Genomic DNA, 288,358 nt, shown 5'->3' with positions numbered 1-288,358 from the left:
ATTTTCGCCAGGCAGAAGATTGAAAACTGACAAAATTGATGGAACATAATCGTATGGTTATCCTTGAGACTCGGAGCAGCTTTGAAGAGAGCAGTCGTTATGTTGAAAATTCGTTTCTCAATTCACTTTCGTCGGTGGATACGGCTTTGTTGAGTCAGGATTTGCAACATTTTGATTATTTTTGCTTTTACAGTTCTGAAAATTCGGGAGATGATGCTACAGCAGAGAATGCGAGAGCAGCCAAACTTCGCCAATTTGATAGCCCTTCGGGGCCGAAACGGGACCGTCGAATGGCATCTTCAGTGCAATCAAATAGGCTATACAATATCGTATTCTGAGGATGATATAAATCGCATTCTGTAGCAGCTAGCGACCGCTGTGCCGGATCCTCTGGTGAAGTGGGTGTAGCTATAGATGTTTAGTACGGTTTGCGAAAGAATTTTGATGAGGGTCTGGAACTGCTTGTATTTACATTTTCAAAGGAATGCCGGGAGCGCGGGAATCGGTTGGTAAGCAATTGGGTGTCGAAAATAACAATAACATTCTTCACCAAGTTGCGAATCGAGACGAAGCTATTGACACTGAATAAGTAACTTCGGAAGGCAGAAAAAACCGCTGATCAGTCCATAATCTGAGTCATTTTTTATTCGTCGATGCGGTGTGACATGAAAAGCGAATATCATTCCACTGCCAACCTGGGACGCACTGCAGCAGGAGCTACTTTTCCACTAAAATCCACAGTTCGTGATAATATCAACCGATCCCAGCTTTGAGGCACACTTTCCCGGTACGCTATGGCCATTAGGTTGGCCCGTGACTACCGTTCTGCTACTTGAGAGGGATTAAATTTCGCACTTTCGAGTGTGCACCAACCGACACCGGCCTTTCGAGCGTGAGAAACTTTGTCGTTGACAGGGGATTTCGGGAGTGCGCTTCCACAGCCTGCAATACACACGGGGATGCTCTGTTAGCAAAGTACTGTCTCAGTGGATTTGTCGATTATGTTGTGATGAAAGTTTCGATGGTTTAATGTGTAGACAGAGATTAGTTCTGTTGCCATGTGTCCCGACTAATTCGATTGATTATAATCTGTCTTCCTGTGCTTTGGGGTATGAGATAGCATATCTGATATAATCACTGCGTTCATCTGATATCAGTGTTTTAGCACTTTGATGAACGGGTACGTCTACGTTTTTTATACTGGAGTAATTTCTGTGAGAGTGGAAATACAGTCTCAGATGTTGCATCAGATTTCAAACAGAAGTCACTGTTTAATTGTTCAATGGATTGCAGTTATTAATACGTCTTTTGGCAAAAAGCTTAGGATGAAAAGAGGAGCCCTTCGATTTTAAATTACTACTACAAACTTAATGCATCATTGTAATACGATTATCCTTCAAAAAATTTAAATTAATACAATAGGAGTAACACTTAGCTTTCTACGAAGAAATTGTCCTACATCTCCACACCTTGGACTTTTTACCAAAAGTTTTGTAACAATTACAAGTTTCAACAAAAATATAAGTTATACCTGCCCATGAATCGTCTCATCTTTCCAGCAGAGCTCGGACACCGTTACAAGAGAAGTATTCGTCCTTAGAAACTATCCACGAATCAAACCATTTTTCGATGGCTTCATATGAGCAGAGCTGATGATCAGCCAGACCATGACAGGAATATGGCGGGTGGGGTGAAACTTCCCATTTGAGTTTTAATGACTTTGGCAGTATAAAGTCGAGCGTTGTCATGCAGTAGAATCACTATAATCGTATTTTGATGGTTATGTTCGGTTTCAATAGCTTATAATTAATAACACCGATCCACAGGGCACAATGGTGCAGAAAGCGAATTCAGAGGGAAATTTGGATCTGGAACTCGATATCAATATTCTATACAAAAATGTTCTTCTACAAAGTTATTACATATGATTATTCTCATATTATCAAAAATTAGGGTGAACAAAATTTCTGGTGAAATCAAACCCGTTAATTTTGCGCAGATTTGTAAAAAAAAATTGTTTTAGATCTTTGAAGATAGCCCTTTTATATTGAATAAAATAACACCTTCGATTTTCGCATCAAAAGGTCATCGGATGACTTTTAGAGCCTAAAGGGCTCACAAAGACACACATTTTGCAAAGTTGATCGAAAATCCATCAACTGGTTCCAAAGTTATGAATTTTGACGTTGACTAACGTCTATATCGAAGTTGAAAATCTAGTAATTCAACCAGGGAAAACCAGGGAAAAGTGGTCAGGTTTTGAGCGCTTATTTTTCAGTCATTTATAATCAGGTTTTTGAGGTTTTGGCATCAATCGATCAGAAATTCTTTTAGGGTATAGTTTATGTAACAAAAACAAACTATTGTTGTGTGTTTGAAAAATTGGTAATCATTATCGATTGTCTAAATCATACCGCGCAGCCAATCACTACATCTCTTCCCAAACACAGTCGACACTAACGTATACAATCGATCTGACTTTGTTGTTATTGTTGTTGTCACTTTCTGTTTCCGATGCTTATTTACGTTCCTTGTCATTTCATTATCTACTAAGCTCCTCCTTCTTTCTAACTAACTGACGAAGCCTTGGTATAAAAGGTACCGTTCGAACATTTCACCCCATCTACTAGCACCAGGCAACAAGCAGCAGCAGCGGACATCAACACCGATGGCAGTAGGCGAAGTGGATCAGCAGCGGGCAACAGCGCCGGTGGTAGTGGTTAGCTGCAGTTCTTACCTCTTTCAGTTCGGCTTCCCTTCGATCTGAGATCCGATTCAGATATCGTTGGGTGAATACAACCCGAACCTGAAAGAGACTCGCACCGCCAGGCGGTTTGAGATGCCACCATCATCCACCGTATGTATATATAGGGTGTATGAACATAACATGTGTGAATATCTGTAGCGTGTGTCCCTAATATATTTATTTATTCATTTATTTATTTATTTATTTATTTATATCATCTGACGTAAAGTCTTAATGAATGTTAAAAGAGCCATTAAAAGTTTCTACTATTAGTTATTCTATGCTTAAAAATACGACTTGGCTCACCATACTCAAATAAATGCTCTACACTCGTGAAAGTTCTCACACTAAACGCATCAGGTTCATAATAACCAAAGTTTGTACGATGGTATTGGTTCACAAGAATAGAAGAAGGCCTCAGCATGCGTTAAGATGCACGAAAATTCATCATGGACAGCAGCTTCGGGGAGTCCAGTTCAGCATTCAAAATCTTGGCGATAAATACAGCCTGCTGTAACTTACGGCGGCGTTCTAGAGTGTCAAGTCCAAGTAGTTTACAGCGGTTCGGATAGGGTGGTAGGTTGGTAGGATCACGTCAAGGTAAATCTTTCAGGGCCAGTCGAATGAATCGTCTTTGTACACGTTCAAGGCGCAGGTTCCATGACAGCTGGTGTGGAGTCCACACCACACTAACGTTTTCAAGTATGGGGCGCACTAGCGAACAATACAGTGCTTTCATACAGTGAGGATCCTTGAAGTCACGTGCAACTTTAGCGATGAATCCCAACTGCCTACTTGCTTTCGAAATAACTGCAGCGCGATGTTTATCAACAGTAAGCTTCCGGTCAAGAATAACCCCAAGATCAGTTACGCAATCGACTCTACGCAGCACTTCTCCATCGACAGTATAGTTGAAAATGATTGGCGTTTGAGTGCGATGAAATGTTATCACTTCACATTTTGTAGTACTTATAATCAGAGAGTTTAGTTTACACCACGTCACAAATGAATTTAAGAGTGATTGTAAACGATAACAATCCTCGATGTTGCGAATCGTCAAGTATATTTTTAAATCATCGGCGTAAACTAATCTGCAACCGATCCCAAGAGCATCAGCGACATCGTTGAAGAAAATAATGAAGAGAAGCGGCCCAAGGTTACTACCTTGTGGTACACCAGACTTATTCGTGAACGCAGACGATACACCGGATCCCAGCTTGACTTGTAAAATTCTATCGCGCAGGAACGATTCAAGCCACTTAACGAACCGATAAGGTGTGTGGCTTGCTATATGGCGTGTGTGTATGTTTATGGCGTGTATGCATGGCTGTAGCGCGTGTATAAGAGCCACCATCATCCAGCGTATGTCTTTGGGCTATATAAGACACTGTTTCTTCTCAAGCAAAGCAGAGGGACGAACTACAGTTTGGGGTTAAAGTCCCTTCAAAAGAAATCAATCAATCAAACCCCATCAGTTTCATTACTAAACCGTACCGGTTACATACGGACGCTAGGTGTTAGCAGCTGAAAGGAGGAAAGACAAAATAGTATCGGTCATCTATTTATTTATTTATTTATTTCGTCAAGCAAATGTAGACTACAGTTATAATAATACAATGTTTTCTTATATTCTATACATTATTTCCAGTAGTTAGTCGTTTTTTTATTTGATTTCTGCCCATGGTGATGTCGATATTTTCGACATGTGCTGATTATAGTTACGCATCATGCGATTTACTGGGCCATTTTTTGAGTAGTTAATTCTGTGAAAGTTTTCCGAAAATGTTTTACGATTTCTTAATTGACGACTGGGCATAAAAATTTAGTTGTGATAATAATTTAGTAGATTGCACGCGTTGAGAAATAATGCCATTGATAAAATAAAGCATTGAAAGTTCACGGCGTTCTTCAAGTGCTTGTATATCTATAAGCATGCAGCGTGCTTCATATGATGGTAAGGGAAATGCTGTCCAATTTAGCTTACGAAGCGCGTACAAAAGAAATTGTTTTTGGACAGATTCAATGCGTTCTTCATGTGTGACAGTATATGGATTCCATACAATGCTACAATATTCCAGAATTGGTCGGACGTATGTAATATACAATAGTTTGATTGTATATGGGCCTTGAAAATTGTGACCGAAGCGTTTTATAAAGCCCAGCATACTATTTGCTTTGTTATTTTTTGTGCTATAATGTTCTATGAATGTAAGTTTGGAGTCTAAGACTACGCCTAGGTCCCTTACGATTTTGCATTTTTCTACTTGTTGGTTTCCTAAGAAAATGTTTGTAGGTGGTGTTACTGTTTTTCTGCTGAAGGCTATTGAATTACATTTTTTAATGCTGAGTTGTAGTAGACTCTTGTTGCACCAAGTGTAGAATACATTAATTTCATTCTGGAATATTTCGAAGTCTTCTGCATTGGTTATTTCTATAAAGAGCTTCATGTCGTCAGCATATACAAGCACATGTATTGACTTAAGAAGAAATGAAATGTCATTTACGTATAATATAAAAAGAAGAGGGCCCAGGTGAGAACCTTGAGGAACCCCAGAAGTTACTTCTATTGGGTTTGAAAAGGAATTTTGAAAGCGGACTATTTGTGTTCGATTTAATAGCCATTCCAAAAATTTTGTTTCAGTTCCGTATTATTCGAGCTTGAAGAGCAATAAAGGTATGTCGATTCTGTCAAATGCCTCGCTAAAGTCCGTATAAAAAGCTTCTCGTGCCGGTTTCACCCGTAATGCTGGTGGCTGTTAGTAGTACATGGATACTGCAAAATACTAAAATGTCTGGAATTCTGGACGGACTAACCAGCAAACAAGAATAATCGGCAACTGGTACCTTTTGGTGCCTCGAAGTTTTGTAATAGAAGCGTTGCAATTCCCTCTACTATTTGTTTTAATGGAATATAACAATACGGTAGTCAACGTCATGCGGTCGTGCCTTGAATACCACCCTCCTACTATTTGAAAAAAACATATTTCAATTTAAAGGAGAACCCTACTCTAATAATAATGAAAAAAATATTGAATTTTCGTGATTTTTTTTTTCGAATGTGTAGAGTGAAAAACGTACCACTAGTTAAAAAAAACATTATTTCGAGAAAAACGCTATATTTGCATCCACGACATGCAATAATGCAAATACATTTTCAAACATACCTCAATCAATAGCGAAAATACCCGAACACTTCACTTTACTTTGAACATCCCAAAAATCACGAGAATTCATTGTTTTTGACGTTGACTAACGTCTATATCGAAGTTAGGCGCCTGAGTTTGTAAATCTAGTAATTCAACCAGGGAAAACCAGAAAGTGGTCAGGTTTTGAGCGCTTATTTTTCAGTCGTTTATAATCAGGTTTTTGAGGTTTTGGCATCAATCGATCAGAATTTTTTTTAGGGTTAAATTTATGTAACAAAAACAAACTATTGTTTGAGATACACTATTGAAAAATTGGTAATTAATATCGATTGTCTAAATCATCCAATCCAGCAGCCAATCACTACCTCTCTTCCCAAGCACAGTCGACACTAACGGATACAATCGATCTGACTTTGTTGTTATTGTTATTGTCACTTTCTGCTTCCGATGCTTATTTACGTTCCTTGTCATTTCATTTTCTACTTAACCCCTCCTTCTTTCTAACTAACCGACGAAGCCTTGATATAAAATGTACCGTTCGAGCATTTCACCCCATCAGTTTCATTACTAAACCGTACCGGTTACATACGGACGCTAGGTGTTAGCAGCTGAAAGGAGGAAAGACAAAATAGTACCGGTCATCTCGTGCCGGTTTCACCCGCAATGCTGGTGGCTGTTAGTAGTACATGGATACTGCAAAATACTTAAATGGCTGAAATTCTGGACGGACTAACCAGTAAACAAGAACAATCGGCAACTGGTACCTTTTGGTGCCTCAAAGTTTTGTAATAGAAGCGGCTAATTGAATTTTCTGTTTTACAAAATGCTGTTGCTAGCGGAAAAGACCTTGCAAATATGTATGTTTTTATTGGAGTTAATTTTACGACAGCGGCCGGCGCAGCTCTCAAAAAAAAACTTTTGCCTTGTCACTTCATTTCCTACTTAGCCCCTCCTTCTTTCTAACTAACTGACGAACCCTTGATATAAAAGGTACCGTTCGAACATCTCACCCCACCAGTTTCATTACTAAACCGTACCGGTTACATACGGACGCTAGGTCTTAGCAGCTGAAAGAAGGAAAGACAAAATAATACCGGTCATCTCGTCCCGGTTTTACCCGTAATGCTGTTGGCTATTAGTAGTACATGGCTACTGCAAAATACTAAAATGGCAGGAATTCTGGACGGACTAATCAGTAAACAAGAATAATCGGCAACTGGCACCTTTTGGTGCCACGAAGTTTTGTAAAAGAAGCGTTGCAGCTCCCTCTACTATTTCTTTTAATGGAATATAAGAATACGGTGGTCAACGTCATGCGGTCGTGTCTTGAATACCACCCTCCTACTTTTTGATCTTCCAGAGTAGGGTCCCCCTTTGAACCATTTTTTTTTTCGAACCACCCTATTTCAGAACTGGCCACCCTGAGGACCCAGCAAAAAAAAAGCACAGGGCTGATTATTTTAGATGATGGTCAATCCCTGTAATTTAAAACACAACTGAAGGGAGAAAAAGGGATGACTATGAAAAACAAATTTATTTTATATAGGGTATCGAACGTCTTCGTTAGTGGTTTTCTTTGGCCTCCTTTTGCATAAGATTGCTGCAGAAAAACTGCCGAAGAAAACCACTGACGATGACGTTCGATACCCTATTCTGTTTTAAAAAATTAATAACTTCTGAACCAGTTGATCGATTTTCGATCTTGTTGGATCAATTGAAGGTAATAAATAAAACAAATGAAAATAAATTGAATAAATTCTAAGGGCTTGTTTTAATATGTGAAATATCAATAACTTTAAATCAATGTGTGATATATTGAAAGTTTCAACGTTGCAAAACGTTTGTCTTTTAGAAGCTTTTAAAGTCTTTTTATTGTATTTTAAAATCATATTTATTAATCTCACATTATATGTACATGATCAAATCTTTATTGTTACATTAGTCTTATTGAATCATACCACTTATTAAAGTAAACTCTCTTCCATGGTCTTTGTAGGGATGCAGAGATATACTTCGTCTCTATCAAAGCAAAGACTGTATTCTAACATTCCTTTCTTATTGTAGGTTTCGTGCGACACTGGCACACCTCGGAATTCATAGTTTCAAAGAAAACGGGATTGAAAAACAGTCGTTTAAAATTACCTTAATCACATCCACGAAAACTATGAGCAAGGTTAATCTCTTTTTTACCATCTTTGGAGGATGCTTTTGACTTGAATTTCAAAGACACAACGCTCATAAATCAAATTTTTTTGTGAACTTTGGAGCAAGTCTTTGTTTTTGACATCAAAATTTCAAAATGGAAAAAAATTCAATTGTGCCGGTGTTGCACGAAACCGATGATATCCTCATCTGACTGTAAGGACACAGCCGGCGCCGTTGTTAGTCAATAAAAATCGGGTCATTGAATGATGCGCAGTAAGAAGGATTTACCACTCCCACAGCCCTTGATATGTACAGTCAGAACTAAGCTAAGCTATCTACAAAAATTAAAATGTTAAACTTTTGATTTCATAGGAAGTTTTGGTCACCCTCATTTTAGTTATATGAAATAAGTGCTTCATCATATGTAACGACTTCACAAAAACAAATTTTACTCAAGGATTCTGCTGTCGACCTCTAGATTCAAATTTTTCTTTAAATTCGGTTTCTGGTTCATTGTGCAGTGGTTAAACCGGATCGGACGATGGCCATTTGCTACAAAAACGATAACTTTTTCATCAACTTCTGTTTAAATCACATTCTGCATATTATATCAATCATTTTAAACCAGGCTGTGCCTGCTTCTCCGCGGAAAAGGTCAAAATATTTCGCAAAAGAGTCCATCTCAAGTGTCCGAGGAAATGCATCGTCCATATTCAATTTCAACCAAATTTCGTGAGTCGTGTATTTTGGGCCAGAACTTCCCAATCCAAAGTTTTGTACCGATTGGTGGACCCCTCAGCTAACGGGATTGTCCCCAATTTCATGCAAACTTAGATAAAGCACTTTTTTTATTTGTAAATATCTTGAGACCCTAAAGAGCAACAAGTGATCTTGGCATATCATTTTGAAGGGTTTCAGATGTAGTATTGAACTACGAACTACGTACGTAATTTCGGTTTTGATTTTGACCACGCCAATAACAAAACGTAGCCTTCAAGAAATATTGCATTTTTAAATTTGCAAGACTTTGGAATTTGTCTACGCACAAATACGTGTTGCTCTTGTTTCGCCTTCTCCTAAGAGAGTCCGATCTTTTTTATTTACTCTTCAAATACTGGTTTCAGTGACATACTATCTTCATATAATTATATTAGTATATAAAAAGCATCAAAGAATGACAGAAAGTTTTAGTTAAGAACTCTACTGCTAGTGGCACTGCCAAATTAAAATTTTCAGTCTCATACTTCAGAAAAAAATGTGTTTTTAGCAAAGTTGTAGATAATGTTGTCACGAAAAAAGTTTGGTAAGGACACTGTTCTTCCACCTTCTCTTGATTTAGAGATATATATAAAGGAGTCACGGTCAAAAATAGATCATCTTCAGTTTGCCTTGATATTTTAATCGTGTATCGAATAACCTGAACAACCCAAAATTTTTAAATATGTGTGTATCATAGTGTCAATAATGATTGATTATGAAATTCGTTTTCCAGTTGTAAAAATGGCGTCGCAGCAAGAAAAGCATTAAAAGCGCATCGTGAAAATCCGAACTACTCGCAAGCCAAGTTGGCAAAATTTTTGAATGTGGCCAAATCAACCATCACCGACGTAATAAAAGTGTTTGGAAAAAAATTATCGACTGGCAGGAAGACAGAGTCGGGGGAAAATCGAAATCCGAAGGCCGCAAAAGCGACGAGAAGAGTGACCAACAGTTTCAAGTGGAATCCCTACTTTTCCGTCCAAGATGTCCCATGTAAGCTGGAAGTGTTGTCTACAACTGTGAATCGAGCTAAAAACGAGCTTAAAATGAGCCTAGCAACACAAGTTGACCAGAAAACGATTGCGAAAGCTGTACGTGAAGATGCTGACGAAGCTTGATAGCGTGGTACAGAATGATGAAACTTTCGTCAAGCCAGACTTCCTGGACAGGTATATTATACAGCAACTGGAAGAGGGAAGGTGGCAAACATTTTTAAACACATTAAGCTGTCGAAGTTTGCATAGTGATATTCCGTATGACAGGCAATCTGTTCCTGTGGTTTCAAGAGCAATATTTTCATCGCGAGAGGTTTCTAGGAAACCAAGAAATTTATTTGCTAGAGAGTCTGAAGAAACATCTGTTGTCATTTCTCAAGCAACACAGTTTTTCCGTCTGGCAATTATAAAAAAAGACATACCGTGAACAACGCCGAGTGGTGCCGAAAGACATGAACCCTCCCAACACATCAGAGCTCTTGCCTATCGAACAATACTGGGCTATCATCAAGCGGAAACTCAAAAAGACACGAAAGACAGTTATCAACGAGATGCAGTTCGGGGCTAACTGGTGTTCTGCGGCGAACAAAGTGATTAAGAAGGCTGTACAAAACTTGATGAAAGGAGCCAAGAGAAAAGTCTAGAAATTCGCATTCGCTAAGAAAGAAAGCTTCATTCCGCGTCGAACACTCGACAGAAACGGACGTGCAAAGAGGTCGTTCTATTACAATCCGGTCCGTGTGTACGAATAGCCAAACAAAAGAGTGTATTATTCAAGGCCATCAGTTGACAGTCGAGTCCGTGTCGCTGTGCTGAGTGATCTCACACCCGGCTCACTGCTGGTGGCTGTATTGGTGCTGCTGTACTGGTGCTGCTGGCTGCTTTGGGTGCAGCTTCGAACGATCGGACAACCACTGCTGGAAGGAAGAAGTAAAGAGGTAGGTGTTCTTGTCGGCGCTAGTACGCTAGTGCGCTACATTTAGCGCGATGGATATAGATTCCTCGCCTCCCGTGCCACCATCCCCGAACCCCCCTGACCCTGACCCTTCTGTTACCCCCTCCCCTGTTCATTCTCCAGTCCCCCCTCGCCCCAGGCTTCACCCGGACGGATCTCAACAGGGCAGCTATACTGTTTATTTTCGTCCAAAGGCAGGAGTGAATTCAAAGCGATTAAACATACTGCAAATTACAAAAGACCTGACGAAGGGGTACAAGGCCGTGACCGAAATTTCCAAGGTCCGACCTAACAAGCTCCGTGTCGTGGTCAGTGATCTGGCACAGGCCAATGCTATCGCTTGCTCTGAGCTCTTCACACGCGAGTATCGCGTCTACATACCCGCACGAGACGTGGAGATCGACGGTGTCATAACCGATTCGAGTCTGTCTGTCGAGTGTATCCTAAAAAGCGCAACCGGTTGCTTCAAAAATACCGAAACACAGGCGAAGATTTTGGATTGTAAGCAATTGCGGTCCATGTCTCTCGTCGGCGGTAAAAAAGTTTACACTCCGTCAGACTCGTTTCGCGTTACGTTTGCCGGATCTGCACTCCCTAGCCACGTCCCGATCGACCGGGTTCGTCTGCCTGTGCGATTGTATGTACCCCGTGTTATGAATTGCACCAATTGCAAGCAGTTAGGCCACACAGCCGCCTACTGCTGCAATAAGGCCCGATGTAGCAAGTGTGGGGAGACTCATGCGGAAGATTCTTGCAGTGTTAATGCTGAAAAATGTATTCACTGTGGGGAAAACCAGCATGAGCTCTCCACATGCCCGGTGTACATGCAGCGCAGAGATAAAATCAAGCGGTCACTTAAGGAGCGTTCAAAGCGTTCTTACGCTGAGATGCTGAAGAAGACCGTGACCACTTCTACCATAACATCGAACCTCTTTGATCTGTTGCCCTCCGATGAAACCGATTCTGACGATTCATCAGCGGGAACATCTTATGCCAATCCTGGGGAGTCTAGGAAGAGGAAAAATGTTTCTTCTCCTAAACTTCCCCGTAAAGGTCCCGTAAAGGTAAGATTTCCCAAAGTGTAATGAAAAGTACGAACAAACCAAACAGTGCTGCGGAAAAACCGAAGCAAACTCCTCCTGGGCTTGCAAATTTAAAGTCCCAGAAGGAGTTCCCAGCACTGCCAGGAACACCTAAAACCCCAGTTGTTCCTTTTGCACATCCAGTTGATGAAACAAACTCTGGATTAGTGAAATTTTCTGACATTGTGGACTGGATTTTTGAAAATTTCAATATACCCGATCCAATTAAAATTTTTCTTACAGCATTCCTCCCAACAGTTAGATCATTTTTGAAGCAGTTGACTGCCCAATGGCCCCTCCTTGCAGCGATTGTATCCTTCGATGCCTAATTCAACTGCGTATATGAAGGATTCTATCTCTGTCTTACAGTGGAATTGTAGAAGTATTTTACCAAAAATTGATTCGTTTAAAGTTTTGATAAATAAAAACAAATGCGATGCATTTTCCCTTTGTGAAACTTGGCTTACTTCAAATATTGATCTCAACTTCCATGATTTTAATATTATTCGCCTTGATCGAGACACCCCATATGGAGGAGTACTTTTAGGGATTAAAAAGTGCTATTCTTTCTATCGTATTAACCTCCCCTTGATTCCAGGCATCGAAGTTGTCGCATGTCAAATGACAATACAAGGTAAAGAGCTTTGTATTGCCTCAATATATATTCCTCCCAGAGCACAGGTTGGGCAACGGCTGCTCTTTGATTTAATAGAACTTCTTCCCTCGCCACGTTTGATTTTGGGAGACTTCAACTCTCATGGCGTGGCTTGGGGTTCCCCATACAATGATAACCGCTCCTCTTTAATCTATAACCTTTGCGATGACTTCGACATGACTATTTTAAACAACGGTGAAATGACACGTATCCCGAAACCTCCAGCGCGCCCAAGCGCTTTGGATCTATCCTTATGTTCGACGTCGCTACGGTTGGATTGCACATGGAAGGTAATCCTTGATCCTCACGGTAGCGACCATTTGCCTATTCTTATTTCAATTAATAACGGGTCGACTCGCATGCGACCAATTGACATTCCGTATGACCTCACACGGAATTTCGATTGGAAGTTATACGAGGAAATGATTTCAAAAGCGGTCGAGTCGATTCAACATCATCCACCACTTGAAGAATACAACCTTGATTCTCGACGCCGCGTTGCAAGCCCAAACGAAGAAATATCCCGGCGTAACGATCAAAGAACGGCCTCCCACTCCGTGGTGGGACCAAGAGTGCTCCGATGTCTACACGCAAAGATCCGACGCGTTTAAGGCCTACCAGAAGGGAGGTATACCTGGCGACTATTTATGGTATTCGGAGCTTAATACCAAGCTTAAAAGTTTGGCTAAAGCAAAGAAACGCGGATATTGGCGTCGGCTCGTGAACGAGACGTCGAGGGAGACATCGATGAGCACTCTTTGGAACACAGCCCGAAGAATGCGGAATCGCGTAACGGTCAACGAAAGCGAGGAGTCTTCAAGTCGGTGGATATTTGATTTTGCCAGGAAAGTATGTCCGGACTCTGTTCCTGAGCAAAACATTGTTCGCGATGCGTCTCCGGGCCACGACGCGATAGAATCACCTTTTACGATGGCAGAATTTTCAGTTGCCCTCCTGTCCTGTAACAATAACGCGCCTGGGTTAGATAGAATCAAATTCAACTTGTTGAAGAATCTACCCGGCAGTGCCAAGAGGCGCTTGTTGAACTTGTTCAATAAGTTCCTGGAGCAAAACATTGTACCGCAGGATTGGAGGCAAGTGAAGGTGATCGCCATCCAAAAACCAGGGAAACCAGCTTCTGATCACAACTCTTATAGGCCGATTGCAATGCTATCCTGTATCCGGAAATTGATGGAAAAAATGATACTCCGTCGTTTAGACCATTGGGTCGAATCAAATGGTCTACTATCAGATACTCAATTTGGCTTCCGCCGTGCCAAAGGGACGAATGATTGTCTTGCGTTGCTTTCAACAGATATTCAGCTGGCGTATGCTCGCAAAGAACAAATGGCGTCTGCGTTCTTGGACATTAAGGGGGCTTTTGATTCCGTTTCTATTGACATTCTTTCGGGTTCACCGACAAGGATTTTCTCCAATTTTGAACAATTTTTTGCACAATTAGTTGTCCGAAAAGCACATGCATTTTACGCACGGCGATTTGGCAACTTTTCGCATTAGCTACATGGGTCTTCCCCAGGGCTCATGTTTAAGCCCCCTTCTTTACAACTTTTATGTAAATGACATCGACGAATGTCTGGCAAATTCATGCACGATAAGACAACTTGCAGACGACAGTGTAATCTCTGTTACAGGAGCCAAAGCTGCCGATTTGCAAGGACCATTGCAAGATACCTTGGACAATTTGTCTGCTTGGGCTTTCCAGCTAGGTATCGAATTCTCTCCGGAGAAGACTGAGATAGTAGTTTTTTCTAGGAAGCATGAACCTGCTCAGCTTCAAACACAATTAATGGGTAAAACGATTTCTCAGGTTTTGGTACACAAATATCTTGGTGTCTGGTTCGACTCTAAAAGCACCTGGGGTTGTCACGTGAGGTATCTGATGAAAAAATGTCAACAAAGAGTGAATTTTCTTCGTACAATAACCGGACAATGGTGGGGAGCCCACCCAGGAGACCTTATAAGGCTTTACCAAACAACGATATTGTCTGTCATTGAGTACGGGTGTTTCTGCTTCCGCTCCGCAGCAAACACACATTTGATCAAACTGGAGCGAATACAATATCGTTGTTTGCGTATCGCCTTGGGTTGCATGCAATCGACCCATACGATGAGTTTGGAGATCTTAGCTGGAGTACTACCATTGAAAACCCGCTTCTGGAGCCTGTCTTCTCGTATTCTAATCAAATGTGAGGTCTTGAACCGTCCCGTGATTGAAAATTTTGAAAGGTTAATCGAACTTAATTCTCAAACCCGTTTTATGACATTGTATTTCAATCACATGTCCCAAAATATTAACCCTTCTTCGAATATTCCAAATCGTGTCGACTTATCAAATACTTCTGATTCTACTGTGTTTTTCGATACATCCATGATAGAAGAAACTCGTGGAATCCCGGATCATTCACGCGTGCAGCAGATCCCTAAAATTTTTTCCAATTTTTTCCAATAAATATCGAAACATCAACTGCGACAATATGTACTACACTGACGGATCACTTCTTGATGGGTCCACTGGCTTCGGTATCTTCAATAACAATTTAACCGTCTCCCATAAGCTCGATAATCCTGCTTCTGTTTACGTCGCAGAATTAGCTGCAATTCAGTACACCCTAGGGATTATCGAAAAAATGCCCACGGACCATTATTTCATCTTTACGGACAGTCTCAGTTCCATTGAGGCTCTCCGATCGATGAAAGATGTTAAGCACTCTCCGTATTTCCTGGGGAAAATACGGGAACATCTGAGTGCTTTATCCGAAAAATCTACTCAGATTACCTTAGCGTGGGTCCCTTCTCACTGCTCGATACCGGGTAATGAGAAAGCGGACTCTTTGGCTAAGGTGGGCGCAACAAACGGTGATATTTATGTAAGACCAATTGCCTTTAATAAATTTTTCGCATTTGTACGTCAGAATACGATCATCAGTTGGCAAAATTCTTGGACCAAGGGGGAACTGGGAAGGTGGTTACATTCCATAATCCCCAAGGTATCGACGAACCCGTGGTTCAAGGGGTTGGATGTAGGTCGGGATTTCATTTGCGTGATGTCCCGGCTTATGTCCAATCACTATAGATTTGACGCGCATCTCCGTCGTGTTGGGCTCAGGGAGAGTGGTATCTGTGCCTGTGGTGAAGGTTATCACGACATAGAGCACGTTGTTTGGTCATGCCCTGTACACCGTGACGCCAGGTCTAGATTAATAGCTTCCCTGCAGGCCGAAGGTAGGCAGCTGGCTGTTCCTGTTCGTGATGTCTTGGCGAGCCGTGACCTATCCTACATGTCCCTTATATACGTTTTCCTGAAATCCATCCACGCCCCAGTTTAGTCCTATCCCCTTTCGCCTACATCCAACCAAACGACAAGAACACGTTAAGACCCCGGATCCGGAAACAGCAATCAGACCCGCACGATACTCTCAGGTCCCGAGGGAGACAACCCAATATGCCAGTCCGTAATATCTTAGCCCAGCAGCGGAACATATTCAATATGCTGCTTACCTATGGCGATGGAAAACCATCAAACAACAAATCAGTGCTTTTAATGCAAAACATTCTAGCTTTAAGTTAGATTTAGTTTCAGCTCGTAGTCGGCAGCGAGAATAAAAAATTTGCTTTTAGTTATTAAGATACTTTAGAAAGTAAGCTACTAGATATAATTGGCGCCGTTAAACATTAAATTGTATTTGTGCCGTGTCAAATAAATTATAGATGAAGAAAAAAAAAAAAAGAAAGAAACCTTGAGTTATTATTTTTCCATTATTCTGTATGAATTGAATTCGACATAGAGACATGATTTTAATTTTGTTAAAAAATTACCGATCATACTTTGAAGAAAAGGTATTTTCAGCAAAGTTGTAGGTAAGGTAACCACAAATGACTTTGCCAAAGACACTTTTTTTCAACTTCTCTTGATGTGGAGATATATAGTTGAATATTTGACTAGTCCTTGAAATTCGATTTTTATTATATTTAAAAAACTGTAACATTTAGAAGACAACATTGTTCAACATATATTTGCATATAATTAGAACACACTGTGGGGAAGATACAAGAAAGATAGTTTCTGCACATACCAAGTTATTGTCAGAAAAATGTGCTCGAAATCGTAAAATCGTTTTATTGTCAAACTATCTTTAGTAGATATTCAGTATGTAAAAACCTCAAAGATTGTCGATAAGTTTTATTTCAGTTCCACTTATATTTCCAAAATAAGGGGACTTATAAAATAAAGTCTTCGACAAAGTTTTTTTTATGGTGGAATTTTATATAACTTTGCTCAAGACACATAATTTCTTCTGAAGATAGTATGTAATGAAACAAGTATTTGAAGATACCTAGCATAATCTTTGCAGCGTGTATATTTGACCAAACCGATGACGTAGAAGCAGAACCGGGCAGTTCCCATTGCTTTCTTTGCTTCGAGATGCTGCAATGAATCTATTTTCATCACCCGTCACGATGCGATGGAGAAAACCTTTCCTTTTTTGCCGATGGAGTAGTTCTTCAGCGAATAAACGATGCTCAAAGTTCCTTGGCTTTAAAGCCCAAGTTTCTAGTTTTTGAATCACTTGCAAAACATGCAATCGCTTGGAAATATCTTGTGACAAGTAACTCCAAATACCGAAGCAAGCTGTTCCGGCGTTTGGCATAGATCCTCATCGAGCAATTCCTCTTTTTTTTTTTTAAAGGGGGGGGGGAATGTTTGTAATGATTTATTTATGTACTAATAGCTATTCAGAATCAATATTGTGTGTTCTGCCACAAATGGTGACATTTCATCACTATTATATATATATATATATATATATATATATATATATATATATATATATATATATATATATATATATATATATATATATATATATATATATATATATATATATATATATATATATATATATATATATATATATAAATATATATATATACGCTTTTTTATAATATTGAATGTTATTAGCTTTCGCAGTTAAGTTAATGTAATTGTAGGAAAATTATTAAACCTACTTGTCAAGGAAAAAAAAGGAATAAAACAAAACTTAAAATAAACTTAAAACTATCTTACTGACTATAAAGTAAGCTAATCGTTGCAATTGAGGATTGCAATGATTTTTGTCGGAATTTGTTGATAGTTTGGCTTGACATATTTTCTATTGTTTCTACATTAGTGAGCCTATGTAGCTCGTTCGTGCTAAACCAGGGAGGACGCTTCAAAATCATTTTCAAAAGTTTATTCTGAATCCTTTGAAGTGTCTTCTTCCTAGTTGCACAACAACTTGTCCAGATGGGAACTGCATATAACATTGCTGGCCTAAAAATTTGTTTGTAAATTAACAGTTTATTCTTGAGACAAAGTCTAGAATTCCTGTTGATAATAGGATATAAACATTTGATATACTTATTGCACTTTGACTGGATATTTTCAATGTGCTCCTTGAAAGTAAGATTCTTATCATAAATTAGCCCTAAGTATTTAACTTGATCAGACCAATTTAAGACCACACCGTTCATCTTAATAACGTGGTTATGGTTGGGTTTGAGAAATGAAACTCTTGGCTTATGAGGAAAAATAATTAACTGTGTTTTAGAAGCATTAGGGGAAATCTTCCATTTCTGCAAGTATGAAGAAAATATATCTAAACTTTTTTGTAGCCGACTGCATATAACACGAAGGCTTTTTCCTTTTGCGGAAATGCTTGTATAGTCACAAAACAGAGATTTCTCACAACCTGGTGGTAAATCAGGAAGATCAGAAGTAAAAATGTTATATAAGATTGGGTCCAAGATACTCCCCTGAGGCACACCAGCTCTAACAGGCAATCTATTAGATTTACCATTTAGATAGTTAACCTGAAGTGTGCGGTCAGTTAAATAACTTTGTATCATTTTTGTAAGGTAAAGCGGAAAGCTGAAATTTGACATTTTAGCTATTAAACCTTTATGCCAAACACTGTCGAATGCCTTTTCTATATCTAGTAGAGCTGCTCCAGTCAAATAGCCTTCAGATTTATTAGTTCGAATCATATTTGTTACTCTAAGTAACTGATGAGTAGTGGAATGCCCATGGCGAAAACCAAACTGCTCATTTGCAAAAATTGAGTTCTCATTAATATGTGTTATCATTCTATTGAGTATTATTCTTTCAAAAAGTTTGCTAATAGAGGAAAGTAAACTAATTGGTCGATAACTTGATGCCTCAGCTGGATTCTTCTCGGGTTTTAAAATTGGAGTGACTTTGGCATTTTTCCATTTCGTAGGAAAATGTGCTAGTGCGAAGCAACTGTTAAAAATTTTTGCCAAGAAATTTAAAGAGTTTTCGGGAAGTCTTTTAATAAGGATATAGAAAATCCCATCATCTCCTGGTGCTTTCATGTTTTTGAATTTTTTGAGAGAGCAATTCCTCTAATTCAGTGTTTTCAAAGATTATGGCTGCCCTTCACGCGGACAGGCATTATCATCGAAAAAAGTGACGGAACCAATCGCGGCACGTTGTTTCACTTAGAACAGCATTTCCGTTAACTTCAGCTGTCGTTTTTTATTAGACTGAAATGAGAATATAAGGACTAGAGTAATCGACCAGTGTAATTATTTATTTTTGCTCCTTTTTTTATTTTTTTTAATATTTTTTTAAATATTCTGTTCATAAAACCTTAGAATTATACTCAAATTTGATTCAAATGTTAACAATTCACTGAAGCCAATAAAAAAGGTTTCCATTTTACATTAAATACGGCACGGCGCAGCGATTTGGAGATGCTTCCAATTCATTGGTGGGTCGATATTGACATTTAAAAAAACACTCTTTCAGCGCGTTGTCTGTATGTCCATCATCGAGGGCCTAGCAGAAGACATACCAACAACGATGCGCCGTACCTTCACCTTTTTCAGGTTCCAGATGCTAGATGTTAGTGGTTTATGGTAAATACCGATCCCACCGAAGAGGCTTGCTTTTTGATGCCCTGCACTGCACCTTCCACACGAATTATCATCACCCGAAAGCCACGGGGCCTCGCCGCCATTCAACCTTTCGCTAAAATGTCGACGCCATCAGGGAATCTCACCGGTTATTGCTGCCGCTGTTGCTTCTGGGATGGGAATTGAAAGTGGTTTCCCGCCTCCGCCACTTCGAGCTCTGGGGTCGCGTTTCTTCGCCGGGCAGGATTGCGGCTGCAGAAGTAAAGGTACACCGATGTTAGTGAATCAACGCCGCGTTCACTGGTGAGAAAGGTGTACATATCCGAGTTAACCTCACATTAAAATCGATGCAATTTTACCTTAATCAACATTTATCCTATGCCATTGGAGAGTATCGAAGACAAAACGCTAATGTTGTACTTTCTCTTACCTCAATGTCGGGGAAAAGATATACCAACAAATTGAAGATGAAACTCTGGTAACATACTCTCAGATTTTGGTGAAGCGTTTCCTGTTAAAGTTAGTGGTAATTCAGGCAACTTTTCATACTTGAAATAAAAGTGAAATTTTACAAGAAGTCCATTATATTATTTTAAGATTTTAATTATTGTTCGGTATATTGGCATGAAATCCCTTACCCATATTAGAGACTGTCTTGTGTTTTATCGTACCGCAGATATGTATATGGGAATCGGGTAAATTTTCTGCAATATGATGCTACACTATTAGGTACCTGTATGACCTGACAGTACCTACTTACTTTCTAAAAAACACCTGTGACAAACTGTCCCGTTTGCGTTTCCGGTTGCAATTATATCTACGAACACATACATACACCGGATCTACGCTATGTGCCGCAATCACAGCCGGGTTAGCCAATCGCTAGGCACTAGGCGTGAGTGAATTGTTATCATCATTACGAGTCATCTGAACAGAGAATCTCTGGAGCGAGACCAGCGACAAATGTTCCGCTATGTAGAAGCGCCCATCAACGGAGTGACCCATAACAATTCTAGCTAGAATGCACGAAATGCGTTTTCCGAATTTTAGATCCCCTCCACACCTGCAGGAAACCCGTTCCGCTTGCTGCACTATTAATATAATTATTATTAAAGCACAACACGTGCGTTCGTCCGCATCATGCCGCGCGCGCGAATCGAACAGAGATTGTCGATTTTATAGAACGCTCCACGTTTATCGGCACATAGAGGCGACTTTAGTACCATCTGCTTCGACGGTCATAAAAATATGGACCATATTCTGACAGCGCACCACACTGTCTGCTCATAAATCATTGAATCGCAGCCGCCAGGGACCGCGGAGAAAGAAAACAGTCCCCAATCTGGCCAGATCTATAAATCACTGGGCAAAATAAAGTGAAAAAAAACAGAAACAGTAAACCTTCGCTCCGTCGCAAGAGCAAGTTGAAAGGTTCAATAAACACGATTGAATTGCCACGTTTGATGGCCAGAAGCAGAGAAAATTGGATTCAAAACAGCCTTAATCCTACCGAGTTCGTGCAGTATGCCTACACAAGATGAAAATTATGCAACAATCGGTAATCCGTACGAAATTAACGAACCGACAGCACACCTTTTCACTGCGGGTGTCACATGGGAAATTCGAATGTTTGTTTGAGTACAGTGACAGATAAAATGACACTTTGAATTATCGCAGTTTTACTTGTTATGATTTGTATTTGGATTTTCAAGGACATTTATTTTCTTGATGCTACATTAGTTTTACACTTCTTACTAAGGTAATGTATCATAATCGGACCAATTTAGAAGAGTTTTCTACACCTTCATAGATTTTCATGTCACATTTTCACGATTAATATCTCATATAATCATATATCGTTGTTCACTGATCATAGAATTTGTATTATGATCGGATCAAAATATGTATCATTAGCAGAACAGTTATTTTATTTCAGATCCCTATAAATTCAAGTTTCATTCAAGTATTAAAATAAATTATAAAAGTATATGCAGGATTGACAACTTGTTTATATTTAATTTCTGATATTTATTAAAATTAATTTTTTTTTTAATTTTTTTGCCTTTCTCCTAGAAAGGTATAGCAATCACTTGCAAAACCGAAAGTATAAAAGTGCTCCAAAGGGCTGAATGGCATATATCACTCGACTCAGCTCGACGAGCTGAGCATTTTCTGTATGTGTGTGTGTATGTGTGTGTATGTGTGTGTATGTGCAGATTTTTATTCTCACTCACTTTTCTCAGAGATAGCTGGACCGATTTTCATGAAATCAATTGCAAATGAAAGGTCTTGTTGTCCCATAAGACCCTATTGAATTTTATTGTAATCGGATTATTAGTTTAGAGGTTATGTATCAAAATGTAAAAATCATGAAACATCATTATCTCAAAAACTACACAACCGATTTGAACAAAATTGATTTCAAATAAACGGGCTACCTGGAAAACCCTTAACTTTTGAATTTTATGAAGATTGAACTTGTGGTTCAAAAGTTATAAAAAGAAACGTCTTCTGAAGACTGTTTAATCTCACTTATGTTTCTCAGAGACGGCTGTACCGATTTTCATAAAATTAGTGTCAAATGGAAGGTCTAATTGCCCCATAAGACTCAATTGATTTGTTTTGCAGTCGGACTATTACTCTGCCTGTTATGTTTAAAAATGTGAAATTCAGCTATGCAAAGGAACATATTCCGAAGACTACTTGGACTCACTCACTTTTCTCAGAGATGGCTGACCCGATTTCGACAAAATTAGTGTCAAATGAATGGTCTAGCTGCCTCAGAAGACCCTATTGAGTTTTACTGTAATCGAACTGTAACTTCATTTGTAATGTGCCGACTTGTGAAAGTCACGAAACTTCATTATCTCACAAACTACACAACCGATTTGATTTTTATTATCAGATGAGCGGGCTAGTTGAGGGTTAACTGATGAATTATGATTGAACACGTGGTTTCAAAGTTTGGCCGCCCTACACGTTCCCATTTCATTTGATTATAATCGAACTTAAGCAACCGTTATGTATTAAATTGTTAATAAAACAACGAAAGTCTATTATCTCAAAGATTACATGACTTATTTGAACATAACTAGTGTCATACGAACGAGTCATCTCTCAAACTTACAAATAACAAACTTCATAACAATTTGATATGTGGCTCAAAAGTTATGGAAAGAAGAGAAATTCCTCAACATAATATAAATGTGGTGTCGTACTATTTGAACGTTCCAAGTTCATTGATTCCTTGCGGTTTGTTTGAAGTCTGCAAATACACGACGAATCGGCCATAGGATATGATCAAAGTCAAATAAAAAATCGTTTGAAATGATTGGTTCTATCGAAATGACAACATCCTCGTCTTTTGCCTTCTGTACATCGCCTTAATTCTGAATATATTCATATTGGGTGGTATTCGGTCATTATCAGCAGACTTTCTGGCATCAATCTGACACCGGAAATACCCATATTGGGAGGTACTTTTGGTTGTTTTCCAGAAATTAAAAGTGGTCGTCTTCAAATTCAAAATAGTGTCCAGGGTCAATGTTTGGTTTCTATGCATCATCACGTTTACGGAAATATTCATATTGAGTATTATTCGGTCATTTCCGACTGTTACCTATAAGTTGCCATTTAGCGATTCAAAATGGTGCCTGAGGTCAATTGTTAGCTCCTTGCATCATTCTGGTTCCAGAGATACTCATATTGGATAGTATTTGTTTATTTTAGGCTGTTTTTCACAAACCGGTAGTCGCCATCTTGGATTTCAAAATGGTATTTAGGATACTGGTTAAAGAAAAACTCATATTGGGTGATATTTGGTCACTTTGGACTGTTTTTCAGAAGCCGAAAATCGTCATTTTGGACTTTAAAATTGCCTGTGAAATCAATTTCTGTCATCTGGGCGTAATTCTGGTTCCGAAAACATTCATACTGAATGGTATTTGGTCACTTCCGGCTGTTTGCCAGACACCGGAAGTCATCATCTTAAAATTCAAGATTGTGTCTGTGATCAATTTTTAGCTTCTGTGCATCTTTCTGGTTCCAGAAATACTAATATTTAATGGGAATCGTCCATTTCAGGCTGTTTTCCAGAAATCGGAAGTTGCCATCTTACAATTCAAAATGTTGTCTGAAGTCGATTTGCATCCAGTGCATCATGACGGTTCCGGAAATACCCATATTGGGTGGTATTTGGTCATTTGCCGCTGTTTTTCCGACACCGGAAGTCGCCATATTGGATTTCATAATGGCATTTGGAGACAATTTCTGAATTTTGAACGGCATACTGGTTGAAGAAAAACTCATATTGGGTGGTATTTGGTCATTATAAACCGGAAGTCGCCATCTTAGAATTTAAAATGCTATCTGTGGTCGATTTCAGCTCCTGTGTATCATTCTAGATCCGGATATTAGTATATTGGATGGAAATCGGCCATTTTAGGCTGTTTTCCAGAAACCGGAAGTTGCCATCTTACAATCCAAAATATTGTCTGAGGTCGATTATGGAACATATTTGTTACCACTAAAAACATTCACCTGCCAATATGGTTCCATTTAGTTGATTAGTTCGCGAGATGTGCAAAAATTTGTGAGGAAACATGTACTTCCAGAAGAGAGAGGGGCGTTAAACCATTATGGACATATTTGTTACCTCTAAAAACATTCACTTACCAAATTTGGTTGTATTTTCTTGATTGGTTCTTGAGCTGTGCGAAATTTGTGTTTCTTTTTCATGGGATCCCTCCCTTATAGAAGAGGGAGTCGGGTTTCAAACCATTATGTACATATTTGTTACCACTAAAAACATTTACCTGCCAAATTTTGTTCCATTTGGTTGATTAGTTCTCGAGATGTGCACAAATTTGTGTTTCATCCAACTATTTGGACATATTAGTTACCCCTTAAAACATCCACATGCCAAATTCGGTTTCATTTGCTTGGTTTGTTCTTGAGTTGTGCAAAAATTTATGTTTCATTTGTATGGGACCCCTCCCTTCCAGAAGAGGGAGGGGTCTCAAACTATCATAGGAACCTTTATCGGCACCAAAAACCCCTACATACAAATTTTCACGTCGATCGGTTCGGTAGTTTTCGGGCCTATATGGATCAGACAGACAGACAGACTTGACTGCATTTTTATATGTATAGATTACAACATCAATATTTTAGAACCTAAAGAGTAAATATTCATTTATTGGATTGAAGAGTTCATGTAAATCTATTTTTACAAATAAAAAATTGAATGAGAAAGGCTGGGTCTGATCGCTAGGTGGATTAATTTAGAGTTCATTTTTGAAATTGTTTTTTTTCAGGTATTTTTATTTTAGTATTTTTAGTTTTTTTATTTTAAATATTTTTAAACAATTTTCAAAATTAAATTTTCTTTAATTTTTTTCTATATTTCCCCTTCTTATCAAGCGTTACGTATTTTGTAAATATTCTTTTACGATATATGAGCTCTAGATAAGTCATATTTGAAATTCAAGAATTTTTTTTTGTTGCTTCTATACATAATCGAGTCTAAAATTTGTATAATCGAATCATATATAATCGAGTCAATATATAATGGAGTCCCAATATAATCGAGTCCGACCTGTATCAAGTACAGGCAGTGATGCGGTGAAGTCTTAGAAGTAAGCTAGTCCGACCATGATACAAAACAGGACTTCGCACCAATTATTGCAGCCTTAAAGCAAATATTTCCCATAATAAGAGTTTCTACATGACATTCAAATGTTATAGAAGGATTTCACTCGAAAATATTCAACAATCTTCAAATATTTTGCTCCATTACCGCTGTTTATAAGCAGCTTTTTAACTAATAGTATTGCACTTGAAATATTAATGAATTTTAGCTGTTAGCTGTCTTCGTAATACATTGAATAAAATTGTTGGCAAATGCAAAATACCTGTTAAGTAAAATAATGTATCTGTTAAACTTTAACTTCATTGTAAATGTTGCTTACTACGATTTTTTTGTTGGAACTTGTTGATAATTTTGTTTGCAATGCCTTCTAATGTTTCCCTAATAGTAAGCCTATTTAACGGTTTCGAAACTATTTGAAGTTTTCGACTATCTAATGTAAAGTTCCTTCTCTCTGCTTTCTATTTTCTGTTTTCTATTTTCTATTTTCTATTTTCTATTTTCTATTTTCTATTTTCTATTTTCTATTCTCTATTTTCTATTTTCTTTTTTCTATTTTCTATTTTCTATTTTCTATTTTCTATTTTCTATTTTCTATTTTCTATTTTCTATTTTCTATTTTCTATTTTCTATTTTCTATTTTCTATTTTCTATTTTCTATTTTCTATTTTCTATTTTCTATTTTCTATTTTCTATTTTCTATTTTCTATTTTCTATTTTCTATTTTCTATTTTCTATTTTCTATTTTCTATTTTCTATTTTCTATTTTCTATTTTCTATTTTCTATTTTCTATTTTCTATTTTCTATTTTCTATTTTCTATTTTCTATTTTCTATTTTCTATTTTCTATTTTCTATTTTCTATTTTCTATTTTCTATTTTCTATTTTCTATTTTCTATTTTCTATTTTCTATTTTCTATTTTCTATTTTCTATTTTCTATTTTCTATTTTCTATTTTCTATTTTCTATTTTCTATTTTCTATTTTCTATTTTCTATTTTCTATTTTCTATTTTCTATTTTCTATTTTCTATTTTCTATTTTCTATTTTCTATTTTCTATCTTCTATTTTATATTTTCTATTTTCTATTTTCTATTTTCTATTTTCTATTTTCTATTTTCTATTTTCTGTTTTCTGTTTTCTATTTTCTATTTTCTATTTTCTATTTTCTATTTACTATTTTCTATTTTCTATTTTCTATTTTCTATTTTCTATTTTCTATTTTCTATGTTCTATTTTCTATTTTCTATTTTCTATTTTCTATTTTCTATTTTCTATTTTCTATTTTCCATTTTCTATTTTCTATTTTCTATTTTCTATTTTCTATTTTCTATTTTCTATTTTCTATTTTCTATTTTCTATTTTCTATTTTCTATTTTCTATTTTCTATTTTCTATTTTCTGTTTTCTATTTTTTATTTTCTATTTTCTGTTTTCTGTTTTCTATTTTCTATTTTCTATTTTCTATTTTCTATTTTCTATTTTCTATTTTCTATTTTCTATTTTCTATTTTCTATTTTCTATTTTCTATTTTCTATTTTCTATTTTCTATTTTCTATTTTCTATTTTCTATTTTCTATTTTCTATTTTCTATTTTCTATTTTCTATTTTCTATTTTCTATTTTCTATTTTCTATTTTCTATTTTCTATTTTCTATTTTCTATTTTCTATTTTCTATTTTCTATTTTCTATTTTCTATTTTCTATTTTCTATTTTCTATTTTCTATTTTCTATTTTCTATTTTCTATTTTCTATTTTCTATTTTCTATTTTCTATTTTCTATTTTCTATTTTCTATTTTCTATTTTCTATTTTCTATTTTCTATTTTCTATTTTCTATTTTCTATTTTCTATTTTCCATTTTCCATTTTCTATTTTCTATTTTCTATTTTCTATTTACTATTTTCTATTTTCTATTTTCTATTTTCTATTTTCTTTTTTTTTTCTATTTTCTATTTTCTATTTTCTATTTTCTATTTTCTATTTTCTATTTTCTATTTTCTATTTTCTATTTTCTATTTTCTATTTTCTATTTTCTATTTTCTATTTTCTATTTTCTATTTTCTATTTTCTATTCTCTATTTTCTATTTTCTATTTTCTATTCTCTATTCTCTATTTTCTATTTTCTATTTTCTATTTTCTATTTTCTATTTTCTATTTTCTATTTTCTATTTTCTATTTTCTATTTTCTATTTTTTATTTTCTATTTTCTATTTTCTATTTTCTATTTTCTATTTTCTATTTTCTATTTTCTATTTTCTATTTTCTATTTTCTATTTTCTATTTTCTATTTTCTATTTTCTATTTTCTATTTTCTATTTTCTATTTTCTATTTTCTATTTTCTATTTTCTATTTCCTATTTTCTATTTTTTATTTTCTATTTTCTATTTTCTATTTTCTATTTTCTATTTTCTATTCTCTATTTTCTATTTTCTATTTTCTATTTTCTATTTTCTATTTTCTATTTTCTATTTTCTATTTTCTATTTTCTATTTTCTATTTTCTATTTTCTATTTTCTATTTTCTATTTTCTATTTTCTATTTTCTATTTTCTATTTTCTATTTTCTATTTTCTATTTTCTATTTTCTATTTTCTATTTTCTATTTTCTATTTTCTATTTTCTATTTTCTATTTTCTATTTTCTATTTTCTATTTTCTATTTTCTATTTTCTATTTTCTATTTTCTATTTTCTATTTTCTGTTTTCTATTTTCTATTTTCTATTTTCTATTTACTATTTACTATTTTCTATTTTCTATTTTCTATTTTCTATTTTCTATTTTCTATTTTCTATTTTCTATTTTCTATTTTCTATTTTCTATTTTCTATTTTCTATTTTCTATTTTCTATTTTCTATTTTCTATTTTCTATTTTCTATTTTCTATTTTCTATTTTCTATTTTCTATTTTCTATTTTCTATTTTCTATTTTCTATTTTCTATTTTCTATTTTCTATTTTCTATTTTCTATTTTCTATTTTCTATTTTCTATTTTCTATTTTCTATTTTCTATTTTCTATTTTCTATTTTCTATTTTCTATTTTCTATTTTCTATTTTCTATTTTCTATTTTCTATTTTCTATTTTCTATTTTCTATTTTCTATTTTCTATTTTCTATTTTCTATTTTCTATTTTCTATTTTCTATTTTCTATTTTCTATTTTCTATTTTCTATTTTCTATTTTCTATTTTCTATTTTCTATTTTCTATTTTCTATTTTCTATTTTCTATTTTCTATTTTCTATTTTCTATTTTCTATTTTCTATTTTCTATTTTCTATTCTCTATTTTCTATTTTCTATTTTCTATTTCCTATTTTCTGTTTTCTATTTTCTATTTTCTATTTTCTATTTTCTATTTTCTATTTTCTATTTTCTATTTTCTATTTTCTATTTTCTATTTTCTATTTTTTATTTTCTATTTTCTATTTTCTATTTTCTATTTTCTATTTTCTATTTTCTATTTTCTATTTTCTATTTTCTATTTTCTATTTTCTATTTTCTATTTTCTATTTTCTATTTTCTATTTTCTATTTTCTATTTTCTATTTTCTATTTTCTATTTTCTATTTTCTATTTTCTATTTTCTATTTTCTATTTTCTATTTTCTATTTTCTATTTTCTATTTTCTATTTTCTATTTTCTATTTTCTATTTTCTATTTTCTATTTTCTATTTTCTATTTTCTATTTTCTATTTTCTATTTTCTATTTTCTATTTTCTATTTTCTATTTTCTATTTTCTATTTTCTATTTTCAATTTTCAATTTTCTATTTTCAATTTTCTATTTTCTATTTTCTATTTTCTATTTTCTATTTTCTATTTTCTATTTTCTATTTTCTATTTTCTATTTTCTATTTTCTATTTTCTATTTTCTATTTTCTATTTTCTATTTTCTATTTTCTATTTTCTATTTTCTATTTTCTATTTTCTATTTTCCATTTTCTATTTTCTATTTTCTATTTTCTATTTTCTATTTTCTATTTTCTATTTTCTATTTTCTATTTTCTATTTTCTATTTTCTGATTTCTATTTTCTATTTTCTGTTTTCTATTTTTTATTTTCTATTTTCTGTTTTCTGTTTTCTGTTTTCTATTTTTTATTTTCTATTTTCTATTTTCTATTTTCTATTTTCTATTTTCTATTTTCTATCTTCTATTTTCTATTTTCTATTTTCTATTTTCTATTTTCTATTTTCTATTTTCTATTTTCTATTTTCTATTTTCTATTTTCTATTTTCTATTTTCTATTTTCTATTTTCTATTTTCTATTTTCTATTTTCTATTTTCTATTTTCTATTTTCTATTTTCTATTTTCTATTTTCTATTTTCTATTTTCTATTTTCTATTTTCTATTTTCTATTTTCTATTTTCTATTTTCTATTTTCTATTTTCTATTTTCTATTTTCTATTTTCTATTTTCCATTTTCTATTTTCTATTTTCTATTTTCTATTTTCTATTTTCTATTTTCTATTTTCCATTTTCCATTTTCTATTTTCTATTTTCTATTTTCTATTTACTATTTTCTATTTTCTATTTTCTATTTTATATATTCTTTTTTTTTTCTATTTTCTATTTTCTATTTTCTATTTTCTATTTTCTATTTTCTATTTTCTATTTTCTATTTTCTATTTTCTATTTTCTATTTTCTATTTTCTATTTTCTATTTTCTATTTTCTATTTTCTATTTTTTATTTTCTATTTTCTATTTTTTATTGTCTATTTTCTATTTTCTATTTTCTATTTTCTATTTTCTATTTTCTATTTTCTATTTTCTATTTTCTATTTTCTATTTTCTATTTTCTATTTTCTATTTTCTATTTTCTATTTTCTATTTTCTATTTTCTATTTTCTATTTTCTATTTTCTATTTTCTATTTTCTATTTTCTATTTTCTATTTTCTATTTTCTATTTTCTATTTTCTATTTTCTATTTTCTATTTTCTATTTTCTATTTTCTATTTTCTATTTTCTATTTTCTATTTTCTATTTTCTATTTTCTATTTTCTACTTTCTATTTTCTATTTTCTATTTTCTATTTTCTGTTTTCTATTTTCTATTTTCTATTTTCTATTTTATAATTTCTGCTTCATATTTATACTTCTTTTTCGACTTACTACTGTCATGACTTTTCTTTCTACTCTCTACTATATACCAGTTACTATCTACATTCCACTGTTTACTTCCCGACTATACCTTCTCACTTCCTATTTTCTGTTTCCTACTTCAAATCTGCTTTTTTCTACTTTCTACTCTCTACTGCTTACTTTCAACGTTCTACTTTCTCTCTTCTACGTTCTCTGTTCTGAGTCCTACTTAATGCTTCCTGTTTTCAGTTTCTACTTTCTTTCTAATTTTTTTTTTGCTTCTTTTCTTGTTTTCTGCTTTCTGCGGTTAATTTTTTCTTTCTAACCTCTTTTTTCTACTCTCCATTTCTCTTTTCGTTGAATTTCAATTTCTACATTCACGACTTTTCTTTCTACCTTTTACTTTTTATTTTTCTATATTTTCTATTTATTTTCTTTTTTCTCTTTTCTTCCTACTTCATTCTTCTTTCTCATTACTACTTACTAATTATTTCTTTTAATTCACTTCAGTTTACTTTGCTTATAACTTTTTACTTTCTATTTTCTACTTTCTTTTTTCTACTTCCCTTTTTCTACTTTCTTTTTTCTACTTACCTTTTCCTACTTTCTGCTTTTTACTTTCTACTAACTACTTTCTACTTTTAACTTGCAACGTTCTTTTTTCCCTTTCTGCCTGTAATTTCTGCTACATATTTTCTACCTGCTTCTTTTTTTCCTACTCACTATTGTCATGACTTTTTTCCTTCATTCTACTATCCACATTTCATTATCTACTTTTCGACTTTAATAAAAGAAAATAAAAAGTGAAACTATTTTTTTTTCCAATTCCAATCTGCTTTTTTCTACTTTTCTTTTCTACCCCTCACATTAAACATTTTACTTTCTTTTTTCTACGTTGTACTTTCAATCTACTTTTTTCTACTTTCTACTTTTCTTTTTTTTTTTTTCTACGTTCTCTGTTCTGAAATCTACTTTTTGCTTCTTATTTACAGTTTCTACTTTCTGATTTCTGTTTTCTTTTTTTACTGTAATTTTTTTTCTTTCTAAGCTCTACTTCCTACTCTCTATTTTTCATTTTCAACTTTCTAATTTCTACTTCGTTTAATGTCACTTTCTACCTTTACGACTTTTCTTTCTACTTTTTACTTCTTATTCTTCTATATTTTTCATGTATTCTCTTTTTTCTATTTTCTTCCTGCTCATTCTTTTGTCTTATTACTAATTATTTTTTTTTCTAACAACTATCAATTTTCTACTTTCTATTTTCTACTCTTCTTATTCTACTTTCCTTTTTCTACTTTCTACTATCTACACTCTACTTTCTACTTTCATCCTTCTCTTTTCCACTTTCTGCTTTATTATGTCTGATACATGTTTTCTACCTTTTTCTTTCTTTTTTCTATTTACTACTGTCTGCTACTTTGCTACTACTTTTCTTCCTACATTCCATACTTTTCTTCCTACATTCTACTATCCACATTCCACTACCTACTTTTCGACTTTAACAAAAGACAATATAAAGCAAAACTATTCTCTTTTTTTTTAATTCCAATCTGCTTTTTTCTACTTTTACTTTCTACTTTTTACTTTAAACATTCTACTTTCTTGTTTCTACCTTTTATGTTCTGATTGCTACTTTCTGCTTCCCATTTGCTACTTTCTGCTTCCCATTTTCAATTTCCTACTTTCTATTTTCTAATTTCTCTTTTCTAGATTTCTGCCTTTTACTGTAAATTTTTTTCTTTTAACATCTACTTTTTTCTTTCTATATTTCAATTCATGTTTTCTACATTCTTTTTTTCGTTTTATTTATTTTCTACCTTTACGACTTTTCATTCTACCTTCAACCTTTCACTCTTCTATATTTACTATTTATTTTCTACTTTCTTTTTTCTATTTTCTACTTTCTACATTTTACTTTCGACCTTCTACTCTCTACTTTCCACTTTCTTTCTTTCTTTCACGTTCTTCTCTCTACTTTATACCTTCTATTGTCTTTTTTCTCCTTTCTACTTTCTATGTCCTATTTTGTGTTTTCTTCTACTCTCAATTTTTTCTACATTTTCCTTTCTTTTTTTACTTTTTACAGTTATGATTTTTCTACGTTTTACTTCTAATATTTAGTTTTTACTGTCTATTTTCTACTCTCTTTTCTTTTCTTTTAATTTTCCACTTGATGCTTTCTACCTTTTCTCTTTCAGAAGTAGAAAGTAATTCTTTCTGCTATTTACTTTTATTATTTTACTTCATATTTACTGCTATTTACTTTCAACCTCGTTATTGCTATTCAGTAGTTCCAGTTTTGCACCACCTTTATTGTGTAATTCTTGTTCTGTTTCATTCATCTTTTTGTTTTGCTTCTTCTATATAATATATTCTTTCCTATTTTTCATTGTTGTTTGTTTGACTTCAGCTCTTTACCTTTATTTTCTTATGTAACTTTTATGTTTCATATTTCTCATTATTCATTTGATTACTGTTATTTTTCTTCTCTTCGATTCGTATTACATATAAAACTTGTTTTATAAAGTGGCCTTATTTCTCATGAGTTTTTTCTTCTACAGTATAATGAATAAAGATACATCTTACTGGAAAGTACCTATAAGGTTTTCCAATATTTCCATGCCTTTTTTCCCATTTCTTCCTTACTCTTTGTGTCACTTTCGAAAAATTCCAATTATTAAATTATAGATCATTCATTTATAGTAGAAATTCGTTCTACTCTATGTTTTTTTCGTTTTATATGTCGTTTCATTGCATTTTCTTTCCAACCGTTCATTTGCAACTATTTTTGGCGTAGAATTACGTCTTACGGCAATTCAGTGGTGCAAATTAAAGAACCGAAATCATCGAGAGCGTCACGAAAATTGTCTACATTCAAATGCTCAAAACTCAGTCAGTTTCCAACGGATTTCCAACAGCAACCGCACTTTACTGCCTTAATGTGAAACGGTGTTGAAGCCACAAATGACCGACTTCAAGCCACCACTTCTCTGTGGAACGTGTTTCTTGTTAAAAGTATCTTGGGGACTGACAGAGGGCCATATTTAATAAAAAAAAAACTCTTTACGTTTATACCATACCCTAGTAACAATATTGGTTTTATCAAATTTTATAGCGCCTGATACAGCCAAAACAGCGCTAAAAAACATTGATAAAACCAGTTTTGTTACTTGGGTAGCGTTAATCTACTCAATTTTTAAGTTTCTTGAATACTCTTCCTTAAAGTGACTATAACTTTTAATGTATAACATTCAAAGCATTCAAATTGGTTTCATTTCCCGAAAACAAAGGTAGGTAGAGAGTTTGTGTCAGGGAACGAAGCATAAAACGGTTCAAACTGTTGACAATAATGCCAACTACCGTTTTTTGTGAGATCACATCAAAATACGTTTAAAACTGAACTACTTTTTGCTTGACATTTATTGAGACATGCAAAGCTTGTATCTAGTAGGAAATTTTCTCAATTTTCAAATGAAATCAATAGAATTGCTCTCCGACCAATTGTGGGTCCATTTTCTGCAGCATTTAATAGACCTACTCACAAGGTTGAACAATTTGAATTAGTCATCGGCCAGATTTATTTGAAAGTTACCATTTTTCCCATACCTCCAGTTTTATATCTCGATGATTAATATTTCGAAACCCATTTGTGCTAATGATATTAGTGCACAAGCATTCCGCATGCTCGGAAAGCTCACCGAGTTGTGTCTGGACAAATGTTCACAAGGCCTTCAACCAAGCACCACCGACTACAAAGGGAAGCCTAAAGATTCACTCTTCGCTGGATAATTGCATTTCTATGCTAAATGAGACCAGTCGGAGAGGCTGCTATCTCGTGGCTAACTTTTCAACACGGCAGCTGCGAGAATAATATAGCAACGGTCATGCTTGAAGTAAAAATTTCAATAGCCATCTACATTTTTGCATTATCTCCGAATCATTTATCATGTCCCCCATCGGGGCCCGCACCAAACACTCGGTGCTCGATCTGACCAAGGCTGCTTCGAATTGCCTTCGAAAGAGCCAATAATTCTTGGTACAGCAGGGCAGCGTCAACTTTCTGCTCAACTTCTATGCGATGCTCCTTTTATTCTTCCTCCAGTCACATCAGTCATCTCGGCTATCAGATCGAGGCCGTTAGTCCGGAGCAAGGCTTACAACAATCCGTTCCTTCATCGTCGGTCATGCCGCGCCACGATTTGCCCGGCTGACTGCTCTCGGACGACATGCCGATTCCAACCAAACTGCTCTCGTAAAGCCAAGATTAATGATAAAATTAAAGAAAAGCCCTTTCCTCATTCTTTCGTGCTGATGAACCCATCTCCATTTCCCAGTGCTTGGCTATAAAATTCAAACTGTCGTGATCTCGAGTCACGTTTTGTTACACATTAGCAGGATGACGCTCTGGGGCAAGCACACCAAAAAAATCGGAACAACACGCTGATAACTTGGTCCATTGGTAACAAAAAATATTTTCGGTACGTGTTTGGAGAATGTGGCGGAGAGAAGGTGCACAAAGGCAGTAAATTTCTTTAAAACTTTCGGCCAAGCCAGCGAACCACGGATTCCAATTATATGAAATAATAGTTCAGCGAATCGTAATCCGCAGTCTATAGTTACAGCAGCAGCAAGCGGTGCAAAGAACAAGAAAAGAATCGAAACATAACTCCGGACCGGGCCATTTCAAGCAACTCTAGTTATACCTGCTGCCGATGACAGGTTCTAAGAAACTGCCGGTTGCGATTTTATTGACGACCTCATAAAAAACTATAAAAGAAATTGTTTATTGTTCGGAGGTATCGAAAAGCAGTCCGTGCTAACCCACGCGTGTGGTAGCATCAGACGTAAGTCAAGTTTTATTAGTACATGAGCTTAATTATACTCGCGGTCCAACTCAACCCTATAATAGACCACTAAATCGGTCGTCCGCTGTAATGGCGATCATCAAATTATAGACTATAGTTAGGTACGCGAACACATCTAGAGATGGCGGACGTGGGTGGGAAGTAGCCAGCAGAGTGTGGTTCCGCCTGCAAGCAAGGTCAATCTGATACGTAGAGGATTGAAACGTTCAAACTTTCAGTCATTATATTGCTTAATATTTTCATACAACATTTGATTCCGTATAACAATCTATTATAGTAAACAAATGTAATAGCTATTCTTCATTTCTTTTGACGATTTTATACTTCAGTTTTTTTTTATTCAGGTTCATACCCGTTTACATTTTTTTGTTTTTTTTTTTTCATTACTGTTACTGTTCTTTTTTCGTATGTACATTTTCTGTGCGTTTTTTGACGTAGAGTTACGCCTTACGGACACATTCTGGAACAGGGGTGCAAAATGAAATACTGATGTAATAAAATAATTGATGTTGTGTAAAAAAACACTTTTGCTTAGTTTGGATTTCAATTGCTCAAATTTGGGTTTTCGATCCCTTCTGAAGATACGGGAATATGAGTCATTAATGATTCATTCACAAAATGCAACTCAGTTAAGAACTTTAACAATTGCACTGGTTGACAAAAGCAAAAAAAATCCCTAGAAATGGAAAAATTTGAAAGATTATAGCTTTTTAATCGCCCCTGAAAATTTGGGGACCAGCTCGGAATTGCGTAATTTTTACTCCAATTAATTTTTTATAACTATTTCAGAAGAATTTAAACAGTTAAAAGAAGAATTTAAATAGTTAAAAAGTCTTGTATTTCATACAACAAAATTGCAAAAAAAAACAGTTTCAGCCATCTAATTCAATAATGCAGTACTGAAATGAAACAAGCGCCAAAATGATATTGCAATTGTTACATCAATTAGGTATTATTATTTCCTTCGTCATTGTATTAATGACACTTTCAGGCCGGTCGCCCCACTCCAGAACACCATCGACACCTTTTCTTCCTAGCTGCCGCCGCGCCGCAGCCTACATTGTCAGCAGTAAAAGCATTCGATAATATACACGGGAAAGTAGGTGAACCTTGTTCAATCGAATTCCCACTGCAGCCATATTGAAGGATAAACAACAGCGCGCGCGGAGATCATTCAGCGCGATACATTACTGTGAAATCCGCCATAACAATGACGGGCAAAATTGGTTTTACTGCATTTGAGGGCTCTCGTACACGCTGGAACGCGGATCAGTGTGTCACTGCATCTAGTGCATTTGGTGACTTGCCAGAAATGTACACTTAAAAGTACACTTGGTAAATAACTCCGGCGGCAGCACACAGCCGTCAGGCATAGCCGTGCACACGGGGGTGTTTTTTTGGAACTCAAACTACCCTCCAGAGGTGGAAGAAACAAAACAAAAATGCTTTCCATGAAAGAGTTGGAACCGAGCAGGAGATAATTGAATTATATGTAGAAGCGAGTGTCATGAGAGGCAATACTACAAGCCTTGTAATGAAAAACTTATAACAGTACTCACAGGAAAAAATATGATTTATGCCAGAAATTATGAAACTCTGCTAACTCTGCTTGCTTCGGTCGGTCTTCCACTACCTTCCTGGTGAATTGTTGTTAAGGTTTGCAGAAAATTATACACAGTCGAAACCGGGAGACTTTTGCTTTTAAATTGGTTTATCGTGAACTTTTTGACAAAAATTTTGTGCTTTTCAGTTAGAACTGTACAATGCGCTTGCACAATGCTTCTTGTTTCGACGTCATTTAGAACAGAACTGAGCATGTCTAAATAACAAAAAATATTGACACAAAGAGGAAAGAGACCTTACATCAGTGCGGTAAAATTTCATTCTCAATCGAAAATGTACAATGGAAATTAACAGCATATTCTCATATTGGTAAACATTTCATTTGAGTAACTGCAGTTGGTTTTCCTTTGAATAGCTGCACGTATTCATTTGCGAATGAGTAACTATGGTGCGTTGCGAAATATTATAAACAATAAATCACTATCGAGACCAGAAATGAATGCAATGTTGTCAGCCTAAGTACATTGATTGTGAACAAGGCACAATCGGCCAAAATAAATTAATATTAAATAAACAGCATACCAGCGTACAGCATCAATACCTGCATACATTTATTCTATATCTGATGTCAGACTCACTACGATACTAATTCAATTATCAATACCACGGGTACCTAAACTAAAACCTCGGGTGTTATTTTAACTCACTCCTTTTTTCGCTGCAGCAAAGTTTTCTTCCCTCTCGCTATGCGCGAAGAAATGAGAAACGTCGAACATCTCAAAAATCAAAACAACACAAACCGATACAAACCGGTGCAGTTTATATTGCATACGGCAGAAAATGAACGATATTAGTTTTATCTGTTTTTCGTTTATCACTATAGGTCCATTTCGAATGAATTGAGTCCAGCGTATTCCACTCGCAAAAATCAATTAAAACACAAACGACTGACTCAAATGAAATGCTGCTTTTTTCAATCTACAAGTAACTACTTTGTTGCTGAGATTGTGCGATGTCTCGAAAAAATAAGTGGTCATTCAAATGAGAGAACAGGTGAAGATATGTTGCTGGGTCGCGAATGAAATAATTTGGCCTGCCAAATTTGGCTTCTACGAGTAAACACCACGTTGAAAGGAAGGTTGCTAGGTTTTACCGATTCGTTTATATTTATCATTTTCAAATGAGTGACTGGAAATTTTACTGCACTGCCTTACATATACATTTTCTCATTTCTCTCTAAGCATGTTTGTTATTGAGTAAGAGAGTCTCAAAAAATTTCAACATTTTGATTGTCACCCGTTTGAAATTGTAAATCTTTGTTCAAGGAAATAATGACAAAATAAATAGAAATTCAAAAAAAAATAATGAGGCGCTACATGAGCTACCGATCACCATCAAATTCAGAAGAGCTCCAATCATTTCAGGGATTGAAAAAGTATAAGGGTAAGTGTCTGTTTGCAAAAACTCAGGTTTAACGTAGGACTACCCAAATTGTTGTTCATGAAACTCTCTGCTGGCCAACACGAAATGAGTGCGGATGCCATACGGCACAGCGTGCGACGCTCCATTGGCTCCCCTCTGCTTGTTTGCAACAGGAAATGAGTTATTCATTTTTCGTACGTTCTTATTACATACGGAATGAAACGTAATAACGTCAGACCACGAAACTAAGAGGATGATGTAATTTTAAAAAAGACGAGCTCGGTTGAAAGCTGCGAATTTGAACTAAAAACAGTAATTTTGTTATTGAATATTTCATCGCAAATTTAAGGCAATTTTCACCTTTCAATTAAGATTTTGGTGATCAAAATCCGTTCAGTAGTAGTAACATAATATGCATGTGAAGATGGCACATTTTCGTTACTTATTTTACAGAATTAGTCCTACGTCAAAAACCGCCGTAATGTCAAAAAGATTGAATGCTTATGACAACTGTTTGCCTGCAATGACATATTGTATTGCATTGTATTACATTTTTTCAACAGTAAAATTCTTATGCTAATGATAATCACTAAATTTACATCTTACACAGTTAGTTCAACTGAACAAAAAATCTCTCAAGCTACGTTTATTTTGATCACGGGATGCATTGAAGTAAACAATCGATGTTTCCCTGAAGCCGGTCTCCAACGAAGCCAAATTCCGCCTTCTATTTAGTGGCTTCAAGTTGATGAACTTGTAGCGAATTTCATAGCTAGGTAGGTGTAAACGTGAGTCTCGCCAAGCGAACTGCGATGCGGACCTCAGAATTGTGTTTTGATAAAAAAGACACCGTGCGATAGCGCAGTATTCCAATATAGGTCAGACCAGCGAGCAATAAAGTGCTTCTAGACAGTACACTTTTTTAAAGCTTTTAGCGAAGCGAAACTAAAATCCCAGTAGCGATGAGGCCTTCGAGACTATATAAGCAGCACGATCCTTGAAGGTCAATTTGCAATCAAGCACGACTCCCAGATCCTTGACTACCGTTTCACGTTCCAGAACAATTCCTTGTAAACTGTAATCGCACTTAGACACCTTGAGTGTTATTTCGTTAATCCGGCACAAATCTTATATCCAGATCAAGTTGAAGAGACTGGGCCTTTTTTTATCTTGTTAAATATTTTCAAATCATCTGCAAAGGATAATTTCAAAAATTTTAAGTCTAAATTCACGTCGTTCATGAACAGCAGGAAAAGGAATGGCCCAAGGTGACTGCCTTGAGGAACACCGGACTTAATTGAAGAGGGAGATGAGCTGTAATCTAGCTGACATAGTGCTACCAGTCAAGAAGAAGCGAAGTCAATTTAGCAGGTTGTCGTTTATTCCCATTCTGTCGTAGCCCTCACATTTATAAATTTTGTAGCTTATTATAGTCGAACTTTTCATATATTACATACATACTTGGATAGCTTGAATCACCAACAATTCCAATAAAAATGATTCTATCTGACAGAATAATAATACTTCATGATTTAATTATATTTTTTTTTGTCCAATGACTTGCATTTTAAGTTATAAAGTAGGCAAAGTAGGGTAATCGCTCCATTATTCATCTCAACAGCTAGGTGCACCTATATTCATCTTTTTTTTCTCATTTGTCTATTCTAATAAAATTTCTACAAATTTTTGAAAGTAAATCTATTGGCTTCTCAATTTTGACAAGTGGTTGAAAGTTTTACGTTGGTAAAATTTGACGATAAATTGATCAAAAAGGCGTGATGAGATTAATATAGGTACTGAGATGAATATAGGAGCGATTACCCTATGTGATTTTTTCGAGGACGCGAAAAATGAACACGGGCTGAGGGTGTAACTTTATTACTTTATAACTTTAAAACTTTATAACTTAATAACTTTATAACTTTATAACTTTATAACTTCATTACTTTATAACTTTATAACTTTATAACTTTATAACTTTATAACTTAATAACTTAATAACTTTATAACTTTATAACTTTATAACTTTATAACTTTATAACTTTATAACTTTATAACTTTATAACTTTATAACTTTATAACTTTATAACTTTATAACTTTATAACTTTATAACTTTATAACTTTATAACTTTATAACTTTATAACTTTATAACTTTATAACTTTATAACTTTATAACTTTATAACTTTATAACTTTATAACTTTATAACTTTATAACTTTATAACTTTATAACTTTATAACTTTATAACTTTATAACTTTATAACTTTATAACTTTATAACTTTATAACTTTATAACTTTATAACTTTATAACTTTATAACTTTATAACTTTATAACTTTATAACTTTATAACTTTATAACTTTATAACTTTATAACTTTATAACTTTTTAACTTTATAACTTTATAACTTTATAACTTTATAACTTCATAACTTTATAACTTTATAACTTTATAACTTTATAACTTTATAACTTTATAACTTTATAACTTTATAACTTTATAACTTTATAACTTTATAACTTTATAACTTTATAACTTTATAACTTTATAACTTTATAACTTTATAACTTTATAACTTCATAACTTTATAACTTTATAACTTTATAACTTTATAACATTATAACTTTATAACTTTATAACTTTATAACTTTATAACTTTATAACTTTATAACTTTATAACTTTATAACTTTATAACTTTATAACTTTATAACTTTATAACTTTATAACTTTATAACTTTATAACTTTATAACTTTATAACTTTATAACTTTATAACTTTATAACTTTATAACTTTATAACTTTATAACTTTATAACTTTATAACTTTATAACTTTATAACTTTATAACTTTATAACTTTATAACTTTATAACTTTATAACTTTATAACTTTATATCTTTATAACTTTATAACTTTATAACTTTATAACTTTATAACTTTATAACTTTATAACTTTATAACTTTATAACTTTATAACTTTATAACTTTATAACTTTATAACTTTATAACTTTATAACTTTATATCTTTATAACTTTATAACTTTATAACTTTATAACTTTATAACTTTATAACTTTATAACTTTATAACTTTATAACTTCATAACTTTATAACTTTATAACTTTATAACTTTATAACTTTATAACTTTATAACTTTATAACTTTATAACTTTATAACTTTATAACTTTATAACTTTATAACTTTATAACTTTATAACTTTATAACTTTATAACTTTATAACTTTATAACTTTATAACTTTATAACTTTATAACTTTTTAACTTTATAACTTTATAACTTTATAACTTTATAACTTTATAACTTTATAACTTTATAACTTTATAACTTTATAACTTTATAACTTTTTAACTTTATAACTTTATAACTTTATAACTTTATAAATTTATAACTTTATAACTTTATAACTTTATAACTTTATAACTTTATAACTTTATAACTTTATAACTTTATAACTTTATAACTTTATAACTTTATAACTTTATAATTTTATAACTTTATAACTTTATAATTTTATAACTGACTTCATAACTTAGAATAATAATAATCAATTGTGTCGTTATAACCCCAATTTATGAGATTATTCTGACGTTTTAAAAATTCTCCTCCCAAACGAAAATCCTACTCACGTCCATGCGAAAAGAGGACCATAATGAGTGGCCCCTACTACGGCCACAGACAATATCGGACGGTACACTCGTGCTAGCGTAAACCAGTCACCAATCTCATCACACAAATTGATTGATTAATTAGTCACAGTGCGGTCCATCTCCGAATTGTCCTGCGGCCTGCAGCTTACGTAGCGGATATGCTCCACAGTAACGATAATGGCGGGCTGATGCGATTAGCAGTCAGCCTGCTGGCCGCAAGTATCGGCATACCGTTGGCAGATTTTTACCACGTCGGTCGTCGCAACCAACCATGATTAGATGAAAATCCGCAGTGCCGGTGACGGTCGCCGCTGCTGGCCATGTTCTACATCAACAATCTGGCACATTGGCATTCTACAATAATATATCTAAACGGGAAACGGTCGCTGAGTGGCACTGTGGTGGGCCGGTTCCAGCCGGAACTGACTCTGATGGTGTGCTTTCGACCAAGTTCAGCATTAACTCATAAACTAATTATTTGCTCGCATTCATAAATGCAACCCAACCGTACTGCATTTGTTTCGGAACGTCCATTCGAAGCTGCGCTTGAATCGGAATGCGTACAGGAGCGGGTAGAGAATAAAGTGAACTTGTGTGATCGTATCATGTGGTACTAAAGGATACGATAATGGCACTATTGAGTAAACACTAATAGTTGGCATCGCAATAAATTAACCACTTTTACCACGCACTGAAACACAGACACATATACGTACCCTAGTAGGATGTGGTCGGTGATTACCTGACCCTTAGTGGGCAGCAGAATTCGAGCATGTTTACTAGTACTCAACATGTTTATTTGCTTCTGATGAATTTGAGGGTTAACACTCTTAACAGGATATCATATTGTGCAAAATATGACGTGAGCTTTCGAATGAACCACGCTGATAGAGCTAGATGAAAATCTAGCAGCATACGTTTAATATTTAATACGTTCAATATTTTGATTATTTTTAAACTAGGTACTCCCTTCCTGCGTCACTATTTTCCTCAGTTTCAACTGTAACATGGTGGTTTTTTAACTTTTGTGGGACGTTTTATGCCAGGGTTTCGACTTTAGATAACTGTAACACAATAAAACGGATTCAGTAACATAACCTCCTCCGAACAGTTCTAACTAATATCTGTTCGCATAAGCCTAGTCCTTGAAGTCCTGAAGATTAAATTTTTTTTTGTTCTATCTATTGGCTGCTTTTAGTCATTTTCAGTTAAACTTGAAATCATGCATCATCAATTTTTTCACAAATGACTCAAAGTGGTTTCAGCTGAATTTGGAGTTATTCTGGTTTCATAGGATAACGATTGAAACGAGTTGGGCGTTGTTGGCCCGATACCACTCCAGGGCCTTTTTATCACAGTGACATGAGGCCAAATCAGGCACAGAACCCGTGTGCTGCTTCGCCCGATCAAACGATACTGAATAATCGTAATGCGGACCTTTCGGAAGACGAAAAAAGTTGTCGGGAGCGAGCAGCAATTCAAGGTGAACTGGCGTGTAGCGGCTGAGAAGGAAGACAAATTGACTGTACAAAATCTGATGCAGCTTGTAAAAAGGCCTGAGCATTCGTTTTTTCGCCGCAGAAGAGCAAACCAATTTTTTGAATAATGTTATGTATGAACTTCAAAAAGAAAAAAGAAACCTGATTTTTTTTTGTTTAGTTTTAAACTTATTCAACTTGTAAAAAGAACTTTATCTTTCCAGCTTCTACAAAAGTTTCCAGCCATATTGAGCTAACTTTTAAATTCTTGTTCATGTGTGATCGATCAAGTTTCTTCGACAAAATTTTTGTTATTTTCTAATTTTGTTTTTCTGAAGGTGGATTTAGGAATGTATTGTGCTAATTTTTTTGTTCTGGCGTTTAAAAGTGTTTTTGATCGTTCAAAACATATTTTATGATTACATTTCTTTTGGTTTCTCCTGGGCTCTGAAGCCATTTGTAATTATTTAGATTTCTCTCTGGTTTGAAGAACATTTATTGTTTATATTTTTTTTTTTTTTGCAAATTAGTAATATGCGATCATCAGTTTAGCTCTTCTTTTAAAAAAATCTAACAAAATTCAAAATCATGTTTGATTTTGGCCTCTTCCAACTTCGGAATCTTATTTAACTTACCAAACAGTCCCAAGCCGTGGTGAGACCTGTTTTGTACGTAAGAGTTCCCTACACTCCATTCGGTGACTGCAGTTCACCAGCACTGCATTTTGCGTAGAATCCGTATATCGGCTTCCATCTGATCGATCCTTGCCCGCTGTGCACCTTTCCGTCTAAACCATCTTTACCGGGCTGTCGTCCGACATCCTTACGACATGCCCAGCCCACCGCAACCTGCCAATCTTAGCGGAGTGGACGATAGTTGGCTCCCTAGGCAGTTCCTTCAGTTTGTGGTTCATACGCTTTCTTCACGTTCCGTTCTCTATCTGCAGTCCACCGAAGATGGTACGCACCTTTCAGGACAATGTTAAACAGTAGGCACGAGAGACCATCACCTTGCCTTAAACCTCTTCGCAAATATCACAGTCAAGTATCACCGGCAGAGTATTTGGGAGAGTACCTTGTAGGCGGCGTTCAGCAGATTGATTGCCCGGTACTTGCAGCACTCCAGCTTGTCACCCTTTTTGTATATGGGACACACAATATATTCCATCCACTCTTCCGGTACTCGTTCTTCCTCCCAAATCTTTATAATGACCCAGTGCACGGCTCTAACCAGTTTTTCTCCACCGTATTTCAACAGCTTGCTGGGATGTTGGTCAACTCCAGCAGCTTTATTGTTTTTCAGCCGGCCAATCTCCCCTCCACCTCCAGGAAAACGGGAGCTGGTATCCTATTGTCTTCTGCTCGTGCACCAAGATCAATTGCCACACCCTCCTCGCGCTCTACTGCATCGCTGTTCAGATGCTCATCGAAGTGCTGCATCCACCTTTCGATCACCTCACACACGTCCGTAAGGAGGTTGCCGTCCAAGCTCCTGCACATATCGGCTTGCGGCACGTAGCCTTTACGGGAGCTGTTCAGCTTCTCGTAGAACATCCTAGTGTCGTTAGTTTGGTACAGCTCTTCCATTGCTACGCGATCTCGGTACTCTTGCGGTATCGTTCCACGTTCGCTCTCGTACGGTGTTGCAGTATTGTCGCGCGTGCTGCGTTCTTCTTCTCGACTTACTGTTTGCATTCGCCGTCATATCAGCGACAACCTAATGGGTTTGAAAATCTCTGTCATCCTTCCTTCTTCAGTTACCGTATAATATTCCTGTGCATGAAGCTATTTCAATTCTACCTTGACATAAGTTTCATCATCCTGTTCCACGCTAATCCACCAATCAAACTTCATCAGCATCTTCACGTACTGCCTTCGCGATCGTTGACTGGCCGACTTGTTTTGCTTATCGTCACGGTTTGGAGTCACCACCTTTTTGTAAGTTGACAGTCCGAAAGGTTGGGATTCCGCTTGAAACTGCTGGCCACTCTTTTCGTCCCTTTGAATCCCCCCTTGGGTTTGGTCTTCCTGGCAGTCGACAAACGTCCTCAAAACACTTTTTTCTACGTTGGTGACATTTGATTTGGCCACATTCAACAATTTTGCCAACTGGGCGTGCGAGCAAATCGGATCTTTGCTAAGCGCGAGTAAAATTTGGATGCATTGCTTCGATTGCTCCGACGCCATGTTCCCAAATGAGGAGCAAATGTCGAAATCAAACATAAGCCATGATACATGACACACACATCTTTAAAATGAGGGGTGTTCAGGTTTTCTTTGGTACACGATAAAAATAATACGGCTAATTAAGGTTGGTCAATTTTCGACCGTAGCACCCTTTATAAGAGTTATGTTTGAATTTTTCAATTTGGAAACTGGAAGAGTTCGGTACTCAAAATAACCAGAAAGCTAAATGACAAACTAAAATTAGTGTTATTACGTGAAACGATGATTTATAGTTAGGCATAAAGCACTGACTTTGAACCGATGTAAAGGACTCGAAAATGTTGAATATTCAACTTTTTCCTGTGAATAAATATAAAAGAGGACCCAGCTCAAAACCTTGAAGGATGTGATTCAAACATAAACGGGATTGTTAACTTTAAACCTAATAAGCTCCCGTTTTTTTCCATTTCAATTTGTAATTACCATTACGTTAAAGAGGAGGTAATAAACTCCCGTAAGTTCGTAAAACTTTGTTTTGATCAGATTTAGCTATTTTTTTCCGTGTTGGGTACTTTCGTCACTGCGTCCAATTCTTTGATATATATTTTATTTTGTAAAAGTTTGGAATTACATTAGATAATAGTAATGTCTCGGTAGTTACCAGCATTAAAAATACTCAAAATGAGTACTTAATATGTAGTATTTCGTTTATTTTTGGAATTTTTCGAACTTCAAAAGCAAAACTTCAGAAACTAATACTACAAAGCAGTGAACTCCATCAGTTTCTTCTAAAATAAGTTTTCTATGAAACAGATCCATTCTTTTTCACTAACCAAAATCCGCTCACTTATCTCAATAGTGACACATGCCAACCTAATTTCTGTAAAACCGTATATAGATCATGCCGTTTGAGTGTCTTCTTTAATGCTTGTTCGATATCTGGAAGACGTTGGAAAAGAAATGTAATAATATTTCGCCTTACGTCAAAACCACGTATATGATTTCAATTAAAGCATGGCATATCTAAGTCAGTGTTAATGTCGTTTATTCTACAACTACTTTCAAAAGTCAAACTGCATGCTATTTCTGACAAATAAAAAAACACAGATAATAACACACAGCCCTCCATGCAAATGTTCACATCTCAGCTGCTTCCCACTGTCGTCGCCTTGTAGAACCCAACCTGCAGCACAACACATATGGTTTTCATTAAGGCGGCACGCAACTTCACTCCAAATGCAGAGAAAAATTATCGTCATTCGGTTCGGCTGGCTAGCCACGAACGTAACTGTTTCCAAGGGGAAAAATAAAATCTCATATTCCAGTGAATTATCGCGTCTCATAACAGGCGCGCAAGGCCGTAGAAAATAAGCAAACTAATGATAATAGAGTGGCGCGGCCCGTACAAGGTCTGCATAGTTTTGTTTTACGAAGTCATTGCAAGCGATCACCTTACGCTAGCAGCTTGCCGAGAACCGAGAAGCAACTAGGAGAAAGAAAAACACTGTACAATGTTTATTCCCGCTAGAGAAAATAGTTCACAACTTCGATCCACTCTTGTTCCGTTGATGACTTTAACTTCTATCGCAACTATCGGATTACCTGCGCTTCGAGTAGACATTCTCTATCAACAGTCTGTCCTCCCGAGAAAAGAAGACTGAAAAATGATATGATTAAGAATCAGCTTCACCTGAATCCCATACTTTTTTTTAATCACGAGAGAATAGATAATAAAAATATGTTGGTTTATTACCTCGTGTTTCTTCTAGTTATGAACCAATTTTTCAACAAAGACGAGCAGCTAGAAACAATAGAAGAATTAAAACAAAACCGAATAATGTGTACTTATGTTATACTTTCGGCTGAGCAGTCACAAAAATTTAGAATGACTTATTTTATACTATCCGACGTTTCGTCACTGGTCAGTGACATCTTCAGGGGAAACTGCGGGGATTTATTACATAATTAGAGGCTTTTTAGCATAGTTTTACAAAAAGTTATAGTCTAGCTGATTGTCTGTGGCTATTGTGTCTGTGACTTACATATTATTTGTTCGTTCCTTGTCAAGATGAACCGAATAATAAATAGTGAAACAGAGTGTACCTAGGTATGGAACAACCAGAGGTAAGGAACATCATTAATGAGGCTCCTGAATTCAACCCAGTAGGAAAAATCAAATACACGCTCACACGTATACCATTGATATATCACATATTATTTAAATCTCGTTGGAAAAGTTGGTTTTCACTGCGATTGCGAATTCCATCCACCAGATGCAGATGAAATATCCCTGGTCGGAGCATTTCGTAGAAGTCGTTGCTGACCAGTACCGAACTCGTCCCGTTGCTAGTAGATCAATTTCCTTCTTTTTGCTTCATCGTCGTACAATAGTACGGAGTTGATTTTCCACTACGCCGCCATGTTATGCATGCCGCTGTGAGCCTCATAATTGAAAAATGGAAAGAGAGAGACAGAGAAAAAAGCTTGCGGAACAACATACTTTTCGCAACGACATAACAAGGATAATGTACACTGACTGGGCTGCAGCCGCTGCTATTGCCGGAGTGGATACGGTTCGCTTCTGGTATCATTGCCATAGGACTTTTTTATGGATTCCGGATGGAAATAATAATGATAATGGCAGTTCAGTTTGTACGCTATTTTGTTGGGGTTTTGCTCATCCGAAATGCGTTTTCTTGCCAGCAGTTCGGATAGTAGGACAACTTCGTTCCAATGTGCACGGACTAGCGGTTCAGCATTTCGTTGCCAATGCTGCCGCGAAACAAATCATTTTAATTTGGGCGACCTTCCGAATCATGAACATTCCTCACCCTGTGCCCTGGGATGATGTATATGAGTTTAAAATTCAGATCAAAATCTGATTCGATAATTTGGCGTTCGGCCTGCCTTTTGTGAAAGTATAAAGACACATAGATGGTGGGCTGTTGGCTCCGATTTACAGCCTATTTAAAATGCTCGTTTGTGGCAACTATCCAAAAGAGTTTCTTCGACGATGAATTAACTGGCGCAGAGCACACTCGGCAACCCTGATGCACATAGGCGTAGCCAGGGGGGAAGAGGGGCCGTTGCCCCCCCCCCCCCTAAATGTTGACATTGGTGCAGAATTTTTTTCAATAACTCTAATAGCAAAAAACGACATCTTTAGCCCATAGAAACATCTGTGTAAAGTATCAGCCAGATCAGAAATAATTGATTGAAATGCTTGCGCTATGTTTCGTGGAATTACACAGGTTTTTCAGTTAATCCACCAAGGATATTGCAGCGGCAAAAGTACCAAGCAAATCCGCCTGCATCAACTAGCTTGGAGTATCGGAACTGAGCTATGATAATTCCTTACCTTGATTCTCTTGTAAACTCACTGGAAACACGGTTCAATGAAGATAGTGCACCTGTCTACGCGTTATCCTTGCTGCATCCCGCTAACGTAATACGCATGTCGTTGGAAGAGTTCAAGCGCAAAACCGAAAATTTCGTCATTTTTTATGAAGTTTACAATTTTGTTTGAGAGGCGGAAGTTTTGTATTAATATTGCAGCAGTATGAGAGCAGACTGTAAGAACTTGGAAGAGTTGGATTATATAGACCTGCTAGCTAAAGCCCGTTCTTTCTTCCCTGCGACTGAGAAAGCAGTTCAAACTGCACTGGCTCTATAATGGAAACATGCACGATTGAATGCTCGTTCAGCACATTACGTCGGGTAAAAACCTGGCTGAGGTCAACAATATTTGAACAGCGGTTGAGTCTGCTTGCTGAGTGTTCATCGGCAGATGGTCAACAACAAATGTGAAAGGCACATGAACCGCTTCCGGAACGTTTGACGTTTGATGCCCGAAGATTTTATTGAGAATCTTGACTGTGTCTTTAATCTTCACGTCCTTGGGAAGCTTTGACAGGATGTAGTTGAGATAGCGGCTGTGCGAAAGGGTGTCCAGCTTCCGGAAAAGTAAACGTACCTTCGCCGCATCATTTAGCTGGCCTGCATCGTTCTCGAAGAATGTAACTCCGTTTTTTTCGTCGAAGACAAACTCTATGATGTTTGAAGAGAGGGACTCCAAAATCTGCTCCGGGGTTCGATACTGACGCTGCTGCTGCTGGACCGCTATCCGCTGTAAAATTTGGGCCATCTTGTGAATCAAATCTTGAATTCCCGGTTGCGGCTGCTGATCAACTCTATCTTCTGCCATGTTCGTGGATTCTTGAGATCCTCGTCGCCAAAATAATATGTCCAAAGGTTTAAATGAACTTAAGAATTTTTAGTGAAGAACATCTATTTATATTAGAGGTTGGACAAAGAATAATCAAATCTTCCACTCTGATGTCAAGGACAACTTTTCACTGGTTGCCTTGATGTAACAATCACTAAAGACTAGTATTTATTTCTATTTTCCAAAAGCTTTTTACGCGGGGGATAGTGCCGCGTTAATTCTGGAATTCGCGTAAAAAACGCGTAAATTTCGAAATCCGCGTAAATTCCGGAATCCACGTAGAAAAGCCGCGTAAAAACAACCGCGTAAAAAGCGACCTTAGTGTATCATTTTTTTACTTCTAAAATTTTGAAGATCTTGCCCCCCCCCCCCCTATTTGAAATTCTGGCTACGCCCATGCTGATGCATTCATGCATTGGAAGTGGAAATTTTCTACGCGCTGGGAGCTTCTGGGCTGATGTGCCAACAGCTGTGAATGGACGGCAAACCACGAACACGCATCAAACAGTTGGACGCGATATCAATCGGATTGATGATAACGAGGATATTTCGTGCTGGCAAAAAAGGAATGCAACAAAGACTAGGTTTATCTGGAAATTTTATGACAATTTCCTGTGTATGAGAGAGAGCAAATAAAAAGGGGTATCATTCAACTGTTGTTGTGTACTCTGTTTAAATTATTTGTAGAAATACCAATACTGTTAAACCAAACAAACATGGCAATAATATCAAAAATGACAATTAAATAAAATGTCAAATATATCTAAAACGTCAGAAAATGTCAAAAAATTTAGGAATATGTTGAAAGCGTTATAGTATATTAAAAATCTCCAAACTGTATAACAAGTTGCTTATACGACGCAACGCGAGACAAGACGTTCTTACTACAAGAGGTTTTCTTACTTCACACCAAACATGCTCAGCTCCCGCCTCTATACGCCAGTATTTTTTGTTTTGTTTATGTATGCTCTGGTCTATTCAAAATGGCGTCGGAACAAGAAAAAGCACTGCGCAAACTCATTGTACAGTTCTAACTGAACTGCACAAAAATCTTTGCAGGATAGTTCGCCAGTAAAGTAGCGGATAAAAAGGACTTTGTTCTTCTTGTCTATATCATGGTTCAAATTTTGATTCTTTTTCTTCAAAAACATCATGCCGATAGAAGGTATGTGTTTTGGCCAGAGGAGCTTCATCATATTACGTCAAAAAAACACAAACCTGCCTTGATTTCATTTTTACCCAAAATACACGACCCAACGAATTTGCCTCAGTGTCACTCATTGGGATTTTAGGTTCCTTGATTTACGAAAATAACTGCAGAGCAATGAAGTGCAATCCGTTGATCGGTAGAATCTAGAAATGAATTCAAAAAAATAACGGCCTCCACGTACACCGCTCTTTTTTGGCACCATAACAAGGCTCCGTCGGAAAGACGATTACGAATTTTTCCAAAGTTTTATTTCTTGACGTAAGACTACGTCATACTTTAACAAGGGGGCATGCTGTTGAAAATATAACGAAAATGTACCCTTTTAAACTGTATACTACTTTACAACCACTGAACGAATTTCAAACGTCAGTGTCTTGATCGGAAGATAAAGGTGAGCCTCAAACTTTTAGTTTAATAATTGAATATCATTCATTTCTAGTTTTATTTCCGTAGCATTACACCCAGGCTTGCAAACGGACAACACCTTCATTCGATTTCGCTTTCTTAGCATGCATCGCATCAAGTTTCCGCTCGTCAAAGTAGAACAACCGCCGCCTCTCACACAAAAAAAAAACAGATGGTCAATTGACACTCGCGCATCGAAGAGATGCACACTGTCCTTCGTTTGGCGAAGTTATTTTGGCCTATTTCTGTCTACTTTGTTCTATTCATGTTAAGAAATATTATTACAAGATCAATGATATAAGAGTTAAGAACGCAAATAAATTCAATTCAATTATATGGACATATAGCATTCTGTTCACTTTGCTTATCGATGCAATAGCACCGAAACTGCCGAATTGACAGAATGCGCGTTTGCTGTCGAACATTTCGAACCACATAATAAATCAGTTCAGTTTGGGCCTTCAGCTCACAAACATGTAGCTTTTTAATTAATAAACTTACCGAACAATCCGGGATCATACCTTCTCAACATAAAACATGCGTAATTCTCATACCTAGAAAATACAGTGGTGGTAAAAATAAAAGGTGTGAGCATTACTTATATAACCTAACTAATTCCGATCTTCAACAAAGTTTCTTGGTAAAATTAGGGTTTCAATTTAGATGTTTGAATTAGTTCTGAATTTAGCCGCGGAAATGACGTTGCGATGCCAACTTCTTTCCCTTACACGCTCGAGCGTTGCTATTTTCGACAAAGTTGTTGATCTTCAAATTATATGAAACTTCATAGAATATACTAAATTTCTAAATCTTCAGGTTTCTGAGATCTACGTGTTTTTATAAAATTCTGCTTGTAGTCAAACTAATTAAATTTTCTGAGATCGCAGCAGAAGCAGTAGTGAGTTGTGCCAGTAACAGCAGCAGGCTGCGTCAGTATCAGTTGGCTTTGAGTTGAGCTTTCTGTGCTGGACCCTGGCAATCAAAATCTGCGCGGCCGTCTTTTTTATTAAGTGACTGAACAGCTTTTTCAGTGTGTGTGTGTGTGTTGTCAGAATGCCTTTTTACCCCACTGTTGGGGTTGCGATCAGAGTTTTATCCGATTTCGAACAGCAAACTGCCCTTCTCAGGGCAACTGAACTTTCTTATTCTGTTCAGTCAGTATTGTCTAATTTTTATGTGCGAATTAAAAGCCGATAGTACTTCAACTCCTTCTTTGCTCAAAAACTCGACTATAAATCATTGCTGCATGTTTATTCTTGGAATGTTCATTCGTTATAATTCTCAATTAGGTTAAGCTGGTAACAGCAGTACACATATCTTTTGTTTATTTATTCTAAAAAATACAGGCTTTGGGATTGTTCTCACTTAACTAGAAAAAACCATGAACACTTGTAAAGGCGAATGCCGCTTATTAGCCGACTCTGTAAAGGGTCGTAATCGTCTTATTCAGTATTTACCTGAAAAGATGTATAAATTTTTTACATATGACACTAAAAGCGCCAAGCCGTTCAAGATCGTATTGAAAGGTCTCACCAACGACCAAATCGTTGACGAGATCAAACTTACTTTAACAGAATTACTTGGCATAACCCCTACCCAAGTAATTCTAATGAAACAAAAATCACGAGGCGAAAACAGTCAGCGCACTGGAATTTCCCTTGTTAATTATTAAATTCATTTTAACCGCAGTGAGGTTAATAACTTTAAATTTTATGAAAAAGCACATGCTTTATATAACGTGCATGTAAAGTGGGAAGTTTGACGGAGGTGAAAAGCATATCACCCAATGCCGTATTTGCCAACGTTATGGCCTTGGTTCAAAGTTCTGTAACATGGACCAAAAATGCCTCATTTGTGGAGACTCTTCTCACAAAAAGGACACATGTCCTGTGAAAGAGAGTTAAAATTTTCGTTGTGCGAATTGTAACGGCAACCATATGTCAAATTTTTACCAATGTCCAGTCCGTTTAGCAATTGTAAAGGCAAGGCAAGGTAAACAAATATCAATTTTCTAATCAAAACAAATTTCAAAACAAAATTCTCTAAGCGTACCAGTACCGCCCACTTCTTCTACTCCTTTGCATACTCGTTTAACATATGCACAGGTTACAGGTAGTTCGAACATTCTACCGCCTAATGTTGGTAGTTCGAAAATGACCGTTAATATGAGAAGTAAGCAAAACACGGTGGAAAATAAATGTACACCTATTACCCCAGCTAATATTGCTACCGAAAATATTTTTTCTAATGTCAACTGCCTGGGGCCTACTAAGGCAGGTAAACTTTCTCTTCTGCAACAGGCAATGTTCGATCTCAATCTCAATACTTGAAGCCATTCTAATAGGTACAGATTTTACAATTAAAATTGTTTCTAATTTAAAATTCAGCAATGATTTTAAATAAACCGACCAAATAAAAAAAAAAATTAAATTGGAATGCTCGCTCATTGAAGGACAATGAGAACGAGCTTTTTAATTTTTTAACAGTAAATAATGTGCATATTGCAATTATTACTGAAACATTTTTGAAACCTAACATAAAATTAAAATAAGATCCCAATTACGTGGTTCATAGATATGATAGGATTTAGGGTTCCGGCGGTGGAGTTGCAATTGTTATTCATCGCCGAATCAAACATCGTGCTCTTCCCCATCTTGAGACGAAAGTTATTGAAACTTTGGGAGTTGAAGTTCAAACTGAACTTGGGATTTTATTTATTGCCGCAGCATATTTACCATTATAATGCACACGCAAGCACAAAAATTATTTAAAGGTGATTTACAAAAACTCACCAGAAATCGTTCGCAATTTTCTCTAATCGGCGATTTTAACGCTAAACATCGTTCATGGAATAATTCTCAAAGTAATTCCAATGGTAAAATTTTATTCAATGATTGTTCTTCAGGATACTATTCTATTTTGTCTCCGAATAGTCCTACATTTCTGTTTTAAAGGCTCAAGTGAAATTTGATTCACCAATAATTGACGAAAATCTTCAACTTCTAATTCGTTTGAAAAATGTCCGCAGACGTCAATATCAACGTTTTCGTGACCCTGTTTTTAAAATTATTTATAAAGATTTACAGAAAGAGATTAAACATAGATTTACTCTTCTGAAAAATCAAAATTTTGAGACTAAAGTTGTAAAATTGAAACCATATTCAAAACCCTTTTGGAAGCTGTCGAAGATTCTTAAGAAACCTTCAAAGCCTATTTCAGTTTTAAAAGATGGTGAACGTTTTCTTGTATCCAATGAATAAAAGGCTCAAAGACTTGCTCAGCAGTTTGAGAGTGTTCATAACTCAAATTTGAATTTTGTGAGTCCAATTGAAAATGAAGTCACACGTCAATTTGATTTAATTTCTTCACAGAATTTTTTACCTGCAGAAATAATTGAAACTAACTTGAATGAGATTTAATCAGTTATTAAAAATTTCAAAAATATGAAAGCACCTGGTGTCGATGGAATCTTTAATATATTAATCAAACATCTCCCTGAGAGCACAATGGCATTTTTAGTAAAAATTTTCAATTGCTGCTTCAAAATTGCATATTTTCCCAAATTATGGAAAAATGCAAAAATTACTCCAATTTTAAAACCGGATAAAAACCCAGCTGAAGTTTCAAGTTATCGACCAATCAGTTTGCTTTCTTCGATAAGTAAACACGCAATATTGATTGGATCCGTTGGAGTTGACCCATTAGCAATTGAAATAGCGATTGGTAGGTGATCACTACCGTGGGGATCGTTGATTACTTTCCACCGGCAATCTAACGCTAGTGATGTCGAGCAAAGGGATAGGTCAAGCACGCTTTCACGTGATGGAGGATTAGGTATAAGTGTCGCTTCGCCAGTATTCAAAAGTGTCATATTGAAGTCGTCGATTAAGTTACAGATTAAAGAAGATCGGTTGTCGTCGTACAGCGACCCCCATAGCGAACAGTGAGAATTAAAATCTTCCAATATCAAAAAAGGCGCGGGAAGCAACTCTGCTATATCAGTGAGATGCCTCTGTTCAATCCGCGCGGATGGAGGGATATATAACGAAACAAGGCATAGGTCTTTCCCATTCATATTCGTTTGAATGGCAACGACTTCAATATTCGAGACCGAGGGGAGGTCGATTCTGAAAAAAGAATAGCACTTTTTGATCCCTAAAAGTACCCCTCCACCGTGTGAGTCTCGATCTCGACGAATAATGTTAAAATCGTGGAAATTGAGTTGATCGTTTGAATTGAGAAAGGTTTCACAAAGCGCAAATGCGTCACAATTGTATGTATTTTTCAAATGAGAAAAAAGATCGAATTTAGGGATGATACTTCTGCAATTCCACTGTAATACAGTGATAAAATTCCTAACCACTTCCGCCGTATTAGTCATCGAAAGATATAATAGCTGAAATGAGGTGCCAAGTTGCTGCTAGTTGCTTCAAAAAGGTTTTAACTGTAGGGAGAAGGGCAAGAAGAATATTTTGTAGGGGATCTGGTATGTTGAATGTTTTAAATATCTAGCCCACAATATCAGAAGATCTTTTTTATCTTCTGATCGAGAAATGGGTGCACGAGGGGTGTTCGGTGCCCCAGGAAGCGGTGGGTACTCCTGGTTTGATTTAAAATTAAAACCGGAAGGTACTTGCTTCGGTTTTTTTTCACCGCTTGCTTTTTGTGTTGGCTTATTGGTCATTCCGCTAGGGGTTATCTTGCGACCTTTGCGAGAAAGATTAGGAGAGTTGATCATTCTCCTCTTCCTAGATCCTTTTGGCATGGCATAAGAACACCCTTCGGCGGGATCGTCAGGTGTACCCTCATCGGTTGGCAAAAAGGAAAAGATGTTCCCTGTCGAGGGTGGCTCAGCCCTCTTAAGCATTTCTGCAAAAGAGCGCTTTGATCGTTCCTTGAGGAAACGCTTAATTTTTTCCTCGCGCTGTTTGTACGCGGGACACGCCGAAAGGTCATGCCGAGTTCCCTCGCAGTAAAGACACTTTTCAGTATCCTCACTGCAAGCGGTCTCAGCATGATTGCCTCCGCACTTGCTGCAGCGTGCCTTGTTGCAGCAGTAGGTGGCTGTATGACCTAACTGCTTGCAGTTTTGGCAATGCATGACCCGCGGTACGAACAGGCGTACAGGCAGACGAACCCTGCCCAAAGAGATGAAATTCGACAGTGCGGATCCGGCGAATGTTACACGGAAGGAATCCGAAGGGAGGAATTTCTTCTTCCCTTCTTCGATGGATACTGAATGCAATTGCTTGACATCCAGTATCTTTACATTTTGAATCAGGGGGTTCTTGAAGCAGCCAACCCCGTGACGCAAAATGTCATCGATCGTGAGGCTTCCTTCGGTAACCACACCGTCGATCTCTACGTCCTTGGCAGGGATGTACACGCGGTACTCCCTTGTAAAGGTTTCTTTATGGGCCGGAAGTAAACAACGTAGGGACCGCTAGCTGCATCTGGGTAAGCTTTTACCCGTATTTCCGGTACCCTTGGCACAGGGCTAGGTAGCGGGGATTGTACAGGGGAGGGTAGAAGGGAATTGATGGGGGATATTTCAATCTCCTCCCCATTTGTTTCCACCTCTAGGAAAAGTTTCACGTTGTCCATTTTTGCGGGAGCGTTACGCTCTACCGCACACACACGATAAATATGCGAATATAGGGGGGATCAAATAATTGGTATTAAATATAAAAACAATTTTTCAAACTACTATGGATCAAATGAAAAAAAGACAATCGTATTGGGGACGAAAAATAATACTAATAATAATTATAATAATAACAATAATAATAGTTCTAATAAAAATAATTCTAAATTAAATACTTCACCGAACGTCTAGGTCTGTAGTCTACACGATCTCGTGGCTGCTAGTAGGATTAATCTGGAAGGGTGTCTCATCAGAACAAACAATGGTGACACCAAAAGATCCAATTTCGTGTTGTGTCACAGAGGCTGTATCTCACATGCAGCCTAATAGATGCCACTTCTATTGAATCCACTCACTCAGCCGTATGGAGATCCGTGCTGCTAGCGGGGTACCAGCGGGGCGAGGAAATATTTTGCTGTTGTAATCCCAGCTGCGTGACCGGGCCGGCCACTGGTAGGGTAGCCTGCCAGTGCGCGAAAGATGCTTCTGCTGATAAACTGCAGGCTATTGTTGTCGCACAGGGCACAGCACAAGAACGGACCGATAAAACAATACCCGTCGTACGACAACTCGTGTGCCGTATTGTTAAATTTCGAATCAAGCGGAGTAAAACAAATTGCGTCTGTTCGGAGCGAAAGCATAACAACGAATGGTGCAGGTTGTCTATCAGAATTCAAAATCTGATAGATTTCCTGTCAGAGCAGGTGTACCTCAAGGTTCAGTCTTGGGTCCAGTCCTGTACAACATATTCACTTCAGATCTTCCTGATTTGCCTCCAGGATGCACATAGTCATTGTTCTGCGATGACATAAGCATTTCCTTAAAAGGAAAAAGTCTTCGTGTCATATGCAGTCGATTGCAGAAAAGTTTAGATATTTTTTCTTCCTACTTGCAAAAGTGGAAAATCTCTCCCAATGCTTCTAAAACTCAAATGATAATTTTTCCGCATAAGCCTAGGGCTTTTTTCCTCAAGCCAAACAATAATCACGTTGTCAAGATGAATGGGGTTATTTTAAGTTGGTCTGACAAGGTTAAGTACTTGGGACTAATTTATGATAAAAAACTTTTTTTTAAAAGAGCACATTGAGAGTATACAAGCCAAGTGCATCAAATATACGAGATGTTTATATTCTCTCATTAACAGGAATTCTAAACTTTGTTTAAAGAACAAACTTTTGATTTACAAACAAATTTTTAGACCAGCAATGCTTAATGCTGTACCGATCTGATCAAGCTGCTGTTCAACAAGGAAGAAAACGCTTCAATGGATTCAGAATAAAATTCTGAAAATGATTTTGAAGCGTCCTCTTTGGTTTGGTACACACGAATTACATAGACTTAATGGTGTTGAACCATTAGAAGCTATGTCAAATAAAATTATTAATAATTTGCGACAAAAATCGTTGCAATCCTCAATTGCTACGATAAGCTCTCTTTATAGTTAATAAGTTAGCATTTAAGTTAATTGTAAGTTTACTTTCCTTTCTTGACAAGTAGGTTTGAATCCCTACGAAAGATAAATACTAATTGCGAAAGCAGACAAATCCTAACAATTAAAACTACAAACTACTAACAGTGTTGAGAAGTCACCATTTGTGATTGGACACACATACTCAATATTTACTAATATTTATCATAAATACTTAAGCTACTAACAAATCCGCCTCTTAAAAAAAAAAGTTTGACCCACATGACTAGTTTGAAGGACTAGACGCGCAGCACTACTAAACTAGCATTGAAATGTTAAAGAAACACTTCTGATGGCAAACTTTTGATCGTTGTGACTAAATAATATCTAAATTTCTGAGAACACCCAATATCGTAATGACTTTGATTAAATATTCGTCGAGTGGTTTGAAGATTTCAAAGAACCAGTAATCGCATTGAACTTCCATATGGGTTAAGTTCTGGGACTTTGCACTCGATACTACATGTGGATACTCAGAATCACGAATTTTCCCGCAGATAAATTGTCAGCAAAACACCTGATCCCACCGTACATTTAAGCTTCACTCTCTGCCACACGATTAAAACCACATAAAATACAATTATTAAATATAGTTTTTTTAGTTTACTGTTCTCAGTAATGCAATCATATCACCAACTTTCACGATCTCGCCATGGGTATACTGAAACTCTCGACGGGCAGTGCTTCGCTGTGCAGAGCATTTGTCTGCGCAGCATTAAATTTCCGTTTACGTGTAAATATATAGGAATTGGTTACCAAATCGCCTTTGGCTGGTACGAGTAACGTAACTGTCGTACCGGGTTGCAGCGAAATGATAGTCGACGGAAAATTGAAAACTAAAGGAAGTTTGCCTTTGATTGGAAATTTAATCCTTCTACACATGAGGCTCGAATGGTTGGCGTTGGTATGTACGTAGGTACGTACGTGTAACATAAGGTAATGATGAGACGTCTTTTCTCATGGTAGCATATTATACAATTGGTCGAGAGCTTTCCACCCCTTACTAGTCGCTGGTGTGGCATTGGATTGTAAAACTTGTGCTAATTGAAATTGTATATGCACTGCAATAAAGTTGAGGAAAAACAGTGTGAACGAATCACCAGTTGACTTTTTTCCACTTATTTTTTAATTGGAAAACTTTCTGTTCATGTGCGGAGATTTCGCAAAATTTCGTTCATGAAGTTCATACTTCATAAAACTTTGATAGTTTGGTGACATCGGTTATTTAGACAACTTTCGATGTCTTTTTGATGCGGGTCAATCACGCAAAATGAGCACCTGGGAATGAAATTTCCAAACGAGAACACTCTATTCGCAAGCAATAACAGGCAATATTTTTTTACCTTTGTTATACTAAACAAAGGTTATAAAATCGGTCGAAAAACGCAAAATAGATCCAAGGTCCAGAGGGCCGAACCGTATATACCATTCGACTCAGCTCGACAACTGAGCAATGTCTGTTCGTGTGTATGTGTGTGTGTATATGTGTGTGTGTGTGTATGTATGTATGTTGTCTGTATGTATGTGCCGCAAAATACCAACGCACCTTTCTTATAGAACGCAACATCCGATTTTGATGATCTTATATGCAAATGAAAGCTACTGTGGTCCCCCAGAATGCTACCGAGTGGATTTTTGATTAATGGCTTAGATTTTGAGATATTGATCAAAGAGTATTTTTTACGTAAAATATTTAACTTTTAAGGCAAAATGAATAGCATTGAGAGCCATGTGTTATACACCAATCGACTCAGATCGACGAACTGAACAATTTCTGTATGTATGTGTATGTGTGCTTGTATATATGTATGTGTAAATATGTTGTTTATATGTATAGTATATCAGAATCGATACAAAAAAATTACAAAATAAACGCGCATTTTACAGAACGCATTTTCCGATTTTGATGTTCGCATGCTCAAATGAACGCCCTGAGGCTCTTTAAAAGTCACACTAAGTGCGAATTTTTATTGGTAGCTTGTACTGTAGAAATTTGATCGAAGTATATATGGGATATTTTACTTTTTGGATAATTCATCTCTCTCTCCCTGCTCTCTCTTCTTTTCTATCCCTTTATTTCTTTTTTTTTTTGTATCGCTAGCTATTTCTCAAAAGAAAACAACAACCATCGAGAACTTTACATAATTTTTACACTCTTCGTAGTGCGTATTAACTGGTGTAAATAAATTACCCTTTAGCCTTTTTCTTAAAAATTTACTAGTGTGCGCAGGTGAAAAGTTACTTATCTCTATGACACTATGATACACTATGCTCATGTAAGATATATACATTGATATTGCGCGATATTGATATATATATGTGATATATATATATGTGCTGGTAGTTGTGCCATACTTCTCCGCACGCTACAGTAAGACTTATTTAAAACATGATGTGCTAACGGTACTAAGTCAAGAAGATTAGCGTCTGAAATTCTACTGTTTCGCAGGTGATGAGAAACGTTCCGAGTAATGATCGCTGCTGGATCCCAGCTGTGATGCTGATGAAAAAGTGGTTCTGATTATATTATTTCTGGTTTCCTGGGCAGCTACTTTTCTACAAATAATTACAATAGATTAAAGTATTGTAAAAACATACACGAACTAGGTATATGATATATCATCGAATATCGACTATATTTTACCTCAATGAAACTTCTCAAACTTGTTTGACTTAGTAAACTGAGTAGTTTCCGCGATCAAAAAAAATATTTAGACACAGAATTAGTTTTCTGAAAATGCGTAAAAGTTTTGGCATGCTTTTTCTGAAAATAATTCTAGGAACTAAGAACTCTTTACAAAAACACATATATTTTGCTCAAAAACTATATGAATAAAACTAAGTAAACTATTTTCATTCAGAATTAGAGTTGATTTTTCAATTTAAAAAAAAAAATATCCTTCAAAATAATTTATCCTTCCAAAAAATTTTTTAGCGTTACGCTAAACAAATTTTTAGAAGGATAAGTTAAAAAAAAATTCAATGTTTTTCAAAATATTTGTGATTCAATGATTTCATAAGATTCAGATAGACATTTCGTAACAGAAAGCTTGTGATGATTAACTTTCTTAATGCATCCCTTTTCAAGTTATTTTAATTTAAGTTTAGAAAAAAATTAAATACAAAATTTTACACTAGAACAGTTGAGTTTCCCTTGCAATTTCGTTTTGTTGGAGCTTTACCTTAATTCAAAACTTTTGATGCAAAGTCCAGGGTGAAGATATTTAAGACGAATTTTCACTTTAAATTTAGTTTTGGGAGCATTTTTTCAATTTTTATTTTTGACAGAATATTATTTTCCAACGATGCAATATGATTTGAAGAGTAATTTCATATCATAAAGCTCTCAGCGACTAACTTCCTAAATGCATCTATTTTTGAGATATTTCAAAATCAAGCTCGGAAAATTTGACCTTTTTGTGAGAATACGCCTTTCTAATGAGTTATTCGTGATTCTTCAACAATAGGCATGCGTGAGAATGTGTAACTTTTAATAGCTATGGTTTGCTAGGATTGAAAGCTTATGAATAGCACGTTCAGAAATGATACCCGAATGATTGCTATGCGATACGACTTTTTCCATCCTTGTATAACACAATTCATTCTTCGACAACAGAAAGATTCAGTGACGAATTAAGAAATTATGGTTACGTTCACGGTTGATGAACGGCTAGGCAGTGCGTATCAGTAATACATCCCATACTTGTTGACAAAAACAAGACCCCAGCGTGGTCCAAAGCATAATGCTTGTGATACGAATAACCAAGGGACGGTAGATGAGCTGGTGAGAACATGGTCGTATGCTTACAGGCAAAGGGGAGCTAATCTCTTTGGAGAACAGCTTGTCTAAGAGCTTATTCCCCATGTCAGGGGACAGCGTCTGATCCGGAGTGTACGTCCTCACCATGAAATGCGGTGTCTCGCCAGCTACATACGAGACGGCAGCTTCGTCGCAAGACTAGGCAACCGCAGCCCTAGTAACGCAGCATGCCGAACAATTAAAATACTACGAACAATCGGCAACGACCGAAATAAGGACGACGATTGGAAGCTCGGTACATGAAATTGTAGATCGCTGATCGTTTCAGGTGGCGACCGGATTCTACTGATTCAGCTTAGTACTCCGCCACTTCGACATCGTTTAGTTCCAGAATCTTTGCCGGAAAGGAGAAAAGGTTCGATGGAATTGTGACCTTAAGGCATAGTAATACTAGTGCGTGGTACCATTAACGCGATGGGTAGCGGCTTTATAGTGCTAACCAAAATAACCGTGCCCTCAGTGACGGTCGGTTCTTCTCAGACATGACCAGCATTCGCTTTAAGACTCCTAGGCTGCGCAGGAGTACGAGCAACAGTTCAAAGCAGTACTACCCCCACGGCAGAGAGGGAGGTCCGAACAGCAGAAACGACTGGTATGATGGGGAATGCGAGGCAGCGGTGAATAACAAGACTCGGACCTGGGTAAGTCAACTAGGGATAACAAGACTCAGTACAAATGGGTACCGAAAGACATTACCACGATTCGCAGACGAAAGAAGTGTCAGCAAGTCGATCGTAAACATGAGAAACTTGACCAGCTGTCTCGTGCCAGCAGTACGTGGAAGTTCTAGAAGAAGGTTAACCAGTCTCACAGAGGCTATGTACCGCAAATCGATATGTTCAACGATGCGGAGCTCAAGGATGCCAGCGAGGTGAAGTAGTGCTTCGATGGGCTGAAGAACAACAAAGCCACCAGTAAAGATGAACTGCTGAGCGAACTCTTTAACCATGGTAGGGATGCACAAGCTATAGCGCGCTATATGCACTGGCTCATTTCCAGAATTTGGGAGGAGCAAAAGCTGCTAGATCAACGGATGGAGGGAATCTTCTACCCTGTCTACAAAAAAGGTGACAAAGTGGAGCGCCGCAACGATCGCAGCATTTCGCTTATCGATGCAGCCTACAAAATACTTCTTCAACCAGGAGGTTTCCGGGCCAGTACCAAGCGGGCTTTACGGAAGCCCGAACCACAACGGACCAGATCTTTTTCCGTTCCGTTACATCTACACTTATTTCACGATGGCCCATGATACAGTCGATCAAGAACAGCTATGATCATGCACGACAACAGTTTCTCAGATAAAGTGACCTGATTGATCAAGACCACTATTGCGCATATGATGTACTACGTGCGTATTTCGAAAATGTTGTCGAGCGCCTCTGAATCGCGCAGGGGTTAAGACCTGTTTGTTGTTCAACATCGCATTTGAAGGTGTGGTCCGGACGGCAGGCATCGACACGAGGGGCACGGTTTTCACAAGGTCGGGCTTCTGGGCTTCGCGGATGACTTTGACGTAATTTTGCGACAGCGGAGGAAACCAATCCCCAACTGAAAGCCGAAGCCAGACGATTTGAACAGCAGATAAATGCGTCGAAGCAGTTCATGTTTTTGGGGTAACAGATGATCGCCGACAATAATACCAGCAATGAGATCCAAAGACGCATCCAGGCTGAAAATCGTGCCTATTTCTCACTCCGAAAGACACTTCGGTCTAATCGAGTGCAACGATGGAAGAAGTCTCAACTCAAGCTTTACGAAACCCTGCTAACGTTTGCGGTAAAAAATGGTCAAAAATTGCCGAGTTCTCATGGGTTTACCTTCACACGCACTGACGAAACTCCTCATGCATCATTAATCAACCCATGAATCAGCAAAAATAAATTGACAGCTCTATAAGTCGAACTCTATCCGTGATAGCGAATACAGTGAAGCTACTCAGTTCAGAATTGTGTGCATTCAAAGAACGGTAGCCTGTTGCGTCGAAAACGGACATCGTGCGGCAGTTCGTGGACACCGGATACGCCCGTTCCGGCATCTACAACATCTAGGCGCTATTGGACAATAATCAGAGCATCGTAAGAAAGCCCGGTTTTGAACGACCGACGACCCTGAGCGACGAGAAGCTTCAAAGGATGCTGAAGAGGAAGACCGAGGGAAAAGTGGCTACATCGCTGCGTGCGCTTGACCGGGAGGTCGGCGCAACCTGCCAAACAGTTAAAAAGAACCTGGCGAACATGGACATACATGTCAGGAAGCGGTAGTCCCGTCTACTGGTCTCGGAGCTGCAGGCAATGACGCAGTGCCAACGCCTGAATGAGATGGTCAAGTCGATTTCCCCAACAAATCATGACATGGCGGTGGTGATGGACGATAAGACCTGCCTCACCCTGGATGGCAACGACTGTCAGGGTGCGAAGCAAATGAGCACTGATGTGAATTTCATTTCACACACCGAGCGATCAATCAGCGATAAGGGGATGCGAGAGTCACTCTTCTTCTCTCGTTCGGGACTGGCCGTGAATGGGGAAATTTATAGTACGAAGTGCCTGCTGGAAGCTGCATCCTTCATCAAGAAATACCTTAAGGCCGAAGACGCGGTGTTTTGGCCGGATCTAGTGTCGGTCCATTACTCGAAGTAATCGGTGTAGGAGATGGAGCGGATGAACATCGATGTGGTACCCAAGTTGCAAGCTTGCCCAACGTCCTCAAGTTGCGTCCCATCGAGAATTCCTAGGCAAACGTGAAGCGTAAGATCTACTCCAACAATTTTGTTGCGAAAACTGAGAAGGAATTGATAAATAAAACTAAGAAAGAACCCAAATCGATGCCTACACGCATTTTTTCGTCCGCCATGGCGAATTTTCTGGTTAACTGCCGGAAGGCCGCTCGCAAGGGCGTAAATTTTGCAAGTAAGCATACATAATTATCTTCTATGTTTAATTTATCAAACTTAATCAGGGCTCTAAACTTTCGAAACAAAACAATGAAACTGATATCTCGCGCTGTCATTTCGATTCGAACAGTTTCATTTTCACTTGATTCCTTTCGGCAACTGTCATCGAATCACTTCTTCCTCTCTTTCCCGTCTGTTGTTCATCGGATCATTTCAAATGAAACTGATGACTATTTCAATTGACGGAGAGGGTGACGAAGAGAGAGAGATTCTTTCCTTTCCTTCAGTGTCTCAATTGAAATTAGTACTCGAAAGTGCTCGAATATGATGCAAAAGCTTTTCAATTAAAAACGACGGGTCAAAGTGTCACTATAACGGGATAGCTCCAAACGGCCGAAACACAAACGGCCGAATCTCAAACGGCCCAATTTCAAACGGCCGAATTATATCAATACTAACGAAAGGCCGAAATTTCGATCGGCCGATTCACGAAAGGCCGAGTTTTATTTTTATTTCACTTTTTTTTTTGTTGCAGCTATTTTATGTTGCATACTTTTTAAGCAACATCAAAAAATAGATAAAAAATTGAAAACTTGCCTTAAATGTGTAAAATAACTAGTTTTTTCGTTGAACATTCTGTTTGGAAACGATATCAATGCGGCTCTGCCGCATAATCGAGGGCAAGGAACCAAGGCGGCCCTAAGCACAACCAATCACGCCGTCGGAAGCAAGTAAGCATACATAATTATCATACATAATTTTTATCTAAAATGAATTTTCAATTTTTTTTTTAATCTATGAAACAATTAGGAAACGGAAACAAATAACAATGAAACAAAATTAATATTTTCGAAACCCCTTTTTGTATAAATTCTTAGAACTTTTCGCATGGGTGGTAACACTTTATCGAATCAAATAGCCAAAATTCTTCTCAAGCATTACGTATTTTATGGACGTTTTCTTACAAAATTTCAGCTCATATTTAAAATAAAGAAAAAAATTCCTGCTATAAATAATCGAACCTAAAATGATGTATAATCGAGTCCATATATCATCGAGTCTATATATAATAGGGTGGGGAATCGTTATATGGAAAAAACGAAACTTGATAGCAGAAAGCCAAAACCAAGTTTTTTTGTTTTATTTGGGGTTCCAAACAATCCTAAATTTATCGGAACTCGATTGGTTTTGTCTCCGCTTGGCGCATTGCATTTCAAATTTATATGGAGATTTGTATGGAAAAACCAACTTTTATGCATTTGCCATTCTAAAGTTCTCAAAATGGCTCAAACCAGAGGTTTAATAACTTCAAATGATAGGTTTTTTGATGCCTAACAATTTGGCTAAAGACACTAAAGAGCTAGGGTGTTCCAAAAAAATACTAGAGCTGTTCAAAGTTGAGTATGTCGAAATTTATGTTGCAAATCATTTTTTTTTGCCAACACTGCCAGTGTACCGGCGTCAGTCAGATTACCATCAGAAGTTACCGCTGAAACTCGTTGTAGTTTCTTTCTACGCCTAGAACATTTACCTAAATTTGTTTCCTTGATCCAGCTGAGGGTACAAACTCGTAACGGCAGGTTACTTCTGATGGGAATCCTACTGACACTGATACATTGGTAATGTTGGCAGAAAACAAGATTTTCATTTAAATCGACATACTCCAATTTTAACAGCTATAGCTCTTCTTAGGGACATTCTAGTTCTTCAATGTCCTCTGCAAATACAAATTTGAAATGAAATGCGCCAAGCGGAGACAAAACCAATCGACTTCAGGTAAGTTTAAGGTTTTTGGGGCCCCAAAAGGAACCAAAAAAACTTGGTTCTGGGAATTCGATCACTTTTCCCCGCCCTAATATATAATCGATTCTGACCTCTAAATAAGTACAGTGACGTTTCGATTATACCAAGATCAATTTCCTATTTATTTCATATTATTTTCGTGTGTATGTGTTTATATATGTTCATATGTGTGTGAATGTAAAGTTTTCAATATTAGTTATAGTTGTGCTGTTGGCTACCTAAAGTTTGTTATTTAGAGTGAAAAACAAAATGCACCAGAAATTATAAAAATCGTATAAATCTATTTCAACGAATAATAAGTTCGAATGAAAGAGGCTGGGTTTCACCGCTAGGTGGATAATTTCGGGTTTCATTCAAATCACCATTAATTATCAATGATTTTTCGGCCTTTCGAATGATTCGGCCTTTTGTGGTTCGGCCGTTTGATACATTCGGCCGTTTGTTATTTCGACCGTTTGAAATTCGGCCGTTTGTGATTCGGCCGTTCGTGTTTCGGCCGTTTGTAGGTAAACCCACTATAACCTGATAATCGTCAATTGAAAATGACTTTGTCGGGCTCTAAACTCAATTATCTGTGTTTGTTTTTTTTATCACCATCCGAAAAAAGTCCATTTTTACCGCATACGTTAAGACCGGTCCTTTATGAAATCGAGACAACAGCGCTTCTCGCAGAGGACCTGAAAGCCCTTGGAGTTTTCGAACGAAAGGTGCTGTGGACTATGAGCATGAACCATAGGCTGCATGCGTTGCTTGAAGAGAACCCCGGTGAGCCAGTCACGTCGTGAGGATACTGGACGTCAATCCTGTAAAATCGCTTCTCTACACTCAAACCATACCGGCACCAAAAATAGAAGGGCTTAGCGTGCACGATGGCTCGACCAGATCGAAGAAAACTTGAGGGTGATTAGACGCCTGGTAAACTGGCCAAACACAGCACTATGGGACACTTTCATACGAGCAAGCGGACAAAAATATAACACAGTGCAACAAAAATTGGCTTTTTTTCTGCCTTAGCTTCTATATATAATTTTTTTGTGTATTTTTATGCAAAATTAAATTTCCCCGAGTTTGAATATATTTCAACTTAAGGGGCAACAATGGCGCCATTTTAAATTTTTGAGAAACCGGTAATTTTTGTGGTTTTTTCGACGCCATTTTGTTTTGAGGCCAAATATCAAAATTCTAAGAGTTTGTCCACATATTAGCATCCTTCACCCATCTTTTGAAAAAAACAGATCTTAAATCAGACAAAAACTGAGCTCAAAACGGTGATTTTACGCATTTTGGCATAGTTTAAGTATATTTCACAAAGCAAAATAATTTCGATTATTTCTGAGCATTAATGGTAATTCGCTAATATCTTGAAGTGGTAGTCAAATTATATCTTATATTGAGTAAAAAAGTCTCAGAAATTGAATGGTAGGTGTCTGATCTACGTAAAATTCCCCGAAACTCTAAAAAAGGGGACCCAGCCCGGAAAATCCCGGGAGTAGAAAGATGCCGACCAACAAAGTTAAAAATAATGATTTTTTCTCATTTTCTCCTTTTTTATGCTTTATCTTCTTTTTTCCACCCATAATACCACACAACCAAACTTTTTTTTAAAGCCCAATCAATAGAGTATCTACGATTTTCTACTTGTTATTTTTAGCTCTGAACCTGTTATGCGTTTATTTGTAACGTAGGACTGACCAAAATTCATATTTTTCTCATCATTTTTGCAACAAACATAGCTTTTTTGTGGTTTTTCGAAAGCACGCTTAATGTAAAGAAGTTCCTGAGGATTACCTCAAAAACGATGAAAATTCACATGGGACTGTTATGCATTTCTAGACAGTAAAGTAAGGTTTTGTTCACGGATATAAGAAAAACAGATTTTGCGCGATTACAAATTACAAAAACGCTGCCCGTAACTCTGCGGAAAATATATGCTCACGTGAAAATTCTGCTCAACAATACAACGATATGTACTGTAAGGCATTTGTTCACATATAGGAATTATTGAATTGAAAAAACTAATTAAAAATATGTTAAAATTGCTTAAAATCCATATGAGCGCAGATGGCCTGTAACTTTTCGTAACTTAATACTCAACAACAACTACGTTATCAAATCGGAGCTATTAATGATGCTAATGATGATTAAAAACCTATCTTCACTGTCCGGCTATATTCGAAACTCTTCCTCAATTCACTTCAGCAGAACCTGTCTGTGTATCGATTGGACACGAAGAACCCAGAACACGATGATGGTCCGTCAGCAGTGAAGAACTGCGACATTCTCACTCGTACGGACGTTCTTCTCATCTTCCCGCCAACAAGGTGTTTTGATTCCTGGCTGCATCCGCGATACCGGAGCATGTTATTCATTCTGGCTTGATTATTATCGTATGCAACGAGAGCAACAGGTGGCAAAATTCAATATTTTTTCCCCTTTCGCTGTGTATATTTCACCGCGATGCTTGCAGCATTTGTGCATCCAAATGGATGGAGGACCCTGAGAAGGAGCAACAAATTTGATTTGCGAAATGTTGGCATTTTCGTCCCACGTGTGGCATTCTAAGAATCTCAAAATTGATGAATTGAGCAGTCGGGGCGGTATATCGGACACAACAGCGAACCTCTAAATCTACATCGTTCTCTCGCGTGTGCCGGCTGTTCGGATTAAAATCGTTTGATGCACCTGCTCCAGCGACGGTGACTGCAGCAGAAAAACAACAAATTAAGCTTCGAACTCTCTGTCGACTTTGCGATCGCCGGAAGCTAATGTTGCTTCCAGCTCTCGTGTATACAAACCCGAACGTAAACATAATTATTTTGGATTTTCATTAGAAGGACGTGCACCTGCCAGACTGGGAGTAGTTTTGAGTGAAAAAGTTGAAATTAAATGGATAGTTATTAGAACTTCTGCAGTGTGACGATAACATTGATTATTCGATTATAGGTACGGTACACTAGAAACATCATAAAAAACTTTCATCGTTTAATCTTCTGCTCATCACCGTTCAAGGTAAGTATGAGCAATTTCCCATGACGTATAGACCAGCTGTTGATTGATTAGGCAAGCGAAGAGGCAAACACAGACGAATGAGCGCGCACCATTCAAGACAGCAGAAAAATCACACACAAAAAAGAGCTGTCGAGATTTAAAGCTCTTCAGGAAACGGATAATAATACCGGTTACCTACCCGATGCTAAGCGGGTACGGTTGATTGGAGTTCAAGGAGATAGAAGAGAGAGCGAGAGACCGAATTGCATAATTTTCCCATGGCGCAATCTGCAATCGATCATATGCTAGGTGTGGGAGAGTTTCTTGTTTTGGAAACATATTTTGCAACAATCGATCGGCCGAATCAAAACCCGCAAGATAAGAGCTGAGAAAAATCCGGTGGGACCGAGAACGAGGATGAGTAAAGTTTTCGTTTTTTTTCGGGTTCACACGGAAGGGATAATCCTTGGTTGCGTTATACTGGTAAGAAGATAATTTGGTGTAAGGTTCCCAGTATGCTTTTTGGGTATCTTCTTGTGGTTACTCTACAAAATCACTCGAGTTTAGCCTTTCTAAATCTAGTTTTTACAATATTGTGGAACACTATTTTGTAAGCAAGGGGACAATAAAAACCTACAATTAATGATTAGGAAGCAATATATTTAAATACCATTTCTATTGTTTGCTTTGTGTTTCTAACAGACGATAACAAACACGTTTGCATACATATGAGATGAGTCTATTCGAATGACACGGCTTCCAATTTATAATTGAGCTGCAAAAATTCTGAATTAAGAACAAAATTATTCGGTTCAGTCGCTGATGCCAGCTGCTCCAGAAGATTCCTAAAATGACACACTATGGAAATATTGTCAGCTATTCACATTACCAATATTACCAGACACTTCTCCTTATAAAAATAACGGATTTTGGAATGCAAAATCCATTAAATCTACAAGAGTGAACTCTCGCATATGCGCCTTGGTTTTCGAAAACAACAAAATCTGAAACGTCTAGCTCCGGCAGTAGAATATCCTCGGCAAAGCAATCAATGCCATCACAAGATGGCCCGTATAAAAACGATCTGTGCTCCGGTCCGCACTCTTTGCGTTTTTTCCAAATCACCGGTTTAAGTGGCATTTTGCGATATTTCACACTGAAAAACGTACCGTAAATTCCGTCATTGAAGTAATAAAACACCTTTTCAATCTGTGCCGGGTTGTTCTCATCCCGAAACAACCTTTTACCGTGCACGGGAATCACAGAGGTGTGAGCAGCGGCACTGTAATACCTGCCGGGCTCCGCAATCACCGTCCACCTTTCATTGTCCGGGAAAAACTCCTCCAACGCTTGATTAATATGTGCCGCATAAAAGTCAACGTCTACCCCCTTGCTGCCGGCGAAACCGCCTCCCAAGTCGATCAACCGGAAAGAAAATCCTAAAGTGGTTGCGTAATCGGTTATCTCTCGTCCCGTTCGGATGGCTCCATGAAAGATCTCCGGATCCGAACAAGCAGCTCCAACGTTAAAACACCAACCGATTACATTAATTCCAAGTTCTTTTGCCAAATCAAGCAGCTGACGAGCTTCCGTTCCAGGTTCGCAACCAAATTTGACATTATAATTCGTCTTTACCCTGCTAGATTCGTACTGGAAACGAATCAATACTCTAAAAATCATATCAATAAATTCTCTAATATTCATCTAAATAAACACAATCAACTTCACTCTGCCTCGGGATAGTACTGATGAATCTTCCGCAGTTCCGTGTCACTGTCAGAAACGGTTCGCACCCGCTTTAGCAAACTGCAGCGCTTCGATGGTCTTCGCTGGCTGACCAAACATAATCCGCTCGCGATCGATCCCTAGACCTAAAACCCGCTGGATCTCAGCCTTCGAGGCACAGTCGAAACCACAGCCTAGCAAAGCGGTCACTTCGAGCATCGCCGCTTCGTCGTTACTCTTCAGGGCATAAAACGGTCGAACCCGCGGCAGATGTCGCAGCCAGTCATAGTGCCGTTTCACGACCGCGTCCAACTCGACCAGATGCAGTGGTTCTTCACGCGGTCCCAACGCAACCAGCCGATCAATCAATTCCCTAGAAGCCACGGAATCATCTACAACCTCTAACCGACCCTCGAGCACACTTAACACATCCATGTTAAGCCACTGGTTCAATGAAACTACTATCTCTATCTCATCCTCGGTGTGACAGGCATCCAAAAAAAAAAAATGCGCGCCACTGATTAGATAAGTGCTTTATGCTGCTCGTGTTGCCTTACGCACTTGCGAGTGCGAGTTGATTAAGCTTTGAACCAGCGGCGCACATGGTTAATTTGGCCAATTTACGACTTAAAATGGCAACCGCAAACGATTGGCAGTTCAACATGTTTTTGTACTGTGGAATTTTGCTGAAATGAATTTCGTTTGATGAATTACACATATTTGAGAATTTTTGGCACAAAACACAACAATATGTGAGGATAGCACAGCATAGCATTTTTGAAAACACAAATATATAAATAAATACACAAAAACGCATAGCTCTGCGCATTTAGTAATTGTGGTTTTTTTTTCTCTGTGTGGACTCATCACTGCGACCAGAGACATTTTGATCTATTGTGATATTGCCCAGGTGTTTTCTGTACTCCGCACTTCATATTATTGGCAGTATCACTATTGAAGTGAATGATACGCTTTTTTATTTTTTTTTTCATTTATATCCGTGCTTGTGTGTGAGAGTTTACCCTTACATTTCAAGCTTACTGCTCTTCTATACCGAGCCTTTTTTCTATCCTACCAATATTGCCAAATTACAATTGCCTGAACTGAGGCTACACCTAACGTTCCTCTCTGGCCAGGTTTATTCTAAGAGGGACTTATTATGTCAAGAGGAAGGAGTCTTAATTGTGGTTACTGCACTCAGTAACTGCAAACCATCATCTCGATCGTTACTATCCTGAATGTTGCCAAGTGCTGCACCAGTAAGTCTAATAGCAGAATCAAATTACGCCTGCCAATACTAAACAGGAAAGGGCCGTGCTTCGTTTGGTGGAGATGTTTCTCACTTGACCCCTCGGTTGGACCTATTCATTAGAACTGTGTTTGTAAGTCGTGGTGGTGTCATTGGATGGGCACTATGTTATACAATGTGTGCAACTCTTCAGCTGTACAGTGAGTGAGCTGCCGGTTCTCCGTTGAGTACCCCTCAAGAGCTAGCCCCTTTCATCAAATTCAAATTCCGAAGTCGACATGAGAAACGGATTCGGTTGCCAGCGGTAACGATGATGGTGCCGGCAAATGGGCACCCCAAGGTTACACTGTGCCATATGGCCGTGATGCTGTGGGTCGGTTTTGATGGGCACCCGCTCAGAATGCCTGTCAAAACCGCACTGAATGCCGAATGTTGTTGGACAAGTTTTAGGATGGATGATCGTTTATGGTTTGCGGTGCTGTTTTTTCCGTTTTCGGATGCTGGTTTTTAGCGGATAGATGATTCAATTCGTTTGCCAATCAATGTGGCACCAAATTAGAATTGAGAAAAAAACGCAAATGACGCGACAAGGCTCAAGCGCTAAAACATCGCTAGCCATCAAACTGACTTTTGGTGCGTGTCCTTCATTTTTAATTCATCGAAGTGGACATCTCTTGTGAACTCCGTGAAGCCACTTCGCTGTCGTAAACAACAATTGAAAAATCACTTATCAAGCCAGTGTCCTAGGTAAATATTTACTCCGGAAAGTGACGAACACAAACAGGCGCCTCCTAGAGATGGATCAAACTTCCACCATAGGGATGAGCAGCCTAAAAGTCGGCTCTGAATGGGCAAACAAGGCGGACGAATATATTTATCACATTGAGTAAATAAACAGCAAAACCATCATCGTGTTCCTTTTCACAATCCCAGCCCAGGTATGCATCATCCCAAATATGGCCCGCAAGACGCCACACAGGTAGGTAACATAATAATGCCCGACATACACACAGGGTCAAGAGCAGGTCCTGATCTTTCCCGGCGCTGGCTGGGAGGTCTCGTGGTCTGGGTTTATTTGCAAACAGTAAAATTTTGTCTAGTTTTTTTTACCATGACCTTCTTTATCTTCTCGGTTGTCAAACGAAATGGTACTCAAATTTCCTGACTGAGAAACCTTTCTAATTGCATTCGCTCAGACTGAAAATCAATGTAAATAAATCAAAATGTTTTGTCAATTTTCTAGGCGAGTTTGAAATTTTATTTGGTGGTCTGAAAAAGCGTATCAAGATCAGGGTTGATATTTGTTGACACTCTTGAGTGAAAGTGAAAAAAAGCATCCATAAACGTTATTTTTTTACAATCCTTTCAGAGTTCTCCCTTCCCGCTTTTTGCATGCAAGTGAACTGTCAAAACACCTCATTATATTTCATGCGATGAAAGCAAGACAACAAAATCAGTTTATCAGTTAACGAAGATTGTCAAGGCATTGGTCAGTTTCAGTGAAAAGTGTTTCGGTAAGGTTCATTTTGGTTGAGTGGACTGTTTGTTTTTCTTTTTCGCTTTGAAGTGAAGATCATTTGGTTGGATTTGTCGTCAAATTTTATTTCGTAACCGTGAACGATGCGCGCGATCTATTTCAACTGAGTATAACAGCACGTTACTAGGACGAAAATCTAGTGTATCTGAAAGAGTGCTGCGATCATTGGAAGGGACAATTGTGAATGATTGGCTGTAATTTTCGAAGAATTTTGATGGGGAAAATGACTTTTATCAGCACTGATCAAGATACATGCGTGAATAACACAAAACAAATATCGAAATTTATTTTGATAAATCAAAGAACCATGGCCGCTTGGGTTTATTAGAATATTAGAAGTATGTACAAGAGATGGAAAAAGTATCTTTTAGCATACTAGCTTGAGGTAAAAAAAACTAAAATAATACAATCCAAATACAAAATCATAATAATACAATACAAAGGTTTCACGATTTTACTAGAAAACCATTTTATGTTTTTATATATTTTAGAAATAAAGGTATGTTTTGTTCTGTAGCAAGCATGTATATACGTTAGCTTGTTGCTGGAATAATGTAAGCTAAGACCAACCTTCAATACAAAACTCAATATTCTTGACCGTAACAAATAAAAGTTTTAAAAGTAGTGTTTTGCCTTATTTTATTGTTATGCGTAGCGTGATACTTCACTTATCATTGTAATTCCATAGATCAGCAGTGAAAAATGATTAAAAGTTTCAAGGTCGAGTTTCCACGGACAAGGACTCAATCACGTACAAGAGCTCACCAACACCAACTGCCCGCTATGATTTACTCCATAACAGTGGCAAAAATTAACAGCATCTTCCCGTCCCAATAGTTAAACTAACGTTTGCTTTCATGAACGAAGACTATTTTGATATCTCGAAGGCAAAACTTCGAAGTTTGAAAAACTTCGTAACAGCCTTCTTTATCCGACAACTAGCTGACCCGACAAACTTCATCCCGCCCATTTTTGACTTTATTTAAATAATTTAAAACATTTCAAATTGATTAATTCCTTGCGATTTGTTTAAGGTCTGCAAATGCATGACGAGTCGTCCATTGGATATGTACTAAGTCAAAAGTCCATCGTTTGGTTATATCGGAATAACAATATCCTCGACTTTTGGCCTCTGTACATCACCTCGATTCTGGAAATATTCATATTGGGTGGTATTTGGTCATCTTCAGCAGTTTTTCTGGCATCTGAGCATCAATTCGATTCCGGAAATATCAATATTGCCAGTTATTTTGGCTGTTTTACAGAAACCGAAAGTGGTAATCTTTGAATTCAAAATGGTGTCCATAGTCAATGCCTTATTGCTTTGCTTCATCTCGATTACGTAAATATCCATATTGATCTTGTGGCTTCAGTGCATTATTAAGAATCCAGCAATACCCATATTGAGTGGTACTTGGTCACTTTACGCTATTTTTCAGAAACTAGACCTTGGATTCCGAAATGGCATTTTGGGTCAATTTTTGACCTCTGTGCGTCATTCTGAAACCATATTTGGTGGTAACCGGTCATGTTCGGATGTTTCCCAGAAACCGGAAGCTTCCATTTCAAATTTAAAAATGGCATCTGAAGTCGATTTTTGGATACTGTGCATCATCCCGATTATTTTTACCTGTTTTTGGAAAAAAAACTCGTTGAAACATAGGTTTAGTTTGTATGAGAGACCTTCTCCTCTTCCAGCGTACGGAGGAGTGCCAAACCACCAGAAATTTATGTTTAATTTGTATAGGAGCTCTGCCATCCAGGAGAATCACCAGAAAAATATTTCTTGCTCCCGAAAAGCTCCACATGCCAAGTTTGATTCCATTCACTTGATTGGTTCTTGAGTTGTGAGAAGATTTGAGTTTCATTTGTATGAGAGTCTCCTCGACCAGAAGGGAGAGGGGAGTCGAACCACCATAACAAATTTTCTTGCTCCCAAAAACCACAGCATTTCAAATTTGGTTCCATTTACTTGATTATTTCTGAAGATGTGCATAGATATGTGTTTCATTTGTATGGAACCCTTTCTTTACGAAAGAGAGAGGCATGTCGAGCCAAAATGTACATATTTTTTATTCCTTAAACATTCATCTCCCAAATTTGGTTCCATTTACTTGGTTAGTTCTTGAGATGTGCAGAAATCTTTGTTTCCTTGTATGGGACCCCTCTTTCCCAGAACGGGGAGGGGTGTCGAACTATTATGGACATATTTGTTACCCCCAAAACACTCCCCTGGTTCCATTTACTTAGTTTGTTCTTGAGATGGACAGAAATTTGTGTTTCATATGTATTAGACTGGACACAGTTATATGGAAAAAAGCGATGGTGTTATTTCTTCGTTCCCGTCTGTGTCGATCAGATCGATCGGTGGAACTATATTTTTGCGCTCGATTTTCAAAGTTCCCATACGATTTTATATGGGAAAATCTACTTTTTCAGAAGTTATCCCCTAGAGGTGTCCAGTTTGCTCCTAAAAATATACCGATACATGACAATTGTAGGACATTTTCTTGGGAAAAACTTCGATGCTTCGATGCTTGTAAAAAAAGTTATTTCCCTCAAACAGATTGAATATCGGATAAACGGCTCACCATTGTATTTTTCTAGCAATACTGCTGCAGCATGCTGGTGTTGCAAATTCAACCATGTGATAAGAAATGATATCGCGTAAAATTTATCTTAGCTTCTTCGAAGATACTATGAACAAAAATCACACTTTCAAGCTTAATTCCACGCGAAATTATTTCTTATTCTTAAGCAAGTTTGCAACAGCAGCATACTGTAGCAGTGTTGCTAGAAAAATTCAATGGTGAGCCGTTCGTCAGACATGCAATCAGTCCCACCCTAATATGTCACTTTCTCCATTGTTAATTTTTTTTTCTGTGATTCGATTATTCTGAAAATTAGGAGAGAGGAGAGGAAGCTCGCCGTGTGTAGACGCTTTGTTTATCGTGTCCTTAATAATCGCGTTTAAGGTGCATAGTGCAAAAAAATTTAAAATTCGTGTGATAGTTGTAGTTGAGGATATTCCTTGTTTATTACAGTGTGTTTGAAGTGAATTATGAGTGAAGGGACTCAGAAAGTAGAATTTTAGAATTAGATATAACTTGAATTAGAATTAGAATTAGAAGAATATTTTATACAGTTTATCACTCTGCAAATGGCTGTCCTAATAGCGCAGTGTTGTGTTGGTGAACGCGTTTAGCGTTCGTGTTCATGCGAAGAGTGTATCGTGTCTAAAGTTCATCGCAGTGAAACCTCTTCTCCAGTGTTACGCTGTACATATGCTTGTCGCCGATGGTAAGTTCTGCTGAGCGCAGCGTTGCCAGGTAAATTTTTTAAAAATCTGGAAAAAGTAAAAATAAAATCTGGCAGCCATTTTGTGAGGCAAAAGGTAATTTTTCGAATAAAACTCTTAGAATACCCAACATTTGACGTGACAAAATTGCAAAATTTGGCTTCAAATTTGAAATGATGACCTTTATGCGAAACAGAGAAAATAAAATCTGGATAAAATCTGGATCATTTATGAAAAATCTGGATAATTAAGCATCAAATCTGTCCACCTGGGTACGTGTTCCAAAATCTGGATAATCCTGATCAATCTGGATACCTGGCAACGCTGGCTGAGCGGCAGAAGCCGAGAGAGCGACAACTGTAATCATGGAAACGGTTCGTTTGTGCTCGCTCGAGGCGAGCTCGGCGGCATGCTTGACTCACTGACTGCTGCTTCGGTGTCTAAGATAAGTGCATATGTTTACAGACATGTTTATTTAAACTGCTAATGGCTTTCACCGACATGAATCAAATACTTATATTCTGGTATCCGCATGTGTGTTGTATCCCACGATTTCTTAGGCTGATTGTGTTTTTCAGGCTAGACGGCGCAAAGCGCAGCGTTTTTATATATTTTCTCATTGTTCATATTCATATTTCTTACCTGAGAAAAGACGCGTACCGCACAACTTGTTTGTCTGTTTCGCGATATTTTTAATTGTTAAAATGTTTTGAAATTTTTAACTTAAAATTTGTCCGGTCACTTCGTTTCAATATGCATTGTTTTTAATTTGTTCTTCATGACCTCTCTGGCTTTTAAGTGATTATTTTTAGCTCCAAGCTAAGTTTTTGCTATATACACTATTAATTTAGGACGTTTCGGTTTAGGTGTGTTTGTCCCTTTTTTTTTTAATTTAGCTTTGGATGCGTGGAACTTTGCCATTTTTATCTTTTATTAGGTATTTTTTTGCGTTAACGATTGATATTAACGGCGAATATTCGTATAGTTTAACACATGAGCAGGCTGGGCGTTTAAAAATAATTTACTTTTTACAACTCGCATTCGAATATAAGTCACATGTCAAATGTGATGAAGACAGTAACTGGATACCGCATAGTGGCCGCTTTAAACTAGGTCATCGCGATATACATTAATTGTTCACAGTATTGTTTTTAATTATTAAATATATCAACTTCATTGATTCTAAAATAACAAAAAAAGATAGATAGGTTTTGTTTTTAGTACAGTGATCAATCGTTTGAGGTCGGTTCGCGGTGGCTGGTCATCTGGAGATTCGTATCGCATAGCTTACTCTCACAGGGCATAAAATCGGTGCCTGCAAATCAGCTCGTTGATTCGCGCTTAGCTGTTGTATCTGAAGATTTTTTATTTGGTTCAAAAAATTATTTCTCTCGCGCGGGATTAGAAAATATCTGATCGTGTTGCCTACCACGGCGAATCCTGATCTTTCCTACTCCATCATACTAACACAAATACCCTTCCTGTGACATCCGTAGAGATGCAGAGGTGAACTCGGTCTCATAACAACGTTTGTCGAACTAACAATCCTCTAACTATGTCTCCCCAACGACTGTAAGGACGTGGCCGGCGCCACGAAATGCCTATTTTTCTTGATCCGTTTTTTTAGAGAATTGTTTTAAATATTTTAGGATGGATTTTGGGTTGAATTCGAAATTCATTCTTTTCCAGTTTTCCGGGCCTTTCGAATTAATTTCAGTTGTTTCAAGCAACATCTACGAGTGTTTTTATGCATTCTAAATCAAATTTGATATACCGTAAGTCGGAGTGATCTTGTGCCATACAAACCCATTGTTCATTAGCCATCCCATGGCGATCATAACACCAATCTTTCTTGAATAAGTTTCTTCGAATTAGAATTAGATGGTTAGATGGCACAAACTCACTCCCACCAAGGCTGTAGTTTTTTCTTGAGCTTGATATTTTTTCTGGTTTATAGTTGTTTATTGAAGGTTATTTGATACTGATTTGAGATCAATTTTTAAGAAGTTTTTTTTGTTGAAAAGTTTTTTTTCCAATTTGGAACTAATTTCAGTTGTGGCCTTCCCGATGTTTTTTTTTGCTTTCGTAAGGGGTCGTCCACATTCCACGTGGACAACTTATGGGGGGAGGGTTTAGGAAGTAAGCAAATGTCCACGTTTTTTGTTCTTCAAATGGAAATCTACTTAAAAAAACATATCGGGTCATAATGAAAATTCTATAGATATTCTGGTTTTTAGAGTCGTTGTCAACTATATTTGATATAAATTTAAAATCATGCTATTTGTGAGCTAGATTTGAGATAAATTTAAAATGTATTTATTATGTCATAGTTTTATTTTTATTTCATCAATTTTTTTTTTTTTTTTGAAATGATTCTTCAAACATGTTGAGCGTATTTTGAGAATCTTACAAGAATCTTGTTAGCAGAGGTGCAGTATGGTTTTAGACTAATTTAAATCATTTTTAAAACTTTGTTTTAATTCTTTGAGGCATTTTCTACTAAGCTGTAAGTTAAATTTGGATTCAATTTTGTCGTTAGTCTCATCCATCTATGGAACCACAATAGGAGTCAATTTTTGCTTTGACCTTTTTTTTATTTAGAAGAGTCCTCGAACCAAAAGACTGAATTTGAATCACTTTTTTCCCCTACCTCTCGTTAGAATTACCTACTTTATTATTTTGAATCAATTTTCAATTTCTTTTGCAGCACCCAATATGTAATCAAAAATTAAAATGATATTTTTGATTTCAGCTTAAACTTTTGTATGCTTTCATTCTACATTTTAAAGATGCTTATGATGTTAGTTTGAGATAAATTTTTGATAGTAGCTTTCGACCTTTTCCTAATGTTCAATTTATAGTATTTTCCTGTTTTCCCGAGAACTTGTTGAACTGAAATTGAAGTTATATTTTTCTACTTTCTGTTTTGAGTGGTCTCAGTCAGTTTGCTTTTCGGAGCGTTTTCATGCATTTTGAGTTAAGTATGGAGTAAATGTTAATTTTTTTTATTCTTTTCTAACTTGTGAGACAGTTTTTATCTTTCCAGTTTCTACAAAGGCTTTCAACCATATTAACTTACTGTTGAGTCCTTTTTGTTTTTGATCTTTTTTTTATTTTTTCGAGCGGTTTACAACTTTATTATAATTTAATTTGCGTTTTGGTCATATAATAATTTCATGAATGTTGTGCTATGTTTGACTATTTTCTATTTGAGCTCCAATTTTGTTTTATTAGAAGTCATTTTAAAGTAGTCTTCGGAATCTACTGTTTTGTTTTTCTCACGTTCACAAGTGTTTTCAATCATTCCATTTATAGTCTAAATGTTTTTAAGCTGAATCTGAATATATGTTCGTTATTCTTTTGCTGTCATTTTTTGTGTTTGATCACTAAATAAACCACAGAAATAAACGTTTTTCAATTTTTCATTGTAAAAAACTGTTCACGTTGACAAATAGAGGGGGGGGGGGGTGATTTTATCAATGTCCACGCTTGTCCACAAGGGGGGATAGGGGGCTGAAAATTCAAATTTATTTTACAGTGTCTATATTTTTTGAAAGGACAAAATTACTATCAATAACTTTGTCAAAGACAATAAACCGATAAACTGAACCCATTTGACGCAAATAAATTTTTTATTATGGTTTGCTAATATTTGCTACCCGCCGAGATATCTACTTCACAAAGTCATGTATTTTTTTTCAAATTTTGTGTAATATTTTCACTTAAGTACTTCAAAAACTTCTTTACTCGGAAGAAAACGACGTAATTATTCAATTTTTATCGAGAAAAAATTTGTAAGAAATTAATTCGAGTGAACTCATAAAATTATCACAATGAAACGTGAGTTTCAGACAAAATTTATAAACACTCGTAGATCTCTGAAACTTGAAGAGTTAGAAATTTTGAATATTCTGTAAAGTTTCATGAAATTTTGAGATCTACAACTTTGTCGAATACCGCAAAGCTCTAGTGCGTAAGGGAAAGAAGTTAGCATCGCAACGCCACCTTTGCGGCTAATTCCGAACTAGTTCAAACATCCAAAATGAAGCCCTAACTATACCAAAAAAACTTCGTAGGAGTTCGAAAACCGATTAGTCAAACCCTGAGAGCACTATTAATTTCGCTCCGCTAGATTCCATTCCTGGCCCAGTGTGCATTGCAAGTGACCAGTTTTACCTATTGTTACCCAGTTTATAATCATCTATTTGTGTCAAGAAATAAGCATACCGTGTTTGGTGGAGAACGGTTCAAACGTTTCAGAGTTATGGTGAAACCAACATGTTTATGTACGATTTTGTCACTGACATAATGCATTGCTGATTTTTAGATTTATTTCACAATGATCCAAGAAAACAATTTTGCAACACAGGTTTGTTTACCAACAAAAGCTTTCGCTAGTCATGATGATTTTCATGTTATCAGTATCAATAATAAAAGTCACACGACATTATGTTTTAGCACGACTAACAGACGTAACACTTGAACCTAGCTCCATCGCCACAAAAAAACGTTCATTTCAGATTTTCAATCGAATAACAGTCATCGCGCGAAAACGTCGTCTGGGGCACTGTCATGCAATCTCATACATATTTTGTAGTTCCCCATTTGACACATGCAGTAACGCTAGCGCTGATGTCGAAATACATGACGCAGCGCGAACTCGACAGCAGATGGTGCTAGTGTTACTATCGTAAAGTACTGGCATCATCCAAACGATGATTTTATTAAAAATTTGTTCGACGTGTTATGTCTGTTAGTCTGTGATTTTAGTTTAAAAAATTCGAAAACACTAATACAATCATCTATCATACAGTTGTCAGTCAACAGGCCAGGATTAAACTTTTGCAACAGCCAATATGTAATGCTAACTCATTAACACAAGTTAACCGTTTCTAATCTAATCAGCGAGTGTATATAAACGAACAACCACTCCACGAGTTTACCAAGAACTTTTCAATACCATGGACGTTCTGAACGCACTCGCTAACCGTGTAGAGATTGTGAACGATTCGGTTTCCTCGGAAGCGCTAGTCGACCGACTGGTGGCACTCGGACCCCGCGAGGAACCACTCCATCTGGTTGAGCTGAATACAGTTGTCAAACGGCACTACAACTGGGTACGCAATCTGCCGAGAGTACGTCCGTTTTACGCTATCAAGAGTAACGACGATGCGCCGATCGTGGAAACGACCGTTCTGCTGGGATGCGGATTTGATTGTGCCTCGAAGGCGGAGGTTCAACGCATGCTGGAATTGGGAGTCGGCTCCGAACGGATCATTTTCGCTCAACCAGCTAAGACCATCGAATCGTTGAAATTTGCCAGTAAAGTGGGAGTTCGGACCGTTTTCGACAGTGATACGGAGCTTAGAAAAATTCATCAATATTACCCCGAAGCGGAGTAAATTACAGATGTGTTACACTTTTTAACTTAATAAAATGAAAAAAATAATATTTTCAGGGTACTCATTCGGTATCGGTTCGATTCGCGAAAAGCAAAGGTAAACCTTGGTGTAAAATTTGGTTGTGATCCGCACAAGGAAGCTCGCGAACTGTTGGACCTAGCGAAGGAGCTCGGCATCAATGTAGTCGGCTGGTGCTTCAACGTTGGATCCGCGTGTTCGGATGTGGAAATTTTCTACGAAGCTATTCAAATGGGCCGTGAAATTACCGATTATGCCAAATCCATTGGATTCAACTTCTGGTTGATCGATCTGGGGGGAGGATTCAATGGAGACAAATCGGCAGACATTGAAATATACGCGGTGCACATCAACCGTGCCCTGGACGAATTCTTTCCCGAGGGTCAAGGATGGACCGTGATTGCAGAGCCAGGCAGATTTTACTGCGCCGCGGCTTGTACCGCTGTTATTCCTGTCCATGGCAAGCGGGTATTCCGCGATGTGAACAACCCCACGCAAATAGTACATTCTACAGTGCAAAGTATCGCAACATGCCTGTGAAGCCGGTGCTTTGGAAGAGCAGCAAAAATTTTGGACCAGAGCACAAAACATTCCTGTACGGGCCCACCTGCGACGGAAGTGACTGCTTCGCGGAGAATATTCTACTGCCGGAATTAAATGTTTCCGATTTTGTGGTGTTCGAAAATCAAGGCGCATACGCGAGGGTTAATTCTTGCCGATTCAATGGGTTTTGTTTTCCCAAGTCGATGGTTTTTGTGAGCCGCAGCGTATGGTAAGGGTGGTGATGGCCTTTTAACCTCTTAAATGCATTTACAGTTTTTAATTTTAGGACTCTTTTGAATAAAGCAGCAACACTGAAAGCACCGGCTGAAATCATTCTAGCATCACAGATTTTGCAGCAAAAGTATAAACTAAAAGCATTAGAGTATAAATAGTTTTTGGACGGGTCAATTTAACAATCATTTTGTGCCTAATATTAAACATAGGAAAACAATAAAAAATAAAAACTTTTTATGACGAAAAATACGAACATCAGAGCTATGATTTTATTCTTTGTTTTTGATATTTTTATTTTTTGTGTTACTTCTGGGTCTGTGACAGTCTGTGCTTGGTTGAAATCAGCTGACCTATTGCTAGAAATAATTTCATTGATTAATTTTTCAGATGGTTTGGACTTGTTCCAAAGGGATTGTATGTTGTCAACCAGCATTGAAAACAAATTTAAAATTTTATAAAAATGGTAATGTTTGCGAAAAACATTTAACAAAATGCGTTCAAGGCCATTACGATTTGAGCTTTGCTAATTGAGATTTATGTGTGTAGATATACTATTTTGAATAATGGAAATTTAATTTGGGATTGAGATTTAGTAATTTGATATAACTCTATCTACACAAAAGTTAAGATGTGTATGTTCCATTATAACCGATTTTCACCAAACTTAGTATTAGTGTTCCATATGCAAAAAAGTGATCATAGACGGATGAGAATGCGGAATGCAGTCACAATTAGTAACAGTTACGGTAACAGGCTAAAATAAGATGTTTTTACACAGTTACATTTTTACACGCTTATCTACACGATTTTTTACGAAGATTTTTCCAAATCACTAGGTTTTTGCGTCGTTCTTTTAAATACGTGGTTTTTTACAAGGTTTTTTTGTGATTGATAGGGGTTCATGGAATTTTGAACTTAAGATAACTTTTCTTATTCTCTTCGTATTTAGACTTTTGATCAGTTAGAGGTTTAAAATTTATAATATATAAATTTAACATTCCAACAAGAATCGTTGCAATCCCCGATTACAACGATTAGTTCACTTCATAGTCAGTAATATAGGTTAAGGTTGGGTTAAGGTTTTATTTTTAATTCATTTTTTGTGTGACAAGTGGGTTTACAATTATTCTACAATTAGATTGAATTAACTACGAAAGCAATTACAATCTATTATTGAAAAAATTTAAAATATATGTAATAGTGTTGATATGTCACCGTTTGTGGCAGAACTCAAAATAAATTCTTTGTAAATATTAGTAAAAAATTAATTCACCACAAAACATCTCTAACCTCATTAAAATAAATAACAATTTCACATTTGCAATTTGCACAAAATCGTTACCTTTTTTCTAACTTTACAGTCCTACACTCTAGAGAAATGGTGTCTTCAGCAAAGTTGTATCGTCTTCTTCCTACCGGATTCGAGCAAACACCATCTTCGCAGGGTAATCGTTCGGCATTCTTGCAACATGCCCTGCCCAGCGTATCCGTCCGGCTTTGGCTACCTTTGGAATTCTGGGTTCACCGTAGAGTTGCGCGAGCTCAAGGTTCATCCTTTACCTCCATAATCCATTCTCCTGCCCCAATATCGTACTTAGTACCCGTCGTTCGAATACTCCGAGCACTCGCAGGTCCTCGAGCATTGTTCACGTTTCATGCCCATAGATAACAACCGGTCCTATGAGCGTTTCGTACAGGTTGCACTTCGTACCAGGGCTTAGTCTTTTCGACCGCATGTTAGGCCCGACTTCCGCTGATAATACGCCTCCGAGTCTCACGACTGGTATCATTGTCTTCAATTACCAGTGAGCAAAGATAAACAAACTCGTCGAATACCTCGAGCTCATCGCCATCGATCGTAATACTACTGCCTTGGCGTTGTCGGTCGGCTTCGGTTCCGCTGGCTAGCATATACTTCGTCTTAGACACATTTACCCGCAACTCAATCGTCGCTGCTTCCCGTTTTAGTCTGGTGTACAATGTTGAATAACAGGCAGGAGAGACCATTACCTGTCGATGATTCAAACTGACCTGACAATACACCCGAAATCCGCACACAGCACTGGTTTCCATCCGTAGCTTTTATCAGTCTGATTAGCTTCTCCGGAAAGCCGTTTTTGTGCATGACCTCTCATAGCGTCGATAATGCCATACGCGACTTTGAAGTCGATGAATAGGTGGTGCGTGGGGGTTCTGTATTCACGGCATTTCTTGAGGATCTGCCGGATGATAAAAATTAAGTCCATCGTTAACCGTTCTTCCACGAAACCGGCCTGATAACTTCCCATAAATCTATTGCCTAGCGGTGAGAGTTGGCGGAAAATGATTTGGGAAGGCACTCCAATTTGTCGCCTTTCTTATAAATAGGCCAGAAAACACTATCCTTTCACTCCTCCGGTAGCTGTTCTGTATCCCAAATTCTCCCGGTGCCGGTGCAAACAGGTGGCCAGCTTTCCCAGGCTCGATTCAGCCGGTGCAAACAGGTGGCCAGCTTTCCCTGGCTCAACTTTATGAGCTCCCGTCCGAGGCCATCCTCCCCAGACGATTTATTGTTTGTCAGCTGCTTGATAACATTCTTAACTTCGCCCATCGTTGGAACTGACACGTCTTCTACGTTTATCGCACCGACGGGATCGCTTTCCACGCGGCCATGGTCCTCAGCCTGAGCACCATTCAGGTGTTCGTCTTGTAAGCGTTGGTAGCCTCCGCTTAGAAGGTTATTGAGATTTTGTTGTATATATATATCCGTTTTATTTTGTTTGTTTTAATTGGGAAGTGTTTGCTTATGTGGATGTTACCCTCCCGACGCCCATGCCACCCAACGATTGACGTATGAACGCAGCCACCCACCCATGAGGTTAGTGTATCCTGCCACCAGGAGATGGGCGAAACGGAGCCGCGATGGAGAGAGAACTAAATAGGATCTGGCGGGAGAGAGCTGCTTATTTACTTGGCGAGGGCAATGACCGTTGGCGTAGGGCAAAAACCTGTTGATCCTATCGAGAATCGAGTCTTGATCACTCTTAGAAAGTCGATAGATCGAAGCAGACCGTGAAAAAGCTATTTAAAAAGTTAAAAGAGTAAGAAAAAACAGTAAACAGCAGAGCAGAGAGTGAAGTTTGTGGACAACAGGTAAGCCAAGCCGCCCTACGCCGTTTAGCCCAAGAGTGCCCTCGCCGGAAAGCTGATGAAATTCCAATTTTAACTTCCCCAGAACCCCGAAGTTTGAATTTGGAAAACCACGTAGATTCAGTTTGGAAAAACCACAGCTGCTTTGGGAAAACCGTCGGAAAGCTCATCGTCCAGGATCAGGCCGGATTCCAACACACCGCCAGTTCTACGCTACAGTGTTCACCAGCGAGGGCGGCAAAGGTCGCGGAATTGTCGCGGTTGTTGGCGGCAAAGGTGGAGGATATCGCGTCAGCCGGTTGCAGATTGGTGGCGAAAGGTGGAGGAAGCACAGGAAGAAAGGGGCCCCGAAAAGGAGAAGAAAAGGTTAGATAGAATATAAGAAAGTGGGAGGCCAGGATTGCGTGAGTAAAAGAATTTAGCCAAATACGTGTTTACATCGGCTTTTCAAGCATTTCCCAGACAACCCGCGAAAAATAAGGATAAGCGTGCCAACCCTGAGGCATTTTGTTCAGGGAGTCTCACCAACGCTCGCGGTTGAGTCTACTGGCAACTTACAGTCCGTCAGAATACTCTCATCTTCATCCCGGCATAAAGCCTCTGCGGGATGCGTTGAATATTTGGTAGAACTTTCGCGTTCATTCTCAGATTATGCAGCTGTTCAGGCTCTGCATACTCCTCCTCCTCCAGGCGGCGTTTTTTCTTCCGAAAGATTTGGATTCGCTGTATCTTTCTCCGTCTATGTCTTTTTAAATTCAGACGAGTGGCACTGCGCATTTTAGCCACCCGGGCAGCTTTCTCCTCATCCCTCACCCTGCTACATACGTCGTCGAACCAGTCGTTTCGTTGGGTTCGTCCCGCATACCCGATGACGTTCTCCACTACCCTGTTGATGACTGCTTTGATGGTGTTCCAACAGTCCTCGAGAAGAGCGTAGTTTTCGGTGACGTCAAGCTACTTCAATCCCGCGAGATCTAAGCGGGGTGGGCGTCGCTACCGAGTGTTGTTAAAAACGGAGAGTTTTGGGCGCATCTTAACCATCACCAGGTTGTGGTCCGAGTCTACGTTAGCGCTCCTATAGGATCTGACGTCGAAGATGTCTGAGAAGTGCCGATGATCAATCAGATCTGTTTTTCTGTCTGATTTGGTGACATTCAGGTGTACTTGTGTAGGGGGTTGTGCTGGAAGCACGTTCGTGTTCTTGAAGGCGGCAAAGTCGATTAGTCTTAGGCCCTTTTGGTTGGTCAGCGGGTGCGCTCTGAACCTTCCAATCAGCGGGTTGTATTCCTGTTCCTGAAATCCTCGATGATGATCTTGATACCATGTTTTGGGCAATTCAGTGGACGTACTCACGCTCTAACTGCGCGTAAAATTCATCCTTGTAAACTTCGGTACTTTCGAGGTGAGAGCTATGCACATTTATGATGCTAATATTGAAGAACCGGCACTTGGTGCTCAATCTGCACATTAAAGTCCTTTACTATAAAAGCTGTTCCCAGCTCATGTGAGTTGCAGCAACTCTGGTAGATGTCATGACCATTCCGGATCGTACGTACAATGGAGCCCTTCTAGCACACCTCCTGCTGTGCCACGACGTCGAACCTGCGGGATATTTCAGATCGCCAGTTCCACGTCCCGAGTTTCCAATCGTTAGTCCGTTTTCGTCACGTGGGTCTGTGCCAATTGTTCCAGTCCGAAGTTTTTGTTCCTCGTTCATTACTTGTTGTTTATTGTATAAAAAAATGATCTGACTACACTTGGTCTTCAAGATCAAGATCAAGATAAAAAATAAATATCACAAGCTACGCTGACGGAAGGTTTTTGTTGAAACATTAGAATCGAACAAGTGGTACACGCCTTCGAATCGTCTGCTCAGGCTAATCATCGGGTCGTTGTCGGCATATACAGTGTTTCTAGAAGGTTGTCGTCATGGGCGCAACTACGGGGGGGCTAGGGAGGCCTTCAGCCCCCCCTAGAAAGTGTTTAGCCCCCCCTAGAATTTTCCAGAGAATGATTGTATTCAATTTAAATACATTCCATACTACTTTTCAGAGCATCAAAATCAACACAAATTGAGATGTCGTCATTCATTGGCTAAGAACTAGTTCTGCACCCAGTCAGACCAGTCAGACAAGAGCTGTAGTAACTCGTGCTGTATCAAGAAGTTGTCGCCATTTTACTCGGTTTTGGGCTGTGTTTCACCAGTTCCCCAGACGTCTCATCACTCGCAAGTCTCTTTCGATTTGGTCGAGTTATCATGCACGCTGCGCTTCTTACTTTTTGGTGCCGGTAGGGTTTGCTGAAGAGAAGTGATTTCACAGGGTTGTCGTCCGGCATCCTTACGACGTGACCGGTCCACCTCAACCTATTGTCTTTCGCCAGGTGTGCAATGGGGTTCTCTCCAAGCAGCGCTTGTAGCTAACGGTTCATGCGCTGTCGTCGTTATCCGTCGTCCGTTTGTACTCCATCGTAGATAGTCCACAGCACCTTCCGTTCGAAAACACCAAGAGGACTTCTGTAGAAGACTACCGGTTATATCAGGGTTTTGTAGTTTTTTGTATCGAAGTGGTCATGTCCGATCAGCACTGTGATTGGTGCGTACGTATGTAATGTCTTAGAAGAACCTGCCGTCTATGAGAACGTGGTCAATTGTTTTGCTGTACGTTGGTCGAGGAAAGAAGGGACTTTGGACTGCCAGCCCGCGGGAAGCTGCGAGGTTGGTGCATAGCTGGCCGTTGTTGTTCGTCACGGTGTGCAGGCTGTGCGGGCCGATCACCGGCTTATATGAGTCTTTCCTTCCGTTCATGTCCCCAATGACGATCTTGATGTCTCTACGCGAGCAGCTATCGTAAAGTTTCTCCAGCTGTGCGTAGAACATTTCTTTCTCTGCATCAGGTCTCTCTTCGTGAGGACAGTGCAGATTGGGAATAGTGTAGTTGTAGAACCAACCTTTTATTCTAAACAAACACATCCTGACACTTCATCACACGACTCTGCGTCCTGCCCAGCACTATAAAACCGCTACCAAGCTCATTGGTTGTGCCACCGCTTTGGTGGTACTCTGCCTTGCGGTCACAAATCCACCGTGCCTTCTCTCCTTTCAGGCAAAGCTCCTGGAGCGCAACGAAGTCGAAGTGGCGGGATTCTAGCTGATCCAGCAGAATCCAGTCGACATCCGGGGCGTTGAGCGATCTACTGTTACATGTCCCGAGCTTTTAATCGTCGTCCTTATTTCGTCGGTTGGGTCATTCCCTTTTAAGTTCCCACCGGGGTTGGTCACCCAATCTTCATTTGGTTGCTCGTGACCCAGCTGGCACCGGAGGTCTGGATGGGAGTGACTGGATAAGAGGCTAAGAACCACGTGAGGGGTTTATTATTTCCTGTAGGTACACTTGGCACCATCCAGCCGTTTACCAGACACTTTTCTTCTTATTCCTCTTATTTTGAAGACCCGTTTCTTATTTCTTATTTCTCATATTTTGTGAACCGTTTCTAATCAGAGTCCTTACAAACTTTGTACACAAAAAAGATAGCATCTTCAAAGATCGAGTTTGAATTGTATATTAGGCAATGAAGTTACTAGAAGGGACAATCGTTTCAATCAATTTCAATTTTTGTGTCTACTACAAAGTTGTGTGTTTCGATGATCTAAACTTTTGTATTCTTTTAAGCATTTAGCATCATTATTATACATTTGGGATTTGTGTTTTGAGATGTCGGACTCGAGTATTTGGAAATTCAAGATAAGAATCTGGTTTTTGAGAGTTGTGATAAAGAATTTTGGAATTGAAAAATTCAAATCTTGAATTTGGTTCTTGCAGTTTGAGGATTCTGAGAAAAGGTTGAGGTTGCGTTGGAATTGGGAAGAATTTTGGAATCGATAAATTCAAATCTTGAATTTGGTTCTTTCACTTTGAGGATTCTGAAATAAGATTGAGGTTGCGTTGGGATTGGGATTGGGATTGGGATTGGGATTGGGATTGGGATTGGGATTGGGATTGGGATTGGGATTGGGATTGGGATTGGGATTGGGATTGGGATTGGGATTGGGATTGGGATTGGGATTGGGATTGGGATTGGGATTGGGATTGGGATTGGGATTGGGATTGGGATTGGGATTGGGATTGGGATTGGGATTGGGATTGGGATTGGGATTGGGATTGGGATTGGGATTGGGATTGGGATTGGGATTGGGATTGGGATTGGGATTGGGTTTGGGATTGGGATTGGGATTGGGATTGGGATTGGGATTGGGATTGGGATTGGGATTGGGATTGGGAGTGGAATTGGGATTGAGATTGGAATTGGGATTGGGATTGGGATTAAAATTAAGATTGGGATTGGGATTGGAATCAGGATCAAATCTATGATCAAAATTACGATTAAGACTGGAATCAGGATCAAATCTGTGATCAAAATCAGAGACTGAAGTTGAATCCCGGCCTGAGCAAACACTGATTTTCTCTACAAATTTCTTACGTGAAAACAAATCCTCCGCCAAGCTTAAATAATTACAACAAAACTGCTTGTTCAATTATTTTAACAACAACCCATTTGGCCCCATTCGTTACACAATTACCAATTACTTCCACTTGCAGCATTCCAATCACCATTGATGGCATTCCGTTTCTTTCCTTCACACACGCACGCGTCTTTTCCTCCGGTGAACGAAGGCAATCTCTCGAGTGATGGCATTACTTCAAGTAGAAACCTGACAAGTGTTTGCAATTTCAAACCAATCCATCTGCGGCCATCATACCGATCAAGTATTCATTAAAAAGTTATCAAATAACAAACCGCCCGCTTCGACAAAGCGGCGGTGGCTGCGAACTGTGTCAATGAAATACATTCCAATTTGCACTCCAGTTTGTCATCCAAATAAATCGGCAAATGAAAGCAGTTTCGCCTTAAGCTTCCGAAAGCCGCATGCCGCCTCTGCGGTCGGTTTTGCACTTGGTAATACCGCGAACGGAGAATTGCTATTACCATGAAAAAAAAAACTATAACGATGACGATTTCTCATCCATTAACAATCCCGAAACAGTGCCATGCTGCGAGATACTGCGGATCAGGAATGAATCGCACAAATTCCATCTCGGAATGATGGTTGCCCCTCATTCGATTATCATAAATCACCTTTCCATCAGGCGGTCACGGCACGGTTTATTGATGGATCAATCTCGATAAAATGAATCTTGCTGTGGCACTGATATCCCCGCTGTCGGTGATAGCAAAGATTCCTAACCGTCAAGATAGACAGCTGGTGCAACCCACAGCATACGCTATTTACCATCCGTAATTCTCAGCCGCTCTGCTCTGTTGGGTTCATGGCGGTGCTCGAGCTGAAACCATCATATTTGGCCGCGAAGAACTTTGTTATTATTTTTTCGATTTCGCTTTGTTTTCACCGCGAGCATCCACGGCGTCAGAGTTGGAATATAAATTTCCGTAAGCTCCAAACTAGTGAGCTCCGCTCATCCCCTCGCCCTGGGAAGTTCGAGCTTGCCAACACATTTCGGTGTCAATTACAAACGTTTACCGAGATGGTACGATTTGGCGGTTTCACGGTCACACAATTCCAAGTTCGGTCCGATTGGCTGACTGTGTGGGGAAGGTTGGGAATTGTTGAACATAATCGAGAATCCAGAGTGTGGGCAATGCGACGCCATGATGCAAATGAGCTGTGAAACGATTACCGCTTGGTGCAAAGAGGAAAACAACAACAACCTGTGCCCGGTGCTGTGACGGATCCATTTCACCGTTTCGACACCGATTGTGGACGGGATCATGGTGCATTGATGCTTCTAAGAGCTGTGACAGCCAGCAATTACACGATCGGCAAGCTTGTGGTTTACGATTCACCACCGGGAAATGCGGGAAATCGGTACCTCGCAGTTCGCGCGACACGTTTTGCAGCTAGAAATTAGGAACCGAGTGGCAGCCTGACCCCAATCTCGGTGTGCACGATCAACGGTAAAATAAATGCAGTTTTTTGTGAGGACTGCTTTGAGGCATTAAATAGATTGGTAAATGTACAAAGGTCTCTTTTTTGTTTTCTTTTTTTTCTTTTTTGTGCACAATTTTGTTTTTCTGATAACTTCAAAATCTGATAAATTTAGAAGATTTAGTTTTTTACAAAGTACATTTTCATATTCCAATCGTTATTTTGAATGATGAACTAGTGACATAAAATATCACATCCAATCGGCCCAAGTAGCTATACAAAGTTTAACTACAATCGAGAATTACACTGCAATCTTTAAAAGTCACATAACTGAAGGAATTATTCTATATAGATTGAGAAAATGCCTTTCGAACGTAGAAAAAACCGTGATTCTAGTGAACTAACTTTCGATTGGAATACTTGGAACGTGTTTTCACTGTAATAATCAGCTATGGTGAATTAACAATAGAATAATTTAGTACCAGTATCATTGCAACTTTACAGATAATTGCAATGATTCTCGTGAAGTGAAAAATATTATTTACCACATAAATAAAAATATTATGCAATGCACATTTCAATTAGTGGAGGACGGTTTGCAATTTCCATAGAGAAATGAAAAAAAAATACACCAAAGCGAATGCCTGTTTAAAATGCACGGACATCAATCACACGAGTCTCAAATCTCGCTACAGAACGAGTCCTCGACAATCTGTATGAAATCTCGTTTCCTTTTTTGCTGCCTGAAAAGGACACCGGATTATTTAGAGCCCAAAAAACATGGGAAATATACTTTCGAATTCACACCCATCTGACAAGGAAACGAAATCGACAAAGTGACAAAGTGCAACTGGCAGATGCGACATCATACGGAAAGGATCAAATTTCTTTCGAATAGGACACTAGAGGACCTTTTTTGAATTGTGACAAAAAATAAAACACGAAGAAGTTGTCAAATGAACAAGTGTGGAACCTTAGTCAGATGTGTCGCTCAGAATGAAATGTTAGATCATATTTAAAAAAAAAGGAAGAACATTATCTTGTTTTCCTAAAGTTTTATGATGAGCCTATTACTTGCGATCGCTTGAAATGCAAGTACGTCTTTCAGTTCGGTGCGTTCTGATCGGAACTAGAAACATACCTTCACAGACCGATTAAAGTCTTGTCCGATTGGGTGGAACGCGTGCGGATTAAATTATGACTAAAACTACGATATAACACTTTCAAGATTCCGTTCCAATCACGCTCGAGATTAGAGTTTGTTACTAAAGTAAATATAAACCAAGATGAACCTTAATACCCGCACCTGCGCCTGAGCGCAAATAATGATGAGCCCCCGGCTTTCCATTCCGAAAAAAACCATGCCTTTCACTTCCAATTAATCACCGCCAGTGACGCCGAGTATCTTCCTCTCGAATAAGGCAGTAGTAGTACACCGATATTAAATCATCCACGCAATAGTTCAAATAAATGTTCACCTAAAACCTTTCTTCCGCAGATGAAAAACGCTATTCATGTTCGCAATCAATTATCGTTTCTCTAAAGCGATCTTCCCGCCTTGCGCCATGTTGCTGTGCCTTGCGACCCAAAAACGGTCATTTTCTCGAACGGCGAAAGCATAATTTAGTACCGTACCATTGACGGCGGTGGCGGCGGCGGTGACGAGGACGATGACGACAGAGAAAATGGACCACGGTTTTAGTTCCGATCGTGTGTGCCAGCCATGCTCCGCTCCAGCTATAATTACGGTGACGGATTAGACACCTTTCTTCATCTTCCGTGATCGTTCTCGATACAATCTGTTGAGTCACTGAAAGCGCTGTGTTGCCTCGGAAAAAGAAAAATATCGATCGGTACACAACCTAATAATGCGATGGTGTTGGTAGAGCTTGGTTTGATCGACCGACTAAATCTGTGCCCAATCGATCGACGCACGGTACGAACAAGAGAATTGTGAAATCGGCCGCACCGTGCAACGATTGCTGTTCGGATCATCTTCTCGCCGAGAAAAAAACCTTGTACCAAACATTCTCGTGCAGTGTCAAGATTTGTCATTGATCTGTTGAAAATGCGGTGTAAGATGATGAGCGTAAGCTAGCCGGTCTCTAACCTTAGATAAAAAAGTTGGGCATTACATCAAAGTTTGACAAATACCATAAGGAATCACTTGTTGATAATGCTTATGAACCATAGCTTACATGTTAATGAATGGTGTTCAAAGGGACAAATTCTGGGAATCTATTGGAAATTTTATATATGTAACGCACAAAACTATTTCAACAAACGATTCGCTTAAAAAGTCCCCGAATTTATGACGTGAACAACGATTTCATCAATTCTCCAAATTTTCGACATAGTGTGTCTTTGACCTCGAAAGAAATTTCTGTTACTAAAAATGTTTCCAGCTAGAATCATCTTCAGGCCTGAGAACTGAAAACAACTATGGTTTTGATCGATTTTTGATGGAACCTTTTGGCAACACTGTTCACGATTACAGTGACGTTTCGATTACATCACATTTAAAAAATATGTGATGTATTTGAAACAGATTATATCCATCTAAACACCTCCCAGCTGGTCTCGGGGTACGATGCTGACCTAACAAGCCAATCGTCGTAGGTTCTAGTCCCGGCTCGAGAGACTGTTTATGTCAATAGGATCGTGGCGCTAACCCCGCAATTGTCCTGTACACTTTAACAGTTGGCTGCGAAGCCTGTGCCTTGTCCCGAATCGGAACTTTATAGCATCAAGGCTATAATCGTTTAAAACGATATTTTAGTTCAACATGCATATAACTGTTTATCAATTCAACATGACCAATCGAAGTTTAATGCAACATATAACAACTCAAAAATATATTTAAAGAACTAATGATTTAGTGACTTTTTCATGGCTTTTTCTCGTATTTTCGATAATTATCATATACACTACATGTCATAAGATTGAAATCGCTTCAATAAGTATTGCAACACCCAGTTTGAATATTGCAGCACCCCGAAAAGTTTATGCAACTCTATCTCGGATACCAACAACCTAGAGAGTTGGGGTCTTCATAAAAGTTGTTCAGGAACTTCTGAAGGCTTGTTTGGTGCATTGTTTGTTCGAAATTTGACCGCAACGTGGTGCTAGTGTGCATTTAGTTTTGAGTATTTTGAACCTTATTCATCCGTGAATCCGACCATTTAGAAAGTTGTCATCTTCAGCAAAGTTTTGCAAAGGGTCAAAAGAATTTATTTGATACACAGTTTGTTTGTTTTCTGCTTATGTGCATGTACTATTACCTCTTTAGGAAACTTGTTCAGACGGTCATATTGAAAACTTTGCTGAAGACCATAGTTTTCTAGGAGGATGGACTCGTAGTATGGGTAAATCAGAATCAAAATACGAAGAATTGAGTGCACACTTGCACCACATCCGGAATTCCGTATTTAACTTTCCACCATCCAGAAACCATTAACATTCTGAACAACTTTGCTGAAAACCGCAGTTTTCTAGAGAGTAATAATCACGGGATAAGTTAAGGTAAAAATATGAAGAATTGCGTTCACACTAATGCCACGTAGCGACAGGACTCTGTCCTGAACTATTCATCAATCAGAAACCCTTGACATTCTTTTGACAAAACTACGGAAACACAAGATATCTTATCTAGTCATTTCAAACTTTTTTTTTTTACAATATGGACATTTTGACTGTGAGAAAATTGTACATGGCGAAAATTGTACATGTCGTTCATTCTCCAGCTCGAGTATAATTATAAGTGGCTCGGAGTTTCATCTTCATCAATAAAATGATTGTTTTGAACCACACATATTCGCTTGCAAAACTTGACCCCCCTTTCGTGGGGAGGGGGTCGCATTCAGTTGAAACACCAGCGCCTTATTGCAATTCAAAATTTCACAACGGTTTTTGCTTAGTTCTTAGTTTATTAAAACACGTTGAGAATCCAAGTGGACTTTATGGAGAGCATTTACATTCTATGTAGGCAAGTGTTTTGTGTTTGGGAGAGAAGGAATTTCTTCGTGAACAATCGTCTATGAACCATAAACATTTGTCTACTCTTCTATGTACACTGAGCATGGAGGTCCATAAAGTACTATGTGCAGTCATTGTGACATAGAATTCATGTATACCTCAATTTATTGTTTTGAAACATCGGCAGCTTAGAACAAACAACTGGAAATGCATGTGACCCCCTCCCTGTTAAAGGGAGAGAATCATGTGAAGACAAATTGTTACTGTATCTTAGAGTATCGCTTACACTCTTGATATTACATTGATTAGACAGATTTCGAATACTTCAATTTTAGGTATCAGCTTTCAGATATCAGCGCATTACCAATAATGCTCACACATACTTGATATTATTTTGCTTTGTGAAATATATTAAAACCATGCCGAAATTGGTTTTGTAGAATCACCGTTTTGAGCTCAGTCCGATTTAGGATCTGTATTTTTTTAATGCTATTATGTGGACAAACTCTTAGAATTTTTACATTTAGCTTTAAAATAAAATGGCGTCGAAAAAACATCGAAATTTTTTGTTTTCTCAAAAGTCAAATATGGCGCCATTGTTGCAACTTAGGGCGAAATTCGTCCAAACTCGGGGCGATTTGTTTTTGCATCAAAATGCACTAAGAAATCATACAAGCCAATTTAAATGTCCACTTTTTCTGTATGGGGTAAAAGAGTGTCATATCTGTTATAATTTATTTGTTAATGAACCGAATGAAATAAAACGGCCGTATAATGTTAATTGTAGTTTTGAAAGCTTTCACCAACTTACACTAGAACAACTCAAAAACATATGTTTTTCTCTTCATAAAACGGCTGGAATTGATAACGTTAATGCTAGAGTTATTCAAGATTGTTTTCATGTTATTGGGCACGATCTACTTGGCCTTATAAACGAATCATTACAAACGGGGCACGTGCCACAAATTTGGAAGGAGTCGTTAGTGATTCCGATACAAAAAGTTGCTGGGACGATTAAAGCCGAAGAGTTTCGTCCTATCAATATGATGCACACTTTAGAGAAAATCTTAGAACTTGCTGTAAAAGGCCAACTGTTACAATATTTGAACTCTAACGGTTTGCTGATACCAGAACAATCAGGATATCGGGAAGGCCATTCTTGTGAAACTGCATTGAATTTGGTGTTAGCAAAATGGAAAGAAAACATTGAGCGTAAGGATACTATTGTTGCGGTGTTTTTGGATCTTAAACGCGCTTTTGAAACGATTTCTAGGCCCTTATTGTTACAAACTATAAAGCGCTTTGGAATTACGAGTACTGCATACAAATGGTTTGAAAACTACTTGTGTGACAGAACTCAAAGGACTATTTTCAATGATTTTACCTCTGATCCCATAAGGAACACTCTTGGTGTACCTCAGGGAAGTGTATTAGGGCCTATTTTGTTTATTATGTACATTAATGATATGAGAAGAGTCTTACGTTTTTGTGACATAAATCTTTTTGCTGATGACACAGTATTGTTCATTGCAGCTAAAAATCTCGAAGAAGCCATATTGCATTAAAACAAAGATTTGCGATCGCTGAGCGGATGGTTGAAATTCAAACAGCTAAAATTGAATACCAACAAAACAAAATTCATGATTATTTCGCGAAACCGTGTAAATGAAAATGTCTCAGTTGAAATTGATGGTGAGACAATCGATCGCGTGAGTGAGATCAAATATCTTGGCGTGATTATTGATGACAAGCTAAAGTTCAATGTTCACATTGATAATGTCATCAAGAAAATTGCCAAGAAATATGGAATCCTCTGTCGTTTGAAAAAGGAGTTGAATACTTTCAGCAAGATTCATCTCTATAAATCAATCATCTCTCCTCATTTAGACTTTTGCACTTCCATTTTATTTTTGGCAAATGAAACACAAATATCGAGATTGCAGCGTTTGCAAAATAAAATAATGCGGTTGATTTTGAGATGCAATAGATACACTTCCTCGTCCTTGATGCTTGACGCTTTGCAATGGCTATCGGTGAAGCAACGAATTGTTTTTCTGACAATGGTGTTCATTTTTAAAGTAGCTAATGGATTGCTGCCCCGATATTTGTGTGATCGAATTGTTAGAGGAAGTGACATCCATAGATATAACACAAGAAATGCGGGAGAAATTAGAACACCACATTTTTTAACTAGTGCTTCACAAAATTCATTGTTCTTTAAAGGAATAAATGTATACAATTCGATGCCTAGACACATCAGACGTACGGCGACGCTATCAGAATTCAAGAGACTATGCATTTCACACGTCAAAGCTGAATTTTAAGCAGTTATTTAATTTTTTTTAATTTAGCTAAACTGTAATTGACGAAGTTCTTGTAACGGATGATCTCTGTGGACTCTGCTTATATAGCTTTTTAAAGGAATATGGTAGCACTGAAAAACTATTATGTTCGTCACGAGGGTGATGATGGATTTTGTAATTATTGATGTAGTATAAAATAAAAAAGAGTAGTCTACGAAGGTTTGAAAATCGCGCGCGATGATCAGATATGAAGGACTGAATTTAGAAATGTAATCATTTGAGATGGAGAATACCTTTATTATTTTATTTTGACATTATCAAGATACTCGTCAGAGTAATCGGAACGATTTTAGTTCTGTTGGTTGTCATTGGACATTGGTTTCCTAGCCGGTCTAGGATATTTTCGAGTTGGAAATATTTTCGACTTCCCTAGGTGGGGGCTCTCTTATAAATCACATCGAAGTTGACAGCTGGACTTGTGCTTTGCTTGCTGATCACGGCAGGGATGGCCTCGTCGGGATTGTATCGACTTTGTGGATGATTACACTGGATGTTGGCTTAACTCAGATGCAATTAATGTCTTTTGGCTGACAGTTGCAAATAAATTGATACCGACAACGCTTTGTCGATGAATTACTTGATTTTTGACGAATATTTTCTCTATTTGAATCGCTGCAAAGCATTGGATCAATTGTGAAGAAAATTATATCTGTGATGAAAACCAGTTCGTTTTGTTTGCTTATCTGGTTTAATTGTTTTATAATAATTATCTTGTAGATAAATCGTCTTTCTCAAACCTTTGTAGGGGTAAGAGGTGGGACCATCATCATCATCATTTGTGTTATGGGAAAACTAAACTGTAAAAAGAGTATTTCATTGACTTTCGAGCAGCAATTACGTTCTGTCCGAGCAATTGAAAAAGATGATCCATTAAAAACTCAAATCGCCCGACAGAGAAAGTCGGTTAAATGGTTAAGCGGTTTTACAGCTTCATATAAACAAACATTAGTTCGCTTACCAATGCTAAAGATTGAGCAGAACAAAATCAAATAAAATATGCCTTGAAACAGTTCGCGAAAATGCAAATATTTTAAACTAATTACTACGAATCAGAATATTATAAAAAAAGGCAACAAAAATGATTTTACGTGTAATTTATAAAATGAATCGATTTTTGTGGAATTATTTTCATTGTACTTTCCGGAATCAAGTTCCAAAGCGGTTTCATCTAATCTTTTTAAATTTTGTCTGATTTTCATATGGATTCGTAGGTGAAATTAAATTTACCCTTAATTTATTTCGAAAGCGTTTGGCAGACATCATTTAAAAGTAAATAAATCAAGTATTTCTACGCGAGCATAATAGACGTTTGCAACGCAGTTTTTTCCACGTACCTGTTAGTTCAGAATTTACAATATTGAACAATGCGAATTTGTAGTTTGAGTTTTTGGATCCGAGAAGTTATATTGAGATTGGGATTGGATTGGGATTGGGATTAAGATTGGGATTGGGATTGGGATTGGGATTGGGATTGGGATTGGGATTGGGATTGGGATTGGGATTGGGATTGGGATTGGGATTGGGATTGGGATTGGGATTGGGATTGGGATTGGGATTGGGATTGGGATTGGGATTGGGATTGGGATTGGGATTGGGATTGGGATTGGGATTGGGATTGGGATTGGGATTGGGATTGGGATTGGGATTGGGATTGGGATTGGGATTGGGATTGGGATTGGGATTGGGATTGGGATTGGGATTGGGATTGGGATTGGGATTGGGATTGGGATTGGGATTGGGATTGGGATTGGGATTGGGATTGGGATTGGGATTGGGATTGGGATTGGGATTGGGATTGGGATTGGGATTGGGATTGGGATTGGGATTGGGATTGGGATTGGGATTGGGATTGGGATTGGGATTGGGATTGGGATTGGGATTGGGATTGGGATTGGGATTGGGATTGGGATTGGGATTGGGATTGGGATTGGGATTGGGATTGGGATTGGGATTGGGATTGGGATTGGGATTGGGATTGGGATTGGGATTGGGATTGGGATTGGGATTGGGATTGGGATTGGGATTGGGATTGGGATTGGGATTGGGATTGGGATTGGGATTGGGATTGGGATTGGGATTGGGATTGGGATTGGGATTGGGATTGGGATTGGGATTGGGATTGGGATTGGGATTGGGATTGGGATTGGGATTGGGATTGGGATTGGGATTGGGATTGAGATTGGGATTGGGATTGGGATTGGGATTGGGATTGGGATTGGGATTGAAATTGGGATTGGGATTGGGATTGGGATTGGGATTGGGATTGGGATTGGGATTGGGATTGGGATTGGGATTGGGATTGGAATTGGGATTAGGATTGGGATTGGGATTGGGATTGGGATTGGGATTGGAATTGGGATTGGGATTGGGATTGAGATTGGGATTGGGATTGGGATTGGGATTGGGAGTGGAATTGGGATTAGGATTAGGATTGAGATTGGGAACATGGGAAGACAAATTGTTATTGTATCTTTGAGTATCACGCACACTCTCGATATTACATTAAACAGATTTCAAATAAACTAAATTAACTTCGAGAGAAACCTATTTTAGTATTGTAGGGGAATTGGGGCAAAATTGACATGTTTCTGACATTTTACGTGGATCAGACACCTACCAATCGTTTCCTGAGATTTTTTTTTCTCAATATAAGACATGATTTGACTATAATTTTTAGATATTAGCACATTACCATAAATGCTCAGGCATATTCGATATTATTTTGCTTAGTGAAATTTACTAAAATCATTTTAAGTTTTAGTAAAGCGGGCAATGTATGCAGTTTGCGAGGATGCGAAAATGAACGGGAATAGAAGGTGTGACTTTTAGGCTTAGAAAAAATTTTCCCTCGTCCAGACGGGACTCGAACCCGCAATCTCCGTTGTCTCCGGCAAGGTGTTTTGGCCAATTAAACTACTGGGAAAGGTATAAATAGTTCTAAGCCAAAGTCGAATCACCCTCTACTATTGTGTTCCCGTATCTCAGCACGCCAACGATGAACTGCACACACTGCCCGGTTGGAGTTTATTTTTTTTATAACTGAGAGAGTGATCTCTTCACGCACACAGTGTATAATGACTTATTATATCTACAGCGGCGCAAGCGATGAGACACCTCAGTCGGTGGCTAGACTCCGAACGCGTATCACGGAAGAGCTCCGTTGGCTAGATTTACTTTACGAACTAATTTCATTTTTGTCATATGACTTACATTTTAAGTTTTAGTAAGTTTAGTTTCTAAGCCTAAAAGTCACACCTTCTATTCCCGTTCATTTTCGCATCCTCGCAAACTGCATACATTGCCCGCTTTACTAAAACTTTAAATGTAAGTCATATGACAAAAATGAAATTAGTTCGTAAAGTACTAAAATCATGCCAAAACCATTTTCGTAGAATCCTCGTTTTGAGCTCAGTTTTTGTCCGATTCAAGATTTTTTTTAAGATGGGTAAGAAAATGATATTTTCGTCAAATAAACCATTCCTTTATCTCTTTACACAAAAAAGTTAATATTGATCATATATGAAAATCTACTGTATTATATGCCCGCCGTACTCTAATATGGAAGGATTGTAACAAACGGAACCTACAGCAATGTGTAGTACTTGAGCGAGCTTTCAAAGAAAAGTATTGAAATCATTATTCCACTTGCCCTTTTTTACCCTATATGTTCTTAAAATTATCGGAAAAACAGGCTGAAATCTGCTATAACTTTGTAAGGAAAAATCCTGGAGATATGTGGTCTTTGGCAAAAATGTGTGTTTTATGTGCCCCAAGAATTTCTCCAAAAAACATTTAAAATGTAAAATGCAACTAACAAAAGTTAAGTACAAAATACTAAATTTTGAGTAACTTCCATGTCATATATCTTCTTCTACTATATAAAAATGGAATTCCGTAACGCTTGATCTTATTGATATTATTCACTCAGTCTCTGAGGTGTACAGTAATCATCATCATTTTGAATCGTTCTGAATCAAAAATAATTAGCGGTGACATGTATGTTTTTGAACATGAAAATGTTCGCTGATGTTCAGGAAAGACATTCGAGAAAAAATAATAGGTATCTAATTACTAAAACTTGAGATATTATTCACAAAACTACGTAAAATATGCAAAATTATGACTTTCTGTGTTAAATTTGCCTCTAAATCAAAATTCAAAGCGAGGACATATGATTCTTTTTTCACTAAAATGTTTGTTAATGTTCAGGAAAGACATTTGAGGAAAAATAATTAGTATCTGATCACTAAAACTTGAGATATTATTCACAAAACTACGTAAAACATGCAAAATTGTGACTTTTTATACTTAATTCGTCTCCAAATCAAAATTCAAAGCGATGACATGTGATTCTTTTTTCATTAAAATGTTCGTTGATGTTTAAGAAAGACATTTGAGAAAAAATAATAGGCATCTAATTACTAAAACTTGAGATATTATTCACGAAGCTGCGTAAAACATGCAAAATTATGACTTTCTGTGCTAAATTTGCCTCTAAATCAAAATTTAAAGCGATGACATATGATCCTTTTTTTAATAAAATGTTGGTTAATGTTCAGGAAAGACATTTGAGAAAAAATAACAGGTTTCTGATTACTAAAACTCGAGATATTATTCACAAAACTATGTGAAACATATAAAATCATGACTTTTATGCTGAATTTGCCTCTAAATTAAAACTCGCAGCAGTGATCTGTGATTTTTACTATAATAAAATGTTCGTTGTGTTTAGGAAAAATATTTGAGGGAAAAATAATAGGTTTCTGATTATTCGAAATATAAATATTTTCCACAAAACCACATGAAAAATGCAAAACCATAACTTTTTAGGCACAATTTGTCTCTAAAATTCTGATTTAAAGCGACGACACGTGATTTTTTCAATAAAATGTTCGTTGATATGGACGTCGAGAGCAGAGTTGTAAGCATACAAAAAGCTAAATCGATACTACTGCTGAACAACTACCCGACACATTTCCTACAGCGAATACTCAAACAACGAGTCCATGCAGCGTACAATACTCTCGAAGATAGGCGGGAGACCAGAGAGAGAACTAAATATGTATCGTTACCGTATATCCCATGTCTGAGCGAGAAGGTGGGTAAAGTACTACGCAAACATAACATCATCGCGTCGCACAAACCTCGGGACCAAGTTAAGAACACTGTTTTCTCAAAACTTAAAGACAACATACCAAAAATGCAAAAAACTAACTTGGTATATAGCGTACCATGTGGAGCATGTCCAGACAAGGAATACGTGGGGCAAACTTCACAAACGCTGGAAAAGCGCCTCGCCCAACATCGATATGACGTACGGAGACAAACAACTACAACAGGCTTAGCGCAACACGCAATAGAGAACGGACACGAGTTCGATTTCTCCCGCACTCGAATACTAGAGCAGATTACCAGAGAGCAAAGCAGAATATCGGCGGAGGCTCTCCACATTAAACTGAGCGGGAACAGATCAGTGAATCTACAACGCGATGCACTGGGGTTCTCCAATACATACATTGGCATGGTTAAAAAACTCAGAGAGGTGTACGAGAACAAAAATCAACCTGCTGATCGACAACGCGCGCAAAATGAGAATGGATAGAAGTTAGAGGGATCCACACGGTGATGCACACGAAAAAAAAAATAGTTTGTAAGTCTTGTAACATTTGTGCTATTTCGAAGAATATGTGACATTATTTTAATTTGTATTTTTTTTTTTTTTCGTATAATTAAAGTTCTGAGGATGGCTGAAAAATTAGTAAGCTGAAACGTAAACTATTTAGTTGTTTTGTTTTAATAAATCTCACCGAAAAAAATCAATTGAAACCCGAAAAGATTAAAGTTACGGTGATTCGAACCCGGAGAACATATAATACATGCAAATTTTTGACTTTTTGAGTATGAGCTCAATTCGCCTGTAAATTAAATTTTTGTTTTAATAAAATGTTCGTTGTTTCTTCAACATCTGCAAATATTTTCTTGCAAAAGAATTTATGTTGTAATTTGGTGCGAGCCGAGCGGAAAAAAATTACATTTCTGATGTTTTCTCAGTTTCGTGAATAGTAACACATTACGGGATTCGAAATACTTTTTTACTTTTACCAAAACTAGATCTTGGGACATTTGGCAGGAGGAAAAGCCGTATTTCATTGGTTTAATTTTTTTTAATGTCTACGTAGTTATGTGGATTAAAACGTTAACTTCTTCTCAGACCTGTTCCTTGGACATCAACAAACATTTTCGTTATATAAAATTCACATGTTATCTCTTAAGATATGATTATAGAGGAGAACTAAGCATGAATGGTCACGCTAAATTATTCTTACTTTGATTTCTTACTTCTAAAAGTTACATAAAAAGAGGTTTTACTGTGAACGATTGACGAATATCCGGTTATCACCCGAGTGTGGTATATTCGGAACTGGGATGACCCCACATAACATTTTCCAGAATAACGACTTCTGGTTTCAGGAAAATAATCTGAAGTGGTATTTGGCCAGCCATTTCAATACTTCCGAAACTTCCGAACTCCATACGTCATTTTGAAATCCGAAATAGCGATTTCCAGTTTCTGTAAATCATCCCCAAAATATCAAAATATGCAATCCAATATGGGTATTTCCGTTCTGTGCGTTCTCAGAATGTTAAAGTACTTAAAGTGATGATGGACGTTAAATATTTTTGAAGTGAGTTGTGCTAATAATGCAATGAATTATAAAAAATGATTCCTAATTTTGAAACTTTTGATCCCGAGCATCGCCGGGAACGTTCAACTAGTACTATATAAAAATGGAATTCCGTAACGCTTGATCTTATTGATATTATGCCCTCTGTCTCTGTGGTGTACAGTAATCAACATCATTTAAAATCGTTCTAAATCAGAAAAATAAGCGGTGACATAAAGGTTTTTTAACCGGAAAATGTTCGCTGATGTTCAGGAAAGACATTTGGAGAAAAATAATTAGTATCTGATTACTACAATTTGAGATATTATTCACAAAACTTTGTGAAACATGCAAAATTATGACTTTTCAAGCTAAATTTGCCTCTGAATCGAAATTCAAAGCGATGACATGTGATTCTTTTTTCATTAAAATATTTGTTACGGTCAGGAAAAACATTCGAGGAAAAATAATTAGTATCTGATTACTAAAACTTGAGAAATTATTCACAAAACTACGTGAAACATGCAAAATTGTGAATTTTTCTACTGAATTTGCCTCCAAATCAAAATTCAAAGCGATGACATGTGATTCTTATTTCATTAAAATGTTTGTTAATGTTCAGGAAAGACATTTGAGGAAAAATAATTAGTATCTGATTACTACAATTTAAGATATCATTCACAAAACTACGTAAAACAGCAAAATTATAACTTTTCAAGCTGAATTTGCCTCTAAATCGAAATTCAAAGCGATGACACGTGATTCTTTTTTCATTAAAATATTTGTTACGTTCAGGAAAGACATTCGAGAAAAAAAAACTAGTATCTGATTACTAAAACTTGAGATATTATTCACAAAACTACGTAAAACATCAAAATTCGAAATCGAAGCGATGACATGAGATTCTTTTTTCATTAAAATGTTTGTTAATGTTCAGGAAAGACATTTGAGAAAAAATAACACGTATCTCATTGCTAAAAGTTGACATATTACTCAAAAAACTACATATGTTCGAAGCATTTTTGAAGATGACTTCCTGCATGCAAATAAACACCTTAAAATACTCTCTTTGATTTTTTTTTTTTTTTTGAAAAACATATAATACATGCAAAACTTTGACTTTTTAAGCATAAGCTCAAATCGCATCTAAGTAAGGTGACTGGCAACAAGGCCAACTGAGTGTTGTGCGCGTTATACCTCAACGTAAAATTTTAGTGAAAAAGGCAGTTTCCTGCGGAATAAAAATGAAGTAATTGGTGAAATCGCGAAGTTCCGGCTCCTCTGATATCTAGAAAAGTGAAGAAGAGCATCAACGGACCGCTCTGGGCAGGATAGGTATCGCTATATTTTCGAAGTGTTTTGTTTTTGAGGAGCACTTGAACCAGCCACAAAACTCATCGACCAAGAAGTAAAATTTGATACGCTCGCAGCGCCACCGCCGTCCGGTGGCGGGTAAACGAATTAGCTGCCATGGAAAACGTGGGCAGATTCGAATCTGTACACTAATAGCGAAGAATTTCTTTAAGAAGACGTTGGTAAGATCGTTCTGAACTGTAACTGTATTATCAAGTAATATTAAATACTAGCCACTAATGTAAATTAGTCTGGAAGTGTGAATACAATGTTATGTCCAATAGATATAATAACGTATTCATGCGGGGCTTAGTGTTTATGAAGACGATCTCGGAATATACGTGTATTAACAGGCATTCTTGAAATGGGTCGTTGGATGAACACTAGAGCTGTCACCTTTCATCTCCAGGGCTAAAAATATTTGCATCTTTGTATTATGTAATATAATAAAAAATCAAAAAAAAAATCAACTTTAAATAGAAATAGATGCAGATAGGTTTTTTCCATAAAAGCACTGCCGGCCAGTGGGAAATGAATTGTAAAAACACACACACAAAAAAGCTCAAATGACATGTGATTTCAATAAAATGTTCTTTAACATTTCCAAATATTTTTTTGTAGAAAAATCCATGTTTTGAATCAGTGCGAGCCGAGCATAAAAAATTTACATTTCTGATGTATTCGTAGATTTATAATTAGTAACACATTACGGGATTCGATTTACTTTTTTACCTTCACCCAAACTAGATCTTGTAACATTTAGCTGGAGGAAAGGTCCCATTTCATTGGTTTGAACATAGATTAAGAGGCGACTCAAGAATTGAAAGTCATTTTTCATTTTCTACATAGTTTTGTGGATTAAAGCACAATTGTTAGTTATCAGAAAACCTTCACTTCTTCTCAGACGTGTTCCTTTGACACCAACAAACATTTTCGTTTCGAAAAAAATCACAAGCATCTCTTTAGATTTCATTATAGAGGAGAAATAAGCATGAATGGTCATTCTCAATTCTTCTTACTTACTTACTTTAATTTCCTAAAAAGAGGTTTTACTGTTAACGTTTGCTAATAGCCCGAATATCACACAGTATAGGTATATTCGAAACTGGGATGACACACACAACATTTTCTGAAACGGCGGCTTCCGGCTTCAGAAAAATAACCTAAAGTGGTATTTGGCCAACCATTTCAATAATTCCGAAAGTGGAACTCCATACGTCGTTTGGAAATCCGATATGGCGACTTCCAGTTTATGTGTGTTCTGTTCTCAAAATATTGAAGTATTTAAAGTGATGATGAACGTATAAGATGTAAAATATTTTTCAAGTAAGTTGTGCTAAAGCAGTAATGAATTAAAAAAAATGATTCTAATTTAAAACCTTTGATCCCGAGCATCGCCGGGAACGTTCAACTAGTACTTCATAACTTTTTACCCAATGAATTTTGTTTGTTCAGCAAAGCTTCATATTTTAGAATTTTCTGAAACTTTACCAAATAACCAATCCTCTACCTCGTATTACAAAACAATTATTTTTATTTACTATATTTTACTATAGTAACATTTTCATGACTTTTGATAATCATAATTGTTTCGAAGACATCATTAAGCTAGGATGACGGTGGAAGGCGCTATGAACCTGAGTTCAACTTTTTGCTTTTTTTTGGAGCACTGTGCATTGGTGTTAGAAATGAAAAAGTTAACCCGGATCAACCCAATGATGCCATATAACATCATTCGACTAAGTGAATATTTCTTGACTGAAAATGAAATTTAATGACAATTCCATTATTTGGCAATATTTTTGTGAACTCCAAATAGATGCCGCTTGACAGAGAAAATGTCATCAAGTTAATTTGATTTTGTACATGGATGCAGTAGCTGTCCAAAGTTGAAAAATATGAAATATTCACGGAGAATTCCGAGCTGATATAGATTAAACCGTCACGATAACCAGGAGATGGAAAGTACCATCGTCATAATCACTGAATAAGTACAATGTAATGAACTACAATGTAAATTGTGCTGGAGGGCTGAAATCTTTAGAGTATGGCAGTAAAAACGAGCTCGAAACACTGTATTAGAGGAATTTTTTCTTCGTTTCGGTAGACGCTCGCTAACTGTCACAGAGTAGCCTTTTTGAAACCCACTTTATATCACTCAATTCCTTCTACATCGAATACCAAAGCAAACACTTGAATGGAGAAAAAAATTTGCTCCTAGTTTGTGGCAACGATGTAGGAAACGAGAATATTACATTAGCAACAATGTCAAGCATCCATCCTTCCCAACTCGGTATAGTTTTGAACGGGACAACAATGTACGGTTGAAATCTATCGGATCGGCAACGACAGCACTGAGAAGAATGAATAACAGAATAAAATGAACCGGATATAATATGCTTCCCTCAGCTCGTCGTCGATATGGGACTAAAACATCATCAGAAACCCGAAATTCCAGAGACACGGTTGGCCAAGAATTTACCCTCCCACGGGTGAAATATATGCGGGATGATCCGCCCGCTTGTGACATGTCCGGGCAGTTAATACAAACTGATCTTCTCGTTAGTATCTCCATTTACAATTTTGAGGCGCTGACATCTCTCTGAAATAGGCAAATTTGAAATGATAGTACGAATGACTGCTTTAAGTGTCTGAATCCGAATAGAACAGCTATCAGCTATCTAAACGATTACCTTCAAGATGACTCAACCACAATCCACGGAAGATTTCAAAATACAGTAATTACTCTAACATTTTACATCTACGCAACTGTTGAACACTGTGGGAATTGTATTTATAATATCCCACCGCAAAAAAACCAACAGCCTAAGTCAGCCCCTTGATTGATCTCCGACATAATGACTCTATCGTCAGCCTCGAAACCTCTAACGAACTTATAATTACCCCCTTTTGGCCCAGTAACGTCCATGATAATGACATTCAATCGAGAACTTCCTAGTTTAGTACAGTAGGTTCTGGATCTCGGAGCTGGGAAAAAGTTACCCTACCAACTCGTAAGACGTTTAAACTTCGTTGCTCCGCTAGACTATCTTCGATAGCCGACGCAAAAATTCGAGTAGAGTAAAAAATATCCGCCCCTGAATCTGTCTTGTGGTGGTACCTTTGTTCGATCCTTTATTTTTTGTGCTCTTAATTCGTTAAAGAGTGCTGACTCTCTCTTTCACAGGTTACTTGTCAGAACGGTGCTCTACTCCGAAATGCTTCGTACCCAGCCGAATTTGAATGGCGAAGACAGGATGAGAGCCAGAGAAGATGAATGAGTGATATCTATCTTCTAATACCTACAAATTATAATTCATAATTTCATTTTTCCTGATTATTGGTTTGGACCTGTTTCAATCTTTTGCGTTCGACTTTAAGGCTGGCTTACAAATGAGTTTAAAACAGAGAGAGAAAAAACACGAAAACGCCTGCACTCGGGCTTAGAATATCGGAAACTAAATCATCCTGTTGATAATTTACGGTCATTTGACCACGCCACCAACAATGTGGAACCAATTATAAAACGTTTGGAACGTGCGCCGGAATTAATTTGCCTGTTCGACAGTGTGTCCGCCGTTTTCTAGTAACTTATTGTTGCACGCCTGAAATTGAATAAGTTTTCACATGCTGGTGCCTCCACCTACCGCCACCCAGCAGCTACCAGTAGATTCAAATTTAAAGGACGGCGACGTTGGTCTCTGTTTTTCGGATCGATTGAAATTAATTATGAAACGTGCCGGCCGGCTGTTTTAGATAGGACATTTCGCAGTTAAGGTTTAATTTATAGCAGCAAAGGTCACTTGGTGTATTCAAAACCTATGGCTGAATATGCACCTATAGCAAGCAATCACAATGCAGTCTTGGAAATAATTTTATGGCAAATGTTTTTTTTTTGTTTTAAACAGGTTTTACGATTTCGAATATTTGACTAGCACAACTATAAATATTTCGTTTTCTGCTATTTTTTTAATCATGATCCAAACATGTCCACATGTCAGAGTAGTTTTTTTCCGTTGTGTTTAATTTTTTGTTTTAGGTGTTTTTTTCTGTGTGTTCAAATTAGAGAAGAAATGAAAGATAGTGGACCAAAAACTTTTTCTATTGCATGGTGGATCGAATTTGGTTTTCTACTATGAATATCCACAATACCAGTTTTCAACCATAAAGTCAATTTTATTTTTTAAAATATATCAATGATATGTTGCAATAATGTTTGTCTATTAACCACTTTTACCTCTAGATTCAAAATGCTGCTCTGCTTTTGATACTAGGAACGATCCTCCCCGAATAGGTAAACAATTTCCTCACTGCTTCCTGTATATTTACCATGAAGTATCCATCATTCAACCGCCCCTTATTCATAAGTTGTAGTTTCCATAAATTGATTTTTTTTTTTTTTTGCTCGTTATGATCACTAGAATTGAATATTACGCTCTCCTTTTGAAAAGATGGAAAACTGCGGTGTAATTCGAAAGAGTAAGCAGTAAGTACAGAAACAGAATTGCCTCAAATTGGATTTTCAGGTTCCACAAAGTATCAAACCGCGAGCAGTGCGGCGGAGCCTTGCAGCCACCTTTAACCGTCAGTACAGTCTGAATAGCATGGCGAACTGATGAGGCGAGCAAATTTACATTAATGCCCATCAGACATCATCAGCACGGCTCCATCCCATCCTCCCCCAGCAGCCCTAGCTGAATCGTATTTTCCAAACTCAAACATAGCGTACGAAAAATGGAATGGAAGAACCAAGTTCGTGAATTACTGGTATCCGGAGTTGTGAAGTTGAAATTACTACAGCCCAAACGTTCATCTTTTCATTATACTGTAACACGCTCTTTTGACCCCAGTCCCAGCGGGCAACGCGAAGTGTGTGGTAGGGGGGTGGAGAGCCGCATGCTAAAGACGTTTGCCTTACCAACTCCCGTGAGGTCCGCGTGGTCTAGCGACTTGGGCTCGAATGATTGGACTCCCCTTAATGGTAGGTCTAGGCCATCTCTTTCAGCGAGCGGAGGAGCTGCACGCAGAAAACAAACCGGGTGAGATGAAAATGGAGAAGGCTCGAATAATGATAACCCCAAATTATAACTTTCGTACTTAATGGGGTTAAACAGGGCTAGAATGTAGAATTACTCAATATTTGTATTTTGAAGTGCTAAGTTGCCCACCGAAACACATTATTAGCGGTAGCCTTCGAGTGGGGAATAGGTTTCTCCCATCGGCCGTTGATTTATTTCTTCGGTAACATTGTTCAGCGTGGACGAAATAGAGTACAACCGCATTCCGGTGAAACGCCAGAATCGATAGAAATTGTTTATCATTCCAGACCAGTAGGTTTACAATTTCTATTTTCAACGGTCTATTCATTTATTGCCACAACAACCAATCAAACTTATTGCGCTATTCTGTCAATGGTGCATTTTTTTGTGTCCGTCCCCAGAAGCCAAGCCGACTCATCAACTGAGTTGAGTCAAACACAACAAAAAAACGAAATTCGAATACGCAATCGTGGGACAGCACACTGCTACTAGAATACTAATGTTGCTGATACTTCAAAACAGTATTTTAACCTAGGCTGGAAGTGGGGTGGAGGGGGTAAGCAGTGTGCGGACGCAGGCCATTGAACAATGGTAAACCGAAGGTTAGCAGGGATGGCGAGGCGTACTACGATGATGCATCGTACTGTTGCCGATTAGACCGTCGCTACTCTCAGTAGGGAAAAAGTTTTTAATGAAATTGTAACTTTTCGATGCCAATTATCTCGATACCTAAAAATTTAGATTCAGTTGAACCAGACATTGTGATAAGTGATTCAAGCTACTTTTACTCCTAGTAACACTTACACTAAAGTCTTTTTTAGGCGGAGGACACGTAGCGCATAAAAACACGTAAATCCGCTTAAATTCCTGAATCCACGTAAAAACTTCACTTATAAAACATTCGAAATCATTTCTGCCAAATACTCTAAAAAAGACTTATTGAATGTGTTATTTGCACCTGCGAATCCAGCTTAATACCAATGAAAAATATGAAATGGTTAAATCAGATCAGCGAATACACTAAAGTCGCTGCCGCGTAAAAAAAAACGCGTAAATTCCGGAATCCGCGTAAAAAACCGCGTAAATTCCGGAATCCGCGTAAAAACCGCGTAAATTCCGGAATCCGCGTAAAAAAAACTGCGTTAATTCTGCAATCCGAGTGAAGAGAAATCGAAAACCGCGCAAAAAAACCGCGTAAATTCCGAATTCGCGTAGAAAAAACCGAAAAATTGTTTGAAACGATTGGTTTTACCGAAATGAGAGCACCCTTGTCTTTCAGCTTTTGTACATCACCTCGTTCTTTAAAAACATCCATATTGGATGACATTCGGTCATTTACAGCTAATTTTCAGGAAAAGAAGTCGTCAACTTGAATTTCAAAATAGAGTGTGAAGTCAATTCTGACCTCTGACCATCAGTCTGATACCAGGAATACCCATATTGGGTGGCATTCAGTCATTTTTGGCTGTTTTCCAGAAACCGAAAGTCACCATCCTAGAATTCAAAATGATGTCTGAGATGGATTTTTAGTGTCTGTGCATCATCACTATTACGGAAATTGGTCACTTTCAGTTGTTTTCTAGACACCGGAAGTCGATATTTTGAATTTCAAAATGACATGTGAAGATTATTTCTGGCCTCTGAGCATCTTTCCGGTTCCGAGAATAATCATTTTGGGTTGTAATCAGTCTTTTTGGGCTGTTTTCCAGAAACCTTGAGCCACCATCTTAGAATTTAAAATGGTGGCTGAGGTCGATTTTTGGCATCTGTGCATGGCTTTTTTCCAGACACCGAAAGTCGCCATCTTAGAATTGATATATGAGGTTGATTTTTGGTGTCCATTCATTGTCATGATTACGAAAACTCGCTTATTGGGTGAAGCAAAATCATTTCAAAACGCCTGGAAATACGCGAAAATTTTATCGACCATTTTTGATTTGAATGAAACTACGCACACGAATTTGGCTTAGCAAACTGAGCATTTTTCACAGATGGAGCGATTTTTTACACCCATGAGTTACATTCTAAATGGGCGTATGCCTTTTGGCATAGGTTTTATTCGAAGCATTGTAGCCCAGAAACCGTTGGTTGTATAGAAAAACTGTCTGAGAATGAGTTGTAGGGAATTAAAAATACACCATAAAAAAAATATACACTGTACAAAAAAAAATTTTTTTTGACCAAAAAAAATTAAAAATAAACATTAAATTTCAATTTAAAAAAAAAATTAAATTTTTTTTTTTTTTTGTAAAGAAACTTGATGTTCATACGCAACTTTTAAAAAAAACTCCAGGATGGAGAAATGAAAAATAATTTTTTTATGGTAGATTAATTTTTTTATAAAAATTCTAATTCAAACATTTTTCAAAATATTTGTATTCTGATGGTTTTAAAAGATGCAGAGAGTCATTTTGAATCATAAAGCTCTTGGTAGTAAACATTCTAAAGGCATTGGTTTTCGAGTTATTTCTAATTTAAGCTCGAAAATTATAATTATTTAGGAAAATACACGTTTTTCTTAATTTGTCCATGGTTCTCCAGCAAAAACCATACGTTCATTGGAATGCTTGATCAAAAATATACAATTCATTCTTTGACAACAAAGCGATTGGGCGAACGGTTCTCAAAAAAAGAGTTAAATGTTCTAAGTGATATAAATATATAAAAATCAAATATTTATTTTTGAGTTTTATTATCTTAGGAACATATTTTTTTATGACATAGATACTTTACAGAACTAGTTTCACCTTATATTTTATATACATCATAGGTAAATGATTCGTCATCTTTTGAAAACAGCTTCGTTTGTATCTTATTTTCTGAAATCGGAACAAAAGAGTAATACTTTTGTGTGGCAGCTATTATTATAATTTTTTGAAAATATTGCTTCATTCTGTTACTCCTTGTTCATATTCCTCTTATGATACCCAATTAAATGACATTTTTGATGAATTTTTATTACTTTTCTGATTAGACCAATCGTACAATTCTTTTGCGTTTGTAATGGGATGTTCATGTTCTTTAGCTAAACTTGCATTTCCTGCCATTGCATCGCATGGGCCTTTAACATGAGAAGTCGCAAAAAAATGCCACTCTGCATCGACGTTATATTTTGTTTTGAACTTGCAAAGACTTGCTCATCAGACATTAATATCGCTTTTTTCAACTCTATTGATGTTTTCAAAAAATCAATCATTTGGCAATGAACACCTGAACCGCAACAGTATCATGGTGGGGTACTTCCGATATAATGATGATATTCTTAAGTGTTCCAGATTCTGAATAGTAAACAACGAAGGGATGAATGGTGGCTTGACTATCATTCCAATAACTACACGAATCACAAATTGATAAAGACGTATTAAAATGAGCTTGACTGTTCAATATTTTAAATTTTGCAATAACGTTTTCGTTTAATTTGCGTAAGTTTGATGAGCACCGATGATCAGGAAAGGGTTTACGGCATTTGGGCTTGGTGTATTCCATTTTCACTTTATTCATCTTCACAAAATGCAAACTGTTACTAGCACATCTGGAGTAGTGCAATCGTATTTATATACGAAAACAGATATTATAGATAACCCAGTAGTTATTGGTTGCGTACTTTACAAACAGTTATTATTAGTTATCAAGTAGGTAGTGTTGCACGACAAACATATTTTTTTATAAAACATTCGGCAAGGGGGAACGTGTAGATAGGCTAAGGTTTAGCGCTTGAGTTATTTATCCAATCGTTTTGTTGTCAAAGAATGAATTGTATATTTTTGATCAAGCATTCCAATGAACGTATGGTTTTTGCTGGAGAACCATGGACGAATTAAGAAAAACGTGTATTTTCCGAAATATTAATAATTTTTCGAGCTTAAATTCAAAATAACTCGAAAACCAATGCCTTTAGAATGTTTACTACCAAGAGCTTTTTGATTCAAAATGGCTCTCTGCATCTTTTGAAATCATCAGAATACAAATATTTTGAAAAATGTTTAAATTAGAACTTATATAAAAAAAATTATCTACCATAAAAAAATTATTTTTCATTTCTCCATCCTGGAGTTTTTTTTAAAAGTTGCGTATTAACGTCAAGTTTCTTTACAAAAAAAAATTAAAAAAAAATTCAACTCTTTTTTTTTAATTGAAATTCAATGTTTATTTTTAATTTTTTTTTGGTCAAAAAAATTTTTTTTGTACAGTGTATATTTTTTTATGGTGCATTTTTAATTCTCTACAACTCATTCTCAGACAGTTTTTCTATAGAACCAACGGTTTCTGGGCTACAATGCTTCGAATAAAACCTATGCCAAAAGGCATACGCCCTTTTAGAATGTAACTCATGGGTGTAAAAAATCGCTCCATCTGTGAAAAATGCTCAGTTTGCTAAGCCAAATACGTGTGCAAAGTTTCATTCAAATCAAAAATGGTCGATATTCGACCATAGGTCATTTGGCGCGATCTTGCTCGGTGGTATTTGGTCACTTTCGGCTGTTTTCTTGAAAGCGCCAGTCGCCATCTTAACTCAAAATTGTGTCTGAGATTGAATTTTGGCTTCTGTGCATCATCACAATTTCGGAAATACCTATTTTAGGTGGTGAAAATTTTCTTATGCCTAATTTGCTTGATTAGTTCTTGAGCTGTGCTGAAATTTGTGTTTTATTTCTATTGGACCCCTCTCTTCCAAAAGAGGGAGGGGTGTCAAACCACCACACAGTGGGGCGACTCCATACAAAGGCTGGCCAAGCAAAAAAAGTGTCGATAAATGCGATAAAAACTTGGTATTTACATAATTTTGGGGCGCTGAACACGAAATTGGCATCCATTTTTTGTTTGGGGCCGTCTATAAAGCACGAAATCCAATTTTTAATATTTTTTGGTACTTTTTTCTTTTTTTATAGAATTATATGATCTTTGACAACAAGTAGTGACACCGGGCGTATATATTTTTTTTAATTAACTAAAACAACATAAGTAATACAAACTAATTACAAATTGAAAAAATCATCATCAGCATCATCATCTTTCGCTGTGATTGCTGAAATCTCCTGTTGAATTGTTTCCAGAAAATTTGAAGTTCATTGTACTTATCAGCAGGAAATATGTCTTTCGCTGCAATTTTCATTTCTTCTAGTAATTTTCGACCATTCGTTGTTTTGCTTTCGTCTCGATTAGACGCAAATTGTTTATCTCCGTTTGAGTTCGCAAAATTACAATACACGAGTTATCGTACGGGTGTTTTTTTTTTGTCGATTAGTTCTTGTGCGATAACAATAGCCTGCAGTATATCGGCAGAAACATCTTCTGCACACTGGTAGGGGCAGGCTACCCCGCCAGTGATCTGATACGCAGCTGATATATCAGCAAGAATAATTCTCCCGCACCGCTGTTACCCCGCTAGCAGCACGGACCACCATACATACGATCGAGCGAGTGGAAGTCAACTACAAGTGGCATCTACAAGGTCGCGTGTAGGATACGGCCACTGTGTCACAACACGAAGCTGTATCGTCATTGTTTGTTCTGCGGAGGTGCTCGATTGATCCTACTATCAGCCGTGAGGTCGTGACTTAGACGTTCGGTGAAGTATTCACTTTAGAATTTTTATCATTATAATTATTATTATTATTATTATTATTGTTATTATTATTATAATTATTATTATTATTGTTATTATTATTATTAATATTATTATTATTATTATTATTATTATTATTATTATTATTATTATTATTATTATTATTATTATTATTATTATTATTATTATTATTATTATTATTATTATTATTATTATTATTATTATTATTATTAGTATTATTTCTATTGTTATTATTATTAGTATTACTGTGTTTTTTATTTGATCCATTGTAGTTTGAAATATTGTTTTTAAAATTTAATATCAATGGGGAAGAAACTGAAATTTCCCCCAGCAGTTCTCCCTTACCTTCCCCTGCACCACCCCCGCTACCTAGCCCCGTACCAAGGGTACCGGAAATACGGGTAAAAGCTTACCCAGATGCCGCTAGCGGTCCCTACGTTGTTTACTTCCGGCCCATAAAAAAAACTTTGAAAATAATTCAAATAGGCAAAGACCTGGCAAAACAGTTTTCGGCCGTAACCGAGATTACGAAGGTGAGGCCGAACAAACTGCGAGTTGTCGTGAGTAGCTTGAAGCAAGCAAACGAAATTGCTAGCTACGAGCTCTTTACAAGGGAGTACCGCGTGTACATCCCTGCCAAAGACGTGGAGATCGATGGTGTGGTTACCGAAGGAAGCCTCACGGTCGATGACATTTTGCGTCACGGGGTTGGCTGCTTCAAGAACCCCCTGATTCAAGATGTAAAGATACTGGATGTCAAGCAATTGCATTCAGTATCAATCGAAGAAGGGAAGAAGAAATTCCTCCCTTCAGATTCCTTCCGTGTAACATTCGTCGGATCCGCACTGCCGAACTACATCTCTTTTGACAGGGTTCGTCTGCCTGTACGCCTGTTCGTACCGCGGGTCATGCATTGCCAAAACTGCAAGCAGTTAGGTTATACAGCCACCTACTGCTGCAACAAGGCACGCTGCAGCAAGTGCGGAGGCAATCATGCTGAGACCGCTTGCAGTGAGGATACTGAGAAGTGTCTTTACTGCGAGGGAACTCGGCATGACCTTTCGGCGTGTCCCGCGTACAAACAGCGCGAGGAAAAAATTAAGCGTTCCCTTAAGGAACGATCAAAGCGCTCTTTTGCAGAAATGCTTAAGAGGGCTGAGCCGCCCTCGACAGGAAACATCTTTTCCTTTTTGCCAACCGATGAGGGTACATCTGACGATCCCGTCGAAGGGTGTTCTTATGCCTTGCCAGAGGGATCTAGGAAGAGGAGAATGCTCAACTCTCCTAATCTTTCTCGCAAAGGTCGTAAGATAACCCCTAGCGGAATGACCAATAAGACAACACATAAAGGAAGCGGTGAAGAAAAACCGAAGCAAGTACCCCCCGGTTCTAATTTCAAATCAAACCAGGAGTACCCACCGCTTCCTGGGGCACCAAAAACCCCTCGTGCACCCATTTCTCGATTAGAAGACATAATAGAAACAGGGTTCATAAAATTCTCTGATATTGTGGACTGGATACTTTAAACATTCAACATACCAGATCCCCTTCAAAACATTCTTCTTGCCCTTCTCCCCACAGTGAAAACCTTTTTGAAGCAACTCACAGCAACTTGGCCCCTCATTTCAGCTATCGTATCTTACGTCGAAAGAGGTTAGGAATTTTATCACTGTATTACAGTGGAATTGCAGAAGTATCATCCCCAAATTCGATATATATTTTCACATTTGATAAACACATACAATTGTGATGCGTTCGCGCTCTGTGAAACTTTTCTCAATTCAAATGACCAACCTAATTTCCACGATTTCAACATCATTCGTCGAGATCGAGACTCACACGGTGGAGGGGTACTTTTAGGGATTAAAAAGTGCTATTCTTTTTTCAGAATCGACCTCCCCTCGATCTCGAACATTGAAGTTGTTGCCATTCAAACGAATATGAATGGAAATAACCTTTGCCTTGTTTCGTTTTATATTCCCCCATCCGCGCGGATTGAACAGAAGCAACTCCTTGATATAGCAGAATTGCTTCCCACACCTTTTTTGATTTTGGGAGATTTTAACTCTCACTGTTCGCTATGGGGGTCGCTGTACGACGACAACCGATCTTCTTCAATTTGTAACTTGATCGACGACTTCAATATGACACATTTGAATACTGGGGAAGCGACACGTGTACCTAATCCTCCAGCACGTGAAAGCGTGCTTGACCTATCCCTCTGCTCGACATCACTAGCGTTAGATTGCCAGTGGAAAGTAATCAACGATCCCCACGGTAGTGATCATCTTCCAATCGTTATATCAATTGCTAATGGTTCAACTCCCCCGAACCCAATCAATATTTCCTACGACCTTACGCGTAATATTGATTGGAAGCGTTATGAGTCTATTATAGCGAAATCTATCGAGACTCACGAGGAACTTCCTCCGGAGGAAGAATACGCGTTCTTAGCTGGCTTGATAATCGCCGCCGCGACTCAAGCCCAGACGAAACCGATACCCGGGGTAACGATTAGACAGCGCCCTCCCAACAAATGGTGGGACAAAGAGTGCTCTGAGCTGTACGCGCGAAGGTCCGCGGCGCAAAAGGACTACCGGGAGTACGGCACTGTCAACCTACTTCGAAAGTACGAGGCACTGGGCAGGCAGATGAAGAGCTTAGTAAAGGCGAAAAAACGCGGGTACTGGCGGCGGTTCGTAAACGCGTTGTCGAGGGAAACAGCGATGAGCACTCTTTGGGATACCGCCAGGCGCATGCGGAACCGTGACGTTTCGAATGAGAGTGAGGAGTATTCAGATCGCTGGATACTCGATTTTGCCAAAAAGGTCTGTCCGGACTCTGTACCGGAACAGAAAACCTTTCGCGACGCGTTTTTAGTAACTGCGGAAGAGCCTCCATTTTCGATGTTGGAATTTTCAATGGCTCTCCTGTCGTGCAACAATAAGGCTCCAGGGTTAGATAGAATAAAATTCAACCTGTTGAAGAATCTACCCGACTCTGCAAAAAGACGCTTGTTGAATATGTTAAACAAGTTTCGTGAGCTAAATATTGTTCCGCATGACTGGAGGGAGGTAAAAGTCATTGCTATTCGGAAACCCGTCTCTGATCACAATTCATATAGGCCGATTGCGATGCTCTCTTGCCTCCGGAAATTAATGGAGAAAATGATCCTCTTACGGTTAGACAAATGGGTCGAAACAAACGGTTTACTTTCAGATACTCAATTTGGCTTTCGCCGGGGCGAAGGGACGAACGATTGCCTAGCGTTGCTTTCTACTGAAATTCAACTCGCATTTGCTCGAAAAGAGCAAATGGCTTCTGCGTTCTTGGATATTAAGGGGGCTTTTGACTCTGTCTCTGTAGAAGTTTTAAGCGCGAAACTTCATTCGCAGGGACTTTCACCAAATTTGAATAACTTTTTGCTCAATTTGTTGTCAGAAAAGCATATGTATTTCTCACATGGCGATTCGACAACTTCCCGAATTAGTTACATGGGCCTTCCCCAGGGCTCATGTTCAAGCCCTCTCTTATATAATTTTTACGTCAATGACATCGATGAATGTCTTGCAAATTCATGCACGCTAAGGCAACTTGCAGACGATAGCGTTGTATCCATTACTGGTAGCGAGGCTAGCGATCTGCAAGGACCATTGCAAGATACCTTAGACAATTTGTCAGAATGGGCTCTTAAGCTGGGTATCGAATTCTCTCCGGAGAAAACTGAGCTGGTCGTTTTTTCTAGGAAGCATAACCCAGCTCAGCTGCAGCTCCTACTAACGGGTAAAACGATCACTCAGGGTTTAGTCGCTAAATATCTCGGGGTCTGGTTCGACTCTAAATGCACCTGGGCTTGTCATATTAGGTATCTGACACGAAAATGCCAACAGAGGATTAATTTTCTTCGTACGATTACCGGAACCTGGTGGGGTGCCCACCCGGGAGACCTTCTAAGGTTATACCAAACAACGATATTGTCAGTTCTTGAATACGGTTATTTCTGCTTTCGCTCCGCAGCGAACACGCACATTATAAAATTGGAGAGAATACAATATCGTTGTTTGCGTATTGCCTTGGGCTGCATGCAGTCGACCCATACGATGAGTCTTGAAGTGTTAGCGGGTATCCTTCCGTTGAAACATCGTTTTTGGAATCTCTCTTTCCGGTTGATAATTCGATGCACAGTTATGAACCCATTAGTAATTGAAAATTTCGAGAGGTTGGTCGACCTTCAATCTCAACCCAGATTTATGACTTTATGTTTTGACTATATGGCTCAAGATATTAATCCTTCTTCATACGATTCCTCCAATGTCGCACTTTTAGATACTTCTAATAATGCTATATTCTTCGACACCACCATGAAAGAAGACATTACTGGTATCCCGGATCAATTGCGACCCCAAGAGATCCCTAAGGTTTTTTCCAATAAGTTTAAACATGTTAGTTATGATAAAAGGTTTTACACTGACGGATCTAATCTAGATGAGTCCACTGGCTTCGGTGTTTTTCACGAAAATTTAGATAGAGACATTCTGGGAAGCGGTGATCTCCAGTACATGACACAGCTGTACGGGTTTATAAAAAATGCTGGAATTAAAATTTGATTTTTTTTATCTGTTTGTTAGATTACAATTCCCGTCATAAACTGAATGAAAATGATACACCATGTTGGAGACACTAAAACGAAGACTCGGCATCTTCATGTTCACGCAGACACCTCAGACCAAAACTGCTCAAATGGAACATCACTGCTTAGCCATGTACAAATGAATGAATCCTGTAACTCAATATAGTTAAAATCAAAATTGTAACTCCCCTCCTCTCACCTTAAATCCCCACTAGCTCGTAGTCGGCAGCGAGATATAAAAAATGTGCCTCCCTCTTTTCCCTGCTAATTTAGAATTTAAAAAAAAACATGTACTTGGCTCAGTTAAACATAATTTGTATCGTGCCGTGTCAAATAAACTAGTGCCCGGTACTGGGGTTTTCTTGTGAGTAATTTTCGATGTTTCATTGTTTCATATATATGTTATCTTCCTAATCCGGTTTCTATGGTTGAAAGAGGACATTTAAATACATGTATAACACCATGAATTGACAACTTACTAGACATTGAATTAGGTGGTGCCGCTGAAGTTGAAGGCTCCATAATAAAATTCAACGAATTTATGAATTTGAAAACCAAGTCACTGGAATGACACAACGTTCTAAATGAATACGAAAAGATGCGGAGGGCGACGACGGTTCTTTGTTTTTTTTTTCTCATAAAAAAAAACATGTGCTTTACTTTGGTGTGCAAACGAGTGCGAAGCAAAAGCAATCTTCAAATGAGATATTGTTAGCCGGAGTTTGATGGTATGAATTTGCTGCTGGTATTCAACACTTCAATCAGCTTAGCGAATTTCATGATCATAAATTGAAAAGAGCTGAATGTTTTTAATTTTTTTTTCAATTTGCAGAAAGTGATAAAGTTTAACATAAATAAAATTTCATAAAGATTTGTTTACTGTTCTCTTGTTTAACACTTATTTTATAAATTTTCATTGATAAATTTTGTGATTTTTGCCCAAATTTATATTTTATTCTTACGGATTAAGTACGATATCGAAAATTTTCATTAATGGGGTATCATGGTTATGATTAAAATTGATCCTGGATAAAATTACAACTTCAAAAATAAAAACTAAAAAAATTTGCTATCGCTTTCTTCACTACAGTGACAATTTGCGCAGTTTTGCGCTACAGCGGACAGTATGCATTTGAAAGCTTTGTATTTTACCTAAATTTTGAATGTAGTCACAACCGTGGCAAACTGCGGCAACCAAACTTTTGGGCTACTTTTCTACAAAAAATCACGTTTTTTAAAATTTATTCTAGTGTCAGGCCAACTATGACCAAATTTTACAATATCTAATGAAAAGGGTTTGTTTTGCACAATATTTACAACAACTTTTCCTTTTACGTCAAAAAAATCCAAGCTACCATCATTGAAGCTACGGAACGTTTCAAAGTAATGTACTTTTTTTCAAAAAAAAGACAAAAAACGTCAGTTCGCAAAGATTTGAAAAGTCATAAAAAATTCAGAATTCATGATATTGCGCCCAAATTTTGGATTTAGAGACTTGACAGTTATAGCAATAAAGGAAAAATATTATGAAACAGCTAACGAAAAAAAATATTTTGGCTGATGGCCAGCGATTCCTCACTGTGCACCATGAAAACATTTTTTGCCCCCAACAATTTTCAAGTTTCAAATTTGGTTCCATTTTTTTTTTTTTTTTTGGTTAATTCTGGAGTCATGAAAAATTTGTGTTTCATTTGTATGATAGCTCCTCTTTCCAGAGAAGGGAAGAGTGTCAAACCACCATAGAAACATATCCGACCCTCAAAAACCTCCACATGCCATATTTAGTTCCGTTTACTTTATTAGTATCTCCCAGATGATCTCGAGGTACGATGCTGGCCCAACAAGCCAGTCGTCGTAAGTTCGAGTCTCGGCTTGGGAGAAACTGTTAGTGTCAGTAGGATCGTAGCGCTAGCCCCGCAATTCTCCTGTACACTAAAACAGTCGGCTGCGAAGTCTGTGTATAAAAAACCAGAAGGTCAAGTTCCGAATCGGAATGTAGCACCAAGGCTTTGCTTTTTTACTTTATTAGTTTATGAAATATGCAGAAAATTGTGTTTCATAGGTTTATAAGAGCCCACCTTTCCAGGAAAGGAAGGAGTGTCGTTTTACCACGTAAATGTTTCTTGCTCTTTTGAACAACCACACTCTAAATTTAGTTCTATTTTCTTGAATAAGTCTCGAGTTATACAGATATTTGTGTGGGAGCCTTCCCTTTCACAACAGCAAGGGCTGTCACTACCACAGAAATATTTCTCGCTTTTTAATACATTAACGCCAAATGTAGCTTCATTTGCTCGATTAGTTCTCGAGTCATGCAAAATTTTGTGTTTCATTTGTATGGGGGCCCTCCCTTCCAGAGGAGGGAGGGGTTTCAAACTATTAGAAGAAGCTTCCCCGGCCTCAAAACACGTACAAATTTTCATGTCGATCGGTTCAATAGTTTCCAAGTCTATATTGATCAGAAATACAAACAGACAGAACTCCATTTTTATTTGAATAGATTGGGTTAGATAAACTCATTGGACACTCTAAAAAAGCGATTTTAAAATGAAAACCCATTGAAATCATGCCGCTCGTCATAATAGACTTTTCTGAAAAATCCGCGTAAAGAGGCGTAGAAAAAACTTATTGTATACGAAGTGACGGGTTCCGCTAACTCTTCAATCACATGAATATTTTCTATTAAAACGCAGCTTTTATCCAAACATCGCTCAATTTTTCCAATACAGTCTGGCATTCTTTACAAGACAAGCATTTTGTACAAGACAAGCGCTTCAGACTTTATCACGTACTTTATCGTTACGGGCACTGATGCTGAAACTAGCTCCCTTTTTCTTGTTTTGAGAATCAATATAAATATTCAATCATACTGGGCACAATCAAAATACCGTTCGGTATCGATGATAAAACTGGTGGTATCCGGTAGCTTAGCTTTCATTGCATATAAACCATATTAGCCCACCCACCACATCTAACGCATTTTATTTGATAATTTTCAATGAATATTAGAAAACTATGCATGCATCATTGAAATAATACACCTAAGAATCAAATTAAAATTTTGGAATTAGTTCATACATATTTAAAGTCATGGCTGAGTCAACCCAAAGTCAAGAGGAAATGTTAATATACAAGTCAACGTCCGGAATCTATTGTAACAAATATGTATGCTTTTGAGACAATTCGTTGTTGTAGTAATATCAATAAATACCATAGAAACAATTTTTATACTCTAAAAATTTAGAAAAAGTTTAAATAGTAACTAAAGGCTTGGCCGAAATATGTTTGTTTCTCTCTACCATTCGGCCGTTGCGCGCTGAACAAAAAAGCAGCTTGTGACAATTTACAGGTAATTACTTCTTAATTTATCACATTCAATGATTTAAAATTGGCTGAGAATGCCTGTCGAACCGCTCCAATCTTTTAGTTTTTAGATGCCTAAAATTTCCAAAAACTTACAGCCGAAGGATGTCCCCCTCAAATCCATTATTTCTGCTCTAAGAATACCGATGATTATCTCAAATATAATTAGTCCGAAATGTTTCCATACACGGTTCTAAATATGGAGGTAGGCCAAAATAAATATTTGGTGGACCAAAAAACGTTTTCAGTACTACGTACAAATTTTGATATTCCTAGGACATTTTTCAATATAGTGCATTGTTGAACGATGTATGTTAAAATAGACACTTAGCTCTTAACAATGGTACAATAGAGTAATTATTTATGTTGCAAAATTGTGTTTGTTGTCAATAAATTGTGCAACCACTTCCTGAAGCTGGCAAAATTCCCCGGCTACCCTATACGTTAGTGTTAATGATTTGATGCAATCATGCTTGAAGTCGAAATAAAATTCCAGGTTAAATTGCTGTCCAACTCTTATAATTTTTTTAATTGTTTAGTAATAAAATATGCAATATAACAGAGTCTTGTAGCCGTCTCCAAAAAAATTTTGGATTACCGCTAGTTAAATAACAATATATCAGCGAAGTTTTCAACCTATGTCCTTGGTGATTCTCCGTATACGATTCGGCTTTTCGGCTTTGCAAGATGCTGCACAAAATCATGTCGAATTCGTTTTCGCGGTGTAGCTACACTCGGGCCACACTTTTCAGACTACACCTTTTTTGTCCCGGACTATACCCGAGAGAAACAGAGTGTACTTTAAGGAGTTACCAACACATTCAAACGCATGAACATGAGGTTTTTTTTTGGTTCTCGTTCCACGTGATGAAGTGTCAGGTTTTTTTTTGCAGCACATTTGCGAGACACACATTTCAGCACATTTGCGAGATGAAATGGAAACGAGACAAAAAGACGATCGCGATAATGACCAAAACAAAACAAATTGACAGCTATCCCTATCATTACGCACACCAATGGAACTACACTGGAAATACGGCTGCAAAGTGTAGTCCAGGACGGTGTAGCTACACCGCGAAAACGAATTCGACATTAGTGTGCAACGCAATATTGAATTGTAAAACTTCCCAAAACCAATAATGGGCAATTCTCGCTGAAACCAGGCCACTAGTGACACGAGGTCTTTGAAAATTGATTTTTTTATTTTAGTTCGATTAAACGCAGTGAAAAATTAATAACTGCACATAAATTTGTTCCATTTGGTGGACCCCTTGTTCGCCAAGGGGTGAACAAATTTTTAGAAAAGTGAAAATCGAATATTTTCATCGAGCTATATTTCAAATTGTACGGGCGAAATGCTGGTTCTCCGGATGGTGGTTAAAGTTGGATGCAGGACCGATCGTGATATCACAGAGTCCAAAGTTCGACACTATCTTGTTCCACTGAACAATGTGGTCACTTTCTGCTCTAATCTTTATTGATCGCGATAGAGAATTAGATGTATGGTGTGGTGTCTATAACGTACTTTATTCGAGTGAGGATGAAATATTCTTTCGATCTAGCTTACAGTAAAGAGAGCGAATAAAATAATGAGTTTCTCTTTGTGTGGTGTGGAGTTGTGTAGAGTTACATTCGATGTTCCTTTTTAGGGTGATAGTCCTGATATAGCGTTAACATTCCGCCCACCATTGAAATTTAATTTAAATTTACAATTATAATAATGTTTGAATCAGTAGAATAGGAATAATTGTCGGTTTCTGCCTGAGTTGAGGTATGCGTTCTCGGTTTTCTTCGCCGGTTGTATCGGATGCGGTACAGGTCGTCTCGGGGCCCACTGATCGAAATGTCCTTCTGCATCGGTGTTCCTCGACCAACGGTTGTGGGTTGATAGGTCGGATCTCGTTACCAAGCCGTCCTTGGTCTGAATTTTGATGACTCTAATGTGGCCGTCCCTTCCAGGAAAAACTTCTAGCACGCGACCGAATCTCCACTTCATGGGTGGCAAATTGTCTTCTCGCAGTAACACCATCGTTCCAATTCGGATATTATCTCGTTCATGGGTCCACCGCGTTCTCTGTTGAAGACCAGAGAGATATTCGGTGGACCAACGTTTCCACAGGCGACGCAGATATTCTTGAATGGTTTGCCACTGTGACAATCGATTAGCTGGTATTTCCTCATATGATGGTTCCGGGATGGCTGTTAGAGGGCGGTGTACCAAAAAGTGGCCAGGCGTCAAAACGTCCATATCATCGGGATGATTACTCATAGGCGTCAACGGTCTGGAGTGTAAACATGCTTCCACTTGACTCAGAAGCGTCAGCATTTGCTCGGTTGTTACGAGTGCAGTCTTGAGGGTTCGGTAGAGATGGGTTTTGAGAGACTTTACAGCAGCCTCCCACAGTCCTCCGAAATGAGGTGATCTTGGTGGTATGAACTGGAACTGAATGCCCTGATTCGAGCACAGGTTGGCTACATGCTCTCGAGTTTGTTGTGAACGGAACAGTTGGGCAAATTCGTTCAAAATGCGATGAGTACCGACAAAGTTGGTGGCGTTGTCGCTGAAAATGGATTTTGGAATCCCTCGCCTTGCCGTAAATCGTTTTAGTGATGCGAGAAACGAATCAGCCGAAAGATCGCTAACGAGCTCTAAATGTACGGCCTTCGTTGACATGCAGACGAATACTGCTACATAGCATTTTTGTGGGGCAGCCTTTCGATGAGGTGGCTTCAAATGGAAGGGGCGACAGAAATCCACACCTGCATTCAGGAATGGAAGTGTAGGAGACACACGAGCTGGCGGAAGATCTGCCATAAGTTGGTCTGATACGGTGGGTTTGCATCGAAAGCAAGTGATGCATTGATGCACTACATTTCGAGCAAGATTGCGAAGTCGAATTGGCCAAAATCTTTGACGCAGTGCTGACATTAGGAGCTGCGGCCCAGCATGTAACAAATTGATGTGATAATGTCTCGCAATGAGAAGTGTTAAAGGATGCTTACTGTCTAAAATCATCGGTTGTTTTTGATCATACGAAACTAAGGCGTTGCGCAAGCGACCGCGCACACGTAGAATATCATTCACGAGGATTGGTGATAGTGCCTTTATCTTAGACGTAGATTTTACTTGGCCATTTGTTTGAATTGACCGTATTTCTTCCGGAAAGGATCCCAGCTGTGATAATCGAACAAGGTTCCGTAAAGATGCTTCGAGTTCGCTTGTGGATAAGGGTCCAGTTATTCTTATGTCTCTGTTCCTCTTTCTTGCATTGTAAGAGAATCTTCGTATGTAGGCAACCATGCGTATGAGTTCCGTAAAGGACGATTTAATACCGAAAATACTGCTGGTGTCTGAAACAACAGGTAACGAAGTAACGACCTTTTCCTCCAAGTGGTCTGCTTCGAAGAGATCGTCGGTAGTTCTGAGTAGTGTAGGCCAAAACCTGCAGGATTGGCTTAACCAAGCAGGCCCATGCCACCAGGGATTGTATTCGACGAGTTGAGAGGCTGGCATTCCGCGTGAAATCGCATCTGCTGGGTTTTCTGTTCCCGCTACGTGTCCCCATGTGCCAGCTGCCGTGATATGCTGGATTTCTGCAACCTGGTTAGCTACAAATTTCTTCCATCGACTTGGTGTTGCAGCCAGCCAATGGACGACAATCATTGAATCTGTCCAAAAATACGATCGACCGGACACTTGTAATGCTTCTTGTACCCTTTCGTATAAGTGGCTTAATAACAGAGCTGCTGATAATTCCAGTCTTGGTAAGGAGATTTGTCGTTTCTTCCCAGAGTTTAAGGGAGCTATCTTTGATTTAGCGGTCAGGAGGTGAACGGTAATCGTTCCGGTGGCAGTTACTGTACGTGAGAAGAGACACGCACCGTATGCGCGTTCCGATGCGTCACAGAACCCATGTAGTTCTAAGTTTGTTTCACTGATACAAGGAGCTGCCCATCGTGGTACGGAAAAGGTACGTAGAATCTCTAGGTCCTCGCAGAACTCTTTCCAGGACCTTTGTAAGGGTTCATCCAATGTAACATCCCACGCAAGTTTCAAAGCCCATAATCGTTGCAAAAAAAGGTTTCGATATCAACACAGTTGGGCCCAACAACCCTAACGGGTCGAACAATCTGGCAGCATCCGACAGTACCGAGCGCTTTGTGATTGCGCCCCTTTCCGGCCACTCAGGTACCTTAAAATGAAAGTCAGTAGCGCAAGATGCGTCGAAAACCACTCGAAGCTTCGTGGTTGCACTGTCTGGCCTTTCAATACAGTGGTGGGGCATGTAGTATGGATTGGTTTGGAGAAGACTTTCCTTGGTTGGATCTACAGGCGACATATGTCCAAGCAGTTCATACTCCCTGATAAATGATGCATATGCCTCTTTCAGCAATGGTTTTGTTTGTAAACGACGTTCCAAAGACAAGTATCGGCGAAGTGCTGTTGCATACGAATCACCGAGCTGAGCGAGAATTGTTTCCTTTTCCGGGAGTGAAACAACAAAACGTCTAGAGGAATCACGAAAGGTTGTGTTAGAGAAATGCGCTTCACATAAACGTTCCTCTATCGAAAGAGCATTTTCAGAATGGCAAGATTCGAGCTCCCAAAAGCGAGTTAGTTGGTGTTCGAGTTCGACGTTGCTGCAAACCATTGTCAGCGCAGTTTGCTGACCCGGAGACGTGTCACATTTTCCCGACACAATCCAGCCAAAAACGGTCTCTTTTAGAATCGGCATACTCGCTCCTAGTACAGTACAGTAATCAGAGCAGCGAGATAACACCTTAACCATTGCAGACTGTTTGGATTTAGCAGGAGTTGAACTAACACCTTGAAACGAAAGTGGATCGTCCTGTCTACGAAGCATCAATTTTTGAGCGAGTTGTTCATTTATCAAATTTCGTTTTGAACAGCAATCTAACAAAACTCGAGCCAACAGGCTGTTTCCCTTGTAGTCTGCTAATTTAACAACTGCCGTCGAAAGAAATACAGCGCTGCGACTTGGGGCTATTTTGGGTTGCATAGGCTTCAACAACATTTGTGACGTAGCGAAAGTTTGCGATTGTGGTGGAGACTCGATATAGTTTGTACCGTCATTGGCCCGATTCGGAGGTGTAACGGTTGTCTGCGTCTGGTTTGACTCATGCCTTTGAGCTTGAGAATTATTCGACGGTCGAATGTGTAGCATGGTGTGATGCTTGTTGCCACACACGCGACATGCTGAGCTAGAACACGCCCGTACCAGGTGGGAAGAGGAGAGGCAATTTATGCAAAGACCCAGTCGCTTAACTGTTTCAAGCCTTTGGTTGGGATTCAATTTTTGAAAGAAATCGCATTTAAAGGGAGAATGGGACGGTTTTTGGCAGAAAGGGCACGGCTCGTTTGTTACTGCTGTTGTTGTAAGAGTTGATTCGATTCTCGTTTTCGACGGAGGTTTCACCGTTTCATGACGATGATCGCGATTGCGCTGTTTCGATTTGGAAAGTGATTGAAGGGTAGCAAGATGTTCACGTAAAAATTTTAACAACTCTTCATACCTCGGCACCTCACGGCTCTTATGTGTGCGTTCCCAATGTCGCTGAGTGTCTGAGTCCAGTCGTCTGTATAACAAATGAGCGAGAAGATGAGACCATTCTTCAGGTTGCAAACCAAGCTTTTTTAACTGAAGTAAATTGCGTTCAAAAGAGTCGATGAGGTGAACTAAGGCGTCGAAAGACTCTTTTCTCATCGGTTCCGCTTCCAGAAAACCGTCAATCAATGTGCGGGCGATTATCTTTTTGTTTTCAAACCGCTCCTGCAGCATCGACCAAGCCACTTCGTAATTCGCGGCGGTTACCTCTATCGATTCTACTAACGTTCTGGCATCTTTAGTAAGCACGGTTAACAGATAATTAAACTTGTCGAAAGCGGTTAGCGACGGTTCCTTATCGATCATGCTCTGAAAAGCATCACGAAAACTAAGCCAATCCTTTACACTGCCATCAAAAGAAGGGATTTTGAAAACTGGGAGGTGGATTCGAGATGCTAACGGTTGGCAGGGCAAGGATACGGAAGAAGGAGCAGCTACAGCAGTCGGTTTGGCTAGGTGAGACAGCAGAAAGTCTTTTAGGTCGAAATACCTATTCTCAAAACTCAATCGGTTGGATTTATTCGCAGCATCGACGTCCAGTTTCACTTGCTTCTCTTTTGGATCGGATGCATCACTCTTTAAATCCAAGTCTTGCTCTTGTCGCGATTCTATTTTAGCTCGATTGGTTCGAAACTCGCTAAATAAACCTTCCAACCGACGTTAGACAACGAATCTTCAAGCCCTCGTTCGATTTTGGTCATTTCTCGTAAAGATGTCATTACAATATTTTTATACTCTCCTGCAATTCGCAAATGGATAATTTGGTAGCGAAAAACACCTTACATCTAAGTGAAACTAGCATGCAGCAATTTATTTCGTGCACCTTCTATTGAGCTATTGTACTCATGCTACCAGCCTAATGTTCTCAACCCAAGCCACGCCGATGTGTGTCCCAGCGAATTGGAGGATGAATAATCGAAAACTTCACAAATAACTCCACTCTGCGGACCTGATATCGTGGTTGTAGATTGAGCACGTTGGCAGAATGTCGAGATGAGCAGTAATCGTCGAAACTGATTGAATGTCGAAATATCACCGGGTCGCATGTGCTCATGCGACGGTACCCTTGTTGGCGCTAATTTACCACAATCCGGTTCGAAGGACCATTAATGTACGGGCGAAATGGTGGTTCTCCGGATGGTGGTTAAAGTTGGATGCAGGACCGATCGTGATATCACAGAGTCCAAAATTCGACACTATCTTGTTCCACTGAACAATGTGGTCACTTTCTGCTCTAATCTTTATTGATCGCGTTGTGTAGAGTTACATTCGATGTCCCTTTTTAGGGTGATAGTCCTGATATAGCGTTAACACAAATATTTGTCTCAAAACCCTCTACGAACAGTATTTCATTATACAGAAAACATCTAGGGCTTTCATGTGGAGTATTCAAAAGTTTGACCGCCATCTTGGATTCGCCGCCATTTTAAATTTTATCATTAAAACGCGGTTTTGAACAGGTTGGCAACCACCGATTTGAATTCAGAGACAACCATTGGAAAGCTGAGACAAAATCCTACAAGATACATTTAAAAAATCAGGTGTGTCGCGAAAGAAACATGGCCGTCGAGCCAATTTTCTATACCGAGTTTTAACATTGCCAACGCGCGCCGCGCGATCGATATAGCAGCAAGCGCTGCTTGCCATGTAGCGCACACTGAACACACATCGTTTAGTATGCGCGAAGTACATGGTCATGTTTTGAATAGGTCTTTATAAACAACTTATTTGGATAGGGTAGAACTGCCATAGAATGACTACTTTCTTAAGTGGACAAGATACAAGTGAAATAATGAAAACACGAAGAAAATACTCAACTGTTACCAATACATTCATCAACGTCTTAAGCTTTGCATTCGAGGTTTTTGACTTCACTCTCAAAACTATTGGAATATTATATATAGAACAGAACTATGTTATAATATTATATATATACAGAGCCGGATTGAGAGGGGGCCCAGGGGGCCCGGGCCCCGGGCCCCCACAAAACGAGAAAAAGTTCTTTTCTCTATCAAAAATGAGATTCAATCAAAAGTTCAATTTACAGTAAGAAAATTTGAACAGACCATTTCAATCTGAAACTTTCCTTCAGTGTTATTTTTTCGCGAGCGCCAATATCACAACCACATCCATAAGATTTCACCTTCGATTCTCTTGGAATGACACACATTAACACACCATTTGAATCGAACCAGCGCGCATGGGAGATCAAGCAGGAAAGAAGATAATCCACAAGTTTTTTTAATACATTGCTGTTGATTCCGAAAATAAGTTTACCTGTCCGAATCAGGGATACTAGATTTGCATTGCGAAATGCAGATTTTCAGAGCCCGTGTGCAGATTTTATTGCCAGCGTAGCCTTATATTTGCGCAGTCTTTCTCAAATTGTGTGCAAATTTTTGCTTGCGGATCGCATTTTTTTCGAATTGCGGTAGGTTTTTATTTTTCAGATATCAAGAAAAAAATTCCGGATTTCGAGCAGTTGCATACATTTATTTATTTGAGCCTAATGATCTCGAACGCAACTGGAGAAAGGTCTTTATCGAAGATGAAACTGATTGAAAATAGGTTGCAAAGGACTTTGAAGAGTGAAAGGCTGTCAAATTTAGCATTGTTAAGTTGAGAGTACAATATTCTGAAGGAGCTGAATGTTGATTATTCAATCAATAAGTTCTCTGCAAAAAAAAACTCGTAAGTAAAAAATCTAGCAAATTTTTGGTAACTTTTCAATGAGAAATAAGTGTTTTTAACTCGTACGATAAAAAAACGGGTTTGTTTTACTGTGGAGCCCCCACTGTAAACTGGGCCCCGGGCCCCCATAATCGTAAATCCGGCTCTTTATATATATATATATATATATATATATATATATATATATATATATATATATATATATATATATATATATATATATATATATATATATATATATATATATATATATATATAATTTTAATTTAAAGAGTAAATGTAGTAATGAAGATAGAAAATTAAACTAACTGAAAATATGATTGTAGAAACTACGGAAAATATAGTTCAGCAGGTGGGACTCGAACCCACAACTTCCAATCTCCGGTCAGATGTGTTCCCGTTACACCACCGCAGAACGTTAAAGACGTGGTTCTAGAATCAAGTTTTGTATCGCTTATCCAATTCTCGCACTTCGTACATTTACTCAGTAGAGACTATTATTTATAGCTGGCTTTTGTTTCAACACCCTCAGTGGAAGTTGGAATGACTTCTCAGTGTGAGAGATAGAAACGTGCCAGTAAGTTGCCATCTCTACCAGCAGCAACATCGACTTGCGTCACAAACATTTTTACTTTTCTTTTTTCGACTCTTAGCAAAGTCATGCTATTTTTAATTTTAATTTAAAGAGTAAATGTAGTAATGAAGATAGAAAATTAAACTAACTGAAAATATGATTGTAGAAACTACGGAAAATATAGTTCAGCAGGTGGGACTCGAACCCACAACTTCCAATCTCCGGTCAGGCACGTTTCTATCTCTCACACTGAGAAGTCATTCCAACTTCCACTGAGGGTGTTGAAACAATAGCCAGCTATAAATAATAGTCTCTACTGAGTAAATGTACGAAGTGCGAGAATTGGATAAGCGATACAAAACTTGATTCTAGAACCACGTCTTTAACGTTCTGCGGTGGTGTAACGGGAACACATCTGACCGGAGATTGGAAGTTGTGGGTTCGAGTCCCACCTGCTGAACTATATTTTCCGTAGTTTCTACAATCATATTTTCAGTTAGTTTAATTTTCTATCTTCATTACTACATTTACTCTTTAAATTAAAATTAAAAATAGCATGACTTTGCTAAGAGTCGAAAAAAGAAAAGTAAATATATATATATATATATATATATATATATATATATATATATATATATATATATATATATATATATATATATATATATATATATATATATATATATATATATATATATATATATATATATATATATATATATATATATATATATATATATAATATATATATATATATATATAAATATATATATATATATATATATATATATATATATATATATATATATATATATATGTATATATATATATATATATATATATATATATATATATATATATATATATATATATATATATATATATATATATATATATATATATATATATATATATATATATATATATATATATATAATCAGAACTATGTAATAATATTATATATATAACAAATTATATTGTTTTTGAGGTAAAATATAGTGATAATTCTGCGTTCCTTTGATAGTTTTGACATTTTCCATCCGATGTTGAAGTTTAGTTTGAGCCGCTTCGTTATCCGCTTGGTCGACGTAAGCGAATGCCATTGTTTTGCTTTGGTTTTCTACAGCCCATTCGTAGAACGATACCGCATCTGTAATCAGCCTGTCTCTGTTGGGAGATAAGCTATATTTACAGGCAGCTCGCTGGATGGTTCCACCAACTCCGTCACATGGGCATTTCCCGTGCGAGCTTGCGTGAAAATTCCACTCCGCGTCCATTTGGAAATCATCTTTCATAAACGTAATGTCAAAATGGCGGCGAATCCAAGTTGGCGGTCAAACTTTTGAATACTCCACATGAAAGCCCTAGATGTTTTCTGTATAATAAAATGCTGTTTGTAGAGGGTTTTGGGACAAATATGTGAAATATAGCTCGATAAAAACATTCGATTTTCACTTTTCTAAAAATTTGTTCACCCCTTGGCGAACAAGGGGTCCACCAAATGGAACAAATTTAGGTGCAGTTATTATTTTTTACTGCGTTTAATCGAACTAAAATAAAAAAATAAATTTTCAAAGACCTCGTGTCACTAGTGGCCTGGTTTCAGCGAGAATTGCCCAATATAATGGTGTTTTTCTTGATAAAACTATCCAAACTTGTATCCATCAATTTACAAGATGCTTTTGCATTTGCTTTTTGATGGTAAATTATTTGTGCATGTAACTGAAACAGCCGAGAATGGTCCAAAAAACCAGTACGGAAAATAAAAACTTAGAAAAGCATAGTGTTAAATTTGAACTTATGCAGTAAAAGTTTCGCGAATACTAAAAATAATACGACCAAATACTGGAAATTGTCTTATTTTGAAATTCTCTAAAGTTTTGATTCCAAAAAATCTCGGACCAATTTGAAATACCATGAAAACAGTTGCATGTAGAAGTTTTAAAATTGGAAATGATCGCTAAAATTATTATTATTATTATGGGATCACTTTGAAAACAAATGAGTTGAAGTTTGAACATCGTTCAAAACGTTACATTAAGGAAAAGTTTCGTCAACCCATTATCCTAATCACTGCCTGTTTGATTTCGGGTGTACACAGGCCCGTAGGCACCGCGGGGGCTAGGGGGGGCTTAGCCCCCCACGCGTTTGTATTGCCCCACCACGCAATTTTCTCATGTATGTGATTGATACTAGATGAAAAAATCCAAAAGAAAAGTCTGGAATATTAGCAATAAGCATTATTGAATAGTCACCAGTTTTTTTTTTTTTTGATGTTAACGGTATCAGTCAATTTTTTGGTCGAGCAAATATGTCAAAAAGGATAAGTTCCTCAATCTTTTGGTGAGCCAGTATCCTAACTTCCTGCAATATGATCTTGTGATTCATGTTCATGTTCAGTTCAATATATTTTGGCCAGACTTTTCCACATCTCGGAAGCATAACCCAGACCGTTACCTGGCCCGAACAACTCTGTTCCGGTTCGGTCCGAAATAAAATCAGACTATAAAAATTGTAGTCTGACCGGACTTTGAACTAGGCATTCCACACTATACCTGCTCTGATGATAAACACTGATCAAACAAAGCCTATCGTAAAATTTAGAATTTGGGCTGACGGTTGAATCGCTCCATTCTCTCAGTATTTCTTCGCGAATAGATTCTCTCAGTATCGTTGGTTGACATCGGTCGGCGACTCTCGAAGCTGGATTTATAACGCTGTAATTCCTTCGATGCATTTGTTGCTTCAGAGTAGAACTTTTAATAACTATCTCCTGTTCTTGGTTTTTCGATCGCACATGGTCGCACCCTCAAGACATTTGAAAAAATTAAGTGGAAGATACTTAGTTTTGAAGTTGTGGGTTCCATCATATTTTCAGTTAATTTAAGTTTCTATCTTCATGACCAAAAGTTACACAGTTACGCTAATCAATAGCGGTTTTCACGTCGAGCTCGAATACAAATACCTAGCCGTAACCTGTGTATTAGGGTGCCAATGAAAATCAATTTTTCGAATTTCGTATAACGATAGGGCTCAAAAGTTTCGTCTACTCGAAAAAAATCATCCAAAAAAATTTTTCTTTCCGATAAGGTACACCAGATCTCGACGTTTCATGCATCTTTTAGACATATGGCATAAAAAAAATCGATATCGACGATATCATGAACTTTTACCTGTGCATTTCATCAGTCAGAAAGTTGAAACATAGATCGCTTTGAGGGACGTGTTCCCAAAGGCCGATTTAGCTGAAATTTTGCATGGGGACTTTTAAACCCTACCGCTAAACGATATTCGAATGACCTTTTTTCATTCTTCTTACTGGCGCCTTACTGTATATCTTCCATTACTCGTCAATTGAGGTGAGTATTTTTACGGCTGGGTATTTGAATACAAGCTCGATATGAATATAAAGTAAATGTACGAAGCTCTTACTAAGTTAGAGTAAAACTAGCTGAACCTGCGTAAAAAATAGTTCCCCTAAAACTCAATTATACAATGTAAACCTGCTCATTTAAGTTAGCAATTTGTAGATTTTTTTTCTTTAATAAGGAAGTTTTTAACCACAAGCTGGCTCGCCACTTTAAGACAGAAATGATAAAGTTTACATCCCTGCTTTATTTCCTGGAAATTCCTGGAATACAAACCCGGAAAACTGGCTTTTCGGGAACAGGAAAATTCTTAGGGACACCCCTAACGCTTATTTTTTAAAAATAAATGAGCTTCTGAATCTTTAGGTGCTAAAACAATCGAAATGGGACGAAAACTGCAAACGGTATAAGAATTTTAATTTGTGAGCACCCGAGAACTCCGTTGGACGCGTAAAGATCCTTTTTTTGTCGAGCACATAACGGTTTTAAGCTGCTTATTCCCCAAAAAAAAACGTTTTATTAAATAAAAATTCTCTGCCCCCCACCCCCCTCCCGAAACGGAGTAACTACGGCTCTGGGTATACAAAGTAATTACTGTCACCAATAGAAATATTTATTTTGGTACAGTGTGGTCTTTTTTACACGATTTTCCAAATAACGCATTTTTACATGTTTTTTTGCACGGTACGTATCCATCGTATTAAAAACTTTTTTACTTTTTTTCATTACAAAATAAGTTATTACCTTTAACAGGGCCATCCACATACCACGTGGACAGATTTTCAACGATTATTACCTGTGAATCGTCGTATTGTCTCTGTAGAACTACTCCGAAATTCGCTGGTGAGGATGGTGGAACGTCACATATGTTGTGTTGACTTAGCTATGAAAGAGGTGCTTCTCAAAAATACTGCAGATATTTAATTTGTCTTCAATGTTTTGTGTTCATGATTAATTTCACGCATAGTAGAATGCAGTTTGAATGTTCTATGATTAGATTGACGTAGTTTTACGACTAGAAAACAAACAAAACTATACTAGAATATTAGTGTCTTATATTTTGGGACATTTTATATTAACCCTCTAGTGCCCAAGTTAATTTTTAGACGGACTGCGGTAAAATCAAAATGATTCTTTAGAAACATTTTTTAAGTATTTGTTGAAGCTTTTTAGAGGTTTGACTGAAACCCGTCTAAAAGCAGCATTGGGCACTAGAGGGTTAAATCAAAGACTACATTATATTAAAATACTACGAAATTCGCTGGAAAATCCTTTTCAGACGAGCGGCTCGTCGCTTCCGATTTTTCTCTGCATAGACAATATACCGGTGCTCCGATTTCTCCACTTTTTGTCGATAACGTTCGCGGTTGTGGTGGATGCACGTTCATGCTTGGATGACTTCATGCGGCAAATAGTTGTAGAAAGGAGCAACACGTCTGTGCAAGCGCTACAATGTTGTTGCAATAACCTCATGTTCATGTTTCATGTTTTCAGCTACATTAAAAAAAGCACTACAACAACTATTGATATGTCATGAATTAATCTAATAAATTTACCCTTTAATAAATATACCGGACTTTTTCCATATGTTTTTCTATTTTTATTGTTTTTTTTTTCATTTTCTCCGTTAAAAATTTTAAAATTTCAGCTATAGAAAGCAGTCAACCGAGATCTTCTTTACATGCCCTAATACTTCTTATTGTATTTTAATACTCATTTTTATTAATCTCACATTACATGTAGATGATCATATCTATATTGTTTAGATGACTTTATGCGATTTATGGTTGCGCTGCAATGTTGTTGTAATACCTTATAACAATTCATGTTTTCAGCCGCATAAAACAGCACAATAACGACTTAATAACTTACAATATCAACTATCGTGAATTATTCTAATATAAGTTCATCTATTTTATTTTAGCGCAACATAACGGACAATTTCCGTATGATTTTTGAATCTATTCTTATTTTTTTGCGTTTTCTGTGTGAGAAATTTGAAAATTTCATCTATGGGAGGCAGCAAACCGAGATCTTTTATACATGCTCTAATACTTCTTATTGCATTTTATAATTCAATTTTTATGATCTCACATTAAATGTACATGATCATATCCCTATTGTTATTGTCCTTATTGTAGGTTCCGTGCTACACTGGCAAAACTCGAAATTATTAGTTTCAAGAGAGCGGGGTTGAAAAATTAGCGTTTAAAATTTTCTTTATCACATCCACAAAAACTATGAGCAAGTTAAAATCTCTTTTTTTATCTTCTTTGGAGCATGTTTTTGATTTGAATTTTGAAGCCATATCAGTTTATAACTTATGTTTTTTGCAAATTTGGCATCGGCATCGTTTGACATCTTGAGTTGTGCCGGGTGACATTTTGAGTTGTGCCGGTGTTGCATGAAACCGACGATATCCCCAGTTGATTGTAAGGACGTGGGCCGGCGCCGTTATTGGTCTATAAAAAATCGGATCATTGAATGATGCATAGTAAGAAGAAGTTACCACTCCCAGACGTTCTTTCATTTGATTAATTGTGCGCCTTGAGTGGATCGGACCCATCACGAAGTAGCAACCATTGATATGTTCAGTCAGATTTAAGCTATTCTAAGGTAAGTATATTTAAATTCCATGTAGGAACAATTCTTGTGTGAAATATTCGCTTTAAAGTTGGAATTAATGATGAAATGACAAGGGCTGTTTTGTATCATTTTCGAAACAGCTCACTTCTGGAACTTCACCACTTCACTTCGAATGTGCTTGATATAATGATGGATTTCACGTAGGTGAGATTCATGGAGTAGTCTTTGTTAGAAAAACTTTTTTCCTTGAGAGTGATTATGAACGTGTACCGGCTTGAATTAAATTTATCTTAATTTAGGCCAAATTTAAGAGAATGTTCAACCACCCAAGAGCAAAGCAATCCAATGGTGACGCGCCCTATCCCCGTTCGGAGAAACAAAAATGCTAGTTTTATTTTGGAAAATCCCTGCGCTACGCGCTGCCCTGACACCCTGCAATGGCCCCTCGTGGCCTCGATACTGTTTGCGCGCGTTTTGCATTTTTGATTAGTTTTCATCGAGTCATTATTCATTCGACGGAATGCGAGCTCGCGATGCGACACGCTAGTTACGGTACAGACATATCGACCGTTCACTGCCAGCCGCAGTGACTAAAACCCAGCCCCAACGAACGTCGTGCCATGCGGGCATTTTCAATGTCTTCCCATTATCTACGCATCTAACGATATCTTGATATCTGACAGACCTGCTGCTTGGTAGGTTTGTGATTAATAATTAAATCACAATGCCTGTGGGTATTTTTGATAATTTGGTTAATCAACTAGAAGACTGTCAGTGTGACAGTGTGACCTACCGAACCAGATGAAAATGAAGGAAGCATTCATTTGAACATCATCCAGTTAAACTTATGATTTTATGTAAGTTCTAAATGTTACATCGTAGCGTAATTTCAAAATGCTAATACTCTACCCCGAGTACGCGCATAATTGTATGTGGTTGAATTAGACAGCTTTCCCCTTTATCGCGTCTAGCCAAGAGTTAAAGCATAAGCATCCGATATGAATTATGGTTATATTTCCGGAACGATTATGTTCTCTCCTTTGTTCGACAACAACCGTACACCTGCAATGGTTTTCATGCTTGACCCAACCCTGGTAGATCTGAAGGCATTTGTATGCATGAAACAGGAACTATAGCATGTAACTGCCGTACATTATTATTATTGAGTGCTTCATTTTCGTACACTGGAAACTTCACACCTTGATAGACAAGATTCAAGTTAAACAAATGATGGAATTGCAGTGGCGCGGCATTATTCCGCTAATTCGCTAATTGGCGTTGCTTGTTGCTACAACATCGGTTCTGCTTCCCAGAGCTGCATAGATAATCGATTTTTTATGAAAATATCCATAGCATTGTGTAATTCAACACATAAGCGGAATTTTCTCCGTTTGTTCCTTTTTTACTTTCACAAACCTTCTACTTCTGAATGACGTTCCGTGTCGCGTTACATATTTCTATTATTAGCATACACTATACCGTTCCGAAACTAGACCAAAATTGATAATTTAGTTGTGTGATGGTAACCTCGAGATGAACAGATAAACAGTATTTTTAGGTTACAAAAAACGTTGCACTCGCAAGTTATTTGGACGCATCGACAAACCAATGCTACACATTAACTGCAAAAGTCGGCCTTGAAAAGACTTAAACTTTATTCAACTAATCTTTAATAAATAACTAACCAAACGAAATTCGATTGCAGTCACTTTTGGTGTCCCTCCTCAAGGTTCCTGTGTGGTGCTATTCTTTACGCTGGCAACACAGTCAGTAACGGTAGTAGCCCTTTGACCACCATTCTCACCTCGCTCGAGTGTTCTAGAGCACTTTAACCGTTTCGGGGTTTTCGCGGCATTTCGTAGTACATTGTACAATTGGAAACCAAGTGAGAAGCAAGTCTACGACGAGTGTTCTACAAGCGGAAAGGTAAGCTTCAAATAATTATCGGATGCGTGTTGGGTGATTCGTTGGGAAACTAGGTTTTCACAGTTCCCATTTAGAGCCTCGTCTTATTATGTTGTACGCATTTTTTTCGAGAATAAAAACATCTTTTTGGAAATAAAAAAGAAAGACATTAATACTTTCTAGCATGAAATAATATAGGAGCCATCCATATTTCACATGGACAGATTTTTAACGATTTTTCTCGGATACTAAAACAATTGATCCTACCATCGTCCTACATCAAACTTGCGGTTTTGTCTCGAACACCACTTTCTATTTTTTCCGATTAGTACGGTAGCGATTATCAGCGCTAAATATTTGATTACGGGACCCACCGCTGTGGATTGTTGAACAGCCTAAAAGCAGGCCAATTCCCAGTGTCATCATACCGAAGAGAACTCAACCCTCGCAATTGTTCGAGATAATCATCAACAACCTATTGAACAAATGTCACAATGCGAGCATCTGTTGATAATAAGGCATTTCGCACTGGTTCCGCGTTGCTGTTACTGTTGATATCATTCACTCCACCTGCGGACACACTGTAGTGAAAGTTCCTAGCTCTCCGGATGGCACCAGCGAACGTTCACCCACGTCATCGCCAGCAATCGTCACAGAACAACACCCTCGGTCCAGACCAACGTCGAATGAATATTTATCGTCGTGCGGACAGGCGCACATGTGCAGGCAATCAACCCGAATAGCTTATTTATTGTCAAAACTTACATTCCGCGTGTCCTGGGAGCGGGAACCGGATGAAAATATCCCAAAATATCATAATGCGGTGGGAAACCCGGCGAAGGACGATTCGCCCGGTCGGACTTCGAGGGGAGTTTTACATGTAACAAAATCGCGTCGAAGGGTATTTTAAAGGCTACAACAGCGAAGGTAATCATGACAACAAATTGCATCTAAACAACAACCCGAGGGGGAAAAATTGCACTCACCCTGCACAGATACAATCCGTGTACACAATATAATTTTGGATGATGAACTTGACTGCTTCCTGCGGCCTCAGCATGGAATGAGAGAAGAATAACAAAAAGCATTTTGACAAAATATGAGTAGGGTTCGGGAAATTATTACTTTTACTTTACATTTCCAGGAAGGGGGTTACTCCGGCAACCGGAAAATATGGGATCGCACGCACAAACTTTTTTTTTCAACAGATAGATAACAACTCGTTTCGGAACCACCTCAGCAACTCAGTAAATCCCGACATTAAAGTGTTCGCATCTGAGTAATCAGAATAAAATGGTTTAAAATACCAATTAAAAAGTGCCATCATTGTGCGCCATGCGATATCAATTATTATCAATTCCCCGAAGCTCGACCTGTTGCGCAAAAATCAATTATCGTCAACCGTCAACCAGCTCCGGTGTCAATACATAGGTACCTGTATCATTATTGCTCGGAGCAAATTGGTTTGCCAGCAGCTGGTTACCGCACAATTATATTTGATTTAATTCTACATCGCGCGTAAACTTTTCTGCGGTGAAGCGAAAAAATATTCTAGAGCGAGTATTAACATTCCACAGTCAGGACATATGGGCCGGATACCGAGCGAGTATCCAGTTTCGTGTGGATGAAGGACATTCGCGAGCATTGATGCGTTGCTAATTAAGCTTGCCGATATAAATCGAGTTACAATACACAGGAAGACAATGTGTCAGCAAGAATGAACGGTGGAGAAACAATCAAAAATGATAAACAATTTTTGACGTGGGACACGTCTTTGTTTACTATACTGGGATGCATTCTGTAAAATTGGAAATGAAACGGGCAAATGTTGCGTCAGATTTCAAACGCTAATAACAGCATAACCACATGATGGATAACAATAACCAATATGTTGTTGGATAGATAAAATGTATAACAATTTTGTAATGTGTTAATTATCACTATAATTTCATTGCTAAGCGGTAAAATTGATAATAATTTCAATAACAAATTTACGCGAATAATGAACCAATTACATGCGAGCATTCCTAGCACAGACGACGTGAATGGACACCATCCGTTCCCTGTGATATTCCCTGTATCAATTTCGAAATAAAAATTGACAGAGTCTCCCCGTCCCAATAGGTCAATTTATTTTTGCTTCCATGAGCTTAGACTAATATGATGTCTCGAAGGTAAAAGTTTTCCTAAAAGTTTGAAACAATACCCATCCTTGAACAATCTCTAAACCTGCGTGTTAGGTACTGTAGAACCTAATAAAAACTGATGTCTTGAAAAAAAACATGCCAGTAAAAGCAACAGTACCAGTGGAGTATAGAACCGCAGGTCTCTCGTCGTCTATGATTGCATTGGTACTCTTCTATTCGTACTGCAGCAGTACTATTCGTATTGCATTGGTACACTTTTGTTCGTACATTTCTATTCGTATGCAATTAAGGAAAAACTACAATGTTGCTGTTGATGGTGATTGAAAGTTTATTTCATAAATATGATTGCCATGAATTACTCAGCAAGAATTGTAAATTTTTGCAACGGATATTTATTTAATTTTATCTTCGATATTCACTAAATAATCGTGACCGGATAGTATCGAAAGAGTAAATTCCTAAATATATACATTTATAGAAGAGTAAGAACCTGCGAATGCTTGTGATTTTTTAGTTTATTTAGTAAGATTCGTACAGAATCTCTTTTTATATTTCAAAATTGTTAGATGATATATTATTATTCTAAGCTTTACCATAATAAACGTATATTTCCTGTCTTCGTAATACAGCGAATGTAGTTGCAGGCAAATGAAAAAATTGTCTAGCAAAAAATAAAAATGTAATTGTGGATTTCTACGATTTTTTGCTGGAACTTGTTAGGAATTTTGTTCAAAATATTTTCTTATGTTTTGTGAGGGCTTCCATATTATTTTGAAAGTAAGATCCAAACTATAGATTTGATTTAGTTAGAGTTAAATAAGACAAAACCATTCATTATGATAACGTAAGCATTATTGGATTTGGTTTTTGAGGATATAGAGATAATTCTGATTTTGACGCATTATGAGAAATTCTTGGTGCTTCTTCAACAAGCACGATATGCTTGTGCCTTGTTAAAAACATATTTTTTTGCACAAAAAAAAAATACTAAAGGCATAAAATCGCCAAATATAAATGATATTTCTTCGAGTGTTGTTGAATATATTCCAAAAATTGATTTCCAGGGGAGGCTGAAAATAAACACATTGATTCTGTCTGCAGACTCTGTATATTTTGTAACAAAAAATCCCCTAATTACAGTGTTTAGTCCCACGTCACCATTTCATACAACCCTAGGGCTGTATACCTTGTAGTATTTTTATTAATTTCTATGATTTATCTGACCTACTTTGATTCATTTGTGATTTTATTGGGGCATCATATACCTTTAATTGTGCGAAAATGTCGTTACTTTTTTCATTTCGTCAAAACAAAACGGCGACTTAGGCACATCGAGAGTTTAAAAACAAAATAAAGCAATACTGCTGCAATTCAAACATTATGTCGCGATTGATGCCGTCGCTTTAAAAACTGTAATTTCGATGTTGACGAAGGTCCGCTTGAAGGAAGGCCAACCTTTGGAACCTTTGAAAACGCTGATTGGAGGAATTACTCAATGAGGATCCATGTCGAATGCAGCAACAGCTTGCAAAAGTGAACGGTGCCAAAACTATCAGAAATAATAAACGATCGTTTGTGATATTATTGGGGCATCATAGTTGTACGAAAATGTCTGATTTACCAAATAATCGTCATTTGCGGAAAGTGTTACTTTTCTCATTTCGTCCAAAGAAAATGGCGACTAAAGCGCACCGAGAGTTCAAAAAAAGAATAATGCTCCTATTGAAACATTGTCTAGATTGGTTCCGTCGCTTCAAAGACGGTAATTTCGATGGTGAAGTAAGGCAAAAAATAAGGATCCATGCCAAACGCAGAGCAAAAAATTATTACTTTTTTTTCTTGATTTCACTATGATCGGAGCGGTTTCATTGTTTAGGTAACCTTTTGTAATTTTTATTAAAAAAATAGCTTTAAAAAATGAGCTTTTTCAGGTAAATAACTTTAAATTTTTCTTCCAACTTTTTTCAAATAAAAATTTTTTTTTAGAGTATTAAAATTATTTGTTATCATTACTACCTTCTCAAAATAGCATTTTTAAATAGCTTCTCAAAAATGAGTCGTGTTCCAAAAAATTAAACCTATAGCACAAAATAGCATCTTTTGGCTACAGAAACGTCTATGCAAAAATTCAGCCAAATCAAAAATGACAATTAACTGGAACTGCTCAGCTTGCTTCGCTATTAGATTAGTTATTCGCTAAGCCATTTCAAGCACTTGCATGCTATGGGAATAATTCAAAAACGGGGTAAAAGGACGTTGAGCGTCGTTTTTTCGTTTGTGAACAACAGCTTCAGGAACAAAGAGGAAGGATTTTCTTTACCGTGTCATGATGTATAATGAAAAATGGATTAATCACCGCAACCCGAAGAAGAGAAAGACAGGGTGATGCTTCTACGTCGTCGGTGCGACAAATGGTCACACAGGCAGAAGTAAGAAAAAGTGATATTGCTTCATGACAACACTCGGCCTTATACTGCAAAAGTCTTTGAAATTTATCAAATCTCTTCGCTATCGTATATTTCAATCAATCTATGATTGTTACTGGAGAACTACAAGAAAACTCACAAAATACTACAAGCTATACAGCCCTAGGGATTGCATGAAATGGTGACGTAGGACTAAATGTATATAGTATTATACGCTGCGATAAACTGTGGCAACACTACAGTTTATATTTGATGGTCGTTATTGTAAAACTAACGATGCATGAATGCATGAAAATTTTACTCTAGTAGTAGTTGCGAAAATTCTCATAACTCTTATCTTCAAGCATCTATAGTTCTGAAAAGAACCGATTCCATAATCTTCAGTATGAAATTCGTGCTATAGAACGCTGATGATCGTACCGGTAGCATTGAATATTTTGCTTGACCGCGCATAATAAAGTACCTCTAACAGCTATACTCCACTCGCTATTGTGTGACAAACTAGACTGAAGCTGAATTTTCTACACGTAGTCTTTTGTATCGACTTCAGCGTAGATTTTTGTCATTAGGGCGTGGCCACGCAGCTTAGAGAAAGACAAACAAATCAAAACACCTTCGATACTACTGAGTGATTTTCATAAGCACCAAAAGAAAGTTTTTGCTTTCCCGATGCGAAAATCACTCTGGTTCTGAGATTAACTGATTTTTGTTACTAATATTTGACTAATAACGGTGTTTGAATGGGCACAAAGAAACAATTAAACCGAAAAATCACTCAATTTAGCAGTGACAATTCATGAAATGAGGGTTATTTCTTGTTGTGATAAACTATTCATAGGCAACACTACCTTTTATCTTTGGTGCGCCCTGGTGTTCATTGTAAAAATGATTATTGAGAAATAGATGAACATTTCACACTAGTAGTAGTTGTGAAAATTCTCATAACTCTTATCTTCAAGCATCTATAGTTCTGAAAAGAACAGATTCCATAATCTTCAGTATGAAATTCTTGCTACAAAACGCTGATGATCGCACCGGTAGCATTGAATATTTTACTTGACCGCGCATAATGAAGTTTACTCTCCGCTGTGCCCTCCAGTACGTGTGCCAGCTAAATATTCTGCAGCGAACGATGGTAACTGTTGCTGCCGAATGCAAAATAAAGGTAACATGTTCCGCAGTGCCTGCAAGTTGACTCGTATGCAGCTCTCGTTTCTCAATGTCGCGTACCTCTACCAGCTATACTCCACTCGCTATTGTGTGACAAACTAGACTGAAGCTGAATTTTCCACACGCAGTCTTTTGTATCGAGTTCAGCGTAGATTTTTGCCATTAGGGCGTGGCCACGCATTTTCGAGAAAGACAAACGGAATGAAACCACTTTGTTGAGTCAAAATATGTAGGCAGTGGAATTTATTCCGTCCGTGTTATTGTTATCCATGCTCGGGAAGCAAGCCAATAGCGAGGGAAGTGTATGGGAAAGCTTGATCTTGGAACTTTTCCCCTTTTTAAACCATTGACCAGTAAAGCAACAATGTTAAACATTATATCAAACAATTGTTACACATTTTATCTATCCACCGACATATAAATGACTAAGATGCATTAAGTCGTTCGCTTGCTATAATCATTTGAAATCTGACACAACATTTGCCAGCTTCATTTTCAATTTCACAAAATGTAATCTAGTGTAGAAAACAAAGACGTAGTCCTACGTCAAAAACATATCCTCATCCAAAAATAGAAATTTTCCAAACCTTATTTTGAAGCATCTCAAAAACAGATGTATTTTAAGGTAGTCGTCAGGAGCATTTGCAATTATTATCGAAATCATATTGTACCGATAAAATTTGATTATCCGTAAAAAAATTCAATTTAAAAGTATATGTACAACTCAACTTTTAAGCAAGAGTTTGACTTACATTTCTCCGTCCAGGACTTTATGTGAAAAGTTTTAGAATAATAAAAATTCCATTAGAGAATAATTTTGTAGAGGAATACAAACCGACCTGCCACTAACGATTATATTGAATTTTTTTAGAAGGCAGCAGTGGCGTAGCCAAGGAGGGGGGGGGAGTTATTTTTGATATTAGAGCCCATCTTTACTATTGATTAAAGTTCCAAAGGATTTTAAACAAGGCATACAAGGTGTCCAGTAACATCACTTTATTCTGGCGGGGAAATGTTTATCCTGGCGGGGAAATGTTAAAAATGTTACAAATGTTAAAAATGTTGATAATGTTGAAAATGTTAAGAATGTTAAAAATGTTAAAAATGTTAAATCGTTAAAAATGTTAAATATGTTAACGATGTTGAAAATGTTAAAAATGTTAAAATTGTTAAAAATGGTAAAAATGTTAAAATGTTAAAAATGTTAAAAATGTTAAAAATGTTAAAAATGTTAAAAATGTTAAAAATGTTAAAAATGTTAAAAATGTTAAAAATGTTAAAAATGTTAAAAATGTTAAAAATGTTAAAAATGTTAAAAATGTTAAAAATGTTAAAAATGTTGAAAATGTTAAAAATGTTAAAAATGTTAAGAATGTAAAAAATGTTAAAAATGTTAAAAATGTCAAAAATGTTAAAAATGTTAAAAATGTTAAAAATGTTAAAAATGTTAAAAATGTTAAAAATGTTAAAAATGTTAAAAATGTTAAAAATGTTAAAAATGTTAAAAATGTTAAAAATGTTAAAAATGTTAAAAATGTTAAAAGTGTTAAAAATGTTAAAGATGTTAAAAATGTTAAAAATGTTAAAAATGTTGAAAATGTTAAAAATGTTAAAAATGTTAAAAATGTTCAAAATGTTAAAAATGTTAAAAATGTTCAAAATGTTAAAAATGTTAAAAATGTTAAAAATGTTAAAAATGTTAAAAATGTTAAAAATGTTAAAAATGTTAAAAATGTTAAAAATTTTAAGAATGTTAAAAATGTTAAAAATGTTAAAAATGTTAAAAATGTTAAAAATGTTAAAAATGTTAAAAATGTTAAAAATGTTAAAAATGTTAAAAATGTTAAAAATGTTAAAAATGTTAAAAATGTTAAAAATGTTAAAAATGTTAAAAATGTTAAAAATGTTAAAAATGTCAAATATGTTAAAAATGTTAAAAATGTTAAAAATGTTAGAAAAGTTAAGTGTTAAAAATGTAAAAATTGTTAAAAATGTTAAAAATGTTAAAAATGTTGAAAATGTTAAAAATGTTAAAAATGTTAAAAATGTTAAAAATGTTAAAAATGTTAAAAATTTTAAAAATGTTAAAAATGTTAAAAATGTTAAAAATGTTAAAAATGTTAAAAATGTTAAAAATGTTAAAAATGTTAAAAATGTTCAAAATGTTAAAAATGTTAAAAATGTTAAAAATGTTAAAAATTTTAAAAATGTTAAAAATGTTAAAAATGTTAAAAATGTTAAAAATGTCCAAAATGTTAAAAATGTTAAAAATGTTCAAAATGTTAAAAATGTTAAAAATGTTAAGAATGTTAAAAATGTTAAAAATGTTAAAAATGTTAAAAATGTTAAAAATGTTAAAAATGTTAAAAATGTTAAATATTTGTAAAAATGTAAAAAAATGTTAAAAATGTTTAAAATGTTAAAAATGTTAAAAATGTTAAAAATGTTAAAAATGTTAAAAATGTTAAATATGTTAAAAATGTTAAAAATTTTAAAAATGTTAAAAATGTTAAAAATGTTAAAAATGTTAAAATGTTAAAAATGTTGAAAATGTTAAAAATGTTAAAAATGTTAAAAATTTTAAAAATGTTAAAAATGTTAAAAATGTTAAAAATGTAAAAATGTTAAAAATGTTAAAGATGTTAAAAATGTTAAATATATTAAAAATGTTTCAAAGGTCAAAAATGTTAAAAATTTCAAAGCTGTTAAAAATAATTAAGAAAAATGTGGAAAATGTTAAAATTGCTAAAAATATTTAAATTAAGTGAGTTAAATATGTTTAAAAAAATTGAAATTTTGAGAAGTTAGTAATACATATTTAGAAAGAGTATCAACAATTTCTAAAACAAAAGAAGTGACAAAAGAACAAAAATGCCAAATATATCAGACTGCCAAAATATCGAGAGCCCTTGGCCTACAACGCAATAAAAATAAATAGTTGTGATTTTCACCGATATTGTGGATTTCGTCAAAAGTTGGTTTTACCTTAGATTTGTTTTCGTTGAAAGTTTATCAAACGTTGAAAATCGAGGTAAATATTCGCGTTTCGCAGAATCCAACGTAAACAAGTCATCTCTTTGCTAACGATCGACTGCAACATATCATTTTCCCATTTCGCAATACCCATCTGCCAGGATGCATGTGTCAATACAAACGATGAACGTTTAGTTGCAGTAATCATTGCGGATTGTTATCATTCTTTTCATCCCGAAACACACTTGTACTGGTAAGCGTGTTGGGTAGCAAGTTGGCAGACAACAAGCGAGACGGCGGCACTGACCGTACAAAAAACGCGATGCTTGTTCTTGCTTCCATTTCAACTAACAGCCAGACGGCATCGAATCACCGCCACTGGCACTGGGACCGTGCTTCATATTGGTTGACAATAAAACTAAATAAAAAACAACTCATCCGCAGCACACAGATCAACGGACCATGCATCTGGCGGCAATTATGCTGACTACCGGTGTTTAAACTCGCATCACTAGCTGCGTGCTTCACTGTTCCTCCGGGACTCGGTCGATAGCGTAATGTACGAAGCCGCAGTTGGTAACTTCCCCGATGTGTAGCATGGCTCATAGCATCCACATATCAGAAGTAACCAGAGCAAATCCAAGTGGAGCTTCTAGAAACACTCGGTACCAGATCTCTGAACCACAGAAACGGGGAACAACACAAACAGCACGGGAGTGAACCGGAATCGATGATAAAACTGCATCGAACGGTGAAACCAGAGCGGCGGCGCCGCTTCCATTGATCCTACTGAGATTATTGATAATTTCGTAATCGTTGTCTGTTCGCATGTTTTTATTTTTTATTACCTATATATAGTTTTAACTGAAAAAAGAAAAAAATGCCTCGTCAGCTGCAGTCAACATGATAACCCCTCACTTCATTAGCACTTGTTGCACTGATTTCACCAGCCTCTTCCAGTCTACCCGGGCTGGAGGGTTCTGCAAGCTTTCTGCCTCGTGTGCACAGCCGATGATGGAGTAGCGACTGAGTGCTGTGAATAATAAAAACATATTCAGCAAACCCAAACAGAGCAAACGAGCGAGCAATGCGTATTATGCAGTGCATATTGTTTTGATTGTTTTTGTTGTATGCTTTGCAGGGTGGCTCCGACCTCGTATGCGTTAGAGCTGGAAACAAATGTGCAGGCAGTTTTTAATGATGTTGCATTTTTTTCCAATCGTCATCACCATTTCGATTCCGAACCACCACACCATCTTCCTATTAACCTTTGCTCCAAACCAACATCGAGTGCCGAGAGTGCAGCGTTGCACTTTTCTGTACATTACACCTGACGAGGCTTGAATCGGCTTTGTCCAGCAACGCTTATCGTCGGCTTTTTGACGATAATAATAACCGCCGAGTAATGTGAACGGGTTGGTTTGCATTCTTTTTTGTTATTTCTGTTATTGACGTTGTTTATTCAAACCAAGGATTCACATTAATCGCGGCAACGGCGACAAAAAGACGCGTAAAGGAATGTCAGCGTTTTGTTCCGCTTGTTTAACGAAACAGATTAGATTTCGCTGGCTGTTTAGAAACAGTTTTTTTTTTGTTAGCTGCAGTTCCCATTATGTAATGTTTCTTGAGGATACCTGGAGGTTGTTTGCTGAAAAAATATTCCATGTTTTACTGTGAACTAAGTTCACATCGCATCTTCAATTGTACATTTATTTCAGTTTTTTTCTACATGTCGATTTATATTTACTATTTCAACTTTCACTAGGAAATCTGTAATGGCTTTCAATTTGCTGCTGATGAAGACTCAAAAAATTACCTATCGTTTAAATAGTATGGAACTTTAAATAAACTTACTGATACATTCCAAGCTATTTCGCAAAATAATTTGGATCGACAGATGGATTGGGTTGGAAGAAATTCAGTTGAATTGCAGGCTGTAATAAGTTGTAAGGGCTAATAACACTTTATAAAAAAAATAGATCAAGCAAACATAAAACAATACAAAAACCAACTTTTCAATTACAAATTATTTCGGAACAAAAATAATGGAAAAATAATAATATTAAAAATAATATTTTAGAACGAAATGATGGGAGCATTCTTTTTTTATTAGTTTAGTAGTCAATTTTCTAGGTATGAATTTGAAAAATCTCGGAAACGGATTCAATTCGAAAGTTGATCATTTCGAGCTTTGTGATTTAAAATTACCTTTACAATCATTTAACATCATTGAAATATTATTATGATAGAAATGTTGTTTCGACCGCGGCCGGTTTTACTTTTCTTACCATTTCCCATTCTGCTGTGCTCCGCCCACTTTTCAAGTAACTTTCGAAACCTCGATATAAAGGGTATCATTTGAACATTTTGTCATCGTTTTCGTTCCAAAACCGTACCGGTGACACACGGACCCCAAATTTTTGTATTACAGTTTTTCAGCGATATCAGTTTGCAAAGCAGTGTCGTATAGTGAATAAACGAATATATTGAGAATTTGTACGAACACCTCAATCCTGGATATGTCTCGTCATATAAATAAGATGTATAAGCAGTATTTCCCAGAAGCGTGCGAAGGATCGGTAGAAAAGGATTTATTTGAAGTGTCGAAATATGAAGAAATAGCGTAGTCCCACGTCATGCGGTCGTGCCTTGGATACAACCCTTCTAGTATTTTGACGTTGAATAACGTCTTACTTTAGTAGAGTGGCATTCCAAAAAATCGAGATTGCAGTGAAACGACAGAATGAAAGATTTCAAACGCTTACTTCTACGATAGTGAACAAATTACTCTAGTCTATTAAAACATTTCTACTAAGATTTTTTTATAATACAGTGATTAAAACTCATAGAAAACTTTATTAGAATTCAACCAATCCCGTACCCGCAATGTTGCAATCCAGGCATTTCCCCAGCATAGCCGACACTGGAGCATACAAGCGATATGTAGTTGCTGTTGTCGCTTTGTTCGCTCGAGAGCACAACGACACGCACACCGGAAGTATAACTGTCATTAGTCGCTTGAAAAGCGCACGCCATCGAATTGAATTTCTCATTCGTTCATCGACCGGCAAAACGGACGGTTCTTTTTAGAGCAGCAGAAAGCTGTTTGTGGCAAATATAAGTCACTTTTTAAAGCGCACGCCATCGAATTAAATTTCTCATTCGTTCATCAACCGGCAAAGCGGATGGTTCCTTTTTGGAGCAGCAGAAAGCAGGTGATGGCAAATGTTAGTCGCTTATGAAAGCGTACACCACTGAATTAAATTTCTCATTCGTTCATCGACCGGAAAAGCGGGCGGTTCTTTCTGGAGCAGCAGAAAGCAGATGGTGGCAAATATAAGTCGCTTATAAAAGCACACGCCATCGAATTGAATTTCTCATTCGTTCATCAACCGGCAAAGCGGATGGTTCTTTTTGGAGCAGCAGAAAGCAGGTGATGGCAAATGTTAGACGCTTATAAAACCGCAAGCCATCGAATTGAATCTCTCTTTTGTCCATCGACCGGCACAATAGGCGGTTCTTTTTTGAGCGGCAGAACGCGGGTGGTGGCAAATGTTAGTCACTTATAAAAGCGTCGAATTGAATTTCTCATTCGTTCATCTACCAGCAAAGCGGACGGTTCTTTTTGGAGCAGCGGAAAGCGGGTGGTGGCATATATTGATATTGATTGAGCTGTCGTCTTCTGACGAAGGGCGTGAACAGAAATCGCAAAAAACGCACAAAAATCGCTTAAGTATATAGCTTCATTTCACACAACCCATTCCGCCCTCTGAATAATTCTTCCAACCGATGTCCCGCGATGAAGTTTTGACCATCTGGTTAATTTATTTAAATACAAACAGAAGTACTTGTGCATTTGTAGTAATTATTTAAGTACTCAACCATGCATTTGTTAATGCCAATTACGCGTTATTCAACGTCAGTCACGCGGTCGTGCTTTGGATACAACCTTCTGTTTTTTTTTTCTTCAGCGTTTTTTTCAGGGTTTTTTTGCCGCTGGGTAGTTTAAAGTTTACACAGGATGACTCCGTGCTACAATAATTGAAAAAATAGTTATAAACGTTATCGGACACTTCAAAAATGTTAATCCAATAGAACCCAAAAATATCTGCTCTTTTTAAAAATTATCACATCTCATCCGGTTTACGTACATCAACGCTTACTGTATTCAGAACTAACTGTTTCTTCAGGATTTTAGCATAACTGTAACATATTTCTTTCAGAAATGTGTAATCTAAGGCGAATGAAGTTAAAAAATTCAGGAAAAAAAGTTCTATTTATTAGATAACAACTGGTTATGCCTAGGAAAAATCTATACATGTACTTTCTGAAAGCCCTGTCTTTCTTCTTTTCAAAATGGTCAAAATATGAAAAGTCGGTTGAAAAATTAAAGAGTTACAAATAAAAATGTGAGCTATGGTCCAAAAACAGAGCTTCGCCATAACCTTAAATCTTAGAGGTATTTGAAAAACTTCTAATATGAGCATAAATGAAAGTCGACTAGAACTACACCCTACTTTTGGTCATGTCAGAAGTTCGTCCGTCTTTTATTCATTTGTATTACCGTGAAATAAACAGATCGATTTTTATAAAACAACTTTTATTTTACTCGTAACTGAATACAGTTTCAAAATACTAGTACATTTGCTGTACTTTTCCTACAAAATAAGTAGCCTATTTTAGGTTTAGTTACATGAAAAACAGATTTAAGCTCATACAAGGGGTAGGGTAAATGATTGAGACAGGCAAAATTTTGCCAATTATTGAATGGCCAGAACTTCGCAAAAAAAGAATCAATTTTGACGAATCCGGTTTTATTTTACAGAAAAACTACCCTAGTTTCCTAGTATTACTTGAGAACTTGACGTGACCAACGGATACGGAAATGTTCCGGATTTTGAAAGTGTGTGTCAAAATGTATATTTTTGCAACGCATAAAACTTTTTCTGACTTCTTGTTTTTTTTAGGTTCATTGGTTGTCAATGGATAACTTCTAGAAAATTATCTGAACCTTCATTTGAAAATATTTAAGAAAATGAACTTAAGATCCAACACCTAAAAAAAAAAAAAAAAAAAAAAAATATTATATTAAAAACAAAAAGTGATTTTAAAAATATCTGACATCTTAGATTTTTTTAAATGAAGTTTTTCATATAGACAATTTAGTTGTATAAAGGAGATCGTAGCAAGCTGCGACCGCGAGTGAATGTAAAAAGATTTCGCTTGTGATTTTTTAGTGTCAATTCGCAATTTTTTGCGGTTTCTCGTGCTTAAGTGCCTAAGAACTTGAAGAGAATTACAATCCCCATTCTATTCGTTGTGCGTGGATCTTCTTCGTTTATCACTTTTTTTTTGGACCGTCCATCTGCAGAGAAAAAGTGTAGTTATGAATATTGTTATGCAGTTTGAAATGAAAGCTGCAATCATAAATGTGTGAAGATTAGTGTACATTGTGCCAGACATGATCCAGTAAAATTATATGATGATTTCTGGAAGCAGCCATTTCATCCGGTGGCGGAGCGCTTCCTCGAAAGTGCTCACAATCACCAATCACCAAGGAAACGGTGTGATTGTTTATGTGCGAGTGGTGAAAAAAAAGTAACGGAATGCTTTGTGCGCTGAATGCTGACTCGATGTATAAGATAAGTGCATTGTGTTTATATTTACAAAAAAAAAAAACATTTCTCGCGTAATTTTTCGGAGCGACCTATCTAGCATTGAGGGGCTCTCTTTGTTTACTTTCTCTTTGATCAATAATAATGTTATTTTTTCCATATTTCATAACACTCAATGCATAGTAAGCAAGACAGTATTACTATCTCTCGATTAAGGGGAAGAAAGATTAGAAAATATATATGTATACGTCGTTACTAACGTCGTTATTAACGAAACAAAGTGAGAGAAGAGAGAATCTGTCATTGTTACTTAGGTCCCTCTGAAAAGTTGCGCGAGATTTATTTTATAATTTCGCTCAGTGGTTGAGTGATTCTTTTTCGAAACTTGAGTAGATTTTTATATCTTCCGTGAAATAGCAAATATAAGCAAGTTTTATAAAATCTTTTCTTATACTTTCAAGATTTAAATACTTAAACTTTCACATAATTTTGTTGGTATTTCGTCAAGCTTCATTTCAAGATTTTTCTAGCTTTTGAACAATTATTGATTTTTGAGTGACTATTTCAAAGTTTTGTAAATAGGGATTACATGAATGCACGACTGTGTGTTCAAAGTTTTGTAAATAGGGATTACATGAATGCACGACTAAGTGTGTATGTTTCACTTTTTCGATTTTTCTTGCTTTTGGTTTATATACTGTGTTTCAATTTTGACTAGTTCGGCATTTTGTTAATAAACTCAATATACTGGCCAATTTGGATATCCGCGTTTTTGAATAATTAAGGCTTTGTATGCATGAAACTTTGCCAATTTTTCCCGCATGATATCATGCTCTATAACATTCGCATCGAAATGTCGTGTCCCCGAGCGTCTGCGTCGGTAGAAGGGAAATTAGCGGTCGTGCGTAATGCTTCGGTTTACGTTTTCGAAATGAAGTGATTTCGCGGGGTATACCCAGAATACGTGTTCATGTCTCACAGTGACCATTTAGCCGAAAATTTCCTTCGGTCGATAAATACCGTAACTAACGAAAACGCGATGTATAGCTTCCAAAGAATCACGTCAGCCGACGTGTACTCGGGATTGACAAATAGCTGGTTGCTACAAGTGGCAAAGGCTATTTCACGCGCGTCGTACGCAGAGGATCGCGGTGTTTGGCAAGAAAGATACTCATGGTTCGTTTCCGTAATAAGCGCGCAACCTTTCTATATTCCGTTTTTCAGGTGTGTTTTTCGCGGGATCGTTTTCTTTTTAGAGCAGACGAAGTGAATACGAGAGACGTCGTTAGTCGATCTGTTGGATAGAAAATATCCGGTTGACCGAACCCCTAGAAACTCCGTGCTTATACCTTTCATGAGGCCGTTTTATTTTCAGATAGATCACCAACGCGCAATAGCTTTCGGTATAAAGAGGATCACCTTACGAGAAGATATCCAATCATTTGAAGTTGTCTCAATTCGGTCAAAGATCCAGTATCCATGCGTTCGATTTATTGTTGCGGTGTTACATTGTTAAACTGAATCAGTTCGAATCGCATTGATTATCGTGGCGGATGTAACGGCGCGACACTTGTTCTAAAGAACTCGACGCTCGAAATCAGCGCATCGTTTACCAAAACGAACCCTGCTGTATACCTTGCCCTTTCTCCAACATCCCAGTGATTCCTCGTGGAAGTGCAGAGGTGTTCTCGGCTTCCATAAAGCGAGTATCACGTCAACATTTTCCTATACAAACTCCTTCTTTGACCTGCATTCGGATGCGGCCGGCGCTGGTATTGCCTAATAAACAGATTAAGGTCACCAGTTTTTACACATTGAGGATGCATGTTGGTCCCAAGCATCATCTATTGGTTCTCTGTGTAATTACTGCTGATCTGGCAATAACGGAGTAGCAACCGCGGGCGGTCAATCATGCTCATCATGCTCATGCTCATGCTCAGACAATTTAGTTGTATAAAGCTCTTCAGAACAAACCACAGTGGGCACTCTTAAGGAAAAAATATTTTTCTAACATTTTTTTTTCTTGTACATTCCCAGTCCGCACAAATGGCATGTTGGTGACCTTTAAAAGAAAATTCATATTCGTACGAAGAATATTTTCTGTAAATGGTCAGGAATGCTGAAAAAGCGTTGAAAAGGCGGGGCTTACAGCCTTATACAAACTTTTGGTAATTGTCACAAAGTGGTTTGTTAGAATGCTCTGCTTTTTCGTATTAACAACTTGGTGATGTTTATAGGAGACACCAGAAACGTTTTCTTTGTTGGAAATTGTCACCGCGAGTCGTATTCAATACATTCATGAAGATTTTTCGTGACAAAGTTCCAGAATAAACTATTTCATTCGTGACCAACTCCCGTTACTATTTTAGATTCTTTTTATTTCGCTGATGGAAATTAGAAATGACTGAATGTGTACATATAAAGTGATAACACACAAGAAGTTGGAATTGCGATAAATGCCAAAAGTGTTTTCCAAATACAATTCCATTTTTATGGTGAAAGTATATCGCCTACCCCTTAAAATTTTCATGCGCCTTCAGAAAAATTAGGTTTTGAATAATATTCGGAAAATTTTAGATATTTCAGAAACACAAAAAGGTTATATTCATTCCTCTCATAACCATATGTCTGTTCTAATGCACAACCCCTGTTATAATATTGTTACAAAATATATGAAGTTTACGAGGAAAATGTATAAATTATATTATGCCATATTTTTGTTATATATATTTTTACCGCTTTTAGTAATTAACACATCCATCTTAATGAATTAAAAAACTATAGGAATTCGTCACCAATTATTTTTGGTGGCCGTTGAAAAAAAAGATTGATTCTTTTCGATAATGATCATAGCTTATTTAATAAAGATCAATTAATACGGAGACTCTTGTGAGCCAATACTAATCGAACGTTGGATGGAGGGAATATGTGATATTGAAGTAATGTTTTCATTGTTATTTGATCGAAAAAAGAGATAATTACATAAATTCATGTGACAATGTTAATAAGATATATTTTTTTAGAGACCACATATTCTAAAACAACATTTGACATATATTTCCTGACAAAAGTCACGGTGATCAAACAGTGATACTTTTGTCGATCAAAGCTTGGTGATTACTTTTCCTGATATTCAGCTCAAACCAAAAGAGATGATTACCAAAATCACTGTGACTGTTGTTGTATATTTCCTCTCGAAAGTCACAGTGACTAACAGGAAAAACTATTTCTCTGGACAACATGTCTTTTGTTTTTCAAATTATCACCGTGACTACTAAATGAAAATAATACCCTTGCTTCCAAAGTAAAGTAATTTGGTCTGTGATTCTTTAGAGAAAAACTTGTAAATTCTAATTCAATTGTCACAGAGACAAAAATTTAAAAAAAAATTGTTTTTTAATGAAAACTTTAGTGACTTTTGTGAGAAAATTCTCCCAAGTTTTTTTTATAAAAAGTAATAGTTACTCAATTACAAAAACTGTTGCCCCATTTTTCTAAAACGTTTAGGGGACAATATTGAGACCAAAGACTTATTTCATTTGTGACTCTCGTGCGGATTGGGTTGTACCCAACAGCAAAAAAACTGTGAAAAAAATATCTAGATAATTCATATCCCGAAGGTTCCTTGACGGATTTTCGATCTTTGGGTACCAATGAACTCGGAATGAGTTGTACATTTTGACAGACACTCCTAAAATCCGGAACATTCCTGGTGTAGATTGGTCGCGTCAAGATCTCAACTTATACTAAGAAACTAGGTTAGTTTTCCAGTAAAATGGAACCTGTTTCATCGAGATTAATTCATTTTTCGCGATGTTCTGGCCATTTAAAAAATGACAAAATTTTGCTCATCTCAATCATTTGGTCTGCCCCCTGTATAACTCAATGTATTCTGGCGCAGTTAGTACAAACCTGTATATATTTTGAAAGCACTAGCTAAAACATTCCAAAACAGCTAAAACATAAAAAATCGGTTGAGAAATGACTGAGTTAAAAGATTTGTATGCGCTGAGGTCAATTTAAATTCTCCTACCTTGAATTCGCCTCGTGTCTCGAAAATGGATGCTTTTAGTGATCTGATCACTAAGAGCTTTATGATTTAAAATGACCACTAAAATCATTAAAAATTATCAGAATACGATTGTTTATATAAATGCAGCTTAAAAGCCAATGAAATCTATAAAACATAAATTTAAACCCCCCATCCTCCATTTTTGCTGAAAAGTTTATAATGCATTTCGCTGAAATGCTCTTCTGTTAAGTTTGCTATTGAAACCGAAATTCTATATGAAAAACACCACGTTAGGCAGAATGTCGCACGTTCAATGTTGCATGCTCAATAAAAGTTGTACGAACAAATTCTCGGCTAGTCGCTTACACCTGCCAGCTAAAGATGAACAAGTTACATTCATTAGCACTACTTGTTCATCATTGCTTCACCCGAAGCAAGGGATTGAAGTGAATTGCCCGAGCCCACGAAGGGTGTCGCTCGGCTCGGCATGAACCAAACGAAGTCGGGTATTCATTCATGTTCCCATGTTGCACAAAAACAAACCCTCCCGTTTTGGACGATTCGCTTCCTCCTCGCTCTTCGGTTGATGTTCTCTTCTGGAGGCCAATACTGGGAACGATCGTGCGCACGTTTTCATGTTGTTATAGCTGGCGGATGAACGAAACCGTGGAAGGTGGAAGAGGCGGTGGGTGTGGATGGTAGCTTCTTTCCTTTGGTCCGTGTTGGTTACCGACGTTCGCGTCGGTTTAGTCCGCTATTGACGTTCGCAGCAAGTGCACGTATGATTTGTGTTGTCCCGTTCGCGCTCCGTTCGGAAGTCAGCACTTCGCGATCTCTTCTCCATCGACTGTAAATCAGCCGGCAAATTCATATTCGGTAGCCGCCGCGTGTGCATTGGACCGTTACAACTACGGTACGGAACGCGAGGTGCGGGTGCTTGTGGGCAGTAGTAGAGCCGGTGTTCCAGTGTGGCAGCGATCCGGAATGTTGGCGTGCTGAATGGTTTTCAATGAAACGTGATCTTACCGCCATTCGCCCGAATGAGTAACGCAAGTTGAGAAGAATCGAGTTCGTTGTTTTGCTAACTGTTATTTACTACCTACAGAATAGATGCTAAAATTTTGTGATAACCTAGCAAGTGGATCGTTAGACGACGATTAAACTTGGGTACAGTGCAGCAAACAAGTGTGTGAAACGTTCGGGGAGCGAAAACTTATCAACACCGAACCGTAAACAATCGCCTGAAGTTTTCACCTGTACCGGGTGTGTGTGTGGAAGAAAAGAAAAAAGTCAAAGAACCGACATCAGAATATGAGCCGCTGCCCGTCCGCCCAGAACGCCACACAGTGTACCGCATGAATATTTCCTGGGCTCACCCACAACAACAGGAAATGCGACCCAGATGGGGCATGAAGTACGTCTCGACAAAACAGTAATTGCCCGGCAGAAGCAGCACACAAAGTGGCGCGTGTGTGCGAGTTTAACCAGTTGGCCTTCGCAGTGAACGTGTAAAATTATCCATTTTTGGCAGATTATTACGCCGATTATTCACGGTCGCAGTTGAACGTGTGCGATTCGAAAAGTGTAATAATTAAGCTTTTCTCCCTGTGCGGTGTTGTGCCGTGAATCGATGAAGCTTGAGTGCTGTCGTAGAAACGAAATCAAAACAAAACCCTCGATCGATCAAAGCCGAGTACGGTGTTTCTATGGTTACTTTCTGCAAACAAAACTTGGCCATTGACAGCAGCAAGTTATCGATTTTGTTCAACTTCTATGATTAGCTGTTGTTGGTTGGAGTAGGGAATATTTAATTTGAAAGTTTCTGTTACTCGAAGAAAAGTTTTTTTCGCGTTCGAGACGCAAACAGTGATATCAGTGCAGTGCAGGTTCGACCGTGCAGCAAAATGACTCGAAACGTCGTTACGGTAGCAGGTATCCTGCTACTGTCAACGCTGACGACCGCATCCTATTCATCGTCGGTATACATAGATAAATCGTCCTATAAAAATATCGTCGTCGAGATAAAAGACAGTGTTCCCGTGGAAAACTGTCAGGCTACTTTGCACAACCTAGAGGTAAGTGAGCAAGATTTGATGCACATTCTTTGCACCGCATGACGTGAACAGAATTATTAGAAACGTGAGCTTCGAGCTAGCAAGTTTACATGTCCTTCTGTAAAAATAAGTTATTTAATATACTGGCTGCTTTTTCGCCGAGGAAATGTAATTTTGCTTTAGACGGGAGCCCTTTGGTATGTATGCTACGCTTCTGCACAAGCAAAAATTAGGCCGCAACGGCGGTTACATTTTAAACGTTAATAACTGTTTTCCTACATAAATAATTTAAGTTATTTAGATGCCATTGGATAGACAAAATACATAACAATTTGGGATACGCTAGTTATCATTATTACTTAATCACTTGGTGGTGAAAACGCATGCAAACGGTCAATGTGCACTAACATCAACAGTAGACACAAAACTCCTATTGTGATTACGCATGTTTGTGTCAGTTAAATATTCGATGTTATATCCTCGTTCCACCGGGTTAACATACGTTAAGCTTCCATTAGTCTAGACCATTTTACAACCGTAAATAACTTTCTGTTAGATTTTACTTCAAACTCTTGATGTCTTTGAAAATTGTAACATCTTTTATATCTCTTGCTTCCGTCCACGTTTCTGATGGAGTAAATCTATCCTAATTGTTACATGATTTCAACATTTTGCCATAAATGTTTGAGCAAAAGAAAGGTTTAAATTTTTTTGTCATTGAATTGAGGTAAGGGACGGCTTAATCAGTGACGCCTATTCTAAACAGTCGAAGAAGACGAGCCTCGTACTCTTAAATGTTGATCAATTGATTCCGAAAATTTTAATGACGGAGGCGCAAACCCTGATTATAACAGAGAAATCTTTTAATAAACACTATTTGGGTGCTGAAAAAAATCTCCTGCGAAATAAATGCAACCTGCTTAAAATAGGTTCAGGTGATTGAAATAGGACTCTCGAACTTCAATTGATTATTGCTAAAGTTCGCTAAATCAGTTTTATAATCTGACAGAGAAAAAGATAGTTAACAAGTGGATATACTTATGCCTGTATTTCACCTTACACATTTCGAGTATTTCGTCGTAATTCACAGGAGGATTTTCGGGAATTTTTTGACAAGCTCAATATTTGAATTATTTTTGATATTTGGTAGTTTTAATATTTTTTTGATAGTTTTAAAATATAATATTTTTGATGTTTTTGATATCTTCGATAGTTTTGATCTATTCGATATTTTGAATATATTTAGTATTTTCGATATATCAAAAAATGGAATCGTACATTATGCAACATTTCTTTACAAAAATCTTTGTCAATGCAGTCGCAATTTGAAAGGAATACTTAAGGTTTATTACCAATTACCGTTCCATAAATTTGCGAGTAAGCATTACCAAATTTGACTGCTTGACATGAATTAAAATGTAAGTAAAGCAAAAATGCTTCATTCACTTTCGTGTTCCGAAACTGTAGCCAACATTTCGGAACTCAAAATGCCACATCCATAAAGCTGTCGATTAAAAACCTAAACCACGCATCAACCGTGAAGCAATCGGCGCTCTGCGGCACTATGCATCTCCACCTCACGAGTACGACGCGCCAAAAAAATTTGATTGATTCCGCTGTTTCGGATATAATTGATTTACACGCACTCCTAAATGGAAGACCCAAAAAAACATTAATGGGTCGTCACACGGCCGCACAGTTTGCATCGGCTCCCATCTCCCAAAAAGTACCTGCGATGCGCTGCGCAGCGCTACACATGTCTGGTGGCCCTTAAACGTTGGCTCCAGTACACGCGTGAACCTTTCACTTTTGCCGGCCAATTCCAATTCCATTAACCGCCCCGGATGAGGCTCAGCTTCAGTTCGGATCTCGCCTCTTCAGCGTGTCATGTCGAAGAGCTTTTTAGTTTCGCGGCCTAACCCATTTTGGTCCCATCCTGAACAAGCGCCGCATTTGTTGTTGTAGGTGGGAGGGTTGCTGATGTTTTCGCTTGGCCTTTTGGTCGCGCGTCATCTGCGATGTTTGTGTGAGTGAGTGTAGTTTTTTTCACGTGATGAACTTTTTCATCAGTGCATCTTCGTACAGATGGACGAAATTGAAAACCAAACTGGTTGCTAACATTCCAAAACAAAGCGCGAACCCGCGTGCTGAAAACTTCAGCATTTCTCGAAAGGCAACCCAAGTACGCAATTTTTGCGCTCACGAAGCGGTACGCTTAACCAACGCAACGCAGTCTACTAACTGTGGGAATCAATTAGGCTGGCAGATGTTGGCTTCCGAAGCGCGCACTAAATTGCAACTGCTTTCCCAAAGTGGCGGTTTCCCCCCATATGCGTACGAGAGGTAAGAAGAACACTTCGAACTTTGTTTCGAGGCTAATGATGCCACGGACCGCGATCAAAATGACGGTGTTCAGCCTGTTCCATGCAATCCGCGGCGCTATTCGGAAGCTTTACCCGAAATAAGCTGTAGATTTGCAGTAATTTGTGAAACTTGTAGTTTATGACAGGAGCAGCGTTGTGTTACATCAAATCGGAACAATAAATTTAATCATCAACAAAATTTGCGAGGGCGTGATCTCACGATGGCAAACCCAATGGAATGTTTGCATTGTGTTTATTTTAATTTATTTAAAGTACAAATCTATCATCAAACACACGTAAGCCTGGTTGTAATCCAACCAATTTTTGCGGTTTGAGAATACCGCACAGGATTACCAGTATTTGATGTTTTTTATTTGAACTTAATTATTAGCTTCACTTACATGATTGGCTTCCCGTCCCTGGTTTGTGGCCATTGAAAGTGATTGGCATAAAAACGTCAAGTCCAGATCATCAAAATAAAACCAAAAACAATTGTTCGAAAATGTTTTTGAAATATTTCAGATCGATGCCAAACAATTTACACTGGAGGAAAAAAGTGTCACGCAAAATCCCAAAACTTCTCAAGGTGTAAAAAAAATAGAAGAGAAACCCTAAAAAACTTTCCCCAAAAACGACAAAAATGTTCGAAAATAAGTTTCGGGCAAATATTTACAATTTTGAAGCGGTAATATTTTCAAGATTTTTCGGCTTTCGAGTAATGCTTGGAAAACTACCAAATTTGTGGTTTTCCCGTTCATCTTGGGAGAATGGATGCTACAAAGGTAACTAAATTTTTCGGGTTCTTTATTCCTTGAATGCATAATTTGAAAAAAAAAAAAGAAAGCAGAAGGTTGTATTCAAGGTACGACCGCGTGACTGACGTTTAATAACGCGCATTTGGCATTGCATGGTTGAGTACTCAACCCTCTTGTGCCCAAATTAGTTTTTCGACGGACTTCGAAAAATCCCTATGAATCTCTATAAACATTTTTGAAAGTTCGTATTGAAGCTTTTTAGAGGTTCAACTGAAGACCTTCTAAAGGCGGCACTGGGTACTAGAGGGTTAAAGAAGTACTACAAATGCAAATGCAGAAGTACTTCTGTTTGTATTTTAATAAATTAACCAGATGGTCAAAACTTTATTGCGGGACATCAGCTGGATGTATTATTCTGGGCGGAATGGGTTGTGTGAAACGAAGCTATACACTTAAGTCATTTTTATGCGTTTTTTGCGGTTTTTGTAAGCGTTTTTGTTCAGGCCCTCCTTTAAAAGATGACAGTTCAATCAATATCAATATTTGCCCGCATTCTGCTGCTCCAGAAATAACGAGAAATTCAATTCAACCGCGTGCGCTTTTAAAAGTGACTAATATTTGCCACCACACGCTCTCTGCTGCTCCAAAAAAAAAACGTCCGCTTTGCCGGTCGATGAACGAATGAGAAATTCAATTCGATGGCGTACGCTTTTATAAGCGACTAATATTTGCCACCAGCCGCTGTCTGCTGCTCTGAAAAGAACCGTCCGTTTTGCTGGTTGATTGACGGATGAGAAATTCAATTCGATGGCATGCGCTTCTGTAAACGACTAATATTTGCCACCACCCGCTTTCTGCTGCTCCAAAAAGAACCGTCCGTTTTGCCAGTCGATGAACAAATGAGAAATTCAATTCGATGGCTCGCGCTTTTCTAGGCGACTCATATTTTATATTTACAAACAACTAATTTTTAAGTAACTGAAAGTTACTTAAAAAACATATAATAGTTATATAATACTTTGTAACTCTGTACTCAATGAAAATAGGAATTTTGTTTCTTCAGCAGGGTTTCATATTTTTGTACGTTCTAAAACTCTGCCAAATAAATCATTCCTCTATCTCTTTACACGAAAAAGTTAGTATTTTTAATAAATGAAAACCTACTGTAACACATGCTCGCCGTACGGATTGGAACAAATGGAGCCTACAAGAGTTTATAGTGCTTAAGTTTAACTTCAAGGGAAAGTATTGACATCATGATTTCACTTGCCCCTTTTTAGCCTATACGTTCCTGAAGTTATCGAAAAAATAAGCTAAATATGATATAACTTTGTCAGGAAAAGTCCTGGAGATGTACGATCTTTGGCAAAAATGTGAGGTTTGGGTGGCCTAACAGTTCGTTCGAACAATACTCTCGTGTAAAATGCAACTTACAAACGTTAAGTACAAAACTAACTTTTAAGTAAGTTCCATGTAATATACTTTATAACTTTGTACCGAATATAGGCTTTTAATTGTTCAACAAAGTTTCATATTTTTTAATCTTGTCTGAATAAACCATTCCTCTATTTCTTGACACAAAAAAGTTAGTTTGTTTGACGTAGAACTACGTCCCTCAGAAAGTTCTGCTACATAGGGATGTCCAAATATGGCCAATTTCAAATGCTAATAAATCGGTTAGTTTTCGGTGGATTTCCTTCGTTCTTGCAGCAATAGATTGGAAAATCTTCTAAGATTCTTCCCAAACGCAGAAAATTTTAATTTTATTATTCAAACTATTGTGCTGTTGAAAATTGTCAAACCTTGTCAAAACGAAAAATTTGACCTCTGATTAGTCGTTATATGATTACTTCCCCAGCACGGTCGACAGAATCATAGACCTTGCAGTTTGAAATAGGGTATTTGGCCTATATAAGAGCCTGTTTCAGCCGAAACTGCTCTTATTAGTTCTAGACAGCGACAACAACAGTCCTCCTACAGCAGCTACAGCAGCAGTGCAGCGGATACCAATGGCAGTGGATAGCGGCCACAGCTGTGGCATGGCAACGGATAGCGCAGCAGTTGCAGCGAGTCTCAGCATTGATAGTAGCAGGGCCAGCTGATACAGCGGCCTTTTCTTCAGTGAAATGCTGTCTCTGTGCGATAGCGGGCAGTAGTGAATGAATTCAATAAAAAGTTGCCTCATTCTGACTGTGTTATCTATCATAAGGAATACCTTATTCGCATTGTCAGTGATAACGCAAAGATTTGATAGGCGTCTTAGCCGATATTAAATTGAACAGCAAATTGTCCTTTTCGGGATGAAATAAATACCTAACTGAAGAGTTAATATTTTCTCTTAAATTAATTTACCCTTTCAAATGTTGAAACAGTTATAAATTTTACTTCATTTCCATGTCTCAGAACGTACTATATTATCTTTTCCTTCAGTATTAAGTATAACACCCGAACAGTTTTTATTATCTGCTTAAAAATTAGGTTATCGCTTAATCAAACTTTGAAAATTGTCAAGCCTAATATGACAAGCAACTATATTATTGAAAATGGTCAATTTCTATTGATCTGATTGGCTTGCTTTTGGGATTGCTTTCCCAAGCACGGTCGACAGAGTTATAGACCTATATAAGAACCTGTTCCAGGCGGAACTGCTCATATTAGTTCCAGACAGCAAATACAACAAACCTTACTAAGCAGCTGTGGCAGCGAATAACATCAGCTGCAGCAGTGGTATTAGCAGTGGTATTAGCGGCGGTATTGGGACCAGCTGGTGCAGCGGCACTTCCTCTAGTAAAAGCTGCCTTTGTGCAGTAGCGAGCAGCGTACATTAGCCAACATTTTCTCTAATGAAAAGTTGTCGTAATTTGACAACACACAAACGTTTTGGAATGCTGGTTTTCAAAGTATATAAGCCGTCAAATTTTCAATGTGAAGCTTTCAACTGTGTTATCAGGAAAATACCTTAATTTCCCCTGTCGTGGTAGCACAAAGATGCGATCAACTTTATATCCGATACCTATAAAATCTAACAACAACAGTCCTTATAAGGACATCAAACAAATTATCGAAGATTTAATATTTTCTCGTTTCGCGTTGGAGTTAAAAGTAAAATGTTATTTGATCTGCATGCACTTTGACTGTTGAAACTTGTTTGCGTTAGATAGTGTTTGTTTCATTTCTGTTCATTGATGTATTATTTCCTGTATGGGCTTTCTCACTGCGACCAGAATCGTAGATCTATTGTAAGATATCCCCGGGTGTCTGCTGTATCCCGCACTTCTGTTAATAGCAATACCTCTATTGAGAAGTGGCATGCTTATTATTATTGTTCATCAGTGCTTGTGTGTAATGTGCTACTCTTCCTTACACGCTTACTGTTCTACTATACCGATACTTGTTCCTCTTGCCAAATATCACCAATTATAATTCCCTGGAGAAGTTTCGTCGTGCGTCCTTCTGGCCAGTTTCATTGATAAGAGGGACTTATTTTTTGTTAAGAGTAAGTCACGCAAAGGTATTTGTAGATTTCAGCTGGCCTGATTCTACTAAGATTCGAACCCATGACCATCCGCTTGACAAAACGGACTCTGTAACCTTGCGGCTACGCAGCTCCCTTAGTTCATTGATGTATGTGCAAACTAAAATTCGGTAGCACTTCAACTCCTCTTTCGCACAAAATTTTGAACATATTCAATACAAGTAATGTAGTTCTACGTCAACCTTGCGGTCGTGGCTTTGCATACATTATTTTTTTTTTAGTATTGTAAACTTTCCATAATTTTTGACAATTTGCGATTATGCGGGTCATTCATACAAACAATTGTTCCGAAGACACTATTAAGCTAGGATTAGGGTGACAGGCGCTATGGAATAAAATTCCACTTTTTGCCTCTGGACCACTGCGCACTATGCGTTGGACCCTTCCCTTTTTGATGAAATTGCCTTTTTTTCTTTATTTTCTTTTAATTATGACCACAAATACATAATATTTTCAAAGAAAATAATCAAGGAATTGAAAAAAAAATAGTTCAGAGCGGACGTGTTGCTAGATATATTCGTTTCACGTTCAAAAAATTGAATTGCGTTTTTAGGTAAATGAGAAAACTCTGATTAACGTTTGACAATTTCATTGTTCTTCTAGGAAAATTTTACATGAAAAATACTTATCATTCAGAGGCAAATGAAGTCAAACTTATATCTTTGGATCTCTTGTGATTCTGGGCATTCAATTTGATGAAAACTAGCCAAGGAATTCAGAAAACAAATAAATTTTGATCGAAAGTGTTATCAGTTGCTTGGATAACTAGGAAAACACAGATTTTTTAATTATAGTTCACATTTCAACATCACCAAAAAAGATTTTTTTTAATGATATTTAGTTTGGGAATAGATTCTCAAAGTTATTAATTTTCCAATGTATCCACTCACCTTCTTAATTATTTTTATACCAAATACAGAATTATCAGCAAACAACTTTAAATTTCTCAGTTACGGAGAAAATGATAGTTTTCTTTTATTTATAGTTCCATAAAACTTTAGATTCCAATCAATGCGAGTGTATTCTCGACGATTGTAATTGTTGATTTATGCTTAATGAATAAAAATGTTTACCTTGATGAATAATAATAATGTTTTATCATCAAAACAATATTTTATTACTATCTGTGATGAAAAAAACAAGTTCTTTTCATAAAAGAGAATCTATTCCTAGAGGAAAGGTTAAAGTGAAAATATAAACACTTTAAAATAATGAAAAAAACCTTTTCAGATAACCACAGCCAAATGTATGTTATTTTTCATAGAATTCGGCAATTTCAGATCGAAATCCTTACCTAACCGTTCAACGAAAATCACATTAGATTATTAAAAGCCATTCCATCTCATTTCACATCTGATTTGCACTGAGCGCCGGTACCACAAATCAAAGCTCCGCAGAAAGACCGATTGAAGGAGGGTTCCTAACCCATTTTTGATGTAATTTGCGCGCCCTCTATTAGTGCCTCATACATCACATGTGTTTTTGGCCCAAAGTCAAATCCCAACAACCGTACGACGCTTTGCCCCTATTCGTTTCAGCCTTCGTGCTAATGGAGGCAAGTTCACTTACCCGCCGAAGCCGTAGACACATAAGCCGATTTCGGTGCTGGCAGCAGTGGTTCTGCCCCGGTTGCGGCTGCCAGCAGTAAATGCCAAAAGCAACAGACCGTAACACGTTGAATATTGTTCTGAGGCTGGTCAGCACAAGTAGCGTGAATAGAACGCCAGTGAATGATATACATACACATATATAAAATGCTCTTCTGTTGCCCTTTTGCCGTATTTTAAGCACTTTTCCGAAACTATCCAGCCGGTCTGGATCAGCTACGGTTGAACTATTCTAGGTGTGTACAGAGCTTTGTTATACCACGGCCGCAGACAACATCTCCCCAACGGGTCAGCAGTTAGACCACCGACCGATGCTGTAGACTTTACAGTCAGTTACCCCAATCGAGGCATAGCCTATTCATCGAAATAAGAGCTTCTGGTTAATCAACCGTTCGAACCAGCCAACCCCCTGCCTGCAGAAAGTAATAACAAATCTCTGCTGAAAGAAATACTGTTTCGAGAATCATTTCAAGTTTGGCTCCGTCTGGCTCAAACAAAAAACAACGCTACCCCCTTCCCACTCGAAATCATTTTCAACTCAACTAATTTGTCAGAAAACAATTCCGAAAACTGCCGGATTCCCCTTTCACATTGGGAACATCAGCGACACAAGTTGGGCCTTTCAATTGTCAAGCTCAACTTGTCAGTTTATTGCCGGAGATCCATTTAGCATTCTCTGTGCCTTTGCATCTTGTTATCTCGGGTATGTGCCAAAGTGTGCTCTGCTACTGACAAGCCTGATGCTGCCGACAACGACAACGACGACCGACGAAAGCTTTCTAGCTGCATCAGGAAAAATTCGGCCTTCCCATGTTTATCCTTTTTAATTCGACCATTCGCCAGCCGCCCTCTCAAGACATGATGCGCCGGTATTTTGTTAAAACTGCGCCTAGAAAAAAAAACTTCGGTGTCATGGAAGGGAGACAAAATTCCAACGATGAAACAACAATCCTTCTACTTACATTTTTGTCGCTCTTTCTCACTCTCGCGCGCGCGCGTTATGTCATAGGAGCTGAATATCTTTCGTGCATATTATTCAGCGTGTTCTAGATTGTGCCATCCAAAGTGCGCGGAACTGGCGAAAACTCGGACGGCACCCGACTCTGCATGCAACGGAGTGAAGGCCAAATTCGGAACGATGCTGCGGAAGAATGACTGCCAGCCCAGAAAAGCCGATGAGAAAAAAGCAGCTTATGAAGGAGAAGACTTTTGTCACGACTTTTATTGCCTATTTAAATATGAAAGCCGTTCTTCTTTTTCCGCAGCCGTCGTCGGCAGCAGAGCAGCATCTTGAGCAATATTGTACGTTATTTTTTTCCATGTGGTGTATGGGCTTACCGAGGTGGACTAAATACGTATGTATATGCAGGACGGTTTGCTGGCGAAAAGTAAGCTCGTCACATGATAGCTAACGGTTCTTAAGAACTTTGCTGCCCGAAGTCGGGAGTTTGAGCGCAGAAAAGAAAACGAACATCTGGTAAGTTTTGAAACTACCAAACTAAAGCAGTGATTCTTATCCAGCTGTAGTGGACTAAGTGTAGTCTTCTCCAGCCTGCTTTCGACTAAGCAAGTTTTGCTGGGAGCAAAACCTCTGCGAACTAAATTTTGTGCCAATATCAGTTTGTGCTAGTCTGAATTATAAGGGGTGTAGTTTTTAATAAACCTTTTCGCTAAAGTTAGCGACACCAAATTTGAAAGGCAAAGTCGTGGAATTCTAAGAACATTAATGGGATTTCATAAAAAACCTGAGGATCTGAGGTTCAAACTGCAACCTTAACTCTATAATAAACTAACTTTACAATCTTGTTAACTACTTGTAATCAACCTGTATTCAGCTTGATTCAAAATATGCCTTTTCACTCAGTTAGACCAAAAATCACTCATAAAAATCCAACACGCCAACATAAACTACTGGCTGAATTACTTTTCTAATGGATTATGGAAATTTCTACCACCCGTGTATTCAGTCTTGCTTCAGCAATAAGCTTGTTCAATTTGGCTTATATTGTTTCTTAAGTAAAGTGAACGTTAAGTTATCGTTCAGCCAGCGCACAACTTTTGCAATAACAACGAAAACAAGCTGAGTTCAAAAAAAAATGGATAAAATACGATACCTTTAGAGTGAAGATTTCATAAAATTCAATTTTCCGTCTCTCATGCAGTGAATTTAAAAAGTGCAAAAAGCTGTTTTCCAAAATTGAGTAACTTCTTTTTACGTCCCTAGAAGTTTATTATATCCATATCGTCTGTAATCTAATTTGCAAACTAGAAAAAAACCGGAAAAAACAAGTGGAAATACATTTACTCAGCCAACCGAACAGACGAGCATCTTCTCGTTTATCTGTGCATCTTTCACTTGCACTGATGATGACGGTAAACATGTTGTATACAAAAAAAAAGAACCACGTTCAGTGAGACAGATCAGCAGACCGACGAAAGTGATACACGCTATAACATGCACCCTCTCGCAAACCCGATCGGGCAAAAAACACCGTCGTGGAAAACTTCGCTAGAAGAAAATGTAATTATCATATTATCCGCTAGCCGTCGTTTATTCCCATCAACAACGACGCCGGGCCGCGCTCTGTGATGCCATTGATTACTCCAACTCTGTTTTCATCTGTGGTTCGTCATCTTGCCCAAATGCCCACGGGATTGAGTCTGCTGCGGGCTGAAAAAAAGAGATATCTCACGTGTGCAAGTTGCTCTCGTTTGTTTGGAGTTGCACCGCACAGGGAAACAAGTTTCAATTAGTTCTCGGTACCTCGCCGAGTGATGATGAGTAAATAGAAATTAAGATTAAAAAAAAATTTGTTCGTCAGGAAAATAATTTAACTTAGGTTGCTTTCGGAAAGCAATACGCTGTCAGCTGAAAAACGCGATTTTCTAATCACGCTGTGGTGAATCGAAGCGAAGTCACTCTTTCACCAGCCGCCGAACTTTGTTTCATCACCACTATCACAGGAAAATTCCTGTGGGCAGCGGATAGTCGATTGGCTCCTCGGTGGGAAAATAAAATGCAAATAAAATAAGTGGTGCTAAATTATGTTTCGATATGGTAGTGTGCCAATGAATTCGATGTACTTTCTATTGTTACTCAATAATTGATAGTGTTTTTTATTAGACTGTTCCGCGAAGATGGCCCACTTTTTGGTTGCTAACTGGGAGAAAAGCGTGATTACCCATCCCTCTTAAATGGCCGAACAGTAATTTGGCGCTGATTGGTTTACGGCAAATTTTCAGACGTCGAATTTTAGAGCAATACTAACCAGCCGATTTTTGGAATTTTTAGGATTTATTGTATTCCATGTTTTAATCTTCATCTGCACCTTGTTTATCCGAAACCCGATATTAACCCTCTAATGCCCAGTGCCGCCTTTAGACACGCTTCAGTTGAACCTCTAAAAAGCCTCAATAAATACTTTAAAAATTGTAATAAAATTTCATAGTGATTTTAACAAGGTTCATCTGAAAAATAACTTTGGCACTAGAGGGTTAAGGGTTGCAAAACAATGTTAGTAAATTTTCGACGGTTATAATATACAGTGCAATGTTCAATTACCATTATCAAATTTTAAAAATTGGGCATCTGACAATGATTTTTATTTTCTGTAAACCAAAATATGTCGTTACAATTTAGGGTGACTCAAATTTTCGATAAAATCCAAATTTCCTCCTCAGCTCATTTTCTAGAACGATGTACTTGGTGTCTTCATCGATTCAACAGTGAAAGGAGGCGCGCGGTCAACGTTCGCGTTGAAGTGGATGGGAGCTTTTGTTGCGTAATTGAAATTGCTAGGGACACCAAAAATTAAAGGAATAAGTGAATAGCAGTTTGAGCTTAAGTACCCAGTAGTTTTCTTGTTGTTATTTAGTAAAATAGCTTCATGTCGGTTATTTTGGAAGATAGAAAAAAAAAACTTTCTTCTTCAAAGTTACGCAAAATTGACGGAACTACAACATTGGATCTAGAGCTCGATGGTAATATTCTAGAGAAAAATTTTCCTCTACAAAATTGTTACATATAATGGAGCGCACATTTTTCTGTAATCACAAATTAGGGTGACTCAAATTTTCGATAAAATCCAAATTTCCTCCTCAGCTCATTTTCTAGAACGATGTACTTGGTGTCTTCATCGATTCAACAGTGAAAGGAGGCGCGCGGTCAACGTTCGCGTTGAAGTGGATGGGAGCTCTTGTTGCGTAATTGAAATTACTAGGGACACCAAAAATTAAAGGAATAAGTGAATAGCAGTTTGAGCTTAAGTACCCAGTAGTTTTCTTGTTGTAGTTTAGTAAAATAGCTTCATGTCGGTTATTTTGGAAGATAGAAAAAAAAACTTTCTTCTTCAAAGTTACGCAAAATTGACGGAACTACAACATTGTAGAACATCGTCTAATTCTATCTGCAAAAATAAAAAAGTTAGATGCTGGATTTCATCGAAAGTTCGAGGCATCTTAATTTGTGATTAAAGAAAAATGTGTTCCAAGTTTCCTCCTAAGCTAGTTCCCTAGAACACTGTCGAATAGTTAACTTAGCGTCTCCACCCATTCCACAATGAAAGGAGGCGCACGATTAACGTTCACGTTGGTGCTTTTATCGTGTAACTGAAATGGCTAGCTATAATCTTTTATTTTTTTTCCGTGGTCCCCGTAGTTCTGTGGTTAATGATGTCGGTCGGCTAGCTCTTCCACACGGTTGTGATATCGGGTTCGATTTCCAATCAGGTCGAGGATCTTTTTGAGCTGGAAACTTTCTCGACTCAGCACTGGGGCACGGTGTATCGTTGTACTTATCCTACAACATACAAAATGTACCGAAAACAGCATCGATAACGAATTCTCTCAACTAATCTAGTTGATCGAGCTCGCATTAGCCCCCCAGGCTAGCGTGCGATATTGTTTTTTTTTCCTATTTTTTTCCAGTTCGAACTTTAGGGCCGCCATTTTTTCTCTTCTGTCGACCAGTGTAAGAATGCCACCACTTTTCTACTGTACCTTTTTAAACTGTAGTGAACTCAATAAGATTGAAACAAAACAGTAAAGCATTAACGGCCCATATGAAAAATAGAGGCATTAAACAGCAGCTTATTAAATAGACGGGAAAATCTTTTTTTTTTAATCGTGAACAAAAAAAATAAAACTGAATCAAAGCAGTAATTTTATATTTTCCGTCAACTTTAACCATACAAAATTGGTATCATTTAGAAAAATTATCTTTAAATATTTTGAAAGAACGCACTTTTGTACGTTTTTTTAATTCATATTTTTATGTATATCATCATCAATCATCAATCAATTCAGTAGCTTCCGCTTTGTATACATCGATAACGGCCACGTCCTTACGATCGCTGGGGTTGTGGAAGGAAATTTTAAGGAAAGAGTTATTGCAGTCGTTCTTGTCGGAGACAACAGTTTACCTCTGCATCTCCACGACTGCGACGGAAAGGAAGCGTTGCGTAACTGTGGTTAATGTTAAACACCGCGAAAATATACAAGCGGTGCGCGCGTTAACTATCCACCACCCGAAAAAATCCAAATGGTTGAACATTCGTTTATGTCCAATTTCGAATGCTCTCGAGAAAGCAAACGCACTTCGGAAGACGCGATTTATTAATAAGCATACATTGCGTAGTTATTACATCAATCGCGATATTTATCAACCGAACTCGATTTGCAAAACGCTTATGTAAGAACAACGAGCAGATAATTTTCGGATGAACGGTCATACCAAGACTAAGCTTATTAGGAGAAAAAGCTTTGTGTTATTGTGTCTCCGTAGCAAGTGATGGAATCGAATTATGATGCGTAAGAGTCTCGCATATTACAAATAGGTACGTGTATCTTTCTTATCAACCCCGCGATCATATACCAATGACGCGCATGAAAATTCTGCGAAAAATACTTAACCAAATACAAAGTTCCATTCAGATCATTGTTCTTCTCAAAACATTTTTTCTTTAATAAAAAATACTGGTCAAGAAATTCTCCGAAAAGAACAATTACAAAAATGGAGAACGAAATCGGAGAAATGCATTCGATTTGGCCAGAATAAGCTCGACTGTTTGAAAAAACAATCAAAATGCAACACGTGGGACTACGTCTTTGTTTTTTATACTGGGATATATTCTGTAAAATTGGAAATGAAACTGGCAAATGCTCCGTCAGATTTCAAACAATAATAACAGTATTACCACAAGATGGATAACAATAACTAATACGTCGTTGGATAGATAAATTTTTTAACAATTTTGTAATACGCTTGTTATCATAATTATTTCATTGCTCAACGATAAAAATTGATAAAAACTTTTAAGGGCAAATTTACGCGAACAATAACAAGCAACAAGCATGCCTAGCACAGACGATACCGTTTACTGTGACATTTTCTATATCAGTAAAGTAAAAATATGACATGTTCGCTTTCATGAACTCAGACTAATTTGATGTCTCGAAGGTAAATGGTTTTTCGAAAAGTCTGAAACAACCCTCTTTCTTAAACAATTTGCTAACCTACTGTTAGAACCTGATGTCTCGAAAAAAACATGCTGGTTAAGGAAACAGTACCGTACAGTACAGGTGGAGCAGAGCGCCGCAGGTCTTTAATTGTTGTGGTACAAGATTTCTATTCGTGTGCAATCAAGAAAAACTGCATTTAAAAAAAGGAAAATTGCACTGCTACTGCTGATGGTGATAAACAGTTTATCTCATAAATAGGGTTACCATAAATTACTCCACAAGAATTAAACATATTTTAGAGGTGATAAGTTATAAGTTATGTTAATTACATTTCATCTTCGATGTTCTCTAAATTCCTAAAAATACAATTTTATAAAATGTAAGAGCCGGCGAATTCTTATGAATTTTGTGTCCACTTACTAAAGGAACATTCATAAATGAGGTAGCATTCGAGGAGGGAGGGGGTTCGCAGTTTTTTGACGAAATGTGACGAGGGGGAGGGTGGGGGGTCAAACCAAGCTACGTAGCAAATATGAAACTTGTAATTCTTGCTGATGCTGTTATGGATTTGTTCTAGTTGTTTTTTAATACTGTTTTGTCTGTTTCGGGTCCTTTTTAATACTTTCTGGTTTTTCTTGTTCGTTAATGATATGTTTTTGATAACAAAATTGGCAGATAATTGTCAGGGGGGGAGGGTTTGAAGCTACGTTATTATCTATAGGGTAGTCTGCAACATTGTGACGAACATCTTCTAGTGTTTCCCTATTAGTGAGCCTATGTAACGACTTCGAAATTATCATCAGAGTAAGATTCATATAAGAAATTTGATTAAATCAAAGTTTAATAAGTCAAAACCATTCATTAACGCAATCGGAGAAATTCTTGGTGCTCATTCAACAACAAAGATACGCGTCTCAAAAAAAAATGTTGTCTGAACCAAAAAAATCATTACAGGTACAATATCGTCAAGTGTAAGCAATAAGTTTTTTAGTGTAGGTTTTATTAGAAGGCTGAGAATAAAAATACGTAAGCTACTGAGCAAACAAATTGATTCTGTCTGTGGACTCTGTAACCTTTGTAACTCAAAATCCCTCGAATACCAATATTTTGTGCTACGTCCCCATTTCATACAACCCGGCTGTATACCTTGTAGTATTTCCATTATAATATTACATGCAAGCGTTGGAAGCGCTAAGTTCGGGAAACTTCCCTATCTGGATCTATCACCAAATTTGACAAGTTTCAATTAATTTCGGTTTGCATAATGCACACCTCCATGGTGGCACTTTGGGTTTCACGAAGATGTGAAAATAAGACAAAAAAAAATTTTCCTTTGTCCACAGCGTACTAAGTAAAAATATTTAGATGATAATGAGACATGCTCGAATTATAAATTCCTGGCATGAGAAATAGTCAGAAAGGGTTACAAAGACCATGATTAGCATGATTAGCCTCTTCAAAGTTCACGTAAATTCATACAACCAGTTTAATGAAAAAGTTAGGCTACGAAACATGACTCCATACAACTTAACCCTTTCGAGGAACGCTTCAACCAGTCTTTCCATATTACTTGTGTTGTCTGTAACTTTTACGGCCAATATCTAAGCAAAACAATGTTTCTATACTTCGAAATTTAGAACATAAAAACAAGCTGGTAACCGGCCTCCAAGCATGGCGACAACATGACGGAATGCAGCTACCTTATCATGTCATCAATCACCCACCGGATTCATATCCAACCCGTAGCGGTGACCACGGTGCCGAACAGGCTTCCCAAAGACATCGTCGCTACACTCGAAAACAACGCCGAGTGCCTACCATCGTATAAGGAAAAATAATCAAGATCCCCTTTCCGCTGTGGGAATCGAATCGCTCCGGCTGGGGAGACTAGTTTCGATTCACCTGTTTCTATCTGTCTTGACTTGATCCCGCCAAGGAGAATCATCCTCCACATATGGAGCAAAGGTAATTTCTATTGCCTTAGACAGCTTCCATCGGAAACCCTTTTTCGGATTAATCAATCCTATTCCCCGCACGGCCGTGTCGAAGCTGCCAGGCTGTCTACCAGTTCAGATCGAATCGTATGGGTGTACGTGCACACGCAAACTGTAGACCAAATCGGTTTCCTCAGGATTTATGGTGCTATCAATTTTTATTTTCCATAAAAACAACCCTGCGCCCAACGATGGGATGGATGCGCACCGCAGCAGCAGGCCTACCATTGCCCGAAATGGATAGTGGCATCAGATGCGGAAAATCGTGCAATCATAAACCAACAGACCGCAGGCGCCTCCAACCCCCGGGCCAGTAATTCTGCCGAGAGCAGGTTTCATTTCGCGTTGTCCCCACGTGACATCAAGCGGCCCCAACGGCGAAGACGACAACGATAACCTACGGGGATCGGATTGGATCGTTGTAATTCTTTGGCTACCGTTCGCTTTTTTTTCTGTTGCTTTCTTATTGCCAACTTTGGCTCGTCATGCAAACCGTTGCGCTTTTGTCTACCCCCACCCACCCTTCTTGAGTACACGGCAGCAGCTTAGACTTAGCGGCGTAGCGAGCAACTTGTGCAAGGAAATTCGAGAAGTTTTTGAGAGAAAAAGGAAATATAATCAAATATCACCATATTGGTTCGTTTCCAATGGAGATTGATTTTGCCCTGTCTAGCGGGTATTGCTGACGCTGCAGTAGCAGCTGTACTCGTCCCGTCGGTTCCCAGCTATCAGCCATTGCATGCGGGTACGGTGAAGGAAGATTGACTACGTTTGCGTCTGGATCTATTGAGGCAAACATTTCTATATATAGGGATGATTGGCATCAGAGGAACTGAACATAGTCGAACGAGCTCGGGAGAATTGTAGCGAATTTCTCACATGCAAAAGCACGACGTGCTTTCATCGAAAAGAAGGATTTTTGCAGAATAGAAAATCGCCTGCACATGAAATGTTTAAAATTAATAGAGTGCAACGCTTGGTTCGAATCTTTGCCTCAGAAAGTGGTGGCATTCTTCCGTAGGTTCGTGATCATGGTGCCAATCGCTCCGAACAAACGCCAGCCACTTTGTCCCAGCTAATCGCTCTTGTTAACCAAAGTTCCGCAAAGGAACTTACCCATCCCATATAAACCGACTTCGTAACTCCGTGACCGTTTAGTAAGTCACATGAATAAATTATTGTGTTTACACGCTCCGATTACTGTTCTACTTTTTTTCTGGCTCACTTCTTGAACTCATCCGTCGATGTCGTGTTGATGTTGGCATGACATGCACCACTGCAAGCCTTCCCTCATCTGCAGTTTCTCACATACAGTTTGTGTGGGGTAAAATGTAGATCCCTCTAACCGTGGGAATCTCACATCGTATCGAATAAAATATCCTAATCGTAGGCGCTTTACCCTATCAGCTTCGAGCAACCAAACTGTCATCTCTTATCTCAGTAGTGCATGTCATACTGCAGTCGCACCGAGCGGTTTGCGGTGGCGGTATCTCCAATGGGGTACTCTTTCTGGAACAGAAACCTCTTCTTTATGCTCCCGTGAACAACAACGACGATGCCGGCATCGGCTACATCTTCCGTCAGTCACTCAAAATCGTCGCCGTAAAAGCAGGTAATTGCTACACACGAACGTGAAAACATTCATTTAGCTATAGTGTGCATATTTTCCGCCCTTTTGAGCTGGTTTAATGTTTCGCAGCACGTTACACACAGGGGTACCGAGAGCATTCTTGTGACTATTTAGGCGAACACAGCCCGGCACAAGTACGTTTGATGTACGCATAGCGAAACTGCAATTTACAGGTTGCCATATCAGAAACTCGAACCGAATTGCAACTCGAGGTGGCAGATCAACAAATATAGTTGCGAAACTTGTATAACCAATTTTCGCTGAAACCAGGCCACAAGTGACACGAGGGCTTTGAAAATTAATTTATTTGTGTTAGTTAGGTTAAACGCAGTGATAAAATATCGATAGCATTTGAATTTGTTCCAGTTGGTGGATTTCTCGTTCGCCATGGGGTAACAATTTTTAGAAAAAAAAAATTTAAATTTTGATATTTAAAAATTTGATATTTTAATAGAACTATAGCTTAAAATTTTGCTGGAAACCCCTCTACAAACAGCGCTTTATTATACGGTAAACATGTCGATACAAAGTGTTCAAAATTTTGGCCGCCATTTTGAATTGACCGCCATCTTGATTCCAATTAGTGTTATGCGTTTTTTACCGATTTTAACTCTGAAGCCGCCATTTGAAAGATGAGAAAAAATTTTACAAGATGCATTCAGAAGATTAGGTGAGTCGGGTGAAAAAGATTTCCATCGAGCTAATTTTCTGTAATGAATTTCAACATTTTCAGCACACTTCGCGCGATCAACATCGAACAGTGTTTTCTGCTGCTTCACAGCCGAGCGAAACAAGAGTGGTGAATTACTGTAGAGAGAATACACAGAAGTACACCGAGGTGTGCACTGCTGAGATAAATTCGATTGCATTTGAAGAGCAAACACGCGTGACGGGCGCACAGTGGTCCAGTAAGGCAAAAAGTGGAACTAAATTCCACAACGCCTTTCACCTTCATCCTAGCTTATGCTCCTAGTCTTCGGAACAATTGTTTGTATGAATGACCTGCATAATCGCAAGTTGTCAAAAATAATTAAAAGTTTACTATACTAAAAATAAAAAATAAATTACTTTTTTGTGTTAAGAAATAGATGAATACTTTATTCAGAGAAGTTATAGAGAATTCAAAAATATGAAACTTTTTTGAACGACTTAAAATCCTATCTTCATTCGGTACAAAGTTACAAAGTATATTATATGAAACTTACTTAAAATTTAGTTTTTGGTAATTGGGTACTAAAGCTATACCAGTTTTTATATATCATTTGAATAAGCCGCGTTTTCTGAGCAAAACGTGATTTTTAAAAAATGTTTATCGTTTTCCTTCGATTTTTAAATGAAGAGTAAAAAAACTGCTCGAAAGGTCTAAGTTGACGTTTCGCCCATGTACGGTATATGAGTACGGTAATGACAGTTCATTCAAGGCATTTCGAGCAGTTTTTTATTTTTCATTTAAAAATCGAAGAAAAACGATAAACATTTTTTTAAAATCACGTTTTGCTCAGAAAATGGCACTTTATCAGCTGATATATAAAAATCAGAAAACCGTTTCAAACTTTAGGACCCAATTCACTTTTTGAGGCAAGAGAAATCATGATGTCAATACTTTTTCTTGAAGTTAAACTGAAGTACTATAAACTCTTGCAGGTTCCATTTGTCTAAACCACCCCCCCCCCCCCATATTAGAGTACGGCGAGCATGTGTTACAGTGGGTTTTCATATATTTAAAATACTAACTTTTTTGTGTTAAGAGATAGAGGAATGGTTGGTTTTATTTAGGGAACATACTTAAATGACGTAGTATTTTATTCATGACTTTTAAGCCCCCCCTCACCCTCGTAGCATTTGGTCACAAAGCCTAAACCTCCCCTGAAAAAAAACGTAGCATTCGAATACCCCCCCCCCCCTTCTACGCTTCTGAAAAAACGTACAGAAATACGTGCAGTCAGGTTTTTTTCCACGCGGATTTTTTAATTGACGCGGATTTTTGAATTAACGCGTTTTTTTACGCGATACCGCGCTAATTCAAAAACTTTTTCGCGAATTTTCGAATTACGGTGGGTTTGGAACCAGAAACGTTTAAGTGTTTATCTAGTAGAAGACTTAGTCCAAAAAATACCCACCGCCCTCCAAAAGATCCGGAATGACCGTCAAAGAGGACAATTTTAAATACTGGTTCTAGAGCGTCTCGGGTTTTTTCTAAGCCCTTCTTGCTGGTTCACTTTACGCGGATTTTTGAGTAACGCGGTTTTTACGCGGATTTTTGAATTAGTGCGTTTTTTACGTGGATTTTCGAACTAACGCGGTTTTTTTACGAGGTACGTAAAAAAAAGCTCACTGTTGTATCAACAACAATATCGCACGCAAGCCTGGGGGGCTTATGCGGTCTCGATCAACTAGATTAGTTGAGAGAATTCGGTATCGATATTGTTTTTTGGCACATTTTGCATGTGTAGGATAAGTACAACGATACACCGTGCCCCAGTGCTGAGTCGAGAAAATTTCCAGCTCGAAAAGATCCTCTACCTGATCGGGAATCGAACCCGATGTCACAACCGTGTGGGAGAGCTAGCCGACCGACATCGCTAACCACAGAACCACGGGGACCACACTGTAGTATCATGCATACAAAAAATACCTGAAAAAAACCGTGTCTAATTCAATTTATTTACAACTTATAGACTCGTGACTGCATCTTCTGCCTCGAAGGGCTTGTGTTTTGGTACAAGGCGTAAAGGTGTAAACAACTTAGTATGATCCATGTCTGCAGAAAACACAGGAACTATTCCGGAAATGAAACGAGTATCTTGTAATTTTCACTATTAAAAGTCACAAAAAAGCAACGATTTTTGTATTCAAAACAGATTGTGTGTTTGGAAATCCAAGTGATTGTTTATGTAGCAGAGCTTTTAGAAGATTTCAGAATGCCACATATAAAAACATTTCGACAGATCTCGCTGCAATACTTTGTGCAATGTTTTAGTGTAATTTTAGAATACATTTTTCCTGCAAAAAATCAGTCTTTAAAAAAAATGCTACGTCGATTTTACTACAACCCCCCCTCCCCCCTTGTCACAGCTTGTCACAAAATGATGATATCCCCCCTCCCCCCATAAATGCTACGTCATTTAAGTATGGTCCCTTAGTAAAGTTTTAGAATGTGCAAAAATATGAAATTTTGCTGAACAAACACAATTCCTAGAATTTCATATTAAAAGTTACTTGAAAGTTAGTATTTTGTACTTAACTTTTGTTAATTACTTTTTACAAGAAAGCGTTATTCTAAAAATACATTTGGGCATACAAAATACACGTTTTTGTTGAAGACTACACATATCCAAGACTTCCCCTTACAATGTTATAGCATAATTTAGCTTATTTGATCGATAATTTCAAGAACTCGTGCCACCTAGAACAACATTCTGGTCACACGGTATCAAATATTTTCATTTCAAGTAAACACTGAGGAACAAAACAAGCGCGGTCATTAGATGCAAAAAGTAATAAAATGTTGCTCAAAAGTAACAAAATTTTCCCCGTTTGTGTTGGGTGCACTTATCTCTACAAGCAAATGCATGAAGATCAATAAAAAAGCTTTAGGAAATTGCAACCCACTCTACGACATCTAGTTCTACGCTGTCGTAGGGGTGGTGGGATAGGTCGAATATTTTTTTTACTGGGTGTGTGCTCGAATGTTAACGCTTTACAAATTTGAAACAAAATCGTGTACTTATCTCACTGAAACCTTCAAATTCGTTGCATTTTCTAGCGCCTCCACAGCATGCAGTAATTATTCACACAAAAAAACTTAAAATTCAAAAATGATGAGTAAACAAAAGCCAAAAAGTAAAAGTTGAAATGCAGAAATCGGAAGTCAAAAATTAAAAGTTAATATTCAAAATAAAAAAAGAAATAATCATAACTCAAAAATTCATAAATGAAAAATCAAAAGTACAAAGTCAAAAATCAAAAACCGATAGTCAATAGTAAAAAGTCAAAAGTCAAGACTGAAGGTCAAGAGTGAACTCGATTGTTATAAGTCAAAGGTCTAAGATCAAATATCGAAAGTCAAAAGCTAAAAATTTAAAGTCAAAAGCCCAAAATGATACGCCAGGAATCAAAGGTCAAAAATCAAAAGTCAAAAATAGAAAATTTAAAATCAAGAAGCACCTCTCAAGAGGCAAAAGTCTAAAATGAACGGTCAAAAATTTTAAAACAAAACTAAGCCAAAAATCATTAAACAAAAGAAAAAACAAAATCAAGGTCAAAACTCAATAACCAAAAATTGAAAGTCGAAAGACATAGTCAAAATGTAAAAAGAAAAAGTCAAAACGATAAACCTAAAAGTTAGAAACGGAAAACAAAGGTCTAGAATTAAAAATCAAAAGTTAAAAGTCGAAAGCAAGAAATCAAAAATTTGAAACACAAAGTCAAAGACGAAAATAAATTCAACAAAAAATATTCTATGTAAAATGTAACAAATGAAATCAAATTGAGTAAGAAGGAATAGTTTATTCGGCGGAATTTAGGAAATCTTACTAAAATAATTGAAATTCGAAATTATAGACTTATTATGGAAGTTTCCTGAAATTTAGTTTTTGACGTAAGACTACGTCTTTGTTTTCTGTACTAGAGTACATTTTATAAAATTGAAAATGAAACTGGCAAATAATTCGTCAGATTCCAAACGATTATAGCAAGCGAATGACTTAATGCATCTTAGCCATTTATCTATCCACCGAGATAGATAAAATGTGTGACAATTTCTGATATAATGTTTAACATTGTTGCTTTACTGCTTAATGGTGAAAATAATTGAAAAATTCCAAGATTTGCTTCTTGCCTTGCCTTGCTTCCCGAGCACGGATAACAATAACATGGACGGAATAAATTCCACTGCCTACATATGTCGACTCAGCAAAGTGTATTGTTTCGTTTCCCATTCTCGAGTCTGCGTCGCCCCGCCTACATCACAAAAATCTACGCTCAACTCGATACAAAAGACTGCGTGTAAAAAATTGAACTTTATTTTTGTTCGTCACACGGTAGCGAGTGGAGCCTACAGTACAGCTGTTAGAGGTACGCGACATCAGAAAAGGAGAGCTGATTACAAGTCAACCTTCAGGCACTGCGGAGCAACTTACCTTCATTCTGCATACTGCAACAAGAGGAACCATCGAATATTTTACTGGCACAGTTAGCGGATGGCAGAGCGTAGAGCAAATTTATTATGTGCGGCTATGGGAAATATTCAATGCTACCGGTGTGGCACAATCATCAGCGTTCTGTAGCACGCATTTCTAGTTGAAAATTATAAAATCCGTTTTTTTCTTTTCAGAACTATGAAAGGTTGAAGATAAAAGTTATGAGAATTTTCGCAACTACTACTAGTGTAAAATATTCATGTATTTCTCAATAATCATTTTTACAATAACAGCACCAAAGGAGAACGGCAGTGTTACCTATGAACAGTTTGTCGCAGCAAGATACAACCCTCATTTTAAGAACTTTCACTGCGAAACCGAGTAATTTTCCGGTTCAATTGTTTCTTTGTGAGCACAAGTCGAACACCGGTGTCGGTCCAATAACCAGGGTAATTTTCGCATCAGGAAAGCACAAATATTTTTTTGGTGCCCATGAAAATCACTCAGTAGTATCGAAGGTGTTTTGCTTCGTTTCTCATTCTCGAGTCTGCGTCGCCCCGCTTACATTGCAAAAATCTACGTTTCAATCGATACAAAAGACTGCGTGTAGAAAATTTAACTTCATTCTTGTTCTTAACACGAAAACAAGTGGAGCCCTTATAACTGTTAGAGATACACGGTGAATAACAGGCGTAGTGACATCTGTTAAACAAGAGTTAAAATCAATATATTCATTTATACTACGTCACAATTTTGCACAACCCCTAGGCAGTATTCCTTGTAGTATTTGTACTTAACTTTTGTTAGTGGCATTTTAGAAAAAAACATTGTTTTAAGGAACTCTTTGCTCATCTAAATTTTAATGTATCTTAAAGCAATACGTTTATTCTGATAAAATCCAACATGGCGGCGCAAATTATTGTGTTTATCAGTATCTACCAATATGTTCTATATATTTCATCTTATTTCACATATTTCCAAAAAGAATTTCCTTCGATAACTGTTAAATTGTCTATTTGTTATCTTTCTTTCAGGTAAGAAACGAAGTGATTCACGGCTGATTCTCTGCAAAAAAAGCATAAATTGAGGTAATCGTAATATAATTTAACACGCTCGTTTCTGAGTGTCCCTCACCGCTAACGTGGCTCGAAAAGCATTCATGCATGTGGCAAAATTACCTTCTAATTGCTTCGACAACCGTCACCAACAGCACTTTCACGTTACAACGAAAGCTAAGGAAAAGTGCTTACTTACTTACTTGAGCTCAATTCCTCAAGACCGGAAGCAGTTCATCGCTCATAAATCGCGGCACTGTTACCGCCGAGGCTGGTGGCAACTGTTCCTTCGCCCGTTATCACCCGTGGGGAAAATTTGTCAGCTTCCTAGCAGCAAGCGCCCCACGTGCATTGCCTTATTGCGAGAAGCATCATCCTTCAACCGGGGACGCTTATTAGTCGAAATGTTACTTTAAGTTTGTCCATGCTAGGAGGGAAGCAGTGCACCATATGGTGATTTTTTGTGGACGTTTTCCTTAAAATGTCGTCCATTTTATTAGGTGTTTTAGTGAAGAAAACCAACAGAAAACCAAAGCTCATCCCGTACTCGAAGTTGATTTATTTGCTTCCTGCTTTTCGGAACAATTTTCATCAGTATGCATCCAACGAATGTAGAAGTCGAGTTACATTTTTTTTTGCAAAACTCAATTGAATTTTAATGATCACCTCAATAACGCTTCGCTTATTGTCTAACTCTAATCTACCAGAAAAGCGATTCCACTCAGTATTAAACAAATAACATTTCCCTATGCATTTTGTCGCTTTCTTCGACATCAGCTTATTTTCCTTCTACTGCTGCAGCTACTGCTGTCTTCGAATGCTACTGTAAGCCTCAGCAGTATTTTTGTCCCGGTATGTTGCCAGTATCAGCTGGGTATGGCTCGTAGTAAAGTTTCGCGATTCACTTATTAAAACGATATTTCATCGCAATCTGAGACCCTCCCGGTCTACCCCCGGGGCTGTACATACTTCGGGGAAAATTATTGAACCGGGTTGCGAAGGGTCGACTAAATTGCATTCTTAGAAGGGGTCTATTTTTAAGAAGAGAATCCAAAATAAAATGTAAAAGTATGGAACTTTCCAGCGGAAATCAATAGGAGGCACACAATTGAAACAACTGTTGAAAAATCTTAGGTTAAACTTTTCTATTACGAACACTATAGATAGCCCTTATGATCTATTAAAGATGAATTAATTTCAGACTGTTGAAGCTTCATTTGTTATAACTACATACTCTAAAATTGCAACTGTTGCATTCATTTCAGCAAGCTGCAAACTGTTTTCTGTTATTCAATCCCTGATCGGAATGCTTTAATACAACTTCCTAGAATGGAAACCCGATACCTACTGCGTCCGTTGACTTGTTCTGGCCTGGCAGATTTTTTGTTCTACTGACTATCGTGGACTTTTGTATTCGTCAAAACAGGCAAAGTTAGATAAAATTGTTGTGACAACTCGCTCAAACTTTTCAACATTCAGCATCTTTATGTTTTTTTTTGTTTCCCAACAACAAAGCACGGGTTCACGCACCTTAATGTTTTTAATCATTTTTTAACCATTCAAACCGAACCTTCCATGTGCCGCACTAAGTTGATCAAATTATTCGATCAAAATTAACCGCTTCACCTGCCTGTCGGTCTATCGTAGTCTACTGTTGGCTAAGGTGAAACTTTATCGGGCTTCGCTTCCTCATCAATCGTACCATATGGTTCTAGAATTGGAGAATATTGTGCGGATCACGTTTCTTCGTTCTACCCAAAACTAGCAATTCCTCCAACTTGGGCTTCGTCGCATCGCCGTCATCTTCCGTCCATTTAATTTTTTTTTTCTCATTTTGCTTAGCGTTTCTCAAAACGAAATATGAACAGACGGCCAGCAACGGACAGGATGGACGGTAAGCTGAGAAAGATAGATGAAGCAGCAGGGTAAAACAACGACGAAATTGATCAAAACTTTTACACTCGATTAAGCTTGCCCTGATGATGCTGAAAGATGGCTGCTTCCTACGCTACCGCACCGCCGCCGCCGTCACAGCCGCCACTGAATCGACGCATGTCTTGAGGTTTTGCCGTTTAATCGGTACCGGTTTTACAGCAATCAACCTCCTCCGCAGCCATCCGCTCCTGCTTGCTGCTGCTGCTCATTGCGGTATCGATGCGAGCAGTTACGAATCAAAACTTCGAACAATCTGTCTTCGGTGATTGTTCGGAAACAGAGGCAGCTAATGCCTCTCCCTGACACATTTGATTGGAGCACTAAATTTCGTTTCCGAAAGCAAGCGTAATCTGGCGTTGGATTGCGTTTGCAGGTGGATTGGATGATGGCTGTGATAAATTCGTTTGTTCAAAGTTTTCCGACTCGGGTACTAAGAAGTTTAGACCCATATAACTTCTATATAGGATGTGATAGAGTCCAATAGTAGGAGTCAGATTCGATTTTTGATTTTAGGAAAAATCGATTTGCGTCTGTGCTGGTATTTTTGGCCGTGATATTATGAAAAAAAGATAGTTGCAACTATCTTAGTTTCGGGATCTAAAAGGTGTAAGCTCTACCAACCTCCCGAAGACCCTCAACAGAATGACTGAGCACTTGAAGTACATTTCAGAGAAAATTTCCATCCGCCTCAAAAGAATATTAGGAACTTATGAATTCTATTATTATTTTTAGACTTTCAATTCATTTGATATATTCATATAAAAAATTAACCCCTATATAATACGATGTTACATTCATAAAGTATAGGAGAGGCAAGATAACTAAATGAAGAAATGAATAAATAAATCTTATCATATATATGTGTGTCAAAATATAGCTCAAAAGTTGTTGACAAAATGTCAAGCTAAATATATAATAATATGAAATAATATGTTAATCGATCGCCTCCATAAATGCAACACCAAGTAAACTAACCTAGAAATGATGATAATAAATTACAAAACATAAGCAAAAACAAAGATATTCATTTGCATTGCAATTGCTCCACTCACAGTAGAAACTGCAGCAATGTCTGCCCACTCGGACATGCACACAAGCTTTCATGCAAGCCTTCATGTGGGAAGCAAATGACGTTACTTTTGGTTGTCACTTCAAATTTATGAAGTACAATTTTGGAAATGACAAAAAGACCAATTTTAAACTACCTCCTGCCTGTGCACTATATTTATCTTTAACAGCATCGTTTTAGTGTTCATTTCCACTATCACGCGTGATTCCGTAATCCTAATTACACCGGTAAAATTAGTTTTGTTTACTAGCCGATGGAGGATTGACTCTGTACTTATAAAAGCAGTGTTGGCGATCTGATTTTTAGAAAAATCGAACACATATATGTGTAAAGAATATACAGTTTGTTCGAGAGAGCTTCTGCTACTCGAAATAAAAATATTCAATCAACTTTAAGAAATGCAGTTGATCCAATACTGTTGAACCAAAGTTTGCATTGAAGGGCATATACACGTATTATTATTACCGAGTTTCAAGTTATTTTTAATTCGAAATCCACAACAAGAGACTGTGCGCTTGAAGTTGTTGAGCAATCACGATATCAAAGAAATGTTCACATTTTCCAGAAAGATTAACCCAAAAAGTCAAAACCGGAAATCAGTTATACCTTTTCATTATAAAATTATAATTGCTCCTCTCACTCCAGACCAAATTAAAATTAACTTCCTCTTGAACAAATCAAAGCTTTTCTCCTATCGCATTTGATCTTAAATTTGGGTAGGATTTAATTCAGGATGCATTCAGGTTCTTGATCCATCTTTCGATTCAAAGTTGATTCAAAAATCTATTTTCTTCAAGTCTTGTGTCCTTACTTAAACTCGAATATCATTATATTGTTCGAGTCTTTCTTTCAGAAAGTTCAGTTCAGAAAACCACCACTTTTAGATAAAAATTCGGTCTATTTTCTTCAAATTTTAAGGATTCAATTTCATGTTATTCGTGGTATATGTTTATGAAGACAAACAACTCCCAATTTTAATTAAAAAGCATTTGAAATCATAATCAATTTATCTGGCCAACAGCATGCTAATAAAACCGTTCAAACGAGGCAGCGAAACTGCACCAGCGTGATGCGACTTTAATTTGTGTACAAAGTGTACGGTTTCCACAAACTCCTAGCCCGTTGATCAAATTAAAACTGACGGATTATCCTCGATGACAACCACAGTGTCTGTAATTATTCCACAATCTCCAGGAAATGAGCGGAAGTTTTTCCGTCTTCTTCGCCGACATTCTACCGTCGTTTGCCGGCAGCAAAATGGTCTTCTTCAAATCCGGATTAGTGCAAATTACGCTCAAACACATAAGTAAACTGGCTCTGTTCGCTGTCTGCTGCTGGTGGCAGCTTTCCCTAATGTCGTGCACATTTAAAGAAAACTACGATGCAACTTCTACCGGGAAACCTGCGTACACAGGCTATTTCTGTTCGGTGCCAGTTCCAAAAGGCAGGAAGTGAGTAAAACTGCTCTAAACGAAAACGGAACAATGCTGTAAAGTAGTTTCACTCTGCTGCTGCTGGTGCTGGTGCCTTTGTAGAAAACGCACGTCGCAAAAGGACAGGAGGAAACTCCACCGAAGCCAAGAAGAAACACACAGTTGGGAACCTAAGCCGTACGGATGATGGTGCAATCTGATCCTTCTTTGAGCCGACCTGATTTTAGGCGGTTACAATTAATTTCCATTCTCTTCCAAAGAAGGATTAAGAAAAATCCTAAATGGAAAAAACATCTTTGGAAAAACTTGTCATTAATATGCATGGACAAGATGATGAAATCATTTCTCTTGTCAATTTGTTTCAACATCGCAAGTGTTGAAACTTGAAATTCCATCCACCACTCATGTTATGAAAATATGAAAAGTGGATCATAATCAAAGAAGGTATTGTTTTGATTATGGAGGCAAAAACAATACCTCAGTTATTAAATCGAACGCAAGTTCGAATGTTTTAAGTTTATATTTACAGCAAAAAACTCCAATTCGCGGATGTTTAATCAAAACATGCAACCGAGCGGATTTACGAAAAAGTCAACAACGATTGCATCAGCCGTGCACGGGCACGTTCGCGAGGAAAGAGACGGAAGAGCGGCCCGCTCTCGTGAGAAGACGACGCCGCGGGAAAATTCGGAGTGACCGGAGTAGCGGCGAATACTTAAGCTGGGACTTCAAGGAAGTCCGACGTCGTTATAGTGATACCCCTCGTGAGGCAGGTGCCTACGTCGTTATAGATAGTCCGCGGTTCGTTTAGGTGTTAACTCTTAAGTTTTATTCCGCGAGGCAGAAGTGATGCCCGTTGTTTAAGTTTCGGTTTAGTGTTTAAGTGATTTAATATTTTTTCAACTTAACTGATAGATTAAAAGTAATTAAAATCGAGCAGATGTAGTGCAGTTAATCAAAGGACATATCACATCCAGCAGTAATAGTGTCTAACCACTCGGTACGTATTCCGCTTCATTGGTGACAGCGCAAAAGAGCCTGAAAAGATAGGCTCAGGTGCGCCGTTTTCTGGCTGGGCCAGTAGTGAAAAAGTAGAAAAAACTTACGTGCTTAAGTGACTTTGACGTATCGAAAAAACAGACCCAAATCAACGAAAGTGAATGCCACGAAACGTGCAAGTCCAATATTTCTAAGGGCTCCTCCTCGAAGATGGTCGAAACCTAAAAGAACAAATAAAAAGGATTAGAAGAAGAAACAGTGAAAGTGTTAGAGGAACAATAATAACAATCCGAGATCGACTGTTGACCAGTGTTACGCGAATTCAAGTTTTCGAAATCCAATCGCAATAGATCCCACGGACAGGGAGCAGCTCACAGGGCACTGGAACCAGCAACAGGATTCAACCTACAAAAAAAATGAAAATAAGGTAAGATCAACCCAAGTGGTAACCAGCACAAATAAATTAACCTCCCGCTTTAAGGCCCTAGTTGGAAGACCCTAATTCTATTCTTGGTTCATAATCATAGAAAAATACAATTACTTACCCATCCAACCTCACCGCCATAGCGGACTGTTCACCACACTATTCTGGCACAGAATATTCCACTTTCTGGCACAGAATATTCCACTACTACGACACTACATTCTAATCCGTGGCTAGTCACACGCCACTAAGATAACCTCAGAATTTTTTTTTAATTTAATGAACAAATCAAACTAAAAAACCAGGGGTACCGACCCGTACTGCCCATACCGAAACAAATTAAGAATGACGACAATCAATAATGCATAATTGCATTTTTATTAGTCGATTGACACGGTTTCACACATACCAGTGAATCAAGTCCATCGAAAATTTTCCAATTGGAATGGAAACCTAAAAATATATCAACTCACAGTGGGTCAAACACGTGAGTTGATCACATAAAATAACATCAATAAAATACCTTTTCATTCGAGTTCCTCACAACTGGACTCAAAGTAAACAGCGAAACCAAAGATCAGAGGATCTAAGGTTCGAAACAGGAACGTTTTTTTTTTTCTCTCTCTCTTTTAGTTTACTAATACATGATCAAATTTTTGTTATTTCACATCATTACATGAATTTAACTTTTACAGCTAAATATCACAAAAGATGACAAGTGACAAGATGACAAGATAGATGATGACACAAATATTAATCCACTGATGACAGGCATCGCCAATTGTATAGGATTAATCACGTCTCCGATACAGCAATAATCGCGGAACGCATATGAGTAAGCGATTATTGCGAACAAAAGTGGGAAGAAGAAAACTAAAGCTTCATCATGACCTACGTCAATAATTGCAAAGCTTAGTAGCTACGCGAGACCTTGACCGTCAAACAAATGGCACATTGAGCCAGTAATGAAAAAAATAAAAGTCCAAAATTAATTTTCACGGTTGAAACACAAACGGCAATAAAGAGTGGTCAAGGCATAATTAGGAACTACGCTTAGAGGGAAAGAAAAAAAAAAAAAAAAATATAATATAATTATCTTTATATATTAAAGGGAAATGTTTCTTCACAAATGCATAATTTGAGAACAGATAGAAGAAATTGCAAGACTATTGGTGTTGTTTAGTTCGTCTAGAGCCCCGACGGGTTTATAAATAATAATAATAGGGGAATTCCACTAGAAAAGATAATAAAATATTAGCAATAAAATTACAAATTTGACACATACTCATCGGAGCAAAGTCCCATCATGCAACACTCACTATGCAAGTGGTACTCCAGGAGTAGCGACCAAAACGACTTAAGAATTGCATACTAAGCAATTCACGCAGAGCCGCAAGGGGAACACAATTCGAACGAAGCGAAGCACGTCGCACACAATTTAAACAAAGCCGTGGTATGAAAAGACTACACATAGAACAAAAAGGTTCTATACCCAATACCAAGACATATAAAGACATGCACGATTGAAGGCAGTTAGCACGTTCAGCCGATACTGGACTAAATTTAGTACCACAAATACATTAAAATTACTTAATCCCATAAGTATGAAAAGGGGAGAATAGAGCAAAAAGACCCAAACAATCTAAAAATTGGAAAAAACTCTCGGTATCCCTACAAATATCTCCTTTCTCTTTTTAAGGTCAAATAATATGCTGCTGGAAGCAGGATTCAATGACCAGATTAGAGGAGATCAAGGAATACGTTGAACGGGAATATAAAAATCTACTCAAAAGCAAAAATAGGGCAAGATCACTTCAAGGAATTCTAACGAAAAAAGAACTCCTGAGGGATCACCTAGAAGAATTCGAATCTTTAGTCCTTAAATATGATAAAAGACTAAAGGACAAAGATTGGAACAAGCTCACAGATGACTTTGAGTTTGTAAAAACCAAAGTAGAGCAATCCATTAGAATATTAGAGGGAACTTCGATAATCCCAGAAAAAGAAAATAAGAGGCAAAGACGAAACTCAGACTATTATATCGAAGTGGTAATTCCTACACAAGGATTAAACCACTCGATATCCCTCGAGGATTCGCAAATTTGGGAAGCGTTACCCTTTACTTCATCATTTAATATATCGGGTGAAGTAAAGAGCTTTCTACAAGACAAGAATCAGATAGATAGAGAGGGAAAAAAGGCATCAGGAGAGGACTATCCGATATCGTCTTCATTTATATTACAAGAAGACGCTTCAAGCCGCTTCAAATTTCCAGATCATATTAGTCTGGAAAGCGAAACAAATCCGGAAAATAAAAACCATACAGAGGATTTTGATTTCGATAACACAAGTTTCATTGAAACTTTAGAGAGGCTTAAAAATAAATATTACAAAGATAGTTTTTTCTTCAATAGATTACTAAAGAAGAAAAAAACCAAAATGCCAGCAGAAACAACAAAAATGATGATCGATGCAGCTGCGATCATTCCAATATTCAGTGGAAAGGCGGAAGAACTAGATCCCTTCCTACTACAAGTTGATTATTTTGCAACAGACATCCCGGCAGCAGCTAGTCACACCCCATTATTGAATGTGGTGTACACAAAGCTCAGAGGGGATGCACTCAAACGGCTCAATGATATAAGGGCCGAGAAATGGCCCGAAGTTAAATTAAAAATGGAAAAACTTTTCCAGCCTGAAAAGAACATCGGGGCAATCTTCAAAGAAATCGAAACCCTACACCAGGGTTATTCAGAATCATTTGAGGAGTATAAAACACGAGCCACAAAAATTTACGAAAGTGTGAGAGATATCCCAGGACAGGAGGGAAATGATTCATATGTGTCAACACACCTAAGGAAACACTTCCTAGGGGGCCTGAGAAATCACACTTTGATTTCGGCAGGAAAGTCTCAACGAGATAAATCCTTTATGGACTTGCTCGAATGGCTACAAAAAGAATGTGAGGAGGAAGAAGAACTCCAGGATATCCACAGAAGGACGAAACCGGAGAACTCACCAAATTCTCCTCACAGAAAAAATTATAACAACATGAACAATAACACTCAAGGAGTTGCTTATTTAAATAACAACTTCAGAAGAAACAATAATAACAATTACCGAAACCAGAACAGAGGACACAATCCTCAGGCAAATAATCAAAATCAAAGTTACCAGAACAACTACCAAAACAATGGTAGTAGCAATAATTACAGAAATAATGGTAATAATACAAACTACCAAAATAATGGTAGTAATTACCACGGAAACAGGAATAATAATAATTATCAAAGAAATGATAATAACCATTCCAATTACAGGAACAGTAATAGTTTCCGGGGGAACAATACCGATTTTAGACCACAGAATAACGATTACCGAGGAAATGGCCAAAATAATGGCTTTAACAGAAATGATAACCGCGGTAATTATCAAAACGGTCATAATTCAAATTATAGGAATAATGACCGAAACAATGATACCAATAATAACAACAGAAACAATGGTAGAAATTCCTACGAAGGAAGACCCTTTCAGGGAAACCAACCTAGGAACCACCAAGGCCAATATGGTAATAACAGGGATTACAGAAGAGATGGGTCAAAAAACTAAAAAGGAGGGATTCAATAAACCAAAGGTTGACGGAATCCCAATTTAAAAGCTGCCTTTTTACATCATCAAAACCAAGAACACAAAAACTAAAAAACAAAGAGACTATAAATAAAACAACAGAAATTAAGTTTCCAATAAAAGAGACCCACGATCAGAGGTTTAGTCTAATACTAAATACACTCGAAAGATCGAATGAGTATACTGATTATCTACTAGATACAGGTGCTCAACCAAATATAATATCATTAAGAAGAGCTAGAAAAGTCGGTGCTGTATATATAGATAAATCCGACAGATCAGAAATCAAGGGAGTGACCAATAGTGAAGCATTGAATTCCATTGGCTCTACTTGGATAAACCTAAAGATATTAGAACATGTAATCCCGACAAAATTCTACGTGATTGACGAATTATCAATTCCAGCAATACTTGGAGCAAAATTCATGAAAAGCCATATTGATTCGATTGGAGGTAACTTTAAATATGTTATCTTCAAATTGAACATTCCAAAGAAATCAATTGAAGATAAAGACAAGGTTGATATTAAAGTATCGAAGATTACCAATAATAATTCTAGAAAACCCGAACAAATATTCATAGCAAATTATCAGGATGAAGCTATATTATCTAACAGTGAATCTGAAGATGAATACTTCGAAGATGATTACACCAGTGAATATTTAGAAAGTTCAGATGATCATGGAGAAAATAATTCAAGCTACTTTAATAGTTTAAAACCTGAAATAGGCTCTGCCGACAATGGAGATGAAGATTACTTCGAAATATCTTCCGCGAACGAAGAGGAACCAATTACAGAACCCGATAACGAATTTAAAATGGAAGATTTGGATTCCAATCAAGATTATAGCTTATTGGAGAACAAAGGAATTACACAAGCAAGAGGAGGAGAAAGAGTGAAAAAGGTTTTGGATAGCCTGAAACTCCAACATCTCGAAAAAAATACATTTTTTGAAATGGAAAATATAATGGCAGAATATAGTGATATATTCTTCCTAAAAGGGGATAAGTTGACTATCACAGATGCAGCAATGCACGAGATAGAGACAACAACCAATGTCCCTATAAATAAGAGGCAGTATAGATTCCCAGAATCTACAAAAAAACAAATTAATGAAGAAATAGACGAAATGCATCGCCAAGGCATAATAAGGCCTAGCAAAAGTCCATGGAATGCACCAGTTTTGTGCATACCTAAGAAGGATTTAGATGCGGAAGGGAACAAAAAGTACAGAATTGTAGTAGACTTTAGAGCTCTCAATTTGGTTACTAAACCATTTGTTTACCCCATTCCCCTAATAGATGAGATGTTAGATACTATAGGGGATAGTAAATATTTTTCTACATTGGATTTGAAATCAGGATTTTATCAAGTTCCGATTGATCCAAGAGATGCGGCGAAAACAGCATTCTCAACCCCGAATGGACATTATGAATATACGAGAATGCCCATGGGACTAAGAAATAGCCCATCAACTTTTCAAAAATTAATGAACTCAGTGCTATATGAATTGCCAGACATAAGGGCTCGGGTCTATCTTGACGACATTTTAATATACGGAAGAAGCATAAAAGAACACAACGAAAATCTGATCAGAGTGTTGAGAGCTCTGAGAAGACATAACTTGAAAGTGGAAACCTCAAAATGTCAAATATTAAAAACAAAGATAAATTATTTAGGACACACTATTGACGAACACGGTATACGTCCTATGAAAGATAATATTGAAGCTGTAAGGGATATGCCAGTTCCAAAGACAGTAAAAGGAGTGCGCTCATTCTTGGGAACAGTGAATTTTTATGGAAAATTCATCCCAAAAATAGCGGAAACTCGAAAACCTTTGAATGATTTATTAAAGAAAAATGTTCGTTTCAAATGGTCAGACGAATGCCAAAGTGCATTTGAGAAATTGAGAAATTTTCTAACATCGGATACTCTTTTGGTAAGACCAAAGTATAACGATACCTTTGTGTTAACTACGGATGCGAGTGACTACGCAATTGGAGCAGTCCTCTCAAATGAAAAAACACCAAATCGACCCATAGCCTACGCTAGTAGAGGCTTAGTAGGGGCCGAAATAAGGTATCACGTAATCGAGAAGGAATTACTTGCCATTGTTTGGGCAGTAAATCGATTCAAGCACTATATATATAATCAAAAATTCATCGTTTATACAGATCACAGACCTTTAGTTTCTCTGTGGAATCTGAAAGAAACATCTCACACCTTAACTAGGTTGAGATTGAAATTGCAAGGTCTGGAAATGGACATACGATATAAACAAGGACGAGAAAATATAGTAGCCGACTTTTTGTCAAGACTTCAACATGAAAATGTTGAAAAGGCCAACGACACTAACGAAAATACGGTCGCTGTGTTGACTCGTCAACAAAAACGACAACAGGATTTACTCATAAATGATGATGAGAATTCCGATGATGTCCCTGAAGATGAAATCTCCAAGATATTAAACTCTGACATTTCGGACAACGAAAAAGTTACCTTAAACGACACAAATGACGCCTTAAAAGACGCAACATATCTATCAGCGGAGGACTTCAAAATCGCTCTGAAACAGGAATTGATTGATGAATCAAAAGTGGTTATTACAAAAACTATTAAAGATGAAAAATCATGCGACGCAAGATTTGTCATCCTAAATAGCAAAACTGCTTTCAATGAGTTAACATCTTTATATGATTACCCTCACGGTATCAAAGATTGGGTCAAAGATAACCTTTTGACACATCCTTCAAATAAGGTAGCAGGAATATTACTCGAAGGGAAGAACAACTCCCTAATGAATTTTGACAATTTTATTGATTTAATGTTAACATATTTCAATAACTGCCCGGATTTCATTCTAAACGCAAAGACAATTCACATGATCTCGTTTAGAAAGATAAAGCAATATCAGATTTTACAAATAGTAAAATATATTGCGTGGAAATTGGATATCAACATCATTTTATACAACGCAGACAGTGAACGAACTATAGTAAACAAGGACGAAATTCAAACAGTTTTGCATGAATTCCACGATGCGCCTCTTGGTGGACACGTAGGAGCAAAACGAATGCATCAACGAATAGGCACACTTTTTGTATGGCCTAACATGAGAAGAGACATTGAGAATTATGTAAAACAATGTGACTCATGTCAGAAGAACAAGATTTGGAGCCATAACAAAATCCCAATGAAGATAACAACTACGTCATCAGAACCATTTGAGAAGGTTTTTATAGACATAGTTGTCTTACCAGAATCCGATTTTGGTAATAAATATGGACTTGTCATGCAAGACGACCTAACCAGATTCTTGGTAGTAGCACCAATGGAGAATCAAGAATCAGAAACAGTCGCCAGGACATTTATAGAACATTACATTTGTAAATTTGGAACACCTGCTGAATTAGTATCAGATCAAGGTTCAAATTTTATGAGTGAGGTGTTCAAACATATTTGTAAAATTTTGAAAATAAAGAAAATCAACACAAGCGCGTATCATCCTCAAGCCAATTTAGTTGAGAGATCAAATCGTGAATTAAAAACATACCTGCGTCAGTACGTAGTAGGCAACCCACATGTATGGGACCAACATCTGCCATACTTTACGTTCGAGTACAACACGACGATTAACTCTTCGACAAAGTACTCTCCGTTCGAACTTGTATATGGACGATTAGCTAGATTACCAGCATCCATATATAACCAAAGGGAAAATGGTCTAAATTACGAAAGCTACTCAAAAGAGATGAGGTCTGTTTTCAAAAACATTCACTCAAAAGCTAAAGAAAACCTAATTCTGTCAAAAGAAAAGCGCAAAGAGCTCTATGACAGAAAAGCAAACGATTGGCAACCTATGTGGGGAGATCTGGTCTTAGTACATGCCAACCCCATGGGAGTAGGGCAGAAACTCCAGAGCTATTGGAGAGGCCCTTATGAAATCGTAGATTTGCCCAGTGAGCAAACCACGGTAATCAAAAACGGCAACAAACTAGAGAAGATCCACAATAATCGCCTAAGAAAATACCATAATTAAAAGAATGAAATGAAAAAAAAAAAAAAAAAAAAAAAAAAAAAAAAAAAAAAAAAAAAAAACATTGAATGAAGCATAAAAACACTCAAAGTTCACTACCTCTTCGTTTTATTTTTGGGGTGTCCGGATTTAAAACACATCAACATTTTGGTTGTAAATCCGGACAGTGCAAACAGGAAAAGGACGCCGTTTGACAGTGCGTTTATGTTTCGATTTATCTAAATTTTATCTCACGGCTTACTATGGTATTTATGATGTTTGAACGATCTTTCACATATAAAAAAAAGCTCCTGTATAACATTGCATCTCATAAATTGCATAAATTACCATCTAATTGAGAAGTATTGATGAAGGTGTCCGGATATTGGTACCGTCCGGATTGTGATTCATCACGGTACAGCTCGGCGACTGATCGTCAGCCCTACTGATTTTTGCGAACGAAGTGGAAATAACAAACACAGAAAAAAAAAAAAAAAAAAAAGGGGTAAAACCCACAACGAAAGACGAATTATTAATCAATAAAGGATGTGATATTACATTTGTTAACATAAAGATTAACAAAGAAAGTTTTACAAAAATATTAGTATATTATCAAAAAAAAAAAAAAAAATTATTATTACGTACATAATATTTAAGTCTATTACATAAAAATGTCTCTCAATGAATAAATGTCTACGTCTAATGGCCTATGATCCCTGACCAGAATTGGTCAGGCTTTTTGCAAACAAAAAAAAAAAAAAAAAAAAAAAAAAAAAAAAAAAAAAAAAAAAAAAATCAGCCAATATCAAAATATTTTCTTTTCTCCTCGATTACAGGAGCATTTTTCTTCTCGTTAACCTATTCTGGTTAACGAATGGTGGATTCATTTTAGAGGAACAACACGAGCCGTTGATAAGAATGGGCACATACGTGTTGAAGGTAAGATTCCCGGTATTAGGATTAGAAGAAGGAGGGAAGGCCTTATTAAAATCTAAGGCAGATTATAATTATACTTGTGTATTATTACAAAAAATAATAAAAAATACACATTGTAATGTCATGCTGAGTGATTTAGAAATGGCATTCAACAAAAGCATGGATATGAATAAGTTCATAAAAGAATTTTTTCCATCCCGAAGAACTCGTGGTTTTATAACAGCCATTGGAGGTATGGATTCTGATGATAGAATTCGGGTGGATATAAATCTGGACAAATTAAGAAGGAACGAGGAATCCTTGGTCTTATCACTAGATCATCAAACTGCGACAATTGATGCTATGTACAAATTTGTAGACAGCTCAATGTTGCATATAGATGATAAGATGAAAAACGTGATGAATACGTTCAACACATTAGGGAAACTGGTCCAAGACGACTTAAGTTTCGCTAGTACATATAAAAAGGCACTACAACTTGAGTCGGAATTAATTGAAATTGGATTTAGAATTCAATCTTTAATAAATGACTTAAATAAACAACAGAATATTATACTACAAGTCTTGCTTAATAAAGACAATAGTATAACATGGTTTATTCAATTACTAGAGCCAGCAATTTTGTTGCAAATATTAAAAGAGGCTGAAAGTAAGATCAAAGGGGGCCTCGAATTTCCAAGAAGACAAAATAGCGGAATATTGTCAGAGATTTTGAGAATAACGGATGTATCCTTTAAAACGGAGAACAACCAAATGTTGTCAATTGACCTGAAGATACCGTTAGTTTCAAAGAGGAAATTCAAAGCATTTAAGGGAAGTTTTATTCCACAAATAAATGGAACTATTATCATGACCATTAATTTGGATCGGAATATAATAATTGAGGAAATTGATAACTATTGGGGATTCCTATTAACGGAAACTCAATACGAAAACTGCAAAATATACATGAATTTTAGAATTTGTGAATTAAAACTGAAGGAGGAAAATTTAACTTCAGAAAACGAGTGCCTATTGAATCTCAGATTCAGAAATTCAACAGAAAATTGTAAGATTAAACTTCTGAGAGTCAATCACGACGCTTGGTTTGAAACCGAGGAGTCAAATGTTTGGGAGTATGTAACCCCACAAGAAGTTGAAGTAAATATTTTCCATGGAGAAAATAAAACAAAATTGATTGTTAGGGGTACAGGTCGAATGAGGCTAACCCCAAACATGAGGATTCAAACAAATAACACAAAAATTTGGTATTCAGATACTACAGTATCGGATAACAAAGCATTAGTAAACACAATGAACTACAAAATAATGAATTTTACGTGGGAAGAAAGTACAATGCATTTGATCCCAACATTGAGTGGAAATTTCTCTAAAGTTTCATTCTATGATCGAAAGAAGCTTTTTGATTTAGGAATCGATGTTGAAGTTCTCAAAAAGCAAAGACCCTTCCTAGAAAATTTAATTTATTCTCCACTTTCATCAGGCTGGACTATAGCTAGTATAGGGACTGGAGCAATAATTATGTTGGCAACGTTGATAGTACTTTTTATTTGTTGCTTTAAAGGGCAGATTTCTTGCCCACAAAACAAAAAGTACGTCTCTTCATATTCCAAGGAAAGGAAGTCGAAACCTTTTAAACAAAGGAATCCAAAGGTTTCAATTCTGAAAAAACCTCGTTCATCACCTCCAAAGATACCGTTGAGAGGACAAAAGATTACCCATTTAGGGCCATTGATCGACCCACGGGAACCGAATTCAGACGCTGAGATGCTTAAAAGGAGGAAAGATATTTTCGCCAATCCAAATTTAGAACATAATGGAGAAATCATGCTCATGCGTGAATTAAATCCACAAGCGAATTTACCAGCAATTCAAAAATTAGAAGAAGAATATATGGAACCAGATATATTTCAAACCTCAACAGGAATAACAAATGAAAGCGATATCCAGGGGATATCAGAAAATAAGACAATTATAAAAACACAAACTAGAAGACCACCAGTCAGAATTCGGTGGTAGAAAAAGTTGATACAGAGCGACAACCTACAGCTAATTATAACATAATGCGTTCGCCAATAGCAACAAAAAAGCATTTGAATGAACCGAAGAGCTGGAAATCCAGGATAAGTAAATGTCTTGTCAAAGATTGTCAAAAATGTCTGCACGTAATAATGTCAAATAGATGAGCACTATAAAAGAATTAAAAGGGGAAGAGGAAACATACCTCCCATAAATAACGCGAAAGAGTAAAACTTTGATTAATTAAATCGGAAGAGACCCCACATTATTTGAAAGAAGGGCCTTTCAAATGAAAATAGAAGAAATGAAATATTGACCTAGAGCGGATAAAAGTTTCCCTCGTTACAATCAGTATCCCATGGGAAATGTTAAATGAGATCGTACTTACCGTTCGACAATAGTAAAATTGAACATTGTCGATAAACTGAATTTTTTTTTTACGATTTTTTATGTTTGAATGGATAGTGAATTATTGGACAAGGGAACACTACCTAGAATGACTGTGATTTGAATGAAATAACAAGGGAGTAGTGACCCAGAATGGTAGTTATTGAGTATACGAATTGTTAATTATATTATATACAGCAATGTATTAAGAATTTATTTTACTCATTTCTTTTTGCAGACAGAGCAAATGAGATACGAACAGGCCTATAGCCTAGGAAATTGAGGTAAATATATATAGAAAAAAAAAAATAAGAATTTAAATCCTGTTTGTAGTAGTCAACAAATACTTTTGACACTACGTAAAATGTATGCCAAGAAACATTTAAACAAACGAAGAGGACTAAAACATAGGGTAACGCCTCAAATTACAAATATGGAAAGACCGAAAAGACACGAAAATTATGAGATACCACAAAGATTAAAAATTTTGTTGGAAAGACCAACAGTATCTCTGGAAGAACAGATAAGACATTCCTGGAATAAGGAAGACTGTTCTGAAAACATATTTGTAGAAACTAATGGTCTCACAGCCCATCGAACTTATGCAAGAAACAATACTGATTGCATAAGAGGTAAAGTTGGGTTCACAAAAGGTCTCCATGTATGGGAAATAACATGGCCTAGTGAACAGAGGGGGACACATGCATACGTTGGAATAGCAACGTCTGATGCAACCCTACAATGCATGGGTTATCAAAGTCTATTAGGACTAGATAGCAATTCTTGGGGCTTTGACATAAACAGGGGCATGACGCTTCATGATTCAATCATTGACACGTACCCAAAAAAACAAAATGGTAGAGAACGAAAATCTTTTGAAAAGTTCAAAATAAAGTTCGAGACTATTAAAGTGATACTGGATATGGATAAAGGCACACTGAGCTTTTTAGCCAATGGCCAATACTTTGGAGAAGCCTTCGAGGGTCTCCAAAATAAGACACTATACCCAATAATTTCAACAGTTTGGGGCAGAAGTGAGGTAAAAATGGAATATTTAGGTGGTTTAGAGTCTAAACCAATTACCTTACAGGAATTGTGCAAATACACAATCTGTAAAGGAATGTGTTCAATACATTTCAAAGAAAATGTCAAACTTTTCCAATTACCAAAGTCAATAGAGAACTATTTGTGCCTTCAAGGAAAGGACTTTTGGAAAAGGAGTCTGAACACAGACAGAAAACATGAATGAACAAATTATTGTGTCACAAATAACACGATTGGGCTCCGAGTAAAAGACGTGTGAAAAAAAAAAAAATTATGGATTTACACACATCTGTCAGCATATTTTTTTTTAGATATATAACTATGTAGTATGATAGAGTTTAATTTTAATAGTACATAATTATTTTTGGGATTATTCTACATTTTATTATACAATTATTTAATAGAAAACAAAATGAGTATATTTACAGATTAATCCTGCCTAAAACCTCAAATCAGGGGGGGTTTTAGGTCAACAGCAATTTACCAGGCGATCCACAGAAGACGAGAAGGAAGATAAACCAGAATGGTGAATAGAAGGAAGGTAAAACAGAATGATGGTATGGTGAGTGTAGATTGCTGCTATACGGTAATGCAAGTGTAATTTTGGGTTATCCTTTTCGGTATTAAATACTTGCATTGCTGTAGACCTGTTTTTTTTTTTCTTTCATATTTCCAATATTTTTACTTTTAATTTGGTATAAGATTTTTTGGCTTAATTATTGACAAGAGGGGTGAATTACCATGAATTCTCAAAATTATATATTTGTGAGAAAAATATTTTTCTTGACTCTATATTTTGAGTAAGAAAATGGAAATATTAAAATTAAAATTGTTTTCATTATTAATAAATATTAAAGACATATATGCTTAAATGGGAAAACATGAAAAAGGTATCAAATTGGGAAGAAGTTGACAATAGGAGAGAGTAGAGAATAAAAAAAAAAAAAAAAAAAAAAAAAAAAAAAAAAAAAAAAAAAAAAAAAAAAAAAAAAAAAAATTATTATAATATAAATAAAATACACTAAAATTAAAAGTAAAGTAACATACAATTTAAAATATTCAGAGCGTAAAGATAGGGATATAAAGTTAGGAACTAAGACTAGGGTCAGACAGTAGGAGAACGATAAAAGGATCAGTACTCACCGAACGGACGGCGGAGATAAAAGACGGATGGAGAGAGATGAATCTAGAACGGATTCAGTAAATATATATTTGACTGAATCAGAAATTAATATAGCAGTTGAATAAAACGGAAGAGAAAAGCAGTCTTTCATCATCAATCAAGAAAGATGTTTAAGGAGATAAGACTATTCTATCAGCTAGGAGAAGCCGGATAAGTCATTATATACACACACTTTACACCACTTGCAATGGGATAGACCTGAAGAGCAGGATCGATGAAAACGGGTTTATGTCTTCAGGGAACAGGAAGAATCCCAAATTTATCGGCAGGATTATAAGTGTAGAGAAACACCAGATCAAGTCTTAGGACTACGTGCAACAAATGATCGGTGTTATATCCGAGCATAAAGATTAAAAGCTGTAACATCTAGGATATATCTCAACAGAATTCAGGACTTAGGTCAACCAAGAAAGATCCTGAAACAACAAATATTCTTCGTGTTAATGGGACGGATAATACCAAGGAAGGAGGATAGACAGGAGTGGATAGAGGAGCGAACGAAAGGGGGCGGACGGCTCTCAGGAAAGGAGAAGGAGAAGGAGTACGGAATAGTATGGATAGAACAGTAGTAGCTAGGGAATAGAGTAGTAGGGTACAGAGGCAAAAGATCTTTCATTTCCAAATTATCCAAAAATCAGGTTCCTTCAAATTTTTTTTTTTTGTAACCCATGCCAAATACTTTCATCATGTTTTTAATGAATTGCATTAATTAAAAACTCGATCAGTGGGGGTTTTATGAGCCGACCTGATTTTAGGCGGTTACAATTAATTTCCATTCTCTTCCAAAGAAGGATTAAGAAAAATCCTAAATGGAAAAAACATCTTTGGAAAAACTTGTCATTAATATGCATGGACAAGATGATGAAATCATTTCTCTTGTCAATTTGTTTCAACATCGCAAGTGTTGAAACTTGAAATTCCATCCACCACTCATGTTATGAAAATATGAAAAGTGGATCATAATCAAAGAAGGTATTGTTTTGATTATGGAGGCAAAAACAATACCTCAGTTATTAAATCGAACGCAAGTTCGAATGTTTTAAGTTTATATTTACAGCAAAAAACTCCAATTCGCGGATGTTTAATCAAAACATGCAACCGAGCGGATTTACGAAAAAGTCAACAACGATTGCATCAGCCGTGCACGGGCACGTTCGCGAGGAAAGAGACGGAAGAGCGGCCCGCTCTCGTGAGAAGACGACGCCGCGGGAAAATTCGGAGTGACCGGAGTAGCGGCGAATACTTAAGCTGGGACTTCAAGGAAGTCCGACGTCGTTATAGTGATACCCCTCGTGAGGCAGGTGCCTACGTCGTTATAGATAGTCCGCGGTTCGTTTAGGTGTTAACTCTTAAGTTTTATTCCGCGAGGCAGAAGTGATGCCCGTTGTTTAAGTTTCGGTTTAGTGTTTAAGTGATTTAATATTTTTTCAACTTAACTGATAGATTAAAAGTAATTAAAATCGAGCAGATGTAGTGCAGTTAATCAAAGGACATATCACATCCAGCAGTAATAGTGTCTAACCACTCGGTACGTATTCCGCTTCATCTTTCACATCCACTTCACAGACCCAAGTGTCGCGTCACTGGCTTGAGGAAGCGTTGCCAATCCACAGACACCCCCACTGTGAGCGCTGCTCAGCTGTCGTGACGGTCAAACATTACTTTTGCTCACCGCACCGTACAAGCTTTCTTTTAATTCATTAAGCAGAACTCGAAGGGAGGGGTAAAATGTTACCAGGCAGCAGCCATGCAAAATCCAAAGTGGAAGGATGCTTTTAAAAAGGTAGCCAACTTTCCGTTACAAACTGCCGTTGTTTGGCTTGGAAAGCATGAATAATTACTATAAATTACCCTCATTGTCGAAATGGATACGGTACGGCAAAAACTTTGTCTTAAATTATAAAACTCGTCCTGGACCAGATCTGTGCCATAGCGTATGGTCCGAACGATTACACCAAACTAATGCTAAATCAGAAGTAAAAAAATAAAATAACAGTTCGCATAAAAACGTCGTGTTCACAACATCAACTTCGACTATTCCACAGACGCAGAAAAACAAAAATAACAAATAGGCATGACACACAATGGAAATTGAAACAGCCAAACCTTTTCCAGCGACCAACTTGGTCGGAAAAGTTACTTGATGAATTTGCCATCAAGCACTCAACCGGACAGATTCACTAGGACTGGGAGCTGTGCGACGAGAGGAGAGAATTCGGGACGGTTGTTACTAGAAAATAGTGCCGAAACCGAAATGTTTACTCATTCCCACATGTACTGTGTGTTTTTACTGTCACCCAGCAATGTTGTACTTTTGCGCGCGTACGGAACGACACACAGTGGGACCACTCTGAGCAAATAAACCTAGAAAAATCATTTGATATCTTTCATCAAATCAGATCTTTCATCAAATCAGACTGCTGAGAGAACTGCTTATACAGTGATTAAAGGTACCTATCTACTTTGGCTGCCAGAAACTACATTTTTTTTTCGCTTGGCCCCACTGTGCAACATGCGGTCTCAGTAACTCGTGCTTCGTACATCGTGTGTATGTTACTGAAGCGTGTGTTCTTCACTACGTCAAATAGACCGCTCGTAACAGTAACAATCTGTAACTGAAACGAGCACAAACCAAGAAACAAAAAAAAAACTTTCATAGCAATAAGTACCGAAAACTAGTTCTTGGAACAATAAGCTCTAGCAGCTTTAACAGCAACTTCTCGAGGTCTCAACGGAGACGCACATACACACATAGATAGCAAGCACTTCGTTTCCGGGCACATCTTTGTACTATCATACAGCCGCACCCAGTGTGCCAGCTTTCTCGATTCGACCCTCAAGTACTTAAATTAGTATTTATTCGTGGGTAAGTAAAAAAACGAGCACTCACAGATCTGCCGCTCAGTCGAGAAATGTATGCATGAAGTGAAGTTGTGACAGATCCAAGTACGATGATTTAAAGCCGTACCGGATCGGTTGCCTGAGGCTGAGATTGCACCGTCTGGGTAGCGTGTTTTGTATTAGAACGCGGTCCTTTAAGAGAGTTGTTTTTTTCTTCTTCCGTCAAAGAAAAGGCAAAACATGCATATCGAATTGCATCCGAGAGTGGCAAAACCATGTGTGTTTCACTGGACTGGAAGTTGTGCGACACCGGCTGTTCGGTTGTTTGTTTTTTAAGTAGAATTTTAGTATTTCATTGATTTTGATGACGCATTCGAATCGATTGCATTACTATTCAACCATTCGTAATGCATCAGTAGAAAGTTTTTGCACTTTTGTAAAAATAAAAACGGGTATATACCCTTTTAAATCATATTAAAGAATATTCATGATAGAACCATGAACTTAAGATACTGATACTTAAACTGATAAATAAATCCAAATTTGCATACAGTTAATGTGATGCGTTATAGAAACCACAAATGGCCGACTTCGAGTTTTCGAGTGCACAAAACTCATGTATGGTTGATGTGTCAATAGCCACAACACTTCTTCACATTTGCTGTGGTGATGCAAACATAAGTAGTGTTTTGACAGGTGACACATTAACTATTTCCGAGTCTTATGCACTTGAAAATTCGAAGGCGGCCATTTGTGGTTCCTACAATGCATAACCTTAATTGTATGCAAAGTTTGATTCACTCATCAGTTCTCGATTTTTTCGTTACCGCTTGTGGATACGATTAAGCGCGCTATGGTCGGAATCGTGAAATTTCACGAAAAAAAATCTGTAGCTCGGAAACCATTGATGCTAGAAGTTTTATGTCTTCTAGTAATTTCTCTAGAAAGAAAGATCTATCTTCTTATGGTTGATTACTAAGGTGGTCCTATTATACACAAAAAAGCAAATGTAACTATGTTATCTGATGCACTAAAACAATATTTTTGTTCTACAAATATAAAGATGATATAATTTCATAAAAGTTTGTTATTACTCCAAATTCAAATCGTATTGGAATGCCTAGATGGGTTAAGATGGAAGAATTGCAAATCGTTATATGAAAACTCATAATATATTTTACGCTTAAAGGTTGTAAGTGTTTGTAAACTTTACAACATGAATTTTGAAGGTTAAAAAAAATTCTTTCATCGTTGAACGTACAGTTGTTGCGAATATAAGCGAATGCCCCCAAAAATTTACATTTCAAAACGAAAAAGTACATATAACTTTTTTCTCCAAAAAGTAGGCAATTATCTATTAGCTTCGAAATACGCACTTCACGATTTTTGTGTGTATGATACATATTCCGATTTCAATTTCTGTCAATGTATTCATTACACAACGTTCTGAGAGGACGCATTGGTTGAATAATGGGTCATTCCATCTCAAGTGTGCCACCTCATGTACGCGATCTTCTCAGATTTGGCTCAAATCTTTCGGAATCGCTGATTTAGGGTCATTATGCCAAAATTCCAATTTTGAAGCCGATCGGTCCACTCCTCGCTCCAGGAGAGCCTTCCCTTTTTAGAAAAAAGTGCAATTTTTTGTCAAAACGCCTTGTTTTCTTTCAATTATCGCTTCAAAAGCATTATGTCTAGAAATAAATTGATACATGGATTTTGAAGAAAATTAGTTGAGGATTCCAAAATAATATCAATTTTGAGCAACAGTGTTGCCAGATATGTTGTTTTTGCATTTGAAAAATAAATTGCCTTTTTCAGCAAATGAGTATATTTTGATTTAAAATCAAACAATTCCATCGTGTTCATGAGAAAACTTTACATAAAAAACACCCATCACTTCGAGGTATTATGAGCAAAACTCGAGCTATAGCGTTTTTTATAATTATTCTGCTAATATAAGCTTACTTGATTAAGGACATTCTGAATAATGAAATTTGAAGAAAATTATTCCTGAGATCCAAAACAAAAAAAGAAAATAATAGTTTTGACCGGCACTGTTGCCAGATGACTATGTTATTTCTACCGTTGAAAAATTAAATTGCATTTTTCGGCCAATAAGTATATTTTGATTTCAAATTCGACAATTGCATTATGTTGCTGAGAAAATTTTACCCGACAAACACCTATTACGTAGAGGTATTATGGAGAAAAGTCGAGTTGCAGCATTCTAAAGAAACTTTTAATTTTTTAATTTGAATTTTTATTTTCGTTCACATAAAAACAAGAAAATCATATTTATTTGTTGGCGCTGCGAGACTTGCGTGACTGTTTCTCAGTGTTTTGTTTTTTCTTTTCGAGAAGAATTCAAATTTAAAATTTAAAAGCATTTTAAGAATGGTGATAACTGGTTTTTTTTGGGTAAAATTTTCTCAGCAACACGATGCAATTGTTAAATTCAAAATCAAAATATACTTATTCGCCGAAAAATGCAATCTAATTTTTTGACTGTTCAAATAACATATCTGGCAACACTTCCGGTTGAAATTGAAATCAAACTATACAGTAAGGTCGCTTTTTACGCGATTTTTTTTACGCGGGTTGCTTTCCTCCATTACTCAAAAACGGTACAAGATATCAACCTCATTTCAATCACGTTTTCCGTTTTAGGCCGCGAGTGGTCATATATCAGTTTTCAAAAAAAACACAATTTTTGGTGTGAATACTCAAAATTTAAGATATTGAATTTTGGTCTCTAGATTGGCCACTATCATATTCAAACGAGGTTTTAACGTTTTGGGACGGTTTTCTTTGTTATATTTGCAACTCAAAAAAGTTGTTTTTTACACGGGCCCATACAAATTTAGAACGCGTAAAAAACGACCTTAGTGTACTTATTTGCCAAAAAATGCAATTCCATTCTGCAATTTAAAAAACAATATATCTGACAACACTATATAGTGATATTTTATTTGAAATTCTCGACTAATTTCCTTCAAAATCCATGTATCAATTCAATTATTATTATCCATGTATCAATTTATTTCAAAAATCCATGTATTTATTTCAATTTATTATAAAAAAGGGGAGGGTCTCACAGGGCGAGGAGTGGACCGATCGGCACCATAATTGGGATTTTTGCATAATGACCCTGAATCAATCATTCCACAAAATTAGAGCCAAATCTGAGGAGGTCGGTGACACGTTTCTCTTATTTTGCACACTTGAGATGAAATGACCCTGATGCTTGAATTTTTGCGTATAACATTCCGTAACACTCGAGGGTACCCCCCCCCCTTCCTCTCCCCTATTAGTGCTACGTAGTTTATGGATGCCGCCTAATGTCTTTCGATAGGTCCTAATGATATATCAATAGGTGAAGTTTTGCTCGAACTTTTGATACAATAACCGGCATATCTTTCCAATTGAAAATGACTGAAAATTTTCCTCGAAATCATTTGAAATTTGGAAGTGGCGGCTATCTAACCACGAGCTCGCTTTCTATTTCAAATATTTTTTTTAAGAGTGCTTCTAATTAGCTTCCCCTCTATTTCAAGTTCACACAGTTTGACCCAGTTTCGCAATACGAATGCACGAAAAATGAATCTCAATTCGTGTTGGCATCCAGCAAAGCCGAACTGATAGATCTCTCACAAACGCAAGAATATAACACGTGTCGTGTTGCGGCTTGGAAGGAAGGCAGTCAGATTGTTCTCGAGTCGGATGGGAGCAGATACCAAGACTGCAACTGTTGCGTGTTGCATATTGCCGATGTGCGACTGGACTGGAAAATTCTGTTCTTACTGACCTTAACTGGTGGCATACATGAGTATGAAGTTCGAATTTCTGCTGTGGCTTTTTATTAAGACATCCTTTTAAATAAATGTTGTGAATTTTCTAAAGAAGATTCAGCGTTGTTAGCAGAACATGCCGAACTTTTCTGTTTGAAATCGTATTAGTTTTGTATATTTCGTTGGTCATGCACAATATTATCAGGTTGTGGTAAATATCAAACTATTCCAGTAGATACCACTTAATGGTTACCAAAACAATAATCAATCATGGCAAAAGTGTATAAAATCAAACAAAAACGCGATGCACTTCTTTATTCTGGACTTTCATTGTCACCATCGCACACTGTGTCCAAAGCTACAAAAACGTGATCGAAACTATTTTGATTCAAAAAAATTTATTTTAGAACCGTAGTCCGTTCAGCAAAGTTGATTCATTTATTATTATCCATTTTATAGAGGTTGCAATTTTGTGATTATTCCACCTTAAATTGAAAAATGAATTTTACTTTTCTCATTTTGGCATATAAAAATTTACTTTGTTCAGCAAAGTTTTTGCACATTTAATAAAAAACAACTTTGTCAAAGACATCATTATATTTCAATTCCAATGGTCTTTTGTGAAGATTTCTATGTGAGCCACTTAAAAATCAATTCTTGCAATATAACAATCAATAATGATTTAGGTTGTTGATGATTTTTACTAAAATAATACACTAATTTAATAACAGATATCTACAAAATCTGCAAATACCTGCAGACAAAACCATTTCTATACTTTAAGTATAAGTGAAACATCACTTAATCCAGGTATAGGCATTTGTCTCTCATGGTCTCTTGTATTCTTTCTGTATAGATATTTCTAAGCAAATTAGTGCATTATTTTAATTAAAATCTTCAATTACCAAATAAATATGAGATACAAACAACTTTTGGAACATTGAAAAATTTTAGAAACTCACAATAAAAAGTTATATTGGAAAAAAGACTTCCAGGGGCATTCTGAAGAAAACTCCAGAACAGTTCATTTAAATTGGCAGAGAGAAGCATGGAGTCTTCGACCAAATTGTTTCTTATAAAATGTGCTACAGCTTTACTCAGCAAAGTGAATTTTTATATGCAAAAATAAGAAAAATAAAATTCGTGCCTTACTTTTAGCCACAAAAGTCCATTTAAATAGGTAGATAGAAGTATGATATCTTCAACAGAGTTGTTTCTTCAAAAATGTGCTACAACTTTGCCGAATAAAATGGATTTTTATGTTCCAAAATGAGAAATACAAAATCCGTTTCTCACTCTTAAGTGCTTTTATTACAAAATCACAACTTCTATAACATAGAGAATGATTAATGGAACAATTTTACTGAAGACACTGCGGCTCTTAAATCTTTTTTTTTGGGTCAAAATAATTTTGACTTTGCCGAATAAAATGGATTTTTATATTCCAAAATGAGAAATGCAAAATCCGTTTCTCACTCTTAAGTGCTTTTATCACAAAATCACAACTTCTATAACATAGAGAATGATTAATGGAACAATTTTACTGGAGACACTGCGGCTCTTAAATCTTTTTTTCGGGTCAAAATAATTTTGATCACGTTTTTGCACCTTTGGAAACATTGTGATCGATCAATCGAGTCGAATGACAAAGTTCAACATTGCACTTTGAGAAAAGATCTGGCACCTCATCCAGTTGCCAATTTAATGGTTTTTTTAAGGCCCCCCTTTCTCTCTTTCTTTCTTTCTCTCTCTCTCTCTCTCTCTCTCTCTCTCTCACTCACTTTATATTATTTACAAATCTCAATTCGAGAAGTGAATTCCCTGAACTGACAAAATCCCGTTGATGACGTCATCGTGCAAAGAACTATTATGCGATTCTTCTCTAGAATTCATATATCAGCCAATAGGAAATTCATAAAGCTGTTGCGATTTCAATTTTTGAGAGCAAATGAATCTTTGCGGATGGCCTAATTTGTTCTCCAATGAAGGGCATCAATGACGAACACTCGATCGATTGATAAACGAAGTTGGTTCGAACACTTAAAAAATCGCAAATCGCTTCGTTTACCCCTTTATGTTATACTGATTACTATCACACTTTGTTTTAGTATATTAAAGGTAATTCTTCGGAAAAATAGTCACTCAAAAGAAAAAAAGTTCTAAAGTCTTTCAAAATTCTATAATAATCGGTACAATCATTTCCCAGCGAGAGATATTGGATCAGTCATTTTTCATTGGTTTTGGCTTATCTTTTTCTTGATAAACTGGTCCAAAATATCGTGAAAATATTTTCAAATTCATAACTTCTCAACCGCAAGACGAAACCTCCAACAATAGTTGATGTTGTATGAGAAGCGAGGGTCTTCAACATTCCCTTGCTTTTCAATTTAAATTTCATTACCATTTAATTTGTGTAAGTGTAGACTTGAAAAGACTAGACTAATAGTTCAGATTAAAAACAAAAAAAAACACAACATAAAAAAACCTTTTCCTTTCAAAAATACTTCATAAATTCCTAATGGAGCAGAAAAAACTCAAGGTAATCCGCGAAATTATAGAATCAATAATACCATATGCTTTTTTCCTCATACACTTTAGATTTCTTCTTTCTCAAGCATACACTCTTTGAATGGTAATTCTCCTACTGTACGCGTTCATGAATTCGGCACGGCTTCCAGAGCCTGTAAACGCCGATTATGTGGATTGAGGTGGAAAAAGGTGCACGCATTCCCGTATATTTTCCGGGCGATTTTTGATGTGTTGCTTGATTTTTTTTTTTTTTTTTTTTTTTTTTAAGGGGGGATTTGTCAGTAGCTTAAGTATTTATGATAAATATTAGTAAATAATGAGTATGTGTGTCCAATCACAAATGGTGACTTCTCAACACTGTTAGAAATTTGTAATTTTAATTGTTAGGATTTGTTTGCTTTCGCAATTAGGACTTATCATTCGTAGGGATTTAAACCTACTTGTCAGAAAAGGGGAAGTAAACTTACAACTAACTTAATTGCTAACTTATTGGCTATAAAGAGAGCTTATCGTAGCAATTGAGGATTGCAACGATTTTTGTCGAAAATTGTTAATAATTTTATTTGACATAGCTTCTAATGGTTCAACACCAGTAAGTCTATGTAATTCGAGTGTACCAAACCAAGGAGGACGCTTCAAAATCATTTTCAGAATTTTATTCTGAATCCTTTGGAGCGTTTTCTTCCTTGTTGAACAGCAACTTGACCAGATCGGTACAGCATAAAGCATTGCTGGTCTAAAAATTTGTTTGTAAATCAAAAGTTTGTTCTTTAAACAAAGTTTAGAATTCCTGTTAATGAGAGGATATAAGCATCTCGTATATTTGATGCACTTGGCTTGTATACTCTCAATGTGCTCTTTGAAAATAAGTTTTTTATCATAAATTAGTCCCAAGTACTTAACCTTGTCGGACCAACTTAAAATAACCCCATTCATCTTGACAACGTGATTATTGTTTGGCTTGAGGAAAGAAGCCCTAGGCTTATGCGGAAAAATTATCATTTGCGTTTTAGAAGCATTGGGAGAGATTTTCCACTTTTGCAAGTAGGAAGAAAAAATATCTAAACTTTTCTGCAATCGACTGCATATGACACGAAGACTTTTTCCTTTTACGGAAATGCTTGTGTCATCGCAGAACAATGACTTTGTGCATCCTGGAGGCAAATCAGGAAGATCTGAAGTGAATATGTTGTACAGGACTGGACCCAAGACTGAACCTTGAGGCACACCTGCTCTGACAGGAAATCTATCAGATTTTGAATTCTGATAGACAACCTGCAGAGTTCGATCAGTAAGATAATTTTTTAAAATTTTGATTAGGAAAATTGGGAAATTAAAAGTTTGCAATTTCGCAATCAAACCTTTATGCCAAACACTGTCGAATGCTTTTTCTATGTCTAAAAGAGCAGCTCCAGTGGAATAACCTTCAGATTTGTTAGCTCGTATCATATTAGTAACTCTGAGCAATTGATGAGTTGTGGAATGCCCATGGCGAAATCCAAACTGTTCATTTGCAAAAATTGAATTTTCGTTGATGTGTGACATCATTCTGTTAAGAATAACTCTCTCAAACAGTTTACTTATTGAAGAAAGCAAACTGATTGGTCGATAACTTGAAACTTCAGCTGGGTTCTTATCCGGTTTTAAAATGGGAGTAATTTTTGCATTTTTCCATAATTTGGGAAAATATGCAATTTTGAAGCGGCAATTGAAAATTTTCACTAAAAAATCCATTGTGCTCTCAGGGAGATGTTTGATTAGTATATTAAAGATTCCATCGTCACCAGGTGCCTTCATATTTTTGAAATTTTTAATAATTGATTTAATCTCATTCAAGTTAGTTTCAATTATCTCTGCAGGTAAAAAATTCTGGGAAGAAATTGAATCAAATTGACGTGTGACTTCATTTTCAATTGGACTCACAAAATTCAAATTTGAGTTATGAACACTCTCAAACTGCTGAGCAAGTCTTTGAGCCTTTTGTTCATTGGATACAAGAAAACGTTCACCATCTTTTAAAACTGGAATAGGCTTTGAAGGTTTCTTAAGAATCTTCGACAGCTTCCAAAATGGTTTTGAATATGGTTTCAATTTTTCAACTTTAGTCTCAAAATTTTGATTTCTCAGAAGAGTAAATCTATGTTTAATCTCTTTCTGTAAATCTTTATAAATAGTTTTAAAAACAGGGTCACGAGAACGTTGATATTGACGTCTGCGGACATTTTTCAAACGAATTAGAAGTTGAAGATTTTCGTCAATTATTGGTGAATCAAATTTCACTTGAGCCTTTGGAACAGAATAATTCCTGGCATCAACAATTGCACATTTTAATGCTTCCAAAGCGGAATCAATATTCACTCCGTTTTGCAAATCAAGCTCATTATTGAAATTTCTCTCAATATAATTTTTGTATCTTTCCCAATTAGCTTTGTTATAATTAAAAACAGAGCTCATAGGGTTTAAAACTGATTCATGTGATAAAGAAAAAGTTATTGGAAGATGGTCAGAATCAAAGTCAGCATGTGTGATCAAATCACTACATACATGACTTTGATCTGTCAGCACCAAATCAATTGTTGAAGGGTTTCTTACAGAAGAAAAGCATGTAGGACTATTCGGAGACAAAATAGAATAGTATCCTGAAGAACAATCATTGAATAAAATTTTGCCATTGGAATTACTTTGAGAATTATTCCATGAACGATGTTTAGCGTTAAAATCGCCGATTATGAAAAATTTCGAACGATTTCTGGTGAGTTTTTGTAAATCACTCTTAAAATAATTTTTGAGCTCGCGTGTGCATTGAAATGGTAAATATGCTGCGGCAATAAATAAAATCCCAAGTTCAGTTTGAACTTCAATTCCCAAAGTTTCAATAACTTTCGTCTCAAGATGGGGAAGGGCACGATGTTTGATTCGGCGATGAATAACAATTGCAACTCCACCGCCGGAACCCTGAATCCTATCATATCTATGAACCACGTAATTGGGATCATATTTTAATTTTATGTTAGGTTTCAAAAATGATTCAGTAATAATTGCAATATGCACATTATTCACTGTTAAAAAATTAAAAAGCTCATTCTCATTGGCCTTCAATGAGCGAGCATTCCAATTTAATATTTTAATTGTTTCATTTAAAATCATTGCTAAATTTTAAATTAGAAACAATTTTAATAGTAAAATTTGTGCCTATTTGAATGGCTTCAAACATTGATTTTGCCTGCAACATGGCGTTCATAAGATCGAACATTGCCTGTTGCAAAAAAGAAAGTTTACCTGCCGTAATAGGCCCCAGGCAGTTGACATTAGAAAAAATATTTTCGGCAGCAATATTAGCTGGAGTAATAGGTGTACAATTATTTTCTAGCGTGTTTTGCTTACCCATATTAACGGTCATTTTCGAACTACCAACACTAGGCGGTATAATGTTCGAACTACCTGTAACCTGTGCATAAGTTAAACGGGTATGCAAAGGAGTAGGTAAACTATGCGTCACTGGTACGCTTGGAGAATTTTGTTTTGAAGTTGGTTTTAATTGAGAAATTGAATTTTGTTTACCTTGCCTTGCCTTAACAATTGCTAAACGGACTGGGCATTGATAAAAATTTGACATATGGTTGCCGTTACAATTCGCACAGCGAAAATTTTTACTCTCTTTCACAGGACATGTGTCCTTTTTGTGAGAAGAGTCTCCACAATTAAGACATTTTTGGTCCATGTTACAGAATTTGGAACCATGGCCATAACGTTGGCAAGTACGGCATTGGGTGATATGCTTTTCACCTCCGCCATACTTCCTATAAGTTTCCCACTTTACACGCACATTATACAAAGCATGTGCTTTTTCAAAAAATTTTAAGTTGTTAACCTCATTGCGGTTAAAATGAATTAAATAATTAACAAGGGAAATTCCAGTTCTCTGACTGTTTTCGCCTCGTGATTTTTGTTTCATTAGAATTACTTGGGTAGGGGCTATGCCAAGTAATTCTGTTAAAGTAAGTTTGATCTCATCAACGGTTTGATCGTTGGTGAGACCTTTCAAGACAACCTTGAACGGCTTGGCGTTCTTGGTGTCATATGTAAAAAATTTGTACATCTTGTCAGTTAAATACTGAACAAGACGATCACGACCCTTTACTGAGTCGGCTAATAAGCGGCATTCACCTCTACGGCCAATTTGATAGGTAACTTTAACGTCAGAAACAAACGTTGAAAGTTCCTTTTTGAATATATTAAATTCAGAAGAAATAGTTACCACAATAGGTGGAACTTTCTCCTTTTTCAAAGATTTTATATTTTGTATAGTTTCATTATTGGTAACTTCCATTTCACCAGCTTCTTGCTCAGGCAAAATATCAAAAGGATTGTCACTACAGACACTCGATGTGTCAGAAAGAGATGCCTCTCTTTTCCTCCCCGCAGCGATGCGAGGTTTCTTTTTCCGTCCAGCCATTTCAGGTGATACGAAAAAAGTTAAAACAAATGTTAAATTCAAAAGTAGGTAATCTTGAGAAAGACTGATGGGAAATAACTTTCAGGTAGTCTTTAAAAGACACACTGACAAAACACAAACTTTGAAGCTATAGGCAGTCAAAGACCAGTCCACAAGCAACCGAAAAAACGTCTGATCTGTAGGACAGTTCAAGACGCACTGATGTGTTGCTTGATTGTGCAATCATCCGCACGGGGTGCGTGCTCTCAGTACTCGGGAGAACTTCTGAACGACTCGATCAGAGACGTGCTGTAAAAAATAACAACAATGATTAGTAAGCTTCGGTGTTAACAATGCGTGACGTCAAATGGTGTGTGAAACATGAGCTCAATTTTTCAACTGTAACTGTTATCGCTACAAAGAAAATCAATTTGAGATTATCTACTTCAACGGGTATGTTTAGGGCAATAGAAACTAAGAGATTAGACCAAATTTAGCGATTCTTTCAGTCGTTCAAACCAGTTTATTTGTCGTTCGGAAAGAAAAGCAATCGCTTCGAATAGCAGCGCCCGATTCATCATTCCGCCTTGTGAGACAACAGATAAAGAACCGCTTTGGCAAAAATATCTCCATTTGGTGCCAATATGGGCGACGGTTGGATTTACGGCCTCTGCTCCGAGCAGCCAAATTCCATTTGTGTGCCATCCGGACGTGCTGGTAGAAGCATTTAGTGACCCTGGCTGGCGTCGTCGGTCGCCCCGGTTCGGTTCGAGAAAAAAAGGGCTCAGGCATCGTAAACAGATCTGTTTGCAATCGTCCAGTGCACTGTCTTATCACCGTGCGTAGGAAGGAAATTGTGACCCCCTGTGGCTAGCGGGCGGTCGAAACGACTTGACGGTCGTGTTTCATTTCTTAGCCAAACAGCCGCACTGCATGTCATTCGTCATTCCAGAGGCCATAAAATCGTAACTGTGCGTGGTATAAACATAAATATTAGATTAAACTCAACGAGCAACATTAATATGGAAGAAAAATTTTAGAGCAGTGTTTCCTGTGCGATTCGAGCCGAAATGCATATCCAAGGCAAGTCGTTATAAAATTTATGTTGCGCTTGAGATCAGCACTTGACAAAGTTGTCGTGTCATAAACGATTCGGAAAAATAAAATACAGGATCGTTTCTCTGAGACTCTGAACATAACCGTTTATCAAATTCGCTGTGTATGAAATTGGTATTCCTTACTAGAAAGCCTCGATCATAATCTCGCCTCCCGCATATATTCTTCTAAACTTCTCTCGTTAATCATTGACTTGCTGGTGAAAATTTCTATAAATCCTACCCCTACAAGGGAAGTCTGTTATTGATCACAACCTTTACCTCACCGTATCACACGTCATAGTTTGTCCACCGTCGTCACTTTAGCCGCTCCAACTCTTCCATTGCTATCACGCCATATTGTATTGTCACCTACACTTATCTTTCTTTCCGGTTGGCAGAAGGAATAAAGGTTTCTAAGAAAATCGTTCAATCACCCCACCCTGGACAAAAAGCTGCCGTCATCATCGTTGTTGACGTTGAAAAGCCCACAACCGAACAAATATGAACCCCTTTTTTCTACGCCATGTTACTTTTCACCTTTCGAAGAGTAATTTATTACACCTGCGGCTTGAACATTTCAACCGATCTGTTGCTTTGCGTTGTTATGCTACTGCAGTTCTTCTGTTTGTTTTCGTGCTATCGTTCTAGTCTCCCACCACAATTCCGGAGTACGTTCGATTGGGAAACTGCACAAATTTGCGTTTTAAGAAAGTTCTGTGAAATTTGTGGATTTACGCCTTCAATGAATTTGCGTTGCGTTTCACTCAATCGGAGAACGCCGCCGGCCGTTTAAACAGCACGGCAATCGATAATTCTCGCAAGAGAAAACTGTGCTTTGTTAGACACACACCACATCGCCTGAGAACCGAGACGGCCGGTTTCCTTTCCACCAGCCGACAATTCATTGGTGACACGCGGAAGGAAAAGCGCTATCGTGTGCCGTTGCTGCCGGCAAGCGGCTGACAGTTTCCCGCTTGTTCGTTTTCCCCCTTGTAGGGTTTCCCGCGGGCTATCGTCTTTCGGTACGTTAATTAGTTACTTATGACGTTTGCTGTGCGTTTGTGAACTAATTCTCCCAGCGAGCACGCTGTTTGTTTTCTGTGTATCTTCTGTCTGTCAGAACGTTTAATGGGATTCCTTTTGATGGAGGTTTCTTTTCTTTTTCTTTCGTGAAGATTGAACGTTACAACGCTGAACTATTTTGGATAATTACCTACTGGTAGGCGAACGCGTTCGAGGAGCTTACGGAATAGTAATGTGATTACGGGTGGAATGGAGCGTCGTCCTGTTGCTCCTGGTGGAATGGTTTAATTAATATTAGCGGGATCCATTGTTTGCTTCATCCGGATAATCCTAGCACTTGAGAAACCGGAATAGTATTAAGTCAACTACAATTACAAATCGTCAAAAAGAGCTTAATAGACGGTAATGAGTAGTATTTATTTTTGTTAAATCGATGACGAACGATGACGATGACGAAAAGGTGAACTTCATCCTTCTTTACACTTTAAGAATTTATTTGGGCAGCCACGAGTTTCCGAAATTTCATTATCCTACATATTTACTAATTGTTTTTTATGTTAATCATATTTAACCCTCTAGTGCCCAAATTAATTTTTAGACGGACTTCGAAAAAATCACTATAAAGCCTTATAATCATTTTTAAAGTTCTTATTAAACCTTTAAAGAGGTTTGACTAAAGACTATCTGAAGGCGGCACTGGGTACTAGAGGGTTAATACAAGTATGAAATTAAAACAAAAAGAGAAATATAAACTTTTCTCGTTTTCAAATCCAATCCAAATCCAATTCAAATCCAATACAAATCCGATTTAAATCCGATCCAAATGCAATCCAAATCCAATCCAAATCCAATTCAAATCCAATCCGAATCCAATTCAAATCCAATTCAAATCCAATCCAAATCCAATCTAAATCTAATCTAAATCCATTTCAAATCCAATCCATTCAAATCTAAAGCCAATCCAAATCTAATCCAAATCCAATCCAAATGCAATTCAAATCCAATTTAAATCCAATCCAAAAGCAATCCAAATCCAATTCAAATTCAATCCAAATCCAATCTAAATCCCAACCAAATCCAATCTAAAGCCAATCCAAATCCAATTCAAATCCAATCCAATTACAATCCAAATCCAATCCATTCCAATCTAAAGCCAATCCAAAATCCAATCCAAATGCAATGCAAATCCAATTCAAATTCAATCCAAATTCCAAACCAAATCCAATCTAAATCCAATCCAAATCCAATCCAAATCCATTCCAAATCCAATCCAAGTCTAATCCAAATTCAATCAAAATCCAATCTAAATCCGATCCAAATCCAATCAAAATCCAATCCAAAACCAATCTAAATCCAATCCAAATCCAATCCAAATCCAATCCAAATCCAATCCAAATCCAATCCAAATCCAATCCAAATCCAATCCAAATCCAATCCAAAACCAATCCAAATCCAATCCAAATCCAAACCAAATAAAATCTAAATCTAATCAAAATCCAATCAAAATCCATTCCAAATCCAAACCAAATCCAATCCAAATTCAATCAAAATCCAATCCGAAATCCATTCCAATTCCAACCTTAATCCAATCCAAATCCAATTCAAAACCAATCCCAATCCCAATTCCAATCCAAACCAAATACAATCCAAATCCAATGCAAATCCAATCCAAATCCAATCCAAATCCAATCCAAATCCAATCCAAATCCAATCCAAATCCAATCCAAATCCAATCCAAATCCAATCCAAATCCAATCCAAATCCAATCCAAATCCAATCCAAATCCAATCCAAATCCAATCCAAATCCAATCCAAATCCAATCCAAATCCAATCCAAATCCAATCCAAATCCAATCCAAATCCAATCCAAATCCAATCCAAATCCAATCCAAATCCAATCCAAATCCAATCCAAATCCAATCCAAATCCAATCCAAATCCAATCCAAATCCAATCCAAATCCAATCCAAATCCAATCCAAGTCCAATCCAAATCCAATCCAAATCCCATCCAAATCCAATCCAAATCCAATCCAAATCCAATCCAAATCCAATCCAAATCCAATCCAAATCCAATTCAAATTTAGTCTGAATCAAATCCTAATCCAATCCAAATCCAATCCAAATCCAATCCAAATCCAATCCAAATCCACTCCAAATCCAATCCAATCCAAATCCAATCCAAATTTAGTCTAAATCAAAACCTAATCCAATCCAAATCCAATCAAAATCCAATCCAAACCCAATTCAAATCCAATCCAAGTCCATTCCAAATCCAATCTAAATACATTTCAAATCCGCTCCAAATCCAAACCAAATCCAATTTAAAACCAATCCCAATTCCAATCCAAACCAAATACAATCCAAATCCAATGCAAATCCAATCCAAAGCCAATCCAAATCCAAATCCAATCCAAATCCAATCCAAATTCAATCTAAATCCAATCCAAATCCAATCCAAATCCAATCCAAATCCAATCCAAAACCAATCCAAATCCAATTCAAATCCAATCCAAATCCAATCCAAATCCAATCCAAATCCAATCCAAATCCAATCCAAATCCAATCCAAATCCAATCCAAATCCAATCCAAATCCAATCCAAATCAATCCAAGTCCAATACAAATCCAATCCAAATCCAATCTCAATCCAATCCAAATCCAATCCAAATCCAATCCAAATCCAATCCAAATCCAATCCAAATCCAATCCAAATCCAATCCAAATCCAATCCAAATCCAATCCAAATCCAATCCAAATCCACTCCAAATCCAATCTAAATCCAATCCAAATCCAATCCAATCCAAATCCAATCCAAATTTAGTCTAAATCAAATCCTAATCCAATCCAAATCCAATCAAAACCCAATCCAAACTCAATTCAAATCCAATCCAAATCCATTCCAAATCCAATCTAAATACATTTCAAATCCGCTCCAAATCCAATCCAAATCCAATCGGCACAGTTTTTTTTGCACGGGGATGCGTCCCGTACAAATGCCAGCGTTTTTAAAGCAACCGTGTTGTTTCTAGAAACCGTACAGAAAGGCGTGTGAAAAAAGATTGTGCAAAATGAGAATCCGGTGTATTAGCACCCGATCCATTCTTGACGTTTTTGACTCAATCTGATTTTATATGCATTTTGCATTTAATTTATTTCTACATCCTGTAGATGTCTTAGGGTTCTAGTTCTTGTTCTGAACATTCTAGTTCATGCAGAGGCCTCCTAGGTTCACGTTCATAGTGAGGAATTGACCAGAGATTCCACGCGCGCTATTGTGATTGTGCCCAGTATGACTATTTCCATGCGATCGCGATCGCATCGCACAGCTCGGTTGGTCCAAATCGATACCTTCACACCAACACGCCCTTTATACAAGGAATTATCACTCACACTCATTTTTTTGCAAGCCGATAGCTTATTAATTACCCACTTATTTGAACAACTTTGTATGACTAACTTAAAGTACTCAAGTAGCACTATAACTTTGCCGAAGAGAGTATTACTCGTACTCTGGCACCGGAGCCGTGAGAGCACTTTCAAGAGAATTATCGCGATTGTGATAATTATCGCGATAATTTGCGAAAATGTGCTCTCACAACTCCGGCGTCTGAGTGCGAGCAATACTCTTTTCGACAATGCTCTAGTACTACTTGAAGCCCTTAAGTTCGTCATACAAAGTTGCTCAGAATTGTGGCTATTAAACGAGCTATTCACTTGCGAAAAAAAAGAGCGCGAGTGATAATTTCATTCTTGCATTCATATGTCACTTGTGCATGATTCAGGTATATCTTGGTCCCCAGTAGCAACAAGTATCAAACTAACACTCAATTGATCTGCATTGGACGTGGCCAGCCACATTATTGATCATTAAAAAGTGTGGAATAGCACACTGAGAATGATTCGCTACTCCCAATTTGACAACACACGGACAGCCAAATGTGCTTCACAATACTATTCCTGTAATTTTTGACATTTTTATAACATTTTTGACAAATGCACTGCAATTCTGTAAAAAATCGTCGCTTTCATAATCGACCCACTCCAAATACAATTACCAGTTTATTAAAAAAAGAATGCTCTTGAGCTGTCAATTTGTACAACCGCCAGCAAAACTGAGGGTAGGATTTATTTATAAAAGCAGCACGTTTTTTTCTTTACGAAACTTTTGCTTATCAAAACCGTCGTCAAACACGATCCCCGCTTAGCTCCGCAAATTGTCAACAACCAGTGCGGAAAGAATTGCCACCAAGTCGGAACACCGTTATCCTGTCAGCAACGAGCGCAAAACTTTTTTTCTACTTTGTACCACTTTTATGAAAGCATCCGACTTCCCCGTTGCTCCAAGGCTGGGACTCGGATGACGACCGCACGGCGGGATGGAAAATCTGAAAGTTTGATCTCCCGCGAGGGACGAACGTTTAAAAATTAACGATCCCGGCCGACGACGTATTGTAGGACACACAGACGACAGCAACAGTGTGGTGATTTATAATTCAGGGTTCCATAGGGATACCGGGCCTTGTCTGTCCGGTCTACTAGCGTGCGGTCGGTCCAGTTTGTTCAGACGGTCATAGCCATAAGTAGCCAAGGAACAAAGTTTTTCATCGATGCGGTAGGAAATGTTGCAAGAAAAATTCGTTTTCCTTTACACGGCGAACCTTTTTGCTCACTATTAGTTCGAGTATTTTTTTGCTTTTTTACACTCCGCCTTAGCATTTCATGTCCGGAGAAAAAGGGTTTAACAAACTTTATCCAACTCGAGTATAACTTCTATAGCTCCCAAAGTTCCGAGTAAGCGGAGGTCATAGCATCTGTCTGTTAATTAGTTTAATTAAACTGCTTCACTGCATGTGGACAGTTTGTATGTGTATTATTTCTGCTTCATCCATAACTTTTACCTCGTATCTGACGAACTCAGGCATCTCGGTAGAAAAATAAATACAAGAAGAAAATCGGATTTTACGGTCCAACCAAACACAGTCCAGGTTTTTAATATCCCCCAGGTACCTTCGTCTAATATTTTTATTGCTCTCTGACCAAGTCTATCGCTCGGCTATCGTGCGGGAAAGTCGGTTATCTTACTGTCCAAATAAACCGTCCTGCTTTCTCAGTCTATTTGGGAGTCCCATTAGCGCATGTTGTAGGTATATACAAACCCGGGAGTCGCTCGAATGATGCTCTGACTGATGCAGGTGGGCCGCTGAGTGTGACAGACGGCAATCTTCAACGCAAAAGTAACAGACTTAATGATTTGGGTAAACTCTCTGAGGATTCAAACCGTGAGGATGCTAATTATCAACGGAGCAGCTTCGGTTTCTACGGTTGAAATCGTTATAATTAAACTAGGCGACATCGAGCCGCTCGACGACGGTTTCCTTAATAGGTAAGTGTTACTTTTTCTTCTAATTCCGGATTTCTTGTCCCCTCTGTGCGGTGAAAATGGGTGGCCCAAGTAAGCTTTCTTCTCCATCAGGGCGGCGCTCGAGTTTGCTGAAAATGTTTACATAGCCTAGAAGACTTTGATTTGGATGATTTCGCTGTTCGCGAAAACCTTTTTCACAGTTTCAGTTTTCGTAGAAAGAATTTTTTACCTGTTATCATTGTGACTCATCAAATATGACTTGCTTTTATTAATAATTTGAATTTGTGCGCTAAACATGTTTTACGAATCGCTTTCTAGATTAGAATTAATAAATTATTTTCTCTTTTTCTTTCAGGTAAGTTTACCTTCAAGCACACAATTCTACAAAACCGTTCTCACTCGAGCCTGTTGTTACTAAACAACGTTCATGCAAGTTCGGCAAATAGTAAACGAACAAACAGAGCCCAACCCAGCTGCGAAGAGGTAACGACACGCGTTGTCACAACCGCCTTCCAACTCACGGCTGCAGCCCCAAAACAGCAGTGTAACGTATACACTAATAACACATTTAATCTTCACTGACGACGAGTTTCACAAAAGCTCTACCTCGCGGTGCCGCAAACCGCGAGTTCCCTTAAGTTGTGAGTTCATAATGCTTTTGACTGCATGCCGTTGACATTAGGAGGCAAAGCTGCATACATACCCACTAAGCAACAACAACCGCAGCAAGCAATTTACATGAAACTAGATAATGTGGAACAGTCAGGTCGCCATTCAACCGTACAATTTACGGAACAAACATGATACATTGTTTTCGATTGAATTCAGTTATCGACGGAAATCGCTTTCTTGAATGCCGCTGGTTTTGCGATTGACTCACATTTTATGCACGATCGGGAGCACAGATGCGTGCACCAACGCTTAATGTTACGCAATGCTTTAAATTGCGTTATAAATAATACAGTAGACGAAACCAATTCGCCATCATTCGGGAATGCAATCCAGAAAATAAATCACCAGAGTTTTCCCTGCGGGCCACATCGGCAATTCCAATTTGGACACCAATGAAACGTTTGAAATTTACATTCTGTGCAAATATATATGCACATGTTAGACAATAACCCATTCCACGGTTCTATTTGCAATAAACTTTGACCAACAACGCGGTCGCTCCTGGTTGCTGTGCTTCATCAACTTTTACTACCGAGCCATGCGTATTTTATGCACCTGTGCCGGAGGGACTTCCAAAAGCTAATTCTGGACTGTGCATTTGTGCTGGTAAAATATACATAATATTCACCCCGGTGACGGTGTGCTGTTTCACGGCCTGACCGTCGATTTGTGAGTACTAATCGTACTCACGGCAGCTTTCTGCTGCGCACATGTGTATGGTAAATTTGATATCTGGTATTTGAATTAAACAAAAAAATGATGATCTCTCCGATGTTTTCTGAATGTCCGCGAAATGCATGCCTTGGTGGTGTTCAAAACTTGCGATGGTTTTATGCCGTCTAAATTCAAGTGTCTCTTATTTGGCTTACCGAACTCATTATTTCACGTGAATGGAAGATGTTTCTAAGACTCAAGAGTAACAATTGTGTTACTCTCTCCATCTTGCATTTGTTAACAAAAGTTTTCCTGTAATTTCAAGGTTTCAACAGAAAAATTTAAAATAGGCAATTTGTTTTTATGAATAAAACTGGGTTGGATTTTTCATCTGCTATTGATAAAGCCATATACTTCTCAGCCAGTTCTTCCTGTTTAACCAAAAGTTTTCCCAATACTTTGAATAAAGTTTACGCCCTTCTAGAAAATTACTAAGAAGTCAAAAAATTTCTCCACCCGAGATACTATACAAAAAGGGTAACCATTTCAATCGACAATCTTTAATCTGGCTAAAACCTTACATGGATGTTTTTGTGGGTTGGAGATGTTACAACATAACCTATTCTCAATATTCAATTCGTGCTACTAAGACACTCAGTAAGTTGATGTGTAAGTATGTAATGAAAAAAAACTATTTTTTAAGAAACAAATCAAAATTTAATCGTTTATTTTATTATTGAAAACAAAAAAAAGCTAAACTGTGATGGGCTCATGGAGAAATGAGGAGCCAAACAGTTCAAATTTTCTAAAAAAAAAAAGAAAAAAATTAAAATTAACGGATGATAACTACAAATTTGAATTTTTTCTACTGCCTTAAAAAACTGATTTATTACTCATGAAGGTACATTTATTACAAACGAAAAAAAAATTGAACACTTGTAGAAAGTTCCGTCTCCGGCCTTCCGATGAAGCTTTCTTATGATTCCGGAAGAAAAGCGTTGAACGATCTTCACGTCGACTTTTCGAAAGCATCTCTTGATTCTACTTGATTATCACCTGTTTGCAGTTCGTTGATCTTCAGTTATTTTTGCACCGCAGGAGCGTAAAATTCCAAACAAATTTTCGATTGGACGACACTGAGTTAGATTCGTTGGGTTGCGTATTTGGGGTACAAATGGAGTCGAGTGGCTGACCCTTTTTTTTCATCGGTATGGTATTTTGGAAAAAATGGAATCATACTTTTGTTCAAACATTTGTTCTGGTATACATTTTGATTGACGAGCAAGCCAATAGGCTTGAACCATGATTTTGACAAGAAGGAAGAGATCCTTTTCTGTTCACAACTCTGGCCGATCTTGCATTTTCTCCCTGGCGAAAGACTTTTTCTCTCGACGCCATTTTGAATAGAACTGGACATGCAGAAACAAAACAAAAAATGCTGGCATGAAGAAAAAAGAGAAAGCTTCTGTATATAAGACGAGAAAAAAATCAAAAATTAAACCACAAAAATATTAAAAATTAAATATCTCACAAAATCCATTTGTTGAAAATCTACGAAAAACTGTGCCTGTGGATTAAATCTTCCCATTAGAAGCTCAATTGTTGACTGGCAAGACGATTGAGACGACCAAAAATTGGACGTTGCGCTCTTGACGTTAAGGCCACTGACTCCGAATTTTGGCAGTAAATTATAAAATTTGCGAAACTTACTGAAGAGAAATGTCAAGAGAGCGGGATAAAATATGGTGTCGTTTGCTGTCCCTAGCGGTCTACTTTGGTAGCGCTCTTATTGAAAACCCCTTTCCACAATATTTGCTTGGTTTGAACTTGGGGAAATTGAGATAAAAAAATTTAAAAAAAAAAAGAAATCAAAAAAATTTAAATATGTATATTTGTTGACGTAGGACTACGTCTTTCTCCACTTTCGTATAGTGGAGAAGTTTGCAATGTTGATAGCCAGGACCGAACTTAGACGCTGGGAGGCCCGGGGCAAATTTGTCTGTGAGGCCCTCTTTTCTTAAAACATTTATAGGTAACGTTCTGGAAGGTGACGAGCAAAAAAAAAGGTCGCCCAAGGACTAGGGGGGCCCCTTGAATCGGGAGGCCCGGGGCATTTGCCCCCTTTGCCCCCCCCCCCTTAAATCCGGGCCTGTTGATAGCTCTCAAACAACTATACCGGTTGTAATAATTAATATGTTTAGCTATTCAAAACATACAAGATTTTCATAATACGATGATTATCTCCACCAATTTCTTATTACATGTTGCAAAATACAAATAAGTTTCAAGGTCAAATATTAACATACACAAAAGTCTTTTTTCAACCAAAAAACGGCGTAAATTCCGAAATCCGCGTAAAAAAATCGGGTGAATTCCAAAGGTTAATTCTTATATGATATTTTGCAAGTGCAAGAAATAATTCGCATGTTCTGTGCCGCATGTTCTGTGCCACCTGCGACATATCGATAATTGTCGTAAGAATTGAAACTTAACGATATTGTCGATAAGAAGCAATTATCGATATAACCGATAAATATCAATGACTTTCCCATCACTTAGTCGATCGTCAAGGCGAAATATTCGGCTTCTCCAGTCTAGGCTGGGTTCCATCAGCATTAATTTAGAAGAGACCATTGTGTATGTATGTATACTGTATAATGTGTGTGTATGTGTATGTATAGTGTGTGTGTGTGTGTGTGTGTGTGTGTGTGTAAATGTGTGTATAGGTACGGTGTGTGTATGTGTATAGTGCGAAACTACAGTAGAACTCCTAGCAACCAGCTGCCATAGGCTGTCTGCTCTACTATGCATAACCCATCCACCAGCCGCGAGAGCAAGCAAAAAATTAATTTGTCACAGTTCACACACAGGTACACAAATAGATGACGAAGATGGAACGAAAAGAACGAAAGAACTGGTTCAATGATCTTCTGAAAGGGATCGTTCTTTCAAAGAATAGACTCTTCTAATCAGCTCGCGATAAAAGTGCCTGCGTCCATATATGTAGATTCAGTTGATCAGTGAACCAGTATTTTCGCCCTTTTGCTTCCACTTTTACCATCATTTCGTGTGCGTACTCGGTGTTACCCAGCCCATATGCCTGTGTGGCTAGTTAATTTTTTCTTGCTCTCACGGCTGGTGGATGGGTTATGCAAAGCAGAGCAGACAGCTGGCAGAATGAATTTTTTACACTCACCGTAGTCCTATTTTGAGCTTGCATTTGTACACTTAGTCACATACTATTGAACTACTTTGGAAGGAGAAAATTATTATGTACAAATTTTCTGAGGAATATCACGGTGTTCCAAATACCGTTATTTAAAATAATATACGCCATCAAAACTGTTAATGCCAGTTGGTTTGTGTTACTGTCCTGCACTTCTGGGTCAAATTTGAAAATCATCGTTGGACTAATTTTTGAGTTGCGCCCTTTTAAAGTTTTATGGAGGATTTCTCATACAAATGTACTTAAACAACCTTTCCAAAACGAACATAAATCATAGTAAGTATTGTTTAGCAGACAACATGTGCCTCTTTGACAACCTTTCTGGAAGATTTGAACAGTATTAGAACCATTGGGAACATTTCCGGATCAAAAAACCTTGGATTAAATTGCCGTTTGTCAATTTACCAAAAAAACATCATTTGAACCTCAGTTCACACTGGTATTTGAAAACTAGACCTATGGAAACTTTATATCTTAATGGCTTAGTACGAACATGTTTCAATTATAAAAAATATACCTTAAAAACTGTTCACGTTAGATGGTTTTTCGAAGATTTATCATAAGAATAATATTCCTCATATACTAAGTCTATGTCTATGTGTACCGGGATATCTTTGGCAAAGTTATAAACTATGTTTAGCCTAAATCGTCTTAGATAAATAACCTCTTTTGTAATTGATGCCTGCGAGCTAAAATTGTGATTTGCATGATTTTTATATATGAAGGGTTTTTGTCGCTCCCAAGTTATCGTGAAACAGGGTGCATTTATCCTTAGTTGAATTAATGATTGGCACAATTAATTTTTTTTAGTTTTGGTGGTAAATGATGCCTCAAAGACCCGTTTCCGAAATTTGCAAAAAATCAGGAGTTATAAGTTGGTTGCCTCAAACCTCGAATATCATAGAAAAGATAAAAATATGAGGTTTCAACATGTACAAATTGCTCATATTATGTACATAATAGACCTAAAAAGGTTCAGTTGAGTTCTAGTTATTACATATACATTTCAATGTTAAAGGATTTGTGTGTTACTTTATTGTAAGTGCTCCATTCATCTTGTATAACAACTAAACATAAATAAAAAAAGTGCTACTTGTGGTAGGTTCCATAACGAATTTCAGAGATATCGCTCGAATAAAACATCAAGAATTGTTAAATTTTCCACTTCTCTAGAAACTATTTCACCCCTTGGTGACCGAGGGGTCAACAAATTCAATCAAACGAAAATGGCATAATCATTTTTTCTCTATTCCTAACCAATATGTGCAATTATATCAAATTCGAAAGACCTTGTGCACCTGGTGGCCTGGTTTCAGCGAGAATTGCTCAGGTGTCAAATAATGTTTTTCGGTAAGGCCCCGGGCAAAATGGCAATTTTTGCATTTTACCCGGAGTTATTTAATCGTACCAATTTTCTGATGGTCCTAATACAGCTCAAACCTTCCAGAAGGGCCGTCAATGGGCATATGTTGCCTGCGAAACAACACCTACTATGATTTATGTTCTCTTTGGAAGGGTTGTTTGAGTATATTTGTATGAGAAATCCTCCCTAAAACTTTAAAAGGGCGTAACTCAAAAATTAGTCCAACGATGATTTTCAAATTTGGTTCAGAAGTGCAGGACAGTAATACAAACAAACTGACATTAACAGTTTTGATGGCGTATTTTATTTTATAATAACGGTATTTGGAACACCGTGAATATATTACGATCATATATACTAACCGTTTTGATTATAAAAAAGTCCCAGTTTTAATATTTTTCTCATTGGACCGGTTTCATTGTTTAGGTAATCTTTTGTAGTTCTTATAAAAAAAATATAACTTTTATAAATGAGCTACTTTAGATAAATTATTTTGAATTTCTATTTCAACTTTGTTTCAAAAAAAAAATTTTTAGAGTATGTATTTTTTTTTGGGAAAAACAAAATTGTTATCTACAACTTTGCCGAAGACATCATAACGATCAAGCAAACCGTTTTGACCCGAAAAATATTTGTAATCATCAATACCATCCCAAAATAGTATTTTCAAAAATAAGTCGTGTTCCAAAAAATCCAACAAATAGCAAAAAAGGGAATCTTTCGCCTATAGGAACATCTATGAAAAGTTTCAGCCAAATAAAAAATGGTCGATTACATTGGTTACCCGTTTTTTATGGAATTGCTCAATATTTTTATATTCACGAGGCACTCGGCTCAATCAGTTCGATTCATATGTCAGCACGAAGCTCTTTGTGTTAATGGGAAATCTAATTTTAGGAGTTCTTGCTGGATCGTTGCCTATTTATTAAGGAAAAATTTTTAAAGTTAGAACGGTTTGTTGGATGGGTTGAATGACTTCGGCAAAGCTGTAGATCATAATTTTGTCCTTCAAAAAAAAAAAATACGTTCAGCAAAAAAAATTAAAAAAACATTTTCAAAAGTTTTAATTTTGTGTTTTAACAATGGTAACATGGTGTAGTTTTCGCAGAAAAATCTCAAATTTTTAAAAAGTCAAGTTTTGAGAATAAATTCAAATAATTTTTTATTTAATTTATACTATTATTTTCGTGTTTTTTATTTATTTATAACTATAAAAAATGGCTCAATTTAATTACCTTTTATTTAATTATCATTTTTGATTTGGCTGAAACTTTACAAATATGTTCCTGCGGGCTAAAGATACTAATTTGTGTTAAAGGTAGTTTTTGTTTGTATCACGACTATATTTTGAGAAGGTATTACGTTGATGATTACAAATATTTTTAGAGCCGGAATGATCCGTTTGATCGGTGTGATATCTTCAGGAAAGCTGTTGATAACGGTTTGGTTGATCGGTTTCGTGTCTTCTTCGAAGTTGTGGATAGTATTTTTATTTTTATTTTTTTTCAAAAATAAATTCCTGGTAAAAGAAAAATTTAAATTGTTTTCATTTTTCGAAGATTTCAACTTTTTTATTTTTTGTTTCTCCAAGTGCAAACGACTACCAATGATTAAATTGTGTTTTTTGAGTAGAAAAACAAAATTAAGATTTCTTAAACAAAAAAATCCTTGAAGAAATTTTATTTTTGTCTTACAGTGTATGTTTTTTTCTGAAGGGACAAAATTACTAATAACAACTTCGCCATAGCATTTTTTTTCTTTTATTTAGAAAACTCAAACTATTTTTTTGCTCATTTTTCCATGATCAGGCTATAAAAAGAAAAATCTCGATAAACTAGCCTCAAAACTCAAAACCGGAAATCATCCATCCTGCGCAGAAAATTTACCACTCTACTTGTATATCTGAACAATCTTAATTATAAAGTGGTAAATTTATGCTCGAGTCATTGAAAATTTACGCAATTCGGGGAATAAAACTTCCTAGTTTACAACTGTTTGAATTTATGGTGATTAGAAGTCGGTCGTGGAATATTTTTTTTTTATTGTTTTCATTAAAGAGGCCTTAAGCTTCAAGCTGGTTCGCCTCTGAAATGAAATCAAATTTTCATTCACTCGCTCTTTGGTTACAAAAACAAACGAAGTGACACAATTGATTTAAACTAAAACAATATCAACATCGCCATTGATCTCAATGATAGAAAGCAGTTTTGAGTTTCTAATCTCAACAATTTGCCAATTTTTAATCACTTTCACACACACAAAAGTATCATTTCGGTTTAAAACTGATTGTGCATCGCTGAAGCACCTAAATTTCTGTCACTGTTAGTTCAGTTGATACGGCTTCGAACGCAGCAAATATTGTTTTCTTTTATCTGTGTCACGACAACAAATTCTCACTCGTACGAATTTGTCGCCAGGCCGAGTTCCGCCAATATGGTATTTCCCCATCTTACGCACTTCAACTCGGCCATACTAAAATTCTTTGTACAGATCTTATCACCTGCCAGAGGCGTCACAGTCCAGTATGAAGAGCAGCAGCATCCGTTTTATAGTGATGAAATAAATCCATTGTACGTACTATCTATTAGGCTTCCATCTCATCATAGAGACAACAACAACAAGGAGACCCTTTGAATTGAGGCGGAGGCAGTAAACCGATTTCACTGCTGGACCGGTGGGAAGTAATTGAGAAACATAAAACACACACACGATCCACAATGGTGCCAAGCAGTGAGCAAGTGAAGTGATACTCAGTTTTATAGTGTCGAAATAAAGATAAAGCTTTTAGCAGACAAACACACAACGTCAGAAACTCGAAATCGTAGGCAGACCACGGATCCTCCCGAGCATCTTCTAACGTTGTCGTTGGAAGCCCGAAGTCTATCTTTACGAACGAACATTCTCTCAGTTGCTGGTTCCGTCAGGCTGGGAACCAGATTAGCCCGGCAAGATGAGACCGTTTATGTTTTATGCCTCGTTTTTTTGATTGAAAATAAAACACAAAAAATAGAATACATACAATTCGTGAGTCAATAAAAAAAAACTTTAATTTGAACTGAATAACTGAGAGTGAGATAAACAATCTTGGCTCGTTTGTCATGATTTTTTTTTATTTCTTTCTCACTTTCTATGGGGAAGGGTGAATGGAGACTTGCTGTCCTGTTTTCGACCGATCTGACGACGCGCATCCTAGCGCATCATCGCGTCACCGTCTTCGTTTCGTGGCCGGCGCGAAGGCCGGAGACCCTCTGGGGATATTGCAAATTGCAGAATGATCACAACCATAGAGAGCCAAAAAAAGAAGACGGCCCATGCTAATGTGTAGCAAAACGTGACTTCGAATCACGACAGTCATTATTGTGTATCACTGCGGGTGCAGCGCATGTTTGCTGTGGATGCTGCGGGGGAATGACGGGTGATGCAAAGATATACATTTTTCTACTACCATTCTTATGCCGCTAAATGTTGGCATTATAATGCAAGAAGACGGTTCAATTTACTTCGGGTTTGCACAGAAAATAAATATCTTCAAGTGAACTTTTCTTAGAAATTTCAGAACTCTGCCTAAAATAAAAAGTCGTTTTCGTACATACAATTTCAAAAAAATAGTGTAGAGGCCTGCTATGTAGCGATGGGAGATTAAATTCTATTCCGTTCTGCCGAGTGGATCGAGCCGGCAGCTTTAACCGATGTCCCAGATTCCGCGATTGCAGTGTTCTTTCACAGAGCACTGCACTTCGTCTACATGTGCAGAGATTGTTCTGACTGTCACGCTCGGTGCAAAGTTTTCCCGTCCCTTTTTTCTCTCGCTTAACCGCTTCCGTCCTTTCGGTCTACGGAACCGACTTCTTTGTTCGCGGGTGTGTATTATGGTTTCAGTGAAGATAAATTGGTGCTACAAATCTTGTAGCATTCAGTTTTACACTTCTCTCTGCTCCATATTCTACAGCCTGCAACCAGAGGCAGCAATAGCAGCGATTACGGCACTCTACGACGAGCAAATCGATGAGAAGCAAACTTCCTGATCATAAGCTACCACTTGGACCCTTCAAGAGCTTTCTGATTGTCGAAATCGAAAGTAAACTTACATGACAGTTTCCTAGGCATTCATTATGGCCATCACAAAAACGACAGGTTATTACCATCCAAATTACCTGCCCAAGTAGCAAAATTTCATAATCGTCTCCAAAAAGACACCCTCTTCAAACTACAGGCATGTCAGAACAAATTTTGAAGTTCCCCCTGCAGAAGAAGACTGGCGAGCAATTTCCATCCCACTGCCCATATAATCGGCGACTCAGAGCAGACGGTAAAACGGTGTTGACGGTGGCTAACATTCGATATGGGTTGATTAAGTTATAAATATTTACTTCCATCCACACCTGAGCCGTCTGAGGGTCTCTACCAGCGATTATACACAGTATAGACGGACGGTTTACCCTAAGCCAGACTGTATCAGTCGGTGCCGGTGGTGGCCATGCCATTTTCCCCACTTTAGTTTGACCGACGAAAATTAGTTTTACTAATTTAAAATCGTACTTTTTGTTGCTACCAGCCGGTTGTGTTCCACTATCGGTTATTAGAGAATCGCTGGGATGGGTAAGTGCTCACCCCCAGGGGACTAATATTCCTTGTTTAGCCACAACTCATTTTTCTGCAGGTTTTACAGTACACTCCAGATGAGTGTTCTCAGGTTGGATGGCTTCTAATGTATTGTAACAAATTTCTTCCATTTCTCCGATATGCGATAATGTAAATAAGTAATTGCTTACACATTTCATCGGACGCTTCACTATCTCCACTCTATCTGTCACATTTATCAACTTTGTTCAATCGGCAATCCACCGCCACGGCCTTTTCAGCGGATCGCAAGCTATCCGTCATTTCGGAGCTGATCTTGAATTCGATTACCATAAATCACATCTCCAGCACATATTGGTGTGACCCAAATGGACCATTCGAATGGAATCGGTCTGTTACGTACGCAATTCTTTTATTATCTACCATAAAGAATAAATCCGGGGTGGTCTGCTTTATGACCCCAAACAACAGTGCGTCGATGTTTCGGAATTTATTTATTTCATCATTTAGTTTGGAGCTTTTTTTACAAAAATCATAAATCAAAGGATGGGCTGTAAGTGTAGATTTGTGTTTTGAAAACCTATATGTGAAAAGGAAGTCGCTCGATTTCGCTGATTTTTCAAAGTTGGTTTCAGTTTCAGGTCTTGTTTTTTTTTTCTTTTTTTCTTTTTGGTTATATCGTAAAGTTAATGGTACGTTCCTCCATTCTTTTTCTTATTCGCTATTTTTATTTTCTGCATTTTCCGATGCTTTCTGATTGCTATGAATCTTTGAGCAAAATGTAAAACTTTAGATAAGCCATCTCAGATCCCCATTACAGTCTATTGCCAATTATTGCAACGAATTTGAAAACCACCCACCAGCCCCAGCGAAAAGTTCCTCTCGCAATCGAACGATGGCATCTAACTAGCAAAGATCAGATCACACGATGGATTGGTTTGTGAATTGCCGGCATTGGTGCTGCCCTGATCTCGTGGCAAGCGATTTCACCGATGCAAATAAACTTCAGGACGACACCTACGAGAGTTTATTTCGTCCTCCCACTCTTCGAACATGCCTTCAGGCTCTTCAGACACAGAATAGCGCCACCACCGCCACCACCGCCACCACCATCAGCACCATCGCCCCTATATAAGAAGCCATGGGAATTCGACCCAACAGCGCGTCCTCCAATCGCAGCGGGAAATCAACGAGCCAACCTACCTACACACACACCGGAACCATCCGAATGTCTTCTGCCGGGGGGCAATCCGGTTCGTTCTGTGTTGTCTAGCACAATGGTCCTGGATGCGGTTTGGCCCCGGTGGTTTGCTCTTTGCTGGCTGGCTGGCATTTGGTGTGATGAATTGGAAATTATGATGCAAATTTCTCTCCGCCAGCAGTAAGCGGCGAGGATGGCAACGACAACGACCAAAGTTGGAACTTGGTAAGCGCCCCACCAGGGCCGTAAATTGTCCCAACTCCCAAGCCGCGTAATGTCTTGATGGTACACGCGAAGTTTAGTTTCCTGCTGTTGGATGCACACGAAAAAAATGCGCGCGCGTGAAAAGCCTCAGGATTGAATCGTGCGGTTTTTTGCTTGCTTTTTCTTACCACCAATGAATATGGCACACGGCTATCCGTACCCACGACTGCAAGCCCGTTTGGGTCGCGATTTCAAAGCCATCGAAAACGGTGGTTCTGTTATTGATGACTGCAGCACTTGGAAACACGGTGGCATTCGGCACTGGCTGGGTTCTACAATGCGAGGGTAGTAATGGAAGCGGGTTGGTTCGGTGTCTATTACCCCGTACAGCAGCGACCGCAAACGGCGCAGCTCTTGCTGATGTGAGTGACCTTTAAACGACTTCACCTAGAAACCGCAGCGCAGCGCTGCGCAATGGCATACACAGGCCAGGGAGACTTCTCTCGGTTTCTTCGTTTCCCCTCATTACGAAACCTCGTGCGAAACATTATGGCTTTGCTGAGTCCAAATACCATAAGGTGGCGACTTGAAGATCGAGCCGCTTGTAATGATATGCAGCATTTACAGCTGGGAGAGGAAAATGAGAGAAAGAAATGAAAAAAAAAGTTCCCGGTACCTCATACTTTTCCAGCATTTAGCGCAAAAATGATGCTCCCATGTTCGGTGGGAAATCCAAATAACAACAAGTTGACTTCGATGTCTGCATACGGTTTGTAAACTTTTACGGAGGATTTTTCAAGAAGTGCTTCTTTCGACGAGCAGCTCATGATTTTCATCTGGTATTCCTTCGGCTTCCGTCGCCGTCGAGTGGTAGTTACCGGGGTCACTCCATGCTTCATGTGCCAAGCGAGAGAACGGGTGAAGGAGGTTTGGAAAGAACTACGAAAGGTGAACCTAATGAATAAATATGCCCTATGAAGTATCTCCAAACATTTTTTTGTGCATAATTTAGAAACAAATGACGAAATCACTTGAAAAATTACCGCGTTGGGCAGTTAGAACTAATCAAGTACCATTAAGTCCTGCTTTCACTTCATTCAAATAATAAAATCATTGTATGATAAGTTACTGAGTATTTTGAGAATCCAAATATTATCTATTTTGAGCGGCGGTGTTATCAAATATTTTATTTTTGCGTTTTTCGATCTCAAGTGTCCGAGCACAGAAAAAAATCTGAATATTACAAGTCACGTACATTTATTCCTCATTTAAATTCAATTTGAACTTTCGAACAATGAGATTTTCTTATCTAATTTACAAATATCTCGGGTCCCTGAAGAGCTTCAAGGGACCCTGGCATTCCATTCTGAATAGTGTTAGATGTAGAATCGAATCACGTGATCATTTTTTTTCTACAGTGCTGCCAACAGCGTTTTTTTTCGATCAAAACTTAGTTTGCAATTTTCTCAAAATAAAAACCAAGTCTGAAAAAATCATTATTTTGGACCTTGTTGGTCGTCATCTGTTAGCTACGAGGAGCTCCCGGGCTAGGCCCTCATTTTTTTTTTTTTCAAAGTTTGGATGTCTACTCACAAGTTCTGAAGAGTTTTCCCGCGATTAGCTGTGACCAAGCGATTTGGAACGTGCTGAAAAACTCTGGTCGCTCTATGAAATACATTAAATCAAAAATATTATCACCCTATTTAAGGACTGAGCATCAGAGTTGCATAGCGGACAAGAAGCATTTCTCCTCCTTCTTGCTTGAGAACGAGACATATACTACGCTTCTCAAGCCTTTTGCATTCTTTATGCAAGCGCGCACCGACACCCAAAAACTTTTTTGTATTACTACTCAGCGACTGTAAAAAAGTTCGCGAGCTCCTGCTTGCGAGTAGGAGTACTCGACATAAATTGCTCGACTAGGAAGAGTGCTTGAGAAACTGTGCTCGAAAACGAAAATGCTTTCTTTCCGGTTTTGCTTCATGCACCAACAGCCGACAGTGGAACGAGGAATATGTAAAGTATCCCAACGTGTAGGGTATCGGACAGCTTTGGTTATTTTTTCTAGCAGTCTAATGCAAAACCAGCCGAAGCAAACCGCTGCCGAAGTATTTCGATTCCGATACCCTATTATTTTTTTTGTTCCTATGCAACCATCGCAAAGCATCTTGAAACAATTGTCTTCAGCTGGTAGTTCTCGCGAGTAGGGGAGTAGGTACAAACGATACACACGACGAGAGTTGACAGGAGTGTGTGCATATAACCTCGGAAGTAGGGATGGGCGAACGGCTCACGAGCCGTTCATATGAACCGGTTCTCAGAAAAGAGCGATAGAACGAACGGCTCACGAAAAAGAACCACGGTTCTTTGAGCGCACCAGAACTGTTTAGTTCGCGTGAACCCGAAGTTTACCGAGACAACACGAACTGTCAATGCTCGTAAATCATTGTGAACCATGAGCCGTTCATATGAGTCGATTCACAGCCGCTCTTGCAAAAGAGCCGTTTCGCCCATCCCTACTCGGAAGCGAAAGCGAGCAAGAAAGAAAGCGAAAAAGAATGAGAAATAGCTTGAATGAAGAATTCTCCAGTGCATGATAGCGGTAGCAATGAGAACCTCACATGAAGCGTTGCATGCTACTCACGAGCGAGACTAACAACACTGCTGGACAACCTAATGGATCTATTTTTGTCTGAGAATCGCAGTATATAGGGTAATCGCTCCATTATTCATCTCAACAGGTTGGTGCACCTATATTCATCTTATTTCTCTCATTTGTCCAATTTACCGTCAAATTTCTACAAATTTTTGAAAGTAAATCTATTTGCTTCTCGATTTTCTCAAGTGGCTAAAAGTTTAACGTTGATAATATGGTAAAATTTGACGATAAATTTATCAAAAAGGCATGATGAGATGAATATAGGTACTGAGATGAATATGGGAGCGGTTCCCCTACATCCTTTACCATATCACCGAAACGCATTGGCCGATTTCCACCATACTTGCTTGCATGCTTCTTACATTTTAGAGGTATTCAAAAGCGTATGAGAAAGAGAAATAAGAGGGCAGCCACTGAAAAGGGCGAAGGGGTGAATTCCGAACAAGGGGATGAATTAAAGAACAATTGTAAAATTTCTGCTTTTCATTCAAAAAAATACACCCCTTCAAGCAACTGGTTTTGATTATAACAAGTAGAAAGAATAACAAAAGTGTTAAAAAAATGATGAAAATAGTTTTGACCGCTTGCTTGTATGTAAATGTGCCATGGACTGCTTGCGAGTCCTCGAGCATTGTCCATGTTTCGTGCCCGTAGAGTTGTAAGACCGGTAGTCCTCTACGTCTTGGATATGATTCACTTGATATAAATGCGAAATTTAAAGGTCTTGTGAAGTCCGTAGTAGGCAACACTTCCAACTACGATATATCTGTGGATTCCTCTGCTGCAGTTATTTTCTGACGTTACCAATGATCCGTACACAAATTCGTCGACCATCTATTGTCTGCAATTACTACGCTACGCGTTTTAGTGTTGTGGGTTTGATAACACTGGTCAACACAGGAGTGGCCCTGAAGCTCGAAATAGAAAAATATGAAAGATTATAGGTTTTTAGCCATTCCTGTGAATTTTGGTGCCCCCGGCCAGCAACATTTTTTCAAGGAGTTGAATAAGTTTTTTCGTAAACATAACGCTGAAACGACGAACCCAACGAGCAATTACTATGGGACACTTTCGCTTACGTTGACGCGTTTTGATAATGGCTAGGGGAACCAAAATTCACAGAAATGGTTAAAAAGCTACAATTTTTCTAGGGCAGCTATTTTGTCGACCGTCCATCGTGATCTTGAGTAATCTTGTTAGTTTTGCAGGGAAACTATTCTTGTCAAAAATTTCGTCCATAAGTCGATAGTATCGTAAGCGACCTCGAAATCAATAAATAGGTTTTGCGTGGAGATTTGATTTTCGTAACACTTTTGGGGGATCTGCCGCAGCAGATTTGGTCCGTTGTCGGTCGCCCATCCACAAAACCGGTTCGCAACAAGGCCGGAACGGGATGCGTTCAGTTTATTGTAGAATAAATTGACCGCGTGGTTCGATTCTTCATCTGCAACCCATTGAAATGGAATGTAAAGGTCACTTCAAGCTATGCTATGACCCGAGATATCTGCAAATAAAGCAGTTGTTTTCTAGATTTGCAAAAAGTGGGACATTCCCATTGGACAATGGGTTCATCAATCGGCATAGAACTTTGGATTTATAAGTACCAGCCCAAAATACACCGATGCATTTCTACGGACACTTGAGATGGAATGATCCATATTCTAATTTCAAACTTTACAATTTCATACTGTTTCTTACGAAATTTTACATGTAAATCACATATCACTCACAAAAATTATGAGCCAAATTTTAAGTTACAGCACTTCTAAGACATAAAGTCAAATTTATTCTGATTTGGTTACAATTTTTATTCCTATTTTGCTAATATCTTTGGAACTCTTCCGATTACGGATATTTTTAGCGTTGCAATTTGAAGGAAATCAACCAAAGAGTTCGAAAAATATATTAATTTTGACCGAAGGTGTTGCCAGTTGCTTGGATATCCATGAAAACATTTTCAACATTTTTCATTCATTTGGAACTTTTGAGTTCTAACTTAAACAAAGGTTATTTTTTAATAAAATTTTCTCTAGGAATAGGTTTTCTTTAATGAAATGAATGTTTTTGAATTTTACCACCGATTATAATAAAATATTGCATTGAAGATCAATATTATTATTCAACAAGTATAAAAAAACAATTGCCAACACTGCTTCTTAAAAAAATAATATAGGTAATCTTTGGAAATACACTGCAATTCATTTAAACCTTAAGTATTCCGGTTAAACCAAAAGAAAACTAGGTAATTTACCGAAACTGAGAATTGTTGAAGTTATTTGGTGACAATGCTGTTTCTGGTGTAAAAATAATTGAGATATGAACGCCTACATTAGAAAATTTATAACTCTGAGGCTTGAGAATCCTTTTCTATAGAAAATTTCATCAATGAAATAATAAAAAAAAACTTAGCTCTTCAACCGTTCCTGTGAATTGTAATGTATCCAGCTGGAGTTTTCACGTAAGCAAACGTAAAAGCGACGAACCCGACGTGCAATTACTCTGCGGTCTTATGACGTACTTCTATCTTTGCTTGGGGCAAATTCTCAGAAATGGTTAGTGAGCCACAATCTTTCTTTTTTTTTTTCAGTTTAAGCTCTGTGATACATAGAACTCTCTGTGTACACAGAACGACGAACTATGAACAAGGTTCACACAACACGAAGCTACCTTATCCCAACGGTCGTACAAAAATTAAACGGTTTGCTTGGAAGCGATTCCAATTGCTAGATAATGTATCATTCTCAAGTCTGTGTTAGGGAATTCTACTCAACTTTTTGAATTTTAGCTCCACTTTTTGGTAATTTACCTCTGAAGATATATGGTTACGTTTTATCCAGATATTAGTGTTCGAAACCCGTTCAGCAGAGAAAAGACCGGTGAAGGTGAACAACTACAGTGGTCAACAAAATGAAAAAAGGTGCATTTCAAAAACTCAAATCGGAAAAAAATGAAAGATCATAGCTATTCAATCATTCCTATGAATGAGAGAGTGTTTACAGAATAATTTACAGAAATGATTGAATAGCTATGATCTCCTAGGTTCTAGCTTTTGGAGTGTACTTGTGTTGACCAGTGTTATCATTTAACGCCATTTGAAATCCAAGACGGAGGAAGCTGATTAAACATAACGTATGAAAAACCCTTAGAATAATCATTCGAAACGTTTCATTCACAATTGTTTCGGTTCGAATGTAACCTTACAATCACTCCGAATCATTCCGTCCAACCTATCCAACCGTAGTTCATGTATAAATGCCTTCCGATTTGCCCCTTTAATCTGCGGCAACAAACCACTAGCAGCAGCATCATCCACACTGCCATTTTCCGGCTGGTTGAAGTTGAACCACCGCTCTTTTTTCTGTGTTGTTAGCCACAAACATCAGAACAACATTACTATCCACCTGTGCATTTGCTTTATGGCTCTTGAAATTGCACTGACCGGTACGGCTGGAGCCTGTGCAAAACGAAACCGGCCACAGGTACGAGAGTATAGACGGCTCGTTGCCACCTTATCGATGTGGATGGTGTGCACACATTACCGGGATTATCGTGCAGAACTAATTATAATATCTATTCATTAATTGTTGGATAATTAATCTAACGAGCTTAAAGGTTGACCTCCAGCTCCAGCTCTAGGGTTTTCCAATTCAATCGGTAGATCAAATCGCCGTCATCAATGTAGCGTTACGTCATTTGAGTAGGCGTGAAAATGATATTCTGATGATTAGCCAGCTTTTTTTAATCAAAATGTTGAAGCACTCTCGAAAAAATCACATTGTAAAGACATTAATTCTTTCTCAGCGTTTAAAATTTATCTTAACTCCACTCGCAGGTTATGTTTTCAATCCAAACACATTTGTTTCGCTGTGTGCGTAAAAGCGCTCGTAAAATATGATCAGACAATAGATATTCATTATATCGGGGAGAAATAATTTAGATAGAATAGGTGCCTTCTAATCAAATCAATTAATACCGATTGAAAGGTAATTGAACTTCATTTTTCTGCATGAACGCGTTGATAAAAGACCCAAATTAAATGTGTTTTACTTATGATAACCACAACCACAACCCATGGCATATGTCGCAGTATTTCGAACAGTTGGACACATGAATGATTCCGTTCCTTTGATGCAAGAATGTAGAACGATCAAACAGTTGGACACAGGAAGCTTTCGGTAATAAGACCCGTGCTCAAGCATCATCTCGAATTCCATTTTATCTAGCGCTCTCATATGGCCAGCGGCACCCGGTTTAATGGTTCGCATACTCCACCACAAACTGGAAGCGTGAGCAAGTGGAATATCCTACATTCTAATTTATATCACAGATTAGGATTAAAAGCCCTCATGCGCTTTGCGCACACAGCCACACAAAGAATTTCCGTTTGTGATATACGGCATCAAAACTCGTAGCAGATTACCTGCGGATAATTTCAGTCATCACATTACGTGTAAAGAATCCGGTCCACTCAGGGCCATCAACTATGCTGCCATTGACTGACGAGACGGCACAGTCGGCTACATTTACGACATAAACTCCCCCACCCCAGCAGGTGAGTTCCTCAATAGAGAGATTCACATTCAATTGCAAGCTCTGAATAGGTACAAGTTCCCCTAGTTCCGTTCCGACCTGCCTGTGCCGTGTAAAGCGACGACGGTAGCCATCAGGCGATACAGCTGAATCAGGTGAAGGTATTACGAATGCAAATGCATGCGATACCCATCCCCCAATCGGAGGGCTCTGATCAGCACGAGATTGAAGCGAAAAATGTGCCTGCATCCGCCTGCGGGTACTCGTTCGCTAGTTAGCCGGCTGGCTTATTTCAGAGTTGAAAAAAAAAACAGCTTCGATGGTGAATTCGTCGCTGGAATGTTTAATAGGTAGTGAAATACTGCAGCACCAGCAGCAGCAGCACCAGCAGCAGCAGCACCGGCAACATCGCAGCTTGCCGTGATTGATTAATTAGTCACATCGCAGCCGGAGCGCGGCCGAGCTGCATTCTGATGCTAACTAGAACCGATGCCGGCAGTCAGGGGCACAGTGACATGCAACATCCCTTGTAGGACAACAATTGCCACGTTGGCATGCATGGGAGACGGGAATGGTTGAGCCATACCGCCCAGAGGGGGCCGCTGTAACTGGTGCTACTACAGCAATTATTTTCATACCTTTGATAAATTCGAGACCAGAAAGCTAGCAGAACGTTCGGCAGTGATTATGGCGCATCGAGATTTTTTCCATTATGGAACGATTCGAGGTGAGCGTTTTTATCAAATAGTCAATTCCAATATGTCAGCGCAATATGTCCAGAAACTGAATTTTGAGGGAAATTTGGATCCGGAGCTCGATAGTAATATTCTAGAGAAAAATTTTTTTTCACAAAGTTGTTATACGTCAAAAAAGTAGGTATCTAGCTCTATCATCTTTGTAGATAAAGAAAAAAGTGGTTCTACAATATTGTACAATATGTTGTTATTTAAATTTTTACATGTTTTATGTGACTTACTTTAAGGGCTTTTTAAGACAAACAATTTGCATTGCTGCGTCGTAAATATCTCGATTCTACTAAAAGTTATTGATGTTTTTTCAAATATACCTTTTCATTCTTTTTGGTGTACTGTTTATGGCAAACATAGAAAATATTTATTGGCATCACTTTGAAGGGCATATTTGACTCTATGTATGTAAAATTTTGTGAAAATATGTTATTTTTTATCTATGAGTAAATTCACTTTGAAGACATGACAAAGATTATGATGATTTTTTTTTTAAATTGAAATCGCTCAACTGTTCCAAAAGTTACGAATTATTGAAATTTTTATGGTCACACTATTTCTGAGCTGTTCGCTCTAACAACCCAACGACACTTTGGATGATTAGTTCCGAAATAGGGTGACCAGAAAAAACGGGTTTGTTCGATGTGTTTTATTCTCAAAAGTTCATAACTTTTGAACCAGTTGATTGATTTTCGATCTGTTTGGACCAAATTAAATGTAATTGTTTCTAGTATCAAGAACAAATACTGAGAATTTTATATTTAACTTAGACATATACGATACGATTCCAAGTAGGCATACTGTCAGAAGCCATCAATAAGCTCTAGAAACTTGTGGCATTATAATTGACATATTTTACCAATGGTAAATTCATTTACGGGAAATATTACTATCGGCAGCTGAAGCGCATCGAGAGTTGACAAAAAGTTTACGGCAATGCTGCTCCAAGTGAAAGAACGTGCCGCAATTGATTTCATCGCTTTAAGAGCGGGCAATTTGGAATTAACGACAGTCCGTGTGAAGCAAAGTCAATTCGAGGAATTGCTCAATGAGAATCCATGCTAAACGCGGGGACAGCTTGCTCAGTATAAGCTTCAGTCTTAGTATTAGTATTTAAAGGGTTACTTCAAATCATATTCAAGCGATTGTATGTTGTGGAAACGATTCAAAAATAAGCAACTAGGATTTCTTACAGTTTGAAGCCAAGGCGTTAACGTTGAGCCTGTGAACAACTGCTCCAGCGGCAGAAAAGGAAAGGTTTTCTTCATCGCATCATGACGGGTGATTAGAAATGGATTTATGACAGCATGTCATGCAGACTGCCCGTTCATGTTTCTACGTTGTCGGTTCTGCCGTATATACACTCTGCGAAGATTGCGCTGTTTATTTGGTGGGACCAGGTGGGAGGTCTGTATTTTTACAACGAACTGTTAAAACTTCGGAACCATCAGTGGGGAACGGCTTCGACTTCGCGATCAAGACCAGCCCTGTGTGAAAAACGGTTGCAATATGAGCATAGGCACGAAAAAGTGATTTTACTGCATGACAACGCTCGGCCTCATAATGCCGAAGTCGTTGAAAATTACATAGAAATGCTCAAATGGGACCGCTTGTTTCTCTCGATAACACTTGGTCAATTTTAATAGCGATTTTACTTACTTTTACCCGCTTTGGCGATATTCTTAAATATGAATGCTCAATTCCGTCGATGTGAAATGTTTTAATCATTTCATGTTGAATTTATTCCGTCAGGTTTTCTTATTGGTTTTTTATTATATTTTTAAAGGTATACATCCTATTGTCCTTTTAAGGGTTTGTCTTTGTTTTAAATTACACTAAAGTCCTTTTTCGAGGCTGTTTATGAACATTTTATAAGTAATTTACGCGGTTTTATCTATGCAACTTTAAAATTTACATGTTTTTTATACAGACTTTTAGGCTTTGCGCAACCTTTTTCTAAGAATTTCTCATAAATTCATGGATAAAAATAAAAATCAAGCTTGAGCTTGACAACCGCACATTTCGTAGTTGTTCCTCCGTGATCGATCTGAGCTACTGAAGTTGCACAGAGAACCACGTATATGGAAACTTGGGATTAGTTTACCCTCTTCAATGTACAACAATTCAGTAGCTTCCGCTTTGTATAGATCGATAACGACGCCGGCCACGTCTTTATGGTCGTTAGGGTGAAGAAGAATATTGTAAGGAAAGTGGTGTAATAGTCGTTGATGTCGGAGACCGAGTTTACCTCTGCATCTCCACGACTACGACGAAAAGGAAGGGTTTTGTAAAAGTGGTAAGTGCCGAGTCGAACGATGTTGCGCGTGACGTTAATTTATTATGAAAGCAAAAGATGATTATCTTCCTTTTCAAACATCGTTAATCTATGAGATCGGTGCGCGAAAATGTCGCTCACTGCGAAAACGAGAGATGTCAAACACCGCGATCCTATGCGATTGACGAGCGTGAAAATCATCTACCATCCGAAGCAAGTAATTTTTATAAAAATGTCAATTTTCAATCCCGAATACCTCCAAAAAAGCATTTCGGTAGACGCGGTTCTTTAAAAGGTATACATCGCGTAGCCAATCACGATATTTATCGACCGGACGAAACCTGCTTTGATTGCAACGTGCTTAAATAAAACCAACGAGCGAGCAGTATTTAAACGTCCACCGTGAGACATGAACGAATATCTATAAAAATAAAAAATTGGTCCAAAAAGTAAAAATCCGAAACCAAAATCCAAATTTTTTTCTCAACAATTTTAATATGTTTTTACAATATATTTTTTCTAACTTTCATCAAATTAACTCTGCTCTTCCAATATCTTCTGAATGCGTTTATTTAGCGGAAAAGTTTTTACTTAGAAAAAAGTTTTCACAAAAGAAGTTTCGTTAGGCAGATTCAAGATTTGACTTGGATTTCGAAATTTGTACTGATTTTGAAATTTTTACGCAAGTTTCGGTATATTCGCGATTTTTTTTTTCTTCACGGAAATCTCCGGATTATTTCAAATATGTACAAAATATTTCTAATTTGCAATGTTTCGAACATTTCAATAGTATTAAAAACGTCGAAAATAACCACAATTTAAGAAATATTAGAGAAAGATTTACTTACTATTTTTTCAGTGTTGGCGAAATTCATTTTAAAACCATTCGTATCAAAATAGTTCCTCATAGTTTCCTCATATATTGGTTTAGGCTTGTAATAATTAGATTTTTGTCGGTGTATGTTTCACGCTCAAGTTCCAATACGAAATGAAGAAAAATACAAAGATATGCTTTATTTTGTGTATATTTTATTTTTTATCTAATTTTGCTGAGTCAAATAAAGTTCTTCGAGAAAGAATGAACATTATTAGTATATATTTTTTCTGGACCCTCAAGTTTTGGAAAAATTACGAAATACATGTCATATTTTTGAAAAGATGTGCCCCGTATCATCTAAATACAAGATTCTCTAAGCTGATAGTTGGAACTTTAATTCGTGGAGCACACAATAAATTCTTATTTTCGTTCAGCTTCAACCGTAACTAAATTTTGAAATATCGAACTATTCTAAACTTCAAATTAACTATTCCCTCGGATATACTGCCAATTTCTCCGCCAAACATGAACAATCCTTAGGGCATACCCCGGGTCGTAAATTAAAAAACGAAATCTAGCCACTCTCTGCTGACCAATCCTTCTGAGTATAATTGACCCCTGCTATACATCCCCCGGCAACAATCAAGTCCGCTCCGAACTCTAACTCCGGCGTCCGATTTTCAAGTGTGATAAACCATTATTTGTCTGTTTTATGCTCTGTGATCCACTCGATGCTCAAACGTTCCAAACTGACACCGCCATAAAGTTGCGCTCGAACAACCGGATTTCTCATCTTTCTGTATCTCTCCCTGTCTAATGAATACACAAATTTGAACAAATATTCTTTTCCTTTCTTCAGGTTGGTCGTAATCATAAAATAAAGAACTCAAAATTGCCATCGTTGACCCAACGCAGGGGTCCCGGGAGGCGACATCGTGGCAGCATCATCAGCAGCAGCATCTGCTAAAACTGTCAATTACTTGAGATTTTTATTCCTCCTTCGGTCGCATGCTCCGTGGCCGCGGTCTACGTGTGGCTTGATTTTATGATCAATTTCGATTTTACTCCTGCTCGCAGCCGCGCCACTGGTTGGGCGTTCGCGCGGCTCTCTTGAAGGGAACGGATGAGTCAATTTCAGAAATGGCAGATTGTCATGTATTCACAAATTAGTTTTCGATTTGGTTTGTCTTTCCGAGGCCAAACTTGCCACATTATTATTACTGCTATCGCATCGGAACCAGCCACGGCAACGACATGTGCCTTTTCACTGGCTGCATCGATGGGTCTTCTATGCTCCCAGTGGAACTGGCACATACATGGAACATGAATTATAGGTCATTAAAATGGTTTACTTTCGATTTCATCGCTTGTCGACGGGTAGAACGTTGCTACCGTTCGTCGGTTCGCCGACTGGGTTAACCGGCCAAAACGGACACTCTCCTGGCAAACATTATTGCTTTCTTTTTGGGTGAACTTCTTGCGTCGTCGTCGTCAGCGTTTACGTACAAGGGAGCGTGTTGTTTGGTGCTCTTTGCATACAGTGATTACAGAGGAAAACTGCACAACTAGCGTTAATTGCTGACCGGCAATTGGGGCATTCATGTTAGAGCGCCAAACGAAGCGTACGGGACATGACTCCACAGTCATGTGTGTGTGGATCAATTCCGACACGGTATGCGACAATTGTCTTTGAAGTGGAATATAAACAGTAGTGCTTCGCAGGCTGTTGGTTCCTGTGGTGAAAACGGAAGCTAGAAAATGAACTTCACGCGCTCAAGTGGAAATATTAGAACATTCCGGCTGCCATATGGGAGCTGACGGCCTTCCGTACGGCTTAGATGAATATCTGACCGCACAAAAGCACACGCTCGAATAAAAGCGAAATCAGCAGCTGCAGGACGGCACAAGTGCAACAGCAACCAATAGCTAAAAAGATGGTATCGCATCTAACGATTGTGCTATCAGTCACGTTCCGGTATTCCGGCAAGGGTTGGCAGTAAAATTGGCAGCATCAAACTATGCTGTCATTTAGATAGAAAAGATCCCGAGTTTACTCTTCTGTATTAACAGATAAATTAAATTTGCGGGCCCGAACTTGAATGATGATTTATTTTTGCACAGTTTTTAGCCATACGGCACAGGATTGAAGCCATGTTATCAACAGCAGTCGCTCAGTTTGCTTAGGAGAAGGAACTTTGTAAACTAGAATAAAAAAGTAAACATCCAACGTTACCGAATCAACATTTGTTTAGAAACTAAACATTGTGATAATTGGTTTGCTAGTCTGAGTCGGCCAATTATGCGAACCTCTCTCGTCGCCGTCAATAATCTTATTTCCACTGTGGGTTTTGCGATTTCCGAGCCAAGCCATCTGATTTTGCGATAAACAGCTTTAGAGTGTTTCTCCTGTAGGACTAGGAGAACCCTCGAACATATTTTTCCGTCATTTTATTGATTTATGAGATTATGAGTTGAATCACCTCACATTCTGTTGGTCGTGCTGAGATCAGTTAAAACTAAAAGTCTGATGTTATCGAGGAACATTCTGGAATATTTGACGCCGACTTCACAGCAGGACAATTGCATCGTGATTCTGCTAGTCCAATCAATCTCTTCCGATCGGTATTCGATCATGCGATAATTAGATTTTCAGCCCAGCGTCGTGCATCGAGACCCCAGATTTTAGATTATGAAATATCGTGGAGTGCTAATAATGATAGACACTATGAACTGTGATCATACTTAATATCTAGAAGAATGTAGATCGAAAGAATGTAGTCTTCATCAGAATAGTAAATATTTTTCAGGATTTTTGCAATCAACTCAAATTTTTAAAGATAAAATTTACAAATATTGCAATTATTTTCAAAACTTCGTATACTGGAATCAATTATTAGTTTAAAAAAATCCTTTTTTTGAAAAAAAATTTTTTATTAGGAATTCAACATTTAGTCCTAAAAGCTCTTAATATATATCAAGATGGACAATCAAATTTTCGAGCGACAAATTTTCGAAAAAAATGAAAAATAAAACACTAGAAAGTTGTAGTAGAAAAGAAAACTTTAAAAAAGAAAAGAAACTAGAAAACTAGTAGAAAAGTAAAACTAGAAAAGTAGTTCTGTATAATCGATTCAAACGATATTTTAAGTTCAACATGCATATTCTCAACCGTTTACTAACTCGAAATAACCAATCGAAGTTTAATGTAACATATAACAACTCAAGAATATATTTAAAGAACTATTGATTTAGTCACTTTTTCGTAGCTATTTCACCTATTTTTCGCTAATAATATACACACTACCTGTCATGAGTTTGGAATCGCTCCACTGAGTGTTGCAACACCAAGTTTGAATATTGCAGCACCCCGAAAAGTTTATCATCACCTAATATGGGCAAATTTATACAACTCTATCTCGGATACCGATAACCTAGAGAGTTGTGGTCTTCAGAAAAGTTGTTCAGGAACTTGTGGAGGCTTTTATTTGAAGCACAGTTTGTTCAAAATTTGACCGCAACGTGGCGCTAGTGTGCATGCAGTTTTGCAAATTTTGAACATTACTTATCTGCTGCGGTCTTTAGGAAATTTGTTCAGAAGATCATGTGTAAAACTTTGCTGAAGATCACAGTTTTTAGGAGGATCGTAGTGTAGGTAAATCAGTATCAAAATACGAAGAATTGCACACATAGTGGTGGAATACCGCTTTCCACTATCAAGAAGCCCTTGACCTACTGAACAACTTCGCTGAAGACCGTAGCTTTCTAGAGAGTAAGAATCACAGGATAAGCTGGGATAATGAAGAATTGCGTTCACGTTGCGACAAAATCCTGCACTGAACTGCTCATCAACCAGAAGACCTTGACCTTCTGAACAAATTTGCTGAAGACCGTAAATTTGCAGGTCGTCGTGAACACAAGATATCTGGTTATTTCAGGTGACGCTAAACTTTTTTTGCCTTTCTCCTAGAAAGGTATAGCAATCACTTGCAAAACCGAAAGTATAAAAGTGCTCCAAAGGGCCGAATGGCATATATCACTCGACTCAGCTCGACGAGCTGAGCATTTTCTGTATGTATGTGTGTGTGTATGTGTGTGTATGTGTGTGTGTATGTGTGTGTATGTGTGTGTGTATGTGCAGATTTTTATTCTCACTCACTTTTCTCAGAGATGGCTGGACCGATTTATATGAAATTAATTGCAAATGAAAGGTCTTGGTGCCCCATAAGACCCTATTAAATTTCATTGTGATCGGATTTTTAGTTTAGAGGTTATGTATCAAAATGTAAAAATCATGAAACATCATTATCTCAAAAACTACACTACCGATTTAAACAAAATCAGTTTTAAAAGAACGAGCTACCTGAAATACCCTTAAATTTTGAATTTTATGAAGATTGAACTTGTGGTTCAAAAGTTATGAAAAGAAACGTGTTTTGAAGACTGTTTAATCTCACTCATGTTTCTCAGAGATGGCTGGACCGATTCTCATAAAATCAGTGTCAAATGGAAGGTCTAGTTGCCCCATAAGACCCTATTGATTTGTTTTGCAATCGGACTATTACTTTGCTCGTTATGTTTAAAAATGTGAAATCCAGCTATGAAAAGGAACATATTCCGAAGACTACTTGGACTCACTCACTTTTCTCAGAGATGGCTGAACCGATTGCCACAAAATTAATGTCAATTGATAAGTCTAGCTGCCTCATAACACCCTATTGAATTTTACTGTAATCGAACTGTAACTTCGTCTGTAATGTACCGAAATGTGAAAATCACGAAACTTTATTATCACAGGACTACACAACCGATTTGATCAATATTATTATCAGATGAGCAGGCTAGCTGAGGGTTAACTGATGAACAACACAGGTTAACAGAATCTAAAAGTGGTTGTCTTTAAATTCAAAAGGGTGTCTAGGATCAATGTTTGGTTTCTATGCATCATCTCGATTACTGAAATATCCATATTGAGTATTATTCGGTCATTTTCGACTGCTTCCTAGAAGTTGCCATTTAGCAATTTTAAATGGTGCCTGACGTCAATTGTTAGCTCCTTGCATCATTCTGGTTCCAGAGATACTCATATTGGATAGCATTTTTTTTTAGGCTGTTTTTCACAAACCGGTAGTCGCCATTTTTGATTTCAAAATGGTATTTAAGATAATTTCTGGCCTCTATGCGTCATTCTGGTTGAAGAAACACCCATATTGGGTGTTATTCGATCATTTTCGGTTGTTTCCCAGGAACCGGAAGTCGCCAACCTAGAAACCAAAATGGGGTCTGTGGTCGATTTCAGCTGCTGTGTATCATTCTAGATCCGGAGATACTCATGTTAGACGGAAATCGACCGTTTTTGGCTGTTTTCCAGAAACCAGAAGTTGCCATCCTACAATTCAAAATAGTGTCTGAGGTCAATTTTTAGCTTCTTGCAACATTCTGGCTCCAGAGATACTCATATTGGGTGGTATTTGGTCACTTTGGGCTGTTTTTCAGAAACCGAAAATCGTCATTTTGGACTTAAAAATTGCCTGTGAAATCAATTTCTGTCATCTGAGCGAAATCCTGGTTCCGAAAACATTCATATTGAATAATATTTGGTCATTTCCGGCTGTTTGCCAGACACCAGAAGTAACCATCTTAAAATTAAAGATTGTGTCTGTGATCAATTTTTAGTTTCTGTCCATCTTTCTGGTTCCGGAGATACTCATATTTAATGGGAATCGTCCATTTTGGGCTGTTTTCCAGAAACCGGAAGTTACCATCTTACAATTCAAAATGTTGTCTGAAGTCGATTTGTGGCTCCAGTGCATCATTACGGTTCCGGAAATACCCATATTGGGTGGTGTTTTGTCGTTTGTCGCTGTTTTTCCGAAACCGAAAGTCGCCATTTTGGATTTCTTAATGGCATTTGAAGACAATTTCGATCGATTTTAGCTCCTGTGTATCATTCTAGATCCGGATATTATTATATTGGGTGGAAATCGGCCATTTTGGCTGTTTTCCAGAAACCGGAAGTTGCCATCTTACAATCCAAAATGTTGCCTAAGGTCGATTATGGAACAAATTTGTTACCACTAAAAACATTTACATGCCAAATATGGTTCCATTTAGTTGGTTAGCTCTCGAGATGTGCAGAAATTTGTGTTTCATTTGTCTGGAACCCCTCTCTTATAGAAGAGTGAGGGGTTTCAAACCATTATGCACATATTTGTTTCCTCTAAAAACATTCACATGCTAAATTTTGTTCCATTTACTCGGTTAGTTCTTAAGTTGTGCTGAAATTTATGTTTCATTTGTATGGGACCCCTTCCTGTCAGAAGAGGGAGAGGTCTCAAACTATCATAGGAACCTCTATCGGCACCGAAAACCCCTACATACAAATTTTCACGTCGATCGGTTCGGCAGTTTTCGAACCTATATGGATCAGACAGACAGACCGGCTTGCATTTTTATATGCATAGATTACAACATAAATATTTTAGAACCTAAAGAGTTAATATACATTTATTGGGTTGAAGTGTTAATGTAAATCTATTTTTACAAATAAAAGTTTGAATGAGAAAGGCTGGGTCTGACCGCTAGGTGGAAAATTAGGTTTTTTTTTGACAATACTTTTTGACCTTTTGACTGTAAGAAAATCGCAAATGGCTAATTCGTTTTTCTCCAGTTTGGGTAAAATTATTGGTGGTTCGGGTTTTGTAAAACTAAAAAATGTGCCCAAAGGAGTTTCATTTTCATCGATAGGATGATTGTTTTGAACCACACATAGTCGCTTGCAAAACTTTGTAATTGTGGTTGAAACCATCTATATTCCATGTGGGCGGCTGAAAAGTTCCCGTTTCATCCAAGCACCAGCCTCGGCAATGGAACGAAATCGTAATATTTTTCAAGCATCTAGGCATTTTTAATCTTCCAATAAGCAATAATGGCCATTTCTGAGTCCCAAACATGTTCGAGAAGTTATTAGATTTTTATCAATTTTAATCCCCGAAGCGATTTTGTTTCCCGAATGAGTTAATGGTTTGGGGAGTCACATTAAAATACAATTTAGAATCGTCACAATGGTAAATTTGATCGGCAATCAAATCATCATCCGGTATTTAAAAAACTTTTCCTTAACCCTAGAAAGAAAGTCTGCGTCAATCCGACTCCTAACTTTTAGTGACATTTCCCTTTTCCTTTTCAAAAAGAGCGAATCCATTCTCGATTTTCAAAAAACGGAAACGGAAAAAATTTAAAACAAAATGCTTTGCGTGATAAATTCGAAAGTGTTAAAAACGAAACGTCTAAAAAACGAACCATGATAAAATCGACACGTCTCTGTAATATTATAATTTTCCCTTAAAATTCATTTTTCATTCCAACTTGACAATATTTTGAAACTTTTTTTGAAAAATAGGATGGATAAATATTAAACTAATTTTTTAGCTTTTATTTTTTTTTTCTTTTAGAGGCTAACCGCCTCTCGTACCGTGTAGAATGAACTATCAAAACTAGAAAACGAACCGCCTAAAAACTTTAAGCCTCAGAGACAAAAAAAAACAAATAATTTAAAATTTTAGTTGTTATAAAAATAATCAAATTTCGCAATACGCTTCCGATAATAATTTCAAATTATAATGGTTTAGCGATCAACTTTCTAAATACATTCGTTTTAGTGTTATTTTCAAATTGAGTTTGGAAAATTAGAATTTTTCATAAAAATATAGGCTTATTTCCTCGGAACGTCTGTTTCCCAAGTTAAGGGCGACTCACAACAGCGTCTGACTCGGAACGGGCGGCTGAATCAACGGACGTATTGTCTCGAACGCTATAGCCAAGATGGCAGCCCCATCACGAGATTCCGTAGCGGGGCCCTTGTAAGGAACCTACCCGAACAATTACACTATGAACAATCAAAAAATATAACTCGGAGCATTCGGCACGGAGCTAGCCACGATTGGAAACTCGGTATCTGGCATTGAAAGTCACTAGATTTTGTTGGCGGAGCCAGGGTGCTGCTTGAGCAGCAGTTCTACCAGAGCGGCGGAGCAACCAACTTCATAGCATAGCATAGCATAGCATATTTGATCGCCCGTGTGTTGCCCGCGATTGACCAGAATCAGCTGAAATTGCACAAAGAACCGTCAAAATGGTGCCTAGGAGTAGCAAGCCATTCTCAGTGTACAAGTTCTGGTGATCTTTCTTTTCACTGGTCAATAACGAAGCTGGCCACGCCCAATGCAGATCAATAGAGGAAGGGATATCGGGAGTGTTAGTTTAATACTTGTTGCTACTAGAGACCGAGGAATCCTCTGCATCATCCACAAGTATCAAAGGAAGAAATTAGTGTTAGTGGAAAGGAATTGATCTGGATCCATCGAGGTTGATGGTGCGATCTTCTCTACACAAATTCGCGCACGATATGGTTACTTCTCGGTCTCTGGGCAGCCGGCCACCAGGAGACGATATAAATAGAACCGCGCCACGATCTAGTTATCTTCGGCAACCTATTAATCGTTAACAGTCTATATCACACCAAACTTTGCGTTTAATGCCGTGAACTTAATTCAAATTTACCTAAAAACGAATGGATTTCGTAAAACGCAACAACCGCACGCCGAACGCAAACTACGCAAACTACTGGTCCCAGCTCAAATAACCGATAGAGCGCTGTATTGAGATAGTCACACTGAGCGCAGTCAAAATACCGCACACGAAACTGAACTGCCTTCTCCGAAAACAAATAAGAGCGTGCCGACCACTGGTATGACGAAAAAGCCAAAACACCCGCTTTATTAAAAAAAAAAGGGAACCGGCAAAACAGGAATAGATTTGGCATCCATGCAGGGTTTGTCTTTGTCGTGAATAATTACAATATTCATCGAACGAACGAAACCTATTCTGAATCGTAACGTGCTAAAAAAGAACCGACGGGCGTACAGTCTCCGAAATAATGATTTGGTACATCCCGGAAATCACAATACACCGATAATCCTTAGATGAGCAAAGCTCACCAAGGCCGAAGACACGTTTACACTGGAGCATTATGTAGGACCGCTTTATTCCCTCTCACCGACGCATACGCAAGAGGACACGGTGCTTCGCCCCGATAATCTTTTGTTTTGTATTTAAGTTAAGATACCTACTGAGTATAAAAACTGGCAAAGTTTCATGCACTCATAGCTCAAAAATTTAAAAAAATGCAATATGCATATCGAACAAGACTGAATTCTAAGTTGATTGATAAAATGCCAAAGCAATCGCAATCAAAATTTAGTTGCTAAACCAACAAGATTTTCACATAATTAATAAAAATTGTCTATGTGTTTCAATATTTGTCAAAAGCTATAAAAATCATCAAACAAGGGTATAAAACTGGGCCAAATGTTTGTAACCGTTCGGTCAGGCCGCGATAAGTTTATGAATTATATTCTAATGCTACCAGTTCCGTGTTGTGGGAGCCAGCGTGTACAAAGGTTTAAAGCTCTCACCTATTGGGGCAATTCTGATTATTCAAGCAGAGCTTTAGCAAATGAAACGACTCCACAAAACCACGCTAAAATAAATCTCGACATATTGTAAGCAATGCACCCAGATTGACATCTACCAAGAAAATAAACAAATAAATAGATCAATTATTTTCAAAACGGCTAATTGACAACGCAGGCAGGGTGTTTAAAGTATCCCTGCCGACGTCAGTGCACTGCTCCACGAGACGCATGAAACGCAAAAACTAAACATAACACTTACTGCTTGTAGATTAATTTAACTTTTAAAATTAAAATATTTTATTTTCTGTGTATATATAGAAGATATATCGATTAACACGTAACAACTTGCACATCCTTACAGACAGACAATGCGTTACAGCAAAATTTTCCAATTAGAATTATCTTTCTAGCGCTTTCTTATTGAAACAATTTATTCTAACTGGCGCTAGTTATATGAAACAATAATTGAACGAATAAAAGCAGAATACTTAGCTTTATATAGGTTCTTCGACCCTTTTCCTCTCGCCTTCGTTCAATATTTACTATAGCACTTGCCACTGTATGACGTAACACTTTGACATTTTTTTCTTCTTTGGATGTTGGCTTACAAAAAAACAGAAAAATAAAACACATTTTGCCGGACGATTTTCACATGATATCGTTCTTTTTTCATGCCAACTTCACACAATACAAACTTGAACTGTAATGTCAATTTAAACTGCAGGCTCTATTTCCATAAATCCAGCAGAATACACTCGAATTACACGAAAATATTACGGAGTAATTTTTAACGCGCCTACCAATGGCCGTGCTGCCAGAAACTCAGCGGCGGAGCAACCAACTTCAGTTGGAAAATTAACCTTGGAGTGCCTACAAACGATAGCAGTGTCATGATTCCCAATATTCTGGAGATCAAACGGAGAATTCTGTCACTAAAAAACAATCAGGCCGCAGGTAAGGGAAGACTACTGACAGAGCTCTATAAACACGGTAAAGAAGCACTAGCAACGGCACTCCACTGTGTAATATCCAGAATTTGGGAGGAAGAGAGACTACCGGAAGAATGGATGGAAGGAGTTGTATGCTCCATCTATACAAAGAGCGATCGGCTACAATGCAGCAACTACCGGGGCATAACGCCGCCTACAAAGTCCCCTCCCAAACTCTGCTCCGCCATATGTCTCCTCTAGCAGAAGGATTCGTGAGGCAGTACCAAGCGGGCTTCACACAAGCACGCGCCTTACGGATCAAATCTTCACTCACCGGCAGATCCTTCAGAAATGCATCACGTCTTCGTGGACTTCGAGGCAGTGTATGATACGGTTGATCGAGCCCAGCTATATGGCAAATAATGCACGAAAACAGTTTTCCGGATGAACTGACACGACATCAAAGCTCCCTTGGATCGAGTGAAGTTTTACCTACGTATGCAGATCGGAGACCCTCTCGAAGCGCACAGAGTGTTGAGACAAGGAGATAAACTATCCTGCACGTTGTTCAACATCCGACGTGTAATCCATCGAGCGGGCATCGAAGCGAGATGCACGATTTTCAGCAAAGGTAGTCAACACATAGGCTTTGCAGACGACCTCAACGTTATTAGGAAAAACTCTGCGACGGCGGAGGCAATCTACGCTAGACTGAAAGTAGAGACTAAGAGAGTTTGACTAGAAATTAATGCGTCGAAAACAAAATATATGAAAAGGAGAGGCTCGAGGGACCAACATTCGCTTCCCACTGACAGTGATCTCGAACAGTAACGAACTCGAAGTGATAAATTAGTTCGTATAGGTACTTAGGATCCGATATTGACACAAGTAAGGAGATCCAACGACGTATTCAAGTTGTAAATCGGGCCTACTTCGACCTTCGCAGGACGCTTCGATGCTTGAGAATACGGCGCTGCATGAAACTGACGATGTATAAAACCACAATTACACTGTTGCAGACAATATTTAGTGAAGTACAAACCGAAAGCGGAGAGTGGCGCAGGCGTATTAATTACAAGCTGTAGGCACTACTTGGAGAGATTCCGACTGTGCACCAGACCAAGGCCGGGAAGCGGCGATGGGCCGGACATATCGCAAGGATGCCAGATAAAAACGGTTCTCTTCCTGACTGGCACCAGGAACAAAGGGGCCCAAGCGGATCTGCGAGTGTCGAGACACCTAGGAAATTGGCAACAAGTAGCCCAGGACCGAGAAGAGTGGTGAAAAATTTTTGATACGGCACCAGCCATCACGGCTCTAGGCTGTTAAGATAAGTAAGTATGAAAATATACTTTTTTCATACGTTATTCGTGGTTCCCCAGAAACAAATATAAATTAATTGAAATATATGATTAATGTAAAAGATTGGATTAATAATTCAGAAGCTATCGTTTGGCATACGCTCTTTTAGAAAAGTACGCTTGCGACAAAAAAAATCTTTCCCTTGTAAAAATTGCTAACCCGAATACATCTGCGAAATTTAGTTCAAATTTAAAAAAGATCAATTGGACTTTTTTGTGTTTCAATTGACATTCCGATACATCCGATAATTTCCTACTGTCAAATTCATTCCAATCCACTCGGTTGCCCAACAAATCTAATTATCCTCCAATACTTCAGAAGGTATTCAAGGTTGCACGTTTTTTAGCTCTAAACCTCCCCGAGTGCGCATTGATCGTACCGCACCGCATCAATAGCAAGCTCTCATCACAAGAGTTGCGACAGCCATAATCCTTCATATGAAATCGAAATCCAATTTGAAGATTCGCCGCCAGCGCGCCGGCCAATCGCCTATCATTGCCGTTGGTTTCCCGCGCGCCGGTTCGAGCGCGGTACATATTACAAAATCGCGATTCCACATGTCCACTTAATTATTAGCCACCGGCACTTTCGGAATGAATTCGAAGTCGATTATTGGGTGCCCAAGCGGCGATGCCGCTGCACACATGTGCTGGGTTCTATTGATTGGATCCATCGTGAGCCTCCCGCCTCCCAGCTACCAGTCAAATCATCATTCGGATCCATGCTGGCCGTCACAGCGCAAGAGGAACCTGTATGAATTGCTGCTTGCCAGATGGTCGATTGAATAAAAAAAAACTACGATACGGCCATCCCCGCCACTTCGTGGCGTCCTCCGTCTATACCTGTTCATCCAAAGCAGTTGTGTACACATTGACGAGACAAACGGTGTGGAAGCGCTAGCGGCGGAGAGCTAGAGAACAGGTACGAAATGTGAAATATTTTTATATAAAAAACGAACACTGCAATAGTGCGGAGCCGACCGGAGTTGGGAATTATTCATGAAAACAAAACTGAACTGGAATTCAAACGGATTGGCTGAGTAGGTGGCGGTGCAGCCGGCGGCGGTGGTCGATCTGGTGGGAAGATTACATGATTTTTCTCACGCTTCACGTTGCGTTTGTTCTTTTCTTCTTCGTCTCGGTTCAGGTCGGGGTGCTCTATCGGACAAGGACCCATCAGGGAAAAAGCCGACCCCGAAGAAATGCCTATAGAGCGCAGGGTGCGATGGGTGACATTTGTCGTGGGATTTTGTACCGAAATTCCACGAGATTTAAACTGATCGGATTTTCGATGCACTTTGCTGCTTCCGGGGTGAGAATCGATCGGGACCTTACGATGGGAATGGATTCGTAATTTGAAACCTATCATCTTCTCTCTGGTTCGACAGCAGGAAATGCATTTCTTTTTTTCTAAAATGCTGCGCAAACAAAATGTCAATATGCTAGAAGGCTGTCTTATGTTCGAATATGTCAGTGCAGGGTTAGTTATCGGAGCGACCATGTTTGTATGTGCCATCAGCTTGATGTTATTCAATTTAGGTAAACCGAGCCGTTTGTGGGATCCCGCTGCAATTGGTATGATTATTGCCTAACTGCAACACCGCCGCAACCGGTTTCCATTGCTGATCACCTGTACTCTCATCGTAGTCTTACCGAGCTCATGCAGCATGACTCCTAAACCGTTCGTAACTGAATGTACACTTAAATCAAACTTGACAGCGATGTGAATAAAATATACTGGTAATTGGAGAAAAAGGCAGTTTGGTTGAGACACACTACGCTTCTCGGGTGGAATGAAGATTTCCACCGGCCGAGAGGCATCTTGTGTGTGACTAGTTTATTGCCGAACTAAAGTCATACGGTGACTTAAGTGACGGTGTACTCCTCCGTATTGCTGAGTGGTTGAGTAATTTGGTATGAGCCATTTCGAAACCTGCTGCGGTAAAGTGGGAACCTAATGTGAAAGGATGATGTGCGCTGTTCTATCAAACTGATTCGATAGCTATTTTATCCAAAACATGCGATGGTTTGTTTAGTGAAAATAGTTTCGTAATCGCAATGGACTAGTCCAAGTTACTATTCTATGTTTTTCGTTTGTAATTTTGATTAGTTTTCATATATGTAAATGTGGTTAGTTTTCCGAATCTTAATTGTAAACAAAAACTGGATTTACAGAGAAACAATAACATTCTAACACCTTATAATCCCTGCGGAATTTCTTTTTGCTTAACTTCAAATAACTTTCGACAGAAATGCCCTATCTTTGCTGTATTCGCAATTCCAGAAACAGTTGAAATATACAATAAAAAGTGACCGTTAAGATACATTCTTATTTTAAATTGTCCCATTCACATATTTTCAGTACAAAAACAGGAGAGAGTAAAAAGATTGCTTTTCAACGTTTTCGACATTGATTCCACATATTCTATTTCTAATCAATGTCACAAACAAAATATGTTAAAAATTCTAAAAAACATTCGAAAATAGAGCAGTTTCATAGAAAATGTCCCAATTTTATTTTTTTTAATTGTAATTTTTTTTCGACTGAAACTTTGCACAGATCCTATACACAGGTCAGACTTAGAATAATAAGCAGTCAGACTTAGAATAATAAGCACGTGCGAAAGTAGGGTGAGAGCAGGGGAAACGCTTTTATTTTTAAAGCTCATCTTTAAAACAATTGAATAAAAAACCACGAAAGGTTAGCTAAACATGAATGGTTGTCTGATCGTGAATTTCGATGAGAAAAAAAGTAATATTTCCTAAAAAATATTTGGAACCAGAATAGTTTGTTTGATTCGAATGATGTCTTTGGTAAAATTATTGACAGTAAATTTCTCCTTAAAAAACACACCGTATACAGAAGCAATTTAAAAAATATATTATTATAAAATAATATATAATATATAATAATATATTATTATAAAATAAATAAATCCCAAAACACAACCTTTTAAAAAATCTGATTTTATTTACAAAAACTACATGATGTTTGGTAAACATTGAAAGTTGTTTGATCTTGAAAAAAATAAAATTTCTCAAAATAAAATATTTTTTCAATTTTTTTACAGTGTAAATTTTTGTGGATGGACAAAATTTTGATCTACAATTATGCCAAAAACACTAAACCGAGAAAGAAAGCAGTTTTGGCTTCAAAAATATTCAAATTCAAAGACGACTCTAACATGAAATTCCAAGGGAAATACGGTTTTCCAGTCTTAACGGTGAATCAAAACGCTACTATGTTTTATGTCTGACGTTTCGGCCTTGGGGCTTGGCTTCCTCAGGGGATATAAAGTTGTACCGTACGCTGAACAAAAAACGGTACAACTTTATATCCCCTGAGGAAGGCCAAGTCCCAAGGCCGGAACGTCGGACATAGAACATAGTAGCGTTTTGATCCACCGTCGAGACTGAAAAAGCCGTGTTTCCCTTGGAATTCCAAAAATATTTACCATGAATAGTCGAAGCACAACTTTTTTGAAAGTCTGATTTTACTTGTACGAAACTTATACAATGTTAGCTGTTGATAGTTATTTGAACCTGGAGAACACGAAATAAAAAAGATAAAATCTTTTTTATTTTTTTTATTTTTCAAAACTTTTTTCACAGTGTACAATTTTCTTAAATGGACAAAATTATTATCTACAATTATGCCGGAAAATTGTGAATCTTACAACACTGAGTGAATGCGCAGCTTATTGTTTTTAAAGTGAAATAGCAGCTAGTATTTTCAAAAATCTACCTCAGATGTACACAGTACCAAAAAATGAAATTTACAACTAATACAAATGAAAGCACATAACGGTTTCTAACACATAAAGTGAAAACATATATAATTTCACACCGTAAATAATGCACAATACCAAATCGTTTAAAACCATATAAATTTGTACGTTAAGTGATATAAACTTAAAGCTTTGAATATAAATATGCATGCAAATCAACAATATATTCATTTACATTGCATGTGAATATAATGCCACACGGAATATTACATGGTTTTCAATGCTCCATTTATGTGTATTTAAAGAAATGTAATTTTTTTTACTGTGTATTTTAAATGATGGTTTCTTCCGGCTGGTGGAAAACGGCCAAAAATGGCGAAACACCACCAAATACCCAATACGGTTATTTTCGGAACCAGAATCCGGATCCAAGCGCGATTTTGAAATTTACAATGATGGTTGTCCAGAAACAGTTTAAAATGACTATACACTACCCAACATCTATACTACCCAAATCGGGATGATGCACAGAGGCCAATTTTCTGCCAAAGCCAGAAATTAAAAAAATTAAAAGCATTAATTTTGTCAATTGAAGAGAGAGTAACCTAAATCAATGACTATCATTTAGCAAAACGGTTGCGTTGTAGTAGAGATATGAGTACGGTATAATATTGAATAAAGAGAGTAAGACAGAACAACTTAAAAGATTTAGTGTTTTCCCACTATTATTATCGATACCGCTTACCGTGCAACGCACGTGCTGTTGAAATAAACCATTGCATAGTTTAGTCAATGGCCAATTCGAGAGCAATACTCGAATTGTTGTTTATCGCATGACATAAACAGTAGGGTGCCAATGGAAACCAACTTTTCGAATTTGGTTTATCGTTAGGACCCAAAAGCTTCGTTATCTCGCAAAAAAAATCCCATGCGAAATTTCAGCTCAATCGTGATCGAAATTTCAGCTCGATGTCGAGATCTGGTGTAGTCTCTATTTTTTCGAAACGACTCCCTAAAAGCCAGAAAGTTTTTGAACTATAAGACTCTCCCAGAAAGTCGATTCAAAAAAAATGTGAGACAACACTAGATATCGAAGTTTTATGCTTCTCTATGACATTTGGTTTCAAAAAATGTTCGGTTTCGAGAATTTCTGTGCAGTTTCTCGTCGACCAAAGAATGAAACTTTAACTTTACATAAAACCAATATTTCACAGTCAAATCTAAAACGATCATGATTTTTTGAGTTTAGACCACTGTGCAATGCCACAATGTCCTGGGACCCAATACAAATTAGAAAGTTGTAAGGTATGGTATGGTTGAAATCACAACAGTATCGAATCAGCTTCCCTGACTTATTTACGCACCAATTTTTATTTGCAAGCTCTTTCAAGCTGAACTCATCACAACTCAATCAATTTCGCATAACATTCCATAAACGTGAATAACTTTATTTTGGTGGTCGTCTAGAGAAACGAACCGTTCGGGTGGTTTGTCAATTGCCTACAAACGAAACGAGCCGTTACAAACAATCGCTGTCGCCATTATGTAGGAAAATGTTTCACAACAAAATTGAGACTTTGCGTGACCTTACAACGCCCGTCACGGATTTATTGCACCCTTCCTTCCAACGAGCAGCGGTTCCGATTTCTTTATTCGGCGAAGACGTTAAGGAATCAATTTCTCCTTCGAGAAGAAGAGAAACTTCCTACAGCCCCCACTAGAGCCTGCCACGACGGCGTTGGTACGTAAGTGATTAAAACTTTGCTTGTTAACCCAACCTGGCGCATTTTCTGCTCAATCATCATAATTACCTTCCCATACCGTGAGCATTCCCGTGGCAGAAAGCCAAGAAGAGGGGGGTGTGCAGAATTTTGTGTTGGTCGACCGCGCGCGGAGGAAGACGTCGCTGCGCTCTCGGTGGCGCTTCCATGTGTGTCAGGTTCAAGGGCCACGAACCACCACTCCAGAGTTCAACCGTACAGTTTGTCTGCTGCTTGGGTCGGGAAAAGAATAAGTATTTTAGCCACACGTAGCCTGAATGTGTATTCTTGTAAAAAATAAACAATCATTCCACTTTGTGTTCTCATCTGGAAAGCGCGGCTCATCTCTTAACCACCTGTTGCTGTTGTTTTGCCTCTATTCGTGGCCACCTCTTGGCTAGGCCGAACACGAATTCGTCAGTGGCTATGCGGAGAGAAGGATCAGGCGGGGTAGCCTTTCATGCTCACGTGATAGAAAGCGCTTATGCTCGAGCATGAATGAAACTTGCTTCTGCCTCGGTTCGTTCGCATCGTACCGCACTGGAGAGGTCGAGACCGACCTCGAGAGAAGGCGGTTGAAACGGAATAAACAACATTTTTTCGGGATACGCGCTCAAACGACCTGCGGCTGACGGGGAAAGCACTTCAAAGAAACCAATATGCGGCACGGAAAGATATCTAAACGACCAGCTAAAGATCATATCGAATATCGGTCTGGTGCAACAAATTATATTAGATAGGGAGCTAGAACACACAAAACGTATTAAACGGTCCCGGACCAACGGGCAAAGCAGGTAAGGGTCTGCGATCCACCGCCGAATAGATGCAATATGCTGCATAGTAATGCGCTCTCGTTCGAGCTTTGTGTTATGTTTTCTAAAAGTAATTCGGTGTTCCGTTCATAGCTTGTTTGGTTAGAACACGCGACTGCTGGTGAATGGCTTCTGAGAGGACCCCGTGAGAAACGAAAATATGACCGAGGACCGATTCCGACAATGTCTCGTTAGTACGTCACTGCAATCAAGCTGCCACCCGTCAGAGTCTCCGTCGAGCATGACTACTTCGGGATTTGCGAAGAGTGAGCCACTTCTCGACCATAATGGGCTCCGATGTGGTCTTCCTGGCACCGGGTTTTGCAATGCTGTGTGTGAGTGTGCTTATGGCTGTCGTCGTTCGTGATCTGGCCAAGATATGGCGCAAGAGTGGACTTATAGTCATGGCAATAATTTTCCGACCCCGTCAATTGAAATCCATGCCAGTCTCTAAACGTGAACGGACACAAACCGGTGTCATTTAATTTTCAGACCGTTTGCTGTGGTTTAGCTATCGGCTTGGAGCAGCATCTCTACTGTGGACTGCATTATTGCACTGCGATGGGGGGTTAACATTAAATGTGCTGTGTGTGTGCAGTGAAAGAAGGTAGGGGAGGAGCAGGAAAGGTGTACGGTATTTACGGTAGCAGAGTGAAATGATAGAACCTCAACCTGCGAATGGTTGTTTGACACAAATGTGGTCTGAATGTTTTTAGTATTTGAGCTTGCGCCACTTAACCGATTGACCCAAATTAGTATACTTTTCTGTTTCAACTGTGGTAGAGTCACTCTGTGCCGAAGTGCTTGAACTTTGATGTGGACCGGACAGGTTCTTCAAACGAATTCCTTTTTGGTTTTGTGGATATTTAAGGGCAGAAAATATATGTTGGGTCCAAGATGCCGCTTTTTTTCCCTTTCATTTAAAGACTGCAAAAATCTGGAATTCTCCTTAGCGCCCAAATAAGGAATGCAAGCTCCGAGATTCCCGGATCCTGGGAATAGAAATATTTCAAAAAGAAAATTTCTTATGGTTTACTATAGTTTTCTATACAGTGCAATGAAAAATATACCCTATCAAATCGCCATTGCGTCATTCATCACACGTTATCAACTGAATCGAAGGAGTACAAGCGAGAGTAAAACAAAATACCTAGTGTGACAGAATAAAGTACCTATACTCTTTCCCGTTTACTAGATAAAAACAAAGGATCGATCATAAAATAGTCTACACACTTAAACCACTGAGTGCTCGGTTAAAAAAGAATGACACATTTTTCGTAAATCTCGGGTTTCGTAATCTCGGTTTTCCTAACGGAAATTTCACTACACTTTTTATTCAAAAAAACTGACTTTGAAGCCATAATGTCTTCAGCAAAGTTGTTTTAGTTGTTTGTAATCTCCATGTTATAGCAGTTGAAATTTTGTGATTAATCTGTCTGAAAGTGAGAAATGAATTTTATATTTCCATTTTTGCATATAAAAATCCAATTTGTTCGGCAAAGTTGTGGCTCATTTAATAAGAAACAACTTTATCGAAGGCACCATATTTCTTTTTGCCTGTTTCAATGAACTATTATGAAGTTTTCTTTATAATGCCCCATAATTTTTTTTTCTTGTAACATAACTTTTTATGATGATTTACTTAAATTTTTCAATGTTCTACAAATCCCTACAAACCCCCAGACGGTCTCAAGGTACCACGCTGGCCTAACAAGCCAGGTTTCGTGAGTTCGAGTCTCGGCTCGGGAGAGACTGTTAGTGCCGATCGTAGTGTCGTAGTGCTAGCCCCGCAATTGTCCTGTGCACTCAACAGTTGGCTGCGAAGTCTGTGTATAAATAAACAGAAGGTCGAGTTCCGAATCGGAATATAGCACCAAGGCTTTGCTTTCCAATGTTGTTTACTATAGTAAAACATAAAAGTTCTCTGAAGAAAATTTTAGAAAATCACTATTAAATGTTATATTAAAAAATGGATTTTTAGTGGCAATCTATATAAAACTCTACAAAAATCCATTTCAACAGGCAAATAAAAGTATGGTGTCTTTAATAAAATTATTTCTTATAAAATGTGCTACATGTTTACCGAACAAAATGAATTTTTCTATGCAAAATTGAAAAAAAAGGAAAATTAGTTTCCCAATTTTAGATGGATTAATCACAAAATTGCGACTCTTATAACATGGAGAATAAATTATGGATGAACTTTGCCTGAAGCACTACGCCTCTATAATCAAGGTCAAAATAATTTAGACCACGTTTTTGCAGCTTTGGAAACAGTGTGCATCCTTTGAATCACGTGCTGTTGTTGCAGATTCTAGCCTTCAGGAGTATTTCCAGTCAGATAAATTTGGGATCATTTCTTTTTGCTGATACTGAGTTTAATTTTGAATTATTTTCTTGTTCCCCTTTTTTTGGCCATAAGAAACACTTTTTTTTGCGATTCTGAACTCAAGCTGGTCTTTACAAGCGTTTGATGACCAATATGAACTTAATTTAAAACCATTGTAGTTTTTCACGACTCAAGAAAAGATTGCAGGCGGTTTTGTGGTGAAGTGAAAATCATTTTCTTTTTGCGTTTTCTGACCCTCGCGCCAAAAATACACAAAATCAATATCAAATAGTCATGAACTCATGAACGCTAACATTAGTTGACCTATTGGGAAGGGAAGATTCTGTCAATTTTTTGCCACTGATATGACCTTAAAACTTTTCATCAATTTTCGCTGCTGAAATGTGACAAAACGGTCCATCATTCTATCAATTCAACGACTTATTAATTATTGTAAAGATATTCATCGTTCGTTATCATAATGAGCGAGCTTCGCGCGCAACTTTGGTCGATTCCGTCGATTACCACGGAAACATGATAACACAAACCTTTTTGCCTTTCTCCTAGAAAGGTATAGCAATCACTTGCAAAACCGAAGATATAGAAGTGCTCCAAAGGGCCGAATGGCATATATGACTCGACTCAGCTCGACGAGCTGAGCATTTTCTGTACGTGTGTGTGTGTATGTGTGTGTGTATGTGCAGATCTTTATTCTCACTCACTTTTCTCAGAGATGGCTGGACCGATTTTTATGAAATTAATTGCAAATGAAAGGTCTTGTTGTCCCATAAGACCTTATTAAATTTTATTGTAATCGGATTTTTAGTTTAGAGGTTATGTATCAAAATGTAAAAATCATGAAACATTATTATCTCTAAAACCACACAACCGATTTGAACAAAATTGGTTTTAAATGAACGGGCTACCTTGAAAACTCTTAACTTTTGAATTTTATAAAGATTGAACTTTTGGTTCAAAAGTTACGGAAAAAACGTGTTCTAAAGACAGTTTATTCTCACTCATGTTTCTCAGAGATGGCTGAACCGATTTTCATAAAATCAGTGTCAAATGGAAGGTCTAGTTGCCCCATAAGACCCTATTGATTTGTTTTGCAATCGGACTATTACTTTGACTGTTATGTTTAAAAATGTGAAATCCAGCTTTGAAAAGAAACATATTCCGAAGACTACTTGGACTCACTCACTTTTCTCAGAGATGGCTGAACCCACAAAATTAATGTCAATTGATAAGTCTAGCTGCCTCATAACACCCCATTGAATTTTACTGTAATCGAACTGTAACTTCGTCTGTAATGTACCGAAATGTGAAAATCACGAAACTTCATTATCTCAGAAACTACACAATCAACATTATTATCAGACGAGCGGACTAGTTAAGCGTTAACTGATGAATTATGATTGAACACGTGGTTTCAAAGTTTGGCTGCCCTATACGTTCCCATTTAATTTGATTATAATCGAACTTAAGTAATCGTTATTAAATTGTTAGTAAAACAACGAAAATCTATTATCTCAAAAATTACATGACTTATTTGAACATAACTAGTGTCATACGAACGAGTCATCTCTCAAACTTACAAAAAACAAATTTCATAACAATTTGATATGTGGCTCAAAAGTTATGGAAAGAAAAGAAATTCAAAGACTATTTAAAACGATACCTGCTTGATCGATATTTGTGACCTCAATATAATTTAAATGCGGTATCGTACTATTTGAACGTTCCAAATTCGTTGATTCCTTGCGATGTGTTTAAAGTCTGCAAATGCACGGAGAATCGGCCATATGATATGATCAAAGTCAAATAACAAATCGTTTGAAATGACTGGTTTCATCGAAATGACAACATCCTCGACTTTTGGCTTCTGTACACCGCCTTAATTCTGAATATATTCATATTGGGTGGTATTCGGTCATTTTCAGCAGATTTTCTGGCATCAATCTGACACAGGTATTAGGTTGTTTTGGATGTTTTCCAGAAACTAAAAGTGGTCGTCTTTAAATTCAAAATAGTGTCCAGGGTCAATGTTTGGTTTCTATGCATCATCTCGATATCCATATTGAGTATTATTCGGTTATTTTCGACTGTTTCCTAGAAGTTGCCATTAAACAACTCAAAATGGTTGTATTTTCTTGATTGGTTCTAGAGCTGTGCGAAAATTGTGTTTCATTTGTATGAGACCTCTCCCTCATAGAAAAGGGAGGGGTGTCAAACCATCATGCACATATTTGTTACCTCTAAAAATATTCACCTGCCAAATTTGGTTCCATTCAGTTGGTTAGTTCTCAGGATGTGCAGAAATCTGTGTTTCATTTGTATGGCAGTCCTCCCTTCCAAAAGAAGGAGGGGTGTCAAAACATTATGAACATATTTTTTACCACTAAAAACATTTACCTGCCAAATTTGGTTCCATTTAGTTGATTAGTTTTCGAGATGGGCAGAAATTTGTGTTTCATTTGTATGGGACCCCTCTCTTCCAGAAGAAAGAGGGGTCTCAAACTATCATAGGAACCTCTATCGGCACCAAAAACCCATACATACAAATTTTCACGCCGATCGGTCCGGTAGTTTTCGAGCCTATATGGATCAGACAGACAGACAGACCGGACTGCATTTTTATATGTATAGATTACAACATCAATTTTTCAGAACCTTAAGAGTGAATATACATTTATTGGATTGAAGCGTTCTTGTAAATCTATTTTCATAAATAATAAGTTTGAATGAGAAAGGCTGGGTCTGACCGCTAGGTGGATTAATTTAGGTTTTTTTCCGTTGCAGCCGTAGGAATTAGAAAAAACTCATTTTTAGTTTCATCGTTTAGCCGGAGATTGCCCACCAGTTGCTTTTATATAAACGTGTCATAAATCGGAGTAGGTGTCGTTCCTTCGATGAATATCGAGACTAATCTAATGAATACGCAATGTAACGTCTACCGAAATGCGATTGTTCCTTTTTAAGGGTACTCGGGAATGGTAATAGATAAATACTTGAATCATTAGTAAGTTTCGAGCAGTGAATGGTTTTCGTGTTAACTTCGCGCGCAACATCGTTCGATTCCGTCACTAACCACGGTGACGCAACCCTTCCTTTCCATTGCAGAGGTAAACTCGGTCTCTGACACCTACGACCGTGACAACTCCTTGCCTACAGTTTTCTTCCTCACCCTCACGACCGTAAGAACGTGGCCGGCACCGTTATCGATCTATACAAAGCGGAAGCTACGGAATTGTTATACATTGAAGATGGTAAACTAATCCCAAGTTGCCATGTGCAACTTCACTAGCTCAGATCGATCACAGAGGAGCAACTACGGAATGTGCGGTCGTCAAGCTGAAGCTTGAACCCAAGCTCAACGACGTATTGATTATTGTAATGCATCATGTGGTTACAAAAGAATTACCGTTTGAAGTTCTTCATTTCGACCTTGGTTTCATAACCTTTTGAGCTTATTTCAACAATTTAAGATTAGATACACCCAAAACAAACGGAGAAAATTTCGTTACTTCTAAGGAAGATGTTATTACTTTCTTAGAAACAAAAGTGTTAAAAAGTGTTAAAATGCCGAAAATGATTAAAAAGGCTTTAAAAATCAACTATGGGATTTCTAGATTGGTACGAATTTCATTCTATCAGACAGGTCGAAATTCGTTTTCCTTCACGGTAAACATGAAGTTTAGGGAAAAACAATTCTAAAGATACGGAACTGCAGTTCCATACGACGAACAAACTTACGCTCGTAAATGAATTGGAGATGAGGTAAACTAGTAACATGAGCAAAGTATACGACAGTATGTGCTGTTACTTGATTGAGGATGAATGTCACTGCTCTTATGGTAACAAACTGGTTACAAAAAGGAAAATTTTTCGTTATTGCTTTTGAAGTAATAAGTAAATATTTTGTGTGTACTTTTAATTATGTGATATTTCTCCTCTTAAAAAGTTTTTTAAGCAATTTTTAGCTTTGTTTGCAATAAATTTCTTCTAGTGGGGTTTCTAATCTTAGTTTTTGATCTTTCAAATCTATTTTGACTACTTTGCATTTTAAGCTGAATTCATATCTGTATCTCTTCTTACAGCAGTTTCAAATTCTTCCAAAGCTTTTATTATAGCAATTTTAGACTATATCCATGATTACATTTTTCATGCATGGTTTCTGAGATTAGAATCTATATGCACCTCATTAGTGATTTATATTTGAGGTCATTTTTGTCTTCCAAAACTACTCATCTCATTTCTCTTTTTTTATGATTATAGTCTAAATTTTAGATCATACATAATCATTGTAGTTATATGCGATTCTAGATCCTTTGTCGGTGATTCTGAGAATTATTGGTACTTTCTACACGCAAAACTTTTCCTTATTACTTTAGAAGCAATAGCGCAAAATTACCTTTTAGGTAACAAATCCATTACTTAAAAAGAAACAAAATTCTTCCCCAGTCAAGTAACAACACATACTGTCATATATTTAGCACGTGTTATGAGAGTACGACTATCTAATAATGGTCGTTTCAACCACATGCAACGTTTTTCCTGTCGAAAAATGCTCCCTTTCCACCTCAAGTCAAAAAAAATCACACACCGTCGCATAAGTTGCACATGTTACAAGTTTTTCCAATCTCCAATTCATCCGGTGGGCGTGTATTAGTTCACTTGTTGTATGCATACGGAGTAGCGAAAAAATATGACAAGAGCTGCCAAGCAACATTTTCCCCGTCATAGAGTATGCAAACGTTGATGATTTCAAAGACTTGAAATGCGCCTTAAAATGACATCACGATCTGTAAACTGCGTTAGAGAAAAATAAAAACATTCGCTTTCTTGCTAGCTATTTACAGCACATAATCATTGGTTCATGGAAACTCATTTGGACCTGTTTGAATATACAAAACTCGTGCCCATCCAGAACAATATTCGCAACTTCGGCAACTCTGGTCAGACAGTATTACATATTTCCATTTCAAGTAAACACTGGGGGACGAAACGAAAGTGTTTCTAATTGGACATTTGAGGTTGACGGTTGAGATTCTGATTATGTGTGGATGAAGGGAGACAAAAATGAACCAGATCGTTGCATCAATACAAATGCAGCGAGTGAAGTCTTGCCAACACATGCATTGCGGTGCTTGGCTGTATGTTCTCCTGCAGAAACACATACAAGCGTGTGGCCGTCATAATTTTTATTACTTTTTGTTTGTTACTTTTTGTGTATAATGCGCAGTCATAAGACACAAAAAGTAATAAAAAATTGCCCAAAAGTAATAAAATGTTCCCCGTTTGCGTTGGGTGTAGTTTTTGCACCATTCGCACAGATAAAGAAAGTTACGTTCTTCTTCCAATACATACAGCTTTTTTGACTTATACTAAATGTCGATTTATTTTCGATTGACTAAATATGGAGTGAAGAATTTAGTAGAATTGAATTGAATTCGAACGATGTATTATCGACAAAACCACGCACCTTTTTAGGTCGACGGAATAAGCCTCACTTAAATTACAGTTTGAATTTTCAACAATTTGATTAAAATTATGACCGCCATTCCTCGATGTAAAATTGCTAAGTGCTAGACAACGTTATTGGAATCTTGAACAAAGCAGAAATAGTAGAGCCGAAAAGAAACAGGTTTCCCGAAGCTTACTTGGAAAACTTTAACAACCATCTCAATTTCAAAGAATTCGAAAGATTTTAATTAGGGTGCTTTCAAAACAACTTTGACGTTACTTGTCATCTTTGATAATAGCTTTGCACGAGGTCGAATTTCGAATTGTAGATGTACTTCACTTTTCTTCCATAATAATTTAATAGCACAACCGAATAGTACAAAACAAATTTTTAAAATTGTATAGAACTTTTTCAAGCCTGCCAGTTTTTACTTATAGGATGATAAGATGATCTTTTTTTTGTCTCGATTAAAATTAAGCAGAAAAAGTTTTTTTTACCAAAATAAAACCTTGTAAGTTCAGCCTCATTGGAAATAATTGCTAGCACACATCATGAGCGATGTAATCGATCAACTTAACCTCTTACTACCCAAGCCAGGTGCACTGTAAACCATCATTCGCAGCCTCACTAGCCAATTTGATACATCCGTACTGCTGTACGCTGTTGCTTGTATAACGTGACGACTCAGGACGACCATCATGGACCAAAACCGTCAAGCCCCAAAGTAAAAAAGAAACGCAGCTGTCCCCAAAGCACACCGGAAGAAAGTGGTCCTGCAAGATTTCCAAAAAAAATCAGACCCTAGTATTAGCGAGCATCGGGAGCGTGTGCCACCTGCTCGCACGCGTATGTTAATTTAGATAAAGTACACGTTTATCTTGTGCCCGAAAAAAAGGAACCCAAACTGGTGCACATTGCCGTTTTTGCGAAAAACCGGTTTCAAGGGGATCTTTTTTTGGCGCGAGTGAACAGATCTTTCAAGCGATATTGGAGACTGCGCCAGATGGGTGCACTGCAGATGAACATCGCTAATAACTGGGTTTATAACCTACCGTCCGCCAAATTATCCCGTCAATTTTTAGTTGCAGTAGTTCCGCAACCACTGTCGAATCACAGCCTCGATCGACGTTAGAAAATTCCACCAATTACGGAAATTTCACACAATTTAGTCTAGCTATCTTCTCAAGTAAAAAAAAAACATCGCAGCACAAGCAGAAGAGGTAAACAAGGATGATTTTTCAATCATTATTGATGCGATCACCTAACGATCGAAATCCACAGCTTATGAATCAGCGACGATCGGCGGTGGTGGCGCCGCTCTAGCATCAACATATCGTCACTAAATCATTTTTCCACCAAATTAATTTCCTCCCCGAAGCCTGACGCCCGATTCATTATTATGAAATCAATCATTTCTCACACCGGTACCGAAGGCCGGGCCACTAGCCCCGGCAGCCACTCTAGAAATCATCTTTTCAAATCGATTTCCTCGTTGTTTTTGGACCGTTTTTTTTCCTTTTCAATCAACCAGTTGCACTCAAGTACCAACCTCTTTCGCCGCGCTTCCACCAAGTGATCCTAGAAGCGATAGAGCTCTTATGACCGTGAGAAAAGTAGAAATTGCTCATCGACTAATTATTTTCTTTCTCGTCTCTTGCTTTATTTTTCAGATCATGTTAACATCTGCCTCGCAGTACCTGTTCTCCGCCATTGATGGCCGTGTATATTTTGGCGAGATTTCTATAGTTCTGCCAGCGCGCTGGCCAAACTCTTGCATTCCCTACAACCAAACTCGGACGTCGGCCAGCGGTGAACGATCGGATGTAACAATTCGATCAAATACACACGCGGAATCTCTCATCTGGACGGATCAGTTTTCCGGTTGCGGTGAGCCAGGCGATCAGATCTACATCGATTCGGAGATTCTCGGCCGTGAAACCATTGGGCGAGAGTTCGTGCGCGAATGGGCTAAATATCGGTACGGAGTTTTCGACGAAATCGGTTACGACAAAGATCCGATCTATCCGAGGTGCTACATAAACGATGATCACGAAGTGAAACTAACGGGCTGCTCGGATGCCCCGGTTAACGATCACGGTCTTTGCGGTAGTCCAACTTCACCACCCGTACCGTACAACATAAGTGATATATTGGATAGAAACGCACGCACTAGCATCATGTTCGCGGCTGAAGCTCCCAGTGTGACGATGTTTTGCGATGAAGGAACCCACAATCGATATGCTCCTTCAAAGCACAACCAGATGTGTGACCGACGCAGTACCCTGGATGTTATTCTCAAACATCCGGACTTCGCAAGCGATGCCCAAATTGCCGTAAATCCATCGGTGATCGTCAACACAAGCCCCAAGTTTAGCTATACAACGCGCAAATCCACTCGTTATGTAATCATTATCGACGAAACCCTCGACATGCAATTGCGCGAGTCCTGGAGCTTCCTGCGAAGTGCCATCCGCAAGTGGGTAGTTTATGATCTACCAGCCAACACCGAAATCGGAATGGTACTGGCAAACGACACAGCAACGGAAAAAATTCTGCAAATTTCCTCACTTCACATCCAGGAGAACAAAGATCTCGTTGCTTCATTCATTCCCTACTCTCCCAGTGATTCGCGACAACCGGCTTGTCTCACCTGTGCCATATCGGACGCCATTAGCATGCTTAACGAGCGAACCCGTCTTTACGGTCCGGCAAATTCGGTGATCCTGGTCGTCGCTCCCGGAATGGATTTCTCGATCGACTACAAATCACTAGCGAACGCAGCTCGTGCCTCCAGGATTCGTATCACCACCATCAACTATCCGAGCGTGATTCGCCGTCAACCGCTGGATGCTTTGGCTGACGGAACCGGTGGTTCCGCCTTCTCCGTGTTCGAATGCAAGTACAACGGCGAAAAAACTTATCTCACCACCTATTTCGAACTAACGAATGTCCTCTTCAACATCGGCAAACTGTACTACGAAGGAAACGTTAACGACCTGCCAGCGGAAATCTACCGCAAAGAGTTGGTCGACGTGATCGACGACTCCAATCAAATCTCGAAGCGCACCAGTCGAACGGTCACCGGAAGCTTCATGTTGGACTCCTTCATGGGCCCCCCGGCGAACTTTTTCGTCTACATTCACAACCCGGAGAATCCCCTGATCACGAATCTCAAGCTAACTAGTCCCAATGGAAATGTTTATACCGCACGAAGTGACTCTCGTTCCTTGGTGAAGCAGTTGATGATTTCAGCCGTTCTCAACGAAACCGGAACCTGGACATACACCATAGATCGGTTCAACGGTAACCCTCAGCCACACTATGTGCAGGTAATTGCTACACCCCGTTCGCGCTATGCCCCGGTCATCCAGGCTCGATCCTGGATACATCAAAGTAAATCTGGTGGCCCACCGATCATCTACACTGAGGTTCGGAAAGGAGATCTTCCGATCAGTTCCGCCCTGGTGGAGGTCGCCGTAACGCGTCCCGACAAGGTCTGCCAAGCTGGTACCGGCATGGTTAATGAATGTCGTGAAAAATTCAAACTTCTGGATACCGGCGCCGGAGATCCCGATGTCACCAAGGGGGATGGTGTTTACTCGCGGTACTTTAACGCGGAAGAGTACGGAGGCATGGGAGCGTACCAGTTCGAGGTGACGGTCAGTGACAATGGCAACACTGCGTATTCGCTGGCGGAAAGTGCCGGCCATGGAGGTATGTTTACGATTGATTTACGATGCTTTTTAACTTAACTTTTTCTAAATTTTCGTAGTTTGCGATTTTTCTATTTTGTGGGTGTAATTTTTTTTTATTTCTTTGATTTGTCTCCGTTTCTAATATTTCATGATCATCGTACTATTCTAGTTTCCGGAGTGTTCTGTGTTTTCCTAGTTTTCTAATGTTTTTATTCTCTCATTTTTGGTTTACTCGCCTTCTTGACTCCATTATATTTTTTTATATGCTGTTTTTTTCGTTTACCCGATTTTTTTTTGTATTTTATACAGTGCTCGTGGTCCCTAATTTTCCCAAATACATTCTCAAATGAAATCTTAAAAAAACGAATAACAACCCGCAGGTTGTCTAACCGCGACTTCAATCTTAAGATTATTAAGCGCCATCGTAGTTTGTTCGTTGATATCAATGATATTATCTTAGATGAGCTTACAACGACGAGAATCAAAACTTTTGCAGTAAATTTTCTTTGTTTTTTTTTCAGTGCCCTCAGCGAAATCTCAGCCTGACCGATGTTGCGGAAGCACGATCGCCATTCCGCTGAAGCAGCCACTAACGCCTTTCCAACGAACGCTGCAACCGATGACCCTCTTCGTATCCCAGGACCAACTGAACGAAGAAAGCCGTCGGTTGGCGGGACGCATCTCCGATCTAAGCGCGAATGTTGAAGGCATGAAGGTGCGCCTCAGCTGGACCTCCCCAGATATGGGCGGTCGAACCGTTGCTCGCTACGAAGTAAAATATGCTACCACCATCAAGGATATTGTGGACAACTTCGACACAGCGGCGGTTCTCTGGCATCACGACAATCCCCTTACCTACTCAATTGGAGACGACAGCACCTTCACGTTGAATATTACTCACGAGCCGCATTTGATAGGACAAATTTTGTACTTTGCCGTTAGACCGTACTCGAAACTGACGAAAGACGCCGAGCCTGGACCAATATCCAACTACGTGAGGGTATTCGTGTCAAAACCCAAACCGACCACGCTGTATCCCCCTTCGAGTTCTGGTGGCACTGAAAGTTACGATTCCATTTGGTCGTCATACGATGGAATTAGTAAACATCAGGATGACGGAATGGACATAATCCCCAGAATCGCAAAAACCATGGATCTTGGCCTAGAGCTGCTACTACCAATAATCGCAGGGATTATTCTACTGCTAGCAGTCATCCTTATCTATTGCTACTTTTGTGTGATTAAAAAACGCCACAGTACTCATGACGACGATCAGAAAAAGCCCATAAAATGCTTCAAAAGTGATCACAGGCTTTCAAACAGCCACAGTGTGATTGTAACCGCTGCCGGAAACGCATCGTCTCCCTCGTCGAATACTACGACTTCTTCTTCTTCATCGCCAAACCATCCGACCGGAAACCAACAGCCGCACATACCGTCATCGGTTTCGTACGACATGAATCTAAACGACCACCAAACGGTTGGCATTCCTACCATCTACAGCATTGACGACGATATGATGCTGAGTAAAAAACGCTACAGTGCCATGGGACCCACGCACCCAATGGAACAGCAACTGATCGAAGAGCTGAAACAGCAGCAGCACATCATCGATTCCCAGTCCTTCATCGTGCCGGCAAATAATAACAACTGCGCCGTCAGTATTATTTCCACCGCCTCCAACAACACTACCCTAACACGAGCGTACAACCCTAACCCGATGGTCCCTAATGGTCGTACCCTTAGCCCGTACGAGTCCTGGTCTGCTTCACAGCTTCTCCAAGAGCACGAACATCATCATCCGCATCATCACCATCCACAGGCGCTAATCGACGATCTGGTAGACAACAATGTACCGCACCAATTCTACAACACCCAGCCGCACATCCAGCACGATCAGATGTCCCTTTTGAATAATAATCACCTGAATGAAAGCACTCCACCCGTACCGCCGCTGCCCATCTACACGACGACGATCAGTGGCAATAGCAGCACCTCCTACGTCTACGGGCAACCAGCAGCCAATCAATCGAACAACGGTTCGGTCAATTCCGTCAACAGTGGCCAGGGCATTAGTGGAACCGACACCAAAAAGCGACGCAATGTCACTATGGTTTAGGTGAACGCTTTTTTTTTTTTTTGATTTGGAAGCTGTGTTCTTCGATCCGTTTATAGATCTTTCAAGCAAACTGGATTTCATTACGTTTGTCAAACGTCATTTCAATCAGTTAATCAAACAATCAATCAATTGATCGAACTAGTCAAATTGGATAAACGTTTTAATTTAACTACGACCTCAGCGCGATTTCGTATTGCACGATATGGATCAGTACTTGGCCAGCAAAGTTTTAATTTTATTTTCCAATCGGTTAAATCTGTTTCTATAGATAGGTCGAAGTGTATTAAGAGCATTTATAACGGTTAAGATCTACAACTAAGACAGAAACCTAAGAACAGTTACGAGTGTAAGAGTTTAAATGTGCGACCTTCTTGTATTTATACACAAAATGTAGATAAGCATAATTCGAGCGCACGATATTTCATTTAGAGTAGGACACAAAACAAATAAGAAATAATAACCTGCAACCCTAGCAAGCTTGCTGAAACCAATTCGAATTGTGGCATTAAATCCTATTTATTGTGATCGCTGATCTGCACAGTATATGAATACCCGACCCCAACCAAAATGACGATGAGCTTAGGCAGTAGGTAAACTGAATCAACATAACTCCTTTGACAGGATAGAAAGAAAGAATATCAACTATAAATCAAGTCGAACATTTCATACAGTATACACGTGCGGCGCATTTCTTAAGTGTAATTCAGTAGAGTGGAAAGTTCTGACACAGTGTGAGGGTGTGTGTATTTATTAAATTCATTCAAAACTGTGAAAATCTCATTAGACAGTAAGTTTTGTAGGATTTTTTTATGTACATATATTTTTAGATATTTTAATAAATCGAACCATTCAGTTGTTTTAATTTAAGATAAGGTTTTTTACTTATTTCCTCACCTCAGTTGACGATCCTGTTTGAAATATGCCAATAAGTTAGCAAACGAGTTCGATTTTAGATTTGAGAGAATATTTTAAGGTTGTCAGTATTCAAGAGATGGGTTTTTGGGGAAAAAAAATAACATCAGCAAAATCCGCCATAGCTCATTTCTCTTAACTGAATTGTACGCTGCCCTGAGATCTATGAACAGATGGTTAGTATGCGAGTTGAATTTTCGAAGTGTATCGAGGATTTGTCGCAAGGTAAACGCTTGGTCCGTAGTGGAGGGCTTCTCGAAAACCACATCAGTCTCAGTCTGTGGAACAGGATTCGGGAGAGAACTTTGTACACGGTATTTAGAAGAGTTCTGCCTCGATAACTGCTAAGTCCAAGCAGTGGCCTTTGTTGTAGATTGTGCATATGAGACCTTCGAAAAAATTCGAGTTATTCGCTTCCGAATTTGATGCCGTCCTTCCCAGCTGTCTTGTAGTTTCTCAGCTCTTCCATTCCTTTTTTTAACTCGTCCATAAAGGGTGAACGCACAGCTTGTTCATCATCTATATCATGCGAATGTCTGTCTGTCTTTCTGTTTGTCCGTCTGCCTGTTCCTTATAGACTCAGGAACTACTGAACCGAAAAAAAATGTTGCTCTATTTCATAAGAGTAGTCAAGGGGCGGGGGAGTTAATTTGCGATTATGAACGTCAAAACTTCCTCCCAGGTAACGTGCAAATTTATATCAAGATAATTTTGAGTCTGAGATGTATTTTTGCGACGTTACTGTGTCATGTTACACCTTACTGTTTTTCAGAGGCGTTGCAAGAATGCGGGGGATGAACGATGTCTACCTTAGATGATTTGAAAACTACTGGGTCGATCAGCATTGAACTCGGGATGTAGAATCCATAGTAGGTGATGTATTTCAACGACTTTAAATTTTATATATACCATTAGCGTGGCAAGGGGGAAAGTGAAAAAGTTATTTGTGAACTCTTAACCACCTAACTTGATCTCCGTACCAATTTGTAGGGGTTCCTGGGGTAAAACGCGCCAGTTAACGAAAGCAGAGTATATTCTTGTTAAAACTGAGAGATAAAACCAATGTTATATACTGATCAATATATAAAAACCCTTATTTATTCGTTCAAACTCGCATCTGATGCTAAAACTTGATAGAAAATGCATAACACACAATTTTTAAGTAAGTGTAATAATTTTATAAAAGTCGTCAATCGAGGCAAAATGCACTCTTCCTGGGGTAAAATGCACCGCAACAAAGAGGCAAGAAGCACCATGCAAATGAGGTAAAATGCACCCCGTCTACGGGGCAGAACGCACTACAATATTGGGGCAGTACGACTCATTTTGTCATCTACTAAATAAAGGCAAAAATGTTTTCTATGGAAAACATACATTCGAGCAGCATGGTTTTGGGAAACACTGTTTTTGATTGTCTTTAGCACCGATCGTAGCTGTTCAACAGTCCATGACCGCCGATTGGACTTCCGAACAATGCTGGAGACGAGATGAAATGTAAGCAAAAAAATTGTTTACAAAGAGTCCTTTTGCCTCGAGCTAAGGGAAGCGTTATGCCCCGAACGTAACAAGAGAATGTTTCTGGTTACCTAACGGTAATTCTCATTGAAACTTACCGATATTTTATCAAAAATATGTTTCTCGACATATATTCGATGCAATAACACTATTTGCTGGTGGAAAACATCAATTTAATACCTAAAAACACTTTATTCACATTTTCTGACTTTTTAGTGCTGCCAAATCGACAGGGTGACTACAGAAAAGATAGATTCAAATAATAGAGTTATTTTTTTGTTATTAAGGTCGTTACAAATTTTATTTTCATTTTATGTCACCCCCCTCTCCCTTCAAAAATCTTGAATATTGGAAGGGAAAGAAAAAAAAAGCTCAAAAACGGTTCATTTTATTGGTTTTCCGACAGCATAAATGCTTTATTTAGCAACAAACAAGTCCACTGACAGCGAGAGTGTCGTCAAAAGACAAGCGAAATAAATAATAATAATAAAAAAATGTTATTTTTCAACATTTATTTGAGTGCAAGTTACAAACGTCATAACTTGCACACAAACTTTGATCAAAGATATTTCTTTTTTTTTGAAGTAGAATACTTCTCTCAGGAAGTTCGGCTACATAGGGATGTGAAATGAAAATCTAAAACCGAAAAAAGTGAAAAATATGTCCAATTTCAAATGCTAATAAATCGGTTAGTATTCGATGGATTTCCTTCGTTCTCGCAGCAATAGATTGGAAAATCTTCTAAGATTCTTCACAAAATAAGATAATTGTAATTTTATTATTCACACTATTGTACTATTGAAAATAGTCAAGCCTTGTCAAAACGAAAAATTCGACCTCTGATTGGTCGTTATATGCTTGCTTCCCAAGTACGGTCGACCGGATCATATACCTTGCAATTGAAAACATCCTATTTGGCCTATATAAGAGCCTGTTTCAGCTGGAGCCGCTCATAATAGTTCTAGACAGCGACAACAGTCGTCCTTCCTTAGCAGCAGCACTAGCCCTGTGGTTGGTCATCACGTCTCAGGAGCAGCGCGGTTCTTCTCAGCGTGTGTCGCCAGACTGCCATTATTCCCCCCGTGTTGGGGCAGCATGAAGATTGCCATCAGGAAATCCAATTTTGAACATCAAAATGCCTTTTTGAAGGCAAATAAACAAGTCATTGAAAGTTAATAATTTTTGTCAACGCAAGCAAGCATTCTGTGTTGCATCCTAGCAATTTAAATTTGTCGCAACCGTCTAATTTACTGAATGTGAAATAGCTTCCACAGTGCATGTTGTCCGTGTATCTTAATTCCTCCAATGTTAGGGCAGCTCAAAGGTTGTAATTAGCAACCGATTTTGAACCGCAAAATGTTTTTTTGAAAGAAAATAAAAAAATAATTGAAGGTTAATAATTTTCTGGCATCAACACAAGCAGACATTCTGTGCGGGATGCAATCAAATTCTGTTGTAGTTGTCTAATTTTTACCTTATTTAGTAAACCCCCCACTGTAGGGGCAGCGCAAAGGCTGCGATCAGCATAACCGACTTTGAATAATAAACTGCCCTGTTAGAACGCATTCACAAAAGCAGTTAGTTCGACTATGCAGAGCTAATTCGCGTTGACGGTGTTGCTGATATTTGTTTGGTTTTTGCATGCGAAAAAGAAGGAAGGAAATATTTTTGCTTTTGTCATCACGCACATTTTGACAATTGCATATGAGAGTTCACGTAGGTGAGAACAGCCTTCGAAATCTCTTTCAACGCGAATAACCCGAATAGGAAGACGATTCAATCAATCAGCATAAACAGAATTTCGTCGTCTCCCAGCTGCCAAGTTGCAACATGATGCAACACGCAACAGCGAGCAAACGAAATCGCTTGATGTTACAAATCCCAATAAGATACGGGTTAAAACCGTTGCGTGTTTGAGAGCACCATCGGTGTTTATTCGCTGGATACAAAAATCAAATGCAAATTGCGGAATAATTTGTCTGAAGAACATTAGGGAATGGAACAACTGAACTGATAGGGCGTGGCCTATTACGTAGCACCCTTCGGCTATAAAAGAGTGTTTCTGGGAAAACTAGCTACATTCATTAGTCGGAAGGTGAGCTGGATGGACCGTCCACAACGTTGACAGCAGCAGCAGCAGATATCAGCACTCAGCGGTAACAGAATATATCAGCGGGTTGCGCCTATGGCTGCCTTCAAATTAAACAAATCACTTGCCCTGTGGTTGGTCATCACGTTTCAGGCCTCTGCCTGAGAACGAACGCCAACGCGAGCGATCGGGCGAGATTTTTGCCGTACATCAGCCGGCACTTCCTCTAATGGAAAAGTTGGATCATTTTGTTCAGAAGAATATTACTGTCGGTAATATTACAGAGCTGCGATTGCATTATATCCGATATGGAATTAAACAACAATTTAAGAAAGACTGCGCAAATATAAGGCTACGCTGGCAATAATCTACAGAAACTAGGAAAAAAATACACACTTCTGCAGGTCAATAAAAACTGCACACGGACTCTGAAAATCTGCATTTTGCAACGCAAATCTAGTATCCCTGATTCGGACAGGTAAACTTATTTTCGGAATCAACAGCAATGCATTAAAAAAATTTGTGGATTATTTTCTTTTCTGCTGGATCTCCCATGCGCGCTGGTTCGATTTAAATGGTGTGTTAAATTGTGTCATTCCAAGAGAATCGAAGGTGAACTCTTATGGATGTAGTTGTGATATTGGCGCTCGCGAAAAAATAACACTGAAGGAAAGTTTCAGATTGAAATGGTCTGTTCAAATTTTCTTACTGTAAATTGAACTTTTGATTGAATCTCATTTTTGATAGAGAAAAAGAACTTTTTCTCGTTTTGTGGGGGCCCCAAAAATGAGGAGGCCCTGGGCCCTCCCTTAAATCCGGCTCTGAGAAGCGGCATGGCGAAACAGTTCGGGTGTGCTTAGACGCGCGTCATTTTTTGTTGTTGATATTATTCTCCACATGAAACGAAGCGCTTTCGTACGATAGCGGCGGTATTAGCGGTAGATGCATTTGCCAACACTTACTCCAGTAAAGCCGTGTCTAATTTTCAATGTGAAAACACCTTTCTGTTGTGTTGGCCGTGCACATTAGGCCTCTACCAGGCTAAACGCGAAAAGCGGCGTGAACCGTTTCGCCCGGCCGTAGGTTAATGTGCAGCCGTAAGTAGAGCTGTGTAAAAGTATTCTACTTCAACCTCGCGGTCGTGGCTTTGCACACAACCCTCCTGTGATTTTTCGTCTCGGTGTTATTTATTTTTTGCCACCCCCTTTGATAACTTTGATAACCTTGGACATAAAAAGAATTCAAAATTTGTATCAGCCTTATTTGTGAATTATTAAAAAGCTCATTATAAAAATTTAAATGCAGGTGTTCTCGAGCATAAGACGTGGTTATACGACATAACTCGGTTATTTGAGACTTTGCTATATCTCAGTGACGTAGTTAAAATGAAGGGGAGGGGCTAGATGAATGTTGTCAACTTTATTAATTTTAAAACTGCTTATCATTTAATTTAGTAAATACAGGTCGTATAGTAGCGCATATGTTTCAATGACTTTGAATTAATGGAAAAAAAGGAGCGATGGAGAGGGGATAGTAACAACAAATTTGTTTGTTTTGGAGTTTAAACACCAAACGTGAAC

General features: G+C 37.7%; 3 protein-coding genes, 1 long non-coding RNA gene and 2 pseudogenes across 4 annotated transcripts; 4 read left to right on the top strand and 2 right to left on the bottom strand.

Moving 5' to 3' along the window:
- Nucleotides 1-70,463: 70,463 nt before the first annotated feature.
- On the bottom strand, nt 70,464-71,924 carry LOC129719099 (ornithine decarboxylase 1-like; annotated as a pseudogene).
- A 10,574-nt stretch (nt 71,925-82,498) lies between these two features.
- LOC129719098 (ornithine decarboxylase-like) lies at nt 82,499-83,999 on the top strand (annotated as a pseudogene).
- A 20,124-nt stretch (nt 84,000-104,123) lies between these two features.
- Nucleotides 104,124-104,799, top strand: LOC129719097 (uncharacterized). The gene is made up of 2 exons (XM_055670495.1): nt 104,124-104,279; nt 104,368-104,799. The coding sequence occupies exons 1-2, from the start codon at nt 104,264-104,266 to the stop codon at nt 104,781-104,783; spliced, it is 432 nt and encodes a 143-aa protein (XP_055526470.1). The 5' UTR covers nt 104,124-104,263; the 3' UTR covers nt 104,784-104,799.
- A 22,748-nt stretch (nt 104,800-127,547) lies between these two features.
- LOC129717310 (uncharacterized) lies at nt 127,548-128,747 on the bottom strand. The gene has a single exon (XM_055667176.1). The coding sequence runs from the start codon at nt 128,745-128,747 to the stop codon at nt 127,548-127,550; it is 1,200 nt and encodes a 399-aa protein (XP_055523151.1).
- A 32,919-nt stretch (nt 128,748-161,666) lies between these two features.
- LOC129719095 (calcium-activated chloride channel regulator 1-like) lies at nt 161,667-283,128 on the top strand. Its single transcript, XM_055670493.1, has 3 exons — nt 161,667-162,987; nt 278,119-280,162; nt 280,665-283,128. The coding sequence occupies exons 1-3, from the start codon at nt 162,817-162,819 to the stop codon at nt 282,260-282,262; spliced, it is 3,813 nt and encodes a 1,270-aa protein (XP_055526468.1). The 5' UTR covers nt 161,667-162,816; the 3' UTR covers nt 282,263-283,128.
- LOC129719096 (uncharacterized) lies at nt 181,164-182,325 on the top strand. The gene is made up of 3 exons (XR_008727127.1): nt 181,164-181,291; nt 181,360-181,979; nt 182,043-182,325. It is a non-coding gene; the product is annotated as an uncharacterized LOC129719096 (long non-coding RNA).
- Nucleotides 283,129-288,358: the final 5,230 nt, after the last annotated feature.

This window comes from Wyeomyia smithii, chromosome 1 (assembly GCF_029784165.1).
Source record: "Wyeomyia smithii strain HCP4-BCI-WySm-NY-G18 chromosome 1, ASM2978416v1, whole genome shotgun sequence".
Taxonomy (NCBI): Eukaryota; Metazoa; Arthropoda; class Insecta; order Diptera; family Culicidae; genus Wyeomyia; species Wyeomyia smithii.
This window is presented reverse-complemented; position numbering and strand designations above follow the sequence as displayed.

Bases quoted from the DNA above. Each gene is read 5' to 3' on its own strand.
- LOC129717310 (XM_055667176.1), bottom strand. From the start codon at position 128,747: ATGTCAGCACTGCGTCAAAGATTTTGGCCAATTCGACTTCGCAATCTT.
- LOC129719095 (XM_055670493.1), top strand. From the start codon at position 162,817: ATGACTCGAAACGTCGTTACGGTAGCAGGTATCCTGCTACTGTCAACG. The intron at 162,988-278,118 runs GTAAGTGAGCAA...TTTATTTTTCAG, and splicing joins CTACTTTGCACAACCTAGAG to ATCATGTTAACATCTGCCTC. The intron at 280,163-280,664 runs GTATGTTTACGA...TTTTTTTTTCAG, and splicing joins GGAAAGTGCCGGCCATGGAG to TGCCCTCAGCGAAATCTCAG.